This window comes from Eretmochelys imbricata, chromosome 6 (genome assembly GCF_965152235.1).
Source record: "Eretmochelys imbricata isolate rEreImb1 chromosome 6, rEreImb1.hap1, whole genome shotgun sequence".
In the NCBI taxonomy this organism is placed as follows: Eukaryota; Metazoa; Chordata; order Testudines; family Cheloniidae; genus Eretmochelys; species Eretmochelys imbricata.
In genome coordinates, this window is record NC_135577.1 from 29,563,287 (window position 1) to 29,851,644 (window position 288,358).

At 42.0% G+C, this 288,358-nt stretch overlaps 3 protein-coding genes across 8 annotated transcripts; all 3 read right to left on the bottom strand.

Annotated features, from left to right (window-relative positions):
• Positions 1–295: 295 nt before the first annotated feature.
• On the bottom strand, positions 296–156,710 carry KCNC1 (potassium voltage-gated channel subfamily C member 1). Of its 6 annotated transcripts, XM_077820057.1 has the most exons (6): positions 156,699–156,710; positions 156,655–156,666; positions 154,832–155,428; positions 20,504–21,437; positions 3,156–3,344; positions 1,040–1,176 (listed from the first exon to the last, which is right to left on the bottom strand). In XM_077820057.1, exons 3-6 carry the CDS (start codon positions 155,399–155,401, stop codon positions 1,040–1,042), a joined length of 1,830 nt encoding a protein of 609 aa, XP_077676183.1. In that variant the 5' UTR covers positions 155,402–155,428; positions 156,655–156,666; positions 156,699–156,710. The 6 variants fall into 6 exon arrangements, with proteins under 6 accessions (XP_077676179.1, XP_077676183.1, XP_077676180.1 ...); XM_077820054.1 differs by lacking the exons at positions 156,655–156,666; positions 156,699–156,710 and adding an exon at positions 19,251–19,252 and having other exon boundaries at positions 3,156–3,258; positions 154,832–155,401; XM_077820053.1 differs by lacking the exons at positions 1,040–1,176; positions 156,655–156,666; positions 156,699–156,710 and adding an exon at positions 296–360 and having other exon boundaries at positions 154,832–155,401.
• Positions 156,711–184,886: 28,176 nt separating this feature from the next.
• On the bottom strand, positions 184,887–187,939 carry MYOD1 (myogenic differentiation 1). The gene is made up of 3 exons (XM_077820058.1): positions 187,391–187,939; positions 185,779–185,857; positions 184,887–185,137 (listed from the first exon to the last, which is right to left on the bottom strand). Exons 1-3 carry the CDS (start codon positions 187,937–187,939, stop codon positions 184,887–184,889), a joined length of 879 nt encoding a protein of 292 aa, XP_077676184.1.
• A 9,095-nt stretch (positions 187,940–197,034) lies between these two features.
• LOC144265594 (ferritin light chain-like) lies at positions 197,035–204,762 on the bottom strand. The gene is made up of 3 exons (XM_077818329.1): positions 204,388–204,762; positions 199,319–199,465; positions 197,035–198,351 (listed from the first exon to the last, which is right to left on the bottom strand). The coding sequence occupies exons 1-3, from the start codon at positions 204,553–204,555 to the stop codon at positions 197,854–197,856; spliced, it is 813 nt and encodes a 270-aa protein (XP_077674455.1). The 5' UTR covers positions 204,556–204,762; the 3' UTR covers positions 197,035–197,853.
• Positions 204,763–288,358: the final 83,596 nt, after the last annotated feature.

Genomic DNA, 288,358 nt, shown 5'->3' on the forward strand with positions numbered 1-288,358 from the left:
ACTTTGCTTTTTTCCCCCCTTAAAGTTAATCATACAATTGCAGTTTTTGTTTACTTCATGCAATTCATGCTATGAACAAAACAAAAAAGAAAGGAAGAAGAGATCTTCTACAGTTTTGTTACATTTTGGCCGTAGAAAAAGCCTGCATCTCTAGTACAACTCTGAAACCACATAGAATCATCCTTAAAACCTGCATGGAGCGAGTTTACTTTGTCCAAATGAGGAGGTCTTCTATGCCTGCACAGTTCCACACAGCTGTTTATTAGCCATCAATGTTCATCTCCATCTCGCCTTGTCAAGTCACTCTGACTGCCTCTGTTGGCATATATTTAGCAATGACAGGACTTTCTTTGCAAAGATCTGCATGTAAAGAATACAATCAATACTTGAGCTTCTTTCCTGCGCTTTTCAAATCAAGCTTGGCATTTTAGTTTTAAAGGAAGGAGGAAAAGGTAGAGTAGCTACATGCAGAGGCAGCCATATTCTTCTTCAATAGGATTTTTTTTTCCCATGCAGTCAGCCAGACTGAGACCTCTCTACAGTGTATCTGAGTATTGCTTTCAACTTATAATAGGCGCCCATGCAAAGTTTCATCCTACTGTGCTTGTTTGCTCAAACTTCTGCAGGGTTCCTATGGCTCAAAAATATCCTGAGAAAATCAAAATCTTCAATCGTTGGCACGTTTCAGCATTGACTAAATGCCTAACCCATTCCATAAGAGCCAGTGGATCCACCATCAGCCAAGATAAGCACATACCAGCATGGTGCACCATTAAAGAAATTATCTGGTGCATCCATCCTTCATCCTATGTACCAATATCATGCAGCATATGGCCCACCAGTACTATTTAATGCCCACCTAGTGTCATCTTTATACTATTTAAGGGTGTTGTCACCAAATGTCAGTAGTAACACCATGCCCACAAGGTGCTACTGTGAGACATGACATCTTCAGACTTAGTCACCTGGATTATATGCAACATAGCATAGGCTAATTGTAAATAAAGCTTTTTAGACCATTCTCTGCTACTGATCCATGCTACAAAATAGATGGGATGGGAGACCAAGAACGTCTCACTGGGCTAGGAGAGCTGTAGGGCGCAGACACTGAGGATAATCCTATCGCTTTTCCGCTTATGCCAGCTATGTTGTTAAGGCTCCGTGACATTTCGTAACCTTCATTTAAAAGAAAAATGCAAAGTACAGCATTGGATCAACAACAGAATGGGCTAAGAATAAGGTCAACATTGTGGCCAGTTAAGTAGCATCCTCATGCATTGACATGCTGGGAGTAGTATCACTTGCAACGTGGTTCAGAAAGCCTCGCAAGTAAGAGCAGGTAAAAAAAAGGGGGTGGGGGGAAGCAAAATGGTTTCTCCAGAATGGGCAGACTGTAAAATAATGTAGGCAGTGTCATAGTTCTGTCTTCAAACAACTGGGGGGAAAAGTTAGGTGGAGGGATTTTTCTGTTTCTTTTCAGTGTAAACTTAATTGCACTTTCCCCCACTGACTCATGTATTTGGACCTCAGGCAAAAATTAAGGTGACTCGTAGCTTTAAAAAACCCAGCATTTGTTCCGTTGCTATAGAGATACTACTCATTTGCTCACAGCATTTTAAAAAAATAGTTTGCATGCATTCAATTTCCCCTTCCCTCCCCCCCACTCCCATCCTTTTCCAGACATGCACAAAAACAACCTCAGCTAGTATACACACATAGTTGCACAAACTATGGATGAAATTCAGTTGGAACAACAATTAAGATGCTCTCAACGTATTTCGAACAGGCCAACAATATGCTGACATTTCTTACTCTTTAGCCAACCGGCCTCTGTTTCATTCAGTAGAGAGAGCCTGCTTCGTGTTGGAGTGCATCATGAGAACTATACATTCCTCATACCAAAAGGTGTGCCATTTGGAGCATTCTCCTGATCCACTGAAGCAACCAAAACTGACTCAGGCTGAACGAAAATGGCCGATGCTTATCCAATACAGAATCAGGTAAAACACTTTGCTACAAAGGTAAATTTTAGCAGAGATACTTTCATATGAAAGTGCAGTGGTCCAACTATATCTTTGTTAATGATAATCCTACAAATTATAATTACATACACTATCTATAACTGGCATTTACTATAGACTGTTGTCCATCATACAATGGCACATGGGAATTCTAAAACCCATACCCATGATATGGTTTACATCATAGAATCTTTGCGTTTTTTAAAATACTGAATATATTATATACTCTATACAGTACACCAGTGATGGACACTGATTCAATGATAGATAACTCTTCATGAAATTAACCACTACCAATTAACTTTTATGCACATATGTAGTTCTCATTTTATACACGTAAAGATATCTGCATTTTTGATTTGCTTATTTTTCTTGGATTAAACCATTTGGGCAAGATTTAGTCTGTCATAAAAAAAATACAAGAACTCTTGTTTGTTTATTTATTTTAGGACCTAATGTTACTGAATATATGGATGATTCTGACCATTATCTAAGCAAAATTAATTACTTCTGGGAACAGTCAGGATTTTAAAAATTAATTATGGTAAATATTAGTTTACCAGAGGAAACCAATTTTAGTTAGGTTACTTTCCAGTCATAAAAGAGGTCTATGCTAATGAATGCTCCCATATGAACCTCTCTCTGTGTTCAATTTTACAGCTAGGCATGATACAGAAGTTAACCGAAGGGCTGTATAAACGCAGCTGAATAATTACTTTGTGGTTCTTGGTGTTTGCTGGGGCATTTATTTATTTTTGCCCACCAAAGTGTTTGCTGTTCACAGCACATTGCAATCTATGAGTCTTCCAAATGGGCAGCCTTCACTGCTGTCATAAATATTAATCAGTGTGTCTTTGGGGGATGAAATCATTTAAGGACATTGCAGAATATTGGGCGCTGAAACTCACTGAGCTAGCTAACATGGAAGACGAAACTGCAGTTGCACATGGTAGCTCTAGCAGCTTCCTCTCCCAAAAGCAACAGATTAAAACCTCAAAATGCAGACATCAGGTTGTTATTTTAGTGCATATCTAAACCAAGCCCACTATTCCATGAGAACTAATAGATGACTTTTTCTCTCTTTTTTTTAAACAAGGTCACTAACTATGTGGTTACAGGACCTCAGCTACATACCCTTTCTTATTCCTCCATCAGGCGGGCAGGGATATTCCCCGGTTGATAAGAGGAAGCAGGGTCCATATCTCTCCCGAGTGCCAGAGCGGGTAAAGGGCAGGCCCTCATCAGGCGTTATAGCCTGGTCTATGTGGGGACAGTCTTCATTTGCCAGCGCCGCCTTGGCCACCTCACCATTCAGTTTCGAATCTTCAAACATATAAGCAGAAGGCTATTGAAACACTAAGAACTGTTTATCAGAGTTAAATCTGTAGGTTCGGGATCACAGCTAAGGAGTAGCATGGTGATGCTTAAAAGGTAGCACATTTGTCCTAAAAACAGTGGCTTTGTGCACTGCACCAACATAAAATAAAATACATTAAGTGGAAGGAGAAACAAAATGTTATCTCATTAGATAGAACAGCAGCCTGCGGTACTTCCACATATATGGGGCAGTTTCAGAAATTGCTTTGCACTGGTTCCTAGTCCTGTGAGCAGAAGACTGCAGTTAGAAACTGGATCATGTTTAGCATGACATAAGATGGCATATGAATGATCTGTGTCTCGTGAAAACTACTGAAACGCATAGAACTTTGGAGAGGCAGTTAATGATGAGTTGCATTGTAGTAGCTGAGTAAATTCTATTCATGCAGATTTATATCTTTGTACAATATTACATGGGCAAAAGATCCCCAAAGTTTGAACAGTTTGTTTTGTTTGGCTTATATTTTCAAATACACAGAATGGTAGTACACATTTTAGACGGACGCACAGCAGACGTTATGTACGGGAGTGTGACAGCAGAACATGGATTTTAAAAAACAATCCAGTTTCTGATTTATTCTGTGACATATGCAGTTTTTGCAATGCCAGCAGAGGATGCTACAGATGGAAAACAATACAGTAGCCCATGGATTTTGAAAATAAATTAGGTAACATTTACCCTCTGACTGCAAATAATGAAAATGTGTCATTAAATTTGTCCACTTTACTCCACATGTCCCCATGAAGATCGACTGAGAATGGAATGTTTTCTGTATGTGATTTGCTTCACAGTCATAAAACAATTTAAAGTGCTCTTACAAGATTTGTAAAATGTTTTCAAAGTGCAAATTAGTATATTGAGAATATACTCAAAATATGGCACAGTTCAATAGGGACTTTTCAGCTAAAAAGGAGGGGAAAACAGTCAAAATATAACCCGTCCACAAGAGCTAAACTATGTGCTTAATTGAGTGGGTACAATTCAGAAATTTGCAGCAATCTAAACCCCGGTTGCACAATGCTTATTATTTAGTTACTGTACGGCGCACACTGCAGGTGATCCTACAGTTCTTAATGAAAGGGACAATGCACCGATAAGCTTTATTTCAACCCCCTTTCCAAAAACACCTGATGACTTGCTCCAAACCCTGTGCAATTTTGACATCTATTTTTCACTGGAGCTGAGGCCAAGTAAGAAAATAGATCCAAGTCTACATAGAGACCCTTCAAAGAGAGAATGCATTAAATAGGATGAGCAAACCTTCCAGAGCAATAGTTTCAGGATGACACAATGGATAAATAATAAGTAAGGGCTTTTTGAGATTATAGCACTCTTCTCATTGTCATATAAAATGATCTGCACCGATAAAGACACACATGTATGGTATGCATACTATTATATGGAATGTATACTGTTTATGTACATACATGCTAATTGCATTTCATGTCTTGATTTTTTCCCCAAGCAGATAAAGTGTTTCCCCACATAATCAACTCCATTTTGCAACCCTCCTACTGGTACTGTACCTTCTTTTTCCTTCCTGCAGAAGTGGTCAGTTCATTTCCCCATAGAATATGGTGATGGTAGGGTTTTTTGTTTGTTTTTTTTGACCAGCTACGTTTATTAATACATCAAATGCACTAATAGAAGCAACAGATACTTTCTGAAGTTGATGACTAATGATGACTAATTTGAACAGGTTTCTGAAGTTTCAGGGCATAGATTGATTGCAATTCCTGTGTGTGAATAATATACATCTATTTCATGCTCCTGTTTACTTTGCACAAAAACCACACAATTACCTTAATAACCATGACATCACATGATACTGAGCTGCTACTTTAAAACTCACACTGCTAAATACTGTGAACTTTGCTATTCCTTAAGGGGATCAGTAATGCAGTGGGTTAGTGTACTAGTCTTCACGTCTACAGGATAAGGCCCTGATGCTACAATGAGTCAAGCACAGGGGGGGGACACCTATACCTCCATAGAGCCCCGCTGTTTTCAGTGTGGAGCTCATTGCTGCACTGGGTCTTAGATTATATTAATTATTAGAGATGGTCCTGAACCAAAACTGTGTATCTGAACATTAGGAAAGTTTGGATCCTTCTCCAGATCAGAACTGTGTGCTCTGATTCATATCTAATAATAAACAATAATTTAGATAGCACTCTGAAGCACTCTGCAAGTACAAGCTGAAATGCAAATTAAACCCACGGAGCACTACATCCACCCCTAAAATGCGGCTACGTCCTGGGTGTAACACATCACTATTTAACAGCATACACCACAGCCATTGTACTTCAGGCCAGGAAGTGAAACATGCCTCATCCAATTGTAGTTGCAGAGAGAATTTAGGCAGAATTACTCGGCATTTGGCTGAGACACTGGAGTTAACATCCTACTGTTTCCAAAGCCAATACAAGATTGTCAATGAGCACAAATGGTTTTACATCTCATCTGAAAGACACAACTCCCATAGCATACAGAAACCTAATGCCTTGGCTCCTGCTCAGGTTACAAGTGAAAATGAATTTGAGAGCATCACCCCCATTCCTGGTTGTTCATGTCATGAAACCATCACTAAAGCTCTGCTCAAGAACTCAATGGAAGGGTTATTGAAAACTAAGATTGAGGTGCCTGGCAAATCTATGCCAGGAAGCATGTACAAAAACTGCCCACAGTATATGTGATACAATTTATTTTCTTGCTTTCATTAGCATTAAATTTACTCAAATGTTACAAGAGTTTTCAGAGGTAATAGACTTTCACATATGAGATTGGACCTATAGTGTCTTCAGTGACACCCATACAACCCACCCGGTTTCAGGCTGCCTCTGAACCTGTATCCCCAGTTGCTAATCTCGGAGCATTTAATGATTTTTAAATGCACATTGTTGAATAATCGTCGCTTTAGAGTTTTCTTTCCATTCCAGTAGTTCCTAAAGATAAGGAACTGTGGGCAAATCATTCTTCTGCAATTTGAGCTACAGATCTCTGTGTGTTCTGAAACCTGTTCCACCCACAGTACTTGTGTTGATGTCAATGGCTGTGCTATGCACGAGACATGTAGGCTATGCCATTGAGATCTGCATTGTGGTAATTAAAATTGCAGTGCTAATCACAGATGACAAGTTGGCCTATATTTGGGAGAAAGGGACGTCATGGGCAGAAGTGACTGTGGAGGGAAGTAGATTTCTATTTCTGTGAATAGGGGACTGAATTATCATATTTTTTTTAGACAGTCTACAGTATCAGTAATGGATTTACATGCAGCAATTTAAATTTCAGCCCAATCCATACGTAAGTTACTCAAAACTCCCATTGTCTTCGCTGGGAGTTCTGTGCATGCTAAACTGTTTCAGGAGTGAGGAATAAGTGCCTGATCCAAAGTCCACTGAAGTCAACAGCAGTCTTGCCATTGACTTTGGTGAGTGTTGGATCAGAGCTTAAGTGTACAGCTAAACTTGGCCCAAATGTCACTTGCAGCATTTACTTTAATTACACACTTTACTTTCAAGGTACAGAGTGGATTGTGATTTTACTGTAAGGCAACTAAACGAATTAGGGCTTGGTCCTGCACCCTTAAAGACAATGGAAGTGATGCCTGTAGCATCATTTCTGGTTTATATTTTTGGATACATATTTGTTCCAAAAATGGGCATTAGGCTAAACTTGGCATAAAATAATATCAACCTGCACCAAATTATTTTTTCTATCCGTTTAAGATTTTTTAAAATATTTTTGTACGTGAAGGATGCAAAATGGCTTCACAGTTAACTGAAAATTTGCACTGTATGCTTTGGTGGGCCAGATTAAGACCTGATATTAGTAGCTTATCTCCACTGACAGAACTGGAGATGTGCTTGTTTTGTGCCCAAAGGCAAATTCATGACATGGGCGACATGGGGGCAATATTTTCAAATCACCCTAATTCTCTCCAAACAGGACCAAGATTTTTCAAATAGTTCCTAAATATTAGTAAACCTTTGGGCAAAGTGGGGCCAGTTTTTATGGTCCTGCTCTTGTTCCCATTAAAGTCAATTGCAAAATCCTGTGGATTTCAATGGGAGCAGAATCGGGCTTCATGTTAATAATAAAACCTGAATCCAGGGAAATTGTAGTGACCATTCCAAGGAAAGATACTTGGTCTCAGGGAGGAATGCAATACCAGGGAACCATGTTCTGCCTCTTGTCTCTTGTTAGATTGTAAGCTTTTTGGAGCAGGGACCAAAAAGGTATTCTGCATTTGTACAGAACCTAGCACATTGGGCCTCCGGTCTACAACTGGAACTCCTAGAGCATTACCACAATAAAAAAATTGTTTTACATAGAATGCCACTTAGATTTTGTTCTTTCTAAAAATCTGTAGCATGATATACCCCCAGATTAAGATATCTAACAAAATGCTGTATTACTATGGGAATACAAGAGCACCAAAGAAGCTCTTTCCATCAGATAATGGATGTGATAGGACTATTCACTGAATCATGGTATAATTCATAGTGTTTAGCTCTTCTAGGGCTTGATCTGAAGCCCGCTAGATTCACTGGGAGTCTATTGACTTCAGTGGGCTTTGGATCAGACCTATAGAGAGGTTTCTTCTCTAGATCTCCAATTGCTTTACAAAGGAAAGCAAGTATGACAACCCCCATTTCTCCCAACAGGAAACGAAGGTAGAGAGGTGTAGTGACTTGCCCAATGTCACACAACAGGTGAGTCTCGGGAATAATCCTAGTTCAGTGCCTCATTCCTAGGGCTAAACTGCCTTCAAATGCTTATTTAATGACACAAGCTTTTAAAAATCCTCCATATTCAGCTGTCTTAGATATGGGGAGAAACACCAGCAGATCTCCCAGATAAGTAGTTTATTGCATCATTTATCGTTTTGGGATCCTTGTTTTAAATTTCTTCATCCCACCCATCACCCCCTTTAGGAAACTGCCATTAAAATGCCAAGGACTTTTCCAGACAAAAATTAGATTTCGAAATACAAAGATAATGATACAAACTAATAAAAGCTGCCAGGAAACTCAAAGGCAAGGCTGACGGTCCAGCCAAAACACAGATCTCCTCTCCCGTGTGTGTGTTGTGTCTCTGCTGCTGTGCTTTGAGTGCTGCACATGCAGGAAGAGGGTTATAACGGAGACTGGCCATGCCCAGTCTGTGGGCTCTCCTCCTTCCCAATGGCATGAGCTATAGACAAAGGTTCAAGGGCTGCCATTTTGACTTCACTGCCATTGTTGGCTTGTGATTGAGTTAGAGCTGTGAGAAACATTTGCATTGAGCCTCAGACCTACTTGATCTGAATCCTGGACCCAGTTGTTCACAGACCTCAATGTATCAGTGCATCCATGAGCCTCACTCTGCGCTTCTGAATGCTGGGAAACATATGCAGAGGTGGTTCCTGCATTTGGGAAGCCCAACCAAATCCTCTTTTCCTCTTGTCAAACTTCTTCACACCCCCACCAACTACCCAATAACAACCGAAAGAACCCTTCTTATCTTAATGTCTTTGGGCGGTGTGAGGTTTTTTTGTGGGGATTGGGTGGCTCCCTCCTTTAACTCACCCTGTCTTCAGAGCTGTGCAGTGGCCACTTTCCCTAATAGCAGAGTCTGTGGGGTTGGGCAGATTGAAAGGGCACTCACTGTGGGTTGTTGCCTTCCCCATCCCTTAAGGGATTTTCTGCCAGGCAAGGGGTGCCACCTTCATGACCCGTGGGGCAATAAGAATGTACCACTTCAACTGAAATGGGCCTGAGATATGCTCCCATAATTCTTAGCATGATATCCAAGGAAATCCTGCACAGTAGATTTATGGGTTGTCTCTCCCAGGGCATGAGCATCGGCAGGGCTCCCTTGCCTATTATGCTAAAGAGTCTGGGGCCTCATTAGCCCTAGATTAGAGAGCTAGGTACCAGGAGACGTAGGGCTGTTTCTTGAGCTCCCACATAACTACTGGAGGAGGAAGCAGCATATCCTGCCCTTGTTCAAGGATTGAAGGAGACAGTGATCCACTGTATTCATGTCTACTCCCCAAAGACCAAACCCTGCTGAAGGAGCAGCTGCTTGGCACCCCACAAAGACCCAGAAATCTTGGCCCCAGAAGGGGAAGCAGCAAGACATTGCTCTATCTCAAGGTAAGAAAAGGGGTCTTGGGTCTGGATGCAGGGATAGAGTGGGGAGGGGGAAGAAATGGCTGATTGTAGGGAAGGGCTAGTGCTGGGAGGATACTAGTTACTTGAAAGATGAAGATCTGCTTGCTGAGGGTGTCCAGTCTAACTGAAACCTCCAAGCAAACCTTCCAGCCCTTGCAAACCAAACCTGCAGGGTTCAGTTGGTGAACCCCCACTTGCCCAGAACACTGCAGGGTTCTGATAGTCTTGACTTCAAGGGAGGCACCACACAGATGTGGGTATAGCCTGTGAATGGTCCCACAAAAGATGGACTCAAACACTTACTAAAGCTCTTTTGGATCTCAATTCTGGCAAGTGCGCCTATCTTCAGCGCCTGACGCTTTGCTCCACTCCCAACAGACAGTATCTCTTAGATGAACACTGCCTATAATCCTCATTGTGGAAACAGCTGCTCAGCATTTAGCCTCTTCGCACTGTTGCATCAGAGAAGGTAAATCTAATTGAAATGCTGTGACTGGAGGAGGGACCATTACACTGAACATCTATGGGTTACTTTATGGTTCCCCTTTACACCATTCTGGTAGTGTAAATGGGCCATAATAGACTCATAGGCGCCAAGGTCAGGATGGACCATCGTGATCATCTAATCTGATCTCCTGGACACAGAAAGTCACCCACCCACTCTCGTAATAGATCCCGAACCTCTGGCTGCGTTACTGAAGTCCCAAACGATGGTTTAAAGACTTCAAGTTACAGAGAATTCACCATTTACACTAGTTTAAACCTGCAAGTGACTTGTGCCCCATGCTGCAGAGGAAGATGAAAAACCACCAAGGTCTCTGCCAATCTGACCTTGGGGAAAATTTCTTCCTGCCCCAAATGTGGAAATCTGTTCCAGGGGGTGTGGTTGGAGAATTGCCAGGCTCTGGCTATTCTCAGCCACGTGGTCAGTTAGGCAGTTGATTGCAAATTCAAGCAGCCCTGAGGTTGCTGTAGCTTATGGTGAGGGCTAGGCAAACCTTTAGGCATCCCCACACTAGGGAAAGTGTAAATGGTGACTTGTAGCCAACTTTATCTCCCATCCTCCTCATTTCCTGTGCTGAACTATTAAGAAATGGCCCTTTTTTTGTGTAACAGTGATCAATCTGAGTTCCAAAGGAGGTTGTAGAGACCTGTAAAAGTGTAGGACCAAATCCTGGGAGCTGCTGAGCACCTGAGAAACCCACTATTTTTAATCTCTGATTGGTGGAATTGTCTGTCTTGCAATGCCCCTCCCTCCTGCTGGTGAACTCTTCTTTGTTTCCCCACAGTTGACGAGAGGGGCAGAGCATGCCATAGAATAAGGAGTTATGGGAATAGATTATGAATTGATAAAAATACAACCTTGCTGCTTTAGTGTCTGGGCAATTGTCAATTTGAAATTAAATAAATCTCACTTGCAACTAGGAGTGAGATTAGAAGCAATAAACCTAATACTGTTTCTCTAGGAAACAAATACAAAAATACCTCTCAGCCTCTTTTTATCATTCCCTCCCAGATCCCACAAATAACATGCAGGTGACAACCAAAAGCCTCTGCCAGGACCTGATTCAACAAAATATCCATTTGGCTTCCACTCTAGACCATGCTAGGCTACAGAAAGAATTTTTTATGGACTCCAGACCCCTGGGTAGGGTTCAGAAACATGGATCACAGGCGCAGAGGTTTGTTTTTGTCATTGCTAAATCAGGCCCTTAAAATACAAGGGATATAACAACTACATGAGATTATCTAAAGAATGATGGGGAAGATATAATAAGCCACAAGCAATTGAAATGATGAAATTATGGCGTGGAGGATATGGATGGAAGTACAGCACAGAGAGCATGGGTTTGAGTCTTTGAAAATGAGCTATGATGTGCTAAGATGGGAATCACTGATTTTTAAAACAGCAGGTCTCTAAGCCAGTATGTTTGGGACATTTTCTGCTGGAGAGCAATGAAAATTAATTGTTTTCCATGCAGACTATCTGAAAGAAATAGCACATTAGCTAGATCGTGCTTTCTTGCATCGTGTACTTACTCTTTGCATTAATACCTTGTGTCACAACCCAATGGAGTTACCTATAGTCTGTGACATTCCTTGTCGTTTTGTATTTAAAGAACAGTATTGTAATCTCCTCTGCTGCCCAATATGGAGCTCGGGTTGATGGGGATTGGAGAAAAACTTCACAGAATAAAATGTGACAGTCTGTAACATACACAAGTTGCAAGCAACATACAATAATAACAAGTAAATGTTAACAAACAGAACGAGAGAGAGAGAGAAAAGAGAAAGAGAAAATGTGAAGAACATGTAAAAGAATTCATTTGTTCCTACACAGCAACTCAATTTAATTTTAGCTACCCCAAGATTTTCATGCTTTGTAGAGAGTCAGATGTATTTATCTTTAACAAACACCTGAATATTATTTTACTGTATATTTTAAACTTATTCTGAAGTATTCTTGAGTAGATGTCACACCAACAGACTTTACGTTGGTACAGCTGAGAGCAGAATTTGTCTCCTCTACAACAGAAATTTGGTATAATAGACAAATTCCCAGATGCTCCTCAAACCCGACCTACCTCTGAATATTTACTCACCACCATGTTGAAATGGGTCCCTCCAGGTAAGGTTGTCCCCCAATAAATGTACTCCAGTGAATAAGATGACCGCCTCAGACAACCCTGATTGGCCAACATTGTGACATCACTGTCAGAGAATATCACCTTCAAGAGGCGTTACTTCCTGAAGTGAGGTGACAGCATGTTGGCTTCCTGTCTGTTGATAGGTTTGGAGGCAGGGAGTAGGTACAGGAGCATGAATAAATCAAGTGCTTCTTGCTCTTGGAAAGGTGTATAACACAATGGTGAGAGGTGTTGCTCCTGGAAGCGCTGCCTTCCAAAGAGGTACATCGCAGTCCCTGCTAGAGATGGTCCACCAATTCTGTACACTGATCCTGTACTTTTGTGAGTACTTTTGTGAGTCAAATTAAAATCCTAGTGATTCCATAGACTGCAGTGGATCCTTGGGTAGGTCATGGTGCAACATATCAGCTCAGTCTGGTGAGCCAGGTATTGGTTCCTCGCTAGGTAAAGTTCATCTCCCTTAAGATCTTAGATCACCAAATTGTGGATCTAGTTTAGATTTCAAAAATAAAGAATACAGTATGATGATCTGTAGGGTATGGAGCATGGATGAATGCAAAGAACAATGAGAGCAGAAATGGGTAAACTACCGGTTACTTCTGGTCTGTGCTTGTTTTGTAAAAGCAAATTTTCTTAGAAGTAACAGACAGAGAAAGCTTGGATGGAGTCTAAATCAGGTATAAAGTAAGAGGGTCATGGTGTAGTGGGCTGAGCACAGCACGAGGTGTCTGAGTTCTAATCCTATCTCTGTTCCAATTCTTTCTGTGGTAACGAGCAAATCATTTAGCTCATCTGCTTCAGCCAAACAGTGCTCAGATGTAAAAGTTGCTCTGTTTTACATCTGACTTCCCATGGCCCAGAATGGCAATTCCAGCCACTGGGGATCAGTCAGATGGAGGGATGCTCAACCCTTTTTCTCCCAGTAACACCACCTGCACTGGAGGATGGAAGTTGAATGATGTAGGAGCTGCTAGGGCAGGCGTATATCATTGGAGGATCCCCCTAGAGTGAGGGAATACTTAAGGAGCTGGATCTGCCCAGTTTAAGGCTGCTTTGTGCTGGAGGACTGGCACAAAGCGGGCTTAATGGACCTGAGAATTAGGTGTCTGTGTCTCCATTTTCCCTTTTGTTGAAAGGATATAATACTTATTTGCCAACCTCAGTGGGGTGTTCCCCACCCCTCTTCCAGTGGTGTAGACTGGAGTAGCTCCAAAAGAAGCTATATCAAGTTACACCAGCTGAAGATCTGACCCAGTTTATTTCCAGAGAATAAGGGCTGAAGCCACCGAAGGGATAATGGGGAGCTATTTTTTGGTTTCACATGTTGTATATGTGAAAAGAGGCCAGCTGACTACTCTGAAAACAGAAATCCTCTCTTTAACCGTAGGAAAGGTACAGCACAAGCAAGGTAGAGGCGACTTCCCCATATTTCTTTCCTATCTGATTTACAGGCTCCACTTTAGGGGTGAGAGTAGTTCCATTTCCATTCCTATTCAATACTTGACCACTCAGCTAGCACTGCCAAGAAGGGTCCCAGTGGTTTGGGGCTTTGGCCACCCCTTCTCCATTACAGCCTGGACTGAGACAACCATCTTGTTTCACGTAAGCCTCCTAACAGCCATTGGATGACAAAAACTTTCAGCCACTGTCACCCTGACCTGAACCATGGCTTAGCAGACCAATATTCCATTCACAATTTCCTAAGTGTCTTTCAAATTTTAATGGATTGATGATATTTATATTAGCTAAAATTCTGAATTAGGACAAAACTATAGTTCTATTGCTACTACAGGAAGTCAGACCACAGGTGGATAATTGCCCAATGACATGTTTAGGAGGTGCTATTGGAATCCACTGTTCAAGGGATATTACAGAACCCCCTCTGTGCATGACCTACAGGAGACATGAGACCATGACAGGTGCCGGACATGAGAACTTAGTCTTTTTACCTCAAGCTGTAGGAGCTTATGCTGTAGCTGGAGATCCCGGGTTCAATCTTGGGTGACACCAAGGTGATTGTTATTGCACTGTTTTTCTATAAGTATTCAAATTTTGATATTTGGAATTAGGAATTATTAAATGGCGTTTGAATTTTAAAGACTAGAAAGGCCATTTGCAATTCAAAAATGAAGCTGGGGGGAGGGAATCTTCTCCCACTTATACCTTTTGTGACTCAGGCCCAATATAATAGTTTATCTAGGGCAGTGGTTTTCAACCTTTTTTCATTGGCAGACCCCTAAAGAGCTTTGAATGGAGGTGTGGACCCCTTTGGAAATCTTAGACATAGTCTGTGGATCCCCAGGGGTCTGCAGATCATGGGTTGAAAACCACTGATTTAGGGTATATAAGCACCACTGTCTTCTGCTGGGGGGTGAATGAGAACTGCTCAGTTCTTTGTGGTTATGTATTATCTGGTGGCTAGTCTACAGCAAGGATAGAAACAGCAACGCTACTACAGTCAATTGAGATTCTTCTTTATCTGGAGTGGTATTTTGAGTGGAATGTTCTATTCCCTTTGTTGCAAACCTGTGGTTTAATGGACCATCACGATATTTATGGGTATGTATATGGCCACAAATTCATGGTTCTCGAATCTTCAAAATGTGCAGTGTAGGTTGCATAAAACCTGCTTACGATCACAAACTGCAACTAGTGGACAAGACACCTAATTTTCAGAACCACTGAGTACCTGCAACTCCCATTAACTCCAGCTGCAGTTGTGGGACCTCTGCACTCCTGAAAATCAGAGGCAGTATGTTTTTTGAGTGCAGGTTATTTGGTTTATTTGTGGCGGCGGAAGAAAAAATGAAGCCTAGATCAACTTTTCTAGACAGTGTTTCCATTGATAAAAATGAATCTGAACCCAAAGGTGGCCCGAAATCATATTTAAAAATGGAGATCAGCTCTCTCGCGATATGTTACAATGAAATAAAAAATTCTTCGGGTCAAGTCTTGTCCCATCCCATGCAGAGAGTGGGAGAGTTTGGGGATGGGTACTGGTCATTCTCCCTCTCAGCAACAGAGCATAACAACTGCAAAGGCTACAGATGTAAAGTTGATGAACTAGCTATGGAGTGTTGGTTTATTTTGCTCCTCTCCAGCCCTTGATTCCCTTGTGATCCTTTCCCCCACATTCCTCCCAGCAGCAGCCTGGTTTCCCAAGCTCTGCATTGAGTGGAGAATTCAGCCTTCATTGTTTATAATGCTGCAAGGAAGTTACCCAGATTGCACAATACATAAACCCAGGGATACTCTCTATCTAGACCATAGCTCAAATATAGGCAGGGTGCTGAGCACTCAGCGTCGGAGGGAATCCTTATCTCAGGGTTCTGGAGAGCATCAAAGCACCTGCAATGTCTCCCTTCCAATGAAGTGTATTAGAAACTCCTAATATAGAGAAAAGGTTTGGGTAGATCCTTTCACGGGTCAGGGAACAAAAATCACCCATCTCCTTTTCTTTAGGTGCTTAACTCTGATCACTCTCTCTTTCCGTCTGAGTGCAGCTGATTTGTGGCACCAAAATGCAGGCAATGTTACAGACAGCAAGTGGAGCTATGGATTCCATTAGTATTCCAGACCCACTATTATAGATTGGCAAACAGCATCATCCAGCTCTTCCTATGGATACTGTAGGACATAACCATAAAGCCAGCACATCCTTTGGGCAGGCACACAGGGGTGAGGACGAGGAGAGTCACGTGAAATTTTCATAACAAAACCCCCACCAAGTAGTTTGGAGATTTGTTTTGCCTGTTTTGAGGCTTTGTCGCCAGCCTGAAACTTGGGCCTGTTTTGCAGTTGTTTGTGATCTTGGGCTGAGTTTCATGTTGTCGTGGGGCAGCATGTGGCTTTGGGCACAATCCCGGTAAAGCTGAACAGTTTAGGTTGAATTCTGTTTTGAGATTTGGGTTCACTTGATTTGTCATGCAGCTCTAGTTAGGAGACCTAATGCTGTCAAAGCATTTTGAGACCCTTGGATGATATACAAGTGCAAGGGATTACTACTATTATTATTACTCTTTGTTGTTAATTGTCTTTTTTGTTGTTAGGAGCATGCTTTTGGGACCCAGGCCATCCCAGCTCAGTCTCCAGCTCTGCTACAGACTTCCTGCATGGCCTGGGATAAGTCACTTTAATCTCATGTTCTCCCAAACACCACTTGTAAAATGAAGATAATACTTCCTTCTACCCACCCTTTGCCTTTCTTGTTCAGTTCGACGGTAAGTCTTTGGGGTAGAGGGTTATCTCTTTCTTTCTCATTGGGTCCCTGATCTTGACAGTGGCTGCTAGGTCATATGGCAATACAAATAGTAAATAGCAACAGAATCTGTTTTGGTGGGGTCAGGGCCTGGAAAGGCATATGCTTGTTTTAAAGGCATAGGCAACTAGGCCCATATAGTATTTAGCATATATCAAGTCTGGGTTTCAAGTAGTTTTACAGTCATGCTAGTCATGGGTGAAATTTACTCCTTTGTATCATTTTGGGTCCAATTCTCCAATCTGCCCAGATCCCTTTGCTACATAAGTGGCAGAAAGTGAATTTAAAGTGGCCAGAGATTGTCCCTGGAGAATTCCCCCTGTGCAGGGGGAATCACTGCTGGCTTCAAGCTGCTGCCATGACTTTACACCTCCTGCCCCAGAAGCTGCCCCCTCCCTGCCAAACATAAGGGAGCGGAGAGACAGGGACATGGTGAGTTGTTGCCAGGAGGGGAAGTGTGACAGAGCAAGGCTCTGCTGCGACCAGTTTGTCACTGGTTTAGAGCCACCTTGCATTAGTGGCATCAGTTAAAGCTCTTTCCCCCCCCCCCGCCCCGCCCCGCCCCGATGGTTCAATTTAAGCCAGGGCCAGACAGCTGAGAATCAAGGAACCGTGAGCTCAGGTCCAGTGGAGAATCACTGCCTTTATGTGTAAATGATTAACCCAACACTTGAATGTTCTGTCATGGGCATTTCCTAGGAGAGACTCCATTGCATAGCTCATCTCTTGTCTACATCAGTAGCACTTCCAGTAGAGCAGGGCAGAAAATGGGAGGAGAAATAATGGCATGTTCACAATTTCCCCCTCATTTTTCTTAACATTTTTGAAATGTTCTGACCAGTTCCAGTTTCCACTTAAGAGCACCCCTGTGTGAACGATGGAGTCCCAGACCATGAATGGCCAGAAAGCCATGTCATCACATAAAAGGAGCTATTCAGAGTCATAGACTAGGGGCTAACTTCTGCTTTCAGGGTCAGCCTGAGTAAAGATATCAACCTCAGACGTCTGTTGACTTCAGTGTGTTGCATGCACAAGACTGAGTACAGCATTTGGTCCACTGCATGCTTCTGAATCTGCCAATAAGAGGGCCCTGTTCTGTAGGCGGCTACTGTAATAGGTGGAACTATTTCCCCCGTTTCACCATCTTGTGAGTTTTTATCACATTGCTATAAAAACAGCATACATAACTGTACTTGATATCTCAATCATAAGCAACTAAACAGGCTATATGTTAAAGAATATGTTATTTGTCTTGTATCTCCTACAAAGTTCTATGAAACTGTACTGGAGTTTAACAGATAGAAATTGAAGGGAAAACATATGGATTGGGGTGGATCTCTTGCTAGAGACATTAGCACTAAATAATCCATTTTGGGTTCCTGGTTAATCCCGGTTGTCTGTAACTAGGCAGTGTGACTAATCCAAAGGTTTTACAGTATGTAGAACATTCATTACTTGCACATTATGGATTTCCACAGAATGCTGAGACTCTCGCTAAGTTTCACACACAGAACAGTACCTAGGAGTACATGATTACTCTAGAAAGTGAGTATCAAGATGGATTCATGCACTGGTCTTTCTGATTTGCAGACAAGGCTGTGCAGAGCTTGCTTTTAACAGCACGCCTCTGATCTGATCTGATTTTCCTGTCAGTGGTGCATAGTGGTGATCAGGATCAAAACTCCAGTAACATGGTTATGGAGCCCATCTCCATCAGTTGAAGTACAAATGTGTTATAGGGCTGCTGAAAATATATATATGTACTCTTTTAATCAATTATTGCAGAAATGGATAATTTGCTGTCACTATCCGTACTTCATAGGTACTGTAGTAACAGCTCACATTAGAGCACTCATGGTGACAAAACAGTTCCACATTGAACCAAAGTTACACGTATTCTCAGGATACCGGTGTGGAGTTGAATTGAACTCGCAGAGTTCTTGGGTCCCAAGTCCTCAAAAGTTCAAGGACCAGGATATGTTATTGGAGGAACTTAAAGCAAGGGACTTCTGGGTAAGAAGTCATTCTCTAGTTCTCCACTAAACCACTCCGAGTCTGGTGTCTCCCTGCCCACATAACAACTGGGTAGCTGGAGTGACATTCAGTTGTGACCCACCATTTTCTGAGTGCCCTCTTTTCCTCCTGATTTATAGAGCCACAAAGCATCTACTCATGAGGAAGTTACTTCCTTGCCTGGAGATGACTTTGTGATAAGCATTTGCAACCTGAGGGGAATGGACAGATCAAACCGTATGTGTGCATGAAGGGTAAAACAGTAAAGAGACAGTCTATCACATGGTGTGCGGTCGACCTAATGCAATGGGAGAGTTTTAAAACAGAAAAGAAAAAAAAATGAAAGCTCTTTACCATCTAAATGAATTTTACATAGTTGCATAAAAGGAAAAAACAAAAACAAAAAACCCAAAGTCACCATCCACTTCCTTCCACTTTTCAGAAATTAGCACTGGCATCCTAAAATTCACACACAAAGGAAGGTCTCACTTCCTTTGTGCTTCTTTCAATGACATCAACATGCATGGCTATGAGATGAAGAGACAATATCTCACCCATGAGGAGTGACAAAGCAGAATTTTCTTCAAAGTAAAAAATGATAAGAACAGAAGACCATCATAGGTGAAAGCTAGTTCTTTCAAAATGCCTCTTTGTGACTAAAGCTCAGTCAGAATCACTCTATTGGTGACCTGTTTCATCTAACACAATACATGCTGAGGGAAGTATTTTGTAACAGGCTGAAGAATGCACACTGTACAGCTGGGCTGGAACCTCTACCAAAATGGTTATGGTGGTATTTTAAGTGTGAGCTGCTTTGAATTTACTGTTTCCATACAGTAAATAAATAGATGATATTCCACAGGTAGAGTAGATTATGGGGTAGAATCATCAGATTGGAGCCCTGTAATTTTATGCTATATGTGAGGATTCTCATAAAACTGAGATAGTCCCATAATTAACCACTAGCCATGGGATATTATAATATATTCCATGGTGACTAGTATTTCTCCCCAAATGTAATTAGTATGAAATTATAATGTTACTCTCATTGGGGTTTTCTTCTATTGCTGACATGAATCCATATAATTAAAAAATAAGACTACCCTGTTGTGAGATTATCACTCATTGCTGTTTAGTACAAATTTGCCAGAAACGACCAGTATTATCCCTTTTCCAGTCAACCTTTACTACTAAAAAGTTGAAAGAGCTGTAGATCATCAACCCATGCTTTCATGAGGAGCAAATATGTTTTAGCTACTGTAGTTCAAAACTCTTCATAACTCGAAATGCTAAGCTCTAGTGTAATATAGAATGGGTTGGTTTGCATGCTATGGAGTTAACATCCTTACATCTATAATTGTCTCCTAGTGAGTCATTTTGTGTTAGTGTCAAGAATTTAAGCTATTTTTCTACTTTGCAGTTAATCATCTGAAAGAGATGGGATTGCCTTGTGAATATGCATGTTGGTGTAGTCGTCCCTCCAATTTAGTAGGCACCTAGTTTCTTTAATCAGATGCACAATACCTGCCATTTAAAAACAGCTGAAGGGTCACAGCTGGAAACAAATTAAAAAACATCTGGCTTTTTCAAATTCTGACCCCGTTGTGTCAGAAATCTCTGTAAGAGCTGCATACTCAGCTCCTGCACTGCTAGGAAGCATTCCGCTCTCAGGTGCCTCCATGATGCACTATAGAGTCCAGCAACATGGCTGTAGAATGCTAAAATTTTTTTCCACTAGATGTAATTGCTCTTCAAAAATATCTTGAACCATGTATTCCCTTGACCAGGACCAAAGTTAAGGCTCCTGGAGTATGATCTCATCCTTAATTTTGCTGAGCAGCCTCCCCTGCGCCATTTGTCCCCGCAACCTAGACTTCACACATGATATTCAATGTGTGGTGGTGGGACTATAATGGATAAATGTGCTACCCATTGCTCTAAGAAAGCAGTCTGACTGAATCTTAAATCTCTACAAGGTATGGAGGTTAAAGGTCAGATGGACATTCCTCTAAGAGGTTTCCTACCTGCTCTGTTAATTTCTAAAATTTCTTCTTGGGCCAGTGGGCATGTGTCGCTCTGAGTACTGTGGTGTGGAGAGTTTACGACAGATTTACAATAATTGGGGGATCCCAGCTGGGGTGGCCTCGGGATATGCTTCTTTTTTTTCTTTGGTAGCTTCTGCTTAGCCATAGCTAAGGAGTAATACATTCCGAAATTGTTCACAATGACGGGGACAGGCATGGCAATGGTCAGCACACCTGCAAGAGCACAGAGAGCCCCCACCAGCATGCCTGACCAAGTCTGCGGATACATGTCTCCATAGCCCAGGGTAGTCATGGTGACAACAGCCCACCAAAAGCCGATGGGGATATTTTTAAAGTGTGTATGTTCACTGGCACTAGGATCATTGGGTTTAGCACCTATTCTCTCAGCATAGTAGATCATTGTGGCAAAGATTAAGACGCCCAATGCCAAGAATATGATGAGCAGCAAGAATTCATTTGTGCTGGCACGGAGAGTATGTCCCAGGACCCGCAGCCCCACAAAGTGGCGGGTCAGCTTGAAAATTCGCAGAATTCGCACAAACCGGACTACTCGTAGGAAGCCCAGGACATCCTTAGCAGCTTTGGAAGACAGGCCACTGAGTCCAACCTCCAAATAGAAAGGCAGAATGGCCACAAAGTCAATGATGTTCAAAGAGTTTTTGATAAATTCCACCTTGTTTGGGCAGAAAGTGATTCTCATCAGGAACTCAAATGTAAACCAGACCACACAGACCCCTTCGATATAGGTCAGAAAGGCCTCAGTCTCCGCTTCCCTGTAGTGTCGCACGTGGGTGTCGTTGCCAGTGAATTCAGTCTCTGTTTTGTTCACGATGGGGTTAAATCTCTCGTGGGTCTCGAGGCAGAAGGTGGTGATGGAGACCAGAATGAAGAAGAGGGAGGCGAATGCCACGTACTGTTGAAGAAAAGTCACAAGAGAAATGTTAAACGGTAGATAAGGTACAAGGGATTTATTTCTGAAACATACAGAAAGCTGTTGGATTATGACAACTGAAGGTGTTAACAGCTGTAGTGCCTTCTACCTGTAGATTTAAGACATCACGCTTCATCTGCAAAGACAATCATTCAAGCAGGCTCTGATTCCTTAAAGCACTTAAGCATATGCTTACATTTAAGCATGCACTTAAGTCTTATTGACTTGTATGGAACTTAAAGTTAAGCACATGCTTAAATGCTGCCCCAAACAGGGATGCCTTCCTGAATTGGGTCTCAGTGACTGCTGAAGTTACTGATGGAAAAGACCCACTAGCTCTCAGAATCCACTTGCTCTAAAGTGCAAGATGTACAGTGGCTGCCATAAAAAAGTCAACATTTATTAACAGTTACCACTGTCTTTTGTGTGAGGTGTAACAGTTATTTCCTATTCTAAGTTTAAGGAGCAATTGTGGCATTCCAGATCTCACTGTGTGGTAGCTGCTGCTAAATGTTGACATTAACGGTGGCTTCTGCAGGTCCCCAAAAGAGGGCAGTGTCTGATATTACAGAATGATGGGCAGCAATTTTCCATTTGTTTGTGCTGAAGATACACGGCCTCACCAGAGCCAGCAAAACATGCAGAGGACTGGCCACAAGTCACACTAACACCTACTATTGTAAGAGTCTCCACAATTAAACCCCTCAGCCATCTTTTCCAAACCTTTCCCAGAAAGAGAGAGAAATACAGGGCCAGATTCTCAGCTGGTATGAATTGGCACAATTTCATTGGCTTCAGTGGAGTGGCGTCCAGTTACATTGGCTAAGGATCTGGTCCATTACCTTGTTTCCCGTCAGAATGTGAGCATGCATTCGAAAACCAGATCATTTTTTTCCAAGCTGCTACATGGTTTCTTGTTTAATCATGTCACAGTGAAGGTGGGAACGTCCTCCCAAGGCCCTGGGAGAGTTTGAATATTTGTTTTATCCACTTTTGCTCTCTCTTATCCCAGCTTTATCACTGGATGTACTCCTGATTTATGCCAATGTAACTGAGTAGAGGATGAGACCCAAAATGTACAACTCTCAATAACTCCACTTTCTCTGCCTAATCCCCATCAGGCATTTTAATTGAGCAATTAAATAAATCAATACAAAACACCCTTTCCCCACCCCAAGAATCTGCATGCATCTAATAATGTTCTTTGTATGTCAGTAATGGAAGCATCTCTTTGTAGATGCTGGAGATCTGTCTTCCTCAAGTTCAAGGTGTCTACATGTAGTGATCCCTTGACTAAGCAAGACACACAGGATACTTTCAACTGTGCCCGAAAGGACATATGCAACTGTATCAGTTTAAGAGCTATCCAAAGAAAATGTAATGTCCTTGTATTACTTTTATCAAGCAATGTAATCAAAATAGGAATTCAGTGGGGTTGGTTTGGTTTGTTTATCGGATACCTGGCCAATACCACAGGGTCAGCTAAAAGAAATAGCTGCCAAAGGAATATACCTTTAAAAATAGTATCTGTGTCATTCTACAAGGCTAGCCTACAATCAACTACTGTGTATTCTTAGTGTGTAGCTAGTACAAAATTACACTTGACCTTCACGGTTAGTAAACAAAGTGAAAAGCAAATATTTGTCTCTACGAACTTCTTGGTACAGAGAGCAAACTGAACTGTTTGCAGAGGGGTAGGGGCCAAGCTAGCTTGTGCTGGGATTTTCTGCACTCCAAAAACAGGGGACCTGATTCTGCTGTAGACGAGATCAGAGTCCAGCCCAGAGCCACTGACATTAGTCTTGGTGCTGAAACAAAGGATGATCCACCCCCTTCTTTCTCAAACTATCATTAGTTGTATTATGGTGGCACTGAGAGGCCCCCTCTGTGCTTGGTGCACGGACAGACACCTGACAAAGACTTTACAATCTAAACAAACGGATTAGCCCCATTTTACAGTTAGGGAACCAAGGCAGTGTAACTTGCCAAAGGTCACACAGGAACTCTGTGGCAGAGCTTGGACTAGAACCCAGATGTCCCATAATCAGGAGGCCATTCTCCCTTTCCTTGCACCGCAATATCTCACCTACATTTTCTTGTAATATTTCCATTAAGTCTAGAAGAACTGAAAGTAGCATTCTGTGGTTCAGTGATTGTTACTGATTGCTTCCATACCCCTCATGGAAAAGGTCTTATGTAAGGAGTGATCTAAGAAACCATCTTAACAGCTGAATGTAGCTGCCAGGACTGTAGTTTGCTGTCAGGAAGAAGAGTGATCTAAAGGTTAGAGAAAAGAACGGGGATTCAGGACTTGTCGGTGTCTATTTCAGCCTCTGCTATAAATTGGTGTGACTTTGGCTAAGGTAAGTTCTCTGTGCCTCAGTTTGCCCATCTGTAAAATGGTTAAGGTAATGAGTGAATTGACTCCAAGGAAAGTTTTGAGTTTTGCAAAGTGCTTTGAGATCCTAGATAAAGAGGCAAAAGCACTGCATACACTTTGGAGTTTGCTTCGCTGGCTTTACCTAGCATCAGAATCCTCCCTGGAAAATAAACCACAGGCTCTTCTAAGGGCTCAAAAGCTGAGATTTGCAGTGCAGTATTTGCGACACTCACATGTATAAATATAATTGAACATCACATAGGCCTGGGTAGGATTAAAACAACAAACAACCCCCCTTCCCTCCACCTTTCATAAAGAAATTGGGAAAATATTTACCCTGGGCTCAGATCCTGTCTGCTAAATTTCAGCCTGGAGCAAATTTTTACCCCTGAGTTATAGACCCATGAGAATAAGAGCTTCTGAAAGGAAGGCTGACACATCTGTAATACTGGAAGCAGAAGCACACATTTCTAAAGCAGAGACGGGAACAGCACACCATCTGATTTTATTAAAATAAAGCCATTATGCTTTTTAACGGATTCACGAAGGAGGCCCTTCAAACAGATGTAAAATGCAGTGTGCCTCCTGACGTGCTTGAGTAACTCCTATGAGCCAGTGTTTGCTGCATAGGACAACCTTCAGCATGACCTCCTTGCACAGCAAGAATCATTAGAAGTGACGATTTCTTGTATTAAAGAGAAGAAACAACCAAATCTGACAAGGCGTTTAAAGCCGCTGCAGTGACACACACTAGCAGTGTTGTTGGGAGATAACGTGACACCAATAAGGTCTCCCGCTATTCGTTCCTGCAAATGCATGTCATGGCTTCCTGATAGAGCCAACAGTTCTCAGCCTGTCTTTCAGCAGAGCTCTCAAGCATGTGCTGTAAGTTAAGCATGTGCTTTAGTCCATTCTTGTTCGGCAAAACACAACACACTTTAATGTGGATAGATTTACGCACCTGCTTAAAGTTCAGCCCAAGCTTCAGTGATTTGCTGAATTTGAACTGGGGTCTCAGTATTTTGGGTCTTCACAAAGGCTCATAAAAAAATCCTGTAGGGATAACATGATGATCAACCTCCCTCCCCTACCCCACTGGTTACCACTGTACATTGTTATAATTACTGCCTTATAGCATTACCAGCAAGGCTGTCCTATAACTCATGTTTGAAAAAAATACTCCGTAATGATCTCATTCCTGTTGGTAGTTAGTTGCTTTGAAATCAGATTGGATTTTAAGGGGCTGGTTTTTAAAAAGCAGCCTTCCCTTCTGCAGTTCATGTTTTGTGCCATAATAACACACGTATGCAAGAGATAGGATTTGTATGCAGAATAGCCATTTGGACAGATGCATCCTGAACATGGTGGGTTTGGTTCTCAATTACAAAAAGGCTCCTTTATACTACCCAGGCCCCTGTAAACTTCCAGAGGGGGGTCTAATGGGACATTGGTGTAAATGAGAATCAGGCCTGAAAACTCGATCGCCTGCATGCACGACCAATGGCATTTATTACCTGCTCATCTCCGATACAGATTTTTAGACACTCAAGGTGGAATAGCTGGCAAGACAGTGGCTGATGCAAAAATGGCAGAAATTGGAAGGAAAGAACCACTATTGTCTTCTTCTAAATGTTCTTATACATGAATTAAGTGCTATCTGTAAACTATACTTACCAAAGTGCAAACATAATCTGATCTCCCCAAATGCAATGCAGTATTGTCTTCCATGGACCAGTAGTATTCAATGCTATCAAAGGAACTGCAAGGGAACCCCACATTTCCCTCCTACCACAAAGGCTAACAGCTGCTCTTATCTGATGTCTGACACTACGGTGGCCTTATTTTCAGAGATGCTGAGCCCATATAAATCCCATTGAAGCCAATGGGAGCTACATATGCTCAACACCTTTGAAAACCAGGCCATAGCCCTTTATTCACTGATAATTCCCTCTCCTATTGTCTATCCTGTGAGTTTTCTAATTTTCTTTCTTTCCATTTTATAGTAGAATAACTCTTCTTCACTGTCTCTAAACAGGGTGGGCCAGAAGAGTGGGAATTTTGTCATGTGCCCTTGAGTTATGCAATGGAAACTAACGTTTTTTGATACTTAAAGAAAGTACCGAAAGTGTCGGAAAGTGATCAAAGCTCTTTTATCTGCTTGGACACTTGCCACATGAGAAGGATTCCTGCTGACACTGGAGATGCTGCTGCTGACGCTTTCATACCCAGGAGAGTGAAATCTGAGATTTTCCTAAACTGCAGATGGGGAGATGAATTGAGAGGAGGCCTTAAAAGAGAAATTTGCATGAAAATGTAAATAATGCAAAATGTTTACACTTTGGAGGGGAAAAAATGACAATCCTGAATAATCTCTGATTATAGCGGGCCCAAAATTGTCATGCAAATAGTCCAATGAGGCTATTTTAAGAGAAGTACAGAATGAGCTTTCTGCTGGCCCTTTTAAGGGGAGTTCATCGCTATCTAATTTATTTGGCCTCCTGATTTTAAACAAAAAAAAGCGCTCTCAAACAGCCTGATTCTCCATTGCCCTGCATCTTACCGAGTCAATTATGCCAGTGCAAAGTGGGTGTAAAATGCTGCCCAGATCAGAACAATATGCTTTGTTTTGCACAGTGGGAAAAGACAACAAAAGGTGAGAGGCAACAGAGAGCCATGGCTAGGTACTCATGATTAATGAGCACAGCATCTCTCCACCCAGCATGGAGAGAGAATGAAAAACCAGTGGAATTAACACTAATAAGCCTCTTAATGCAGGCTCATTATGCAAAAAATCGGAATGTTTGATTAGGCAATAGCATATGGCCAGGTGCGACTGTCTAGTGCTGGAAATGGCCCTTGGAAACAGTAATATAACCTGCAGTAGTTCCAGTCTTGCAGGCAAGAAGTCTTTACTTTTGCTTATTTTTAAAACAGAAACTTTGTTATTCAGTAGAATTCCCCCTGCAGGACAGGTGGATCCTAAGACAGAAAGGCAGTGAAGGGCAGGGAATAAGGCACTGTACTGGGACTCAGGGGACCGGGGCACTATTCCTGGCTCTGCCACCGACCTGCTGTGTGACCATGAGCTAGTCACTTCATCTCAGTTTCAAACTCAGTTGCTTTGGAGTTTGTTAAAAATGGTTTCCATGGTTCTGTTCATGACTTAGGCCTCACTTCTGCTAGGGACTGAAGCTCATGCCTAATTTTAAGTGGGTGAAATAGTCCCACTGAAATCTCAAGATACATTGAAGTCAACGTGACCATTCACGTACCTAGAGTTAGATATGTGTTTTAAGTACCTGGTTGAATAGGGGCCATGACTGTAAAAGTGAGCAAAAGCAAGGATCTTGTTGAAAAGCAATCTCTGCAGCTGTGAGACCTTTATTAAGAAACAACAGAATGAAAACAGCTTTGGCGTTTCTTTGCACATAGTGCTTATTAAGAAGCTGGTAATACTTAAAGGGAAAAAAAAGTCCAGTCTTGCGCTTGTAGGTGTGAATTCTATAACAGCATTACCTAGCAGTGTAGCCAGGTCCTGTTCTGTGAGGAGTGCACAGGCCAGTAGTGATTAGCTTGATCTTTCTTTCTTTGCCTCAATGTCAGTTCATTGGAAAGAATCAATACAGCCACTCACTTCAGTGAGCACAGTATTTCAGTCATAGGGCTGTTCAAATTTATGTTATTGTGCTGAGATCTAACAAAGAACTATGCTTACAAATAGACAAAGCCCTTGCTAGAGGATACGAAGACCACAACTCTCACAGGAGCTAATGGATGCAAGGATTATGTAATGTTGAAAAAACAGAATACAGATTGCAGGAGGTATCTCTGATTGCTTTAGGGAAAGTAGCGATCAGATGTGAAACAGCATGTGAAAAAATGTACAGTCAACTGTGGGAAAGAGGTTTGTTATTTCTAAATTCTGTGTTTCAACAACAACAACAACAAAAAACAGAAGTGGATGGATCCCTTGAGCACAAACGCTAATGTGCAGCTAGAGGATACATGTGCTGGCATGGTGACTCTTGGGACATGCAAAACTTCATTAAAATTGGAAGACTGGCTTGTGCAATACCAGCCCAGTACCGCATAGTGAACCAAAGTGGTCAAGAAGTCAAGCACTGGAGCTGACTTTTCTGATTCCCAAGCAAGGGATGAATTGATCCAATCGTCCATCATCTGTTTTGACTAGGACAGGCTTAGCCTCATGGTCTAATGACAACCCTGTGCATTGCCACATAGGGAATGTGGCTTCTGGTCTCAAGCTTTGTTACTACCTCCCTGGGCTGGTTGATGCTGGGAACACTGCAGAGACAGTAGGGTTTGGGAGGAAAGGAACTTTTCACATTGCTATCTAGCAACCCTGGAAGGACAATTCCCATCACAACAGAGACAGGTTTCAGAGGGAGACAGGCCCCCAGACTTCTTCAGCCAGACATATTGGTCAGCTTGATTCTGAGCCTTTGAAGAAGAAGAAGTAAGAGGTGGAGGGATGAAAGGGAAAATGGGAAGATTCCCATCTCTTGAAAATACTGTGTGGGACCACTGCCTTCTCTGTATACGATTCATATCAGTCAGAAGGGCTGTAAATATCCACATGACACTGTGTCCATAAAAACATTATTTAGACAGTACTGTCCAATGCAATAGCAATACATCAGTTGGGAAAAGTATATAAAGCTGCATGCTTCAGGGCATAAGCCAAACAACTGGTGGGGTCAGAAAGAAATTTCCTCGAGGGCAGTTTATTCCATAGCTGTCCACTAGAGGTTTCTTGCACCTGCCTCTGAAGTATCTGACGCTAGCCACTGTCAGTGACAGAATACTGCACTAGCTGGAGCATTGGTCCAGAGAGGCAATTCCTATGTTCATTTTCTATTTTTAAAAATGCCAGATCCACTAGGTGATATGTCTGTTTTAAAAATTATTATTGTTACATTCTCCACTGTTCTGTTGCACTGACTCGTGGTAGTGGCATTCTTAGTGATGCTTGTCAGGAACTTGACTCATCACCTTTATTCTGGCGCCTATTTTATCCTCTGAGAAAGTCCCACTTACTCCCTCGTACTCGTCACCGGTTCTTTACTCTGTCTATGAGAAGAGCAAAGCAGTTTTTGCACAATCTTTTGACTAGTGAAGGGGGTTCCTCACTAGAAGTGGACAGAATCCTCTTGGCAAAACACACCTGCCTGGCCCTGGGTTTTATCACACTCATGACACTCAGACCCAGTTTGTTGAGCGATTTGCTATGGGTTAGAGACAAGTTTTATTTTTCTGGTTTTGCATCAAAATCAGCCAAATTCATGGTGTCTGCTGGTTTCTTATAACATGCAGCCAGGGGAAACTGTCTCTGACTGAGTCTCATGGGGAGCTTCTGAGTTCATTCGAACTTGAAAAGCAAAGGGTCACTGGCCTACAGAGGGGAGAGTATTTACATGCACCTCTGAAATCACTGGGTTTACAGAGCTCTGCTTCACGCAGGCAGCAGTGCCTTAAGAAGTGCAGAGCATCTCTGCACCAGGCCTTTTTCTCCTTGAGGGCTAGAGTGTGACTTGGACTGTGTGCCTGTGCAGGTGGTAAAAAAAACCCTGTTTGGCCCTAAACTGGGGCTACGTGGACCTTAGGTCAGGCTGAGCAGGAGTAAGTACTCCCTCCCTTCCTTCCTTCCTTCCGGGAGGGGTTGCGCAGGAAGCAGTGAGGAATAGGCAGAAACTTTGCTACACCCACCCTCCCTCCTCACTGCTCAAATAGCTGCGCACTGTAAAGGGGGTGTAGTAATGTACTGTTGCTTTTAGCTGTCCAAAGCAAGGAGAGAGCAGGAGAGGAATTGTGACTGCAATATGGGACAGTTGGGATGACGCAGCTTATGTACCATCCCGTGCTGATGGGTGACTACAGATACAATCTAACACTTAGTAAGAGGCACAAGGGACCTCACTGCGTCCATTCTCCAACCCAGATCCAATCACAGCAAAGCATGATGGTGCCACAAGTCTTTTGGAGAGGAGGAATAAACGTTTTTATAGTCTTTCGTGGCCCCTTCTGATTGCTCTTTGGGATGCTTTGCACAGGGGCAAAGGGAATCAAATCATTCCAAATACAGAAAAAGAGGAAAATGAGATCTGATCTCCAGCTACGCTAAAAAGAGCAAACCCCTGGGGTTTTTTGGTAAGAGGAAACACTGCAGCATATGAAACAGTTGTGAATGAACCTTAATAAGAAGACACTTGAAATATGCAATGAGGGCTAATCCTAAATTTAGAGCTCTCTAAACTAATGAGCAAGATTGACTTTGCAGCTTGGTTTTTGAGTCCTGAGGTTTGCTTCATGGGCTGAGTCCTTGTTGCTATTCAGACAATAATGCTGATGCTCTGTGACAAAATAAACAGCTGTCAGAGCTGTAATAGATTTTAATGTATTGAGACTGATTGTCTTATAAACCTATAACAATGTGGGCAATTTACCTGCACATTTTTCATACATCAGCTACCCCAGAAGGCTTAGGAGGTGGGTTGGTGTATAAAACATTGTCTCTGCATGCACAGGACTAAGGGCACATTGTGCAGAAAGCCACATCCCACAGAAAACCCACAGATGTAAGCTCTTTGGGACAGGGATTGGCTCTTACTAAGTGGCTGGCTAGATTGTTCGGCTCAACAGGTAGTGATCAATGGCTTGATATCTAATTGGCAGCCGGTATCAAGCGGAGTGCCCCAGGGGTCGGTTTTGTTCAACATCTTCATTAACGATCTGGATGGTGGGATGGATTGCACGCTCAGCAAGTTCGCAAATGACACTAAGCTGGGGGGAGAGGTAGATATGCTGGAGAGTAGGGATAGGGTCCAGTGTGACCTAGACAAATTGGAGGATTGGGCCAAAAGAAATCTGATGAGTTTCAACAAGGGCAAGCGCAGAGTCCTTCTCTTAGGACGGAAGAATCCCATGCACCGCTACGGGCTGGGGACCAACTGGCTAAGCAACAGTTCTGCAGAAAAGGACGTAGGGGTTACCGTGGACGAGAAGCTGGATATGAGTCAACAGTGTGCCCTTGTTGCCAAGAAGGCCAGTGGCATTTTGGGATGTATAAGTAGGGGGATTGCCAGCAGATCGAGGAACGTGATCATTCCCCTCTATTCGATATTGGTGAGGCCTCATCTGGAGTACTGTGTCCAGTTTTGGGCCCCACACTTCAGAAAGGATGTGGAAAAATTGGAAAACGTCCAGCGGAGGGCAACGAAAATGATTGAGGGGGCTGCGGCACATGACTTATGAGGAGAGGTGGAGAGAACTGGGCTTATTCAGTCTGTAGAAGAGAAGAATGAGGGGGGATTTGATAGCAGCCTTCAACTACCTCAATAGGGGTTCCAAAGAGGATGGAGCTAGACTGTTCTCGGTGGTGGCAGATGACAGAACAAGGAGTAATGGTCTCAAGTTGCAGTGGCGGGGGTCTAGGTTGGATATTAGGAAACGCTATTTCACGAGGAGGGTGGTGAAGCACTGGAATGGGTTACCGAGGGAGGTGGTGGAATCTCCAGCCTTAGAGGTTTTTAAGGCCCGGCTTGACAAAGCCCTGGCTGGGATGATTTAGTTGGGGTTGGTCCTGCTTTGAGCAGAGGGTGAGACTAGATGACCTCCTGTGGTCTCTTCCAACCCTAATCTTCTGTGATTCTATGATTCTATGTATTTGTACAGCTCCTAGCACAGTGGGGCCCTGCTCTCACTTGGAGCCTCAAAACATGATTATAATACAAATGATAAATAACAATAAGATTCTCCCTTGGAGCTGTAGGCCAAGATTTTCATAAGTGACCAGTGATTTTGGATTCCTCAAATTCTGGGCGCCCAACTTGAGACACTTTAAAGGAGGCTTGATTTTCCAGAAAGAGTTGAGCAGCTGCTCTCTGAAAATCTAGCTCCTTCATGGTGTCAGGGTGAGCACTCAACAACTGAGACACCCACAAACCACTAATCACGTTTGAAAATCTTAGCCTTTGTTGGTCATTAACCACAAGCTCCTATTCTATCATGGCCGGGTTCAAAGTCACTAGAAATCAATGTGGTAAAACTTGTACTGACTTTGTTGAGCTGAATGAATCTGGTGCCAGTACATTGTGCAAACGAACCTGAGAATGGTCACCGGCTTGGGAGAAGTAAGATTGGCTTATTTAATTTGTTTTTAATATGAGAACATTTGCAAAGGAGGGCATGATCGCCATGTGAGTCTGGAAGCTGCAAGCAGGAAGTCTAATGGGGGAATCAGGAAAACATCTTCCCCTCATGATATAGTATAGCACAGTTAAGCACCAATGGCCACTCACATCTTTCTCTAAAGCATCCAGCATTGGATGACAGGACACTAGCTGAGATGGACCATTGATCTGTTCTGGCATTTCCCAGATGTGTTCATTTTTATGTGTCCATGTTCCTATTTTCATCACAATAAAGCATTTAAAATGAAATCAATCAATCAATGCATTCTGATTTTTTACCTTATTATGATCTGTATTACAGTAAAAGCTAGAGGCCCTCGCTGAGATCAGGCACCCTGGTGCTAGTTACTCTACATACACACAGTCTGTGACAGTCCCTGTCCTCAAGAGGTGGCAAATTAAATACACCACACAGACATTTTTAAATGCATCTTTTATGTAGAGATCATATTGAGGATTCTGAAGTTGGGATTAGTTAAAGGGAGGGCAGTCTTTTTAAATCTGAAATCATTTTGTGAATGAGAGATTAGGGTGGAAATCTCTCAGCCAGTAAAGACAATGAGGAAAGGAAAGACAATGATTTAGACATGCCACTCAACAAATATTCTTTCTATTCTCGTGGATGACAGTTTTCCAAGACCTAACTCTTGTCTATTGGTCTATAAAGTTCTGTTTCCTTTATGCGCTTAGATGTGCACGGATCTATAATGGTATCTTGCTGATAACTTTTATTTTTTAAATAGATGCTGGGCAGCTTGATTGGAGGCTTTTATTTTTTTAAAATCAAACAATCTGTGATAATTTGGTTTTACAATCACAGACCAGTGGTGACTTTTCCTCCTTAATCCCAAGCTGTGTGCCTCACACAGCGAGATTCTTGTTATAGAATCTTGTCGTCTACTTTACAGCCTGCAAGCAAGATCACTGCAGACCCACTACAGATGGCCACTGTAGTATGTATAACCTTGAGAGGGTCAAACCACTTTCAGTGTTTGTTCGGAGCAGTGGCCCTTTTTCTTTTGTTCATTTGTCTTCACGGTACAGCAAAACGGAAGCACTCATAGGCACAATCACGCAGGGAAAGAGCATGGGAGCCTCCATGACCCATCAATAATAATACAAGCTAACAAAACAAACAGGAAGTCATAGGATTCCTTGTTGAATGCACTTCTAGCTCTAATTATACTCTTATTAAACTGATTAAGCAACACTAACAAACACGAGGTTTCTTCAGGGGGTGCAGACTGGCTTTAAATATTATGGCTGCCTTTGCTGGTGCAGCTAAGGGGCCAGCATGTCAGACTGAAGCAACTCAGTGGGTCACAGTGCTTCGTATTGATTCCAGAGGCGTAGTGGTGCATTGAATCCAGATGCAGCTCCGTCGACCCTAGTGTAGGTGCAGCTGCTGCTTCTATCTGAGTTTGGTCAGCCTGGCACCATGCTGGCATTTCACTGTGAAAAGCAGGTGGCAGCTGGACACCAGGAGAACTGGGCATGGGTGGATTGACACCAAAGTGAAAGGGTAGAGCTGATGTGTACTAGGGATGCTTCCACCTTGCTCTCAGAGAGAGCGTGTAGGTAAAGGAATAGACAGTCGTACAGGCTAATCTATACAGACAGACAATGGGGGAAGGAAGCAAGAGAAACACGGGGATGAAAAGAAAGTGGAGGAGTGAGGACAATGCAGTGAGGAGAGAAAAGACAGAATTAGAAGGAGGCGACACAATTCATCATTGTTCTGAGACTCCTTTGCATCTGCGAGGCTAATGCAACGGGGCTACAGAGCAGCTGCAAGCCTCCTCTAGAAAACACTCCTGGATCCGAGAACCCTGTACAAAAGTGGAGAGAAAACTCTGTGCCACAGCTGACCCCAGCAGTGTTCTGGGGTCGGACAAGTGAAGGTGGGGCACAGAAAGCGGGGAGCATGGCCAGGGCATTGCTGCGCTCTGGTGATTCTGTGCTCCTGCAAAGCCCACTGGGGTCAATGCAACAGGAGGTTAGGGCAGCCCCAAGGGCTCCCTAACTTGTGTGGGGTCTGCACTGGTTCATACCGTCCTTGAATATGAGGGGCACGAACTTCCTCCCCTGTGTTCCTGTACTGAGCTGTGCACCAGCCAAGGGTTGAATCTAGCTCTGGAAAGGTTGGGAAGAGACAAGACAAGAGGAAACAATCCATTGCCTCTAAAACAGCTGGCCTCATCTTGTCAATTAGAGCCAGGGGGTGTTGTTGCCTCTAGGAAAAAGAAGTCAGTTCAGTTATGAAGAGCAGGAGTGACAGGGAAGTAACACTTCATGATATATGAAGTACTTCCAACACTTGTACTTTTATAGTGAATCTTGTGATATTTGGTGTTTCTTAAAACCCCAGGTCCTGGAGTCAGGTGATTATGTGGGAATCTTGAGCACTTCCATCTTAAAAATAACACAGTTTCCAGCCCTCCTGGTTGTGGAGAAAAGATTGAAAGCCTTACCACTGAAAGCCCTAAACCCCAAGGCAGATGCAAAGAATCTAAGCTTTTTTATTTTCAGACATCTCATGGTTTTTAAGCCAATCTCATGATTTTTGGGAGTCTGAATTGTGAATTTTGACTAGCTGGGGCTGACAATACTGCATGTGCATCATAGCTGTGTAGAGCTGATTGTCATCATTTTGTGATACACAACACAAAGATACTAATACTACAGTTAGTGAACCACTGGTGAATGGGAACAGCCCCTCTTGCATCAAAAGCTGCTATTCTCTTCTGAGCTGAGCTGGCCTTCAGAGACACTGCAGAGTTGCGGATGCCACCAGACTTGACCTGCCTAGTACTAAAATGTCTATAATTTAGTGATGAGTGTCTTACAGGCAATAAATATATTTTATTTTACACCCACATCTTTCACCAACATTTTTCTAGTTATGGCTTTAGTAGGTCATGCAGTGTTTGTTTTCTTTATTGGATCTACAGTGACTGGCAATCAAATACTGTTTCCAAAGGTAATGGCAGGCTGATAACATCCAAGATGCCAGTAGTTACCCAAGATAGCCAGATACTCTGAAAAGAGAAGGAAACAAACCTATCAAAGAGCCATGTGAAATGGTTTTCTGAGGGGTGAAAACCATGATAAGGTTTCTTAAAGGTGGGAGCATTAAAGATAGGTAAGCAGAGACAATCATCAGAAATCCATCAAGGATATGAAGGACTTCCTTGGAAGGACAGGAACATAAAGGTCTTCACAACACCCCTCTAATATGTGGTACTCACAAGAAGTTAGTCTAATATTAGCTGATTTATATTATCGTCTTCCTTACCTGACTAAACCATCCCTGGTCCCAATGCAGGCCTTTTCCTGCAATATATTTACAACCGCAGCTTTGTTTTCTACTTCTTCACCATATTTTATGAGCACCCAATAAAACATTCCTGTAATAAATATTGCAATAGGATGGCTGGTATGAATATATCACTGACCTCAACTGGATGGGCTCAACACTGCTCAACTCTGTGTCAGGGGCCCTATGTTCCCAAAATAGCTGTCCAAGTCGTCTTCTGTGCAAGAGGAAGAGGCCAATGCTTTTTCAGGTCTGTCCCTGCAGCCAGTGTGAGGTGCAGCAAAAGTGATAACCTTCAAGTTCCTAGATGACCACAGGTGTGCTATAATAGTTCAAAATTACAGGGGTCTACCTTTAATCAGTTACCCATTTTACTGTTAAAGCAACAGAAAAAGACAACGAATATGTAACTCTCCAACTAAGGCTTTCTCTGTTGCACTAGGACAGCTCATACATCCAGGCTGACACAGAATCCCACCTGAGATTATGCCTTTAATTATGCATGTTTTGAGTGACTTAAATTAATTCTCTATTTCTAATATTAATGATGAAATAACTTCTTAAAATCCAACTCCTGCAGCCTTTGCATGGCAGCTCTCAAAGCATCATTTTTCACATACTCCACCTGGCTGAGCGAGGAAATGTGGGTATTTCCCAGTCTTTGCTTTCAAGTGCCTGAGGCAGTGGCGTATTAACGCCTAGGCTGACAAATTTGCAGGGGCGGCAAACTTTTAATAGCAGCCAGAGGCTGCTTCCCCCACTGCTGGTTTGTGCCCTCTGCCCCTGGCCCTGCCCCAACTCCACCCCTTCCCTGCCCCCATTAGTCCCCTTCCCCAAATCCCCTCTCCAGCCCCTCCTCCTCTCCTGAGTGCGCTGCGTTCCCGCTTTTCGCCCCCTCCTTCGCCAACCTGTTTCACGCACAAGCACTGGCAGGGAGCGGGGAGAAGCAGGACCCGGCAGCGCGCTCAGGGGAGGAGGCGGAGCGGAGGCAAGCTGGGCGGAGCGGCAATTATTTCTGGGCCTAGGGGCGGCAAAATCATTAATCCGCCACTGGCCTGAGGTATCATGTTCTGTCAGGTGCAAACTTTAGCTGAGAGAGTTCAAAAACTCTGCAATGTGAACTTGCAAACCAAAGAGTCTTCTCCAAGGTGATTTAATTTGTGCAGGTCCCTGCAATTGTAGGATTCTTCCCCTCTCCTATCCCAGAGACAATTGATGAGAAAACTGATGAGAAAAATTGATGAGAGGCAGTTCACTTGCTGTGGGTGAGTGCCTCCAAGGTCCGACCTAGTTGTGAAACCGATATAGGAACATGCATTACTGGTGAGATTTATGGAGTTCCTAATAGGTGTAACAAAGGAAACATTTTCTTTCTTCTCTCTCTGATTTTATCTTCCTGTCATATTGATTGAGATGACTGACATTTTTCTGCAGTGGGACAACTATCGTCGTTTCTTTCTGATCAGTGCTTTATTGGCACCACTTGGCACAACAAGCTTAGTCCTCTAGCTTCTGAAAAGATTGCTGCCACGAGAAACCCTGGGATCAATTCAATAACGCTAGAACATTTGCATTGTGCAACTTGCTCAAGAGGGACAAAATTCTGCCCTCATGTTCGTCTGGGCAGCCCCATTGAGGCCAGGGGCAAATTCATCCCTGGTGGAACTCCATTGAATGTGGGCCAAGGGGATTATTCCGAAGAGAACGCTGGCAGAATTTGGCCCAAGGGCTACACAGTAAATTTACTGATTTTCAGTGTTTCTGACTGTGAAATAGGGGGATGCAATTGATGGGCCTCCAAAAGCCTATAGACTATAAGGATAGTGGACATGAATCATAGAATCATAGAATATCAGGGTTGGAAGGGACCTCAGGAGGTCATCTAGTCCAACCCCTTGCTCAAAAGCAGGACCCATACCCAATTAAATCATCCCAGCCAGGGCTTTGTCAAGCCTGACCTTAAAAACTTCTAAGGAAGGAGATTCCACCACCTCCGTAGGCAACGCATTCCAGTGTTTCACCACCCTCCTAGTGAAAAAGTTTTTCCTAATATCCAACCTAAACCTCCCCCACTGCAACTTGAGACCATTACTCCTTGTCCTGTCCTCTTCCACCACTGAGAATAGTCTAGAACCATCCTCTCTGGAACTACCTCTCAGGTAGTTGAAAGCAGCTATCAAATCCCCCCTCATTCTTCTCTTCTGCAGACTAAACAATCCCAGTTCCCTCAGCCTCTCCTCATAACTCATGTGTTCCAGACCCCTAATCATTTTTGTTGCCCTTCGCTGGACTTTCTCCAATTTATCCACATCCTTCTTGTAGTGTGGGGCCCAAAACTGGACACAGTACTCCAGATGAGGCCTCACCAATGTCGAATAGAGGGGGACGATCACGTCCCTCGATCTGCTCGCTATGCCCCTACTTATACATCCCAAAATGCCATTGGCCTTCTTGGCAACAAGGGCACACTGCTGGCTCATATCCAGCTTCTCGTCCACTGTCACCCCTAGGTCCTTTTCCGCAGAACTCCTTCCTAGCCATTCGGTCCCTAGTCTGTAGCTATGCATTGGGTTCTTCCGTCCTAAGTGCAGGACCCTGCACTTATCCTTATTGAACCTCATCAGATTTCTTTTGGCCCAATCCTCTAATTTGTCTAGGTCCCTCTGTATCCTATCCCTGCCCTCCAGCGTATCTATCACTCCTCCCAGTTTAGTATCATCTGCAAATTTGCTGAGAGTGCAATCCACACCATCCTCCAGATCATTTATGAAGATATTGAACAAAACTGGCCCCAGGACCGACCCCTGGGGCACTCCACTTGACACCGGCTGCCAACTAGACATGGAGCCATTGATCACTACCTGTTGAGCCCGACAATCTAGCCAACTTTCTACCCACCTTATAGTGCATTCATCCAGCCCATACTTCCTTAACTTGCTGACAAGAATACTGTGGGAGACCGTGTCAAAAGCTTTGCTAAAGTCAAGATACAATACATCCACTGCTTTCCCTTCATCCACAGAACCAGTAATCTCATCATAGAAGGCGATTAGATTAGTCAGGCATGACCTTCCCTTGGTGAATCCATGCTGACTGTTCCTGATCACTTTCCTCTCATGTAAGTGCTTCAGGATTGATTGAACAGTACTGTTATAGAAAGAATGATAATTTATCAACGTAAATCAGAAACCTTTCTGGGAAGTGTAATGGAAAAGGAAGATTAGCCCTTGCTGATCTATTTATGCATCTAGGGATCTGCACAAGAGCTGCTGGGATCTGTAGTTCTAGCATGTATTGCTAGCAGAGGGATGAGGACTCCACATTATCCCATGAGTTCTTATTGGTGGCTTGCTACCACCCCCCAAAAGACCTCTTTGGATTTAGTGTCAGAGAAGTAGCTAGACTTGGCAGTTCCCTGAGTGGGTTTGCTAGCTCAAGATGGAGGCAGAGGCCTTTTTGGAAGGGAAACGAGGTGGCACAAAGCTACTGCAACTTCCTTTGCAATTGGGAGGGAGAGGCAAAGGGTGCCTGCCCAGCTGAAAAGTGATTGTGTTGGCCAGGAAGGGGCATGGCCAGACATGCATTGTTTCAGCTTTGCTTCATGTCTGCACAGAACGCTTGGTTCTGTGTGGAACTCAAACCTGCATGGCTGCAAACCCGCTCTGTGGGGTTCCTTAGCAGGAACCTTTTTCAATGTTATTTAGCTTTGTTTCTGGCTTTCTCTCCTTTCAGAGTCTTCTCTTTCTGCATCTGCCCCCCCCCCCCCCCCCCCGTACCCCTTCTCTCATTTACAGTCCCTACTCTTATTACTTCTAAGAACACATTTCTAGCCCTCTCTGTTGCCATGGCAATGTCTCTGTCTGCTTTGCTTGCAACCCTAATTTATCCTCTGACTGTTTTCACTGCATTCTGTTTCCAGGGCTCTTTCCCTCCTCCTTCCAGGCCACTTACCCTCTCTCCTCCCATCTTCCCTCCCCCATTCAAAGATTGTCAAGGTTTCTCCTTCCCCCATTGCTACAAGGTATCTCTCTCTCTCTCTCTCTTCCAGGCTCCCAAGGATCCTTTATTAAGGAAGCTTAGACTTGCAACTTCACAAACCCTTTGGGAGGCCTTTTCAAGTAGATTCAGAAACTGGGGACATCAGACCTCCAACAGAGTAGAGCCCGCTCCTCATCAGTCACAAGACCCTGGATGGATGGTTGGGACTACAAGTTACGCAGGTAGCTGGGATAGTACAAACCCCACAAAAGGGAGCGCTAGCATGTATGACTCATTTACTATTTAATGACTAAGAAAGGGAAAATATGTGGGGAATCAGGGGACAGGCCTCTGTATCTCCTGTGAACTGTAACTGACCAAGACCCTGGCTGATGCTCCTGTTCAAACAGTCAACAAGATTTCTTTAACCTTTGACACTTTGCCTTTTGTTTTTTTCCATGCCCATCAAACCCAGGTGCAGGAAGTATACTTGCTGTAACCTACAGCTTCTCATCTCACCTTATCTTGTAAATCTGATGCCTTCTCTGTCACTCCTTATGTAAGAAAATAACACACACAATTCTGTACAGTTCATAATTATTCTTATCTTTTAATAAAGTGTCAACATTTACCAAATCACAGCACTGACTATATCATAGTCACTTCCTAGTCTGCCTGTGAGAGAGGAGTGGTATACGAGCCATAACAGTAACCCTTTCAATAGTCACCTTCCTTTGTGACTATCCAATCCCTACCATCTCTCTCTCCATCAGCCTGACCCACTTGTAGGAACTTTAATAGAAGTCAGGAGCCTAAATACCTTGAAGATCAGGACCTTCTTTCCCAGCATGCCTTTCTGGGTCTGGCCTTTAAATTTGGCAGAAGCAAGTAACTGCAACCCACAGGTGGCCATTTTGCAACTGACTGCAGCTTCGTTTTTTCCAGCTGGTAGGTTCTTTTAACTCCTGGTATGTTTTCATTTTCTTTTTCCTGTGAGATGATGGAATGTTCTCATGCTCAGACTAGTGAGATACTGCAGTTTCTCAGGTAACATGGTCTGGTAACTGCTGACTCCTGAATGGCAACAACTATGTACTGCTACAAGTAATACAAAGTCCCTTTTAAGAATCCTGATACCACAGACGATCTTAGCTTTAAGGAAATAACTGCTTTCATTCATGAAGAATATGGTTAACATCATTTTGCCATTGAACTTGATGAAGTTAGTCAGGGTTCTGATTTATGATGGATCAGTCAAATGGTCAGGGGTTTGTTTGGGATATTTATTGGTTTGGTCTAGAAACAAAGCTCGGAATCTTACCAGACCAACTTTTCTTCCCAGATTTCTGATAGTTTCCTAGTTCTAGATAACCTGGAAATACCACCAGAGAAGTCCTTCTCATGGTGTTTCAGAAATTCCTCTTCTAGCTCTAGCCAAAACCCTGAAGTGCAGAGATGTCCTCAACTTTAAATTTGTCAGCAAAAATGGCCCTGTTTGAGTTTGATGTCAATGTTCAATTTGGTTCCTGTTTTATCCAAATTGGTTCACCCACCTCTACTTCTGATATTCATAGAAGTACTACGAGAAATCCTATGACTGCCTGGGGGTGTGAATGGCAGTCATTACGTCACACAAGGTGGCCAATGAAAATTTCAGGGAAGCAACAAACATACAGACACCTAAAACTAATTAAAAGAGAATAACTGCTAATATTATAGGGCTTTAGAAACAAAAGTGGAGCAGTTATTATGCTGTCCAGGAGAGATACATCCATGCTAATTCCTTCATTACAGTATATTAGCTGAAATTAGAGTTTCTTAAAATTCTTTCTACCTATTTCAGTTCTGTGTATATTCACTGCATCTCATTCTGCTACTTTACTGTATCTGCAGATGTATGCCTTCTGTGCTTCTGCATATACACAACAAGGCACCATAAAATATTACCAGTGTAATGACATTAGTAATGCTTAGTCTGTCAGCAGTAAATGCAAATGACAGCATGTCACTTTTACTATAGAAAATGGGCTCTTTAGCAAGGGTATGTAGCATAACCCCAAATAGTTTGGGTTGGGATTTTCCAAGGAGCTAAGCTAGATTCTCCCCCTCCCCACTAGACTACACTGAATTTCAGTGGGGAGAGAGGTTCTGACTCTCTGTCTCCTTTGAAAATCCACCCCCCTCCCCGCTTAAGTACCAGCTCACAATGGATCCTTAATGACTTATACTTAGAACAAGTATTTTCTTCACCTGCATCCCTCTGCCTCTCTTGCTACTCCCACCGTCACCCTCACCCTCAAAATAGTTTTTAAAAGGGCCTTTCATAGGAATGTTTTGTAAAAATTTTTGCACTGTTAATGCTGGTGCAGCTCCACCTAGGCAAGGCTCCAGTGTTACCTCAGAGCCGGACTAACAGACAAGGTATTAACACTGCCACTTACTGGGGCTCCCAAAAATATTAGCATTGGTGTTAGAGTGATGGCCACCATTTTGGCTGGCACACCAGGGACTGAACTGGTGACCCTTAGAACTATAAGCCTGAGTTGTTACAGCTAAGGCTTTCTAGCTGGGGTTGTTTCAGACTTCTCTTCTCTGTGAGATGGGGAAGCTCTAACATTGACCAGTGGGTTACATAAGCAACAGCGAAACATTTCCACTAAAATATTTTTGGTGCCTACAATGCTTTCATCAAATCAACTAGTTGAAAAGATGGACTGCACTTTAAAAGAAATGTTGGGTGAGTTAAACCTGAACTGAAGGGAAAATTGCTTTCCACAGAAAGTAAAAGGAATTGATTGTATTTTAAAGGTTGCCAGAAATATTATGCAACTGTTTAACTTGCATCCTGCAAAATATTCAACATTTTGCAGGGTAATAGGAGGGCTCAGCTCGGAGTGGAGTAATTATCTGCTGTGTATTTTCAGTGTTCTGCTTAGCAATAGCCCGCATGCAGATAGGCTATGAACACTTGCAGAAGTGCCAAATCATTTCTGGAGGTTATCAGCTGAGAGAAGGGATATTTGTTGTTTTAAATAGCCTTGTGGGATCTTTAGCATCCACCCGCACCACAAACAACCCAAAATAATACTTGGCACTCCCCAGTAAGGAGCTCTTGATGTCTTAAGTGCTGTGGAAACATTAATTAATGAATCTGTCCTCACAACACTCTTGAGGGGTAGGCAAGTAAATCCTATTCCTCTTCTGTAGACAAGGAGACTGTGAGGCACAGAGGTGAAGGTCCATCTTTTAAAAGATGTCAAATAATTTGGGGTGCCCTACTTCAGACACCCAGATGCCTCAGGCTGATCAGTGAAAAACGGTGAGACCCAAAATTATGGGAACCTTTTGAAAATATGCAATTTAGGCCCAGATTGACTAGCTCCCAAGTGCCTAAATCCCCTGTGAAAATGAGATGTAGGTGCCAAAATTAGTTAAGCATAGCAATGCTGAGTGCTGCAGTGCCTAAACACCTTTTAACAATTAGTGCCTGCCTTTTCAAAAGGGGCTAATGACCGTCAGTGCCTCAATTTTTGGGTGCTCAGCTTGAGCCACCTTAAAGGGGCCTGATCTTCTGAGGACGCATTCTCAGAACTTTTTGAAAATCAGGCCCCTTTCAAATGTCTCAAGCTGGTCATGAAAAAATCATCAGTTACTTTTGAAAATGTAGGGCCCATATGTCTCATTGTCGTGTCAAATGAGGGTTATGCTAAGAGTCATACCTGTATAGGACCAAAGGTTTTACCAAGCCTGAGTTTTGTGGACTTGATGCAGGGATTGTTTGTGTGGCGTAGCAGAAAAAATCCTCCTCCAATGCTAGCGCCAAAAACGTAGCTCCTAGATTGAGGTATGTTCCCCACCTATGTGTGTATGTAATGTCCACACCATGAATCTACCACCCCACCTCCAGCCCTCCATTAGCTCAAACCAATTCTCCCTCTTCACACTGGAGTGCAACGAGCTCCTCTGTGCAAGTTCCAAGATGCTTGGTCCTCCTTTCCTGTGCAGTTGAGCTACAGCAGCTCCACTGAGTCCAGGCCCTTCCACACCGATTTTTTTTTTTTTTGGCTGGGGAAGGGGAGATTTGCTCCACGGTAGGTAAATGTATATAAACAGTTACAGGCCAAGATTTTCAAAAGTGACTCGTGATTTGGCGTGCTTCCATTTTTTGTATTCTTGAGACACCTCAGAGGGGCCTGATTTTTCAGTCAGTGCTGACCCCCCAGTCTCTGACCATCTGGCTTTTTGAGATGTCTCAAGTTGTGTTCTGAAAAATTGAGGCACCCAGAATCACTAGTCACTTTTGAAGATCTTGCCCAGGATATATATCCATGAGTGCAGTACCACAGTACAGCATACAAATGTAGGGAAAGTGAATTGAACTGAGTTGGCGACTGCGGGTCAAACCAAAAGGAACTGCATTTTCTCCTCCATAATGTAACATAACTGGATCTCACATGTCCTTCATGCAGCACACCCTTCTTTGCTTAAATAAGAGGTTTGAGCAAATGGTTGGGGAAAAAGTATATTTTAAAACATCTAGCTGTTCACCTGGATGTTAAGCTGGGGGAAGGGAGTCTGTAAGGAAAGCAAAATCTAATCAACAGGGCAATTCTGCTAATTTTTCCAAAATATCCTGCAGAACTAGCTGTGGGCCAGAGCAAACATGCATAGAGCTGGCTCTGAGGCTAAACTGTTTGAAGAAATATTTCATTACCTGGAGGTGTGGGTGGCAAACAAGCTTGAGTTAATTATATGCTGCACAAAACAAAAAGGAGGGAAAAATTAGGACCAAAGCCGAGCAAAAACAAGAAAGCTGTGACTTTTATTCAAGACAATTGTTTCCAGGAGCCAGCAAGGGCAGAAAATAGCATTCTGCATACAAGGCTTGTTTTCACCCATTTTATCACTTCTTCTGGGCTGCTAGAGTAAGGTGACCATATTTCCCTAAAGTGAAACCAGGACACTGGGTAAGTGGTGATGCCAGGCGGCTCGGGCCAGCCACCAGTGCTCAGCCCTTTTGGAAATCCGGCACAAAGTGACTTGCCTACATGCATGTAGTAATTTAGTGTCTGAATCAGAACCCAGGTTTTCAGGTGCCTCGCCCCATATTCTAACAATCAGACAATGCTGCCTCCCCAAAGAAACTAAACTTGACATGCACAATAACCACAACTAGCACATGATTTGGACCCCATTCTGCCTCCCTTACAGTGAGTGGTACAGTAAGGTGCTACTCAGTGTGAGGGTGTTCATGGCAGAATCAGACCCATGATAATACAGGACCTAAGCAAGTTAAAGATTTTGGACAGGAAGAAAAAGCCAGTTTTTAAAATGTCCCCGTCTGCTATTAGTATTTGCATTTTACAGACATTTTTATCTAAATACCAATGTCTACAGAATACTAAGATTCCCCCCCCCTTCAAAATAAAACCACAATTTTTAGAGGGTTGGGGGGACTGGGAATCACTGAATGTATTTTAAAAAGCAGTAGCCATGGTAACTGAGTTGCATTCAGTTACTAAGGTAACTGGTGCAGTAATAATGTTTGCTGTAAAGTCAGACAAACCGACTGACGATCTGTTCATTTAAGATATTGTATAGATTGTTGAGCTATTTTTACGCACCCAAATCTGTAAATCAGAAAAGCAATTTACTCTCTATTAACATGACTAATATACTATATTACTTCCATCTTCAGCAAATGTTTTCCTTTTAAGATTCCTTCGATGCTCACTATTAGTATATTTTTAAAACTCATTCTTCAAAGTGAATTGGATGATGCATAATAATATTGGGTAGGAATCTTAATCCTGGGAGAAATCTTGAAAAAGAATCCAACCATGAATTCTCCTGAAATCTTTCAAATTTAAACCAGAGCTTCATATACTTTTTAGCCAGAGACCACAAAGTAGGTTTTGCTAAAAATTTGCTAATGAATTAGATCAATACAATTTGGAATGAGTTCTATCTCAAACAATCAATACAGGCTCAGTGATGTACAACAGGCAGGCTACTAAATTGGTCTAAATAAATTTACAATTGATTTTATGTTTTAAAACTGAATTAGAGCATTTATAGTCTCAATGAATAAGATCAACTACAACTTACGCAAACAAGAATGTTTGTTTGGTTTGCCTTATCTAACACTAGTGGTGAACTTTTTACTATTTAGAGTTACGTAACTTTTGTTAATAAAATAACCTTCAGAATTGCTTGGCCCTAAAGCCCATTCTACACTGCAAACAAAACCGTGCCAGGAAAGCTGCTTGCAACGTAGTTGTTCCTTAGATACCTGTAACGAGGCTATTTTTCAAACTGTCTATATGGATCTTCATTACTGAAGTATCTGAATGCCTCCCAAACATTAATGAAGTGATTGTGTGCGTGCATGTTGGAGGGAAGGGGTATTATCCCCATTTGTAAAATGGGGACCTGAATTTCAAGGGAAGGATAGATAATTGCAACAATTGCTCAGCTGTACTGGGGAGTAGGAATAAGGCATTCCTTGCCTCCAGGCTCAGATTGCAACTCCAATTACTTGCCTGATGTTTGCCACTGCGAATGAGTAGGGAAGGGTAAAGCTGTCGAGGATGGTTGGCTCCTAGGAGTAGCTGGCTGAGTGCAAAGGCAGGAGAAAACTGCTTCATGGAAAGGGGTGAAGTAATAGACTCCTCTTCCTGAGCAAGGAGGACGCAGGGAAGGAACTGTGATTTGGAGCTAAGTCTCTAAGTCCACAGTGCCCTTTCGGGCAGCTTATGCACCAGCCTTTGCTCAAAGCTGAACCCAATGTCACAATCTAGTCCTATGTGACCTGTCCAAAGGTATACAGGAAGCCTGAAACAGTGGCAGGAACTGAACCCAAATCTCTGTTTATTTAGATATTTATATTGCCCACATCACCCTAGTGTTTGTGTGCCTCACAGATAGTGAATTTATCCTTGGAGCACTCCTGTGAGGCAGGGAAGTATTATAATCCCCACTTTACCAATGAAGACCTGAGTGCAAAGACTGAGGGACTAGTTTAAGTTCACAGGGGAATTTTGTGGAAAGCTGGGAATTGAAACCAGGTCTCCTGACACTTGATGTACATAGAACAAATTGGTCCTTAATCATGATTTGTAAAAAGATTATTCTGACCAATACTCCAGCATAGCTATGAAACACCAGTAAGGTCTAGTTAATGTCACAAACTGAAACCAGGTGTGGAACCAGATTTGCATAAAATTGTGGTATTAGCAGGTTCCTTTAGAGAGTTGCAAGGCAAGCTCTGAGGCTCAGTGTTGTGAGTAGTGCTGCAGGACCACGTGGCTAGGGGCCAGAGATAAGCAAATATAAAGAAGTAATTATGGTAGAGAAGCCTCAAAAGCAGCTGAAGAGAGCAGGGTAGGTAATATGGCTTGTTCTTTGCCTTCCCTCAAGTCTGTAGGAACCTTTCCACAGCAACTCTGTATTGTAGGTGGTTGGGAGGGGTTGGCAAGATTGGGATGCAGCATGGTTCCCTCAACCCCACAGGTGTATTTGGGTAGAGATCATAGTTGCCAACTTTCATGCACTAAATAAGCACCCTGACTTTCACAATAAGCCAAAAATCAAGCTAATCCCATTTCAAAACAAGCCAGTCCCTAAGAACCCCAACACACTATGTGACTAGATCCCCCTGCATGCAGTCTGTGCACCCCTGATTCTCTCCCCCCGCCCCTGCTTGCCAGGAGCCAATCAACAAAAAAGAAGCTAGAAGCCAAACAAGCTACAAGCCAAAAACTAGCCAACAAGCAACTCACAAGCCAATTAAGACAAAAACAAGCCCAGTTTCTGCATTTTTTTTTTTTTTTTTTGCAGGGGTTTGGCATGTCTGGTAGAGATCATGGGAGATAATGGTGATCCTAGATTTTAAAAGAACCTGGTTTACTTTCTCCTAGCAATGCATGCATCTAATACTCATCAGCATTAAGTGACTCTCCTCATAATACACATCTGTAATGACCACTAGCATGAATCACTCTCCTGTCCTTGCTGCCTGCCCAGTAACTCCCAGTAATTCTCAATAAGGCTCTTCTTTGCATGAACGAGACCCAGTAGTATTAGCAATAAGTAAACTACTTCATAATATAATAGAGAGAGAGAGAGAGAGACTTTGCTCCAAGACCAGTTTTCTGGCACAATCAGATATCTATAAGTGAGCCATCGCTGTTAGGCATCTTAGAAGTTAGAAATGGGAAAAGGTTTCTTTTGTTCATCTTGCTGCAAATGGGGGATTCTCCCCTAGAGTATATTTTCCTGTAGTATTTGAATATAGCTTCTTAAAAAAACCCGAACTAATAGGAGATCATTTATCAGACTGGACATTTCTTGAATGAACTCGCTGTTAAAAGAACTAAAACCAAAACCTGTTGGGCTGAAGCTAAAATGCTACTGTTGATGTTTTGGTTTTGACGGAGGTAATTTGTTATTGCACGCACAGACTTATGTTTAAGCTGATAGGATATTATAAGGATGGTACTTTTGAATACCAAGTTTTAAAAAATCTGATTAGCCTGTCAGTTCGCCTGCATTCCAAACCTACTTGACAAACAGCCCAAGTACAAGATGTTCTTGTCTGCTGCAACTGATGGATACACGACACTTTCCCCCTTCTCCCACCAGACAAGTATCTATGCAGCAAATGGCTCAGTGGCTTAAAAATACAGTAAATGCTGTGTAAAGCATTTATTACGATACTGTGCTCTACTAAACGGGACAACCTCGGCTTGAATCCCTGGCTTGGTCTCTAGGGTTGAGATTTTCAAAGCTACCTAGAGGTTTTCTCTCCGTAACACTATTAGACTTTCATGGGAGATGTGTAGTTTAATTCCCCTAATGGGCTTTGAAAATCTTAACCTACATCCCTGTTTGGTGGAGATTTGGGAACTTGCTCATGCTCCAGATTTCATTTCTCCCACATGAAAGGGACTCTGCCAGTAAGGTGATACCACAGAGGGCAGGAACAGATGATGGCTGGGGGAGGAGTGGGGGAAAGAGAATGCTGGAGGGGGTAGTGCACTTTCCAGACAGACTGCTCTGATGCATGCCCATGCACTAGCAGCCATGAAAAAAGAGATTCTCCCCTCATCTCCTAGGTAAATAGTTTTGCGTTTCCTCTCTACCCTCAGCATGATCATTATGAATTTCTTCATTGCTTCACTAGCATAATAGTACCCTTAGGGCCTACTTTTAAACAGGTCATATCTCAGTGGGTAGAAATTCACATAAAAAGAACCCCAACCCAACTGGCACCAAAAGGCACTCTAATTAGCACTTGGCAGAGGTGCCAGGGATTGAAAGGGCTCTGGGGAAAGAGAAGGGAAACCAGTAGAACTGGTCCCTGCAGGGGAGAATTGAGGCATGTTTGTTGGGTGTGAAAGCTAGTACTGCTGCTTCTTGTGCTGTACCTGTTTAATCGGTAACTAGAAGACTTCAGTCTCAAGGGCGGTCAATCTCTGCTCAGTGTCCCCTTCTGGTGGCCTCATTTTAACCTTATCACCTGCACTCTTGTCCTTGTCTGTTTGTTGTTTGTCCTTCATGTTCAATTAAATTCTACGCTCTCTGGCAGGGAGATGGCCTTTCGTTATGCTAGGCTCCTCCCACCATTCCAGGATTAAAATAGGCTGGCATCCTCCATGAGTATTCAATTCTCCTTTTAAAAAAAAAAAGTATTAAGAGAAAACCATCTAGCAGGCACTGAGCTATTATTCCAACACTAAGGCCATCCTGCCTTACAGGGTGAGGTGCCATTTCAAAGTTAGCACATTTTCTAGAAGATGAAATAGGCATTTTGTCAGGAAATAATTATAAGAAATTATACCAAAGAAGTATACAGCAGTCTTTGGAGTATATCAAAACATCTAAAAAAGGGACAAATTGGTTTATAGCTAGCTTTGACTCTGGGAATCAATCTCACATTATCAAGTGAATTGTCAGCAGCTGCTGTGTGGTGTCTGATGGCTCTTTGATATCCATACTGCAGTCTAAAGCCTGGAGGCTGCCAGTTGTTCCTCACAGGGTCCACCTGCACAGAACAACTTGCAGGATCAGATCCCCAACACATTATGTGGCTAGAGGCTTAGGTATTTGTGTTGTATGACTGAAGTTTAAGGGGTGTCTATGCTAATAAGGCCAACAAAATAGGACTGTCGGGGGGCTGCAAGTGGCGAGCATTCTTGGAGTCACTGTGTACAGACAGGACCTTCATTCCTTCATTACTGGTTGTGATTTTCTTTCTCTTATCTTTTTCATGGGGCTTAATCCTGAACTGTGCCCTTATGGAGTGGTGTATCTATATGCACAAGGCAAAAAGCAATGAGGAGAACTGGAGAACCTGATCACATATTAATGACATTTCTGCCGCTGAAAAACCAAATAACTACTGTCTAGAAGCAGAGTGGAGCCTAAGACAGGAGAATGTAGCGTAATTCCTCATTCACATGCTGAGGATCAGAAGAGCCCATTCTTCATCTACACCCTACCCATTTTGTTTTCTTTTTTATTCTTCTACTTTGAAGAAGGATAGAGGCCGGATCCTAAATCCATTGACCTCAACAGGAGTAGGATTATTCATAGTGCCAAAGCTCACTTGTCATCAGAGATTAAATGTGGGCACATTTTCACTGAAGTGTAACAATCTTGTGCGCTTTGCAAAGTCTTGAAGGATCAAAGCTGTGGCATGATACGATGCAGTCCCTTCAAACCTACACCCATATCTAATCACTCATGGATCCGTATTATTGGTGACAACTTTATAGGTCTTGGATTTTGGTTCTGGATACTCAGCCTGATCTATACTTTTTTTGTTTGTTTGTTTGTTTTAAGGATGAAGCAGACATACAGCTGGGTAAATCCTCACCCTCACCAGCTTCTTATGGCACATATTTTATTCTCAAATTAGGAAAATCTGCAGTCTTTCCTTTTCCCAAAAGATATAACAATGGGTGCAGAAGGTCAGACTAGCTGTGACCAGCTGCTTTTTGGCAATGGAGCGCTAAAAGAATATTAAATATAAATAAATTAATTAATTAAAATTAAAGCCATAACTTAGATGAAAATTGTCTGAACACCTAACATGGTTTTTACCCTTTTAAAACAAGTTCCTAGTCTGTATTTCAAATAATCCCATAGAATATGTCAAATTAAAGTATCCCAAGTAAAAATATCTTTGGCCAAATCCTCCGATGGCATAGTTCCATAGTTGTGACCATCCTTGACTTCAGTGGAGTTACACCCCTTTACACCAGCTGAGGATCTTGCTATACTTTATTTTGCCCCATTTGTGGTGTTTGTTTACCATTAGCACTCCATTCAGCTGGCACCATGAAATTAGATTTGTTGGTTTTACTCCTTGATCAAGTCCCTCAGAGCTATTTGTGCATAGCACCTTCATTTTCTGTTTTTTTTGCACAGAATCTACTGCACAGTCTGTGATGGTTATAGTTTTCAATACTGACACTCCCCGGAATCACAAACACATCACTCAGATTGCTTATCAGATGTCAACAAATATTGACTTTTTACATTACCTATGATGAGTTTTGTTGATCTTTAAAAAACAAACCACCCTCCCACCTGTAAAGTTATAGGAAAGTTCTCGGTGGCTGACAGGCAATTTAGCACCGAGGGTTTTGCTGCTCTTCTTTATTTCCACAAGAAGCTTTTGATTGGTTTATTTTTATAGCTAACATCTCTGAAAATCCACTCACAATCATGTACCCGTCTTAGGGCCAAACTGAGAGCATATGCATGCAGAAACAGTTCCATTAGCTTTGATGGGGCTGGACCCTACAGAGTTTGATCCTTTCCTTCCTTTCCCATTGCTCGTTGATCCTTAAATCATAACATGGAGCAAAGTAATGAAGTGGTGAGCTTCCTGACTAACACTGTCAGGGTGAAAAACTTCCCCCCTCCACATAACACCACAATGTTATGTTTATGTTCTTAGTAGTATACATTTATATTAATTACACTAAGTGATGCTAATAATTTTGGTCCCCTTCTCATGCACTCCCTTCATCCCACAGGCCCTGTTTTTGCAATTGGATCCACTAATACAAACCCTTATGTCTGTGTGTATCTCTGTCAGAATCTATGGGACTCTGCAATGGTGCATTCATCCATGACAGTGGATCAAACCATTCCACTTTTGTCTTTCAGATTTGATTATTTGTTCTTTTTGTCTGGGTTAAGGTATGGGCAAGTGGTAGTTATGAAAAATATGACAAACAAACCCCCCCAAAATTATTAACTGAAATAATAATAATAATATCTAGCTCATATAGCATGTTTCCTCAGTAGATCTCAAAGCACTTTACAAAGGAGGTCAGTGTCATTATCCCCATATTACAGATAGGGAGACTGAGGTGCAGAGAGGTGAAATTAAATGTTTTTTCACTATTGTGAAACATCCATAAATTTCCAGACTGAAAAAAATTAAACCCCAGAAATTTTCAGACAGAACTGAGAAAAATATCGCCAATACGGAGCATGAAAAACATGTTTTTACCTAGTCCTACATCTAATGAAGAATATGGATGAACATTCAGGCAACACTCAGCATGATTCATTAAATCCGTTTCTCTTTTTTTTTTTTTTTTTTTTGTAGCATGGGTAAGGAAAACATTCTTCCACACGGAAGTAAGCAAACAATTCTAAACAGCGGAATAGTGTGGTCAAGATGCCAGGAGATACGGGCTGCATTAAGGATGCAGTTAACTATTCAGAAAAGAAATGCAAATACCAGCCTAATGGGTTTTATCTTATAGAACACTTGGGCTGAAGGCCATCCAAAACCAAAGAGGTCTAGTTCATGCTGTCATTAAATTAGAGAGAAGACTCTCTGAAGCACCTCGGAAGGATTCAGCTTCCGAATGTCACAGTGCTAGCTGTTTTATTCTGTCTATTAAATTTAAAAATTGAATTAAATACTTGGGCTCCCCAATGCAGCCAAAAGGTCATCTTTGGCAGCACGTCTGGAGTAGTAGTACATCATCACAGTGCTGATGCTTTAATGGCGCCGTACTTAGAGGCGTGATGAGGGCTAAGGGAATGGCAAAAGAAATGATGTTCATTTTACACTGTAAATTTGTGGGTTATGTGTAACTAATTTAAGAATCTTGAAGAACAAAACAGACTATTAAAACATAGGCTTTACTTCAGCTGATATCCTCATTATGGCCCTGATTTATCGCAGTACTTTGCCATGTGCTTATGTCCATCAGAATTCAGCAAAGAATTTTAGAATGTACTTAAGACCCATTTAAGTGAATGGTCTCAAGCACATGCTTAAAAGCAAGTACGTGCTTAACTGCTTTGCTGACTCGGGGCCTATGAACCTAATCTTAGTAGGCTTTACTCATGGAAAAGTCTTATGACCTTTGGTGGAAGTTGTGCCTGCATATGGAATGAGGGATTAGACTATATGTAAAACAAGGTAAAGTAAAGCCCTGGGAACTGGATGATCCAAGTTACCTTTGCAGGTTTTTCTGTTAACTTGGGCAGCTAGATAGACAAACAAGCCTTGCTTATCTCAGAGGTTTGTGCTTAGAGTACATGCATAAGCCAATATTTTATTGACGTTAAGAAAGGAAAAGTAGCCTAACATTTTATAATCTGTTTTTGAGTATTTTGAGCAGCCTCTCGTTGGCCAACTGGCAATATGCCAGGTGGGAAAGACAAATAAGTGGGTACCTTTTTTTCCCAAAGTTATTTCTTTCCACTCACTTATTGTTGTAGCAACTAGGGCCCGAACTGAGATTGGAACCACGATGTGCTAGGCACCAGTACAAACAAAATTAGCGTTCCTGCGCTGAACAGTTTACAGTTTAAAATGGCAAGACAGACAAAGGAAATATTATCCCTCTTATACTGTACCAGCATAGATAAAGAAGTACAACCCCTCTAATAGTATATGCAGTTACTAGGTACTTTTTTTCCCTGTTATAGCTATTCCTGTAGCTATTTCTGAAGGGGATCACTATACTGATATGTCACCTTTCAGTTGGTATAACTGTACCCACATTAAGAGTTTTACTAGCATAATTATTCCAGTTTAAATAAATCACACTTCTAGCTGAAATCGTTACACTGGTAAAGCTTTTAAGTGTAGATCTGGCCTAAGTGACTTGCCGGAGACATTCTTGGTCCTTTTTTTTTTTAAACCCAATTTCTCTTTGGTAGAAAATGCTATCATGTCACTGTAAATTGTTCAACATGATGTAATCATTGTGGCCAGACAGTGGAATGGCTGTGAACCTTTACACTGAGTTTTCATCATTGAATGTAGAGTAATCAATAGCTTTCTCCCTTCTCAGATTCTTTTCAACACATCTGACTGAGTTACAGTGCATGAAAAGTTTATCTGTTCCACCCCTAATCAATTAGCTGCATTCTGGAGCAGCTGTTGGAATGGTACCCAAAACAGGTAATTGAATGTGTCAGGGGAGGTTGAAAGAACCATCCGTATGTAATGCACTGGACGTATGTTGGCGATGGGTGAACCTGGAAAGGTGTGGCAGTTCATTGGGGAAAGATACATGCTTCCAAAGTAGCCAAAGCCCTTGCAAACCCGACATGGATCTCTGGACATCCCTGGTAATATCTGCTGACATGGCAATCTTCTACTTTCCTGTGAGGACAAAACTGAAGGAAAGGGCATTCAGCATCAGTTGTATCGACAGCGGATTACAAGAGTTTGTAATACAATCCTTCCAAACCATGACTAGAACTGTCCCATTGCCCATACTCAACAGTCAGCTTGATGAACAAGCTTATTTCTGCAGGCTGCTTGGAAGCTCATTGGTTTTATCAGCTTTCAGGGGTGGACCATGAGAAAGGCCAACTTCAAGTGGTCAGAGATACTGATTGGTTTTGGACAGAGGGTGAAAAGCCGCCCTTCCAGACTCCACTCCTGACTCACATACCAGATCCTGAGTGTGCCTAGCCTTGTGAGCAGAGTCTACCACCAACCACCACAGTCCCATGTTTGCCAGGGCAGCCCAAACGTCTGAGAAAAATAATTATCTATGTGGACATTGAAATAGCCAAACGCTATCCACCTTGGTGACTCCAGTGCCACTAAAGTGACTGAGGAATCCAATCAGTCCAAATGGCTCTTTGGAATTTGAGCAGGGCAACCTGGACTCTGTCCTACAGCCACACAAACCCTAGCTTGTCCCCAACACTGTCATTTACACAGCAGGCAGACAGATCTGGCTTTAGGACAAGATATCCCCGGTGTTCAGTATCCCCGGTGCCCATCTGGAGACAAATGCACTAGTAGCCATGTTGCAGAGTCATTCTGGCAAGTTTTGGTTATGTATGCGAGGTCTGAGGCCTTATCTCACGTCAAGTTACAGATGGTGTTTGCTGTTATTAGCTACCCAACCTTGTGTTCAACCACATGAAGCAAAAAGGTAGAAACTTATTCACCAATGCCCTGCCTTCTCAAGAATTATTACAATGCATGAACAAAGAACCAGGCTTAAGTATCTTTGTCTCAGTTCATGCATGTTGCACCCTTAGTGCATGATATCGTCTTGCCTTGTCTCCCGTGCCCACTACCACAGGGTCAAAGGGAACTCAAGCTCTCACAACCATTATTCCCCTATGTGCTCCACATTCCCTGCACGTAGCAGCTTTGCGCATCCACAACTGCTGCAGTGGAGTGCAAAAAAAAAAAAAAAGAAAAAAAGAAAAAGGGGAAAAAGGAATTCTCCTTGGAGGTTACAAAATCCACCTTAAGCAGCAAACCACCACCAGTCCTCAATCTGCCCATTCCCTTTCCACAACATAAAGATTAACCCACGTGAACCCACAATTTATCGTTTCTCATGCAGCCTACCTAGAACCTCCAGCTTCCTCCCCACAGCCCAGTTCTATACATGTCAATATAAAACCTGCAGCAAAATGTAGGAGCAGCCTGAAATAAATTCAGTATCCAAAAAGAATTCTAGATGGGTTATGCTATTTATTATTGCACATAACTCCATTTTTTTAAACAAAGCTCTGACTTCTAATTTTCCTCAAAGCAACTGCAGAATTACCAGTGCTGTAGAGTTCAGTATGGGAGTGCCAAGGAACCAGGGAGTGCAAACAGGGAGAGCCGTGCTGCAGAATACATGGGGGAGGGGGTTTGATTATGCTGTAGTGCAATAAGTAAATCCAATTGAACTGGATTGTAAATTAAAGTAGTCATGGGCCCTATCCTGTTTTTTAATAATGGAAGGATAATGCAGCTTTTCTGGACACAGCTGCATATGGTTTCCATGTTCCGTTTTAGTATGGCTTCTTGGCAACAAAACAAACAGCAGTTAATTGTATATATGTCCTTTCTGCTTAGTAGCCAGTCGTGTCAAAGACCCAGGACATGAAACACATTTGTAATAGTATGACCTTTATCTCCATTCCTCAGTACAACATAATGTCAACCCAGCTATCACGGTGTTGTGTAAGTGCTCTCTTGTGGGTGTTCCCTATCATGACTGGAACAAAAAGATATTGAGAGGCAGAGAAAAGTCTTCTGTGTGTGTAAAGATTGTTTTCAGAGTTACAAGGTAGTATGGGTTCTTTACTGTAGACCTCTCTAGCACTTTGGATTGTTTTTACTACTTATATTACTATGTTACTTCCAGTGCTTACTTTCCTTTTTATTTGGTTTGCTCACTGCTTTGTTACGCATGAAGGACTTTTCAATATTGCTCCTTGCCTTATGGCGTGGCAGCAGGGAGCAGAGAACAATGGTGAGCACGTTACATGGGTTGCCAGGTGTAGGCATGACGGTACTTGAGTGCTTATGTCACTGTTTAGAGTTGTACAGCTGCTAAACAAAACACAGTAACTGCTGTGTTTGTTTTGTTGTCAGAAAGCTGAACTGAAGCTGAGCATGGGAATCATAGGCAGAAAAGCTTTTGGCCAGAAAAGCTGCATTATCCGCTCACAAATAAACAGATTAGAACCCAATACTGCTTGGATTTAGTTATTACACTACAGCATAATCTAGGCCCCCCCCGCCCCCCACTGCTCTGACGCAATCTGTGCCTACATTTTGCAGCAAGATTCTCCCTGGTTCTCTGGCACTCCCATGCTACTTCTACAGCACTGGAAATTCCGAAGTAGCCTCAAGGAAAATTTAAAACGTGAGAGCTTTGTTTAAATATGGATTTAAGTACAATGATGAATAATATAACCAAATACAGAATTGTTTGTTTTTGTTTAATATTGAACTTATTTCAGGCTGCTTCTACATTTAAAGAGAGACAACTGGATGCCTTAAAATCTGAATCCAGTAAAGGAGGAGTAATGATGTTGCTCAATGTTGTAATGGTGCTTTGTATGTTCAAAGAATTATACGGACTAATCGATGCTCACAGTGTTCCTGTGAGGTAGCTGGGTAGGTATCATGCACATGAGAAAATGGAGGCAGAAAGGTGAAGTGACTTGGCCAAGGCCATACAGTGAGTCAGTGGTAGAGCCAAGATAGCACGAATTCCCAACCCTCTATTTTTTTCCTCCAGAGCATGCTTTGTTTCAAATAATAACACCAGGGAGCGAGACCTGTGGAATTAAAGTATAGACAATATGTTACCCAGGGTCTCTTAGAACCCAAAGCAGTGGTAACTTAACTGTTTCTCTCCAGGTGGTTTCAGGAATAAATCAATGGGAACACAGTGCTTCTGTTTGATAAATGACTGATACAAGCAAGCATGCTCTTATCTAAAACTACTATTTATTAGATATTAAGCGCACACACACGCATGCAGTAGGTTTAGGACGTCCCAGAGGATAGTTACCAACTGTCTGAGTTGGTTTCGAGTGGTCAGCTCCCAGACTGCTGCACTGGGCAGCACAGCATGGGGAGGAGGTGACCAGCCCTCTGTGAAGAAAGAAGTGGTTCGGGACTATTTAGAAAAGCTGGAGGAGCACAAGTCCATGGGGCCAGATGTGCTGCATCCAAGAGTGCTAAAGGAGTTGGCAGATGTGATTGCAGAGCCATTGGCCGTTATATCTGAAAACTCATAGCAATTGGGGGAGGTCCCAAACAACTGGAAAAAGGCTAATGTAGTGCCCATCTTTGAAAAAGGGAAGGAGGAGGATCCGGGGAACTACAGGCCAGTCAGCCTCACCTCGGTCCCTGGAAAAATCATGGAGCAGGTCCTCAAGGAATCAATTCTGAAGCACTTAGAGGAGAGGAAAGTGATCAAGAACAGTCAGCATGGATTCACCAAGGGCAAGTCATGCCTGACTAACCTAATTGCCTTCTGTGATGAGATAACTGGCTCTGTGGATGAGGGGAAAGCAGTGGATGTGTTGTTCCTTGATGTTAGCAAAGCTTTTTACACTGTCTCCCACAGTATTCTTGCCAGCAAGTTAAAGAAGTATGGGCTGAATGAATGGACTATAAGGTGGATAGAAAGCTGTCTAGATTGTTGGGCTCAACGGGTAGTGATCAATTGCTTCGTGTCTAGTTGGCAGCTGGTATCAAGTGGAATGCCCCAAGGGTCGGTCCTGGGGCCAGTCTTGTTCAATATCTTCATTAATGATCTGGAGAATGGTGTGGATTGCACCCTCAGCAAGTTTGCAGATGACACTAAACTGAGAGGAGTGGTAGAAACACTGGAGGGTAGGGATAGGATACAGAGAGACCTAGACAAATTAGAGGATTGGGCCAAAAGAAATCTGATGAGGTTCAACAAGGACAAGTGCAGAGTCCTGCACTTAGGATGGAAGAATCCCATGCACCGCTACAGACTATGGACCAAATGGCTAGGCAGCAGTTCTGCAGAAAAGGACCGAGGGGTTACAGCGGACAAGAAGCTGGATATGAGTCAACAGTGTGCCCTTGTTGCCAAAAAGGCTAATGGCATTTTGGGATGTATAAGTCAGAGCATTGCCAGCAGATCGAGGGACGTGATCGTTCCCCTCTATTTGACATTGGTGAGGCCTCATCTGGAGTACTGTGTCCAGTTTTGGGCCCCACACTATAAGAAGGATGTGGAAAAATTGGAAAGCGTCCAGCGGAGGGCAACAAAAATGATTAGGGGACTGGAACACATGAGTTATGAGGAGAGACTGAGGGAACTGGGATTATTTAGTCTGCAGAAGAGCAGAATGAAGGGGGATTTGATAGCTGCTTTCCACTACCTGAAAAGGGGTTCCAAAGAGGATGGATCTAGACTGTTCTCAGTGGTAGCAGATGACAGAACAAGGAGTAATGGTCTCAAGTTGCAGTGGGGGAGGTTTAGGTAGGATATTAGGAAAAACTTTTTCACTATGAGGGTGGTGAAGCACTGGAATGCGTTACCTAGGGAGGTGGTGGAATCTCCTTCCTTTTGAGGTTTTTAAGGTCAGGCTTGACAAAACCCTGGCTGGGATGATTTAGTTGGGGATTGGTCCTGCTTTGAGCAGAGGGTTGGACTAGATGACCTCCTGAGGTCCCTTCCAGCCCTGATATTCTGTGATCACCAGCTGGGCTTCCAGGATCCCTCTTTCCATTCAGATGATGGGGAGTTTAAATGTGAGCTCTTTGCCCTAAGAAAAGATCCCTTTCACTGCTATGAGGTATTTACTTTTACCTTTTATAGCTCATTCTAACAAAGCACATAACCTACAGTGACTCCTAGTGGGTCAGCATAATAACCTCTACTGGGTCACCAAATCTCCTAATTTCAATAAACTACTCATGTCAAAACATTTCTAGTCAAAACAACACTATGTCAGGGCACCTAAAATCATTTCACTCACTTTCTTCCATAATTTTCTGTCCCATCCTCCCATTCCGATAGGCAAACTGCAAGTATGCAGCTGTCTGACCTTGGCTGACAAAGGCCTAAGATTATTCCTTGCTACGTGGTATTTGGTTTTCAGCTGGCTGTGGTTGAACATACAAAATGGCTGACTGCAGTTACTGTCAAATTCTGGGGTACATGCAGGAATGTCAAATTCCTGGGTAACAAGTAAGATAACCTAATACAAGCAAAACATGCTTGGACTGGCTCACCAGCTGTACCTGGAGTCACAGGAAAGTCACAAAAGCAGAGACTATCACAAAGAGTAATCAAGTCACAAAAGGCAAAATAGACACTCCTTACAGAATGTGAAGAACCTGTGTGCTCTATAAGATCAATAGATTCCCCTGCAACAGCAAATGATGTAGCCACAGTTTAAGCAATCTGGCCTTTTTCTAACTAACTCTGCATTATGTAAATATAGAACAAGCACTGTAAGTTCTGGAGCTAGTATTTCATAGAAATTGCCCTGCTCTGGAGAGCAACACATTCTAGCACAATATCTAATTTCCCCATGATTATTACATTTCTCCTGTGCAGGACACCCTCCAGCATGCTACGTGGGTTGCAGAAGCACAGCTGAGCTGTGGATTATGAACTCTGGATATATATATTTTTTTAATTTATTTTTTGGCTTGTAAGGGAAGTTCACTTAGTAGAAGCCTGAAAGTTTTGCTTTTTCCTGTTGAGATTCCATTTCCTGGACCCTTGGAATCTGGATTGCTTTTATAAGCCATTTTCCTCAACTAGCACTTTTCCATTATTAATATCTGACACAGTTTGGCCTGCTTCAATAAGATCTTTCGCCTATGTAAGAGTAAGTTCAGGCAACAGGCTTTCATGTGTTTATTTGCACCATACTCTGCTTCTTCTATCTGGCTTCTAAGTATCTTATTTTTCATTAAATTTACATAGTCTTCTAGAACATACAGTCATGGTGTATTTTCTGCCTGCCATAAGACTGCTGTTAGTCGTATCTCGCCAGCCTGCAATAACATAACGTACGTGCTGCTCTATGGTGTATGCTACACATGTTGAAGTGTTTCTAATTAACTTCTTGTCCAACAGCTGGTAGATTAAAAGAAGATATGAGGCATCCTACTACCACTTCTGGAGTTCCATTATTAGCAGCATTTGTATAACAGTAGTGCTTAGAGGCCCTAGAGCACCCTCTGTGAGCATTGTGCAGCGCCACCATTGAATCTCTGCCTCAGGTTCCCTGAATAAGGGTTTTAATAAGTCCAATGAGGCTTGTATAGTGAACAACACTCTTTCAGATATCTAGTTTGTTCATCCCCAACGACAGAACATCACACGAATAGACCTCCCCCTCAGTGCCTCTAGCTGGAGGGAGAAGAAGCTCAGTCAACCCCAGTTATGTCCAAGGTCCCTTACCAGTTAGGTCTTTCTGACCCAGAACCCTTTTCTGGAGTCAGGGGCCTCTTCTCACTAGCTGGGGGAGGGTCTCTCCTCTTGAGTCAAGGTCCCCACAGAGGCCAAACTGTGATGACCCTTCTTCAGGATAGCATAAAATTCCTCCTTTTTCAGGATTTATGCCATTGCTTGGTGAAGTCTTTCATGGCAGCTAAGTTTCTCTGAGGCTTAGCATCCAGAGACTCTTGCTTTCTGAAACTCTCCCATCCAGGTGCATTCTTCCTTGGTTTCATTTGTTGATTCCTCCCCCCTGGGAAGCCTTCTCTGTAAGAGCTTTTGCTATATTCTGGGAACTGTTCCTCACCCCTGGAGTCTCTATTCTCCTAGCTAGGCCCCAGTGGGAGCAGCTTTCTTTTATCTTTCCCGGGTGTTTCTTTGACTACTTAACTGCCCCTTCCAGGAACTCAATGCATTAACTGGTCCCAGGTGAACCTGAGTTGCCTCATTTCCCCCTTATGGAGCCTGTCACAGGTGGGCTGAGCCCAACTCCTTCAGAGGACTAGCTACCCTCTGACAGGCCCCATCAAAGGCTGATGCTCCATTGTACTGTACTAGGCAGTATATATACACATTGCGGAAGTCCATATGCTGAAGACTCACAATCTAAACAGAGAAGAGGTGGGAGGGAACACAGATGCATAGAGAAGCAGTGATTTGCCTGAGTTCACACAGCACCAGGTCTGCAGTAGAACCTGGATTAGAACGCTGGGTCTCCTGACTCCTAGCTCAGTATCCTATCAACCAGACCGGGGTGCTTTCTGATATTTGAAGCCAATAGGAGTTTTGCTGTTGACCTCAAAGAAAGCAGGAGCAGGTCCTTAGTTCTCTAAGCAGAAGCCTCTGTTTTTGGAGATGAAGGTCCTGGGTTGAGCCATCTGAGCCAAAACTTGAAAATTGTTGAATACAGAGCTGAAGCCATATTCACTCAGTTGCTTAGAGGGAGAGATTGAACTGTGCACCATCTCTGAAGTTTGCTTTTAAAAAAACTGCAGTGAATTCTTGTCTGTCTGACTTTGGAAGGCTTTGGGCCTATACTCCTCACCTGGAGTTGACCTTAATTAGCTACCTCAAGGTAAAAACTTCTTGTCTTATCTTGATGTAAAATCCTACTGCAGACAACTCTCTCAAATTAGCTGTGTCAATGTCAAAATACCCTTTTCTGCAACAAGGACAAAGCCTCAATCTCTATGCTGTGTGCTTTTGTATGGATGGTTATGCTGCCAAAGTCCAAATGCGGGACAAGTCTGACTTTAGAGAAAGGACCTAAAGAGGTGACACTAAGCGTGTATTTATATATAGTTTATAAAGTATTTATAAATGATTAATAGATGTTTTATTAAATGGTGAATTGTCATAGATTATTATAGAATCCAGTAAATTGCTTATTGATTAGAGCCAAGCCTATAACGCCTTCTACTGTCGTGATTGTAACTATCTATACCTTATCCTACTCATGTCTGAAACATGCTTATGACATGCGTTAATTCTTTATTAACCCTTTACAATCCATTTATAAATGTACCCTTGACTGAAAAATAGTAGGGCAGGAAGCTTTAAACAATCTAGGATTAATTTCTTTACCAGAAATGACTTTATTTTTTTTTTAATAACCTTGGTGTCAGGAATCAGCATGTACAACGTAAGTACTTGAAAGTAGCAACAAGTGTGGGCTAACACCAAATGTAGGCAGTAAAGAGGTAAATTGGAGTCTAAAATAACAATAATATTTTGCCCATATTTATTGCCCCTTTGGACCAAGGATCTCAAAGAACCTTACAGACTAATGAATGAAGTCCCACGACATACCTGTAAGTACTACAAGTCCTCTTTTGCAGATGGGGGCACTAGAGGCACAGAAAGGGGTGAAGGGCCAGATTTTCAAAAGAGTTTATCACCCATCACTGGGACCAAATTCTCAAAAGTCCTCATCACTCTCATTGTGACACTGATGGCTAGATTGTCAAGAGTGCAGCACGCAATACACTGAGCTCTACTGAAAATCTGGCTACTTATTTTGATCCATAAATGGGAGCTGAGTTGCTTTGAAAATCTGGCTCTAATTGTGGGTAACTGAGTCCTTTTGAAAATTCTGGCCTTATGAAAAGTCACACAAGTGGGGGCAGAATTTGGATTAGAGTCCAGTTGTGGGTTTATAGCCATTGAGGCTGGATTTTTAAGGAGCCTGTAGGAGTTAGGCAGCTGATGCTCATTGAAACTCCTTAAGGTGTCTTTGCAATTTAATCCTTTACCATTAGGGCATGCTGGGCATTTGGGAGATGTTGTCTGCATTCAGCACCTTTGGAATAATGATTGGCATAATCAGAGAGTCATCTGTTATATCCTTCTGTACTCATGCTGGGTGTACTGTATAAGTTATAAGCAGGTAAGTCTCAAACATCTTCCTCTAAGGGTCACTGAATAGAATTAGACAGTAGCCCCCAAAATGTGGTGAATGAGTGAGTGGTTTATCAACAAGGGATTTCAATTTCCCATGTAAGAATACCTACTTCAGACAAAAACTGTTGTCCCTCGATCCGCATGGGTAATTTCAATAAGCATGACAAGGAGTTGTGTGTGTGCGTTAGGGGGAGAGAATGTCCTAAGGTCTTCAGAACTGTCACAAAGGAAGCGTCAGAGTGCCCAAAGAAGCAGAATGCACAGAAGGGGATCTGGAATAATGGTTGACAAGAGCTGGCAATTTTGTGCAAAAAGAGGTATGAGTGCAAAAAAAGGAAAAGGTGGGGGGGGGTGGGGAGTCAACATTATAAACTATAGTTTAAGCCCTGCACAAAATACACGCTAGAATTATTTTACCTTTCTGATTCAACCTCATTCTTCCCCTACCTCCACCCTGTCATAACTGTAAACATGTCGTTTGAGGATAGCACTCCTAACTGGCTTGCACCTGTCAGATTTCCCTTTCCTACCTTTCCCACCTTTCCTTTCTGCTATTTGAATTCTTATCCAGGGCAAGTGGAACTCTCACCCTCTCATGTTGTTTCAAAATGCCAGGGACTCAGGATATGATGCAGGCTCAGGGTGTGATCCAAAGCCAGTGTGTTGGAGCCAGTGATTTCAGGGGCTTTGGATCAGATCTTATTGCTTCATAAACTGGTAGCTAGGTTGGGGACTCTGTTTCTTCTGTACTATACTGAGCAAGCATAGCTGCCGGTCACCGATTTATTTGTTTTTATAAAGTACTAGTTGATGTAGCTATAACAACAGCAATCTATCTGGCTTATACAGAGAAAATGTGGAGGGAAGTCATTAAAAATAATCTCCTCCACCTTTTGCTAGAAGGGCAAAGGGAGTCAGCTGTAGGAACTGGAGCTTGCAGAGGATACATGGAGAGCTCCAGCTGAACTCTCTGTTACCTTTTGGAGCACCTCCCCATCAGACTGTTCCTAACCTCAGTGATGTCTCTCCTCAGCCACCAGCTTCCCCACCTCTCAGGAAATAGTCCCTGATTTCGATGGCTTCAGAAAGTGTCTGTTGACCTTCTCCAGTCTTCAAAGGCTACTTCCTGAAGCAAAGAGATCTCATGGCTATGGTGACTGGAGCCCAAATCCACAGCTCTGGGGGCAGTTTACATACTAGTCCCTGTTGCAAGTGGGACTGAATGTACTTAATCCTCTACCCCACCTCTTCAAGGATAGACTGGCAGGGCTCACATACACACCAACAGGGGAGGAATTACATTAACATGGCTGCTCCAGTTTTAAAACATCGCCTACAAATTATGACAGAGCACGTACCTAAGTATCTTTGCCCAAGCACTGGGGTTGTCCAGGATTTTGGTACAGCTCTGGGAACTGAAGGTTCTTGGTGGCTTCTGAAGAACCCGCAGCGGGATCCCAAATTGCTTTTCTTGCACAGGTCCAACATAAACAGCAGCTATTATTTTTATTTCTTGGCAATAGACAGAGGGACCTTTTAAATATTTTATCAAATTTTTTTAATATATGGGGCTATCAGTGTCACTGGTTTGACTCCATGCACCCTGCAAACAGGCCCTCTGTAAGATTCTCCCACACCATTCTGCCAATCTACCACAGGCATGACCTGCAATAGCTTTGCCATTCCTGTCCTTGGCAATGGTACCAGATTCTATGGTGTGCTCAGAAGAGGCTTCACCATCCTCACAAATATATTCAGAATCCAGACAACTTAACTAACTTAATAGTGATCTAGAAGCCTGGTGCTCCAAATAGATACTAACAGAGTCTGGCCATATCTTTTCCTCCACTTCAACATACTATCTCCTTCCCCATTTTCCCATTAATGAGAATGCAAACATATATATTACATAGTTCTAAAACTTCTGAAGCAAACCCTAGCATAAAAAATCACTGATAGGTATTTTGCTTTAGCCTTCCAAGTAAAAATAAAGATGATAAATCAAAATAACGAGGAGAAAGTAATTCCTTTTTTTGTCTGTGCTATTCATATAAATGTTGCAGTTTAATACATTTTAGAGGAGGATTTGGAAAGCTTTCAAAAGCCAGTATTGAGGTTAGATCATCCCTCTAGATAGCTTTCAAAGCAGCTGTTACTAGAGTGCAGATGAATAACACTAAGAAAGTCTTCTAAGTAGAACAGCGATAAACCTGAACCTGTCTTACTATGATATTTCACCTCTGTATTAAATGCTTCCTCAGAGTAATAAGGGAAAAGGGAGAAAGCAATCATTTATCTATTGAGCACATTTTTTGCCTAATTATGTGGCGCAAGTGACGATCAATACAGGAAAAATTCACCCCAGCAACAACTTTCTCAAATGTACATCTGTCTCCTAAAGAAACCAACTTACTTCTTGGAGTTTGTATCTGTTTCAATAAAATATTTAGATCCTAATCCTCTTTGCACTAAAGTCAATGTAATCGACTCCAATGGAATAATAGGTTTTGGCACTTAATATGTGTAATCATACCTAATAACTAATCAGATACATTTAATGTTACCATCAGATTTAATATGAGGTTGCCTAAAACTGTACTAGGTAAGAAATGCATGGTGCAGCACAAACCCACATTTGCACAGGCAAAATAGGGATTTACACATCCAAGTACCCGCCTGCATTCTTAATTACCCAGCAGGTACAAAAGCCTGCACATGCAGATGATTCTGGTGCATGTAAACAGTGAATGAACTTTTTTTTTAAAGCAGTAGAAATTAGGCATCAATGTTTGAAAATGTCTTTTTTAAAAATTATTTTTGTTGTTCTTAACAAGGATTAAAAATTGACAAATTAAGTACAACAGCCCCTCCCCACCACCCCAAAATTATTAAACAGGCATGGAATAGAAAAGCAGCTCAGAATCCTTATGCTACATAGAATACTGTGTCAAGTTTAAGGGCCTGATTTTCAAAGAGTGGGCACTCAGTATTTTCTGAAAATAGGGTGCTTTTTTTTTTTTTTTATGTCTGATGCTGGGCACCCAAAATCGCATGTCACTTTTGCAATTTCTGGTCAATGTGTGCTTCTACAGTTATGCAAGGGAAGGGAGAAAATGTACCTCAGCTCCCAATATATGAATTATAGGCCAGTGCAAACCATTGTATTTATTCTTTTTCTTTTGAATGTTTAAAATGCATTATCAAAACTAACAATGTTATCCCTGTTAACATATTACATTAAGGAAATTTAATAATTGCATAGATATTCTCCAGAAATTTAAATTGAGAATAGATCTGGTCAAAAAATTTTTTTTAAATTCTTGAAATTGTTTGTTTTGCAGGATTCCAAATGGACCTTTTAATCTTTTTGCTAAGCTTCCAATCATGTTTGTTGGAAACTTTATTACAATGGTTATCAAAATGTTTTGTTTACTGACAAGTGGGTCTGCAGTAAATGAGCAAATATCATGGTTATTTTTGGTAAACAACGAACAGTTTGAAAAAGTCAAGATTTTTTGTGTGTGTGCAAAAATTTTCATTTTTGAAAGGACTTTTTTTTTTTTTAATGAAAAATGTTTTGTTTGAAAAATTTCAACTGAAGTAGGATGGAGGGCAAATGAAGCACACTGGCCCCATTATGAATCATTGCTCAGGCAAAATCCCTACTGAATTCATTGGAAGTTTTACCTGCTGAATAAGGGGTTCAAGTTTTGTGATCCAGGTCCTCAGGTGGTGTGTATCTGAGTTTTATTGCAGTCAGTGGAGCTGCACTGATTTACATGAGCTGAGGATCTCGCCCAGTGCACAAATCTGGCTCCCAGATCAAGCCCTTTTGTCTTCGCCGTGTCCCTTTGAATTGGGTAGAGGACACAGTGTGAATTTCCTCTTTCATCCTAAAGCCAGGTCTCTTTTTTTCAGGCTACGTATATTGCAATAAACATGTTTTAACCTGTATCTGCCTGCCTCTCTCAGTCACAGTGGTCCCTTCTGGCCTTAGAATCTATGAATTTTTCATTAAATCTCCTCACTGTTCCCTTGGCGTTTTTTTCTGCCAGCCCCCTGAACTTTGTTAATCACAATATATTTAAAATTCTTTTCCTTCACTATTTCAGGTCATGCTTACATACCTTCCATTTTCTCTGAGAAATCACTGCTTCAAAGGGCATCCCAGTTTAATACAAATTCTGTTCTGATTTCATCCAGTTTTCAACATCCAGTTAACAATCTAGTAAATTTTTCTGAACATGTAATGTAAACCTGGTGCTGGCATTTTCCGAATGCCTCTCTAATTAGGTAGCAGGTGCTGCTTTGGGCGGAAATGGGGAGGGTGTCGAAGACAGATAAGAAGCTTGTCATATTTTTGAAGTACACAATATGTAATCTGTAACTACTCGAAGATGCGTTAGATACTACAGCAGTTCTGCTGCTGTAGACTAACATTGTTAGACTTCACATTTACTTCTGTTTCTTATACTCTGTAAGTCAAAATGTATCTTGAAGTTTTTACACGGACAATACTGTCCTTAAAGTCAGAGCGGTATTTTTATACTGTGCACAGATGGGCTCAACCTAACCTGCCAGACCCTGAGGAAGTTTGGATTCAGATCCATGATCTGGAGTTTGCAGCATCTCTCTCTGATGGGCTGAAATGTAGATCCCAAAACACCTAAACTTGGGAAAGTTTTTGGCTCTACATCCAAATTTGATGACTCGGCTTTATCTGCATGCAGCCTACATTTCTTCAACTACATAGATAAAGATTCTCCCCAAGGTAATGGAGTTTGGGAAATGAGTTCTTCTTATATATATTGATTGTGGCCCCATACATCATTGTTCTACCCAAGCAAGCATTTCAAAACTAACATGCATCTACTTTAAAAGTAACCTGCATTTATGCGTTTTCCATGCTCTGTGTAAAGTTCCATCCATATGAGGAGCTCAAAGTCCTTTGCAAACATGGACGAATTAAACCTCAAAACACTCATGTGAGGTGAGTTGTATTTATCCCTGCTTTACACATGAGGAATTGAGGCACAAAGATTAAAGCTGACATTTTCAAACGTGTTCCCAAAGTTAGACACCTAACGCACCTTTAAATTGATTATCTGAAATGGATGGCAGCTGCAAGTGTGCTCCACGCTTCTGATCAAACCATTTATTTACAGCTTCCTAAATGTAGATTTAAGTGCCTAACTTAGGGCACCCAAGTTCTGAAAGTTTTGGTCTGAGTGATTTGTCACGAACACAATCTGTGGCAGAGGCAAAGACAGAACACTGATTTCCAGAGTCCTGGTCTTGAGTTTTACCATAAGATCAGACTTCCTCCAAGGATGTGCATGCATATGCACGCAGAGTTGAAGAAGGTAGAAAACTAACTTGCAAAAATAATTCCAGTTGAGGGTTTTTGCCTTTTAGCTTCAACACTTCTGAGTTGAGGCCATCTTGGGTTTGAAGAATTATTTCTGAGATGCACCCCACCATTGTGGATTCTTTCTTTCCCTTTTAAAAGGCATTACTCCCATTCCCCTACATAAAACAGATGCATTTTACAAAGAAACTAAACCAGACATTTGTCTCCTTTTTTTTTCTTTAACTGCATTGTCCTGTTTGCAGGAATTCTTAAGGCCATGACTGACTGCTAACAACAATACAATGATATAGTACAAGCTTGCTTACAGCAGATTTCCTGTCAATGCAAGCTATTGATGGAATCAGTTCAACGAAGCAAGGTTATTTTAGTTCACTTTTCCCTACGGAGAGACATAGTCCCATCAGTACCATCCTTCCTGACAAGGTTATGTATCCAGCTGTGCTACAAAATCTTCTATCTTATTCTGTCCTCTTGTGAATGACTAGGTTTCCTGCCCAATTATTACAGTCTTGTGGGGTACTCCTGAGACAAAACACACAAGGTTAGTGATTTTTAACCAGCAAAGGACCTATGAGTTTGTGTGTCTTCAAATCACAAGCTGGATGACTTCACTTGTCATTAAACTTGCAAGCAAGATTCCTTTAGATCAGGGCTCAAGAGATAGCACTTTGTTTAATTTAATGTTACCTACCTGGGTAGTAAAATTCGTGTGGAGGATGAACAGTCATGTGGTTAAAGTGTTGGACTGAGACTTGTGAGATCTGAATTTTTTCCCTAGAACTGCCATGGATTTCCTGTCTGATCTCAGGCAATTTACTTCATCTGTGTCAGTTCCCCAATAGTAAAATGGGAATAATACTACTTCCATTTTCCACCCTTTGTCTGCTCTGTCTGTTTAGATTGTAAATTCCTTGGGGCAGAGACTGTCTCTAATTAGGTATATGTAGTGCACCTACCGCCTTGAAGCCAATAGGTACGACTAGAATGCAAACAAGAAACTTAACACTTCCTAACTTCTGGTCTCCCTATTTGAGTGATATTTTTTCATCTCGTTTAAAAAAAATGGCCAAAAATACTGGGATTTGGAACCTTTCACATCTGAGCTGCTGTCTTGAATCTTGTGTAGGCTGGTCATGAGCAAACATCTTTCCTACATAATGGCTAGATCCCTGCCAGCTAGCCCCTGTTCGATGTTGCTTGCTCTGGACCTCACGACTTGCTCTGGACCTCATGACTTGCCTTCTGGGACTTGTCACAATCTCTAGGTCCTTTAACCCAGATAAGTAACTACTTAGTAAGCAGCTCTTAATTCCTCACTGCACTGATTTTCCTTCTCCAGAACACGTTTCATGCTCCTGCCCCTCTCCTGCCTCATCATATTTCTTCTGATATTGTCAAAAGCTTTTTAAACCTCCAAGAAATAAAAGTAAGAAGGTGAAACAGCCAGAGCCTCATGATAGCCCCTTTGTAAATAATAGGCCAGACTAATCTCTAGTTTAACTCCATTAGTTATACCAGGGGTTAATATGGCCCAGTGTATAAGAGCAATGTGTCCAGGTGGCAGTGCACTAAAATTGAAAATAAAGCCACTGAAATAAGGTGTTAATGGGAGACTGATGTATATAATAAGGAGAGCTCTGGTGCAAAAGAGGGGTGGGGAGTTGTGACAGGACAGAGCTTTGTGACTATGGAATGCGGTAAACAAAATGGATCTGTAAAAGTTTTACTTGGCTGTGTTGTAGCTTTTGTTACACTTTTATGATTCTTAAATCATATCATGGGACCAAGGCCCCATTCCAGTGAAGCATGTGATCAACAGAGTTAACGTGTAACTCTCTTTGTTTCTGTTTTTCTCTCTGCTAATGTACCTGTGACCTAAATGTGAAACAAAGGTGTTGCCTGTCTCTTACTGAGTTCCTGTATCGTGTGTGTAGAAGGGATGTTTTCTTAAGGAGATGTGGCAAACGGCTAAAATCTTTGTCCAACATCTATAGGGTGTTGTCAGATCCTCTAGTGGGCCAGATCCCCAGACGGTGTAAATCAGCATAGCTCCATTGACTTTTAAGGTTCAGGGCCAGGGGCTTTTCTCCCTTAACACCTGATCCTGATGGGTATTGAACACTCACATCTTCCACTGATTTCAGGACCAAACCCCTCAATGGTACTTTTAGTGAAACTGATGCCATCAAGGAGAGAACTGTATATTTTTGACTATTGAGAGAGTGGTGTTGGGTCTTTTTCCATGATTTTACACAGATGAGCTATTATTCTTAATTAAGCCAAGATTTTACAGGCCATCCTAGAAAACTGTTGGATAAAATCATCACCAATTATCAATTTAGCTAATGAAAGGGATATTGACATTTTGTGAACAGCAGTGTCCAGGAGGCACTCATGATATAAAGGAATTCTATTAACTGATGAACTAAGTCTTGAAGCCAATGCTGCCGCTCAACCAAGCCATCTAGCCATGGAACCTTCTCACAGTTGGGAAATAGCAGTTGATGTGTGAACAGGAGGAGGTGTACAATATCCAAGGGAGGTGCGACCTATTTTATAAAGGACCATGCAAAATTCAACGTTGCAAAGCCATTATTAATAATAAATAAATATCACCTATATTACAGCATACGTTGATAGGACCCTTTAACAGATATGTGATAATTTGTATTTCCTCCCCCTAAAAATGTATATACAAAAGGTGCTATTCTGTGAGGTGCTAAGCATCTCGTGGGAGATGTTTGCTCCCTCAGCTTCCATGCAGCACTTCCCAAGAGGCAGTAAACACTCTTAGGATCAAGATTAGAGAAGAAGAGGAAAGAGAGTCTTAGTGTATTGCTTTATCCACTAGGCCAGGTTGAGAGTAGAGAGCCAAATTGGGGAAGATTTTCAAAAGTGCCTAATAGATTTACCCCACGTCTCCTTTATTTTTGATGAGATTTATGCTCCTAAATCCCTTAAGACTTTTCGAAATTTTGCATTGGTAATCATCTACATAAAGGTGACAGTTGGAACCATGGGAAGAGATGAGTCAATATATATAGTGAGAAGAGAAATGACCAAGAACAGAACCCTAAAAGAATTCTGACAGACAGAGAGGCGCATGAGGATGCGGAAGGAGCATTCATCAAGGGAGAAGGAGAGCCAGCAGAGCACAGAGTGGCATAGAGCTAGACACCCTAGGGGAGTTATATGGATCTCTTTTAAGTGTAATCATCTTCTTACAGATACGAGCAGGATACATACAAAATTGTTGTAAGAGCGTCTAAATTATACTTGACTTGATGGAGTGATTATATTTGATTATGTTGATTATTGCTATTAAAATAATTTTGCCCTGATGAAAAAAATTATATCCCCAGTTTAATTGCAAATATTCAAAGTGAAGGTTCAACAAATTGTAGAGCTCCTCTGCTGAAAAGTTCTAATCAAAGAGTGGGATGTGTGTGTGTGTGTGTGTGTGTGTATAGAACATTGGCTCGAACATTTCAGGTCAATTTTTCATTGGGTGCGTTGACAGAACTCACCACCAGGTTATATATGATCACATATATAAATATAGGCATAAAATTTAAATAGGAGTGAAAAATCTTTCAGAAGTTAAAGTGGCATGTAGGATGATTCAATGGTTAGGGCACTAGCCTATGACTTGTGAAACGTGGGGTCAGTTCCCTCTGTCACAAACTTTCCTGTGTGAGCTTGGGCAAGTCACTCTTTCTGTGCCTGTGTTCCCTGTCTGTAAATGGAATAATAATACTTCCTGGAAAAGGGTAGCTGGCTCATTAAATGAAATTGGGCTCAGCTCTCCTGTTCCAGTCTAGGTGTGTCCTACTTTGGTGCAATGCAATGCAATGTCCTACTTTGGGTGGGGCTGTCCCTGGGAGATATAAATCAGGGTCCAGAACCTTGGAGGGAAGGTCAGAGCCCAGATTCCTGAGTGAATGAATGAATGAGTGTTCAGAACCCTGAGTTTAAAGAAGGAGAGAGTCCAGAGTTCTCAGAGTAAAGAGAGCTCAGAGGAAGAGTGGAGCAGGTCTGAGAGCTTCAGAGTGGAGCAGGGCTGAGAGCTTCAGGGAGGAGATGCCCTGAAGGAGGGAGCAGTGAGAGTTCCTTGGTTGAGCAGTGGAACCAGATCAGGCTGGTGAAAGGGCAGTCAGGGGGGTCACCTACAAACTTCCCCAGGCTAGAGAGCCATGACTGGAGAGGGCTGAAGGTTGATAGCAGCAGAGGGAGACGGCTGCTGGCTCTCTGAGCTGAAGCTGGAGGGCCAGAGAAGGCTGAAGGTTGTGGAATGATGGAGGGGTGAGCTTGCTGATGTCTCTGGGCAAGAGGTTGAACCCCATCTGGGAAGGAAACGGGTCAGAAATATCTTAGCTAGAGGGGGTGAGGTGTGGTGAGAGAGGCTGGAGATGTACTCACTGTTGGAGAGTTGGGACAAATGTACAGTTTGGACTGTGCTGGGGGGATTCCGGTTTAGGGTCGTGGCGACTTTTGGTAATAAATTAACCCTGCCAAAAGGGCTTTTTATGTACTCTGAAGGCTGTACTGAGTTTCTTTGAGGAATCAAGAGGGAAAATGAGGCAAGGGGCCACTTGCAGGGCTGCCCTGAGGCCACAAAGGAGCACTTGGGAGGAGGCCACGCATTTTATGCTTCCCCACTTATAGCGGTGTTGTGAGGATAAAGACATTTAAAGATTGTGACGTGCTTTGAGATCTAATGAAAAGTGCTATGTAAGAAATAGGTACTGTTGTTTTACAAGTGATAAGATCTCTAGATTTTGAGGGGATATCTACTAAGGGTGCCACATAGAAACTTGAAAAATTAGTATTTGCCAGTCATTTACTTACACACACACACTCTCTCTTTCTGTATAAAGGAATATATATTTGTTAGGCAGTGTATACATCTCAGTACAATTGAACTTCTGCGTTATGAACACCTCGGAAATGGAGATTGTTTCTAATTCTGAAATGTTCGTAACTCTGAACAAAACCGTATGGGTGGTTCTTTCAAAAGTTTGCAACTGAACATTGACTTACTGCAGCTTTACTGAAACTTTACTATGTAGAAGAAAAATGCTGCTTTTAACCATCTTAATGTAAATGAAACAAGCACAGAAACAGTTTCCTTACCCTGTCAAATCTTTTTTTAAACTTTCTCTTTATTATAGGTATATCACAGTACTGTGCTGTATTTGTTTTTCCCCCGCCCCGCTGCTGCCGGATTGCGTACTTCTACTTCCAATTGAGGTGTGTGGTTGACTGGCCAGTTTGTACAGTAGAGTTACAAGCACCAGAGTTCCAGCCTTTCTAAGTATTATACCTTTCCTGTCAGGTTAAAAACGCTGGGTTTTGGTGCCGTACTTCCGTGAGCACTCTGATGTAAGCATTAATGGAGCAACGTCAGTGCAATTCTTTGGAGTAACATGGACAAGGAAAACAAACTGCCACTGATATTTCATATTGTCGTGAGAGCCGTTGACCCCGGTCAGCTGGAAAGTGAAACACTCTTGCACAAATAAGAAAAACATTTTGAACTAACTTCATTGGCAAGCACTTTGTTGCCAAATGGCATCTCTCCAGTTTTTCTTTCTAGGGTTTTATCCAGTGCCTCTCATTGTGATATCTGAATAGGTCAGGCAGGCTGGTCTTTTAAAGGTTCGTCCTGTGATGGATCATCTCCTCCTCCCCTCCCTCTCCCCCAAGCTGATCCCAGTCAGTTGGAGATCAGATGGCTCAACTTTTTTATTATATGCAGCTGGAGCAGAGATGGAGCTTTCCATAAAGAGCTGTGTGAACCCAGTTGGAGGGGGGAGACCCAGAGGAGAAGAGTTGGGGGAGTGCTTTCTCTCTGGGAAGCAGCCTGAAAGAAGGCCAAGAAGCATGAGGAGGAGAAAAGCAGAGCGGCTACTCCCAGGGTGAGCTAAAAGACTGATTGGAGGCATGAACCCTAATGAGCCACAGCCTGCCCGAGCAAATGGCAGAGAGCCCCTGGACTGTGGGATTGTTTGAAGCACAGGAGACCGGGGGATGAAGTGTGGGACTGACTGTAATGGCTGAAATATGCCTCTGAGGAAGAGGCAGCCTCCTGAGCCTGCCTGGACTGAAGGTTTGGTGGTTTGCATATTTTTGTTGAATGCTGATAAAGACTGTGGGTACATCTACACTGTGACCCCCTACCCCCCCCGCCCGCCCTCCATAACAGAGTCTCAGAGCATGGGCTTGTGATACAGCACTAAAATAGCTGTGTACATGTTCCTGCGTGGGCTATGAAGCCTGGTAAGGTGGGTGAGTCTCAGAGTCTGAGCAGGGAGGTATACATAGCTATTTTAGTGCCAGAGCCTGAGTCTGTAGACCCAGGCTCTGACACTCTCTGCTGTGGGCTGTCTTTTTGCAGTGTAGACCTATCCCGTGAGGCTCCAGAAGGGGCTGGACTCTGTAAAGTGGTCTGGGTGGAGGGCCAGGTCACTCATGTGGCCAAAGGACAGTGAGACTGAAGCAGAGTTGCTGCATTAGTACATGTCGGGGTTTTAGACAGGAAAGATCTGCTATGCCTGGCTATGAGGTGGTATGCCAGTGCAGGGATCACTCCTCTACAGAGCACCACCTAAAGCTCTCATGTGAGCACATCAAAACCCTACTTACCTCTCCCGCTGTTCCAGTTAGCAGGGACAGGACTTTAGTGTTTTGGTTCATATTACTGTGGGAAGGCTGACTGAAAAAGCAGGTTTTGCATTTTGCCCTGCAGATGCTGAGGTTTGTGGTCATCCTGATATCTTCTGAAAGTGAGATCCACCTTGGAGGGCCAACCACAGACAAAGAGCTCTACCTCTTTTGTATGAGCATTGCCTGAGACACTTTCAGTTCTCTCAGCTCAGTTGACCATACGATGCAGTGGCGTGAGGGACCCTCTTATCCACTCCAGCAGCAGGAGCTGCTCTCCCCTGGGGGTAGGAGGGACACTTCAGGGTGCCATTAAGAGGCAGGGTGGCAACCCTAGTACTTAACCAACAGCCATAGTGTATCAGCTTGAGTGGGCTGGACCCTTTGTAGTCTTCTCCTCATGCCACAGAGGCCTTTATTGGGCTGCTGTTGGTGGGGATCCCAGAGCAGTGGGTCTTGGAGCTAACACCCCATTGAAATACATGGTGCAGTTCATGCCTGTCAGAGCTATTGCTTCAGTCTGTCTGCAGACTCCGGCAGATATTGCAGCAATGGTTATGCTGGGGTCACATTTAGAAATTAAGCCCCAGAGCTGGAAAGCTTTTTGGGGGAACAGAGAGCTGCTTTTTGCTTTAGGAGAAAGGGGAGAAAACTGTCTGACAGGTTAAATTTACGTAAGCAGTTCTGTAAAGCATATGATGTTGTATTGTTTGGAGTTTGTGTTCTGTTTTTGGCAATGATATTTAATTGTGCATATAAATATATTTATGAAAGGGTGAGACACTATGAAGCTATATCCTGAGGAAAGTGGGGTCTCCATGCGCTAGCAGGGAGTGTACTCTGAACAGTGATCCCAAATTCAATAGGAAGACCAGGACTTGGAGAGTAGAGATTCTGTCAGAGCAGGGTCTTTGTTGCTTGGTTTCCTGCCCAAAGATTCTCAACCCTGTGTGGATCTGCCTTTGCAGGACCAGACCTGCTGTCAATGAAGCTGACTTTGCAGGGCTGGACTTGGCAGTAGGTAAGCTGGTGGCACTGACTTCACTGAACGAGAACTTGTCCACAGCAGATTGGAATGGGACATGGTGAGTAGACAGGTTGAGGAGAACCATCACCTGACACCCACTTTATTATGCAAGTTTGTATTTATCTTGCCTTCCCAAATAAAAGGTATTTGTGGTTTCATATTCCTGAGGACTCCTGAATGCTTTCAAAGGGAAAAGAAACCCCCTGTAAAGGTGACCAGGGTAACCAATATCTGGGCATGGATAAGATTTTAGGTGGGGCTCGAGCCAATCATTTCATTTGTTTAAATGGAATCCTTAAACATCATGTGATCCTAGCCCTTTACTATTTCCAATAACACCTGGTGTAAGGGTGTGTGTGTGTGTGGGGGGTGGGTGGCTGTGAAGAATACATAAGCCTTTCTTCATATGACAGTTAGAGATTTAATTTGTCTTTAAATGAAAGCTGAGATTCTGACCTTATCACTTAGCCCCAGGAGCTAAGGCTTTAGGCACATCCCTACAGTGCCGATATCTTGATCCAGCCCTGATCCAATACATCCTTTCTAACACTAGACAAGTCCACAGTGAGCTCCAAGCGTACTGCTACACAAGACTGCTCTTTGGCTCATGCTGTGACTGCTTCTGTCTGTCTTGGGGAAAGTAGTTATCCATTTGCCTCTTTCTGACAATGCCTTCCTTGTTTGCTCCTTCCCGGCTGAAGAATGATTAATTAAAGCTTTACACAAAACCATCAGATCATTCACAGGAAGCATTCTGCTGTCATTCTGAATTAAATGCCTAGGTAAACTGGCCAGGATCCTTCAACTAACTTCTGGGGAGCAATGCAAAATCTTTAGCGTGTGCTGCAAGATGTCTGATGTCAGTCAGAAAAGAAGAATGCCTTCTCCATTGTGTAGTCAAAAGAAGACATTCCTTCAGGGGAAGAGTGGGGGGGAAAAACTGGGAGAAATATAAATATCTATAAGCAGAATCCTATCGCACTGTGATTTAGAGAGTAGGCACTCTCCAGCTCCAGTCTTGGCTCTGCTGCTGACTCAGTGTGTGACTAGGATAAACCTATTAACCTCTACATATCTTGGCTTCCCTGAGAATTATTATTTACTATTAAACTAGAGCGTAGAGAGCCTAACTGAGACTGGAGCTCCATTGTACTAGGCACTGTCCACATGCAAAGAAAGAGATAATCCATGGTCTGAAAAAGTTTGTCTATTTTCTCTGTTTAGACTAAGGGTGTGAGAGAAAACAGAGGCAGAGAGAATGACTTGCACATCATCACAAAGTAGGTTAGTGGCAAAGCCAGGATTAGGATTGAGATCTCATGACCTCTAATTCAGAGCTCTATCCAAGAGCGTACTGCATAAGACTACTTACTATCTCCCAGGGATGTTATGAGGATTAACTAGTTAATCTTCACAGGGCTCTTTGAAGCTGTAAAGCTGTAAAAAAATTCTAAGTATTAATAAGCAATGTAAGAGGAAAGCAGAGAAACAGATGGATGCTAATGGAAAGGAGAGAAGCTGACATGAGCTTAAAAGGTAAATAGATGTGTTTGTAATTTGCACCAAGACTCGTCCCAGAAATTATAAGCAGAAACATTCAGATTGTTGGGGTTTAATCCTCTAATATAACAATTTTGGGTGGGATTTCTAAAGTGTTGTGATCTCACTGAAGTCAATGGGATTTTTGCCAATTACTTCAATGGGAGAAGAGCTAGGCCAACACTGAGTGCTGTTGAAAATACCACCCTTCATTCTCAAAGATATGAGCTACGTTGTTGGGCAGTTGGCCTCAAAATACAATGGAGTAAAGAAGCTTCCGAAGAGAATAAAAAGGGTGAGCTAAGTTGGTGCCTTAGTTTAACATTTTTGAACCTCATAACAAGATATGAAATAGGGTCTACAAGGATGTAGCTCTTTCCTAGCATATTAGATGCACTGTGCATGTCTTGACTCCTTAAGGAAACATTTGTAAAATTCCTGTGTTCTTGAGGCTCTCATTATTGGCAAATGAGATCTTTAGCTATTAGGAATTCAGTATAATTAAGTGTAAATTATTTTCCACTGCAATAAAATATTAATTCTAAAACCTCAGCAAAGCTGGATAATTATCAACTAAGTAGTAGCTAATTTAGCATCCTGAACCAGGTGTGGAACTTTGCCAGGCCTGGAACTTTATCTGCTAAATCACTGCACTTTCACTTCTGTAGGGTTGCCAACCTTCTACAATTGTCCTGGAGTCTCCAGGAATTAAAGATTTATTTGTAATTAAAGATTATATCATGTCATGAAACCTCCAGGAAATATATCCAGCCAAAATTGGTAACCCTATTTCTGTGGCCTTCCAGTCTAATGGTTCCATCTTAAAAAATCTAGGTTAATGGGATGCTTTATTTATTTTTTTTTAAAGGAAACCCATGTAGAAGTCTATTCACAGATTCTTAGGGTTGAATTCTTATACCTCCCAAGCTCAATAGTACAGCAGTTGTTGCTCCTAGAAAAATACACAGTTGGGTTGACTTGACATTCACAGATCAAAACTTTGCACAAATCACTATGGTTTTCCTTTAGGATTGTGTATAGATTTATATATTAGACTTAAATGAGCATGTCAGGCTCTCTTGACCTTAGATGGGGCTTTTGCTTCTGTATCTTTTGAGGAGTATGCTTCAGAAACCTTCATCAACATGTAACAGGAAGGTCACTCTGTCTCTGATGTACTCTGAGTAATACCAAATGATAGCCTTGGTGATCTGCTGCTGTGAACATAGAAAGCTTTGCTGTTCCATATATGGAAGCCAGGGGTTTGTGTTTTATTAAGTTAATACCCTAATGTAACCACTATCACTAGTTTGTAACCTGTCTCTGGGGTTTATGATTTCCTGGCAGTGAATATGTATTCTTTGTTAAACTAAAATTCTGGACCTTATAGCCCAGATTGTGCCTTCCAGGGTGCAAGAAATCTTTGACTTCCCTTATGGCCCCCTATTTGAATGGTTTAAGTAGGATTTGTGTTTCACAGGCATTGCACTGCCCTTCTGCATGGGGATGAAATTCATCCAAAAACTTTTAAGATAAGCACTACTCTGTACCACCATCCTGTGACATCGGGCCTGATCCTGACCCCATAGAGTTCAGTGGCAAAGGTCTTGCTGAATTTGATGGGAGCAGGGTCATGTCCACGGAGAAGTGCATTAGATCCAAGTTTCCAGAACTATCACTTATAGTATTAAGGTGGTCTGTGTTTAGCTGTTTTAGGAACCAACTTCTTATACCATTGCAGGATATGTTATCACTTGTTGAATACTGTCTGATCCTCAAGTTAAGAGGAGGGATGCTAGTGCTGAGTACAATGATATCCAGATGCTGCAGGAAGTGGTGCTGGTTACTCAGTTGTTGGAAGTCTTCCCTCTGAAACAGTTACCCAATATTGGGCCAGAGGTACCATTTTTCAAATGCAATGAAAGACCCTAACCACATCTGGATGACCCTAACCACATCCAGATAATAAAGAGCTCATTTAACTTGTTTTTGCAAGAGAATGAGGTTTTCGAAAAGGTGGAGGGAGGAGGAAAAGACATAGACCAAAAATGTCAAAGCTGGCTGTCTTAAAATCAAGCATCTAAATAGACGGTGGTTTCACTTTCAAAGGTGTTGATTCTGAGCAACCCCAGATGCCACTGAGGTCAGTGGGAGCTGTATATACTTAGTATCTTTGAAAATCCCTCCCTGTTTAGGTGCTTAACTTTACCATCCAGTTTTGAAAATGTTTGCCTGAGAAGATAATCAAAAGGAGAGAAAAGAGAAATTAGATGAGTGAGGTGAAAGGGGAAAATTAAGAAAAGGAGCTTCAAAAATGAGGGGCAGGTAATATTTTGGGAAGAAAAATTAAATTCCCCCTAGATAAAATAGAAATAGAAATGGAAAATAGGTTCATCAGATTCAGTAACCAACAACTGCTATATAGTTTTCATGCTTCTCTCCTTTTAATTCATGAATGTATTTTCCCACAGATTTCTGAAAGACCACTTGTGGTATTTTAATATGCATTGTCTGTTTGAATAAGTTCTTTGGGCAACATTTTTCTTAAGTGCGAAAGTGACTTAAGTGCCTAAGTTTTACTGAAAGTCCATGGCTAAGTCACCTAGACACTTGAAAATTTTTACCCCAGATCTTTCACAGAACTATCTGCCTATGAATTCTCCACAAAGTCAACATAATTTTTCCACACACTTCTTCAAGAAGTGGGACTAAATCATATATCCCTCCCCACCTTTTGGCAGTTTCCTAACACCTCTGCTAAGGATTGGAAAAAAAATTCTTTTTTTGCTGTGTAGGATGGATTTTGTGCTCTGAAGACTCTTGGTTTTGTATTGAGAGAGAAAATCCTGGGCAGCAGTTAAGAAATCCCCTGGATAACTGCCTCTGTAATTCTCTCCAGTGAGATATCTGGAATTTGAGGGAGTAATTAACAGTTTACCGTCAGTGGTTTCCTCAACCCTATTGTTAGCTTTTCTTGGTTCAAGATTTTTGGACATCTTATTTTAAATGACAAATTTAACTTTGTGAACTCATTCAAGGTCACAGAACACATTTACTACATGTGGAGAAGGATCTAAAGCCCCAAATTGTTTGGGACCCAATTTATTAGAGACTTCTTTTGCCACCTGTTCTCTGAATGATAATTAGAATCCAGTGGGGAACTCCTGTGACTGAACTGTCCGAGGCCTGCAGCAGGCATTCTTATTGTCCTGTTGGGATCCTGGATGTGGGCTTCCCCCAGCCTAAGGGGAGGATCCACAAGGTCTGGGATCTCAATTAGTTACAGTGGACAACTAAAGATAAAACAGGGACAGGAGTGAGGTCACAGAGCTAAATGAAGGGAACCCGATGGGGACACCGAGCAGAGAACCCTGGACAGCACCCACTGCTCCTCGAAGGTGTCAAGGGAGTCAGCAGACACTGCCCAGAGGAACTCTGCCTGGATGTGTGAGCAGACAGAGGATCGGAAATAGGCCCCGCAGTCGCTGGAAACCCCATCAGCCAACCTCTTGTAGATGGCCATTTTGGACCGTGCTAGTAGGAGGTTGACAAAGAGGTCCTGTGACTTTGTGGGGCCATGGATAGGGAGTGCATAGATAAGGAGGTGAGGGGAAAAGTGGAGCCAAAAACGTAACAGAATATCTAAGAGGAGCCGGAATAGGGGCTGCAACCTGATGCACTCCAGATACACGTGCACCAGGGTATCCCTCATGCCACAGAAGGGGCAGGTGTCCAGGACGGGGGTGAACTGTGCCAAGAACACACCCATGCTCACAGCTCCATGAAGGAGCTGCCAACTGATATCCCCAGAGAGCTTTGGGACCAGGGTGGAATATAGGCTGGCCCACCAGGGTTCCTCATCCTCCAGCGGTGTTGGGGCGGGATGTGAAGGGTGTGGAGCATGAGCATGTACAGATGTTTCCTCAGTGCAGTCCGGAAATGGGCCGGCTGCAATTCGTGCAGCTGGCTCATGGTGAAGGGATGGGGTGGCCGGATGGGGCCATGCGGCAGGGGCCCGATGAGAAGGTCAGGAGGGCCTGGGGGGTAGGTGGGCGGGCGGCACCCTCCCACAGGACCCAGTCAAGATAAGCCTGAATAATGGGCAGTAAAGCGGCCCTTACCTCCTGATGTACGCGCCGGGGAGTATGAGGTCTGGAGAGGCCCATGTGCTGAGTGCACATCAGGGGATCCAGCCAGTCTCCCCGGTCATAGTCCAGGAGGTAGGCATTCTTATTGTCCTCACGCTTAGAACTTGCTTCTTGCGATGATCTATAGGTTTTCATGGCATAAATGCCAAATGTGCTGTGTCTTGTTGACTGACTGGGGAATGGGCTCTCCTATAATTATGGACACCAAAATTTTCAAATTTTAGATGCCTAAATTTAGGCATCTATACAAATGTCCTGCTGGCCCACAACTCCAGCTGAAAGTAGTGGTAACTACAGGTGTTCAGCACCTTTGAAAGTCAGGCTACTTTTAGGTAGGGGGCGGCCTTTACATTTGAAAATTTTGGCTTGAGGTCTGAGCCAGTATTTAGTATCTCTTATATGGCGTGTGATGTGTTCAGTTGCCAAATAATAAATATATTATGTATTTTAGATATTTATTTTGATGATTTGTTCAGTGTTTATTGCTATAGCAGCTATGCTAAATATCTACATGGAAATAATGCTAGTGTTTGTAGGGGGGTTGGCAAGCCGCATAGGGAAATGGAAAATCCCTTTTCCAGCTAGGACATTCACAGATAGGAGAAAAAAGACACAATCCACTGACTTAAAGATGAATGCTAATTGAAAACGGTAGGGACCAGATCCTCAGCCGTTGTAAATTGGTATGGTTCCATTGACTTCAGTGGTGCTAAGCTGCTTTATATCAGCGGAGGATCTGGTCCTATATCTCCCAGAAGAAAAGGCAGCACATATCATATATTAGTAGCCTAAACCCTGTGACCCTAATCAGACTAAATCTGGCAGGAAAACTGCATTCAGAACTCTACCAGACATGACTTCCCTGCTGCAGTTATGACTCTGAACAACTCCAGCACACTCCACAAGCTAAAGTAAGACTGGACATGTTTCTGAAAGATCTGCTCTAGTTCAAACACACACTATTTTGGGAAAGTTCTAGGACTGTGTTATGCAGGGGAGTGGGGGTCAACTTACATTATCACAGTGGTCTCTTCTGGCCTTAGACTCTAGGAAGTGACTACAGTCCACAAAAGTGGAGAAAGGAGAGGTGCAATAATGGTGTTAAACATTTTGTGAAATAAACTCTGCCTACTGTAAACATGAGACAAATGTGCATTATTTTATATTAACTGTTATCTGAACTGACAGATGGACTGTGAATCCATCTCCCAGATGACCGAAGCATGTCTGCATTATTTTTAAGGCAGCATTGAGAGAGTCAAGCATTTGCTAATAGAATTGTTAATTTTGGAATGAAGTGTAGGTGTTTATAACATCTGGCAGTCCCCTGACTAATGTCATGTCATCAGCTGATTCTCCATAGACTTTCTGAGAACCACATCTGAACCCAATGGTCAAGCAGACACACGACCATAAGGGAAAAATGAATGCACCTGCATATTAATAATCCTTTTCTTGTATTTAAATACCTTGAGGAGGAAAGCATTGCATGTTTTAGTGGGATTTTTCTTTACACTGTAAATAATATACCAACATAAGGAGCGTGGGTGACCTTAAAACTCCCATATCGACTTCTGTGGGGAATTTTGCTTGAGAGGGGAAGCTGTCAAAGAGGCTTTTGCCTGAGTAAGAGCTAGAGAATGGGGCTTTAAGACATGTCCCCCATCTGCATGTGCATTCTTTGGGCCAAATCGTGCTTGCATTACTCATGCAAGTAAATACCATTGACTTTTTTGGGAAAACTCCTATGAGTAAAGTGAGCAGGATTGGCCTCTTTGTAGATGTTAAGGAGGGGTCAACTTTTCTAGACATGTTTCAAGAAGGGCAGCCGTTATTATTTTATTAATTGTTTGTTGTATTGCATAGCACCTAGACATCTGCAGCTGAAACTGGAGCCCTTTGTGCTAGGACCTGTACAAACACAATGAGAGACAGCACCGAGGAACTTGTACTCTAAATGGAAAAGATAAAGGGGTAGGGGGAGAGGGGAAAGATGTGAAATGACTTGCCCCAAGCTCACACAGCAGATCAGTGGCAGAGCTGGCATTATCCTGGTTCCCAGTCCATGCTGCTGTCCGCTAATTACACTGCTACCTCCCCTTACTTTAAAGGTGAGAAATACAGATAGAAAGAACAAAGTGATGTTACATGCATTTTACAGCTACCACCATCGTTCATACTGTCCATTCTTTTGAAAATCTCAGCAGTCTCCTATGCAAAAATAATTCTAGATCACTTGAAATATTTGTGGTAAATACTGTGAATGGCTTTTTCAGATTTTATTTACTACAAGTTTCCTCTAAAAACAAAGAACCCAGCTGTAAATCAAATTAAAATTAATCTGAAACTGGGTGATTTTCATGGTATACTCATTTTACCCACTGTACTGGCTGACTTTTTATTCCAGGGTGGATGAAAATCAATTACTTAAATCCAATTTTTTATTTTTTTTTAAATTTCAATCAGATCTTTATATTTAAATTAAAAACCAGGTTTATTAAAAAAAAAGCATTTAAAGTTTGAAATTGCCAACCTATGTTAAGGCCTAAATCTATAATCTCTTAAAATAGTTTGACTAGAAAAAAAAATAAAAAAAAATTAAACAGTATGTTTGCTGCCAAGTTTTAAAGATAGTCAAACTATTGAACTGGTAGAAGTAAATGGCTAAGCACCTGGAACCAAGTTTGTTAAAATATTAAACCAGTTTTTGACAGCAGTAGTCTCTCCTGCAGGTGCAGAGGGAATGTTTTCTATATTTCAGTTTATTCACCATTAAGAAACCAGTTGGAAGCTGAAAAAGCAGGAAAGCTTGTTTTCCTCTTCCAATTTATGAATAAAAACTAGGTAGGTATGAGAGGATGAGATCTACAAGAGTTCGAAACTCTTGAAGGACAAAGTGACCATAAACAAAAAGTTCAATTCACTAACTAAAGATTAGTTTAAATAATCAGTTATTATAAATGTTTTGCACTGAAAACTAACTTTCCCCTATATATCCAGCACATTTAAGGTAGTTTTATTTAAATAAAATCCTGTTTTTGTACATTTTTAATTAAATTTGGATTTCTATCCAAATAGAGCTTGACACATTTCACAAGTAATAAAATTAATCATTCATCATTTTCTAACAGGAAAGAAAAAATAAAAATCAAGAATCTGAATAAATGTTAAGTTATATAATTGTTTACATGTGTGTAGATATAGTGTTAGGAAAGTAGCATCAAATTTAGTATAAAAGCTATATTTAGTTCCAAATCAACATGTTGTAATAGATTCTCATTGGTTAGTCACCATCTTTCTTTAGGAAAATATCTAAATGTACATTGCTCATAAGTATGGTAACTATTCTTAATTCTACCTGTACAAATGACCAGAAACAAATTAAAGCCAAGGGACCCTGCAACATTCTTATAATTATTTATTTACTTTCTGTAGTACCCAGGAATGTGCTAGGCATTGTACAAACACAAATGCAACTTCTGTCCCTATGCTAAAGGGCTTACCCTCTGAAGAGACACAGCAAGCAGACAGAATAGTGCTGGGCAGAAGAATGGGGTCTGATGCACAAGTAAAAGTGGCCAGGTGGTAACTGAACACATCCTGGTTTAAAAAAAGACAAAAACATTATATATATATAATTTTTTGGGCCATGGCAAAGAAGTGAAGTGAACCAAAGATACAGAGAGGGTATCTCTGTGGCTAGCCCAGGTCACCTGACTCGAGCTCATGGGGCTCGGCCTGTGGAACTGTACAATTGTGGTGTTTACATTTGGGTTCAGGCTGGATCCTGGGCTCTGGGACCCTTCCCCCTTGCGGAGTCCCAGAGCTCAAGTTCCAGCCAGAGCCCAAACAACTACACTGCAGTTTTACAGCCCTGTAGCCTCAGTCCCACAAGCCCAAGTCAGCAGACCTGGCCCAGCTGCTGATGTTTAATTGCAGTGTAGACATACCCAGACTCTTGCAAAACCCTTTAATTAGCAACAAGCTACAACAGCAGGCCCCTAGCTTAGGGTAATGTACTGTGCTAGTGTTGGAGGCGGCCTGTGTAGATTCACTCTAAATTATGCTCATTACATCATTTGCTAAGTGTCAGCAGCAAAGGTGCTACTGGCCAGAGGAGGGCTCACACTTTGAGAAGATGAGAGATGATGATGACGACAGTGGGTTCGCTGTGATGTGCAAGCATATGGCCAATGTGCAATCCCGGGGACCTGATCAAAAGCCCAGTGGAATCAATGAGACTTTCCATTGGCTTGGATAGATTTTTGGATGAGGCATTGTGGGTGGATAGTGAATGGGGGCAATGCCCAGAGATGCCACTTGTGCATCCACCCTGGATATTGTTTGTTGCTCTATTGACCTGTTTCCTTTGGATTTAGCCTTTTCTCCCCTCCATCCTTGTCATTTAGTTGCTCTGTCATCTTAAATTCTCTGTGGTTTTGTTTCTTTACTTGACTTCTGCACCCCTGAATAGTGAAACCAACTTCCTCTTTAACAGGCTCCCTTCCACTAGATAAACAAATAATTTAACTGCTAATTTTTCTGCATTTCAGTGCACAGGCAGTGCGTCTAGCAGCCACCTTTAAGCAACCTGCTTCTGCTGAATTTTCATTGGCCTTTTTATGTCTTTTTTATTTTTCATTGATCTTTGCTGGACCTCATTTCCTTTTGCCATAGTGCATGCTGCTAATCTTGGGGAGAGAACTACTTTCCTGTCGGTCAGGCTGTTCTCCAAGTTTACAGTACATTGGCGGGGCAACGCTGGGAAAGCTTGCAAGCCATCCACTGACCATGCCATACTTTGCTCAGCAAATAATAGCGGCTTTGTTGTGGCATTCACAAACAGAACTTTGTGTTGGGGTGGTGCAGCTCCAACCTGTCCCAGTGGGAACGCCAGGAGGCTTTGTGCACAAGCAAAACAATTGATTTCTGAAGTGCCATGCCATGTATGGAAAGTATGTCCACTGCCGCACCTCTTCTGGGGAGGGGTTGAGACACATGCTTTATTATTCAACTGCCAGACTCCAGCATGGAAGAGCTCCATCTCCTCTCTCTTTACCCTCATTGGTGTAGTTGATTTCCTCAGGGGGGCACACAAGGGTAGCAGTTTCTGTGCTCTGTTGGACTGCAATTGTGGCTGGCTCCTGCATGGATGGTTGCTATGTTAGAAAGAGTAATGTGCAGCTACCAATTCATCTCGCCTTTAATTTCAACTGTTCTATCCATCTAGTGAGTGAATGTGTAACTCTGGATACAGCCTCATCCTTCGAATAACGTGTTTCTGCTCTAACTCCATGATCACTTGTTCTAAAGTATTGATTTAGCATACTGTAATTGGGCCTTTGATCCTGAGCAGGGCATGATTTATATTTCATTTCATTTTGCTTTTAAAGGTTGTGTTGTGTTAAATGAAAGATTTTTGAATAACAATATTCAATGATAATATTGTTTAATATATTTGAAAGTCATCTATGATTTGCATAGATTCAGGAACAGTGGATTTAATATAGATATAGGTGTGGTGAGTTTGCTATTACAATAAGCTCAATAGTGCTGATTCCACAATTAAGAAGTGGTAAGAGGTATGAATAAAGCCTATGGCAGAAATTTTCACAGCCAGGCACAGGACTTACCCCCTGTAACAGGGTGCTGGCCAGGAGGCCCTGAGCCAGGCCCCTGTTAGCCCAGCTCCAATTAAGAAGCATTAATTGGGGCTGGCTGGGTATGCCACGCCTAACTGATGAAAGAGAAACACCTGCGGGCCTTATTCGTCAGGGGGGCTATATAAAGCTGGCAGGAAGGAAGTGAAGGGGGTGGGGAAGAGAAAGGAAAGGGAGGAGCCACAGGCAGTGTATCCCTGCTGGCTGGAGAAGCTAGCTGTCTGTAAATAGAAGGTGGTGGGAGCTGACACTGTTAATAAAAGAAGCACTGGTGATTGCACTTGGAGGAGGTCTCTGACTGATTTGTGTGAGGGCAAGCGAAGGCCTCTTTACACCCACCTATCTTCCATTTAAAATAATGGAAAATAAATCCCCTGCACTGCTTTGAAAATTTCAACTTGGAATTCTTCCCTGGAGTTCTGTAAAAGCTTTCAAATAGCCAGGAGCTTTGATTCCACTGTCCTTATGCCAGTGCATTATTGCAGAGCTGGAGGGGGGGATATTTACTCAGATATATTTTCAGTCTATAATCAACAGGGAATTAAGATACAATTAATAAGGTTACAAAAGAAGGCTTTGGTAGGGCAAACATGTTTGTTTCAGATAGTGTTGAAAGTAAGTTGTGTGTCCTCAGTATCAGATGATACTAAAATGAGCACCATTAAAACTTTGGCTGCTGGTCTTGTAGTTGGGAGGCCTTGGTCCTTTTCTTGGGTTTGCCACAGTCCTGCTGCTGACCTGAGCAAGTCACTTCACCTCTGTGCTTCTGTTCCACTTCTCATACTTTGTCTAGTCTGTTTGTTTATTTGCATTACCACAGCAGGTTGTAGGCTCTTAAGGGAAGACTATAGATATCCATAGTAAGTGACAGTGCCTAGCACAATGGGTTGGCATATCAGTTGGAGCCTCTAGGCCCTACTGTACCATAAATAATCTTGACATTTCCCTTGCCATGGGTATTTGCATTTATATATATATTTAGAATAGAAAGATTCAAATTGGTTTTAATGAGCTTTTGATCATACCACTGATCTTAATTTACCAGATTTTAGTGGGATCCAGAGAATGTTAACATTGGATGTTATTAAAAGGATCACCTTTCCCCTTTGTTAGAATGGCCAGAAGTGCATATAACATTGCAAACCATATTCCTGCCTATAAGTGTCTAAATTAGAGTGTGCTGTTTGTATACAGGGGTTTTGATGTGCAAAATCCCTTAACAGTTCTATGAGAAGCTTCACAAACTCTGATGATTCCATTAAGGTTTTACAGAGAGCTCTATATTTAGTGTTCTCTAGTGGAAACAGGTAACAGTTTAATTAAGATCTGCACATGATTAACACTAGAGCTATGTGAAATATTCACTGAGAAATTAAAAAACCCACAACATTAAAATGGGCCTCTTCTTTTCCCACCCTTTGCAGAGCTTGTGCAAAAATGCACTACTTTCTGCAAAATTGTTCGTATCAGCCAATGTTCTGTGGAGCGAGCACTCTTTTTTTTTTTTTTTTTAAAGCACTATCTGGATGTCGATGCAAATTTCCAAGCTAAATTTCCTGGAGTGCTTTTCAGTTTTGAGATGGGTTGGTTGGGTGTCTTAGTGTGGTTGAAGTTTCATGATATTTCTTGAGGATTCCAGATGATGTAGGTCTCCCACATGGCTCCAGGAGGACAAAAAGGGGTCAACAGAAGCCATTTTGCTTTGCTGCATAAAGCCTTTGTGAGAGGAAGTGAGACAACTGATATCATAAAACTTCAAAGATTGCGAAGAGAGGGAACAGAGCAAGTATTGTTCTTGTAGTCCTAGAAGGAGCATAGCTATTATTTAAATGGGAAGGTGAAATTACGGCTTCAGTTTTGAATCACAAGTATTCAGGGAAAACTTTGAAAGTGAAAAATACTCCGTGATCAAGATTTTTGAAAATGGGGGCCTAAAATTAGGCCCCTGAATCCAAATTTTGGCACCTAATTAATAGGTCTGATTTTTACAGGTCCTCAGAATTCAGCAGCTCCCACAGAGATCTGTCAGGTTGTTTTAATTCATTGAATGGGTACTCAGCTCTTTTTGGAAAATTAGATTACTAATGTGGGTGCCTAAATATAGACTCAGGAGCCTAATTTTAGGCATCCATTTAAAAAAAAATCTTGAGCCCGATTCTTGTATGCTGGGAATCCATAACCAAAACCACTTCTGTTAATCCCATCGCTAGCTCTTTGGCTGATCCCTTTTTAAGTAAAAATTGTCTTGCATAAGTGACTAGGTACCAAACCTAGTGCCCTGCTGGTTACTTGGCTCTCCCTTTTCCCCCACAGGGCTATGCTGACTCCATTGAGCCACTTCAGTCTGAGTACCTCTACTTCCTCAAGTCCAAATGAGTGACGAAGGCTGTTAATTCACTCTCGACTAAGCCTCCTTTAAGGTCATTTTCCAGATTCCTTCTTCCTGAGGTGCCTCAACAGGGAGGACCTATAGCCTTCCCCCTCCAGTTTGGGTTAACTTCAGTAAAAGCAAAGAGGAAAATTTGCAATACGTGTTAAGCATTCTACAAGCACAGTGGACCAAATTCACTCCTGAAGTAACTCCACTGTGAGCTGCACCAGGGAAAATTTTGGCCTAACTAGACCAGTCATTGTGCAAAGCACAGCTAGCTGGGCACTGAGCCTACATCCAGAGAATACTGACTCATCCAAAAATAAATCCCGATCTCTTTACTGCCAAGCGGTGCTTTCCCCTGTATTTTCTCCATCCATGTTTACATTGTACTGGATCTTTGCTTTTATGTGTAAGGACTGTAGCAAATAAATATTAATAATAATGCCCTGCATTTCTGTGTTGAGTCTTATCCAAAAGGATCCCAAAAAACTTTGCCCATTGAAACTCAGCTGGTGATAAGTCAATGCTTCTGTGAAGCTACAACAGCTTAGGATCTGTGCACACATTCACCCATCACTAAAATGCAGTGACGTGTGGGGTAAAAGACAGGAACTGTTCAGTGACACACCACAACTACACAATAACCGAGGACTGAAAATGGGGTTGGGCATGCCATGTCCAAATAAAATGGCGTGGGGGGGGAGGGGGTGGAATTTAAGTGGATGGAATGTAGTCATGCAACTGTGACCTGAGTACAAAGAATGAAATCCATCCCCTTAGTGTGTGGTGCTCAGGTGGTACAAAAGGGCCAGAATCTGAGTTCTAATGGCCAGCTGGGAAATCAGTTTGCATAGATAAACTCTCTATTGGTGTAAAACTGCTGTAGCTGGCTCCTGCAACTGCTGTCCACACACTCCCAATGTTGGAGGAGGAGGAAGAGAGCATGGCAGTGCAGAGCTCTACTATGCCTATGTCCACTTGCTTGGGGTCCATTTAAGGACCCTATTCCACTGGCATGTCCGCCCCTTAGCTTTGCTAAACCTTCTCAAGCTTAGAGGTCTAAACCATAACTGGCACCTTGATAGCCCTTCTCCTCGCCACCTCTCTGATTGCAGAAGGTCATCTGGCCAATGCCCCTATAACTGTGGAAAATGCAATGGATCATAAATAACTACAATTGGGCCACGATTTTGGGGTTTTTTTTTCTGTCTCCTCAAAGAAAACACCACACAGGTCAACTAACACACGTTTGCACAGGAAAGCCTCAAACTGAATGAACTCAGACTCAAAATTTGAAATGAAGTAGACTCTCTGGAAGATAAAGTGCACTGGCTGAGCAATGCAAAGAAACCTATCACTGTGCCAAGCTTCCAATAATTACCATTTCAGTTCAATGTACCGTAGGCTCTCTCTCTTAATCTTCTAAATAGGAAGTTTCGCAAGAAAATTTAAATTTCTCTCCGACTATCTGTTGCCTGAATGGTCTGGAAGATTTAAAACAAAAATTAATCATTTTCAAATTCTTGAACCTGCTGAGGGCAAGTCATCAGCTTCTCCTTAACCATTTTATAGAGACATATATCTCTGGGGATCACTTAGCAAGAAAATATTTTTTAAGTTTGCTCAAGGCCAATTTATCCCCGGCATTGAGTCTATTCAGCTGTAACTGCAAAAATAACTCGGATCCCTTCCTATAATTACTGCTGACTAACAGCACTTCAACCAACTGATCATCAAGAACTGAGCAGCCATATTTACTGTAAGCTAGGGGCATGATTCTTCTCACTTATACCAGTCTGTGTCAGTGTAACTCCATTAGCTTTGGTGAAGTTACTTACATTGGTGTATGTCCGGAATAAGAGGGGAATCAGACCTGGGAGCCCAGATCCTCCATAAGTATGAGTTTCCTTTATGGACTTTAATGGAACTATGCCAATTTAGATCAGTCAAGGATTTGGCCTTAGATATTTTTTCTTGACCACTAGTGAAGAAGGGATTTATAAAGTTTTTACCTAGATCCTTATTTGCCCTGTCTTGTCATGAGGCATGGTTTATAAGGTGAATGTTGATGGTTCATTTTAGTGGCATAAAAATTCACCAAACACAGTTGAAGAATGTGAGAACCTATGAATACAGGGCTGATTTGGAACACACCTATGTTAGGGGGCTTATTCCTTCACCCATTTACTTCCCTGGTCCTTCTTGCATGAACAGAGCTCAACAATACCCGAAGTCTAAAGGTGCAAACAATTCGATGTTTATTGGGGTGAACTTCCAGCAAGCATGATTCCAGTTTCCTTCCTTAGTGTCCCCCTTCCCAGCTCTGACACCACAGAGCCTTACCTGTGTCCCTGTTCCCATTTCCCCCCTCGCCCTTAGCAAAACATGATTCCAATTTCCCTACCCCCATTCCCTCTTCACATTTCCCCCTTACTTCCTGATTTACTGCAGACTATATAGTAAAACTTGAGTTCTGCTTAGCTATACCTTAGTTTCCACGGTATGTATCTGATGAAGTGAGCTGTAGCTCACGAAAGCTCATGCTCAAATAAATTGGTTAGTCTCTAAGGTGCCACAAGTACTCCTTTTCTTTTTGCGAATACAGACTAACACGGCTGTTACTCTGAAACCTATCATTTTACTGAAATTTAACTAACCAATCCTAACATATTGTAACATGATTATTTAACCAATTATATCACACCACCTTCATTAGTTTACACCCAGCAAAATTAATTATACAGCAGACAGAAACAGTCACAGAACCAGACAGAGACCATGCAAATAAACAATAGCAAAGTGGGAACTATAATGACAAAACAATACAGAAGTGAGGATTTCCACATCCCAGCTATTGATAAGTGAGTTCTTGCCAGACAGGATGCTATCAAACTAAGTTTCCTTTTACTTTTTCTAGGCACTTCCCTTTCCCTGGAGACGATAGGCATTATCAGGACAGGATTGTATTCCTAACAGCCCAATAGCACCTTCTTTCAATGTGACTAGTTTGGAATGTGAGGATGTGACCGGTCGCTTCCCAGCTTATGGCTGCCTCTGCTGCTTAGCCAAAGGCCTTAGCCTAAGAACAGGGCCTCAGACTGTCACAGTAAGAAAAGGCCTTATACAGTCAGACAGTGATTTTGATTCTTTCTTTTATACTCTATAACTAGCTAAATGATAAGAATACACCTAAATTCTTAGAGTATAGGCCTTTACAGACAGGCCTGAATATTATATCCTAACAACCTACACCATTTTTTTTCCAAAGAGGTTGGCACTTATCTATGGGTTATATAATTTTGAATGGTGGAGGACCAAACAGGATACTTCTGCTGGAAGATGTTGGGCCACGAGACCTAGAACTGGAATGATAGCAGGACATTGGGGCTCAGAGTGCCTCCATTGAAATCTAACCAGAATCTGGGTAAATGGGGGGAGGAGAGGGCTCTTAAAAATGCCTGAGTAACTCAGGTTTGAGCCAAAGACCATTTGAATCAAATGAAAGAGTTCCATTCACTTCAAAGGCCTCTGGATCACATTCTAGGACTCCTAACCGAATTCTCCAATTTCATAGTTCCAATGTATTACACCAAATGGTCTAGTGTGAAGGGGCTGGAGAGGTTTTGAATATAAGGTATAGCTCCCAAATTTGCAGTGGCTACTCGAATGACACTTTTGCAGGATTGAGTGAGTGAAGTGATCTTTTTTCTGATTCAGCCAGTCTCCGCCTTCTAATAACAGTACTTTAATTATGGCACTTCCATCCCAGGGTCACAAGAGGCTTTCATCTTCCTGTCAGGTACATCAGTATTAGTATACTCATTTTACAGATTGGTAAAGCTGAGGCATAGGGAGCTGATGTGGTGATTCTCCCCCACCCCACACCCATGTCCCACCGCAAGCCAGTGGCAGAACTGGGAATGAAAGCCAGGAGACTTGACCTTCATCCTAAAGTCTTGTCCATTGCTACAACACCATTCTTTCTCTATTTGTCCCTGAAGTGTTTCCTTCCCTTTCCCTAATTTGTGCCTAATCTCTCTCCCATCTCTTTTTCTTAATGGTGGTTTCCCCTTTGCTATCACTTGGTTCTTTCCATCCCTTTCCTCTCCCTCATCCTTTTCCATGATCTTTTTCCAACAGTGGTCCAGTCTCCCTTTTAGTCCCATCTCTTCCTGAATTCCTTTGTAACCTCTCTGGTCCTGTCTCCCTCACAACATGGCTGCCCCTGTGGGTAGAATTCATCACTGCTTAGGGCCAAGAAGCAGCAGTGCTGGCCTATTCTTCCCCACTTCTTGCCCCACTGTGCTGCACAGAGTAAGACCCAGTGTAGGTGAGGGAGCTGCCAAAGGGAAGGGGGAAGAACGCTTGGCTGTCTACTAATAAACCTTGTGAGGAGCCATTAGAAGTGGGGAGGAAGAGCTGAAAGGGAAACCTTGCTCACTGCCTGCTGCCCCACTCAGGAGCGACACTTCAGATGGCATGAGCTAGATAGTAACAGCAGGGGCGAATGTGTGACTTTCACTCCAGATTACAGCTGGTAAGGAATTTCCCACTGAAATGATTTTTTGACAGAATACTCTGCGAAAATTGAATTTTTCCATAGGAAAAACTATAATTTTGCAAAAATTGTTTTATTTTTCTGTCAGGAAAACAAAAACATTTAATTTTAGGTCAGTTCAGCATCAACCAAAATGGTTCAGTTTAACAAACTGAAAGAAACATTTAATTTGTCAGTCTGACATTAAACTGCAGTGGCCAAAGGTGCCACAGTGCTTCGTGCCCCAATTCTCTCCTATGGCTCCTTGGCCAGACTACATCTCCCATAATGCACCTTGGTCTCTCCTCTGACCAAGCTGCATCATGGGAGTTCCATGATCACAGTGCATCACAGCAGATGTAGCCCATAGTGGTTCTTTTTCAATCTGTGTGTGAAAAATCTTTCCCTATAAATGGCCCTGCTACTACATCCTAGCCTCTCTTCTTCTTGTTTCCTGACTCAGAGAGAGAGAAGGGGAAAGGATGTGCCCCAAATTCTCTTTTCATCCCAAATTAGCCCATTTTTTAGAGCTTTAAAATGGAAGTGGCGAATGAGGTATAGGGACCAGTCTTGTTTTGTCAGGGGATACATGAGACGACCTAAAAGAACTCTTCGCCAGCTCAAATTTCTGATGCTGTGTGTTATGTTATATTGAACTTTTTCCTGTCAGCATTTAATACAACATCCTTACATGACAGATGCAGACCAGAGGACTGAAAAGAGGGAAAATGTGTAGAATATTAAAGAGAGAGAATATTTTTCACTGTGGTGTGTGTTTTTCCTCCTCTTGTCTTTCATTCAACCCTATGCCTCAACAGGCATGCACTATGCTGGGCAGATAGATTGGTGTTGGCACATGGAGTACAGCTGTTTGTACATGGCAATCTGTTTTTTGCAGTATTTACTAGCTAGTCAGCAGCCAGACTGTAAATAGAACAAACAGTTGGAGGTGAAGAGTCAAGATCATGTATGGCTGTTTCACAGAAAGGGAGAGAGCATGTCTTTGACCTTTAGCGCTGTTTTGTAACTTGCTTCAGAGGTGCTTCTTATTCAACAAAAATTACAGCAATGAGAAATTAGTGAGAAGGGGTCATTACAAAGGCCTAATTTATTCTTGTGTTATCGCTAAACATTCCATTGCATCTTAATTTCTGTATGCGACTGTCCATCATTTACCCCAGGCTCTTGTCCTCTTCTTCCCGGCCATGTGCCATGGTTGACTCTGCTCATGCTCCTTATTTAAAGCATGCTGCATATAGTGCACCCTGTACTGAGGATTCATTTACCCTGTTTTACTGATCGCCTATGAATTCAATCCAACTCAGGGAGAGCCAGTGCTTAAACTTTCCTCAGGGGCAAGTTATCTCATAACCTCCTAGTGCACGGTTTCTTGCAACTTCCTCAGAAATAGCTGGCGCAGGCCTCTGTCAAACACAGGATATTGGGCTAGATGGACCATTAGACTCATCCAATATAGCAGCTCCTATGTTTCTCAGGAGACTGGAGCTGAAGTCCAGAAGCCTTGCAATAAATTAGAGCTATTCAAACCATTTTGTAACAGTACAGAAGGTCTGTCTTTTCCCCAGAAATGTTTGCATTTTTCTACTTTGGTGTGGGGTTCATTTGTAAATATACACACTGTCTTTGGCCTTAATTTTCCTTTCCTGGTTACCTTTTTATTCCTTCCACATGTTGACACATGGCGGTTAACTTTTTTTTTAACTCCAACACTTCAAGACGAAACTATACCCTGCAACTGATAACAGCTCTTCCTGTCTGCAACCACATTTTAGTCTAAAATGAATCTGAACAGCTTACAGACTCTGTAATTTTGAAAAATGAGGGTGGTGTTAATATGGTTAAAGCCACTCAAGAAAGCCATAGCCCTTTTTAGAAGAGTTGTATTGAACTTTCAGTTAAAACCCTAATGCATTTATAACTCAGACAAGGTCACAGTTTCCAGGTAGCCCAGGGCATGATGGGACTTCTCAGATGCAAAGCACTAAAGGGCTGTTAAACAAGCAGAAGAACCAAAGGAGTTTTTCCCATTTCTGTTCTTCAAGAAAAGGGAATGCGTATGCTGCCCAGTCCACAGAACATAATGCTTGCACACCTTGCAGGAGAATGGCCCTATCTTGTCTGGTTCCCAAAACAGCAGGGTAGAGTGGAATGCTGATAGCCACCAGGCCTCTTTCCTTCCCCAGAAGACAGCTAAAGATAAGGGAGGGATCTTATTAGGAGGGCAGGGTTAGTAAAACTCACTAGCTTAGTTATGGAAGCCATTGGATCTTGCCAACTTTCCATCTGTCTAATCTAAATGCTACGCCTATCACCATAGTATCTGAGTGTTTGGAGTGCTTCAGATTTGCTGGGTGGGGGTTGAATTTGGGCTTTCAGAAAGTCTTTAACAAGGTCCCTCACCAAAGACACTTAAGCAAAGTAAGGAGTCATAGGATAAGAGGGAAGGTCTTCTCATGGGTTAGTAACTGGTTAAAAGATAGGAAACAAAGAGTATGAATAAATGTCCAGTTCTCACAGTGGAGAGAGGTAAATAGCAGTGTCCCCCAAAGATCTGTCCTGGGACCAGTACTGTTCAAAATATTCATAAATGATCTGGAAAAAGGGGTGAACATGGAGGAGGCAAAGTTTGCAGACAGTACAAAATTACTTGAGATAGTTAACTCCAAAGCTGACTGTGAAAAGTTACAAAGGGATCTTGCAGAACCAGGCAACTGGGCAGGAAACTGACAGATGAAATTCAGTGTTGATTGGAAAACATAATCCCAACTATTCAAGCAAAATGATGGGTTCTAAATTAGCTGTTAACTTCAAGTTCTGTTTCTTTAATGGTATCATGGATAATTCTCTGAAAAACATCTGCTCAATCTGTAGCAGCAGTCACAAAAACTAACACAATGTTAGGAGAAATTAGGAAAAGACTAGATAAGAAGAAAAAATATCATAATACCACTATATAAATCCATGGTATACCTCCACCTTGAATACTGCATCCAGTTCTGGTTGCCTCACCTCAAAAATATTAGAACTAGAAAAAGCACAGAGAAGGGCAGCAAAAATGATTAGGGGTAGGGAATAGCTTCCCCATGAAAAGAGATCAAAAAGACTGGAACTGTTCAGCTTGGAAAAGAGATGACTAAGTGGGGATATGATAGAGCCCTATAAAATCATGAATGGTGTGGAGAAAGTGAATAAGAAAGTTATTTACTCCTTCATATAGCACGCAAACAAGGGATCACCCCATGAAATTAATAGGCAACGGGTTTAAAACAAACATAAAAAAGTTCTTCTTCACAGAATGCACAGTCAACCTGTGGAACTCATTGCCAGGGGATATCATGAAGGCCAAAAGTATAACTGGGTTCAAAAAGCACTTAGATAAGTCCATGTAGGATAGAACCATCAATGCTTATTAGCCAAGATGGTCAGTGATACAACCCCATGCTCTGTGTGTCCCTTAACCTCTGACTTCTAGAAGCTGGGACTGGACAAGCAGGGATGGATCACTATATACATTGCCCTGTTCTGTTTGCTCCCTCTGAAGCATCTTGCACTGTTGGAAGGATACTGGGCTAGAGGGACTATTTGTCTGATCCAGTATGGCTGTTCGTATGATTTTTAGGTGACTTCAGAACTTTAAGTGAACCTCACAGCGGGCAAATGTATGTGAACTGAACTCTCTGTCAAAGCTTGCTGAAACAAGGTGAACCCAAGCTCGTGGTTTCCATGCAGCAATATTTTGCAGCTTCAGGTTACAAGAGTCATAAATTCTACGTACATACAATACCCTTGGTGTATAAACAGCATCAGAGAACAACTAGAGATTACTCGGAGATTAAATAGTGTTTAACAGTGAAATAAATTCCCTATTTCTTGGCAAATCTCTTGATGCTTGTCATGGCTTTTCTGCTGACTCTGTCTGCCGTGGAAGGTCAAGCAGGCTTAGGTAGCAGGGCAATAATAGAGTCCAAGAGTAATGCATTTCAGAGTTTGTGTCCATGTACTTTAGAAGTCAGAACCCACTGAGCATTTCAAAAGATCTAATAATGCATTACAGACGTACTTGTCCATAACTCTGTAGACTTTTGCAGTTTTGCTGGGCAGAATGTACATGGTTATCTATAGACTCAAAGGCTTTGAATTTTCAAGGCAGTAAACAGAGATTTAGCAACTATTCCCATTTGTGTCATCAGGAATCTGTCAAACCAGTGTGCACTGCTTTGAAAATACAGCTGCAGAGGCTGAGAGGAAGTGTTTAGTGATAAGGACACTGGACTGGGGGTCGAGATCTGGGTTCAGTTTTCAGTTTTGTCACAGAGACCCTGTATGACCTTGGGTAAATCACTTAACCTCTCTGTTTAATGACAGGTTTCAGAGTAACAGCCGTGTTAGTCTGTATTCGCAAAAAGAAAAGGAGTACTTGTGGCACCTTAGAGACTAACCAATTTATTTGAGCATAAGCTTTCGTGAGCTACAGCTCACTTCATCGGATGCATACTGTGGAAACTGCAGAAGACATTATATACACAGAGACCATGAAACAATACCTCCTCCCACCCCTCTCTCCTGCTGGTAATAGCTTATCTAAAGTGATCACTCTCCTTACAATGTGTATGATAATCAAGTTGGGCCATTTCCAGCACAAATCCAGGTTTTCTCACCCTCCGCCCCCCCCCCCACAAACTCACTCTCCTGCTGGTAATAGCCCATCCAAAGTGACCACTCTCTTTACAATGTGTATGATAATCAAGGTGGGCCATTTCCAGCACAAATTCAGGTTTTCTCACCCCCCACCCTCCAAAAACCACACACACAAACTCACTCTCCTGCTGGTAATAGCTTATCCAAAGTGACCACTCTCCTTACAATGTGTATGAAAATCAAGGTGGGCCATTTCCAGCACAAATCCAGGTTTTCTCACCGCACCCCCCAAAAAACACACACACACAAACTCACTCTCCTGCTGGTAATGGATTTGTGCTGGAAATGGCCCAACTTGATTATCATACACATTGTAAGGAGAGTGATCACTTTAGATAAGCTATTACCAGCAGGAGAGTGGGATGGGAGGAGGTATTGTTTCATGGTCTGTGTATATAATGTCTTCTGCAGTTTCTGCAGTATCCGATGAAGTGAGCTGTAGCTCACGAAAGCTTATGCTCAAATAAATTGGTTAGTCTCTAAGGTGCCACAAGTACTCCTTTTCTTTTAACCTCTCTGTGTCTCAGTTACCAAAGGTAAAATGGAGATGATAAACTTCCTTTATCCCACCCTTTGTCTGTCTTATCTACTTAAAGTGCAAGCTCTTTGCAGCACAGACCATCTCTTACTATGTGTGTCCCTGGTACCTCACACAACAAGATCCCAATTTTGGTTAAGACCCCTAGATATTAATGATATATAAATAATAGTAAGCCATGTGTTGGCTATAATGCTGGTTGGGAAATGGAATTTACGTCCTTCATGAAGTTCTGAAATTTTTGGGAAAAACCTCATGCTGAATCTGTTTGAAAAGTCAAAAATGCAAAAATAGTTTGTGGAATGGAAATTCCAAAATATTTTGACTAGGAAACAGCAAAACTGAGATGTTTCATAATGTCAAAACAGTATCTACTATAAAATATTTATAATTTTATAAATAAAAATTGTCAAAACAAAACAATCATAGTAATGAAACCAAAGAAGTAGAAATGAAACAAAAAAATCAACATGAAATATTCCATTTGAATTTCAACATTTTTTCATTGTTTTGAATGGTATTGAAATGGACACTTTCCTGCAAAACATTTAGTTCTATGAAACAACATTTTCTGATAGAAAAATATTCTGTGGTCGTTGGTTGTTGGGATTTTTTTTAACCTGTTCTCCTTGGCTGTAAGTGGAAAACATCCAAATACTTTTATACTGTTTACTTTTTAGACACTGAGACCATGCCTCCAGAACAACTTGATATATCAAAAAACCCAGTCTCACCATACCAAAACCCTAGATCTAAACACCTCCAAATTTTCAGGAGATTCAGTATCCAAACCTGGCTTGGTATCTGGCATTCACAGTTCACCCGTTTTCCCACAATTGTCCAGAACAAACCCTGTATCCAAGCCCCCAGACATTTAGGACATAGGACTTTGAAATCCTGATTGACTTGGATCAATCTCTACTATTTAATTAATCCTGTCCCACATGTCCCTGCCCATACAAATTCATTGCATTATGTTTTTGTTTTTATCAGTGAAATCTGATAGTGATAAAATTCACTGTGCAAACCTCACTGCAACTTTCCATCCTAGGCACTTCACTGTTGTGATGGAGCCAAATTTACCATTCTATTGCAGCCCCTTTATGCTGTTAATTGAAAGTCACTACAACCCTGATCCTGAAAGCAGCTCGATGCGAGCATACCCACTAAGAGTTGCTTGCAGGACTGGGGCCATAGTTTGCATTGTTTTTAGCATCCGAGCAGCTTAAACCCGTGGGGTTCTATGCTAAACCATACATGGCTGATATCATACTACATGTTTCTGAACTTCATGCTGTCTTTCACTTGTCCAGTACACTTCTGCCTTCAGCCTGATATGTGATGCCTGTCACTTTTCTGTTGATAGCTTTGGGGGCAGCAAATTTCCCTGTTCATCTTTGCCAAACTAAGGAGCAAAAATAACAGCACAGAATTCTCTGTGGGAATAAGAATTATTGGGGGGGGGGGGGAGGAGGAAGGAAATAAAAGTTTGTGTTCTAACATTCAGTTTCTCTAACATTATTTTAGTACCAACCAATTTTGTGCCCGTCATTTAGCAAGGTGATTTAAAAATTGTTGCTTAGTATTTGAAACTGCAGCTTCAAGTGCATCTGTTTTGACTCTTGACCTGGTCCTGGAAGTTCCAGTTTCAGAAGCAGCAGATGTTCGTTTTAAAATATAACAAAACCAACAAAGCAAGCCAGATCATCAGCTGGTGTAAATCACTATTATCTTCAGTGCAGCTATCCTAATTTACATCACCTGAAGATCTGGTTCAATATTTTGTGCCTTTCTAAAAAGAAGCAATATATGGAAAAGAAAATCAGATTTGTTTTTGGAGTATGAAATATTTAGATCGTTGACAGGACGGATTCCACAGTTAATATAGTCATTTTGCTTTGTAATTACGATGTGGTGGTACTTCAAAACATACATAACTTCTTTTAAAAGACCTTTATTAAACTCTTTGAGCATTAAATGGATAATGGCAAACTCAGTTTCTGTGCATCAATTATGCACATCCCTCACTGGGATATACTACTCGGTCTTTGAATTCATATTTCTATTTTCCTCTTGTTTGTTAAATAATCACCCCAGAAACCAGTGCCTATATGGACAGGTAATTTCAAATCTTATTTGTATATCCATCATTTGATGTCTTATCCATTTTTTCCTCCTATATTACTAAGATGGCAATGCTGCCTAATGGGTAAAGAATTAGTGTGTAAATGAATGAAGAATGAAATCAGGACTGTTGAGTTGTATTCTCAACTCTGTTACATTAGTAGGCTCAGAGAGTCAGTATCTTGATGCATCCGATGAAGTGAGCTGTAGCTCACGAAAGCTTATGCTCAAATAAATTTGTTCGTCTCTAAGGTGTCACAAGTCCTCCTTTTCTTTTTGCGAATACATACTTTTCCGAGTAACAGACATGTTAGTATCTTCTTTGTGCTTTAGTTTATACTTCTATGAAATGGATATAATATCACTTACATATCCTACAGGGTCCAATTCATTAATGTCTGAACACAATTTAAGGTCCTCGGATGAAGGATTCTACACATGGTAGTATTTTCCAAGATTGTGTTTGTGCAGCCAGTATTCTTTTAATAGGTTCTGTCTCATCTTTTTGTATTGTACTACAGTTCTAATATACTATATTCTAAGGACAAAAAAGTACAGTAATACTGTCCGTATGCAGGAATCACTTTGCCAGGGCACTTTTTTGTCTCATAAATTAATCTAAAGTTGAATTACATGCTCTAATCTTTATTCTGCTCGGCCTGTGGTTATGACCCAGGTTGACCTCTCTCCATTACCAATTCTATTTAGTTCTCGATTAGAATTCTACACTGGATTCTCATCCTTTGTACTGTTTGATCTGTGGATTCTTTTTGTGTTTTAAATCTGTTTCTAATTTCAGTCTCGGGTTTCCTATGTTAATTACAAGTACACTGTGCATAGGAAGTGCAGAATGATTGCCTTTCAAAGATACTTCATCCTCACATTGGCAATGTCATCTTTGACATGTTAATGTTTTTAGGAATAGTCTCCAGCTAGATAGGGAACCGCACTGCTTGTGTGAGAGGAAGAGGTGCTTGAAGGACAAATCAAAAGCCCTTTTCATTCAGATTAGTTGAGCATTGATTATCAAAACCTCGTCTCCCTCAGAAATCTGCTTCAGAACAAAGTGAGGTAGGATAGTAACAATAATTGTATCAGATCCTTTGACGTTCTGATATTCCATAGCAACTTCACAACTAGTCCAATTACAGCGGTGGTCTACCTGAAAAAGAATGACTCGCTCTAATCCAATAGGGATATTGCAATGAGACAGTAGACGACTGCATTAGAAGGGCATAGGACATGACCAAGTTTCTTCCACTGATATCCTCTCAGTGGAGGACAAAGGAAAACAGTTTCTCCAAGATCAATGGCAATCCTGGGAGAAAAAGTAGCTATCATGCATGCATAATAGTAATCCAATATCTTTATCATGTAAAAATTAAGCTTGTTCATCTCTTGACGTCAATGCAAGATCATTCCCTATACCAATAACTATGGGCTGTATTGCCCCTTTGCAGAAAGCCCTGCATATGGAGCAGCGTGCATGCTCCAAAAGGGAATCGTAGCTCAGACTCACAATTTCTTCCCTGTTCTTCCATTGCTCTTGGAAGAAATAATTGGCTACTGGTCCTGACCACTAGAGATTACTGCTGGCTGGTGCACTGGAGAGGATGAAGCCAATTCCCTAAGCACCTGTGTTTGTGTGTAGGAAATATCTGGCTCATAGTCCCTTGTTCTCCCAACTCAGAAGTTGCCCCAAACAGAAAAGCTGATAATTCCCTAATCAAAAAAATACTTCACAAATATGGGAAAACTGAGGTTGGATTAATAAATTACAAAGTATTTATTGAATAATCATGTTAGTTGATTATATTGGCAGCAATTTTTGAAACCAAATTGCTTCTGTTACTTTGTCCTTTTTTTATTGAGAGATACTTAGCTGCAACCGAGACTATAATAAGCCGTCAGCAGATAATTCTGTGCAAACACTGGGACCTTGTTTCCAAGAGCGATTTATCACTGAGAACAGCAAAAAAATAAAGCCTGAGGATTCTAGTCAGTTTCTGGTTGCATTTCTGAGCACACATAGCATCCATTTTCCAACTGCAGATCTTGTGCAGGTGTGTTCACCTGATGGAAAAGCTGCATAGTACTCGTCAAAAATAATCTCTGTCATGCATGACCATGCAGTCCAATATAAAGCTCCCTGAGTTCAATGGAAAAATGCCTATTGCGGTAAAGCACGACCAACCGTTTAGTGGAGCAGGGATTTAAATAACTGGCACAGTGATCTCTCCTTTATTAGCCATGCAAGGGGCTTGCACAGGTATTATGTACACAAGGTAATGTTCATTGTGATCACTGACAGATAGTCTCTCCATTACTGGATAGTGCACAGGAAAGGATATTAGACATGTGGAGAGAATTGTCAATGCAAACTTTTCTCTTGGTGGCAATCCTAGAACTGACATTTCTGCTGCCTCGCATATCTGCTACCTACACATCTTCAACTGTTGATGGCACACACTGTTCTGGCCACATGCCAAAACAGAGCAACTAGTTCCAGTGCCCCAACTATAAACATTTTTATTATTAGCACTTACATAATGCTTTTAATCTTTAAAGCACTTTACAAACAATCATTAATCCTCATGACTCTCCTGGGAGAGAGATGAATGGTCTGTATTGCAAAGGTTCAGGCCTGGTCTACACTACGGAGCTAAGTCAACCTAAGTTATGCAACTCCAGTTACGTGAATAACTCTCCCGTCGACTTACCTTACATGTCTCATTCTAGTGGATTACCAGAGTTGACAGAGTGATCTGCGGTCAACTTAGCAGGTCAAGTGAAGACCCACTAAATCGACCCTGGGTGGATTGATCGCGGCAGGGTTGATCCATGGTAAGTGTAGAAATACCCTCATTCTGAGCACCTGTGAAAATTAACTCATAAGTGGCTTGGCTAAAAGCTACAAAGACGGTCACTGTCTGAGTCAGGATTAGAACTCAGGAGTTCCTGAGTCCCAGGACTATGTTCAGGCCACTGACCTATGTCTCTTGGGGAGAGCAAAAGTAACTTTGTTACCTGTTGTATACTAGTGTGAAGGACTGATCAAAAAGCTCTGGATTTGGAATAAAGTTGCTTTGCTATTCTGGTGGGAGAGAATTGAGCACAGCTAGAAGAAAACATTTAGATACTCTGTTTAAATTGAACGACATACCACAGGTGCACTTTCTTAAGACCCATATGTAACCAACATTAAGATTAATGAAAGATTCATGTTACAAATAAATAGTGAATAGCAGCTGAACATGAATAGTTGAAGACCGTTCCCCTTATAACCCTTCCCAGCCCACAAGTTTTCTATAATGTTTATTTCCATGGTAATTCACTGATTGGTGTGGATTTGTCAGTTTTTACCTTCACATTTGTTTTCTGTTAGCTAATTCTTTGTTAATGCTCGATAGCTGCAACATATACTGATTTGCTGACCTTCGGTATTGTACTGAACACAAGATAAATACACTATAGATCTTGCTTTCATTTTAAGTTGTTGTATTACTGTCACTTTCTTTGGGGCTGATCCTATAGTCCTTACATCAAATTCCTGTTGAAGTCAACGGAAATGGTGATTGCAGGACAGGGCCCATTAGTTGACTTCATCCCACAGTCCCACACAAGGCAGGGGGTGATTTTCACAGCTGTCTGCAACGTTAGAGACAAGGCAATGATAAACTCTTCAGTACCCTTGCTCTGGAGCAGTCACACAGGTAAAGCTCCCATTGGGCCCAATGGTAGCTTTGCTTGAGAAAGGGGCTATAGGATAAGGTCCTAAGTAATTAGATATCTAGTTGTGAAAGAACAGAGAAAAATAGGTACATATATTGTTTGGTCAGTTTTGTTTTTGCTCAGAGATCAGAGGCTTTAGAGCTCGTGGGTATATTTTACAATTTTCATGCTAATTTAGAAAAAATCATAGCAGGTATATTTTGAGTTTTTATATAATATTTGGTGTCAAATGCTTTTCCTGGGGGAGAGCTAAAATTGAAATAAATTATATACATTTTATAGTGGAAAACATTACTAGGCTTCAGGGAAGAGTAAATATTGTTTGACCATGAGGATTACTAGAATTCTTATCTTCTTTCTTAGGTATTCTACCAAAGTATGTAACTTCCTGATTTTAGGGTTCAGTTCTGCCAGATACTGAAAATTCTGGTCCTGATCATCTCAAGCACATGCTTAACTTTATGTGGTGCCTTTATCTTTAATGGTACTACTTGTATATTTAAAGTTAAGCTATTGCTTAAGTGCTTTGCTGGATTGGGGTGAAAGTTGTATGCATCTGGTTGAATCAAGTCTTTACACATTTATCAGAAGGAATAATTAAATCTTCAAAATTGATGGGAAGGTAAATAATGATTGGCTTGTTTTCTGCTGTGTCGTAAGTTGCTTGATTCTGTCTAAATCACAGTAATTAAAAATAATAATAATGTAAGGTATATTTAGTAGAGAATGTCCAGGAACTGCAGCTCTGCAAGTCTGGTCTGGAAAGCAAATTGATTATTTTGGTAGAACTGCATGTTCTCTGAAAGCCAGTATTGGCAGGATGCTTCCTCTTAGGCCTTTTGGAATCAGCAGTGTTTTCCGTTTTCCCTTTATGAGTGGAGGTTTTCAGGTTTAAACACCATCCCATGTTATGCTGATATTAATTCTGGAGCTGAGGAAGCCATGTTCAGAGCTGGATCTTTCTCAGGTTCAGAACAGTCTTCGATTCTAAAGCTGGATCAGGTCTATAGTACTGCTTTCACTTTGGATGTGAAGGAACCAAAATCCTGCAAGCTAATTTTTTATGAGATTTCTACTGAACTGGGCTAGGAATCTCATAAGATCAATTATTCTCACAAGATTTCTGAATCCAACCAGAGGATCCCTTCTAATTTTGGATCTGCCCTTGAACCAGAACTGTAGTAGGGATAATACTGGACTTGGTGATTCAGTTCCAGTCCTCCCTGAAATTAAATGGGTTTGGATTTGAGGTTCGGGATTATTTTTGGCCTATCTCTAATTAAAACAAGAAAGTGGATTTTTTTTTTTGTAATAAAGGAATCGAATTAAATCCCTTTTCAGTTAGGTCATGACAGTTACAATTCCCAGTGTCTTATCTCTGATGACCTGCTCTACACTTCAGAATTAGATCCATTTAGCTACATCAGGACTGTGATTTCACATCTCGAGCGCTGAAGTTAGGCTGAACTCATCCCACCCACCTCTCATGTACACACAACTAGGTGGATGGAAGAATTCTTCTGTTGACCTAGCTATCGCCTCTCAGAGAGGCGGATTAACTACATCAGTAGGAAAACCTTTCTGTAGATGTAGGAACGTCTACGTTACAGTGGTGTACCTGCAGCTGTGCCACTGTAGTGCTTATAGTATCGATGTAGCCTAATTTAGGGTTTATCTACACGGGGATACGCAGGACAATTAATCCAAATTAACCAGTGGTGTTCATTTAAAGCAGGTTAATTAAATGGCATTTAAACCCCTATGTGGACATTCTCATTCAGAATTAAAGTAGCCTAAATTCGGTTTAGTTTCATTCACAAAGAACTGAAATGCTAACCATATAAACTGAAGATGTTGTTGTTATGTTAGTGATATCCCAGACTATCCTAATTGCAGACCTTGTTAACTCTTTAACACTTTTAGTATTATGAGAATTCAAGACTAATAAAAAGGATTATTTTGGTTGCACTCATACAACAATTGACTCAAGAAATGAAGAAACTGAGTACATTAAAGCATCAAATTTAAATAGCATTTATATGACTCCAGAAGGGAGGACTGGAGCTGGATGGTCATTTAGAGCCTAAATGTCTAGGGTAGATGGTATCCTATGAACCGTTAAAAAGGTTTATTTAATGGTTTGGCAAGTTGTGAACATTCTAAAAATAATAATATTATGTGGAGTGAGGGTTGGCATGAAATCAAAACCAGTGGAGGAAAATGAAGCTTAAGTTTTACCTTTTACAGTCTCTTAAAAGCAATAAATGTGTAACAATATTATTGAGTCTCAGTATCAGTGATTTTCATTATGTAATAATAAATAAAATCATCTCAAAACATAACACTGGCATTTCTGTCCATAAGAATAGGCATATTTGCACAGAAGTACAGCAGATGTCCCTGGAGATGGGACTGAATCCCAAATCCAGCTGATCCCATGGTACAAAATGTGTGAAATTTCAGATCACAATCCAACTGTACTGTCTAGGCCCATCTCTAGGCCGGGATTTGCAGTGGCGACAAAGGGAGTCAGGTACCCAACTTCCGTTATGCACCTTTTATAAAGTCCACCTCTCATGAGACTAGGGGTGAAGTCCTGGCCCCATTAAGGTCACTGGGAGTATTGTCATTGAAGCTGATGGAGCCAGGATTTCACCCTCATCCTGGGATTCTGAAAGACACAGAATACAGAGCTTATCAAAACAAACCTATGATGAAAAATCTCATCTTAAATATATACATGACAAAAGGAATAAATCTGTGTGTAGTGTCCTGGAGGCCTGGTTAATTCTGGCAGAGTGTTCATTGAATTTAGGACTACAAGATTAGAGGCCATAGAGAAGAAAATTTCCTGTAACCTGGCCTTTGTGGAAAAGAGGTCTGCTATGCATAGATATAGACCTGTTGTACATTAAGTGTTTCCTTAGGATCATCTCCGACTTGTCTACAATGTACAATGGCTTGTTTTTTTCCCTCTCCAAATCCATTTTGACTATCTTAAGTCAGTTTTCCTAAGCATGGCCACAGTTCTATAACTCCTAACACTTACAGGAATCCAGCTTCCTTTACAGGCTACTTACAGCACTACACAGCTTACATTTATGACTACATTTTCAAAAGTAGCCTCTAATTTTCAGTGCTTCAGTTTTGGGTGCATGATGTTAGACATTTAGGCCTTGACTGTCAGAAGTTCTCAGCACCTAAAGTCCCCACCAAAGTTAATGGGAGCCGTGAGGGCACAGCACATCTTGCAACAATGCTCTAGGGACAATTTTTTTTCCCCCCCAAATTTGGTGCTGAAGGTTAGATAACTAAATCCATACTTCAGCATCTAAATGAAAGTGGCCTGATTTTCAAAGGAGTTGAGCACCCACAAAACTCACTGACATCAATAGGAGCTGCAGGTGCTCCTTGGAAAATAAAGCTACCTTTTATTTAGGTACCAATGTACTTATATTGCATCAACAGGGGAATCTCAAGTCGGAGTAGAGAGATTATTTTACCTCTGTGTTTGGCACTGGTATGACCACTGCTGGAATACTGTGTCCAGTTCTGGTGCCCATGATTCAAGAAGGATGTTGCTAAATTGGAGAGGGTTCAGAGAAGAGCCACGAGAATGATTAGAAGCTCAGAAAACATGATAGTGATAGTTGAGGAGCTCAATCTATTTAGCTTAACAATGGGAAGGTTAAGTGTGACTTGATTACAGTCTATAAGTACCTATTTGGAAACAAATATTTGGGCTCTTCAATCTAGCAGAAAAGTGTATAACACAATCCAATGACTGGGAGCCAAAGCTAGATGAACTCAGACAGGAAATAAGGCGTGAAGTTTTGACAGTGAGAGTAGTTAACCATTGGAACAATTTTCTAAGGGTTGTGATGGATTCTATATCACTGACCATTTTAAATCAAGATTGGATGTTTTTCTAAAAGAGATGATCTAGAAATTATTTGGGGGAAATTCTGTGGCCTGTGTTACACGGGAGGTCCCATGAGATGATCACATCAGTCCTTTATGGTCTTGGAATCTATGAATATGAATTTTGGTTCCTCGCACAGGGTGACTGACCCTTTAAGGTAGTGATGGGTTCAGCCCCACCTGTGATGGATTATCTGCCTTCCAGATGAGGCTGCAGGACTAAATGGGGCACATCTGGCCCTTTTAAAAGACCTGGAAAAGCTCAGTTTAGAGGACAGGAACTACAGGAAGTGGGTTGGGTTTCTGTGGTAGGTCCTGGAGCACAGTGACTCCCAGGCTGGAGGAGAACTGGGGAGAGTTGCAAGGAGCAGAAAGACTCCCACAGAAGTCTTAGGTTAGTGGAAGATTCTTTAGAGCCCAGGGCAGGAGTCTGCAGAGGGCTGAGCCCAGAAGGGGTGGTAGAGTGTGTGTGGAAAGGATGGACGGGCCCTCAGGGAAGAGGGGCTGTGCCTGGTCTGAGACTGGGGACAAGATTCTTTTGCATTTGGGGTTTTGTTTGGACTTTAATTCCCCAGAAGAAGTGGACCCTTATGTGACTCAGCCTGAGATCTAAGTCACCTCAGCAACTGAACATGCTGAAAGCTGTGGATGGTGTTGAAGGCCCAAGAGAGAAACTGAGGCAGAGTGTCTGCAGTAGCCTGTCATGCCACAATGGGGTGCGCTCAGAGTCTGCATCCTACTGCATACTTAAATTTACGTATCTAGGCTTAGAATTTTGGCCTGGGTGTCAAAAGCGGGGTACCTAAAAACTGAGACTTGCAAAATTAAAGGCTGGTTTTGAAACATTGTGGCTTAATTTCTGCTCAGCTTTCTTATTTAACAACAAGACTGTTTCCGAAAAATTATAGTGAAAGCAGGCCCTGGCATCCAGGGGAAGGCTGTAAAACATTTCCCACCTTCAGGCCTTGAGATCCAGCAAAGCACAAATATGGGTATCACTGTAAGCACTCAGTGACTACTCACAAGCATAAAGTTATGCGAGTGCTCTCCTGGATCAAGGTTCTTATTCTTTCTACTCTAGTGCAACTGCTCAGTGAAGGCATTTGTAATGCCTTTGTATAAGTTGCCGTTTTCTAGTCCCCTTTTTAACAGTCACAAGCTGATTTCTTTTCAAAGATGAGTAACAATTGGCCTTAAATTTCATGTGGACATTGGGAGCTTTTCACAAGTTTTTCATTCTAAAGGAATACATTGAAGACTTTGTTTTAGAACCCCAGGACAATTGGCTCAGTGATTTTCCTTGTTGGTCATGGTATCTTCAGTAATCATTATTTAGTATTTAAAATGGTTCATAAGGTCAGAGAGGCCTTGTTATTTCATTAGAATGAAACTAAGACTACAGATAAGTCATTAAGGAGGCTATAAATCCCTATGCTTGTGTGTGTGTTTTAACAATGATTTGTAGTAAGCTCAGCATAATCTCTTTAAAATTTTAAGTAGAGTAAATAGGAACTACACTGGACACTTCACATTTCAGGAGAGTTTCCAGATTGACGTCAGTGGTGTTATGTTAGGCATGAATTTGGCCCACTTTGTTATGGAGTATATAATGATAAAATGTAAGAGGAAAAAAAGATCTTGGACTTGATTCTGATTTCACTGTGAATCAGCAAAGCACTCATCTAAAATTAATGGAGTTACACTGCTGTAAAGGTGATCTAAGAACAGATTTAGACCCAGCATCTCCAAATTACAATCGCTAATAGCAAACTGCATATAAGATTCACAGAAATAATCTCCTTTTAATTACCTGCCCTCCAGTACCATTTTGCTGCGTTTTTGATCACATTGTTCATTGGAATGGCACTCTAAATAGTGGTGTATGTTGTAAACATAAATATCTAACAATTTACCAAATACAAGAATAGTGCAGGAAGTACGGATGTTGTCTAATAGCCTTATCATGCCATTGCCACACATATAAACAAATGAAAAATTAGCATGAAGCCTGAATTCAGGATTGGGCCATATCCATGAGAAAGAACATAGGATCGAAATAGATTACAACATTTTCTACTGTTGGAAATGAACATGTGTGTGAAAATGATACAATCAATTTCCTTGCAAGGTTACAAAATATTTAGAATGCTAAAAATGCACTTTTCCAACAGCCTTCTTAAAATGCTTACTTTTAACCCAGTTGAATTGGTTTTCTTAGCTATAATTTTGAACCTGGTCGTATTGTCATTAGACTTATTATGTGAATACTCTGTCTGGTCTGGTGAAATGGGCTTATTTTTGAATATCAGTGTTCTTATTTGGCTGTTAACAAGCTGTCAACTTCTGTGAATTAGGGGGAGCAGACGTGGACGTGTTGAAGCTACAAGTTAAGACGTGGTCCCAAGACTTTCTGAAATGTATTGCTGGATTTTCAATGGTGGCTTATACCCAATTAGTTCTCTTTCATATTAAATGGGCACCATTAAAATACAATATTCCTTGTTCCTTGGTTTTGCAGCTTGGAATCCCTCTGCACTTAGAATACCATAGGTGCTCTTGTGATCACTGCAGAGTGTCAATGCCAAGAATGAAGTCCTGGCCCCATTGGGTAGGTCTACACTGCAATGTAAGCCCAGGGTTAGTGGGACTTGAATCAGCTGACCCGTGTTAGAGAGCCAGAGGCAATGCATGGAGAGAGGGTATGGGGGGTCATGTGCCTACCCAGATTTGCTGTTTGGGTTGTACTGTGCATGCTCACATGGATTGAGCATGCTCAGTAACACTGCTGAAGCTGCTGCCCTCACTAGCTGCAGATACAGGTTGTCTCTGTAGAGAACCCCAGGCTTGAGCATCTTCATTATATTTTAACCATGTGTTAAGACTTTTCTAACCTGTGCTCAAACCTAGGGCTCTGGCATCCACATTGCTGTGTGCAGACCTGAGTCAAAGTAACCATATCACAGAGTCCATAGCACCCCTTGCCCCCCCCAAATTGTGGCTGCTCTAGCCTTAGGGAAAACTTTACTGCCCACCATGTATATTACCAAGAAGCAGCTCATTTTGCAAAAGGCTTCATCTGTTCGCTCTCCATTGCAAACCTAGGCGGCTCTCTGATAGTGTGCTTGCAGAGAGAATGGGTTAACGCTGGCCTGAGCTGTGGCCATTTGCAAAGGGGGCATGGCTTCCATTTTCAGTGGAGTGGATTGCAGATTGTTAGGATAGAGAGGACTAAGGAAGTCATCCCATGGAATTGTGGGATACTTCCTTCTGACTCCTAGGACCTGAGTCAAACGAGGTTGCATCTATACTGAAAAGCAGTAGGGCTTGGAGCCTGGGTCCTGGTTTAATTTGAGCTCAGACCTTCCAGCCCTGCAGGGTCCTGGGACCCTGGGTTAGCACAATTGTAGTGTAGAGGCAAGGAGGGTGAGGCTTGAACCTGAGCTCAAGCATGTTCTTACTTTACAGCATAGACATATCCACTGAAGTCAATGGGAGTTTTGCTGTTGAATTCAGTGGAGTGAGGATTTCATCCCAATTGGCTAGTAATTAAATCACTTTATGAAAGTCCCAGATCTGCCACTGATAAAATTCCACAGGTGATAATTCTGCTCCATAATTGCTATGAAAATGGAATGATGTTTACTGCATTAAAACTGGCATTTCTCACGTGAACGATGCTGTAATTTTTAGCAAAGTATAGAAAAACACAGCATTTCCACTGGCCCTGAGTGTTCCATGCCCATAACCTTCTGCAGCAGTCCAGTTCTTATGCAGGATGTCTGAGAAATTGAGTCATTTTTAAGATGTTAAATGAACCTGGCTGGAATTAATCTGAATGTAGCATTTTCCACCTTCCACTTCTGGAAAACACTTCTCAGCTCACACTCTAGGCCTCCTGTAGTATCACTGAGAGATAGGCATGTTAGAAATGCCATAGAGAGGAAGAAATTGGGGTAGCAGGAAAAAAGTATTTGGCTACAAATAAAATTTGTACTCTTACAGCCCCAGAAATATTGTTAGCTTTCTATCTGAATAAGTGTGCTATCCCCACCTAGCTTCCCAAAGGACATTGCCCATATTTTCCATTGGATGCATCTGATGAAGTGAGCTGTAGCTCACGAAAGCTTGTGCTCAAATAAATTTGTTAGTCTTTAAGGTGCCACAAGTACTCCTGTTCTTTTTACGGATACAGACTAATATGGCTGCTACTCTGAAACAAGACTCCCCAGTAACAATGGGTGGGGGAGTCTCAGTTGCCATTTATTCTTTTACTTCTGACATTTTTACAAGATGATCAACTACTCTCCTCTCCTTCTCTGATGTTCAGGAGATGAGGAGGGATCAGTCAGTCCATCTCCATACTACTCCTTTGGAGGGCCAGCAAGTAGGTCCATTCTTGCCAAACCCATCTGATAAGGATCTTCTGGGGACTAGCTGGCTGGGTCATCCCCACCCCCATCCTGTATCTGTGGGACCAGAATATTCACTGTTGGGTCTTGAGTGCTGCCATTGTCCCTTTAAACCTCAAACTGAGATTGTAACCCACGTTGGACCAATGCCCCATTGCACTTTGGAGCCATCACAAAGCAGATATCTGAAACTAAAGCCAACTAAAACAGTGTTTCTGAGTGAGTCACTGCCCCTGCATTTAGTAATGATACCGAGCAACACTGGAGGGAGCAGGAATTTGCTCCTCAGTCAGATGCTACTGTCAGTGACCCCTTTTGAAACCCTTTAAACTAGAAGTGGATATCTTAAAAAGACTATTCCATTCTGCTAATGTTTGGAGAGGAAGAATTGTACAGATAAATTGGTTCTGAAAAGCAATATGGCTACACCGTGGCTTTTTGCTGAGGAAATTGGCTAATTACTAAACAGGACAACAAGCCTCATTGAATTAGAATGAAATTAAACTGCCCTGGTTCACTCTGACTAGACATATTTTAGATTATGCTATTTTATTGGGGGTGAGAGTAGGTAAGCGAGCAAAGAACATCTTTCTCATTCTATTTTTTCCCATTGATATTTATTTACAAGCCCTGTGAGAGGAAGAATGGTTTGAGTCTTGTGCTGTTCAGTGTCACCTTTCTATTAAATCTGGCTGCATTTTGCCTTAAATATTACAACACCATAAGAGGCCTATACTATCATTTTCCTCACAAAGTAAATAAAAGGTTTCTTGCTACCCAGTGGGTCATCTCATTTTCTCCCAGCAGTTCATAAAGCTGCTTCATGTAGCAAAAAGTGTTATTGACTTGTTTGTCATAAAAAATTAATCACTTCCCCTTTGATGAAGGGTGATAAATAATGACCCTCAAAGTGTTCTGTGGTCTCAAGTGTACTCAATGCTCTCAGCTTTTACTGGAGGAATTGAATGGGGTATCTGTAGGTCATGATTGCACACTGGTATCATAGGAACAAAGCTTTCTGTTGAACAGTTTCACCTAGAATAAAAACAATAAACCCACAGTATGTTTGAGTAACCTTGGCAGAAGGGTTGAGTGTAACAAAATTGTCCTAACTCCCCGCCCCCACCCCTCTCTCTCACACAGAGACACACACACACACTTATACACTTTACATACAGAAGCCTGGTGCATTCTGCTGCCAACCCAGGCAAATTAGGTACAGAAATCCATGTGCAAAATACATGAAATCTCATTGTACCTAACTTTCATGAGAGTCCATGACCAACTGGAACATGGCCCACGCAAATGCAGCCAGTTATTTGCACTCACACTTATTCAGTTTGCACATGCGATTGAAATAATTGCACATGTCTGTTAGACATGTAGCTGTATGTCTACACTATTGGAAAATCAGGCTCATGATTTCATATCACTATCAACTATAGTCAAATACATTTTTGAAGTATTGGCCCATTGCAATATTCCTCTGCTCGTTTAAAACCCTCCAAAGTCTTATAGACAATGACTGTAAGATAGATTGGAAAATCTACTCCCTTTCCTGTTATCCCAGCCCTGGCCTGTTTTCTGTTGCTCCATGCAATATATTGGTATGAGAACCATTTCCTCTGCACCTCCTGTCATTTGGATCCACCATCCTGAATCTGTGTCTGTCTTTCCATTTCATTTCAAAGCTCAGCTGCAAAATCTCTTTGTACCTTGTCTAGAATCATAGAATCATAGAATATCAGGGTTGGAAGGGACCTCAGGAGGTCATCTAGTCCAACCCCTTGCTCAAAAGCAGGACCCATACCCAATTAAATCATCCCAGCCAGGGCTTTGTCAAGCCTGACCTTAAAAACTTCTAAGGAAGGAGATTCCACCACCTTCCTAGGCAACGCATTCCAGTGTTTAGTTCTCTCCAGTCTATAGTTCTCTTTTTTTCTTTTCCCCATCTGCCTGCATTTTTACGTTGCTTTAATTCCGTAAAGCACTTTGTAAGACAATTTATTAAAGATACTATGCAAAACAATTGATAGATATTGTGACTGTCTGTTGTCAAAGGGCAAAATTCTCCTTTCAGGTCTGCTCACTAGGACAGCAGCCCATTATTCTGCTCTTCCTACTTGTGTGGAATGTCTACTGATGGCACTGGGAGTTCTGCATAGAATCATAGGACTGGAAGGGACCTCGAGAGGTCCTCTAGTTCAGTCCCCTGCACTCATGGCAGGACTAAGTATTATCTAGACCATCCCTGACAGGTGTTTGTCTAACCTGCTCTTAAAAATCTCCAAGGATGGAGATTCCACAACCTCCTTAGGCAATTTATTCCAGTGCTTAACCACCCTGACAGTTAGAAAGTTTTTCCTACTGTCTAGCCTAAACCTCCCTTGCTGCAATGTAAGCCGATTGCTTCTTGTCCTATCCTCTGAGGTTAAGAAGAACAATTCTTCTCCCTCCTTCTTATAACAACCTTTTATGTACTTGAAAATGGTTATTATGTTCCCTCTCAGTCTTCTCTTTTCTAGACTAAACAAACCCAATTTTTTCAATCTTCCCTCATAGGTCATGTTTTCTAGACCTTTAATCATTTTTTGTTGCTCTTCTCTAGACTTTCTCCAATTTGTCCACATCTTTCCAGAAATGTGGTGCCCAGAATTGGACACAATACTCCAGTTGAGGCCTAATCCGCACAGAGTAGAGTGGAAGAATTACTTCTCATGTCTTGCTTGCAACACTCCTGCTTATACACCCCAGAATGAAGTTTTCTTTTTTTGCAACAGTGTTACACTGTTGACTCATATTTAGCTTGTGGTCCACTATGACCCCCAGATCCCTTTCCACAGTACTCCTTCATAGGCAGTCATTTCCCATTTTGTATTTGTGCAACTGATTGTTCCTGCTTAAATGGAGAACTTTGCATTTGTACTATTTACTTCAGACCATTTCTCCAGTTTGTCCAGATCATTTTGAATTTTAATCCTATCCTCCAAAGCACTTGCAACCCATCCCAGCTTGTTATCGTCCACAAACTTTATAAGTGCACTCTCTATGCCATTATCTAAATCATATTTATGAAGAGCAGAATACCGAAGTTGAGCTCTGTGTATCTCTGAGAGGAAACTTTAGTCTTAAAGTGGTAATATGTATTATCTTGTCTAGTGTCTGTCTGGATGACTGTTTAAAAAACAGAACAAATCTTTTGGGTGTTTGTGTAATGAGCTACGTATTTTATATGGAGGAACTGCATAATGGATTAGGAGTGAGAATGCTGTAGGTGTCGTATTAGAGTGATCTTTACGAAGGGGCATTATAGAGAGGAAAAATCTAAATGTAAAATATCCAATTATTATTTAAACAGCTCTGTGCAGAATGTGTCGAGGAAAGCAGGTAAATCAGGGAGAGGACAAGAAGTTGTGTGTAAAATAATCCATGCAATGTGGTTGCTGCTATAAATATTAAGGTAAAAGGCAACTTTGGGGGAATTTCCAATCTTTTTTTTTTCTTTTCATCAGTTATGCCCTAAATAACTGAGGATTTTATAGTACTTTTTTCTCACTCCTCATTGCTTTTTTTTCCTCTGCTCTGGGAATCTGCCAGCTACTTTTGGATTCTTGGTTTGGGTCATGATTCATCTGGGTTTTAAATCATACAAGATTTATTGGTTTTAGATTTTGGTCGGGGTCATACATCTTGGGACCCTGCTGCTATTGCTGGTTCTTAATCAATCATTACCTCTTTCCCCTGTTTCCCTATTCTTGGTCTTTAATGGATGTGAATTCACATGGCCAAACTGGATTTTGACTGTTATCTTATGTAATATTAGTGGAGCACAGAAGACTATATTACCATTCCAGACATTGCCAGGACTCATCTGGCTTAGCATAATAGGGAATGGAATACAGAGTATGGGTTCTATTCCCATTGCAGTCAGGGGGCAAAACTCCCACTGACTTCAGTGGTATAGCACAACTAATAGATGTGAAATTTAAAATCCACTGTATCTTGAACTGTTTGTTGGTCATTTGAAAAATCTGCTTCTCCTTTCTGCTTGCTTGGTGCAAAAGGTTCATTTTGTTAGCTCTGAGTTGTGACACAGATATTATATTTGTCACTGTCTAATCCTTACAGTAAATATCAACCAGGAGTTAACATTATCTGCTGAACTACTTGAAGATCATTCAGAATGGCAGGTTATGGGCTGTGTAGATGAATGATGTGACATGATATGACTTCACATAATTGAATAAAACACAGATGATACATGCATTGTTCTTGACGTGGTAAAATGCAGACTAAATAATTAGCATGTTTGTAGCTGACACGCAAACTACATGTTTTCCTGTTTGACAAAATTTGTTGACCTCAGTAAAAATCACCTGCAGCTACTCATAAAGAGTTTTTTTCTTTTCTTTTCTTTTCTTTTCCATCTGGGTTTTGAAATAGCTGTTGGAAAAGCACGGAAGTTGCTGTTGTGCAGTTGAAAACGTCTGCAACACACAGGACCAGATTTTTAAAGGCATTTAGATGCCCAACGATACAGATAATCACCTAGTGGGGTTTTCAAAAGCACCTCAGCAGGGAAGGCACCTAACTCCCATCGAAATCACTGTAGTTCACTATTGAAATCAATGGGAGCTAGGCACTTAACCTCCTTAGGAGCTTTTGAAAATTCCACTAGGTGCCTAATTATCTAAGTCTAGCCCACATAGCCTTCAATAACTTCCATGGACAACCCAGCAAGTACAAGGCTCTGACTGAGCACTGAGCTGTTCATGACAAGCTGCAGCTTTGCTCAGTGGCTTGTCTATTAGTTTTTCTAAGAAACAGAATATTACCGTGTGACCTCGGGGCAAGCAAAAGATGTGGCCTGAACCCAGAGAACATAGTATGATGTTGTCTTTCCTGAATGTAGATTGGCCCCCTGCCCTTGTGTGAAATCTGGACAGTGATGTTGGAGATTCAGAGCTGGATTCACCTACTAGCACAGTAACTTTGCTGCTTTGTCTCCTTCCCTGTAGGCTTGAAAGTTGACAGTCGATCATAAGGCAGCATGTCCAGCAGAAGAGCTGAATCAATAGGTTAACCAAGCCCAGCCTTTCGCATTGCACTATGCTTTCAGGCAGGGAGGCACATGAAGTCTTCCTGCAGCTGAAAGAGGTGTGTGTCGGGGGGAAGAGACTGGAGGAGGAGGGAGGAGAAGGAAAGGGGAAGAAGGTGGGAAATTGGAGAGGGACTCAGAAGGAGGATAGAGATCATGGGGTCCTACTGAGAGAGCCAAGGAGAAGCTGCAGAGGGGAACATTGAAGTATTCCTGTCCCAGCTGACACATGGCAGATGTGTAGCTGTAATTGTTTAAAAGGAAGCTAATCCATAGGGGACATCTTCAGTGTGGCCTTTGGGATTTTACGTCTTTCTAGTATTTTTTGCCAATTCTCTGCAGTGCTGGGCAGCCTCATTGCTTCCACTTTGTTGGCTGTCACAGCCACTCTGGGTGATGTCAGCCTGTCGCCACTGGAACAGCTGTTGAGCTGTAAGTGTACTGCTGTCTGCCTTGCAGGGGGCCTATCCCTTATTACTAGGCAAGGCAGACTGCAATATGCTCATAGTTCTGCAGCAGTTCTGGTGGTGACATGCTGACATCACCCAGAGCAATGACAAGCAGCCAACAGGGTGGTTGGAATAGCACTTGACTGATGTGAAAGAAAACGTTAAAACCATAAAGCAGCGCTGCCTCGTAAGACAGCCCTATTGGCTGCATCTGGTGTGTATCAGAGTCTCTCTCGTGTAAATTAATGGCATAAAATACAAAGTTGTACGTAGGTTATAAATGCAGCTACCGTACATAGAGTCCTTCTTGGATTATTTGAGTGCTGCAGCAGAGTATAGAAATTGCCATTACAATGCACTGACCCCATTCAGGCACTGCATCAGGGGCAGCTCATTTAAGCAGCCTTTGTAGTATTTGGGTGCAACAGGAGAACTGCTGGGATTTTCAGGCATAATCCCCATGGTATATCTTTCTAGGCTGTACAACCAGCACAGTAAATGGTGTCCATAATAGATGGCTCAATCTTGCTCTCATTGAATTTGGGAGTAAATCTATTCTTGACTTAGGTAGGAGCAGGTGTGGGCTTGGAAGAGTTAGCAGGTGCAGAAGTGTTTCGATCCATTGGAAGGCTAGCATCCTATTTCACTCAGTCATTCACTGAGGCCGGAAAATTGTTTGGTTAATAACTCTCTAATTATTGCAGTCCCATTTAAATATGATCCTTAGGAATTGGACTATGAGACCTAATAGAAGTCTCTGAGCAATTACTGGCACTTTTAAAGAGGATACTGACAATCTCCCTGTAGACTAAAATGCATATTGTAAAACAAGCATGGACTGTGATGAACGTTATTTGAAAAACAGTTCAGGAGTTTAAGTTTACCTTTGAAAATCGTTTCAAACTCATTTGTCTTCCGTCTACTGTAACTTGCATGACTGGACAAATTATGCTGTAGCTAGAGGTCAGTGAAACGTGGGAACTCTGAAGAAATTTAACAAACCAGAGGCTGGGTTTGAAGCTATTACACTAACTTGGCATGCTGCAGATGTAGTATCTGTCAACTCTTCTAAGAATATTCTTCTAAGTAGAGCAGCAGGGCTGGGGGAGCAATAGCTTGATCCATTGCAAACTTGTTTTCGAAAGGCAGTTTGAGTTGCCTAAGGTTTTAAATTCTGTGCACTCAAATTCTGAACTCTGAATTTTAAACTGCCCTTTTAAATGAAAGATATGGAGCCTGACCCTCACCATCTTTTCTTTTCAGTCACTTTGAAGTGCTTGCATACGTTTGGCATCCTGCCCTGAATTTACTTCCCGAGATAAATACACACATCAGACCTCTTTCAATAAAAAGGGAATGAAGAAGAGTTTCTCCTGCTCTTATCTTTCATTTCATTGCATTTTCTGTCTCTTTTATTTACTGTAGGTGGCTAGTGTGTGTGTGTGTGTGTGTGTGTGTATAGCAAAGAAATTGCTAGATGAGTTGTGATTCAACTATTGCTCTCCATAAAGAACAGCTTCAGCAATGAGAGGATCTGAGATTTATTGTTTTGAAGCTTTCGCTGGTTATCAAGAATTTTGTTTTTCTCCAAAAGATTTCTATTTAGAAGTGTGTTGGCCAGATCCTTAGCTGGTGTCAATTGGCATTGCTTCACTACTTTCAATGGAGCTACACGGATGTATACCAGCTGAGGATCTGGCCCATGTGTTTCTAAATGAATTTAGTGTTGTGGAAGGTGCTAGGTTGGTAACATGGAAAACCTAGTACCTATAGTACCAGTGTAAGCAACGCTTCTATCCTGGCCTGCAGCAAGCACCTTTGGGGGGGCGTATGGTACTTCAGTCTCAAATGCCCATTCATTCTTTTAACTCTTTATTGAAACTAACTGGATGGATGTTTGGTGAACCTATCTATTTCTCTACATTAGAGTTTTATATCACCATCCATCACGTCAGGACCTGAGTATCTTCTATGTAAATGTGGTTAGCAGTCTCACAATCCCTAATGAACTTCATGGAGACACTGGCTCTTCTCCCTTTGGAGGGTATTAAAGCTCTGTTTGCAGTAGGGTTGTGGTTCTGCTTGAGGGAGGCCAAAGGGAGGGGTGAAATTGGGTAGGGAGAAGGGGGTGTCAGTGTTGTGAATGTCATTCTTGTTATGGCAAAGGCTTTGTCAAAGATCGGGGTTTGTGGTAGAATGGGCAGGATCCAAATTCACCTAATCCTCTCTGGAAGTTTGTTCATAGTTTGAATCCTTTGAAGATAGAGGTGAAGGGATCTGTGTCATGTCACTAAATCCCTGAGGCAACCAGTACCACCTTAAAAGGATGTATAATGTTGATAAAATGCTAGATCCAAGTCCTACAGTCAATGGGAGTTTTATCCAAGAAAGGAAAACATGATCAGACCCATGGTTAGTACTAGAAGAATATAAATAGAATGATCCCTGATCCAACTTTGGAAAATTATTCATAGGTTCATTTTCACTAACTAAAATGTCTGCACTACTAGATATTCCTAATAGCTGTGTTTGCTTCTGCTGTGGTTCTAGTCACCTGCCTTTTTACTGTTGGTTTATTCCTCCTCTGTCCTGCGCTCATGGCAGGTACTCTTCTAACAACTTGAAGCAAAAGAGCTGCTTAATACATCAGAAATATCCACTGCTCGCCAAGTCTACAGCTGAAAACAAGCCAGTTATTATAGCCATTTGTCAGTCTCATTTAAAATAAGAAATATAAGGTTGAATTAGCATTAAACATTTTCCTGCTGTGACTGTTTCACTGAACGCGTGCAACGAAAAAGACAAGCAGCAAATAAAATTTCAGAATGTATATAGATTGAGCTGCTGAGTGCGACTTCCTGCGTGCTAAGCCCACATAATGCATCGGTGGTGTTTAAGGTTGGTGATGGCAAAATCAAATCGATAATTATTTAGAGAGTGATTAAAAAAAATAGTAGCAGAGAAGAGACAGGATTCAGCTGCAGTGAATACAAAAATGATTCTTTATTCCAGCTGCTGCACACTGACAGATCCCGTGGTTCTCTCTAGCTCACAGACTGACACAGCCTGTGATGCCAAGTGCTGGTCTGAATTGTGTATTTCTAATTTTAAATTACACGAGTTTTCTCTAGACTAATAAAACCCCTTTGCTTTGGTCCCAAGTTGACAGTGTGTTTAGGCATCAGAGCGAGAGGTTTCAGAGTAGCAGCCGTGTTAGTCTGTATCTGCAAAAAAAAGGAGTACTTGTAGCACCTTAGAGACTATAAATTTGTTAGTCTCTAAGGTGCCACAAGGACTCCTTTCTTTTTGTAGAGAGAGATGGTGTATAAAGTATGCCACATAGTACATTTACTTAGTCTCTCTCTCTCTCTCTCTCACTCAAAGACTGTACAATCTCTCTTTTTGTTCTGTCTTTGTACAGCAACTAGCCCAGTGGGGTTCTGGTCTGTGCCTGGGGCTCCTGGATGCTACCACAATTCAAGTAATACATAATTTTTAAAAGGGCAAATTCAGGGATGCTATACTCTGTGACCCAGTAAATATCTTTTAAAAATGCACAACCGTGTAGCAAAGGGAGTGTGTGTAGGTATAAAGCCCACCAAAAGGCAGCCTTCACTTACATGCTATCCGTTTACACAGATTTTATGCCACCACTTCCTCCGCTATTCATTCAGGTGTTACCATAGCAACTGCAACAACACATGGCAATGGAAGATGCAGCTCTGCTTCATTAAGAAAGACAACCACTAATGTACAAATTCTGTCCGTCTGCTCATAGGTTGGGGAGGCTGTAACATGCTGGTGGAGCAGAGTCTCACAATCCTTGGTAGGAAAACAGTTTTGTTTTATATCCATTTGAACACACTATGCAATTAAGATTTTTGCCTAAACCTCTCCCTTGTGCCACTATTAAATTAGGAATGAATGCAGATTATAGAGCTGGACGGAGGCCGGGAAGATTTCAGCTAGAATTGCCTACCACCCACAACCTATCTTTATGCATTAGGTTAGGGGGTAGGGAATCCTGTAATCCCCTGTGTGGGTTACTTTTGCATAACCATCCCTCCGAGTCTGTTTAAAGAAAGGAGGAGGAAAGTGGGTTAATGTTAACTCAAGCTCCCCAAGTAGGGTGGCCACCTTTCCAGGTTTTCCCAGGTATGTCCCTTTCTGAGGTAGATGTACAGAGCACCCTTACAGATTTTCCCAGGACATACCACCAGCTGACCAGTTATGGTCTCAGGATCATCCCAGATGTCCCGTCCCACCCACGCCCCCATTTTTTTTTTGGTACTTCAGAGGTGGTAACCCTAACCACAAGACTGACAGGGCAAACAATGCTGGGGAGAGCTGCGGTTGCCCCAGCCCCTGCCTCTCTACACCCTCCACTTCCCCATCCATGAAGCTCTCTCCTTACGGTTTTGCAAGCAAGTACATGTGAAGTGAAAACAGTGTTTTCTCACAGCAGTGGATAGCAGGTATATTCTGTCAGGCGTTCTGGAATCTCCAAGTAGGTGCAAACACTGGACAGATATGGAGAGGGAAGCCACAGCACTCGGGAGTTTTAACCTGGGCAGTAATGTTGTGTGAATCCCCTACACAAGTGCCTCTAATCTTCTCCATCTTCCCTGTTTGTGCAGTAGACCCACACTGATTCTGTTGTACCCAAGTTTTTATGGAAACCTAGAGGAGGCAAAGTTTGCCTTTTGTCCCCAAGATTTGTCTGATCCTACTCCCATTGCAGTCAAATGAATTTTGCCATTTATTGCACTGGGCCAGGAGCAGGCCCTAAATGTAATATGTGTGTTTGTATTTTGATGGCACCAATATCTCCGCCAAAGTCGTGACATATAAGAGATTGTATTTAAAATACAGATTGTTCCAAAGTCAATTCTCTTTTTTTGGCACCCTTCAACAGGCAAAACTAAGATCCTTATAAAGTGGTAATTACTGGTAGGAGGGGAGAGGAAAGGATATGTGCGAGTGTCATTACAGTGTGAAGTATCCTATAGAGGGCTTACATTTTTATGGGTTAAGAAATCGCTTTGAGGGCCTTGAATGAAGGGGTCTCATTTTTTTTCCCTAAGAAAATGTATGAGGTTGGGTTATGTTTGTGGTGGTGGTTTCTTGTTTGGTGGATGCCAGATTGCATGGTGATGATTTCTGTGATAACGTCTCCTGGGTGCAGAAAATTCGAACAGAACTCTGCCTGCAAGCTGCTCCAGACGTCTGTCTCCTATTATAGCATTGCTCCAAGTGGAGACCTTGTTATCAATCAGCCTGTCACCTACCCCACTACCTGCTTCTATTAAATGATTTCACTATCAGCAATGATGGAACACACCAATGAATATCAAATTGCAAATACCTAGAAAGATTAGGTATAAAGATTATATGGATAACATCCTGGATACTGCATTGGAAGTGACAACTGCAACTCAGTGGTTGCTAATGCATTTTGCTTTGGTCAAAAATGAAGAAACAGTTTTAGGTTTCATTGTTTCTGTTTACAGAGGGATGCAATTTGGAGACGTGTGTAGAGTGAGACTCCTGAGAAATATCTGTTTCAAGTAGCTTTGTATAATGTACAGGTAATGTGATGTCTAATTCTTTTATATTGTTGTACAGTCCTTTGGAAAATGGAAAGTACTGTATAAGTGCTTAGTACTATTCCTACATTTTCCAAATAAACGGGGCATTCTCAAGACCCTTTGGGAAAAAATTAGCTCTAACCGAACCCAACTTCAGTGGAAGTTCTTCAGTCTTATTCCAGGTCTTATATATTCATCTATCCAGCCTAATATGTCATCTATACCAGGTGCAGCAGCAACCTCTAAATTGTTATAGTTAAAAGTAGGCAAGTAGTTCCAGTTTTCAGTTGCTTAAAACGTTAACTTTTCAGCTTAAATGTTTCCAGGCCTTGTCTCTGCCCAAAAGTATTTCGCTTAAATATTAACAAATATTGGCTAGCCCTTTTTAGTATGAGAACAGTGGGGGGTAATCTCTAGTTAGAAAACAAAATACATGCAGTGTTTTGATCAGCTCTAGCCTTGAGGAGGAGTGAGGTAGAAAACTGAAATCTGTCAGGATGACAGCCCTCCCTGAGGAGAAAGGTCTCTGAGTGTCCCAAGGCTAATTGGTTTTGAATTGATGGACTTATGACCAGTTTAAAACCACAGTACACGCACAAGCAGTACTTTTTACACAGAGGTTTCTCCCTAAGCGTGTAAAATGTTCTGCTGAGGGGAACTAAGGCTGTGAATGCACGCTGACCTAACTTAGCTGAACAGTGAAAACTTTAGTAAAGGTGTGCAATGAATGAAACAGATCTAGAGAAACACTTGCCTTATTTACTGTGCATCTTGCAAGGTTATATATACCCCACGCCTCAGGTCTACAAGACTGGTTCCCTCCAATGGACTTTGTAAAGTGTCTGAGAGAGGTTGCTCCAGTGGCTTTCAGCAAAACAGCTCCCCATTATGGAATTTCTCTTTTCTTGTTTAAAATAAATAAAGAAAAAAATCCACACCTTGGATATTCAATTTAAAAATATTTTGGAGGAAACATTACATTTGCATGGTTACCTTGCATACTCAAAAATCAGGAAATAACAAAGTTAAGGAGGCATAAGGACTTAGCGCCAACCCCTTGTTTGTATAATGTTGTTGGTATGTGCCAGAGAAACATAGAAGTCATTTATACATAAACAAACAAACAAACCCACAGCAAACTGTACTTAAACTAAACACTCCAGATTAAGTGGAACAACAGTGGATAGTCAAAATTTGCAGGAATATACAGGCCACCTAAGTCCACACTTAACTTTGTAGCTAACTGTCTCATCTCCTGAATTGCACCTATGCTGATTTATATTTCACATCTATGTGCAAGTTAGTTTTATAATTAACTAGACTGTCTACTTAATTACAACTAAGAAAGGTTTTTCTGCTAGTTGAAACAAAAATACAGTATATGAGTGCTGAAAAATTATATATATATACACAAACCTTTGAGAAATAGGGCATTTTGGCAATGTTATTTCCCCCCACCCAGGTCCATTTCTTTTAGTGTGTGTGTGTGTTTGAGAGGGAGAGAGAGTGCGTGTGTGACAAGAATGATAATTTGGTATGCTATAAAGACTGTGTCTACATGAGTAGAATATCCACTGACTTTAGTCAAAAAGTGGCAAAGTTACTCCAGTCATCCCAAGTAAGTATCAATAAAATCTTTACATCAGACGGAGTCTATATATATGACACATCTTATAGAAAATTATTTTAAGAATGTTTTATAGAGTTCTACAATTTTTTAGGAACTATTTGTTATATCACTCCACCTGTAAAGGCAAGTTCCTTAATTACCACGAGTCCAACTCTTGAGAACTCAGAAGGAGCCAAAAAAAAATTTTATAAATAGTTTTTCTATATCTAAATATGTCATGATTCTAAGATGCAGTAAATATCTGAAGACCATCTGGGGCTACAAGTGAATGCTGGGACCCATCAGAAAGAAGAGAATATCTTTTCTCTCCATTGGTATAAAGCTCCTGTTTTTAGCCCCGGGGAGCTGTGAGAAACCAACGTAATCCTGTCACTGTTGCAGGATTGAATCTTACTTTTCCTGGGTCTCAGGAAGTATAATTCTGAGGGCAGGAGAATTCCACATCTGAGGGAAAAAGGGAAATATTTCTCGGATAGGTTAGTTTTTATAAAAGTCATTGTCTGAATCTGCTCGTACTGAGTTCTTTAGAAAATCTGACCCTCAACTTCCTTGTGCCCTCAGTTCCTCATCTACAAAATGCGGATAATAATACTTCTTTTCTTCCACTTTTTGTCCGTCTTGTCTATTTAGCCGCAGAGTTATTCATGGCAGGGACTGTGACTTATGTGTACCTAGCACAGTGGGCCCAGATTTTCAATTGGGGCCTCTGGGTACTACCCTAATAGAGACAATAAATAAAAATAACAATCAGAAAGAGTGCACTATGGAGATTATATATAATATTTAAATGTCAACTTGATGGTCAGAAAATTACTAGAAAGATTAAAAAAAAGACTAAAATCCCAAACAGTGTTGGATACTCTTGAATGAAGAAATTATTTTATATCTTTAAGTTCAGAACAAAATCAAATCCTAAATTGTAAAATCCCAACGTTTCCTTAAAGTGAATCCCTTGAAAGGCCAACACTGAGGGGGAGTGAAAGGGGAGGGAGGGTACTATGCATGGGAAGGGAGAAGAACATATACAAACTTCTCCAGCCTTCCAAAAAGCCTGGAAATAGTTCCAAGATGGGGTTTACAGCATTAGTGATCTAACGTTCATGTAGTGCTTTTCATCCAGGAAGATCCCTAAGTGCTTTCCAAATCATACAGAAGAATCACTCTGTCCATGAGTGAAGTACCAGCCCCCTCTGGGTGAAAGGAGTTAGCTGTTAAACAGAGTACAGCAAAACTACTCAAGAGTTGCAGGAGAGGAAGTGAAGAATGCTTTATCCAATTGATACTACAGCAGGAATTTTAGGTTGGCAGAATGTATTTCCCAAACTGCTCTTTGGCAATGGCTCTGAGGTTTAATGGTCCCCGTGAGCGAGTTGTTCCCAACTGATAAACTAAAGTAGGCTTATAAACGTGTGTGCAGGCAGCAACTGAAATGCAGACAGCTGTAAATCCAAAGTATGTGGGATTTAAAATAGATTCCTTAGGAAATCTGCTTGCACAATCTGAAGAATGAAGATGAAGGTATTTTGGTGCTATTTAATGTTCGTTCTTATTAGACAGGAAATCCCGCGATTAAACAGGAAGTTGTTGGATGTTTCCGGACATACTGGACTTTAGTTTCTAGACTATGGCCTTCATTCAAGCACTTAACTAGCATGGTATGGGGGAGGGACCAAATTGCAACTGTTGTTCACCAGCAAGGGGGTGGGGGCATCTGCGTCAGTGGGGCATTCATGCTGAGAAGAGACGGGGTGATAGGCAATGTTTGCACTGCAACCCTCCCAGGGGGTTTGGCTGTCACTAAAGTTAGCAGATATGACTGAATCCTCCCATGGAGAAGGTCTGTGACTAAGATGGAGCCACTTTCACATTTCTTTTTCAGAACAGAACAGCCTCACCTGTAGTGAATTACCAGCACATCCTGTGAGTCCGTTGGCCATGCCCCTTCTCTGGTCATATCTGCCCACTTTGGGGGCTGTATTGGCCAGTGGCTCCTGGCCTCCTGCTGGAGCAGCAATGGTGAGGGGATTAGTACAGTCCTCTATAGGTGCTGGAATTAGGGTTGCTGGGGGTGCTGTCGCACCTCCATCTTGAAGTGGTTTCCATCATGTACACGGTTTAGTTTGGTTCAATGGTTCTCAGCACCCGCACTATACAAATTGTTCCAGCACCCCTGCAATCCTCCATCCCTAGGCCTTTAGCTTGTAAAGGTTGGATATTCCAGGGCACTAATTGTTTTGTTAATAAAATGAATCTAGGATGTTTACACAATAAACTTGCAGGAAGGTGGGACAGGAGCATGGTATCTGCTGTGACCATGACAATTAATCTGTAAATAATTTTGCTTGAGTTTCCACAGCTTAGTTTATCCCTTTATTTTCTAGGGAATAAAAACAAATATTTGGAGAAGGAAGGACAGAATGTTGTGGGTCATCCTAGAGTGTGTGAAAGTTTTCTACTGTCCTTTCATTTGCAGATAGGAGAGGGAACACTAGGTTTTTAGAACACTGTTTACCAGAATTACACACTGTACAGGTACTCCTAGATTTGGGTGTCACTCCTCTTGAACTATTTAGCAGGAAGCTAGTAATGTCACAGTAACACTTCTACTGAAATCTGTGGTTAGTATGATGATTGGAAACAATGGGACTAGAAGTCAAGATTCTATTCCTACCTCTTCCTGTGATTTTTTTGTATGATCTTGGGCAAATAATTTAATCTTACTGTGTTTCAGTTTATACATTTGTAAGAATAGGTAAAATAATACTTATCGACCTCACAAGAACGTTGTAAGAATTCATATAATGTTATGTAAAGTGCGTTGATCCTTGTATAGAAGGCATATAGAAGCGCAAAGGATTATTATTATGTCCCCATGGAAAACTAATACTAATGAATCAAAGCTAAACAATTGCTGTATTCTCCAGCTTAAACTTTTTTTATAATGCTTAACCCATCTCGGAGAACTCCTTTACGACCTGATTCTGAAAGGTGCTGACCATCCACAATTTCTGTGGGGGCTATGGAATCTCAGTCGTGACATTGCATCTCTACTGTGAGAAATTATTTTGTTAAAAATATAATGGAATTCCATGTTTCGAGCCAGATCCTTAATGGGTGCTATTCCATCAAACATAGCAGTGCTATGATTGCTCACACCAGCTAGGAATCCTGTCCTTATTGTTTCTCAATGCCTTCCAGAACAAAGCCCTCAGTTTGGAATTGGAAAGCTAGGTTGGATTCTTTTACATCTCTTAGCAATAATAAACGTTCCGCAATGGGAATTTTAGTTAAGGGTTCTGCGGCTGATACATAAGAAGGAGTAGAATCCATCTCATCCCTGCTCAGCTATGTTGGTTAGTGCCGTGCTAACAGGTGTAAATACTGTGGTAGTAAAAACTTATCTTAGGGCAAGTCTACACTACTGCTTAAGTCAATCTAACTTACGTTGCTCAGGGGTGTGACACTCCTTTCCTCCCCACCCCCACCCGCGGAGTGACACAAGTTTTGCACTGTCCATACCGGCACTATTTTTGTGCTGGGAAGGAATTTTTCCCTTGCCACCATATTGGCTTAGGTGGATTTGTGTTTTTTTCACCTTCCCCACAGTGGATTCAGATGGAATTGCAGCTCATTATTTACGTGTAGGGCAGATGTCCAGTGCAGGCACTCCATAGGGAAGGTACACAGTAACTGGATAAATGGCTTGGAAAAGGGCTTAAAAAGGGGTATTTGGGAAAGGAGCGAATGGGGGTGGTTGGGGACTCCTATGATTGATACGGCAGGGAGCCAACCGCCATAACCCTTCTACAAGGTGAGGGGTGGATGGTAAGATCCCAGCAATGGATTTGCTGGAGAGACCTGGATGGAAAAAAGAGGGGAAGCTGGTGGAAGCTCCCGGATATGGTAGGGTCTCAGCAATGAATTCACTAGAGGAACCTGGATGAAAAAAGAAGAAGCTGATAAAAGTCCCGCAGGTAATTATGGAATAAACATGGGGTTACCTGCACTGTACACTTTTATCTGCTGTGTAGTCCCAGACATCTAATAATAAAGTTGCAGTCTGATTAAACCCATGTCAAGTGTCTCCTGTCCTTCTTTCGGTACAGCCAGACAATCAAGGGTTTTGATGGTTCAGACTCAAATTGATTTTTTCTATAGTATTCCCTGAACCTGAAATCTCTGTTCCATTCCTATATGCCACAGCAGAAGCTGGGTCAATACACTCAGCAAGGAATTTTTTTAGTCTCATGGGACTCCTCTAAAACTAGGCCAGCTGCAACTATGAAGGCAGACAACATATGGCATGAACAGAGCCCTGTTCTTCTTCTTTATTTTGTGTCTGAGTTTAAAATATCCAGATATACAGGCAATATTTTCCCTATGCTTAGACAAGATAAGTGGATATTCTTCTGTGTATCCCATTTCCCTGACTTCTTTCTTCCTTTCTCATCTCCCAGTCAAATATGGTTTAATAGACTTATCAATGATCTTGTCATGTAGAGTTCGGTTGCATATGGAATATCTTGCTACAGTGATTCTTCCTGTATGTGAGGCAAAGAGACTTCCTTAAGTTTGAACTGTGGTTTGGGAGAAGGTATTATAGGCATAACCTTAAATGTTCCTATGATTAACATACCTGAATTGCTGTAGGCTTTGCTTTCTTGTTTGTTGTCAGTTTCTCTATTGTAGGGGTGCTGAATATTCTGAATGAAGTAAAGATAAAAGCTGCCTTCTGGTACCACTGATTTATTTTGAAAGGAACTTTAGCTCTTCCTACTGTCATAAAAAGATGTCCTTGCTTGACCTGCTTAAAGCAACATAACACTGAGAGTAAATATATTTTACTTAATAATTTGTAGTGCTATTATATCTCTAAGTTACTGTGCCAACGTTAACTAATTAGTCCTCACAATACCCTAAGAGGTAAATAAGTATTGTCCTGATTATACAGACAGAGAAACCAATACCAAGAGGTTGTGACTTGTTAGAGGTCATGCATCAAGTCAGTGCCAGCATTAGAACTTGGAAGTTCCTGTCTTTCACACCTCTACACTAGACTACACTGCTCTTCCTTGTTACTATAGTATGTGCTGTACGCAATCAGTGAAGTTCTCTTCTATCAGATCATAAGCACATATTCATATTGAAGCCCCTAGAGAAGGGAATGCATATAAGGAACCACATCATTTCATTATACTAATAAATGCTGAATTAAAGATTAACAACCGTTTGCCCCAGATTCGTTTTTTTAAATGATATTGGTTCTAACCATGTGCTAAACTATGCACAAGTGTGTGATAAATATTTCTGGATCTCACCTGCAATGAGAACCCGCTGGAGTAATACTTACTGGGGCGGACATTGCTGCTTCCTTGCCATCTCTCTGCTTTCAGAGGCAATAACTAACTGTCTTCTCTCTTAGCTACAGCAAGTACATCTGATGTGTCCTACCCTCTTGAAGATACAGCGTCTTTGTTGAGAAAGACCTTTCCCTTTAAATCTCTCTTAAGATCTTTCCAAATATGATTCAGGGCCTTGGGTGTGTGGTGAAGGTCATAGTTCGTACTTGGGATTTCTGAGCACAAAGGGCATCATAGAGCATCAAAGTCTCTCTGTATGTGTTTGAGCTTTTGAGGAGATAAAGTTGGCCTCATTTTTCTTACCAGGTTGGTGTCTGTCCTTCATAGGCCACAGAAAAAATGAGTGCGTTAGAATATGTTTTCTGGAACGCCAAAATGTCCTTGGACAATGCCCTTCCAATGCAAGCCACATGTCAGAGATAGTACAAGTATTTTTCATTTTCACAGGCTGATCCTCTATTCAGTCACAATCTCACAACAACAAAACATGCTTCTGTGACCTCGAAGGTTGATATTACAGATCCCCTCTTTGAAGGGCTCTTAGTCCAGCTGTTCTTTGCTTACAGCAGGTTCAGAATGCAGTGGCATGATTGCTCACTGAGTTGAACGACCAGGATTACATCATCCCCACCTTGCATTCTTTAAACTGTTTGCAAAGTGATGGATTTGCTTTAAATTGGCTGAACATGGAGATTAAAACCTATGATGGTCTCAACTCAACACTGCTGGGTATCTGACATAATGCACCAACCCGCTTTCAGGATCCCAACCATTGCTTCTGGAGTCAGCAGGCATGTGTGCATTTGCTGTGATGGCCACTGCAATGTGGAGTTCATTCCCCTTGACATGCATCTGATTTTGTTCCTCAGTCAGAAAAAGCTCTCCCCCTTTTCCCTAATGTGTCTTTACCTCCTGCCCACTGTTTCAATTGGACTGTCTGATTTGTTTTTGTGTTTCTGTTTTAAAGGGCTGTACTTGTGAAGTTTTTATGCTACTGTGTTTGCAATTACTCTGCTGCAGAACACCCTATATGCTTTGGGAGGGAGAGTAGCTATATAAATAAAATTAGTGTTACTGTGTCCTTATAACCAACATTTTCACCACAGCCTCTAGAGGCAAAGTACCAGAAGCAGAGGTGTGGATCATTCAGGAAGGAAGAGCTGTCTGGCATCTAGAAGATGTAATAACACCATGCAGCTAGGGTGACCAGATGTCCTGACTTTACAGGGGCAGTCCTGATATTTGGGGCTTTGTCTTATATAGGTTCCTATTATCCCCCACCCTCTGTCCTGATTTTTCACACTTGCTGTCTGATTACCCTACATGCAGCTAGGTCAAGGCTTGCAAGTGTGAAGTTTACAAAGCACGTACATATCTTCCTGATCTATACAGAAATTTGTTTCCACACGTACCTGATTAAAAAGATCATAAACTTTGAGATATTTTTGTAGCTGTTCAGTGAAAAGTGTGCTCTATGTGGAAGCTGACTGAAAAATAGAAAACACTGTTTTTTGGAAAAAAAATCAAAAAGTGCTTTAAGCCATTTTCTTTATGCAGATTTCAAGCTGGAGGATTTTGAGATTTCTTGTTCAAAATTTTTTTTTGTAAAAATGTATATAGAAAATACTCTTCTGCCCCAGATGTTTTGTTTCCTTTCCTCCTGTTCTCCCCTTACCCTTCTTTTCCTCCCTTTCTTCCTCTCTACTCCTTTTCTTTTTCTAATTTTGCCTCTGAAAAAAGAAGGAAGTGGGAGAAGAAAGGAAAAATGATCAAATAAAATATTTTTTGGTTTTATACTTCACACCCCCTATTCCCCCCCCCCTGCAATTTCACAGAGAAAAGGGAAATTTTTGAATAAACACTTCTTTGAGGGGAAAAATCTGACTTTGGAAAATAGAACTAGAACTGGTCAAAAGTTTTCTAACTAACTTTTATTTAAACCAAAAATTGGGCTGAGACAAAATAGTAGGATACACACAGAGTAAAACTGTTACTCTAAAAATCTTTCTTTAGCTAAAAACTGCACCCAGAAGATCTGAATTTCAAAGCCAAGGGGCAAGATTTGGAAGTGACTAGTGATCTGGGTTGTATTGACCTGAGACCCCTTAAAAGGGCCTGATTTTCACAGGGTGGGTGCTCAGCACTTTCTAAAAATAGCACCCCTTTAGGAGTCCCAAGTCTGGAACCCAAATAGTGAAGCACCCAAATCGCTAATCACTTTAACACCTTGGCCAGGGTGACTACGTTCTCATGAAAATGGGCATACTCCTGCCTGCAAGTGCCCAGTGGGTGTTATTTTAAACAAGTTGAAGAATTCATAATTGTTGTTTTGCGCGTAAGCTAAAGGACCTTTCCAGTACAGAGTGCAGGTGAATTTAATAGCATGTTTCCTTCCCATTAGCATGAGTGAGAGTTTTATGCCACTTGATCTCTACACACCATGCGGAAATTCTACCTCGTTGTGATTAATATCATGTACAGGGCAGTGCAATGGATGATTCTTAAGTTTCCGCATCTGTGTGCAAATCCATATCCCTACACACATCAGTTTTTGCTCTTTGTGAAAACATGACATAGGGCCTGGGACTACTGTTTCCCTTCCTGTACCCCCATAGGCCACAAACTGTCTGTATTGTGTTTTGCCAGGCTTTGCGCACTTTACCACCTGTGTAGATGAGTTTCTTTATGGACTCTTCAGTTCAGAGTTTAGCTTTATATCTGGGTAATCTTCCTTTCAAACATATGGAGTGAGGCCTGTTTTCATGTTCCAGAGAAAACTAGAATTGTTGTCAAACTGAGGAGCAAGAGACCGATTCCATAGAATGAGATTTTTGTTTTAACGTTTACAGATACCAGAACTTATATTCACAGTATGTCTGCAGCTACTACCAGTGAAAATCACATTTGCTGAATTGGGCCTGCTTGACTAAAAACCACATGGATTTCTGGCTCAGGTAATGTGATTAATCTGGTTGTGATAATGCGGGGGACCTCCCTTTTATGGACACCCAGCCAGCCAGTTAGCTATAAAGTCCCTCTTGGTGGCTGCTTGCTTTACCTGTAAAGGGTTAAAAAGTCCCCCAAGTAAAGAAAAGGGAGTGGGTACCTGACCAAAAGAGCCAATAGGAAGGCTAAAACTTTTTAAAATGGGGAAAAAAGCTTTCCCTTTGTCACTTTGTTGTTCTCTCTGGGCTGAAGAGACGGGGGCAGCTGGAATGCTGCGTCAAGTTTAGACCAGGTATGAAAATTCATCCTCCATACCTAGCAGGATTCGTTGGGACAGGGAATGTTTAGATAGATGTGATTAGGTTTATTTCTTTTATTTTGGCTTGTGGGACTCCTCTGTGCTAACCCCAGATCATAGAATCATAGAATATCAGGATTGGAAGGGACCTCAGGAGGTCATCTAGTCCAACCCCCTGCTCAAAGCAGGACCGGTCCCCAACTAAATCATCCCAGATGCTTTTGTTTGCTTGTAACCTTTAAGCTGAAACCCCAAGAAAACTATTTGGGTGCTTGACTTTTAAAAATCTAGCAAAAGCCTAAGTTCCAGATGTATTTTCTTTCTTTTTGTTTTAATGAAATTTACCTTTTTTAAGAACCTGATTGGTTTTGTGTCTTAAAAGTTCTGTGCATATGTTTTTCAATTAGCTCGTGCAACAGCTGGGTTTCCCTTTTGTTTATTTTCTTTCTTGGCTTCCCTGAGGGAGGGGTGGAAAAGCCAAGGGACCTCAGGCAAAACTTCCCAAGTGAATTTTTCAAGGATTTGTAAGAGGCAGTTTTTCGCTTGGGTGGTGGCAGTGTTTACCAAGCCAAGGTCAGAGTGGGGAATCAGCCTTGACAGTGGTAAAAAGAAATGTTTCTAGTGTATGTTTAAATTTACCATATCATGCACATACTTGTATGTATGCATTTTATTTGTGAACTAGGCCTTAAAAACATTGAACATCTGTGAGAGGGAGACATCAGGCCAAGCTGGTATAAATTGGTGCATCTTTGCTGAAGTCAAAGGAACTGCACCCATCTACACTGACAGAGAATTCGGTCCAAAATCATAGTTTTCCTTGCATGTCATTGTAACTGCATCAAACTGTCATGCAGTTCTCTAGAATCATAGAATTGTAGGACTGGAAGGGACCTTGAGAGGTCATCTAGCCCAGTCCCCTGCACTCATGGCAGGACTAAGTATTATCTAGATCAGTGCTTCTCAAGCTATCTGATGTGCGGGACCGGCAATTTTTTTTTCCACTGTGCACACAGACTGGCAGCCGATGGCTTGTGGACTGGCAGCGGTCCGCGGACCACCACTTTGAGTAGCACTGATCTAGACCATCCCTGACAGGTGTTTGTTTAATCTGCTCTTAAAAATCTCCAATGATGGAGATTCCACAACCTCCCAAGGCAATTTATTCCAGTGCTTAGTCACCCTGACAGGAAGTTTTTCCTAATGTCCAACCTAAACCACCCTTGCTGCAATGTAAGCCCATTGCTTCTTGTCCTATCCTCAGAGGTTAAGAGAACAATTTTTCTCCCTCCTCTTTGTAACAACCTTTTATGTACTTGAAAACTGTTATTATGTTCCCTTTCAGTCTTCTCTTTTCCAGACTAAACAAACCCATTTTTTTCAATCTTCTCTCATAGGTCATGTTTTCTAGACCTTTAATCATTTTTGTTGCTCTTCTCTAGACTTTCTCCAGTTTCTCTACATCTTTCCTGAAATGTGGCACCCAGAACTGGACACAGTACTCCAGTTGAGGCCTAATCAGTGTGGAGTAGAGAGGAAGAATTACTTCTCATGTCTTGCTTACAACACTCCTGCTACTAAATCCCACAATGTTGTTTGCTTTTTTTTTTTTTTTTTTGCAAAAGTGTTACACTGTTGACTCTCATTTAGCTTGTGATCCACTATGCCCCCAGATCCCTTTCTGCAGTACTCCATCCGAGGCAGTCATTTCGCACAAATAAAAGCAAGAGAAAGTGTTATCTGAGTTAGAGAATCCTGATGATGCCTGATTCCTCTTCATGGGGAAATCTACAGGAAATACTGACCTAACAACCCAAATTCCTTGCTATTAAAGGTGAACTGCACCCCAGCATAGGGCTTGGCACAAGCTCTGTGCACCAGTTTTAAGTCCTATTTAAGCCCTTGTGGGTTTAAGGAAGAATTAGGAGATGCCACTGGTTTTGTCCTGGGTTTTCTTCACAAGGGTGAGTTTTGCTCTAATTGCCTTGACTATTGTGGAATTGCTTGTTATTAGTAATTTGCATATCTATATCCTTGTGTGGCTGATTCCCAAAGTGCTTTTGCAAATGGTGACTTATTAATCCTCATGACATCCTTGTGATGTAGAGAAGTATTAGTATTATTAGTTTCATTATCCAGACTGGTAAATTGAACAAAGCTTATGAGGCCTAAATTGCCAAAGGCATCCACAGACTTGGGTGCCTGACCTGATTTTTGAGTGGTGCTGAGTACCTACAGTTCTCATGGACTTCAGATGAAGTTGTGAAAATCGGGTGCTAGGGCCAGAATTTTCCTCCTTACTCTGGCCTTTTTTATGGGCCTGAATTTGGCAGGGACAGAGTTCCCCAATCATTGGAACTGAGCAACTCAGCCACAGGCTTAATGGGCAGGAGGGGCCATAGCAGATGCTACTATGGGGGTTCTAAATGGCACTGCTACCCATAAGTAGCTCAGCTTGGTCTGCCTGAACTTACATGGCTCCCCTGCTTAAAGCCACCATCGTCCCACTTGTCTGCAACTTCTGTGCTGTGCCTCTAAGGATAACTCTATGCTCGTCAGAGGCGTGATTGCAGCCGGTGTGGGCATACCCACATGAGCATTAATTTAGCTATCATGGCTAAAAATAATCGAGAAGATGTGGTGGCATGGATCCTGGTGTGGGCTTGTAATGGAGTACCTACCCAGGGTCCCAGGTGGGCTTGTCCAGCCAGCACTGAAGTCCACACCGCTGCATCTTCATGGCTATTCTTAGCATGCTAGCTAAATGTAAAGCTATTGTGAGTATGCCTACGCGAGCTCTGTTCACACCTCCGACTGCAGTGTAGACAGACCCTCCTAAGGCCAACGCTGAATGCTTTTGAAAATCCCACCCTAGTCGCCTGAAAGGGAGAAACTCAAAAATTGGGGCACCCAAAAGTAGTGGATACTTCTGATACTAAATGATTTAGTCTTAGACAACCAGTAGCAGAACTAGGAATACAACTCAGGAGTTCTATATCCCAGCCCTCTGCTTTAACCATTACATACACATTCCTCCTATTAATTGCAAAAGAGATGCTGGAGTTTTCAGCAAGACTTCTCCTGCATTTACATCTGCTTTAGATCCCTTCTTTCTGCCTTCCTAATAATTCTAAGAGACAGGATGACAGCATTGGTTAGGGGGGCAAAAAATCTATAAATAATACAGTATGTAAAGTGGCATTTACCCAGAGTCTTAAAACTCTCATACTCCGATTTGATTCTGTTATTTTTATAAACTTCATCTTTTTTGACACTGACAATAATTCGTATAAATATTAACTGATCCATTTAAATCAGCTGCATGTAAGAGTGAGATTGATTTGTAAGATTCTTTGGGGCCCTACCCTGCAGTCCTTACTTGGGCTAACCACCTGATGAAATCAGTGGGAATGTGCCTGAATAAGGACTGCAGGACTGAGCCCATTAATCCTTTCCAAACTTGCCACACTCTCATATATCCTAAGCACTGGATGGCAGATGCTGTATTTTTGATTTTCAGCAACACTGATATTTAAAACAGAAATAACATTACTTCTTTCTTTTGCAATATATAAAACAAGGTGCGTTAACCTGAACTGAAATTCTTCATCTACCGTACTCTTAAGGGTATTTTTTGGAGTGCAGGGTGATTTCTTATCGTGCCTCTGTATTGTCTTGCGTGCTGTTTCTATTTTCACATTGTGAGCACTTCTCCCTTATACTTGGCCATGTGCTCTATCTTGATTATCAAAACATGAGTAAGTAAAATATTTTAAAAATTGAAATTTGTCCAACGTTGTTTTTGCCCTAGTCTGTACAGAGAAGCTCTTTGGACAGTAAAAGAGGACGATTCCTTGTGTGCTTCTTACTTCTCAATTGTAATAAGATTGTATCTCTGTTATAGGTGGAATGGATATGACATCAGATAGTAAGTAACACTAAGGAGCTGCTCCTGCTTTCATTGAAATCCAATGGCAAAACTCCAGTAACAGATAAATGACAGCGGGGGATCTTCTGCAATCAACCCTGCAGAATAGTTCCTCTAAGTAACATTTGGACAAGCATACATGCTGTGAAGGTTGAATCTAACAACTGCAACATTTAGTGATTAGCGCATGCGGTGTTTGTATATGCCATAGCTATAGTGCACATACTGCAAAAGGTCAAATTCTGCTCTCCCTGACAGTGCTCCTTAAGGCCATGATCCTGCAAAGACTTGTTCACGGGCTTAACATTATGCACCAGTAGTTGTTCCATTGAAGTCACTTTTGTCAAGTGGTGACGTTGCACTTCGCAATATGAAGAATTCAATGTATCAGCTTCAACTCAAAGAAAATTCCTGTTCTAATAAAATATGGATGACTGTGACAAAAGTAGCTTTCCGAGGTTTCCAAGACTCTTGTCTTTACACATAATGTCTGAAAGGTGACAGAATGATAGCACTGGGAAATGGGTTAACTGTGTCCCTTCCCTGACTTTGGAGCCTACCTGTAAGGCTGAAAGTGTTGTTCAGTCTCTAGGGATGAAAAGCCCACCTCCCCATAGGATGCTAACTGTTTGTCGTGTAAACATCTACCCAGTTGAAACTGTACTAAGATGACAACTCATTTCATGGGCCATGCCCTAAAGTTATCAGCTGGCAAGGAATTGCTTTGAGTGGATGATTTATAGCATATTCACATTGTGATACCAAACGAGTGAGCTATCCGGTCCCTGAACTAACTAAGTACATGGCACTACAGATATCTGTTCTCAGCTATTAAGCCAGGGCCTGCTCCAGCTAAAGTCAATAGTGAAATTGTCATTGCATACAATGGAAACAGGATCTGACTCCAACTTGTTGGGAAATGTTGCCTTGCTTTACATATATTTTATTGTTATGTTGATTAGTCTGTGGAACTCATTGCCACAATATGTCACTGAGGACAGGATTCAAAAAAGGATAGAATGTTTATCTGGATGAGATAAATATCTGGTTATAATAAGAATTTTTAAAAAGGGTTTGCAAAGTATATAAATGCTCATGCTTTATCCTTTAAACGTGACTATTAAGAAGAAATTTTCCCTGGGGACAGGTTATTCCATAACTGCCTAGTGCAGAGTTTTTTTTTACATCTTTCCCTGAAGTAGCTAGTACTGGATTCCAATGGAGACAGAATACTGCGCTAGGTGGACAACTGGTCTCAATGAAACTGGAAATTCCTATGTTCCCATGTGAACAAATCTGAGATGATTTTGATTCTGGCTGAGATGAAGATCATCTTGTTGCTCAGTGATAGAGGAGAGGAAAGTGATCAGGAACCATCAGCATGGATTCACCAAGGGCAAGTCATGCCTGACTAATCTAATTGCCTTCTGTGACAAGATAACTGGCTCTGTGGATGAGGGGAAAGCAGTGGATGTGTTGTTCCTTGACGTTAGCAAAGCTTTTTACACTGTCTCCCTCAGTATTCTCGCCAGCAAGTTAAAGAAGTATGGGCTGAATGAATGGACGATAAGGTAGATAGAAAGCTGTCTAGATTGTTGGTTTCAATGGGTAGTGATCAATGGCTCCATGTCTAGTTGGCAGCCGGTATTAAGTGGAGTGCCCCAAGGGTCGGTCCTCGGGATGGTTTTGTTTAATATCTTCATTAATGATCTGGAAGATGGTGTGGATTGCACCCTCAGCAAGTTTGCAGATGACACTAAACTGGGAGGAGTGGTAGAAACACTGGAGGGTAGGGATAGGATACAGAGGGCCCTAGACAAATTAGAGGATTGGGCCAAAAGAAATCTGATGAGGTTCAACAAGGACAAGAGCAGAGTCCTGCACTTAGGACGGAAGAACCCCATGAACCGCTACAGACTAGGGACCGAATGGCTCGGCAGCAGTTCTGCAGAAAAGGACTGAGGGGTTACAGTGGACGAGAAGCTGGATATGAGTCAACAGTTTGCCGTTGTTGCCAAGAAGGCCAATGGCATTTTGGGATGTATAAGTAGGGGCATTGCCAGCAGATCGAGGGACGTAATCGTTCCCCTCTATTCGATATTGGTGAGGCCTCATCTGGAGTAGTGTGTCCAGTTTTGGGCCCCACACTACAAGAAGGATGTGGAAAAATTGGAAAACGTCTAGCGGAGGGCAACAAAAATGATTAGGGGACTGGAACACATGACTTATGAGGAGAGGCTGAGGGAACTGGGATTGTTTAGTCTGCAGAAGAGAAGAATGAGGGGGGATTTGATAGCTGCTTTCAACTACCTGAAAGGGGGTTCCAAAGAGGATGGATCTAGACTGTTCTCAGTGGTAGTAGATGACAGAACGAGGAGTAATGGTCTCAAGTTGCAGTGGGGGAGGTTTAGGTTGGATATTAGGAAACACTTTTTCACTAGGAGGGTGGTGAAACACTGGAATGAGTTACCTAGGGAGGTGGTGGAATCTCCGTCCTTAGAGGTTTTTAAGGTCAGGCTTGACAAAGCCCTGGCTGGGATGATTTAGTTGGGGATTGGTCCTGCTTTGAGCAGGCAGTTGGACTAGATGACCTCCTGAGGTCCCTTCCAATCCTGATATTCTGTGACTCTATGATACCTTGACCTCAGTGCTTCAGGAGCCAAATTAGTGGTCACCATTACCCAAAAGACCCACAGTCATGTGAATTCATTGTTTCATCTACTATTTATATTATTCTCACAGCAAAACGACTGACCAAGTATTATTATTTTATCAACTACAATTGGTTAATAACATAGTAAAAGCACCCTGACTGGGTAATAACCTAGACTGGTTAGTAATTAAATCACACAATGTTTTAATATCATGTGCTGCAAAGAGCCACAGGAGACACATTAAAGAGCCACTTGTGGCTCTCGAGCCTCAGTCTGAGTATCCTGACCTTGCTCTATGGGTGAGTGTCCACTAAACGGAGGCCAATTTTCAGGGAGTCATTTTTTCCTTGACATTTGGTAGCTTGCTTAAGTTGTTTTGAGTGTTTAGCGCAGAAGGCTGGCAATGGGCAAAAGGTGCATATTAAAGCACAAAAAAATCGGAGAGAAATAGAAGTTCTGTGGTTTCACACTGTCACTTGGTAACTTGGACAATGCAGTTCTGTACTTCATCAAACAACTTGGGAAACTGGACACGCTTGTAAATAATTCACTTCATTGTCTCTTTTTATGATGATGATTATTATTAGGAATTAGGAATTCTGGCAGAGTCTGGAATTGAACCCTGAGCTCCCAAGTCCCAGGCCACTGCCTTAAATACAAGATCTGCCTTTGTCAAAATAGGGCATAAATTCGTCATGAATGGTGCATAAGCCTTGCATAGATTTCACCCACGTAGCATACCTAGGCTATCCAGAACCACAGGATGAAATTTTATCAGGGTAAATTCAGCCCTTCCAACTTCCCAGGAAGTTTGTGTGTATCTGTATTTTAGGTGGAACCTAAAACACCGAAGTCTGATCAGCTCTGCATGAACATTAAAGATTCCATGGCAATTTTTGTAAAAGCAGAGCTTTGCCCTCTCGTCCTGGCCAAAATGTCTCCTCCCCAGAAGGTTTGATAGTGTATTGTTTGTAATGGCTTCTCTAGCTAAAAAGCTGCTGCAGTTAATGGTGGTGGATATAGAAATGTGTTGGGTTGTGGGATGAGAAACAATATAGAAATGCTGTTGGCTTTAAAATATTCTTTTCTTGCAATCCTACTGACATCTGCAGCTAAACTAAACTTATTTTGTTTCTTAATGGAGCAGACTTTCTAAATGCCCTTTTCTCAAGAAAAGTGAGTGCACTTTTGTGGAACTGATGTATTGCTGTTTAGACATAGCTAACACTTTAAGTAATCCATACTGATTTAAATTAACATAACTTCTTTTAATAAAACTACTTGCACCCTTGGGATTTTTAGGAAGTATAAACATCTAGGACTAATCACCCAATTGCCCAATGTTGCTTGCTTAAGCAAAACTCATATAAAAGTGCATTCATTTGGCACTGAAAAAACACCTGACACTAAAAGTCATTGGTTAGGGTATCAAAGAGCTGGTTAAGGCATGCTTGATTTGTCTGGAAAACATAAGTTAAAAGCAATTGTGCAGCACGTGGGCCAAATCCTGAAAAATGCAGAGAAGCAATGGGCAGGTCTGCTTTAAAAAATGATGGCACATTATGGCTAAGATGATGATGATGTGGTTATTATAGTACAGACTAGAGGCCGGAGTCAAGGTGTAGTCCCCATGGTGCTTGGCGCTGTACATACACAAAGCCAGACACAGTCCCCACCCCTAAACTAAACAGACAGAGTGGGAGGCAAAACAGGGGCATAGAGAGGTGAAATGACTTGCCCAAGGTCACTCAGACAAGTGGCAGAGCTGGGATTAGAACCCAGGGACAAAATCATGGCCTCATGGAAGTCAATGGGAGTTTTGCCATTCGCTTCAGTGGACCAGGATTTCAACTCAGGTCTCCTGACTCCATCCCCAGGGCCCTCTCTATTATACCACACTGCGTCCATGCCAGTGTCCATTTCCAGGTGTCAGCCCTTCTCAGGATTTGTCCCTGTATGTACTAGAAGTTCTCCTGAACATCTAACTCCTAATGTTGTGCCTGGAGCCTTTCTTTATCATTTATAACCGGACAAACCAGAACACTGGATCCAAATGCCAGAGAGTCTCAGATGCTGTGGTGAGGAGGGCTTTGTAAGAACTGGAATAAAATCGAATAGAATGGTGGAAATTCAGTTTCAAATTAAAATCCACAGTTGAACTTTCTGACTTGTGTAAATCTCTATAACACATCAAACAATACATGATGTGAACTTACCAGGGCTCTCTCTATTTGTATGGGAAATCAAAACATAAGAATGGCCCTACTGGGTCAGACCAAAGGTCCATCTAGCCCAGTATCCTATCTTCCAACAGTGGCCAGTGCCAGGTGCCCCAGAGGGAATGAACAGAACAGGTAATCATCAAGTGATCCATCCCCTGTTGCTCATTTCCAGCTTCTGGCAAACAGAGGCTAGGGACACCATTCCTGCCTATCCTGGATAATAGCCATTGATGGACCTGTCCTCCATGAATTTATCTAGTTCTTTTTTGAACCCTTGTTTGAAATGCAGCTTTATGTTTTCTTTGTTGCTAAGGTGTGACCCAAGAACTTCTGGATACCCTCTGGAGGGCACAGGGGAACACAAGGGTACAGGGACCAAAAGACTGTCATGTAAGGTCTCTACTGAAAGTAAATGTCACACTGGTCACCATAGAGACTAACATATTTATTTGAGCATAAGCTTTCATGAGCTACAGCTCACTTCATCCCATAACCACTGGAAAACATGTGGATGGATGTTGTGAACGGAGATGTTCATAAGGTCTGTGACTAGGGACTGGTCAACAGAAAGGCGAAAAACAGCTTTTCTTTCATGTAAGAAGTTTTTAAACTATCTGTCTGTATACATGTAAATGAAGTATTGCATCCATTTACAGACTTAGCCCGATGCTAATGAAGGATTTGGAAATCTTAATGGAGGAAATTTACAGGAAGAAGTAATACAGCACAGCAGAGCCCTGTTTTACAAGTAAGGACAATGCACTTTTAGGAGCATAACCATTTAACCTGTGAGGACAAGCCACCAGCAGGCTTGATCTTATGAGGAGAGGTCTCGGCCAATCTGGTTGAAAATGCTGGGGAAAGTACTTGGAGTAAGCCATCTTGTAAGAGAGAGGGGAATGCCTTGTTGGTTAAGTTTAGACTCTAGAACGTCTATTATGATTTTGTTTAATGTATAACCCTTTGTTCCCAGTAGTCTCACTCTATCACTTGAATCTCTGCCCTTTAATAAACGTAGGCTTGGTTTACACTATCAACTTATGTCACTAGAACTATGTCGCTCAGGGGTATGGAAAAGTCTCCCATCGGTGTAAGTAATGTCTTCACTGAGCACTACAGTGGTGCAGCTGTACCACTGCAGCACTTGGAAGTGTAGACAAGCCTTTAGTCTTGCTTTCACTCTCTCTCTCTCTGTCTATATAAAGTGCTGTGTGTTCAGAAGGGTGTGGATCCTGAGCTGAATCATGTAAGCTGGTGTGTGCTGTTCCTTTGAGAGTAGTGGCTCTGAGACTTCTGGGGCTTTTCAGGGGAACAGGGGTTGAGCACTCCGGAGGCACTGTCTGAGGTCTCAGGGGTCAGTGTGTGCCCATCGCTAACAGGTACAGAGAGAGCGTGAAGCCTGCAAGGCAGGGCTTGTGTTGCCTGAGGCTGGGGGTTTCAGGGAGCTGATCCACAGCAGGTACAGACAAGGCTTTCTCACGCTAAGGGGCAGGTGGTGGAGAGATGCCTTACAACATATCAAACAACGCATGATCTAGACTGATCACATTCTCTGTATTTGAATGAGGAATGTAGCTATATGTTGATGGAGCACGATTTTCTGTTTTCTTTCATGCTAAGGAAACTAGGAGCTATTACATCTGACAGAATTCTGTACCCATTTGTAAGTGAATGTTGAGTTGATGGCCCAGGAAATGAAGGAATGTAGATGTATCTGCCCAGTCATGCAGACTGAAATGCCTATTTAAGTCACGTATGTTTTTGGGACATTGAAGAATTCCGTTAGAGCAGATCTTGCTTTTGTTGCTTAAAGAACTAGCTTTCTCCTGACTGGCTGGTTTTGGTGGCTTTTTTTTTTTAAAGGTTCTCTTTCCATTACTCAAATGAAAGTCCAGAAAGATGTTTTAAATTGTTTTATGCTATCACAGAATCATGACTGTCTTGACCTAACCTTTCTCAGTGTAAATCAAACAGTCCTATGGTAAGATTTATCGCGGCCAGTGAATTATCAATGTAATTACATAAGAGGATGCCAGCAGAGTATGCCTGCGTTCTAAGAATGTGTGCAGCACATATGTAGCTGGCTCTCTGCAGTACGCTGAAATCAGAGATTTATTGCATTTAACAAAGACTCATTACAATGCAATTTTAACTTGCTGTTATTAAAGGGTCTTACATCATAAGCAATTACTGTAAAAAGCTTTGGACTTAGCTTTATTCATAATTTTTATAGCATGATTTATTAGAACCCCATTACGTCCCATAAATCTTATCTGAAGAAAATGAAAATCAGTTAGAGCCTGATCCCTTTTACCTTTACTCATGTTTGGTTGTAGTTTATTCAGTGTCCAGTCCCCCAGAAATCAATGGGACTTCTCATGGAGTAAGGTATTACTCAGTGTGAGTAATGGTGGAAGATTGGGCCCTTAATGAGCATAGAAGAGGAATATCAAAATTGCGCTAAAACTGTCAGCATTCAAATTTCACTGTGGGTTTATTTTATTTCATGCAATTCACTGATTCCCTCCAACTTTTTCATTCACATGCTGTACATAGGAGATACATGCTTCATATATTTATATAATGCAGTGTTCAGAAGAGAAAGCCAAGTCAGTCTTCTAATACTGTTGTTTCTCCCTTCACTCTAGATGCAGGATATAGAAACTGAGAAGCTAATTGCAGTACAGTTGCAGAGACTCAAAATGGCTGCTCTGTTGTTGTTTTATTCAAGAATGCACTGGAATTGCATAAAATCAAATCTGTACAAAATATGGCCCAATCCTGCATCCCTTATTTGTATGAGTAAGGAATATGCACTTGACTCAAGGATTGCTGGATTGGCTCCTGGTTAACAATCTTAACAGTCCCCATTTGCCCTTTCTCTTTACTAAATACAGCATTCAGATGTCATTTGATCAGAAATTGTTCAGACATAAAATTAAGTCTTGCAGTCTGAATAAAGACCTGATCTTATAGTCCTATGCGGGGAAAACTCCCATTGCCTTCATGAGTTTTGCCTGCATAAATACTATAGGTCTGAGTACAGTGTGTTTAAGGTTTTGTTAAGAGACTTTTTTTTTAATAATTTGAAAAATTTTGTTCAACTTCATTGTCAATAAATTACCAAGAGAGAGATTTATTTGTATATTATGCTGTAGTGCTTCAGAATCAATATATATAATGTATCTATTCAAGAAACATATTGTAAATGATCGGTTGTTCTGTTCTACACTCTCAGACAAATTAGCCTTTCTTTTTGAAGTTAATGGGAGTTTTGGCATTGATTACAGTAAGAATAGGATCGGGCCCTTTGTAGCTGATTTTATATAATTCTCAGTTTACATTAAAAAATGAGGCAATACATATACACTTTGTTGTTATTTGTTACTTAAATAGCACCATAAGTGTACACAGCTCAGTATCTAATATGTGTTTTCCAGTGAAGGCAAAACAATATTCTAGAATATTAGACTGTAGATGGAAAAATAATTTTACTATGTATGGACTAATTTGTAACCATCAGTGTTATGTATCATACTTTAAAGTGAACATAAACTATAAATATATTATAAATAAAAATTAACTAATCTCACCTCTCTTGCCTTCCCTTCCACACACAATGTGACACCATAAAACGTCAGTATTTTATTGCCTTTTTTCCAACCAACACCAAAATAGCAAAGGTCAGAGTACAGGCAAAGAATATTTTTTGGGGCATAAGAGGAAAGACTGAAAAAACTAGATGCCAAATCTGACCCAATTGAAGTCAGTAGCAGCCCTCCCATTGACTGCAGTTTAAGTTTTAGGAGCATTGCAGAATGGTCTGATCTTGGAGTCCTTTCACATGCTGAAATGCTGTCCACTTTAATGGGAGTTGTGTTTGTGCAAAGTGTATAGGGTCACAACCTCTAGGCTAAATCCAGTAAACCCCTTCATAACATGAACAGTCCCTAATCACATGAATAGCCCCATAGGATGAAACAGAAGCATAACAATAAATAATAAATTATAAATACTCAGAGTGTAGCAGAAGCAGGAGGGGGGTTAAAAATGGAAACAGGTGGAAGTTTTAAAGTAACTGTAATAAGACCGGAACTAGGCCAAGGGAAGAAAATGTCCTTGAATCAGAATTGTCAGGTTGTGCACTAGCTACCTGAGGTAGACATGCAACTGTACCATTGTTATCCTCATCTGTCCTCCCACTTAAGACATCTTGACTGAAATCAGATTGTAAGCTTTTTGGAGCAGGAACCATGTCTTCCTATGTGTAAATACAGTGCCCAGGAGAATGAAGCCCTGATTCCGATTCGGTGCTACCATAATATAAATGATTTACAAAAATAATAATTGAAGTCAGTGGAACAGCTCACATGAGTATATGTGTAAGTGTGGTGGCTTCCATCTTGACCAATGTACCAGGTTCTTCCAGAACTGAAGGTAGGAGCTGCTACAGCTTGAGCTAACGCTCTCTAGCTGGGGCTACAAAAGACTCCTGCTCTGTGGATTGGGCATGGACTGGGACACATAACACACACCACCAGTGGGTTACATAAGCATTTTCAGGAATGGATCCCTTGATGACAGAGAGAAAGGGTGAAAGGAGATATTAGAGGGGTATGAAATAATTAATTGTAAAAGGGTGATTAATGAAAACCTTTTGCACACCACGATTTAGTCTATGCCGTAATCCAAGAACAGGGGAACCTCTTGTAACGTTAAAAGGCAATACTTTTTACAAAGCTACAATGCAGTGTACTCTGTAATAAGACTGTACCATTTTCTACCAAAGTACAGGGCAGTGAAAGGTTCAGGAAGTTTAATTACAGGATTAGACATGTCCTTCCAGGGGAAAACCCACAGGGAGGGACAAGGCAGGAAAATAATTTTGTGAGGGTTCCCTTCATGCAGTTTCCTTTAAATTCTTCCAGGAGGTGTCGGGGACTTGGGTTTGCCATGTTCTGAAGGAGCCTCCATCCACAGCAGCTCTTGATAACCTCTTTTTAAAGGGTGGCCTTAGCATGAAATGTGCTCTACAGGAAAATTAATATAACTAGAGGCAGAAGTTGAAACTCTGTGAAACCCCTGTAGGTTGGTCTGAAGGATAATGCATGTCTCCCCACCACACTTTGCCCTTGTTTTCCTGGCTTGCCCCTCCCCATGCCCAGATGGATTTCTTCCAGGGAGGGGACAGTTTCCTGGAGGTGGCTAATTCTTCCCTGCTTCTAATTAGGAGAAAATCCACATAGAGGGTCCCTTGCAAGTGTGGATTCAAGGGGCCAACTTTTTAAAATAAAATTATACCAAGTACGTTATAAAGTTACAGGGACTGTCTGTCCTTCTTTCTAGGATTGCCAACTGTGACTGAGAAGAAATCTCCCTTCTTCCCTCCAGTAGAGCATTGCAAGAACTTGGAAAGGTGGTTTATTATGAGGGCTGTCATCTAACTGTCTTGTGTCTGGCTGGAAGCAGGATGTTGAGCTAGATGGATCAGTGTCTGTTCTAACTTGGCCTTTCCTAATTACAAGAAGAGAATGTAAAATGGTTGCAACACACACACCTAATATCAGTAGCCACATGATGATAATTCATTATGAGAACTTCATTAAACAAAAAGAAAAGGTCCAAGAGAATATCCTGAGTTTCCTTTGGGGGATTAGAATAGATTCCTCTGGGTCTTCAGATATTTGTGGAAACCAGAGTTAACAAGGGCTCCTAGCGCACCCAGATCCCATGGAGGAAGTATGGCTCCTTCTGGATCCATGGTGTCATGTGCTCCCCATCATCTGCTGCACCATCAACACTCCTGCAGGGAGGGTTCTCTTGGTGCAGGAGGAACTAAGTTTGAGAAGGTTGACAATCCTCTTGGGTTTGCGAAGGGAAAGTGAGGGCAACTCCATGAATGGTCTCACTCCCCCTTCCCACTTTGATCTACTCCTTCCTAACACAAGAAACCCATTCCTCAAGGACCACCCCTGGAGGTAAGCAGGGGCTTCCAGGGGGTCAAGAAGAAATGTGGGGAGCATGACGCAGGACCATCTCTCACCCTTACCATAAGTTTCCCATGCGCCTCTCCTCCAGCTCACAACAGCTGATTTCCTCGCTCACAGGGAATATTGTATAAGCCTAGGATTTAGAAGCCAAGCTGCTGAATGCTGCTTTCCACAGAACTCCATCATCGCTGCACCAGCTTTTAATTTAAACCCTTTATTTAAAAGCAACAATAATGTTTCTTTGGAAGCACTGTAAGAGCCCTCAGCATTGTTAATAAAGAGTTTAAAACATTTTAAAGCTAGCGTGAGCGCACGCACACAAACTCTACTGAAAGCTTCAGATGCCCTGACATTGGCTAAGTTAACAACTGTCAGTTTAAAAAAAACCAGCTTATTAGGGAAGTAGGAAACTGAATGCTGCAGTGCTTGTGTAGGCAAAACTCCCAGCGAAGTCAAAGGGGAGTTTGCCTGAATAAGGGCTTCATGTTCAGACACTATACAAGGAAACAACAACTAAAAGGAAAGCGGCAGGGTGCTACGAAATTGTGTTTAACAATTCATATATCAAGTTATCTTACAGATAATTATGAGAGGTCCATGCTAGTTGTTACAATCTTGCCATCAGAATGCCCAGTAGATCTGAATAGCTTCTGTTTCACATAGTGCCCAGTCCTCAGCTGATGTAAACTCATGTAGTTCCATTGACTTCAGTGCAGCTGTGCTGATTTACACCAGCTAGGAATCAGCCCCTCTAAAGTTGCTATGTAGATTTTTTTGTTGTTGTTGTTTATACTTACTAGTTTTAGGGCTAATTTACAAGGGATTTGGGTGTATAAAGATGCGGATAGACCCCGACTGGAATTTACAAAGGTGCCTAAGTGAGTTAGGTGCCTAACTTCCAATAGATTTCATCTAACCTGCTTAAGAGCTTTTGTAAATCCCACTAGATGTCTCTGCCTTTTAAGTACCTAAATACCTTGTAAATCTGGCCTGTAGATTCTGTTTTTCCAGTGATGATCATTACCCTATTTTCCCTCAATCCTATAGTGAGCTACTTCCCCCCACCCCCTTAGGCTTAAAAAGAAATGCCAGTTTTCAATCCATAGGGTAATCTATTACTGACTAGGCACTTATGTTTTAGCAACACAGACGTTTTTGGGGTGTGGAGGGAGGGAATGAAGACGTGCATAGTAGCCAGCCTTGCCAGATGTAACATCATTTCCCTCCTTTCTCCAAATACACATCCAATCTGAGAACAGAAACAATAACATGTGACTTAGGTGATCAATCACACATTTCAAATATTGAATCCAAATACTGAATATTCAAACTCATGCTTATTCTAACAAGTCCTAAACCGTCCCTCTACTGAAATATGGCCCTGATTATGCATGAGAAGAAATAATAAAAAAATTTGCAAAAATGACTAGATTTGTGTGTTTTGATTTTTTTTCATGGATAATTCCTGGAGGAAATAGTCAAAGCTGATAGATAATAATTGTATCAGATCTTGTCCAAAGAACTGTTGTTCTATTTATATATGTCACTACATGTGATCTATAGGGGGGTTTAATATATACTGAACATTTCAGTTTGTAAACTGTATTCTTTTTACTTGAGGGTATTACAAGGTATAGCTATAACAAGGATTTTAATGAAAATTCATAAGTTTATACTACCATGTTAAACATGTAATTTTGGTGAAGTATGAAAACAAAGCATTTATAAATCTAATGATCATCTTCACCAACAGTAACAAATACTATAAGCTCTAATTGGCTTATTTAAATAATTTAGTTTCTTAACATAACAATTAATTTAAACATTGGTGTATGACTAAAATATAGGGAGTAACTGGAAAAAATAGGACAGTTGGTTAAGATTCAGATGGAACTGTATTCATGTGTTTGTTGCCTGATTATATTACTGTACTTAGCATACTGTCCCTATATTAAAGAGGCTATTGATTATTTCACTGCTAATTAGCTGTAGTGAGTTTGAGGTATTTTGCAAGGTCTGTCATTAAATTATCACAGTATAGATCAACCTCTCTTTAGCTCCTTTACATGCACAACCATTGCATTTTGCTTTTATTAGCAAATGTTAAGTGTCTTTTAATGTCTTCTTAATGGACAAGGTGTGTGTTGGTGATGATAGCCTTCATGTAAGTTGTTAAAATGCTTATGTTGTATGTGATTGGAGATAATTAAATGGTTCTGTTATTTAAAAGATTAAGTGTACAATGTACACCTTAACTTTGTGTAGTGACTAGAATTCATAATGCTCCAGTCTTATCCACAGCAATACCTTAAGGAAAGGACAGCTTTGAAGCCAAGTAGAGGTTGAAACAAATGAGGTGTGCACACAGAGAAATGGGTATATAATTAGGAACAAATTGTGTAATATCTTCAGGATAACATGAATTCCCTTATAAAAGAACTATCACCATGAGCCAATGTAAAGAGAAAGTCCTATCCCACGGGAATTCAAGGTTGTGCAAAGTCTTTTAATATTGATCATAAACTTCAGAAATCAGATCAGTATTTACATGACAAAACATGAGATGATTTTACAAACTCTTCTTCATTTTGCATGGCAAACATTGGTAGTTTGGCCTTACGGCCATGCCACAAAATACGGGGCAGGTGCTCCATTTCTTACTGGGATGCACTTTAGCAGCAGATGCGTGACCACCAAAGAAAGCTGTTTCTAAAATCAATGTGTGTTAACACTTCAGTTCATTACAGGCAGCTGACGAAGCCTTTTGACAGATACCCTCTAGCCTTCCCTCCCCATTTCCACGGTCCCTTGGCACATATCAGGAATTTGAAAGCTGCAGCTCAACAGAACTGTCCTTTTATGTTGTGGTAAATATTTCATTGATCCTCGTACTATTTAAAGAAGCTCCTTTTAAATTTTAACTTCTTTCTTTAGCAGGAAATCTCAGAAGAGTATGTGAACAAAAATCATAAAGAATATGCATAGAAGGCACTGCTCTAATCTGCCCCATTCATTTAGTGTGCAGACGTGGCATCTCAGCGGTAGAGATCTTTGCTGAGACTTCACCATCTGTTCACATATTGATCTACTTTATCCCTCCATCCCTTTTCATCCACTTATTCCTGCTACAGCCATTTATTTTTTCCTCTAGTTTTATCTCATTCCTTAAATCCACACCCGAAACACCTCCCACACCAGTAAACCAGCCATGCCCATTTAGGGCTGGCAAGAGTTCTCTTAACTGTGCATTTGTAAGATAGGGACCACATCAAGTTGAGCCATCTTCCCATGCACCTATCCATCATCCATTTCTCTCGCTTAGCCAGAAAGATACCTGAGGGGTTGATCCTGATGCCACTGAAATCAGTGAGTGGTTTACCACTGACTTCAATAGGGACAGAATCAGGCCCTAGATTAGCATATGCATGAGTGATTATCCTTATACATCACTGCTCCAGAGGCACCTGTTTGGAGGAGTCAGCTGACTGATTCCGAACATCTCACATCTAGCTATGGTGTGGCTCACACCAGCATTCATTGGCATTAAAACTGCATGCAGGAGGGAGGAGGAACTGTCCTTCAGTATCCAGGTAAGAAACCCATCAAACACATCTCTTCTCCATGCACCTTGTTCTAATGAACACCTCTCCCTCTCCACATGGAAAGGAAACAGCGGTTAGGTGGATAAGGGAGACTGAAGGACGTTTATCAAAGAGGCATGATGGGAAATATTTAACACTGCATGTATAAGGAAATGGTACGTGAGAGCTACCTTACAAACAGGAAACTCCCCAAACCTTTCTCCTACATTCGCTGCCTGCTTTAATGCTTTTCATGGAGGGGAAACCGTGTCTAGGTCAGCAAGGAGGACTGAAGGGGGAGCCTCTTTTGATTGGTAGGATATAATTGTGACCATTTGCATGCATGGTGGTGGGGAGGGAACTCATCCTCAATCCTTTGTGTACTGCCTGCTCTAATGAATCTCTCTCCTGTCTCCATGAAAGTGAGAAAGGGCATGGGTCCATGCACGTGCTCTAGAGTGTAGGTCTCCATGTGCCCACGCATGTATGAATGCTCTACACGGCATGCGCCCATGCACAGGTGCCTGCTCTGGAGTGCGCATCTCCAGGCACCCATGCATGTGTCTTCTCTAAGCCACCTGTGCCCATGCCTGCGTGTCTGCTCTAGAGTGAATGCAGTGCAACAGTGCAGAGGGTAATGAAGCTAGCAAGGAGTGTGGCGGGGGACTGTCCTAGGCAGGATGTAAGCATGGTGATTAGGGTGCCAATTATATAACTTACCCTTGCATATCTGGAGAAACAGTGCCCAGATACAGGGCTGCCACCTTCTCCAGAAGTTGCCAGACCTGCCGCCTGAGGCCCAGGCACGTGTGCCTGCTCTAGACCGCATGTGGCCAGGCACGTGTGTCTGCTCTAGACCGCATGTGGCCAGGCACGTGTGTCTGCTCTAGACCGCATGTGGCCAGGCACGTGTGTGTCTGCTCTAGACCGCATGTGGCCAGGCACGTGTGTCTGCTCTAGACCGCATGTGGCCAGGCACGTGTGTGTCTGCTCTAGACCGCATGTGGCCAGGCACGTGTGCCTGCTCTAGACCGCATGTGGCCAGGCACGTGTGTCTGCTCTAGACCGCATGTGGCCAGGCACGTGTGTCTGCTCTAGACCGCATGTGGCCAGGCACGTGTGCCTGCTCTAGACCGCATGTGGCCAGGCACGTGTGTCTGCTCTAGACTGCAGATGTACCTGCTCTAGAGGCCAGGTCTCGATGTGACCATGCATGTGTGTCTGCTCCAGACTGAGGGTAGTTCAGCAGTGCTGAGGAGAACGAAGCTAGCAAGGAGGACTGAAGTGAGGGGACTGTCCTGGGAAAGATGTAAGCATGGTGATTAGGGTGCCGATTATATAGCTTACCCTTGCATATCTGGAGGAATAGGGGTCCTCAAAAAGTGCCCAGATTCGGGGCTGCCACCTTCTCCAAAAGCCCCCGGACCTGCCATCTGGTGAGTCGCTGAGTGCCAGGCGTTTCGTCATCTCCAGCTCTTCCTCGCCATCCCCGGAGTCTCCCGTGCCATCCGCATCTCCGTCGTCAGCACTGCTATCCAGCGGTGCCCCGCCAAAACTGTCAAGCGCTTCCTCGGCGTCCCGGTGCTGGCGGTAGGTCATCCAGCAGCAGGGCTCCACATCGGTCTCGTCAATGCCCCAGAAGGCCAGCTCCTCCTCGTACAGAGGCCCACACACATCCGCTGGGCAGTGCAGCTTGCCTGTGCGGTAGTAGTTCAGGATGTGGGCAAAGACGCCCGGGTGCCGGTCGAAGAAGAACTCGTCTGTGCGTGGGTCATAGTCAAAATGGCTGTGGGCATCGGGCTCAGCGATCCAGGCCAGCCGAGTGCCAGGCAGGGTGCGCAGGGTGCTGCGGTAAGTCTGGTGCCTAGTCCCTCCCACGTTGATCACGATGCGATCGCTCTCGTCGCCCTGGCCCATCTCGTCTCTTATTAGGCATGTCGCAGACTCATGCAAGGAAGCACGGCACACAGCAAGCGCATAAGGGGGCGGCTTCTTGACAGCAATCGATACCTAAAGTGGTAATTTATCCAGCTGGTCAGGAATCACCTAGGCAAAGGGCACCCAACTGGTGTCAGTCCCTCGTGCCCTGTTCTTCCAAATGCTGCAACCCCAAGGGCACCACTGAAAGTTAATGCCGGCAGTCCTGAGGTTCCTTTTATTTGCAGTTAAAAGCTCTTGTACTGTTTTATTTTAAGCCAGGGTTTGGAGGGGAGAGGACACCCACTCCCCAAGAACAGCAGTCGCAGAGGTCTGCCAGGTACCTAGGTATGGGGCAGGGGGAGGTTCTTTCCTTAGTTAGATGTGGCCAAAAAAGAATCCAGTGGTGCACATCTGTTCAAGGAACCTCTTAGTTGGGAAGGGGGCGGGGGCTGATGATGGTGGCAGCTGGGTGCAAAAACAAACGGAGGGTGGGTGCGGGGGGAGAGGGTATAAGGGGATCGCAGACAGACAGACACACAATGGGGGATGCAGGGGGCGGATACTAGCGCCCAGCCGCAGACCAGATCTATTGATGAAGGGTTGGGTGGTTGTTTTTTTTAAAAACCCCTCTCTCTCTCTCGCTCGTGCTGTACTTTAAGTCCTTGAGAGACCGACAGAAGCAGAGGTAGCTGCCGTTGGGGAGCTCCACACGCAGCGATCCTGATTTTAAAAACCCCCTCCCCTCCCCCCCACCCCAATTCTTTGGGGGCGAAGGTAAAGCCACCGAAATGTAGAAGCAGCAGAAGGGGAACAAAACAAAACAAAATCTCCAGCTTCAGATCTTGAATCGAGACAAAAGCGACGGCTCCGGCGGGGGATTTCCCCCTCTCGGCTCGCTCCTTGTTGATTCACATCACATTCTGCAGCAGTCCGACCGGCAGCGCCAGGCGCCCTGGTACCTGCGAGCCGGCTTTGCCCGTCCTTGCCCCGCTGCTGAAGGAGGGATCACAAAGCGCTGCTCCCCAGGGGCTGCCCGGGCTTGGTGCTGAATGGACAGCGCTGCGCGCCCGGCTCCCGCTCCCCGCCTGAGCCTGGGGGGCGGGGGTGGCTCCTATGCAGAGGGTGGGGGGGCTGCAAAGGTGCGGGGGGGCATAGCAGTGGTGGTGGTGGAGACCCTCTATTCCTCCATCCCCCGCGGCTCAGGCAGCAGCAGCAGGAGATCCAGCCGGGCTCCCTCACGCGGCTGCCGCGGGAGGCTTGTGCTGGCGATGCGGAGAGCAGCCCCCAGCCCCGCGCCCGCCCGCCGGCCCCTGAGCTCGCAGGTGGTGCTGGAGGCGGGGCGCCAGCAGGGAACGAGCGGCTCAGGCCAGCCAGCCCGGTCTCCGGACACTTCAAGACGGCGCAGGCGCACTGATCTCGGAATAGAGCAATTCTCCCTGGGTCCTAATGCAGAAGGGGAAACTCTCTCTCACGCACACACACACACGCGATCACCTGAAATGCACACCCGTTGAAATGGCAATCTCCTCCTCCTCCTCACTGGGCTGGCTTCCCGGTGTGTGTGCGCGGGTCGGGATGCGTGTGCGTGCTCTGGACAGAAAAGCAGCTGTGCAAGACCCGCTGCTGCACGGCCCCTGTGTCTATACTCCCCCGTGCTCCGCGGCTCTCCGCAAAGGTCCAATACGATCCTGCAGGGGAAACATCTCACGTTATTCAGCTGTTTCTAGTTCTCTCCCCCGACCCCCTCCCGCCTCCTTCCCTGTCTCTGGGAACCTGAAATTAACAACTTCGGTGGCTGCTGCAGTGGCGGACTGTCTGACATGTTTATTCCCCAAGAACCTGGTCCCAGGGAAATCGTGTGGGAGGGTTTATGGCTTATTTGTTTGCTTCTGGTTTTGCCCGAGGACACTGAAGTGGAAATCTCCATCTGCTTGGTGAAATAGACAGGGAAAAGGTCACATTGCGCCTCCTTCAATGTCATGAATGGGCTGAATCAGCTGAGGGTCTGCGTGTGTGTGATGTAGAGTCAGAAAATTGCCTCCCTATAGATTTTGCCGGTGGTCGCAAAATCTGAAAGGAGCTACCAATTATTTTGTGCTCCCCTCGAAAGCGTTTCCTTCTAATTCTGTGGCACAGGTACGGCACTTTGTGATGGATGAGCGGGAATCCCGTCATAAATTGCTTCCCCTCACCTTTTCTGATGCGGGAGTAGCACATTCTGACAAATGAAGGTGACCGTGGCAGAAAAAGGCTTCCTCTTGCCTTTCCTCCTTCCCAGACACAAGGGCAGCATCTTCTGAGGGCAGAAAGACACCCTCTGCAGAAATGGCTTCTCTCACCTGTCCTGTGCTATTGTCCAGTGAGGAGCAATTGCATTGTGGAAGTGTCCCTCATTAATCAGGGCATTAGAGAATGGTTCTGAAGGAAAAAATATTTCATCCTCTAGTTAGTTTTAAATAGGATAAGAGTGTCAATTTTTAAAAAATACTATCCTGTTTGGAAAAGGTGTTGAGTGAAAAGCAATATGGTACCCAGACACCTGTTTGTTTCTTTCTCTCTCTAGTGCTGTCCCACTTCAGACTCTAAATTGCTCTGAAAAAAAGTTTCAGTCGGTTAAAATGGCTAAGTGACAGCCGTGTACATCATTTTGAAAAGTGAAGCATTGAATAGCCAGGAAATGACGCTAAGGAACTTATCAATCTTATGCTGCCCACCTAATAAACATAAATACATTGAGCCTTCCCCCCATTATTGTGCACCTTTGGGCAGTCATTTACAAATGCAAGTGAAGTGCGTGTAAAATACCAACATTCCAATTTGATTGTTGATTAGGCTCAACTATTATATAAACTAGTAATTGCTCAGCATCATATGGCCAGGGGCAGATAACCCCCCCACCCACACACACCCTAGCAGAATGTACTGAGGTCTTCTCATCACTATATTAACAGGCCTGGCTTTTGCCAGGATTCTTTATGCAAGGAGATATAGAGCTGGTCTACACTACAAAGTTAGGTCATCTTAACTACATCTCTCAGGGGTGTGAAAAATTTCATGCCCTGAGCAATGTAATTAAGCCAACTTAAGCCCTGGTATAGACACTGCTAGATCCATGGTGTAGAAAGGATTTGCCCTACAGCACTTCAGTGGCAGAGCTGCAGCTGTGCTGATGTAGCATTTCTGTGTAATTATGTCGTTTTGTATGCCTCCCCTCCCCGCCCCACGGGACAATCTATTGGATGATTGTACTTAGTGTTAAATAGTTTGTGTGTATGGATCCTTTAGCTTTGTCTATTTGGAAAGATGTATGTTGACGACATATAGATAATAGCTGTGATTTTCAAAGCAGACTAATTCACTGGGGTATGGGCACCTGCTCCTTTGAAAATCCCAGTCAACATACCAAAGAGATTTTCTCTAAATGACTCCAGTAGGGCCCATTCATATGTGTAGAGGGACAGAAATGTAGGTAAGTTACCAATTTTTAACAAAGTTAATTGGGATGACCCAGGTTATTTTAGGCTTGTAAACCTGACATTGATCCCAGGCAAGATAATGGAACAGCTGATTTGGGACTCAGCTAATAACGAATTAAAGGAGGGTAATGTAATTAACGCAAATCAACACGGGTTTATGGAAAACAGATCCTGTCAAATTAATGATATCTCTTTTTGATGAGTTTACAAGTTTGGTTGATAAAGGTAATAATGTTAACACAATATATTTTGACTTCTGCAAGGCATTTCATGTGATACCACATGACATTTTGATTAAAACTAGACTGATATAGGTCTCAAATTGTAATTGTAAATGGGGAATTGTCATTGAGCATGTGTGTTTCCAGTGGGGGCTGAAAGGCATCAGTTCTTGGCTATATGCCATTTAACATTTTTATCAATGACCTGGAATAAAACATAAAATCATCACTGATAAAGTTTGTTTGCAGATGACCCGAATATTGGGAATGGTAAATAATGAAGAGGACAGGTCACCGATTCAGAGCAATCCGGATCTCTTGGTAAACTGAGTGCAAGCAAACAATATGCATTTTAATATGGCTAAAGGTAAATGTATTAATCTAGGAACAAAGAATATAGACCATACTTACAGGTTGGGATGCTTTATCCTCAGAAGCAGTGACTCTGAAAAAGATTTGGGGGTCATGGTGGATAATCAACTGAACATGAGCCCCCAATGCAAAGCTGGCCAAAGGGGATGCAATCCTGGGATGCATAAACCGAGGAATCTCAAGTAGGAATAGAGAGATTATTTTACTTCTGTGTTTGGCCCTGGTACAACTGCTTAGCTTATCAAAGAGAAGGTTAAGGGGTGACTTGAGTAATCTATAAATACCTACATGGGGAACAAATATTTAATAATGGCTTTTCAATCTAGCAGAGAAAGGCATAACATGATCTAATGGCTGGAAGTTGAAGCTAGATTCAGACTGGAATATGAGTGACAGTAGTTAACCATTGGAACAATTCCCCAAGGGGCATGGTGGATTCTCCATCACTGACCATTTTTAAATCAAGATTGGATGGTTTTTCCTAAAATATATACTCTAGGAATTATTTTGGGGAAGTTCTGTGGCCTCTGTAATACAGAAGGTCAGACTGGGTGATCACAATGGGCCCTTCTGGCCTTGGAATTTATGAACCTGTTCATTGACCAGAAGAATAGACCTCAAATTATCCTCAGTAATATGCTTCAGAACGTGTCTGTTAAATGCTTAAGGCTTCATACGCAAACCAGTTCAAGGCTACTTCATGACATTCAGGGCTCATTACAGCTCCAAGCATGCTGAACTCAAGTCATCTTTCTACTTATTGTGACTGGTGCCTATTTTAAACTTTCTGTTTAATAGGATTTTTCAGAGTAAAATTGGAGACTGTCTATCTCAGACTTCATTTAGTAGACATTTTTCATAGCTGAGTTTGCCTGAATGGATATTTTGTATCTCTGAGACAACCACAGATAGTATTTAAAAAAAATAAAAATAAAAACAAAGCTTCGTATTGGATTGACCGACAAATAGTTGGGACTGTACTCAGAACTCATGGACTAACCAATCCTCTGCCTGCAGAGGAGATTGCCTAGCATAATTTAATGTACTTGAAGTTATATATTATTTTAAGTGGTTTGTGAATATGGATGGTGCTGGAAACCCATAATACTTTCATTTGAAATACCTTGCCCAGGAGGTGTAATTTTATTGTGATAACATCTCCTGGGTCAAACCCTCAGCTGCTATAATTCAGATTACTTCAGTGGAGTTATGTAGGTTCCACCAGCTGAAGATCTAGCCTGCTGTCTGCAGAGCAGTTAACGGAGATGATGCCAGATGGAAATGGTTGTCTCCTTTGAGGCTTTCTAATGACCCATTCACAACAAGCTGCTGTGAACATGTAGAATGAAACACAGAGGAGAAATCATTAGAAACATGGGATTTGCCATAACTGGATCAGACCACTGGTCTGATTCAGTGTTGGTCTTGAGGCCAAGAACTTTATCAATGTTCAAAAAGAGTTTGGACATCTATATGGATAACAAGAATTTCCAAATTTCTACAACCTAGAAGTGACATTATACCTCATGCTTCAGGATTAAGATAGGCTCTAACTATTAGAGATCAGATGAGACCTAATGTGGGGAGGCAGGTTAACTTACAGATGTCCACTGCAGGGTTCTTACACCTTCCTCTGAAGCATCTGGTGCTGATCACTGTCAGAGACAGGATACTGGAATGGATGGACCTTGAGTCTGATCCAGTATGGCAATTCCTATGCTCCTATGTCCATCTAGTCAAGTGTCCAGCCACCGACAGCGGCCAGACCTAATTGCTTCAGAGGAAGAAACTCTACAGGAAGCAGTTATGGGATAACTTGAGAATAAATAGAGATTGCGTAGCTCCTTGGGCAGGAGCCATGTTTTCTTTTCTTGCTTGTACAGTGGCAAGCACACTGTTAGTGCTTAAAAATGAACAAATAATAATCACTTCTAGTTATTGCAAACAAGGGATAAAGTGCTTCACCGTAACTCTGAGATTTACTTTGATGAACCAATCATCATATTACCACATGTTGATGTTGGGTGTGGGGGTGTCATAGTAAAATACAGCTAGTAAGATGTGGGAGAAAACTGTTGACAATTTAATTATTTATGAATTGCAATTGCATAGTCAATGCAGAATTTAATGGACCAGATCCTCAGCTGGTATAGATCTGTCTAGCTCCATTGACTTACCCACAAAGTTATTAGAAATGATCTGATAGAATTTACATTTATCTGACATACATATTGAACCGGATCCTCAGATGGTGTAAATTGGCAGAGTTCCATTTCAATAAAGCTACTAGAGTGTTTTGAAACTCTAAGCTTTCAAGTTATAAAAGCATGCTGGATTCAGAATAAATTGCTGAGTGCTGAAAAATAGCCACCTTATCACCTTATTAAAAATACAAAGACCAAGAGGTAAATCAGGAAATTATTTCTTAAGGACCAATTCTTAGGTTCTTATGTTTCCTTCCCACATAAAAACACATGGAATGGTAGAAAATAATGAAAAACTCTGCACTGATTTTGGCACACTGTGGTTGGGCCACATTTATTCCATTAGTAATAATAACATCATAATCCAAGGGATAAGTGGGGATGGATTGCACACAGGGCCTGAAAAAGTTATGGAGGCTGGGGAATCTGTGAGGAAAACCTGCTCCAAAAATGAGGCTCTCTGGCCAGTTGGTCCTTTCAGGCCCACCCTCAGTAATGCCAGCACTCCTGGTCTTGCCGCTGTTGACTCAGTTAGGGCATATGCTCTGGGATTCCTCTGATGGAGCTCACATTGTGCTGAGGAAAAATTATTGCTGCAGCATTAACTAATACCCTGCTTTGTAAGTCATGGCAGAAAGGGAATATATTACTCAGAATGGCTGTTTGACTTCTGATCCCTGCCTTGCCATGTCACTTTATTCCACATAACCCATAGATTTCATGGTGATTTGGTAGAGGACAGAGTTCACTATGGAAGGAGAAGAGGGACATTTTGTGTCCCCTGTCATGCCACCCTCCATTCTCTCCTTGGCATCGTGCAGGAATGGGTAGAAGCGTAGCCCCGGGACTTCAGAAATTATCTGAAAGGCTATGTTGAGACACACATAATGTGGTTCAAATTGCCTTTGTGGACTCTGGCAGGGGAAGTCATGCTTAGGTGACCTGCAAGAGTTCCTTGAAGATACTGCTGCTATAATAAATAAGGGACTCTCCGTGGATATGATACATTTAGATTTTCAAAATGCATTTGCCGAGATTCCACATCAGAGATTAATGGGTGAGATAAAGAGTTGTGGCATGTGAAGCAAAATAGCTGCTAGATATTAAACTCTCTCAGGAGTAATGCAAAAGTGAAGTTATAAGTGGAAAGTGTTCAATATAGTCTATTTGTGTACATTATTTTGATGCAGGTGTTGGGAAGAGATCCTCAAATTTGAAGATTAATATTTCTTCCCCCTCTAACTTTGATGTAAAGAGGTAAGATCATATAAAGAAGAATGTAGGCCATACTTACACAATGTGGTACTCTAGTCTGGAAACTAGAGACTCTAAAAAAGAATTTGGGGGTCATGTTGGATAATCAGCTGAGCATCAGCTCCCAGGGAGATACTGTGGCCAAAAGGGCTCATGAAATCCTGGGATGCATAACCAGGGGAATCTGGAGTAGGAGTAGAGAGGTTATTTTACTGCTTTATTTGGCACTGATGTGACTGCTGCTGGTATACTGTGTCCAGTTCTGGTGCCCATAATTCAAGAAGCATGTTGATTAAAATGGACAGGGTTCAGAGATAAGCCACAAGAATGATTAAAGGATTAGAAAACATGCTTTATTGTGATAGATTAAAAGAACTCATTCTATTTAGCTTAACAAAGAGAAAGTTAAGGTGTGATTTGATTAGTTTATTTATAAGTATCTATATGGGGGAACAAATATATGGGGAACAAAGGCTCTTCAGTCTAGCAGAGAAAGGTAGAACATGATCCAATGGCTAGAAATTAAAGCTAGACAAATTCAGACTGGAAATTAGGCATAATTTTGTACAGTGAGGCTAATTAGCCACCGGAACAATTTACCAAGGGGCGTAGTGGATTCTTCATCACTAGCAATTTTAAAAATCAAGATTGGATTTTTCTAAAAGATCTGCTCTAGGAATTATTTTGGAGACGTTCTATTGCCTCTGTTATAGAGGAGGTTAGATGAGGTTATCCCAATGGTCCCTTCTTCTGACCTTGGAATCAATGAATTCCTAGGACACTGGTCTGGGGCAACTGAATGACTCATGCTCCCTCCTTTGTGATAGTATACAGAGACTTTTGTTTGTACTGTAGGTCACAGCTTGGGATTCAGTCCAGTTGGATAGTGACTGGCAGTGTTATAGTCTGATGGGCATTTGGTGATATGTAAAATGAACTTCTGGTGTCAGTCCAGTTGCTAGTGGATGGATATCAACATCACTAAAGGTTAACTTTAAACATGTGATTAAGTCCCATAGACGTCAATGGGACTGCTCATGGCTTAAAGTTAAGCACAGGAGTAGGTGCCTTGCTGGATCAGGGCCTATTGCTGCCATTAGAATTGATGTCCTCTCTGTGAGTCTCAGTGGAGAGACAAGAGATCAAAAGGGCATGAAGAATGAGCTACCCTCTCAGCCCTGTATGTGGTTCCTCCAGGACAGCACTGGGACATAAAAGGGAAGTTTGAGCTGCCTGCTTTTGCTGAACCCCTGAAGAAGACTTAATTCTTCTGGTCTGCCAAGCCAGCATCTTTCATGAATTGTAAAATCATTTTTTAAAAAATAAAAGGATTGAGTTTGTGTTAGTGGCTGAGCCTCAAGCTGACAAATATAAAAATTATATGTGACTGAGCAAAGGAATCGTAGGGAATATGACCTAATGGAACAATTACCGAACATGCTGATCAGAAAAATGATTTGAGGTGATTGTGTAACAATCACTGACACTGTAAGCCAAAATAACAAAAATGTACCAGATTGCATTAGTAGAGGAATAGACTACGAATCCAAGCGGTGATGCTATTACTGTGAACAGCATTTTTTAGAGCTCCATCTAGAATAGGGTCTATCTATCATAGGATATTATTCCCCTGGGGAGTTGAAACATAGGGCAACAAAGATGATACCAGGTCTCAAGATACAAAGGTGAACAAAGTGCTTACTCTTCCTGCTTCATCAGAACGCTGGAGACATGGAGGTGACTAATAGGACAAAATAGGAAAGGCATTGACAACGTATTTTATTGTATAGAGGGTTTTTAAAATTATGACAGAATCCAGGTATTAAAACTGAACTTGTCCAGTCATTAATGAGGCTGTGCTTCAGCACAGCATTTAAGCACATGCTTAACATTAAGCACACAAATAGGCCCACTGAAGTCAAGGGGACTGCTCAGGTGCTTAAAGTTAAGCACATGAGTAAATGTTCTGTTGAATGGGAGGCCTAATTACATAGGGGGACACAGACGGATCTTTTATGAACAGCTCTAAACTCTACCAACTACTTAGCCCACTTCCCTCCCAAGAAGCTGGGGACATGGAGGGGTCTGTGCTGCAGAGGGCAGGGAGCTGGGGGCATGGGTCTTTGCTTGGTGGGGAAAAAGAGCTGGGGGCATGCAGGGGTCTGTGTTGGGGGGGGGAGCTGGGAACATGGAGGGGTCTGTGCTGTGGGGGGTATTTTGAGCATTGAAATTGTTGGATACAACAAAAATGTCTCCTGAAATGAGAGAATCAACTCTCTGAAACTAAATCTATTTCCAAGATTAATGTATTTATTTATTTTGAGAGTTCCTGATGACATTACCTAGTGTTGTGTTACAATCCCTCCTGCAAAGAGATCATGAACTAGATCTGGCTCGACAAAAAAAAGAAATAAGGATGGAATTCCACCACTCACTGAGGATTATCACTTCCAAAACCGTCTTTGCTCTATCTTGCCACCAGAGTGAAAAGGACCAGAGGACTCAACAGAAAAACTGGATATCCACTGATCAGAACCAGCTTCAAGACTTTACACTAAGACCTCCCTGTCTAGCCAATTTCAGGTTGTAGAGGAAAACAACTAATAAAGGTACCCTATGGAAATAAAGAGGATTGTTCTCAAAAGAAACAATTGTTAAAAGGACATAAATCTCCTCTGACTTATCTCAATGCACATCAAGAATAATGCATCTGAAGTCCAAGACCTTGCCTCTGCATTTTACTGCCTTCTCCTTTGTCTAAAAGCTCCACAAGTATTAGAAGACACAAAAGAGGGATTTCACTATTTCCAAACCACAAATACTGGAAGCAGCAAATGTAGCAAAGTCATTCAGCTGCACACCTTTAACCTCCATACACAATTATATCCCAAGTGATTGTACCCCTGAAAGGCTCCATAAAATGGGGAGAGTTAGTTAAGACACGTGCTGAAGGCTTGCTGTGTGGGATGGCAGATCCTTAAGGGGTGTTGTTCTGCGGGCAGAACACAGTCCTCTGAAACGTTCAATGTGGAAGGCAAACTAGATAGTGCTGCAATTCTATTAGGGTTCAGAAGAGTGGGCAACAGGCCACTCTGCAACACGGGAGTTATTGAACGCTTTTTACCAGGTGGCCAAGTTACCAGTTTTTGTCCAAAACAAAACAAAATATTGATTTAAAAACTCTTTGACCAGCTCTATCAAACGGATTACAGCATCTGATAACAGCCCACCTTAATTGATTAGTCTCGTTACAGTGGGTATGGCAACACCCATTGTTTCATGTTCTCTGTGTATATATATCTTCCTACTGTATTTTCCACTGCATGCATCCAATGAAGTGAGCTGTAGCCTACAAAAGCTTATGCCCAAATAAATTTGTTAGTCTCTAAGGTGCCACAAGTACTCCTGTTTTTTTTTTCATGGGAGAAGAGTTATTGAGCAGGCAGGGACTTTATTTGCAATAAAAGTAAGAGTGCAATAGAAGAACAAACAGTGTTTTGGAGTTAGCTGCCCATGGGTGAGAGAGCAAGCTATAGATACAAGCTATAGAGTCGCTCTCTCTCTGTTATAATCTCAAAACAAAAGAGAGCCAGGGTTAGAACACTAGTCTTGCAAATGTGTTTATGCTGTAATTCAATCTGTGCCCTACTTTACTGTTTGTCAATTACATCATGCTGAGAATTGCTGTTAATGCTGATTCTTGTAACCATTCCGTTTAAGATCTTGTGATGGAAGGCTGTGATACACTTTAGCATGTACTGTACTCAGTATATTCCTAAAACTATAATTTAAAAACAAACAAAGCCATTCTTTTATATATGGGAATCCAAAATGCTTTTGGTTTTCTGAAAGGCTAGACATACTACTTCACACTGATCTAGTTAGATCTCACAAACGACACAAGATGGGACCTACCACTTGGCTGAGAGTGTTCTATGGATAAACCTAAGGTGCAAGGTGTTGGTGAGCTACTTCGGGATGTTGTCTTTCTGAAGAGATGAGAAGCTAAGAGCCTGATCTTTAGAGGTCATGTACGTTTTTTATAAGAGCAGTAATGTGATCAAAAGTGTCCTAATCAAATTCCAGCTCCAATATTCTGTGTGTCTAGGTTTCTCTTGTTTTCTTAATTGCCTAAGTTTTGACTGGATATAGTATCCTTCACTTCCTGTCTTAAACTGTTGCTCTGCAGTATTTAACATTTGCTACCATCTACCCTAGAGGGTTGCATATCATTCATTATATCACGCCATCATAATGGGCTGCATTTCACCGGTGAGTGAAGACTCTCTTCATCTGTTGTTATCTATCTCACAACCCTTTTCTATCACCCTTTTCTGCTCCTTCATGCATGTCAATATAGAACTGTTAGTGTTGTACAGATGCAAATTAAAATATCAGATAACAAAATTACTTTGGAAAAGGATGAAAAGGATAACAGTGTTTTATTAGGGATCTCTAAGTACAGTGAGATAAATGCAGGCCACAGTGTCTGATGCTTAAAAAAGCCCCAAAACAACAAAAAGCATATTTACTGTGGGCCATATGCTGAGCTGCTTAGTTTTCACTCAATCCTGACTCAGGCAAACGCCTACTGAAGCCCATTCAGTAAATACATAGGGCCAGATTGGGAACTTTTTTTTTTAAACTGATATAGTTATACTGGTGCTATCCCTAGAGCAGATGCATTTATGCTAGTAGAAACAGGTGCCTTATACCATTATAGCTTATTCCTTTTCCCTTTATATTGCATAGCTGCATCCATACTAGGGCGGTTGTACTGCTTTAACTATACCACTGTCGTTAAAACAGTAGAGCTTTTAGAGTGTAGACAACGCTTTAGTAAGTTCCTCAGGGTTTGGCCCTGGATAAGGATTCCCAGACAGAGAAGTGATCATTCCCAGGAAATGTTGTAACTAAACACAGCAAAATATTGAAGAAGTCAGTCAATTATCTGCAATACAGAGTACAATTTGTCTAAGATCCTGGTTTGCATTCAGGGGTGGACATAAAGGTGATGCAGATTTTTAGCCTGTCTCCAGCTGTTCTGGATTTGATTTAAGTTCAATGAGACAAGACAGAAAAAATTCAACATATAAAATTAGAGGAAAGAAAAGAAAACAAAGAAATCATGGCACCACTAGCAGGGTATGAACATTTCTACAGCTTTAAAAAAGCGTCTTTGGAAACGCATGCTGAGGAGCACATTGAATTAAGCCTTGGAGCTCCCACAATGTATTATGGCCTAGATTTTCAAAAGTGACTAGTGATTTGGGGTTCCTCAGGTTTGTGGGTACCCACTTTGAGTTACCTAAAGGGGCCTGACTTTTCAGAGGGTGAATGCTCAGCACTTTCTAAAAATCAGGACCCCTTAAGATGTCTCAAGCTGGACACTCAAAAATTGAGGTAACCAAAATGATTAGTCACTTTTTAAAAAATCTTGGCTAATTTGTGTGTGTGTCTGTGTTTATATACACACAACCGAACGGGGCCACTAATCATTTCTTGACTTAGCCATGCATTTATTTCAATCCTTCAAATATTTTCTTTCATTTACGCATGGAAAAGTTTAGGTTCAATGTTTCTGACGGCATACAATGGAATATGTTGTATTTTTTAAAACTGGGATGTTTGTCTATCAGCTGAATATTTTTCTCATACATCAGCATGATTACAATTTTTCCTTCCTTGGTGTATTTATATGGCATACAGAGCTGTATTTTTGTTGAATAAATCACCTCCTACAGCTGTTACTGTTCCACCAACCTACCCTAAGGTCGCAACAGTGATTGATATGTACTCAGACAAGCAGATGGGAAAACGACTTGTAAATCATTATAACTAAAACTGTACGTGGAACTTTGGACTTTGAAAGGCAAGAACATTGCAAGCAAATCTCAGCAATATTGATTTAAATAATTAAAGCACTAAGAATAATCCTCTTGATTAATCCCGCTTCCCAATATGTGACAAATCAATAACTCTGTGATTTGTTTCCCGGGATGTACCTGAGTAAATATTTAGCAAGCCAGTCACATGGAATAGGCCCATATTTAATCACGTTTAAGTAATTGTTTTGGACACTGCATATGAAGGGATATGAAGTATAATCGTTCCAGCAGAGGTAGCTAAATTGTTGGCATCGTGGGTGAAATCCATTTCTTTCACAAAGAGCCCTAGTAATGGGGGTTAATATGGGAGAAGAGGTGGGTGGGTAGGTGGGAAAGGCAAAATCTACCCCCTCTTTCCAGCTTGGGCCCAATTTCTGCGGGTGCAATGAAGACTCACTGGTCCCGTATTGCTATTCCAGCCTGTGGATCAGACAGCACTAGTGGATCAGAAAGCACCAGCAGCTCCTTTGTACCACTTCAATTGGGTAGTGGAATTGTCCCGATCTTGGTCAATATGGATAGTGTAGTCCTTCTCCTAGCCTGTCCCTAACCTGTCCACACTGAAACCCTGTTCACTGTGCAGACTAGTGGGCAGCTTGCAGGGGGGCTGCTCTACCTGCAACTCTCTCGTGCAGCCCTAATGTAGGCTCATGTTGCTGAAGACCCTGTGCTGGTTCTGCACAGCGTGGATGAATTTCCTTCTAAGCACTGAGGTTTGCAGGAGGCTTATATTTAAACAGTCCATTTGCTTGTGAAGCGCAGTGATATGCTTGTTCCTAAGACACCACATGTTTAGTCACCACTTACTGATGTAGAGTCTGATTCATCTCTGGATTCTGCCAGATTCCACTCAGTTAGCACATGCCACTGGGCCTCCCAGCACTAGAAAAAGCCTCCCAGAGCAGGATGTGGGAGGTAGCTGCAGTGACACACGGTGCCCAGAGTTGGCCAGTACAGCCACAAAAGTGAGTATCATGAGCCAGGGAGTCCTGCTTGCAGGCATGACCCTGCCTGATTCCCCACTGCCTCACAGATCCTTGGCCTGAGGGGAGGACTCTGGGAGAGTGTGCCATGGAGTGAAGGTTTTTGGAGCCATCCTCTAGAATTTAATTGAGAATTACATCTCTGCTATAGTATCAGAAGGGTGGCCATGTTAGGCAGGCCAGTCCTCGCGCACAGACAACCCGCCAACCTGAAGCATATTCTCACCAGCAACTACACACCGCACCATAGTAACTCTAACTCAGGAACCAATCCATGCAACAAACCTCGATGCCAACTCTGCCCACATATCTACACCAGCGACACCATCACAGGACCTAACCAGATCAGCCACACCATCACCGGTTCATTCACCTGCACGTCCACCGATGTGATATACACCATCATGTGCCAGCAATGCCCCTCTGCTATGTACATCGGCCAAACTGGACAGTCCCTATGTAAAAGGCTAAATGGACACAAATCAGATATTAGGAATGGCAATATACAAAAACCTGTAGGAGAACACTTCATCCTCCCTGGACACACAATAGCAGATTTAAAGGTAGCCATCCTGCAGCAAAAAAACTTCAGGACCAGACTTCAACGAGAAACTGCTGAGCTTCAGTTCATTTGCAAATTTGACACCACCAGCTCAGGATTAAACAAAGACTGTGAATGGCTAGCCAACTACAAAAGCAGTTTCTCCTCCCTTGGTGTTCACACCTCAACTGCTAGAAGGAGGCCTCATCCTCCCTGCTTGAACTGACCTCGTTATCCCTAGCCTGATTCTTGCTTGCGTATTTATACCCGCCTCTGGAAATTTCCACTACATGCATCCGATGAAGTGGGTATTCACGCACGAAAGCTTATACTCCAATACGTCTGTTAGTCTACAATGTGCCACAGGACTCTTTGCCACATCTCTGCTATAGAATTCCATAGGATGGTATAAAGCGCAGGGAGGGGGTTTCATTCTCTGTTATATTTTTAGAATTATTTAGTATCTTATTTGCATCAACCCCACTAAATCCCGGAGGACTCTTCAATAAGGGAGAATATTGCAGATGAATTTCTCCTGGGGGGACAGTGAATGTCACCGGTGCAGGAAGGTGTAATTTACATGTTCTTGCAGCAGTGTGTGTGAATCCAAACAGTAACATTAATTCTGCTATCTTACAACCTAGTTAACTGAATTTTATGAGGCACCTAGATTTAAAAAAAAACATACATGGGTTTCTGTAACACAAACAAACAAAATTGGCCTAGTGAAAGCAGCCATTCCAAACATCCATTAAACCAGGCAAAAAATGGAGCCCCTTAGGAAGAATTAATGAAAAGGAGACGCTAGAACTGGCAAGGGTGGGCTGATCCGAGAAGGAAGGCCTTACATTGAGCCTTGAATACAGCAACACAGCACCTCTGGGAAAGTTTTCTGCAGAGTTGAGAATTGAGAAGACCTTGCTCTTCAAGAGAATTGAGATGGAATTGCAGAATGCACAGCAATGGCAGCCTTCATCTTGTAACTCGATTCGTAAAGGAAAACGGTATTTATTTCTCATGTTAGATTACTGTATTGATAAGTGGAAAGACCCAAACTTGGATTTTCCTTTAATAAAAGAGTGCAAGCTATTTTAAAAGAACATGATTTACAACATGTTGGCTGGCCGCAACTTACGACAAATCCATGTTTCTCGGAATATACCCAAAGCAGTATTTTTATGATGCAAGGGGTAGATGTAGATCAGTTCCAGTTCTATATGAGTCAAGCTCAAGCAGTGGAGCATATGTTCAAAAGGCTGGGCCCTAAATGCGAATGGCGATGTGGCCAGTAGGAGGATACTCTGCACTAAAGTGCCTACATCTCGTTCCCCCACACCCTCTGCTCTGATTATTTTGTTTTTAGGTTTGTGAAAATAAGAGACTAATAATCATATTTAGAGGCAGTCAAATTGCAGGTATGTCCTTTGAACACTTCCTGCAAAGCTGGGCCAGGCCAACTCAGACTTGCAGCATCCCCATTATTCTAGTCCTGTGGATCTTCTGGTAAGTGACTGTCAATTGTGCAAAAGTATATGGTGATTTTATCACGTGGACAGTCACAAGCATCTACTGGAGGCTAAACCTCTAAACACAGTACGCTGAGGTAAAAAAATTGAAGTCCTAATGATAAACTTAAAAAGAATACCCTGGCAGAGTTTGCAAAAGTACAGAGAGTCAGCCTTGTATCTGGGACAAAATTGGGATAATTATTTGTGGTCATTTAAATTCCTCTTGCAGCTTCCTTGGAATCTGGTACTGGATTCTTCTTTGCCTTCTTTTCCACATTATGTCATTGCTCTGCTTTGGTTATTGACTTCCATGAGATTTTTGCCTGAGTTCAGACTGAGTCAGGACTGCAAGATTTGAGTCATAGTTAATGATGTGCTTTGGGATCCTTTGGAATGAAAGATGCTATATAAACATAAGGATCTGAATGTTCACTTTCACCCATTTTAAGGCCTCTTTATATTGACGCCACAGTGCAAAGGGGTCTTAGCGTAACTGAGACTCAGACCCAAAATATTATTATTATATTTTATTTATATTTGAATCCAGCCTTACTGGTGGTGAAAAGGTGAAAATTAATTGGTTGCCCTACTTATTCCACTGAGCAAAATATTTTAATTAATTTCAACCTACTAGAACAGTAACCATGCCAGATAGAGGGGTGAGAATATTATTAATTCCTTTAAGGCCACTTTTCTAAAGAGGCAGCTGCATCTGTATGCTTCTGCTTGGGGTACCAGATTTCAGAGCCACTGAGCACCAGACATTTTGCTTGTTATCATTTCTATTGCTGTCATGCACAGGGCCCCATTGTACAAGATACCAAAAAATAACACAGTAACTCTCTCATGGGCCCCAAAAGCTTGCAATCTAGTATTCAGATACTATGCAATAGGTTAATAAATAGGCAAATACGGTTTGGTGGATAGGAAAAGGGTAATACAGTCAGGGATGACTATATAAGTTAATACTCAGAGGTGTCCGCCAGCGCTGCCAAAGTTCCTATTTGCGTCAATTGCAGTTGCAAGTGATGAGCCTGTCTGAAAATTAGTGTCTGAAGTTGGGGACCCCAAATGAGAGGCCATTTTTGAAAAGCTGATGCTTAATATATGTTTTACAATAACATGCAAATCCTTGGCTACCCATCAGAGTCACAGACATTTTTAAATGGAATATTCCTTCTCTTATTGCTTATTACAAAGCAGCGACATGTAGAAAATATACTGTGTGAACAAGCAAACATATTGTAGAGAATATTGCACTGGCAGTGGATTCACTTAATGACCTAATCAATCTTTTCCATCTCTAGTTTTAAGATCCCATGTCCCTAAAAGATTAAGGAATAATGTGTCCCCATAAGCATTCTTTAGTTCCTTACAGGGCAATAGAACACACAGCTCCTACTGCAAAAGGAGGCCACAGAACAGATGACACAAGGTTACAGATTCAGGTAAAACATGAACATCCGGCTCACAGCAAGCAGGTCCAGTGTGGGACTATCTTCCTGCTCTTCCCCAGAGATCATGCATAATCATTCAAGGAAGAATGGAAAAGAACAACAGCAGATAATGGGTACTGGAAATGCTTCAAGATGGCTTCTTAATAGTGCTTGAGAGGTTTGAAAGCACTGGGTTCAATCAATGTCTGTAATAAGGAAAGAAGCCACCGGTCAGCTTCTAGGCATGAGCTATAGAAACAGCTGCAGAACTAAAGAAGTGCTGTGGAGCATTCTCACTAATGTTTGCAGTTTCCATGTGAGGAAATAAACTATGTCCTGAACCTTAACCCCACTGAACAAATGTACGGGAATGTCCAGCTTCAGGACGAAGATCTCATCATCAATATTAGTAACCATCTCACCTGGGAATCTTCTTTTTATTCATGGACTTATTTAATCTATGCTGGCAGTCTGCGTGTCTTTGTCCTGCCGGGATTGCATGGAGATTTAGGAGTTTGCTACTGTCACTAAACCAATCAACCTGGGCCCTTCAGCTTAGACAGTAGGCACTCATACTTTTAGGCTCAGAGGTCCAGGTTCAGTCCATGCAGACAATCCAGATGAAGGCATCGCATAGTCTGAGCTTCTTTTTATCCAGATCCATCTCATCAGACAGAAGATGCATAACACAGATACTAGGTGCTCTGTTCTGCCCTCACTTACACAGTTACAACTTCGTTGAGCAGAATTGAGGGCACAATAGAGCCATCTATTGAACATGTGCTGTTAAACCTGTGTGCTCCATTCATTGGCTTTCAACCCTAGAATAAAGGATAAAAGAGTTTCTAGATCTTCTATTTGAATAAGATTTTGCATATAAGAAGCTTGTGAAGCTTGGGAAGCAAGTACGCTCCCCCCCTCCAGACAACATCAACGCACACTCCAAAAGGCCAGGGTATAGAAGGCTTCCGAATGTACATAAGAGATTTGCCTGAACAAATGGAGCTACATTTGGAGTCATCAGCAGAAAAGGCCTATGGTGGGAATATTCCCCAGGCCGTGGTTGCTCATGGTACTAAAAATAGTAAAACCTCACTAGTTTGTCCTTCGTGCATCTGCCCACCCCATCACTCACGCCTACCAAATGGCTGCCTCTCCAACCTCCTCAGCCAAGATCTAACAGCTGAGGGCACACGGCATTTAGAAGCAGCTCTCTAGTGTAGTCACATATGTTACTAAAACTTCGTGACTTGTATGAAACATACTACGGCATGTTTTCTAGCACGCTATCAAGAATAATAAACGGCAAAACCAAAACTGTCCTTGTCAATCAAATAAACAAACCACCAGCGTGTGAGGCTTTACCTTTGCTCTTTTTCACTGTTTGCTCACATAGGACTAGATTGTAATGTTATGATCTATCCACCTCAGGAGCAGGCCAAGGAATGAATTGTGACTCAAGGAGGCACCGTTCCTCTCCTGCTCCCCTTTGGTCTGGGGAGGGAGTAAATGACCTCACATCTTGTTGTAGAACAGCTTACTCCCACCTATGTGCCAAGCTGATAAGTAAGGAGCCAGGACTCACGTCCTTCTCTGCCTCCCACCCACCCACTTGCTCACAGGTGAGAGCGTTGGGGAGCAGCCCCTGGTCTCCAGCACTCTGTGCCTTGGAGTCCCAGTCTGAGCAAAGCCAAGCAGAGGAGTCCGTGGAGTAGCGATCAGTGTTGAGTAAGGATGTTGGGTGTAGATTCGGAGACCAAAGGCCAGCTTCATTTTGGAAGGCCGGGCTTGAGACTGCAGGGGATTCAGGCTTCAGTCCGCATCAGTTGCTGTTGTGTTTGTTAGGTAATGGTTAAATAAAAACAATATCACTGTTAGACACAAGCTCCCTGTGTTTTAAGAAGAACAATTCAGGGTAGCAGTGCCCTCCCCTTCCTCCTTCCACACCTGTGCAGAAGCCTGTGACAATCTAACCCTTTGTCAATAATTTTCCAGGAACTGGTGGGATTGAGTGAGATTCTACTGTGCTGGCTGAGGTGCTGTGCCTTGGTCGACTCCCTACGTTGCTAGCTCCTTTCCTGGAGTGGCGGGGGGAAGGGAGGGGGAGAAGTGAAGGCTGAAAAGAGCATTAGCCCCGCAAGTTAGCTTCTTTTCTCAGAGTTGTCCTTTTCTAACACCTCACTAGGAAATATTTCAAACATGGGGTTCATCATTAGTTGGACTCATGACGTTTGCTAGTTTGGCATATTGTTAATGTAATTGGCATTTGTACAGTTTTGGAAGAGCACATTTGGGGCTGAATTTTGTAGAGGTGTCTCTGATCAGAGGCCTAGCTCCTAATAAGAGTTTCAACCACCTCTGGATTTCCAATAAGGCAGACCGTGACAGAGCGAGGCACCCGGGCCCAGGGAATCCCTACAAAAATAAATTAAGAGGCAGGACAAATATTGCTTCTTTTATCAGATTGCCATTATAATAGTGACATACATGTGATGGGCCAGATTAATCCCTGGTGCAACTCCATCATTAGTCTTATTTTGTTCCTATTATTGTAGCACCTAGGATCATGGATCAGGACCCCATTGAGTTAGGCACTGTACAAACACAGAACAAAAAGGTGGGCCGCACCCCAGAAAGGTTCAAATCTCTCCTAGGAATAACTTCACATATGTGCATACACACAGGTGATCTCACATGCACAAACACCACTTCATGCACATTCACCAGCCGTGAAAGTAGCCCCACAATGTTAATACCTATAGACAAGGTTGAAAACGTTCAAACTCCTCTCTGCCGTCATCGCTGATGGGGGTACTCTGTGGAGGAATTTGGCCCATTAACTTGAAGTAATTGTTTTGGTGTGAATGATATTTTATGGCTGAACAATGAAGACATATGATTAGGGTTAAATGAATATTTAAAAAAAAAACTAAAGGGACCTAAGACCTCTCTTTTTCATAGTAATATTGCCCTCTAGTGTTTTTTCTGAAAACAGCAATTACATATACTAGTATCAATGAACGACATAGAAGTTATGCTCGTTTTACAGCATACAGCACCAGAATAGACCTCTGAGCAGCCTAAATCTTTTAACAGCACACCCCTGAAACCAGAATAAACAACTAAGCAGTGTGTTTACACACCCTAGAATTGGCTCAGTTCCTTCTTCCAATGTGAGTACGATGTAAAAATAAATATATGATAACAATAATTACAGTAATATGTAATTTGTATAACTACAGTGCCTACATGACCCAAGAAGGATTGGGCCCCATTGTGCTAGGTAATATAAATTCACATAGCAAGAGAGAGTCCTTGTCCTGCAGAATTTACAGTCTAAATCAACAAGAGAGACAAGGGATGCGGAAAAGGCAGCATTATTTTCTCTATTTTACAGATAGAGAACTGACGCCCAGATAGATTAAGTGATTTACCCAAGGTCACATAGGGAAGTCTATGGCAGAGCTGGGAACTGTACCCAGATCTCTTGAGTCCCCATTCAGTGTCTCATTGCTTGAGGACTAGACATATTATGCTAAATGCTTTCCAAGAGTGAAATGCCTTCACCAAACAAGCAAAAATCTATCTTCTACACTATCAGAAACATGTAGCACTTCCAGCCAGATGCTGTTATTGTTCTTTATTATTTTATGTTTATTGCAATGGCACCTAGAGGGACCAACCAGGTTTGGGGGTCCCATTGTGTTAGGTGCTGAACAGACATGAGCGCACTGTCTCCGCCCCAAAGAGCTCATCTCTCAGGCACTGGCTCACAGACTGTCATGTGAATCTCCCAAAAAACCAAAACAACAACAAAATCCAAACACCTCCCCCTCTCCACACAGACACAACCATCAAAGAAATGCACAGAAATGCCAGCCAATAATTCTGACCAGGAAATGTGACAATTAAAAAAACCCAACAACTGCACAAGGGGGCAGAATATATCTCCCTGACTCACAATGGTAAACAGTTACTCGGACCTGTAATCCCACTCACTTCAGGTAGGAACACGCAGCTGAGTAAATGCTCACCAAGGTGAAGAAGGGGTTTGCAAGCTGGCCAAACTATTTATGTTCCAAATAGCATCTTATTAGCAGAATAACTTGTCACTCAGTACCCTAATCCCACCCACTAATCAAGAAAAACAACATCCCAGAAATCACACATGCCAGTCCAACACAGACGTCTGACTGAACCCACTTTTCTGCTACTGACAACACCCACAAGGCGACAATGGACAGAGACATGCCTGCATGTCAGTAAGGTCAGTTTGTCCCCAAGGATTATTTATCCCAATCCACTAACAAAATCAACTAAACCCACAGTTGTGCTGCAGTCAATGATGTTCTCGCAACGGCCTCCTTTCATCTAATGATTAAGCAAACAAACAAAATGATTAAAAAGAAAGGAATGTTGTATTACAAAATATACATTTGTGGGTGGTGTGGTAAGTGATACATAGCTTATTAGGAATGGCCTACCATAAACCTTCAACATCTCTGCTTAACTCTGACACCTGTGTCTTTAGGAAAGGTCTTGCCTACCGTGTGAAAATACTTCTTATATCACGCTGCTCACTAATATAGCACATATTATATACCACATATGTGGAGGCAATCTCCCTGTGACACACTGCTAAACTTTGTCTTGGATTGTGGAACCTTCCATTACAGTAGCCATGCATGGTTGACTGCTTCACTTCCACCCTTGCCCAGGAATCCATCTCCCCCAGGACCACAGCTCATGGCCCACATCCCTCAGCATCTTCACGCACATGCCCTTTTCACTTTATAAATCAGCCAGCCAGAGAACTGTAGCATGTGTCCCCTTCACAATTTACACACTAATAAAATAATACTAAATCCTTTTTATGGCTCTGTGTCTGCTTAGATGTAAAAAACTTCAGAGTAGTGCCTGGGTCTCCATATGTGGTTTTTATTGTGCCTAGCACAATAGGGTCCTGATCCCAGTTGTGGCCCCTGAACACTTTGCTAGTACAATAGTGATAATACTCTTTCCCCCACCTAGCTATTTTTTCATCAACAAAAACTGAGAGGGGAAAAAAAAAGGACATTTGATTAAAAATACAGCGTATTTGGGGAAACAAATGCAGTTTACATTTTCTCCTGCAGATGCTGCTCTTGAACAGTTGTTATCATCAGTCACAAAAAGTATTTCAAGGTCAGTTGAAATGGTCAGTGCTGATAGCAGTAACGTCATGCTCTAAGTCTTAGGTCAGTGTGCTAAACAACATCTGTTCCTTTGGCGTGGGAGGGAGAAGATGAGGGCATGTTGATTTTATAACTAAAAGTCTGATTACTAAAATAATGCTTGTACCAAGGATACAAAAATACAATAGGGGAAGTTCTGACCCTTCTGACATCAGTAGGAGTTTTACATTTGATTTCAGTAGGGCCAGGCTTTCTCCCTGTATCTGCAGCGCCATACCCATCGGTTTTCGGGAATGTGAAGGCCCATTTTACCACTGTGTACTGGTTTCACCACTCTGGTGACACTATGCAGGCCAAGTGTACCAGTGATTCTGGCTCTGAGCTTTTGAGAAAAGATCTAGTCTAGTTACAAACTGGCTGGCTGACTTCTGTGATACATTTTTGCTATTAATTCTGTGGAGACTTAATTCATGTCTAGCATTTGGTAGCCTATTATTGCTACATTTCAGCAACACTGGTATAATTTGTTGAGGCTTACATAAAATAATCCATTAGTTTGGGCTGCTAATGTGGCTATACAGACAATTATAGCATTATTGACCTTTTGTAAAAATGTGAGCTAAATCCTCTACTAATTCAGTTACCAGGAGAGCTCCGAGTGATATTGTGGTTGTTGAGGTAAATTAATCTCTACTTTTAAGTCTTAAACACATAAGTCATTATTCAGAAATGACTCCATGTACAGTGGGCCAGACCGTAGCTCCCAGCTCCATCCCCTTTGTAGCACAAAGGAGCTGCCCTAATAAGTAAATCTCCCGGGAGCATAAAACTGGCATAGAGGGGTCTACACCACTCACTCAGCATAGGAGGCATTGCTGGGTGGACTGGGGGTGGGAAGGGACTGCCTTAAGTGGCACAATATAGAGCTGCTTTGTTACACTGGGGTCCCATTCAGTCTCTGGTTAGCCCTTCTACCAGGGGAGATGAAAGGTTGCTTAGAGACGCACTCCTGTCCCCTTCTACTCTTTGCCAGGTCCAGCACCAAATATTTTGAGGAGGGAACACACTTCATATTTAGGGGGAAAGAAAGCAATGTTTTTGTGACAGTTCCTGTCTCTATTTTAAATAAAATAGTGATTGTTGGAAAGCAACTAGTAGATTTGAAAGATTAGACATAAATTAGCTCTGGCTGCGAAGCATTAGTGAGAAAAGTCCAGGTGAAGTAGGCAAATATATGACATAAATGTGATTTATCAGAAGACTATCACTGTGGTGTGAGAAGTAGTGTGTGTATGTGTGTATAAAACACACACATACACACACATTTATGGAATACAGGGTGGTGCTGTATAAAGGACCTGTGTCATGAGTTTGGGAAGGCTGCTTTACTTACAACTAGTAAAGCCTCGAGTGGTTTATAGAGGTTATTCCAAAAGACCTTTCTCTTACCCCACAGCAGCATGTATTCTGTAGCTGCCACATATCTTTCAGAAAAAGTAGTTCAGAAACGTTTTAGAACATGATAAACATTTTGATTGGAGCTATTTCTGTTTCCTGCAAAGCCATTTTTTCAGGCAGGGTGATCTTTAAAAAACAGCAGCTTGTTTGAAGTTGTAGAGGGATTTGGATTCGAAGCAGTCATGTTCGAAGCAGTCATGGTAGAGATGGATTAGTGAAGAGAGTGCAGGGCATGACAAAGGCAGTTTATTACACGTCTCTGCAATTTATCCTATGGACATCACCACCACAAATGTGATATATAGGAAATGACTGATTGTGCTTCCACTGAAGTTAAGAGGTTTCTCATTGCTGTCCAAGTGAGCAGGATCAGGTTAATAATGATGTACAGAGAAAAGCAGACACACATTATATTATTTCTCCTATTATTAATGTCCAAACTGTACCCAGTAACAAATATTTGATTAGTTTACAACTGAATATTTCTCCATGTACTCCTATGTGTAGTCATATTGATGACTGTAGTACAACTTCAGTGAGTAAAGTGAGCAGTATTTGACCCTTGGTTTTCTCTGCAAAATGTTCAGACCCTTTCATATCTCCCCAAGAGCAAGATATATTATTTCCAAAGGTGTCATTTAAAACTAAAATTCTCTATAAATTCTAATAGACAGGATCCAGCTTAATACACTTCTTATTTTCTATTTTTAGGAGTAACCACACACTATTCATATCTTTTTATATCTCTAGTGGTCTTAATCATTTATTTCAAATGACAAGCCAAATTTTCCAAAAGGAGCATCTGTTAAAAAACAGATTCTAAGTGGATAGCTTTGCGTTCTGTAATGTTTCTGATTAGAGTTGATTGAACTTTTTTTAAAAAAACCCATACAAAATTTCACAGTATGAAATTGACCCATTTTTTTTCTTTTTATTTTTTTGCATTTTAATTGAAATTTTAATTACATTTTTTACCTAAAATAATATTTTTAGGAAGTGAAAATTTTCTATAATCATTTTGATTTTAAAAAAAAGTCATGAAAAGTTGTGTATGAAATCAAAAATTTTGGAAAAATGAACAGCTTTTTGTGATATGTTTTCATTTTCTAAACTGAATGAAAAAAATCAACCAATTCTATTTCTGGTATTTGTTTACATCATAAATATCATCACATCATACATACATCAATGTCCAAAGCACAGGGTTGGATCTTAATAAATACAAATAAAAATATAAATTTGTTGTATTGTACTTTACCCATAACAACGATCTGAATAAAACAAATTATCATATCACGTTTGGCTTCAATATAACACTCATGAGTTATGCAGTCAACCCTGATTCAAGAAAATTAAATGTTCCTGGTTCACATATTTATCCTTACATATCCTTAGACCACTGAACAGCCAAAGACCACAGCCTTCCTTTAATTTTTAATATGTATGTGAGTTTCCTTAGAGGAGTAACATTCCATGAGGAATGTTGGTGCTTTCCAAAATCCATGCCTGAAGTTAGCCTCTTAAATCTATGTGCAGGCATTTCAGACAAAAGTTTGGCCTGGTTCCCACAAATCCCATGGAAGTCAATGGGAGCTACAAAGTGCTCAACACCTTTGAAAATCAGGTAATTTTTATGTAGGGGGCTCAATACTGCAAGATGCTGAACACGCTAACCTGATTCAGTGAAACAGTTGAGTTCATTTTTAACTTTAAGCATGTGAATAATCCCATTGACTTCGGTGGAACTAATCATGTGTTTAACTTTAAGCATGTGCTTAAGTGTTTCACTGGTTCAAGTGCTCTGTACCTTGCAGGATGCAGCCCTCAGATGTAGATTTAGGAGCCTAAACTTAGACATTCAAGTTTGAAAATGTTGGACCACATGTTTAATCTGCTTTTCACTTTTGCTTATGTCTCCTCTCTCATGGGCTAACTAAACCCTGAGATTTAAACATCCATAACTTTGAGGTGTTTGGAATCCAGATCTGAAACCTCTGATAAAATCTATTTCACTCAATTACACTGGTGCCCCAATGTAACACAGAGCACTCTTGGACCCAGGAGCATTTTATTTTGTTCAAAATGGAGAGGGAGAAATTACACTGTCTTCAATAGTCCTTATTTAAATTAAAAATTGAACAAAAAATGAACCTTAAAATGTATATTTACATGCGTCAGTGCCCTATTGACCCCATCCCAGCTCCCATTAAGTCAACTGGCCTTTCCCCATTGACGTCAGTGGAGAAAAAGAAGGGGCCCTGCATAGTAAAGGTGTGAATAATTTTTCTTTTTTATCCGTCTGTCTATTTTGGGACGTGTTAAGTGCTTGTTCTCTGTTGTAACATTAACGTCAGTATGTGGAAACTTGGGTTACTAAAATAAATAAGTGAAATGTAATATACAAGACTAAACAGGGAACTGTGTGCACACTGTCCAACACAAATGGCCTGATTCACCACTGTGCTGCTCCAGCTTTACATAAGGGTAACTCTGTTGTGTTGAATGAACCCTGGTGTAAAGCTGGACCAATGCAGTGGGGAATCAGGCCCAAATTTTATAACAATAATTTATGCAGTCTTGTATTTCCTGAGCAGGCAAAACTTCCACTGGCTTCAATGTACATGAGCATAAATTTACATCCATGATACTTTTACCAGCCTGGGAGTGTAGGAAGAGAAGACACTAATATCATGCAAGGCATCTTTTTCACTGTGGGCCTGATCCATTGTCTAGTGAAGGCAATGTCTAATCATTGACTTCAGCAGGCATTGGATCAGTCCTTAAATCAATGTATTTGCTCTTTATAAATTAGGGCTTGATTCTGATCAAACTTACACTGCTGCCATTCTGCTGCTTAAATGGTTTATATCAGTGTAAACGAGAGCAGTCTGAGGTCCATTTATTTTTAATTTGTCAAGGAAGAACTTATTAGATAGAGGGGCAGTATTAACTTCTGTGGGCTGGATCACCCCTTCCCACAGTAAAGCCAATGGGAGGCACCAGTGTGGAGGAAAACTTCCCGAGGATCCTCTCTCAAAGTTGCTCTCTGATCCTTGGGTTATGGAACCAGCCGACAAGGCCTGAGAATCACCTAAGATTGGTGGAGGGCTGGGGCAATCCATGCAGAGGCTGTGTGCCTCCACCCTGGTTTAATGTCACCACTGTCTGAGCCATGCTTCCAGAAATTTCTCCTGGCTGATGCTGTCCCCAGGAGTCCTTAAAGAGGGATCCCCACTTTAGTTGGGAGGGGGTTCCGAACACACCTCTTCTGGGTAAGCTCCACAAGGCTGGGGGGGGGGATGCATCGCTCCATCCAACATGGGGCTACCTACTCCCCAATGTGAGACATGATTCCCACAGGCAGCCCCTCAGCTGCACCATTACCGAATTATTTGGAACATACAGTCATTTGCTTATGGGATTTTCTTAAGATTTATTTTTTTAATGTTTAAATAAATGCATAAATCACAGTGATGTGAAAAGAATGGGTTGGTTCATTCTGTGTCAGAGCAGACGGTTATTCTTGCACAAATGTGCACGTGTGGACTAATAGTAATTTATTGATATAAATCTGTATTCGGGGCATATAAATTTCATGGCAAGATCACAAACGTTGAAGGAGATTTAGTTCACTGGTTATTTTTAGAGAGGGCTCCAAACCAGAACCAGATCCCTGGATTGTAGCATTTCCAAAGATAGGGAAAGCTCAAATCCAAATCCAAACTTCACTTCTTAGGCCTTTCTCTAATTATGTGAAATCTGGACCCTCAAATATGAGCATCCCTGACTTTAGGGAAAGCTGAGGCATGGATCTGAGCTCCATAGCGCCAACTGAGCTCCATTTATTTTCTGGTGTCCATGAATATTCAAATACAGAATGTCAGCTTAGAGTTAGGACATAATTTCTTATCTAAACAGTCATTTGCTAATTTGGTACCTGATCCTGCATGATGCTCAGCATCTCCAGCAGGATGCTGAATAACCTTGACTGCCCATTAAGTGTAAGGGGAATTCAGGATTCTCATAATACTTAGCTCTTATACAGTGCCTTATGAGATTGACCCATTATATTGTAAACTCCTTGGGGCAGGGAATGAGTCTTTATGCTTCTAAAGTGCCAAGTATGTCTGGCTCTATGTAGATTTCTCAGATTATTAAGAAAGAAATAGGTCAGAAAGCACCTCAGTAGGATACCACGAAAATGGACCCCAGCTCAGCAAAGCAATTTAGCGTGATAACGGGACTCCGAGGGGCATGGCTGGATTGCTTTGCTGAATCAGAGCCTGAATCTTCCTCCTGCCAAGGCAGCCCTTGGAGCACCACTCCTAAATGTGGTAGTAATTCTAGAAGCCCTAAGGAAAGTCAGAATAACACCACTGATTTTATAAATAAGGATCTTTATTTAGAATATTGTTGAAAACATTCTGGGCAACCACATTGTATAAATATATAAAGTTAAAGTTTGGCACAACAAACCAAGCAACATTAAATATTTAATTCCTTTTTTTGTATTTTTGTTTGGGGTGGGTTTTTTTGCAAAGCAACTCTTATTTACAATTATACAAAAAAGTATTATAAAAAATGGTCCACAACCTTATTTTGGGCATGATTGGGGGTAACAGTAAGGATGTCTCATGTCATTACTCCTGACTCGTTTTCTTCTTTTCAAAAGTGTTACCAGAACTCAAGAGCCAGGTTCCCATTCCCCAAAGCACAGATTATAAACATTGGCCATCTTGTGCTATGCAATTTTACCTCTAGACATATTAAATAGCTTTAGTTCAACAACCAATAAATAATTAAGTGTATTTTGAAGTAATATAGGCTTGAAAAATTATATATTTGAAGGAATTTTCAGAGATATTTTAGTACTGGAAAAAGAAATACTTAAGTCTTTTCAAGGCAGGTCTTTGAGCTTGCAGCATATAGCAGTTTGTGTTTGCACAACAAAGCAGCTGGACCTGGCTTTATAACACCTGGTAGATGGGATTGCTGCTGCTGGTGTCCTGGGGAATCTGGGTGCAGTTGGTAGGTGAGGGAATTTGGGCTCCACTCTCACTCAGGGTAGCTCCTTCTTGGGGCGAGCTCGGGTTGCCCTCAGCTCCACCTTCCACTGTGGGCAGCACTGGGCAGGTGGAGTTATCTGTGGAAATCCTCTCCACAATGCTTGATAGACAGTCCAGGCTGGAGACAACTGAACTTTTCCCATGTTTTGGATCTAAGGATAGAGTTAAAAGGAGATCAATAAACCCAATAAGTAATTAATGCTAAGGGGAAGTATTCTTCCAGAGGACCCAAAAAACCACCAGCCTTGCATGGCTCTGAGCACATAAAGATTCAGTGGAAATGTATGTCAAATAAATATTATTGAAAGATGCCAATCCCTAAAAATCAGAGACAATATTAGAACTTGCAAAGTAGTGAAGGGCCCAAGCCTCAAAATTTGGATGTGGACTACTACCGGTCTGAGGGAATTTGGAGCCAGGGTTTTGGTTCGATACCGAAATGGGGCTGGTTGCCCTGGATTCAGCTGAGAACTTCTCCGAAGTTTGGATCCAAGTTTTTGGGTGGGTCAGTCTCTGTTGCAAAGCAGTTTAAAATCTGAAGCCTGTTTTCAGAGACGAATATGCATGCCAAAGCACAGTGTAAGGAATATAATTGTTACATGAAATGCATATACAAGATGTCCTCACATTTGCAAACAGAATCATGGAAACAATTGGGGGAGGGGTTGTCCTGTATCAGTGCCCACAGCTTGCTGGCTGAGCACAAGTCGTGACAGAAGGGGCAGGGGAAGTTTTCTCTGCTGACAGTCTCCACCTCCACACACTTGTCTTTGGCATTAAGGCAAATACTCACCATTTGGTGATTCTGTATAGTAATTGCTGTCATAGCTATTCCTCCTGCGAGAGCTGCAAGAGGGCCCACTGTACTCCATCTGGAAACCAAAAGAATGGACGCATGACACCAGCTCAGAAGCAGAATTTTCACAAAGTCTCCAATTACCATCTAATTTCATATTCCAGTCTTTAGTCTGCACCATAGCCCCAGTCCTTGCTGAAATATGGTAAATTTTTAGCTTCCCTGAATGAGGGGAAAAAACCTTTCCGGGAAGATATTAAATCCAGAATATTTTCTATTACTGAATTATTCCAAGGATTTTTTGCCACACACAAAGAAAAATTTGTAACATTGTAATCAGTGATTGCTCTGACTCTTTGAATTACAGTACAGAACATTTGGTCCTTGATTTGTTACGGGAGATGATGGGGAAAGCACTTAATTGTCATAATATTTTAAAAGCGTTTCCCCCATCAGTCATCTTTCTTCTTCACGCTCTTTCCATTATCATTTCATACAGAAAAACAGCCTGCCTGGTATGGTTTATACTTTGATACTTTCACACACAATGACAGAGATCGCACCACCAAAAGAAAAGAGAATGCTGTATTTTGAGGAGGGATTAGTTCCATAAATCTTCCCTCAGCTCTGCTAACTCTATTATCCTCCCAAACATTCAGCTCCAGTAATGACCATCCCCTTCAGGGAATAGCCCTCTGTCCCAGTGGGTCTTAAAGCTTTACTGTGATTCCCATCTCAGACGTACTCTGTGTTTGAAGAGTGGGGGCCAGGGACAGCTAGGCTGCAGCCCTAGCTGTACAATGAGGTGAAGAGATTCCCCTTGCTCCCCTGCTCCAGGATCAGGAGCTCCCCTCTCTGTGGGTTCCCCTTATAAGGATCAGAGAATGTGGAACCCAAGCAAGACTTCTCCAGAGCTGCACTCAGAGGTGATCAGGAACCCGCAGTGCCCCTATCTGCTGCTCCACTGTGGTCACAGAGGGAAGCCCTTCCTCAGGGGTGCCCTCATAAGGGCCCCAGCTCTCCTCACTGAAATCAAAGTGTGATAGCACCCACTGTGACTGAGGCCAGAAAACTAGGTCGTATCTCTCACCAGCCCTTCTGTGACTCCCACGTTTATTTCTAAGATCCCCCAGCTACTCTGCCCCAGGTCTGTCCTTGCAGGGTTCAGAGATAAGGACAGCAGGCACATCAGAATGGGGATCCCTACCTTTCCTCTCCCAGGGATCAGACACTCCCCTCCCTACACTCACAGGGGTTTCAAAGACGGGCTCCCCGCTCAGGGTATGTAAGGGACCGTATCTCCCTTCCCAAGGAGGGGCCAGGATACATAGGAGCCCACTCTCCTCCCAGGGATCAGCGTATAGGAGGGGACCGCATCTCCCACCTCAGGGAGGGGCCAGGATACACAGGAGCCGATCAGGGTATAGATGGGGACCTCATCTCCCATCCCAGGGTCCGGGAACACGTTGGGACGCCCTGTTTCTTTCCCAGGGATCCGGGGGCGGCTCCTCCTCTCCCTCCTCCCAGGGATCGGGGTATAGGAGGGGGCCTCACTTCCCATCTCAGGGGCCGAGGCCCATGGCAGCCTCCCCGCCCCGGGCGCACTCACCATGCCGTCGGAGCAGTTGGAGCGGGGGCTGGAGGCGTCCGACTCGCCGCTGTAGTGCTCCAGCCCCGGGTAGTAGCTGTCCTCCTGCTCCCGCAGCAGCGCCTGCAGGCTCTCGATGTAGCGGATGGCGTTGCGCAGGATCTCCACCTTGGGCAGGCGCTGGTTGGGGTTGGTGGAGGTGCAGCGCTTGAGCGTCTCGAACGCCTCGTTCACCTTGCTGAGCCGCCGCCGCTCCCGCATGGTGGCCGCCTTCCGCCGGTCGGCGTTGGTGGTCTTCCGCTTGCAGGCTTTGCAAGCCCACAGCAGGCAGCGGCCGGCCTGGTGGTGGCCGCTGGGCGCCCTGATGTGCTCGTCCTCGTGGTGGTGCGCGTGGTGGTGGGGGTGCTCCTCCGGCTTCAGCAAGCCACCCACGTGCACCAGCCGCGGGTCCAGGTCCTCGAAGAAGTGCATGTCCGAGGTGTTGAAGCAGGGGTCATCGTAAAAGTCGTCGGCCGCCGAGAAGGAGCAGAGGGAGCCATCCGTTATCTCCATGGGGCCTAGCAAGTCCATGGGGGCAGCAAAGGGTGGGACGGGCTGAGCAGGAATAAAAAGCAGGGGCAGAAGCCACAGGAACCCAGCCGATCGGTGCAAAGCAAACTGCTTTGATCGGGGAGTTTATTTTCCAGCCGGCAGATAAATTTAGTTTAACTGTCCCCCCCCACCCCCTCCAGACTTTTAATGAAGTCGCTCTCACACCACTGTCTCCAATTAATTGGGAGAGAGACACTTTCCTAGGCTTAGACGAAATAGTTCTTTAGCTTTGGCTGGTGATTGTCTCCCTTCCCCAGTTCAGATCTGCCTTGGCATGACACTGAAATACCCTCCGCCGATGGCCATCCAGATAGCACAATTTGTGACTCTTATTTATCCCAAAGCCTTGCTGGAGGGCGGGTGGGGATTCCTGCAGGGCGAGCTCCCTTTCACCTGCCGGCCAATCCCTTAGCCCCAAGGAGGCAGCGGCTGGGGTCTTGGAGGGGGTGGGCAGGGAAGGGGTCGCGTCTGATTGGAGGGCAGCTGGAGCCCTTGTCAGGCAGAAGTTGTAGGAAACTTTTTGCAAATGTCAAACTGCAGCCAGAAAATAAGCGTCACAGTGGGATCATCTTTATTTTAACTCTTTTCTGCACGAGCGCTCCTGTTCTCACCCTTGTTCAAATGGTATTTTAGGCTTTTGTGTCTATGTAAATGTTTCGGGATATTATTTTTATGGAAAGGCTTCCTGCTTAATAATACTGCAAAGAAAATAAAACCACCTATGTTCAGGTTGTGATCTGTGCTTCTTCTACGGAGTCTTTTGGCACGTGCAAAAGACTTCTGCTGTTAAACTGAACTATTGGCTATTGCAGATGAGGTAGAGCTAGCTGGCTAAAATAGAGATTTCTCTTTTATTGCACTTTACAAAAGTTCTCTTCTGTTCAGCGATTAAGAAACCATACAATAAAACGAGAGAACCAAATGAGTGACAAAGAAAGGAATATACGTTCCTTTAGTGGTAGCTTTCAAATGTATCTTCCCGGTGGTTGATATATTGAGTGGTCTCGCTTGTAAGGGAACATTGGCCCTTCTTGTAAATATGGGAATAGCAACTTTTTCGTTCAGACGGAAATATAGCTTCGCATTGCAGGTTGATTTTGTTTTGTTCCTATTGTAATGTGTCTTTTCAGGAAATGCGAGTGAGCTGGCTCCTGTTTTTAGGATCACACAGATGCACTTTACGGTTTTCCCCTCTCTCTCCAGCCTTTAGTTTCTCTCCTGGAACCCTAATATTTTCTCATCCAATGATTTGCAAAAGCGAAAAACAAAATAATGCGGTGTAACTTTTGTACCTAGGAATAGGGCTCAGTTGATTTTCAAGGAGTCCGGGAAGCAGTCCGAAGGCGAAAAGGGACTACTGTATTATCGGTGTTTTCCCCTCTACATCATTTTCTTTGCGTGACTAACTCAGTTTGTGGTCTGACAGGAGAAAACATTGAACGGTTCGAAAACTTTCCCCGTAGACTTCCCGTCCCTTTGAATAGTCGTGACTCCGTTGTAATAGTAATGCCAGGCCTCTGGCCAGATAATCGTACTGTTGAGTTTGATTTGTAAAAGAACCCCCTAAAATAAATCGAGCTGGAGCCGAAGAGCGTCACGGCCTTTGCCTGAACGCCGTGCGAGCCGTCTGGTGCGTGCCCGCTTGCCAGCTCCCCCCATTAAGAAAGGAGGGGACACTGGCATTGATCGCCGGCTTCCCGCTGAAGATGCAATTGATTTGTTTGTTCCTGTCTCTGGTTTGCTTTTTACCGTATGCAAAGCTGTGAGAATAGGGACCAAGAAGACAAAAAGCGCGTTTAAGAGAACAACTGGAGAGAGATGGCACCTTTAAGCAAAGGAAATGAGTTTGAAAGTGGGTGGGTATGGGGTTTGTGTCAAGGGTGTACAGAGAATGGCTCCTGAAAGGCAATCATTGCCTTAGATTATCTAGAAATATATTCGACCTTCACGTCACGCGTCAGCCTTTCGGGTGACAGGGAAAGGCATTAGGTGAGCTTTGTGGCACGGCTGCCTCTAAAATGAAAGCCGCAGCTTGTCGTCACGGCGCGAGGCAATTCTCCGCCGTGAACTTGCTTTGCAGAAAGAGCCGGAGGCCACCCAGCCATTTCTCCCCTCCCCGTTTATTTCAGCCCCCGTTGACTTCGGGGCTGTCTCTGGGATAGAAATAGTATTTGATCAGCCTGCCCGGATGTGTGCCCCTCTTTTCCAGGCTGATACCGTGCGGAGGGGGTGTCTTTCTCACACGACGGAGAAATCAGGTGTAAATCTAGAAGAGGGAGGAAATGTTGGGGGGGGGGAGGGGGGAGGAAAGAGAGAGGCCTAGCGGTGTGTTCAAAGGGCATCAGGCACGGGAGGGAGTTCCTGGCAGCCCCCCGGGGCGGGGGCACGGTGCTGAGCGCTCCCGGGAAATAGTAAGCGAGCCCGTGCAACGAGCCCCTCACGCTCGGGAGGAACCAACACGCCACCAAAGGCCCGTGGACGCCGGCTCGTGGGGTTTGCTACAGCTCTCAGCGGCCGGGGATGGGGCAAGGGCGTGAGGAGCGGGTCGGGCCAGACGGGGGTTGGGGAAGGGGGGGAGGAGGAATACAGGGGAGTCAGTCGCTCGCGAAGGTTGCACAAGCACGGAGCCACTAGGGGGAGATCGAGCCTCGCCCGGCAGCTCGTCGCGGCTCCATGGGCGGCTGCGCGCGGCCCTGCAAGCCGAGACCGTCCAGCCCCCGCAGCGCGGCGCAGAGAAGCGGGGTGCCCGTGGAAACCCGAGGGTGAGGTTGGTTAGACGCTTACACCGAGTCCCACCCTTCTAAGGCGGGGGGCGTAAATCACCTGAACGCGTAGAATTAGGAAAGCTAGACCCCCCCCGCCCCCATCCTGCACCTCCCCGGCTGTGTTGCACAACTCGGCCGCTAGGGGACGCCCCCCTCACTCTCTAAAGCTGCGTGTTTCCCGCAGTTGACAGGTAAGTTTCACAGAAACCCCCTTGGTCTCAGCCCGCCCCGGGCTCAAGCTGTCTCTTTAAATGCGGCTCCTGAAATATTACTCAGAAGGTTCATGGTACAATGGTGCCACCTGCAGAGGAAACCTCTGTGCTGCAAGGAACGCCTGGGGCAGCTTTTTAGGTGAGCAAGTGTAAAGCCAACGGACCGGGTCCAGATCGAACCTGGGACCTTTGTGCATGAGCCTCTACCGCATGAGCTAAAAGCCAACTGGCTGTTAAGCAGACTCATGTCATCTCTCTCTTTAGGTGGTCTTGGTGCCACTAGATGGGACAGAACACCATGCCCAGGAGGTGTGTGGGTTACACAACCAGTTGAGACTGAAGGAGGGGTGCCAAGCCCAAGTAAAGCTGTTGCAAGCCTGGATAGTTTGGGGCTACATTTTGACCTTACAGAAAACAGCTGTGTGTGGCCGTGCAAGTGGCTGCTGGAGCAGCAGTTGAGGCCTCCTGTTGGCTTAGGAGCCATAACCTAACCCTGGTTAATGGCAGTCACGTATTTTGGGGACAAGTTGATGCCTCTAAGAAACCAATGGAGTAATGTATTAGTGATGAATCCCCTTAGGAGGACTGAGTTCACAACTATTTGTAGCTATCACCTCAGTGTAGCAGAGCAATAGCAGGTATGACATGGCCTACTATGGCATGTTGTTTTGAACTGCAAGTTACCCCTTCATATAAGAGCATCTGTTTGTAAAACACTTGCAAGGAAGCTGACACCCATGCTCACTCATCCTGAGTACTCTCTTGCTGTGCATGTACTCCCATACATTTCAGTGGGACAGCTTCTGGAGTAAGGGTGCTACTGAGGTGAGCAGAGGTGACAGAATTTGGACCTTAGGAAAAAAAAATGTCAGCACCAAACAAATGCCGGGACACTCCCTTTACACAGTTCACATATAATGTTTAGAATGCTTTGCTCGCAGTTTAGAACATCACTTATTTCTAGCGTTTTAGCTGATGTTAATTCTCTTTGTTGCTGATTTAGAAGGGTTTGAACAGTTTCACCTCTGCTTCCATTTTAAAGGGGCTGATCCTGCAAAGACTTCTGCATCCCATGGATAAGATTACCCACAGGAGTAGAGGTACTTGCATGTGTGTTTGTAGTTAGCATTAACTGGACTTTCATAACCTTTAATCCCACATCCACGATCAGTGATTAGTTGTTTTAATAAATAAAACAAAACAATAATAATAATTAAATTATAAAGGGGGTTTTAAAACTGCTTAGCAGCTTCTGCTTGGAAGGGTGCAACAGTATATGTGTGTGTTTTCCAGCACTCTAACATTGTTAATGACATAAGCAATATCACATATTTGAAATGAATACACCCCCAGTTCAAATCAGAACTTACTTTGCTGGTTTCATGGAATGTTTAGTTCTTTTCCTTCTGAGTACTGTACAAGAATCAAGAGATTGTTGAGTCTCCTGTTCTTTTTGTTGAGTTTATGTTTGCACTAACAAACTCAGCAATGTTATGAGAGAATGTTATATTTAATGTATTTGTGTACATTTCAGAAGAATTGTAAGAATGTAAAAAAAAAAAATCACAAAACTGACAAATTTTTGACAAAAAGAAAAGGAGGACTTGTGGCACCTTAGAGACTAACAAATTTATTTCAGCATAAGCTTTTGTGAGCTACAGCTCACTTCATTGGATGCATCCAATGAAGTGAGCTGTAGCTCACAAAAGCTTATGCTCAAATAAATTTGTTAGTCTCTAAGGTGCCACAAGTCCTCCTTTTCTTTTTGCAGATACAAACTAAAACGGCTGCTACTCTTAAATTTTTGACAGTATCCCTGACAAAGTAAATTGTTAATGTAATTCATCTGGTATAGTGCTTACACCATAGTGGACCTGGCTGTGTATTCTATGTACATCTGCAACTCCCATTGACTTCAGTGGAGGTTCTGGGTGGGTAAGGTGTTCAGGATTAGACCCGCAGTGAGAACCGGAACAAGAAGGATTATAAACTAGAGGCAAGAGGGGAATCTTAGCCCACAATAGAGTAATAAATAATAAAATATAAAGGTGTTTTTTTTAAAAAAAAAAAAAAAAATCTAATCGTGCCTACAATTAGTTTCCCTTCTGTAGTTATAAACATAGTGTGAAATCCTGGCTCCATTGTAGACAAGGGCAAAGCGCCCACTGACTTCAATGAAGCCTCTATTTCATCCATAGTCCATAAAATTAAAATATTTACTGTGGTCCAATCCTGAATTCCTATTCATACAATAGTTCAATTAAATTATTTATTAATGATTAATTCTTTTTAATCATGTGATTTCATTTTTCAACAGTTCCCAATTTTCCATCTAAAAAGCCTTCTCAGATAGAGTCAGAGCTGAGCCCTATTAGTCACATTGTACCATTGCCCCCCACCCCCAAATCAGTTTTGTTTTAAACAGAAAACTGACTGGGTTGAATATTGTTCTGACTCTGTACTACCTCTTTCTTTCACTTTGTCCCCAGCGCTGAAAAGCGATATGTCCCAATGAGATCAGCTATTGACCACCCTAACACATTCATAATTATATATCCCAGCTGTTCCTGAGAGGTAAAGTAGAAAACTTGTGGAACTCTTCTTGTTTCAACCCTTTGCTATTCTAACAGTGATTCTTGAGCACAAAAAAGAAGTAGACTTTCCTTTTTCTTTGTGAAGTATTTCCCTAGCAACTAAACAAAGTTAAAATACATATTTTAATACTATTAGATGTGTAAGAAACCATATGTATTTTGAATGAGAAATTGGGAAGAAGGGTGGTATATTACAATTGTTAACAACGTGAGACGGAGATAGGGCTGCTTGGTTCTAATTCTGGCTATGTCAAAGGCTTACTATATGACCTTGTCAAGCTATTTAACTTTTCTTTAACTTAGTTGTCCCATTTGCAGAATGGGAATAATTTAAAACTATATATAGCTGTGTTATCTGGCCCTTTAAGAGGGGTTCAAAGATCAGCTCTAAACCTGTTCCTGGTTCAGCCTACAAATACGGCATTCTGGAACCTGTGCAGCTAGACTATGCTAGTTGTAGGCTAAGCAGCAACGAATGCTGGGAAAGGGAGTAGAGCTAGAAAGAGTTCTCTTTCCCCAGTAAGGCAGAAACTAGGGATGTAACAACTCTTTGTAGGTCATTCCACCTGAACAGATTTTATTCTTGGGTCTCTCCAATCAAAGGTCTTGGAAAGTATTTTGGAAGAATATAGGGGAAAAGTCTAAACAGAGTGCCAAAGGGCTGGTTAAAGTACTGAGTATTTGGTAGTGTTTTGGGTTATTAAGCCAGAGCCTGGGGGAAACCTGGAGAGAGCAGAAACTACTTGTTGATCGCCACCAAAGACCTGTGGCAGAAGTCCAGTGGTAAAGAATGACATGAGAGTCCCTGCACTGTAAATATTGGATTCATTTTGGACTATTTGTTTTGTTGGACTTCCCTTTAGCCTGCACTGGGAGGAGTTTTGGGAGTTGGCTAGGGGAGTAAATTAGCCTTCCACGTTGAAAACTGATTGAGCCTACACTAGATTCTGGAAAGGTAAAAGACTCAAATAGCACGGGGGAGAGGTATTGTGAGAATTGTTCACAAACTACTTGGATGTGGGGTTTTTTTTTTAAATTGCAATGTGTTATTAGAAGAGTAGTTTGGTTGCATTCACAACTAACTAGCAGCATTTTGGTATTTACAAAGGGCTGAAATGTGTTACCCATGCTTACAGTAAATGGGAATCAGAGGAACTAATTATGGAATAAGTTACTGTTCAGCATGAGTATGGGTATTGGAATCTGGTCAGAGATGGAAATATCCCTTTAACTATCGCAGCAGCCTAGGAAAATGATCCCAAACATTGCCATTTACAATAGTGTTAGTACAGTGATTTAGACCATTCTGGTGGAATACTGTAGCATTTTTATGGTAGAAGGTAGAGGAAGTTATTTTTTCCATAAGAAGCTGAACAGTCCACTGGAGTAATAGAAGGAAGATTGGGAAAGTGACTTAGATGGAATAAGGTGTTACCAAAATAAGTAAGTGGCTAGAATGTGTGATTTACAGAAATGGGCATTTACTACAGCTATGTGCAGCACAGCAAACTAAGAAATCAGACAGGGTTTAATTTTTGTTTTTTTAAACATTTCACTTTGACTGGTTTTCTTGAGTTTTGTTTCCCTCCTGTTTTCTTCCACTTTCATAACTATATTTTTGGTAGCAGATAAATAAAGGGACAATTCTGATATTAAAGATGGTTTGTGTGCCTAAAGAAATCTTGCCTGTCAAGTATATATAGTAAATTGAGAATTTTAGCGTTATCTACAAAGTGCCATTTTTCTATCTAGAAATTGTATCTTTTCCAAAGATATTAGGAATATTAAAGTATTAATAAAAAATTGAAGAAAATTTCAAATACACTAGCTAATCTTTTGACGTAGGCAACTCCGAAGTGTCTAAATTTTGTTATACAGTGACTTAGTTCTATATTGACAATACAGTAATAACTTACTGAAAAGCAAAATTGAGTGGGCACTCCTTGAGTAGCCCTTTTAATTGCTAATGAGTCATACCTACACTGGATACAGTGAGGATACAACATTAGACATTACTATTACCTGCCTATAGCTAATTTGGGAAATTCTGATGGTTGGTCCATTAAGTAATAGCAGAATGTGTGTGGGGAATTAATGCAGTTGCCTAGGTCTCAATCTGGCCAGGACACTACAGTTAATACCTCAGTTTACACTTGTGCAAATTGCCCAGGTATCTGTAGTGATGGCAAATGGTAGAGACCTTTGTTTTAAATCTTATCTGAAAGATGGTTTGACAGTCTCTACGTGTACATTCTTCCCCTTTGGAAGACTATGGTAAGTGCTATAAAAAGTATGCCTTGTGAGATATCATCTGAAAACTCAATTTACTAATTATTGTTCTGGTAAGATGTGTGGCAACATTGTATGTAAAGTTATAGGAGTCTACTGTATGATATTACTAAAGACATGTTCTCAATCTGAGGAAGAGTCACAAACAAGTTCTCCAGAGACAAAGGTGAACCTATGCCTCAGCCAGATCTCAACAAAAATCAAACGGACTCTCACCTGGTTAAGTAGCCATTCTTTGACAGGAAAGAGGATGTGGGTGAAAAAAATCATATCTTGACAAAAACAGCTAGGGGTTCCTGTCCACACAGACTTGTTTCCTGAACCTCAGCTGGAGATGATTCTCAAAGAGAAAGACACCCCAAATTATTCCTCCTGTTCTCTCTACTCATGGCATCAAGAATACTTGGAGAACAAAGGAAGCAGCACTGGACTGAGAGAGGGATCCTGACTGAAAGGAATTCAGTCAGTAAGACTGCTATACCATATGGTGAGAGACCTTTGCTTTGAATTCACTTAGCTTGTTAATTTAGATATGTTTTATTTTCTTGTAACCAATTCTGACTTTTATGCTTCATTACTTTATCTTTTATAGTTAATAAACTTGTTTTACCTAAACTAGTGTGTCTGTCATTTTATTAATAGAAAATGATATGCACAAATCCTGTTTTGCCAAACTTTACATGAGCTTGTATTGTCCAGGAGAGAGCTGGGCAATACAAGATGTACATTTCTGGGGAAAAGTCGGGGCCTGAAAATTTGCTGATGTTGATCTGCAGTGTAATTCAAGGGTATCTGGCTGTAGCACTTTTGCAGTGTAACTGGGAGTAATTTGAATGCTGGAAGCTTGTGTGTGAGCAGACCAGGTGTGGTAACTCTCACAGCAAAACAGTGTAAAAGGCATCCCATGTTGGATAACTGAGTGGACACAGCTGTTCATTTGTCCAGAATGTACCCTGGGTAATGTCCCGGTGCCACAGCAGTTCTTAAACAATATGCTGTCCAGCCAGTACAAGGAATTTCTGGCACACTAGTTCACTACTGATTCAGAGGGAGTTGAGCCATTCACCAAATAGCCTTTCTGAGTGCAAGCAAAGCAGATAACTAGCCCAATAGTCAGAAACAGTGGAATGCCATGTTTCTACAAATAAGTACTCATAACTGTGTATAAAACATTAATATCCTTCATCCTGGAGAAGTGCAGAACTAGAAATAACTTGGATAGAAAGCAGTTTATTGAATTACTCTATTATAATTGCTACAAAAGTTAGAAAAATATAATGGAAATCCCCCTCATTTTCCAAACAAGTCTCTTAAAAATATCCATGTAATATTTACAAAGACAGTAAAAATGTTTTTAAATGATTACATAGTACAATCTGTATTGATATAATCTGGAACTAGGGGTGCTGCCGCATCCCTTGACTTGAAGTAGTAATAACAACCCAATACATGGTTTCCATCTTCAGCACCCCCCCTATAAAAATAGTTCCAGCAGCACTGTATAATATAGTAATTATCTTATCTGTTTAAGAATATAAACAGCTATAGTTTCTCCAGCATAGAAATTACTCTGTATTATAAAGGGTTTTTGTTTAAAAAGCCTTCTATACTTAAAAAACCTCTTTTGCACTAAATAATCCAACCAAACATTTAAGACAGGAAAGAAACCTAGAGGTCTGGTAGTTTCCAAATAAAGAAATGTTATTTATGCCTAAGAGACCCTGAAAGGTTAAATTAATGTTGACAATCTCTACATCTAGCAGGCTTAATAACTATGATACAAGGAGGCGGTATATTGCAGATTGGATTCTGTGCTGCACTTTGGAGGAGGCACACCACAGAAAGCACAGCCCAGGAGGAAGAGTGTAAAGGGGCACGGGGGCGGAGTCATGGGGCTTTAAACCACCATTTCGTCTCCTGGATTTGAGACTCAATTTGGAGCCAAAGCATCCCTGGGGCTGACAACTTACATCAGCCTCCCCCGTGGCTGCCTACCGGTTTCTCCATTGCCCAGAATGGGCATAGTGCTCCAACTATTCCTTCTCCTGCCTCCGTTTTGCCCCTGGCATATTCTTGCACAGAGGCTGTGAGGAGGGACAGCACTGGTTTGCATGCATTGGCCCTATGCTGCTTCTCTTCTGGGAGAATTCTTTTAGGGGCTGTTGCAACCCCTTTGCAGTTCCTCTATATTGCTGAAGAGGTGTACAGGGGGTGCAGTGGTGACTAGAATCTGTCTCTATGCCTCTTTTTAGCTCTTCCTGTAACCGTTCCATAAGGTAATCTCCAAGGTTGCCTCTGCCATCTTGGGAACACACAAGCCTGTGAGCATTGGTCAGGAGGTCTCCCATCAACTTGATCTTCCGGATCTTGGGTTCAATAAATTGTTTCTTAATAGTGCTTGCACTATGAGGATCTGCATTCTCAATGCTCAGGACATAAAGCTCTTCAAAATATCCCGTCACATTTTTCCACTGAACCAATGCTACTTCAAGGGCCTTCACCACATTGGATACATGTTCACAGTTTGGTCTCTGGAAACATAAAAAGCAAGACAATTGTCAGAGTCACTGCTATTTACCTGAAACGCTTGGTCTTCCAAACAAGAAATGCATTGCAGAAGGATGCTACATTTTGCAACAGCTCCTTCCATTTCTATGCATTTACTAAATCTTTTCTGAGTCAGCGGTCAGAATTTGCCACTTCCAGTACACTTACTAACAATAACATGTTTCAATTCAGGCAGTAAGGATTCAGATAGTTGCAGCTATAATGGAGATTCATTCTCAAAAAACAACTACAAAAAAACCCCAACAAAATATCCCTCCCTCCCCCAAACCTCTTGCTCTACGCTATGAAAACTGAATGTGTTAGTTATTTAAGGGCAACTTTTTTACGCATGGCTGCTATAAATGAATGCTGTGAAGGGCATTCAGTAGTACTACACATTTAACTGTTTATAGGACACTACTTTGATACAGAAGTCTGAGGAGCCTGATTCTCCTATAACTTAAGAGTTTACACACAATTTTACTGATTTCAAGTTACTCTTGATTTATACTTGTGTAGGGAGATTAAAATTTGGCTTAAAAATCTCTGGGCCAAATTCTATTACTTCAGTTTTACACTGGTAGAACTCTACTGAGGTCAATGGACTTGCACCACAGAGAACTGAGGCCAGAATCTGGCCCTCAGTTTCAGAGTCAGTGGCAAAAGTTCTGCATAGCTACTTCTACCACAGCAACAAACACCAGACTGACTAGGGTAGCAAAATGTTAGAGAAAAATATAAATGAGTGCCCTCATTTTATCTTTGGCTAGAAAAATGAAAACCCTAGAGTCAGGGTTGCATGTCTAATAATAATAAAAAAAGTCCCTAAAGAAGAACAAGAGTTTAAGTGAATATGATTGGGGAATTAAAGTATTTGGAAAGCTAATGGTGGATAGACCCAAAAGTTGGGAGTGACAGATATATGAAAGAGCAGATTTGTCTGCTGCACACCTGGATGATTCTGGTACAGTAATGGCCTCCTCTCTCTTGAAGATATTTCAGCATGGCCTCTGCAGCTTCATTCTCTTCTTTAGCCTGCTGCCGGAAAAACTTTGAAAAGTTTGGTAGAGCCACATCAGACTGATCAAAAACTTCACCCTACATATTTAAACAACAAAAATTACTGTTAAAGTATGAAAGCCTGGAGTAGGGAGGAAAGAAGGGGGAAATTAATAGCCAACGGAATACAGGTCAATCAGCTCGAATATTTAAAGAACAAAGGAGAACATTTTCAATAGTGCTTCTAACTGCCTTTGGCACCTCTAAAAACTTCCACCCCAATTATAACAAATGGAAGTAAGTCAAATGTTCTTCCAGACCAGCTAGTCTGCATCTTTTTAAGAATACATACACACACCCCAGTTCACTGAACATTAGACATGAGACTATTGTATTGGTAACACTGTTTGCTTTGAGTGATATGCTCCTATGACTTCTAGCTTCAAATGGGTTTTTGATTTGGGGGAAAAAATTAAACAGCTATCAGAAACTGATGACTATCTTCATCTGTGGGGAAACGTATCCAGATGCTTTCACCATCACCACTAGCAGACCCAGAGGGACCCACTTAGGGTACCAAAATTATCAGCTTCCTTTTCCTCTCCACCAGAGGTAATGTGTAGGGAGGCCAAGTGTCCCCCTTAGACTGGCCTGCCGGGGTGGGGAGGGAGAGGAGCTCTGAGGGTTGGCCACTGCCAGGCTCTCTCAGGTAGAAGCAGCTCCGTCCCATTCCCCACCTAGCTGCCAGGGAGAGCAGCCAAACATGTGGGGGGAGAGGCGCAGGTAGAGAAGGACAGACCTCTCCCTTTCCCTCCCTGCAGCTAATGTGGGGCTGGGTGCAGAGGGCAGTGGCAGTGTCACTGGGCAGGGGAGACATGTGGGAAGACAAGTGTCTTCCCCTTTAGATTGTGCCCCCAGTATGGGGAGGCACCAGTTGTCTATGCTCTCCAGATACCAGCAACCTGGAGGAACCATCTCAGCCTCCTGACATCACTGTTCACTCCACTCTGAAACTGTAATGCTAGATTTTTTCTCTCTCCTTTACTGCATTGCCATTGGTTGCAGATACACTTTCATCCCACCCCTTTCCTATCTACACAGCACTTTACCTGCCCAGTATCACTCTTCTTCCCCTTATGTTTCACCCTTCTCCTGACCTCTCTTCTCTCCTTTCCCTTCTTCTGCCTAATCTCCTCATACTGAGTGCCCTCACCCCCCCACCCCAAATTGACTTACCCAGATTTCCATTTTGAAGAACAACTCCACAAGACAAAGGATTATTTAAAACAAAAAACACACACTATATTGAAACTGCTAAGGGCCCAATCCTGCTTTCCTTACATACCCAAAATTCCCATTGACTTAACTGGAAATGTTGGGTGCATTAGGAATGTAGGATTGGTCCGTTTAAGAGCTAGGACTCAGCTAAAGCTTTAACTTTAAGATATGTAAATTTGGAAATATGAAAGAGATAAAAGAAAAAAGTTACAACAGATTTGGGTCACACAAGAAAAACAGACTGCATCAGTTTAATCAACCTCTTTATAGACAATGCTGACTAGTTATTTCCCTTAGAAAATATTACTGGTAATACATAACTATACATCTATGTGTGTGTATAATTTATTTAATTATACATACACAAACCCCCTCTTAAGGGTACCACTTAGATCTACTATAAATATATTAAAAGCCAAATTCTGCCACTCTGAATTAACGTAGAGAAGTACAGTAACTTCAGACACTCCAAGATTTAAACTATGCTCAACTGTCCGTTTTATTCATATTGGGTGGAATGCAGGCAGACTGTGGAAAGCCAGTACCAAGACCTCTTCACCATTTAAGTCCCATAACACGAAGGTGCAAGGCAGACCACAGCATGTGAGGGCTTCTGGACTGTGGAAGGGGATTCTGCATTGGCCCCTGCACAGGCTGACATGAAGCATGGTGAAAGGGTAGCACTGGGGGGCCAGACAGGCAAGGAGCCAAAGGATCTACAACTATATTGATCCAGTGGTTCTATCAGCCTACACAGGAGATGTAGAGTTGCCACTCGTGCAGACTATGCCTTGGAGTAGTCTCTGCTGAGGGACTGTTGCAGCCCTGTGACCTACCTATGCACTGTGGGAGAGAAAGGTGTATGTTTGGGGGTTTGCGTATCTTCTTCTGTCCCTGAAACTCTCATTTAGAAATGTGCACAAAGCCTAAGTAATTAAATCTGACACACAGTAACCATCTACTAAAACATGCCAAGAACATGTTCAATATAACATGTCCACCCCCCAAAAAAGAACCAACCAAACCTGCAACACTCTGCTAAAGGACTATAAACCATTTATAAGAAATCAACCTACATTCCTCAGTAGCAATGTACTATACCACTTTAAATAGAAACAGAATGGTCACAGATGTATAACAGCTTCTCTTGAATCACTAGAACTCAGTTAAGAGAACAGAAGAGTATTAAAATTACATATTTTCTCATTAATACAACTTAAGATTTTATCTGAATATACCGTATGTAGGTTGTGAATTGTAATATCAATCAAATGGATTAGAACTGACTTGTCTACTATCAATTTGACTGAAAATTTTCAACCAGCCCCTGTTATAAGTGCCAAGTGTTATAATAAATCTATTAAAAAAAACCCTCTGCCTTAACAGGTGGATGTTTATCAGTTATACTTTTCATTTTTACTGGATTGACGCTTTACACCAAAGTTGATTAAAGGGTCTCACAGATACACAGAGGGTCAGATCCTGCAGTCAATCAATGGACATGTTGTCTAAGGAGTGCAGCATGGGGCACGAGATGTAGGGTGCTGATCATCCTTGCTTCCCAACAACTGATTAATAGCTTTTTTGTAAAGTACACATTTCTTTAATATCTGATATTTCGGCCTAATGTGTTGTTATTGTTTGACCTTTTGTTGTGGACTTTTGTTACTTAGAGTAAAACTAAAGACTTGTCTGCTGAAATCCAGGCATTAGCGTAAACAGATTTTTTTTTTTTAAAGTCCATGTAAGATGAAACTACTTGCTGGTCTTCACTTCAAATATCAGTGATGTTCATAGGAAAACAAACTGTTCTTTCACTGATTCACCAACACAACCAGTTTTCACCACACACAGTCTCCAATGCTTCCAAGCAATATACCCTAAAGTTGCTAGAATTCCTTATTTTTGTCCTCTCTTGTAAACTGATCTTATACACCCAGTTTCCCCACACAAGCTTTGCAGAATATACAAGGCACTGATTTGTTACTGTGTTATTATAGTTTTGTCAGCGTATCTCTAGTGATTTCAGTGGAGTTGCATTAGTGTAAAATTAGAGTAACAGTGGTGGAGCAGTCCCATGTATTTCTAAATTTAAGCACTCTCTCTTCAATCCATTAGTATTGAAAAGATCTATTCAAACGACTGCTCTGAAGCCTACAATCAGCCCTCCAATAGTTGTCAATATTAGGACAAATAACTAGTAAGACTAAATTAACAGAAGCTTAGAATTTAATCACTCTTTTGCTTCTACTGATGGATTCGTTCTTCTGGGAATAATGCTAATTTCAGCTGAAACCACAGGGAGAGAGCAGATTCTGGCCTACTGTGAACATCCAAGGTATATTTTTAACACTCACCCTAGTAATTAAAAATACTGAGCCAGATCCTCAGCTGGAGCAAATCAGTGTACGCTGAATTGCAAAGTTAAACCTGCTGTGAACCTACAAATTGCATGTCTCTGGCCTATAGTGGTCTTTCCTTTCCCCACCCTCTCAACCAACCTTCATTCAAACTGGAACAACCGAAACACTGTCATGTGCTGAAAAACAACTGGGGATTTTGATGCTATTACACATGCCAAAACTTGAACTCCATACTACCATTATACCCCAGCAGTGAGATTGGTGCCTGAGTAAAATTGGGAGTGAGGAATTGGGAATCTGGAGTTTCATTATAACTGATCTCACTGTAAGTGGGTTTCCCATTAGTATCTTTAAGACAGGGGAGGGCAAACTACAGCCCGAATCCAGCTTGTCAGGGCTTTCAATCCAGCCTGCAGGATTGCTAGCCCCGTGGCACAGCGGGGCTAAGGCAGGCTCTGCCTTATTGCCTGCCCTGGTCCCGCGCCGCTCCCAGAAGCGGCCGGCACCATGTCCCTGCAGACCCTGGGTGGGGGAAGGGGAGAGAGCGCAGAGGGCTCCGTGTGCTGCCTTTGCCTGCAGGCACTGCCCCCCACAGCTCCCACTGGCTGGGACCCATGCCAATGGGAGCTTCAGGGCAGTGCACCCCGGAGCCACCTGCCCCACCCCACCCCCAGGAGCCGCTGCAGGGACATGCTGGCCACTTCCAGGAGCAGCATGGGGCCAGGGCAGTCAGGGAGCCTGCCTTAGCCCCGCTGCCACACGAGATAAGCGCTGCCGGGCCAGAGCCCACAACCCAACCCCCTGCCCTGAGCCTCCTGCTGCACCCCACATCCCACCCCCTTGCCCTGAGCCCCTTCCTGCACCCATCCCCTGCTCTACATTCATGGCCCTGCATGCCATTTTCCCCACCCATATATGGGCCAAAAAGTTTGCCCACCCCTGCTTTAAGAGGCAGCTACACCCACAGGCTCTCATAAATTTAGCACAACACAGGGACTGCCAACTTAGGGCTCCAAGGCACCCCACCCACCACCTTGGTGCCAGGGCACGCTGTACAGCTGTTGGAACACACAGCTTCCGCCGCCCCCCCCCCCCCGGCGTGGGCTCGAGGGTGGGGGGTGTGAATGAAAGTAGCCGCAGTATCTACATTCAACAGGACGTGGCGGGGATTTCTGACCCTGGGCCTGGCCCACTTTGCCTGGGGGAGGGGTGGTGGGGGCAGCCTGAAGCAGCGGGGGAGCGACGCAGAGCCGGGGGAAGGGTGAAGCGAGCCAGGAGGCGTCAGGGGAAGGGCCGAGCGGGGCGGGGGCAGGCAGAAGGCGGCATGAAAGCGGAGCCGGGGGGGGAAGCGGGCGGCCCCCGCCGCCGCCGCCGCCTTACCAGCGCCTGGAGGCGGTAGGCGAGCTCCAGCAGGGCGCTGGTGACCCCGCACAGGCCTTCCTCCACCGCCGCCGGGAAGTTCTGCCTCGCCCGGCTGCCGACCGCGAGCTGGTGGCTCGGGCACACGGGCAGGCTGCCCCGGCGCTTCTTCAGCCGGGGCTCGGCCATGGCGGCGGGGCTCGGCCCCGCTCCCGCCGCGCGGCGCCAAGAGGCCGAGCGCGCGGCGCGGTTCCGCCTCTCACGACACAAAGAGCCGCGCGCCGCGGGCTCCCCGGGCTGCGCTCGCTGTATATAGCCGGCGCGCAGGCCCCGGCAGCGGCCGCTGGCCCCTGGGTGGGGCGCACCTTGCTGCACACCCACCGCGGTTCCTGACCCGCCTCATCGGCCCCCGAGTGCCACCCCTCCCCTCCTTCGCCTGCAGCGCGGCGGCCTCGTCCGGACCTGCCTTAGCCCGGGGAGGCGGTCGCCGCTGCACCACGTTGGCAGGCACGAAGAATAAGGCTCTGCTGCACGGCACCCAGAGGAGAGCCTGCTGGGCCTTACAGAGCAAAGAGACTGGCACGGGTCCCATCTGCTCAGCTGGCTGGGGTGGGGGGGACTGACCCCAGCCAAAGCCCGTGTGAAGTGCTACCCTCCCTGTTCGAGAGTGCTGCACTGCACTCCTGGGGATGGCTGCACAAGGTGCAGGGCAGTGGCTCAGCAGGCCCTGCCAACCCCGACCCAGGAGTTCGCAGTCTGCAAAGAATTCACCCTTTCCTGAATGCACGCTGCAAGTATTAATAACTTTTGCAACGTTTGAACTCGAGATGGGGCCAGAACCAAATTCCCCAGATGTGGGCTCAGATCTGATTTTTTGTTTTGCAGCTCAGTCCTGTTTCTGTAATGGACCAGATGATGAAAACAGAGCTTACATTAGGAAAGTTTGGATTCTGATTCATCTTTTGCATCCCCAAGTTTGACTACTTTTACACTAACAAGAATGTGAAGATTTTGACTGCAATATATTATGACACATTTGAGTTTGTTATCAAATGCACATTTTCTAACACTCACACTGAATATATATGTTTAAAATAAACTCCACACATTTACAGTGATAAAATAAACAAGAAAACTGAACATCAAACAAACAAACCAAGAAACAAAACAAACAACTAAGGGTTTTAATCAAGTGTGTGATAGATTTGGGCCAGATTTTCAACTTGAATAAATTAGCATGGTCTCACTGATCTCAACAGACATATGCTGATTTACACCAGTTGAATATCTGCCTCATTACATCTGAGGTTCTGGTTCTAGCCCATCTCCAACTCTCATACAATTGAAATAGTGTTCATACTTATACCTACAGCTGTGAGTTCACAATAGCAAATGTTGCAAGCGTCAGCAGAATCAACGTTCAGAGTTTTCTCAGCGTCAAGTCTTGCCAAGATCATGCACACACACATTTGTATTGGATATATGTCTATTAAACCATCTACAGGATCCAGTCTATTGATGTTTTGTTTACATTTAAAACTTGAGCAAAGTGGATAATAGAATTGCAAAAGACAACAGTGCCAACTAAAGAGACACTTGAGGACATTATCCTTTGAGGTACATTCCTCCACTGAAGCATGCATGTACATGCTTCCCTTTAATATCAATGGATATTAAACACAGCATGTATTGCTAGGGCTGAAAACAGCTGGTCATAACTTGTGCAATCAGATACATTACTAGGAACAGAGGTGATTTCCAAAATATTCTGGGAACCAATTGATTTATTCCAATATGTGTTTTGTCATTGGAATTAGTCCTTTAGTCTTTGGTAAGTCTCAAACTATTGTCTGTTAAGGTAACCCTATCTGGCCAGATTAAAATATCACTGATTTTTAATAAAAGTCTAATCCTCTCCTTTCTAGAATAACTTTAAAATATACTCATAAATTTCTAGGGTAAATTCTTGAGTTACTTTATCATATATAATGATAGCTGCATCTCTGTACATTATTAAAGGTAAACCCTTAATTAATATGTGCAGAAGTCAATGAACTTGAAGCACAATTAATCTCAGCACCTTTCAAATTTGATGATTTTCTGTTCAGTGATTTTCTGTTTAGTAAGCTTAATGTCACATTTTATTCTATGGAATATTTTTTCAAGCAAATCAGGTGATAGATTAAATAAAATACTACTCCCCCAAAGTCTATTCATAAATTTTCCATTGGTGTGAATCTTTATTCCATTGCACATTCTAATTGTTATTAGATGTGACTACATAAGGCAGATCAGACATAATTTGAGAATATTCTCGTAAAAAGGAAATGTGGGAAAAATGTGAATCTAAAACATATGCTTGTAGTTCAGTATTTACAGCTTAAGATATTTAAATAATCTTTATTCACACTTCCAAGGGGTGACCTCAGATTCTTCAATTTTTATTTAAATTAAATAAAAGGTTCCAACAAGCAGAATGTGAGTTAGTATGTCAGACCCTCATCCTGCAAACACTTAAGCACATACTTAATTATAAGCATTTGATTAGTCCCATTGAAGTCAATAGAACTATATACAAGTAAAGTAGGTTTGTGTTTAAACATTTGCTGAGTCTGAGTAAGGCCTGGTACATACTTAAAAACTTTGGTCAATGTAAAAGCACCCCGCCTGATTGCTGTAGCTCTGGTGACCTGACCCCCAGTGTAGACGCAGCTAGATCGACAGAAGCATTGACCTAGCTACCATCGCTCAGGGAGGTGGTGTTCCTATAGTGACAAAAAACCTCTTCCCTCTGTGTAGGCTATGTTTACACTATGGAATTATGCCAGCATGGCTATGGTTCCGTAGTAAGTACCTTACTTAATAAATTACAGTAATTTCAAAAGGAATATAGGTTTATGGTGAAAAAGAGAAAGAAAGAAATCACAATACACCACAGTTTTTGAAAGTTCCTGATGGAGAAGTGGGTGTTCCCTCTAATGGTCCGAGCAGGGTTCTGGGAGCTAGGACTTTTAGGCTCTGTCTATTCCAGGGTTTGCCACTGACTTGCTATGGTACCTTGGGCAAGTCACTTGGGATCTCTGTGTTTCAGTCAAGGATTGAAATGGGATAGCAGGGAAGAGGGAGATGGGTGTGGTACTCTTCTAAATTCCTACTTTAAACCAATGTGACACCACTTGCAGTGGACTGTGCATGCTCAGCTTGGTTTCTCAGACTGGCTCCCCTTTGTTAGGGTTCATGCCATAGGCCTTTCCTCTTCTTCTGTGAAATCAGTGTCAGTATTGCCATAGAATCATAGAAATGTAGGGCTGGAAGGAACCTTGAGAAGTCATCGAGTCCAGCCCCTATGCTGAGGCAGGCCCAAGTAAAGCTAGACCATCCCTGACGGGTGTTCGTCTAACCTGTTCTTAAAAACCTCCAATGACAGGGATTATACAACCTCTCTTGGAATTTATTATCTTGGAAGCCTATCCCAGCGCGTAACTGCCCTTCTAGTTAAAATGTTTTTCTTACTATCTAACCTTAATTTCTCTTGCTGTAGCATTAAGCCCATTACTTCTTGTCCTACGGTCAGTGAACATGGAGAATAATAGATTGACCTGCTCTTTATAACAGCTCTTAATGTATTTGAAGACTTATCAGGACCTTCAATCTTCTTTTCTCAAAATTAAACGTGCCCATTTTTTTTTAGCCTTTCCTCATAGGTCAGGTTTTCTAAAACGTTTATCATTTTTTTTAAGTCTCCTTTGGACAGTGTTCAGTTTGTCCATATCTCTCCTGAAGTGTGGCACCCAAAACTGGACACAGTACTTCAGCTGAGGCATCACCAGTGCTGAGCAGAGTGGAACAATTATCTGTTGTGTCTCATATACAGGACTCCTGTTGATACATTCCAGAATGCTATTAGCTTTTCTAGCCACTGCATACATTTTTGACATATTCAATTTGTGATCTACTATAGCTTTCAGATCATCTCATGATGAGCATTCAGAATATTTGGTGTTTTTCTTCAGGCCCCAGCTGCTGAATCTTATTATATGAGAAGCTTGTCTTCCAATTTTAAAAAAAGTTTCTAGCCTTCCTGGTTGCAGAGAAAAGCCTATAAATGTGAACCCTAAAGTGTTCAGAACCAGAAGGCAAATAAAAAGAACCAAAATATGTTATAATATCTCATGATTTTCAAGTCAGGGTCACGATTTCTGGGGGACTTATTCATGATTTTTAAATGCTTGGGATTGGTGGGACAGTATTGCAATATGATCCTGAGTGTAAGCACCAGAATGAGATGTCACTAACGTAGAGTGTGCAGATCTTCCTATTATGTTTGTCCCTCTCCTTTCTAATATGCTTTGATCAATAGTAAAATAATTAACTATGTTGATTCTTCAGTTATCATATTGTTAAATTGTATAGTCAATTGCTTGACCACACTTTGGTTTGTTATAAAATATACTCAAGAGACAGAATAACCAATATCAGTTAGGTTTATTGCTGTGAGCCATTAATTATACAGTGTGGAAAAAACATTCTATATGATACCAGTCTCTGGTAGTGTTGTTATATTCACCTTATGTGAAAGGTTGGTCCCAAAGTTACACTCCTAATGCATCTTTTATATCGAACCTGTTTACAAGTACAGGGTTCTGTGTGCACCATCTGAAACTACCTGTAATAAATCAGCTTTCTATCTTGTTTTTCTGATTCCTAGGTCTACCCTTTATGTCTTTGTTCTGAACACATGCATTCCAAATACCACAGGATGTGAAGGCACCTCCTAGGTTTGTACTAGGGTAGAGCAATCATGTTTTGTCCTCTTCCTTTGGGACATTCCAGTACCAGCCTATGGGAATAACTCCCTACCAGGTGCTAGGGTAAAATAATCATATGTCATGAGCCTAACAACTTTCCTTTCTACTTAAGCCAAAGCTTACTTCAGCTAATGCAAGGTGTTATGGGATACTTAATATAAATGAACAGGATTATAGTGAAAGTAAAGGCCAATTTAGGCTATGTAACTGCTATAATATTTGTGCTTAATTCTATCTGTGCTTAATGCATACGTGTGTGTGTGTGTGTGTGTGTATGTGCTAACCAGCATGTATTGGTCAACAATATTTAAAACCGGTTGGCAAATGACTTTTCTCATGCAAACAAAGGTCCATGAAAATTTAATTTTTTTCATAGTTTTCATCTAAATATTTCTTTAAAAAATTAAAAGTTTTCATAGAAACAATAAACAATTTTATTTTTAAAACAGAGGTCTTTGGTTCTTAAAACCCCAAGATATCCTGGTTTTTTTTATGAAAACCCAAATATTTTAAATGAAAGATTCCATTTAGTCAAAAAAGCCATTTTCCATTGAATGTTTCAGTGGAAATTACAATGAACACCTGTAAATGAAAGTTTACACCTTTTAGAGCTATTGTCTCAGGCAGACCTCACCACAAATTACATTCAGTTTATATTTTGAAATTTATCTTCATGACAAGATTTCTTTCCCCCTTCTTTTTTTTAAAAATGGCAGCTGAAATTTTGGAGCACTAGACAGCAGCTCAGGGGATGTGGTATCTTATATACATGCTGCCTCCTCCAATTGAAGCGACTCTGGTTACCTGTCTGTAAAATAGGTATAATGATGCTTAACCATTTCACAATAATGCTTTGAAATCTTCTGATAAAAGATATATACTCTGCATTTTATATCAGTGAAGCAGTGTTCCTTTAGGTCAGTAATACAGGGGGTTAAAAATATAAAGTGTTGATATTACAGGATAATGCAAGCTGGCTAGTTTCTCAGAAGAAAAGTCACACTTTCTTTCTTGGGCTTCTTTTTTTATGACAGTATCTTACATATATTAGTGAATTAATTATCTTCACCACTCCTGTGAGGAAGAGAAGTATTATCATCCCCTTTTAATGATTGGGAACTGAGGCACAAAGAAATGAGATGACTTGCTCAGGGTCACCTAAAAAGTCTATGGCTGATCTGGAAACAGAATCCAGATTTCTTGAGTCCCAGTTCACTATCTTAACAAGACCATCCATTAGTAGAACTCTCAATACCTATTAAGAAAAGTTAAACCAAGTAAATTGCACTGCAATCAAAATTAATATGGAAAAGCTCCATTTCAGAATAACCTCAGGACTAACTGCACAGGATGCTGTGGGTGTCAAAGAGCTGGTGCTATTCATATCCGGAAGGGGGGAGAGGGAGCTTGCATCACTCCTCCAGACACTCTTGTGAACTTATGGCTTGGTTTTCAAGTAGTACTGTATCCTGTTTGTTTTCTTAGTTACAGTATTTCCACTTGGCACAAAATAAGTGCAGCTGTTCTGTGAAGTTGGGCTTAAGAGGAAGAGAAAGTCCACCCTCCAAAATTGAAGGGAAGGATGAAAATCTTAGGAATCCCAATATATGTATTCCTCACTTTGGGAAAGTTAGAACCCACTTTGTAATCTCTGTGTATGGGTTTCCTGGGTCAAATGAGTCTAGGAGAGATCGTTGCCCACACTAAATCCAGCAGCACAAAGTAATCTTAAAGCTGCAGTAAATGCACAAACTGGGATTTCCCTAGCATCAGAGAATTCTCAGTTGATGTACAGCCAGCTCAATACCAGCTTCCTCAAAGCATCTGCTGTAGCTGGTTTCATAAGGTGCCATTACAAACTAGTACTTAACATAGGCGCCAACTCTGTGGGTGCTCTGGGGCTGGAGCACTCATGGGAAAAAATTGGTGAGGTGGGTGCAGCCAAGCTCTCCTCCCCATCCCACCTCACCTCCGCCTCCTCCCCGCTTTTTCACCTACTTCCCAGTGCTTGGCCCCTCAAAACAGCTGTTTAGCGGCGTAACAAGCTCCAGGAGGGAGGGGGAAGGAGTGCGAACACGGCGTGCTCAGGGGAGGAGGTGAGGCCAGGGCGTGGATTTGGGGAAGGGATTGGAATAGGGGTGGGGAGGGGACTTTGGGGAAGGGGTTGTAATGGGGCAGGGGTGGAGTCGGGGCAGGGCTGGGGGCAGAGGCGGGTTGAGCACCCACCAGCACCAGCAGAAGTTGGCGCCTATGGTACTTAACTTGTACTGGGGGCTGGTTTCACCTCAGACCATTCCCATAATCTGGGGCTATTTACAATCTTAAAGTTAAGCACATGCCCAGCTGTTTTACTGAATCATGGCCCTTGAGGCTAGATCACCCCCCGCCCCAAAAAGCACCAAAACCAAAACCCAACCCAAACCAAAACACATCAAAAACACCACAACATAGGCTCAGTATTGCAATACCTAATTTTAAGCACCCTGCTGCCTACTGGAAGCCATAGCTCATGGTTAGGTGCCCAGGCTTCCTATACAATGCTTGGGGAGAGTTAAGTGCCCAAGAATGAGATTCAAAATTAACAACATGTTGAGTGGGGAGCCACCCAAGCTAGCCAAAAAAGAAATGTTGAGGAGCAGGGTGTGGCCTATGCCTCATCTTGCAAGGGAGTTAGGCATCCACCTCTGGGCTGGAGGGAGATGCCTCCCTTTGCTCATATTTACAGCCATGAATCCTCTGCTGGAGTTAGGGGGCTAAGCCAGGTCCTTCCTTGCAAAAAACTCCCAAGGAGACAATGCCTCCCTTATACCCAATAATTATAGCACTCATTCAGGATGGGGGTTCAAATCGCTCCTCTGCCAGGTGTGAAGCAGAGACTTGAACCTAGCTTCCCCACCTCAGTGTCCCAACTGTTGGGCTATGGAGTCTTCTTAGGTGAAGTGGCGCTGGTGGTGAGAATCTCTCAATCTTTCCCATTGAAGCTATTTCACCTTAATTAATTATTCATTGGAACAGGGACTGGAACCATGGTGTCCCCCCTTCCAGGTGAAAGGCATTCTCACTCTGGCCCAGGAACAGTCAAGTATTTATGCAAAGTGGCACATCTTAAATGGGGCAGATTGAGAGAAACCCACCCTACAATACCCCACTGGTTAGGGCACTTCTGATGGTGGGGGGAAACCTGGGTTCAAGACCCTGCTCCACTGCGGACAGAAAAAAGATTTGAACCCATGTCTCCCACATCCTGCATGAGTGCTGTAGTTACTGTTATAAGGGGTTGCTGGCATCATCTGTCTGCCTCCAGGTGTGTTTTGAGGTGGAGCCCAATCTAGTAGCTGTGCTCTAAGGGAGCCCCTGAGCATGTTTACTAGATCAGGCATAAGGGAGATAGGCAGGGGAATACCCAGTTTGTGAATGCAGCTGGTGCTTAGGCACTGAGGTAAATGCCTGGCATCAGGATTTAGGGGACTGAGTTGGTGGATACTTCAATACCATGGGCATTTAGGTGCCTACAGGGTTAGGTGGTAGCTGAACAGGGGACTTGAGGATCTAAATTTTGGACTTAGGCAGCTGAAGTGGCAGTTAGGCACCTACATCCTTTTGTGGATCTAGTCCTTGCTATCTTGTGTTTGAAACACTTAGAAATCTGGGGCAAAAATTGGAGATTGGTCCTGCTTTGAGCAGGGGGTTGGACTAGATGACCTCCTGAGGTCCCTTCCAACCTTGATATTCTATGATTCTATGATTCTATGAATGTCTTGGGACTGTTCTGCCAGAAAACATTAAGTAAAATACTACGCAGCTGTATGTCTAATGACCGAAGCCAAACCACCACAATAGGGCCTACAGAATTGCAATTACAGTTATGACAAAAGACACCCCATGCTTTTACATTCTCTTTCTACTCTGTTGGCATAATATACCAGTGAGGACTTTCTCCTGTTGTCAGTGGACTGCAACCAATCACCTAAAAATATCCATTCTTCTAAGACAACATTGCAAGCATTTGGCTCACCATGATCTTCTGCTACCTAGTGCTTGATTCTCTCCCATAAAAGCTAGTACTTGCAAGCTACTTTTTTATTACCTAGACTTCACTCTTACTGAAGATTTATTGTTACTAAGATTTAATTTGCCTGTCTTTAATCATGAGCAGCAGGATGCTTTTAGCATCTGTTACTTCATCCAGTTACCATCTTTTAACTACTTTCTGGTTGCAACAGCACTTGTGTGCACTTTGCAAACTTATGTTTCAGTCTATTAGCACTTGTTTACACCTCTGTTTGCTGGAGCACAGATCCAATGCCCATCAATGGCTTTGATGAAAATTGTGACCATTTTTTTGTGTGGGGCAAAAGCGCAAGATTAAAAATTGTCATGCATTTGCCCTGTAAATCTGATTTCGTCTGGTCTCATGACTTTGTTTTGTCATTGGCTGAATGAAACTTAAATTCATCATCAGAAAGTGGGAACTGAGTCATAATCAGAGGTGCTGGAACAATTTTTATAGTGGGGGGTGCTAAGGCCATTGAACAAAACTGTAAACACTGTATGTGATGGAGACCACTTCAGGCGAGGAGGTGTGGTGGTGTCAAGGAGTCTCCAGGGCAAAGCTCTGGAACTACTCCATACAAAGCCCATCAGGACTCTGGGGGAGTATGGCTCCTCTCTCTGAGCATACTGTCTCCAGGGCAAGAAGCTTACACCACTTTGACCTTCCTGGGTCTGACCTCAGAGCATTCAGCATCCCCTTCCACACCGTGTGCTTCCCACAGCGAGTCCGCCCGGGTGGGGCTCCTGGGGAAGCCAGAGGGCACTGCACCCCAACTCTGCAAACAGAAGATTTATTAGTCAACAGGAACACAGCATAGAACAGAACTTGTTAGCACAGAAATCAGTGACTTTTAGCCAAGTTCATTGTGGGGGGAGGGGAGCCCAAAGCCAGGGCTCTGGTCCCCCCCCCCTGCGCCCCAAGCCAGCTGCGACTGACTCGCTTCCAGCTGCCTGGCCCCTGCCCAGCCCATTGCTCCTCCTCTGGCCTTTGTCTTGTTTCCTGGGCCAAGAGTAACCTGGTTACATCCGCCTAGGGTGACCAGATGTCCTGATTTTATAGGGACAGTCCCGATATTTGGGGCTTTTTCTTATATAGGCTCCTATTACCCCCTACCTCCTGTCCCGATTTTTCACACTTGCTATCTGGTCACCCTACATCCCCCTCCTGGGTCTCAGGTTACGAAGGGGCGGCCATAGCATCCATGCAGGCAGCTGGAGCAGCCCCCGCAAAAGTCACACACCCTTATTCCCACCATCTAGACTTGGGTGCAATACACAGGGAAACTAAGGCACACATAGCATTCATGCAAAACAGTAAGACTCACATACACCATAACAAGAGAAAATCCCCACTATGTCACAGGTGGCACCCCCAGCAACCCTAGTTCCAGCACCTATGGTCAGAAGCTAATATGTACTCAAAAGGTAGGCATGTGTAACCCATACACTTTCTGGGTGTGGTGTTCTGTCCCATCTGGTGGCACCAAGACCACTTAGAGAGAGAGAAAATGAGTCTGCTCTACAGCCTTAGCTAACAGCCTGTTGGCTTTTAGTTCATGCAGTAGAGGCTCATGCACTAGCTCCAGAGATCCCCGGTTCAATCCTACCCACCGAGGATTGGGGTCTGTCGGTGTTACACATGCACTATTCTTGCCCCATTCTCTCTGTGTTTGCTTTCCTTTGTGCAGCACAGGATAAATTAACAGACTACACTTCTAAATGGTTTCTTTGACTGATTACATTATATGACTTGTGACGTGAAAAGCACCTCGGAATTTGAGGGGATTAATGCCTAGCAAAACATAAGGAAAGAATTTCAGTCCTCTTTAAAGTAAAAGTGGTCATCAACAAAATATGGTCTGACAATGAGATGACGAGACCGGGGTGACTAAGGCTTCAAGTGGAACCTACTGAGAAATATTTTTCTGTTGTGTCATCTAAACTTTTGGGAAATGCAAAAAGTTCAAAAAAGTTACCGTGTGTTTGTAATGCTGCAAACATCAGTATGTGTTAGCAATGTTAAAGAAAATGATGATGGCTTCTTTATGTTAGATCCTGATGCTTTTGAAACCAGTGCCTTTACTCTCATTGGATCAATGGCAGCTGGTTTGTGCCCCAACTTTTGGACTGAAATTTGTTGAAACTAAGGGCTGATTGATTGTGCGGGTGCAGACACGCAGGTAGCCCTTACTTAAGTATGTTTAGAAGCTCTACATTTCTTTATGATGGCATACAAAATACCTTAACTTTTCCCAGTCCTCCTCTGAAATTAGGCACAGATCTGTTACTGAAGGTCTCCATTTACTCTTCAAAAGTTTAATTTACCATATTTCCATCTCCTTTTCTAGAGGATGTTAGAATTTCTTCTATTCCCTGGTGGTCATTGATTTTTTTGCATGCCCACAGCATACGTTGTCCTTGTAAGTAATGAGACTCAAGACTACATAAACATGTTCTTCTATTGTCCTCAATTCTTCATTGTCCTTTTTAAAAACCGAGGCAAAGTATTTGTTTCGGTGTGGGGCCGTGTCTAGATTATCTTTAATCTCCACCTCATCCTCAGTGTTTAGCAATTCCACTTCTTCTTTCCTTGTTTTCTTTTCATTTATATGGTTATAGAACCTTTTACTATTCATTTTAATTCCCTTTGCAACATCCAACTTTGCTTGGCTTTTGGCAGTTCTCACTTTATCCTTACACTTTCTGACCTCCAAGAGGTAGCTTTCCTTGCTGATCCATCCCATCTTCCATTCCTTGTAGGCTTTCTGATTTCTCTTAATCACATGTTTGAGATGCTTGGTCTGCAACCCTTCCCTCTGATTTTTTCCCCTTGCTTAGGATGCAGGCTTCAGATAGTTTTTGCAACTTTGACTTAAAGTAATTCCAAGCCTCCTCCACATACGGATCCTTGAGTTCTTCAGTTCAGTCCACTTCCCTAACTAAGTCCCTTAATTTTTTAAAGTTTGCCCTTTGGATAGCAAGGGCCTTAGTTGCAGATCTATTTTTGTTTATCCTTCCATTTAGTTTAAACTGAATTAGCTCATGATCACTCAAACCAAGGTTGTCCCCCACAACCAGTTCTTTTATGAGGTCCTCAGTACTCTCACTCACCTCTCCCGAGGCTGATGCATATGTATCTCCTTGGGAGGTAGTGCCTCCCTCCCTGCCTGCAGAGGCTTTTGCACATACATGCTGGTGATTGCACAAGGGCCAGAGGACCTGTGGCCTGTGAGTGATTCTTGGGGATCTCGGGGGCTGGGGCCTTTAAACTAGTGTAAAGCCAAACAGAGACTGGCCCACCATTTTTGCTTTCTGTTCAAAACATTTCTCGCAATCCATCTTTTGTAGTGCATTATTCTTTAAAGTTCAGGTATAGTGAATCCCAAATCCACCCTGTACTGGGATTATATAGAGTGAGAGCAATACACTGTAAAGTTCTGATAACCAAGTTACTTCAATATGCTTTAAAGACAGCGGCTCTGAAGGTGAACACTAGTTGTAAGTTCCAATTAAAGACCTCTGAGACACTTTACCCGGTCTGAAACAGAATCACTGCCATGACTTTGATGACTTCTAGTGTAAATGACTTCTAGCGTGGGCCAAATTTTGCTCCTCTACATTCCATTGATTTCAGTGACATTGCAAGGTACAACTGAGAACAGACTTTGGCCTCATGTCTGTTGGGAAGTTGTCAGATACCGTACTGTTGGCACTGGGACAATGTTTATTACATTTCACCACCCATAGTGGTACTGTATAATACTTTACTTTTTAATTTTCAAATTATTGAGCTAGTCTAAAAAGCATCTAGCTCTAAATCCTAAAAAGCTAAGATCCTTTCTGTCTGAGACAGCAGCATGTACACCACTATCTCATGGAGAAGGCTGCAGAACATATGTGTATTTAGATGCTTATTAAGTACTTGGGAAATATTTTGCTGGAGGCCTTGCATACAGTGCCTGTTGATAGTAGAGTTGGGAGATTAGTTAGATATCCACCTGTATTTTATTCTAAGACTATGTCTACATGGGAATGAAAAACCCGCGGCTGGCCCAGGTCAGCAGACTCAGGCTCACAGGGCTCGGGTTCTGAGGCTGAAAAACTTGCTGTACAGAAGTCGAGGCTCGGGCTGGAGCTTGAGCTCTGGGATCCTGGAAGGGTGGAGGGTCCCAGAGCTTGGGCTACAGCCTGAGCCTCAACTTCTACACAGCAATTTTTAGACCCCCCAGCCTGAGCCAGCTGACCTGGGCCAGTTGTGGCTGTGCTGTGGGGCTTTTATCATGGCCACCCTATTTTGAAACTACCCCACCCAATCTGTGTGTGAGAAACCCATTTTTAACATGTAGTATCTTGGGGGAGACTCGCAAAGGCATCTCACTGTCATGTGTGCTTTTGCAAATCTCCTTGATCTTTTGCATTTTCCCCTCAAAACAGCAAAAGCAGTTTGTCCACACCATTTTTTTGAAAGGCCTCTTGGAGTTGAGTGCAATAATAAAAGCATTTTAAACCACTAGTTCCAGTTGTTAACATTCTTATAACTCAAAAGTGGCCGAGCTGAGTGTTTGCAATACAAATGGCTCAAAGCAGTTTGCTCTCTGGTTTAAACCTTGCATACCAAAAGTCCACCTGGAGAGGAGGCAGAAGAGGAGAAGAAGAAGGAAAAAAAAGGTTGAATAACTTAGACACAGCTGGTTTAGAGGAAGTGTGCATGTCGACTGGCAGTAGTAGGAAGAATTCTGTTCAGCAATTTTTGCTCTGTTGTCTTTATGTTGTCTTCCAAATCAGAGTACTGCACTTCACAGACCAAACTTTCAACTGTGCGTACAACAGGTGCACCTGCAAACAATGCACACACACTTGTTGTTCTCACAGAACCCTTGGGGCTAGATTGTGCCTCATTGCCACCTGGCAGTAGGTTCACTGCCATGTAGAAGCAACTCTTATCAGGCCTGACCAACTCATAGCACCTAACACATTGTAGACAAATAGTATGACAGCATTTAGTGCCTTGTAAGATAGCAAATGGAAGCCAGTAACACACTGCTCATTAATATCATTGTGAAATATATGTATTAATACTATATGAGGAGTTATGGATACTCACTGATATTATGCTTTAATGCCTGTAACCAAAGAGAGAAATCAGTTTTCTCCCAGAGAGGATGGAAGGTAGTTTCTAATGTAAATTGAGCATTGTGGAGCCAAATACGAGAGCTGCATTTGCACAGAAGTCAACAGGAAAAGCCAGTTCATCTTGACTCTGGATGTCCATTTCATTATCCATTTACTGTGGAGACCTTGGGTAGGGCATAGGGGAGTCATGAAAATCTGGATCCTGATTTGACTGCAAATTAGCAAGCTCTACACAAAAACTTTGAGGGTGAGAAAACTGCTTTAGCCGAAGAAGTGTAGCTTGCTAAAGTTATGTTTAGTTTCTCTGAAGCAAGTTATGCTTTTGTTTTATTTGTAACCAATTCTGTTTTCACTAGCCTTATTTAGTATCACTTAAAACTCTGTTTTTGTTAATAAACGTCTCTTTATTTTATCATAGGTAGATCTCAGTGCTTAGTTGAATCAAACAAGCTTGTGTGTACGCTGTTTCTTTGGAGATAGTAGACTTGGTAATTTCTGTGAGTGTCCAGTTACAGGGATGGGTGTTTCAGGGGAATGCTCTTTCTGGTGGCTCAGAAACTGGAGTGCAAGGCAAAGTAAGGGCTGGCAGTGTCCTGAGAAGTTTGTCTGAGGCGAGAGAGAGTTGTCACCCAGTTTAGCAGTGGGGTTACACAGTCACCTGAGGTTTTGGGCACCTTGAGAAAGTGCCAGAGCGTAGCCCTGAGCAAAGGGCAGTGCATAAGGACTCAAGGCTAAGGGCTGCATTTTATTATTTGCTTGTATAGCTGTCAAAATGGACCCCAAACTGGTCGTGGCCTACACGTGCTACCTCAATATAAATGTTTAATAATAATAAGCTTCACTGCCTCAACAGATATTGTGCCTCAGAGACACCCAAGTGACTCACAGTTCTCTCCCTGCTTCCCCCTTGCTCTAAGAACAGTAATCTAATGCTCTCTCTGAGTTAAGTTGCATTGGCAGGCACACCCAAAGTCAAGGTAGCCCACTCAGGAGAGGAAAGGAGTGGACATGTAGTCCAAGTCACAACTTAATCCTTCATTTGGGCACAAACTGGATAATTGCAAACTTGTAATTGGGCTTGCAATCCTCCTGATGTGCGTTTGCACAAATTTGGCGGTTTGTGGGCACAACAGGTGCATGACTAAATAGTTTGGCCTTCTCTGTACATCTGCAAAATGCCACTTGCTGCTCTGATTCCCAGCTTAGCGCGGTGGTCAGCATTACAGTCAGAGCTTCAACTGGAATCCAGAAGTCTAGAGAAGCTGAGGACAATCGCCCAACGGTTGTATTTATGAATTTGAAGAATCCTTGGGTTTTGTCAGCTGAGAAGGCTGCTAATGCACTCTGTACTGCTTCATCATGATTGCTATTTGCTTGAATTCCTCATTCATTCTGTAAAATTGAGCTCTGTATTTTTAGAGAATACAGTTATGCAATATTCTTGTGCCAAATTAGTTCTTCGGTTCTCTGAACCCCTCCGGTAAGGCATCAGGACTTCCTAGTACATGCCACAATGTTTAGTAAATAAAATGCTTGATGACTCAGTATAATGGGAAAACAAATACAATACAATTTCTGAATGTATGTACCTGTATGTAAAATCATCAATGCTTTCTATGGCTCTCATATTAAAATAGTGGTCCATAGCAATTTCCCATTGTGGTAATTTGGCTGCAAACTTCACTAGTGCAAAACTCTTTGGTTTGCTTTCCTGCCTTTTCCTCTTAGAGTTTTATAGCTCAGTGGAGATACATTCTTAAAAAGAGATGCTTTCTGAATGATTGTAAGCAAAGCTAGGTTACACGTAATCATTAAGGAAATGATGAAGCGCTGGATGGCTGAGGACATTGGTACTGGAATTTGGCGCAAGATTTGCTGTTGTGGCTGAGATTGCTGCAGCAGAGAAAATAAGTTTTGGGTCATTGGAAAGCTGGTTACGGCTTCCTGATTCTCCATTTGTCTCCACTTCAATCCCCATCTTAGTGGATATTAAAACAGTCTAGGAGCTGCTTTAACTTACACCAGCTGGTAATAGTCCTCAAAGGGCCATCCACCAGCTAGGGGTAGCTGGGGCACAGTATACACTCTCTCCCTTACATTGGGGGTGTAAGCGTAGGAGCTGCCTATATCAGTTCTGTGCCTTTGCGTTGTGCAAAGGGAGAAGAGCAGGGCAGTGAATCCGGCCAATGCACCCTTTCAGCTCTGTGTAATTAAATCTGAATCCAGTACAGATCCGTTGTGGGCATCTGGCAGCAGATAAGTGGTGTATGTGAAACGAGTTGTCACCTCAGTCCGCTTCTGAGAGGACAGGTGTCCGTGGCATTGCAGCCACCACCACATTTGGCACCTTTGCTAGAGGTCATGGTAGCAAGACAAGATATTAAATGGGCATGAAGACTGAATTACCCACTTTCTCACCCTTAGAAGTGATCCCTCTAAAAGCAGGTTGAGGCAGATAACTAGGGGTCTTTATCCTGCTTCTGTTTTTTTGCTGTGCCTATTCCACAGGTGTCGTTTCCAGTGCTGATAATCTGATACTTTCCATGATCACTAAATTTACTTTATTTAAACACAAAAATCTGAGTCTGCTGAGAGATACAGGGGATGGAAGAAGAAAAGGAGCTAGGGCCCAACCCAAAGTCCATTGAAGTGAATGGAAAGACTCCTGTTGACTTCAATGGATTTTGGATCAAGCCCCTAATTAACAGGTGTGTAAAGCGTATAGGATACATGGTGTAATACCACGCCCCTAGAGGGTCATTAGCAGCAGGGATTGAGCCTGGGACCTGTGGATATAAAACCATGAGTCTCTACTGACTAAGCTAAAAGAGCAACTCTGTTACCCACATATGCTACAGCTGTGGCTCTGTCTAGACGGCAAAGAATAAACAGTGGCACCAAGTCTCAGAACCAGGTCACCTGATTCAGGTTCCTGGGCTCCGACTGCAGGGTTAAAAATAGCACAGATATTCCCACTCAGGCTGGACCCACTCAGAGCAGGAACATCTACACTATTTTTAGCCCCAAGTCAATTGACCCGGGCTCTGACATTTGGCACCACAGGTTTTTCTTTGCAGTGTAGACAAGATTCTGAACATTCATCTTTGAGACTAGTGCTCTGAACATATTCTAAACAATGAAATCTGTTTGTGCTAGGCTAGGCGTTCAGACACGGCAGTGCTGACGGCCATATAAGTACCTAACTAGTTCCAGGCTCTGATATTCTGGTAGCCACTTGTATTGAAGTGGAAAATAGCATAAGTGGAGGGTCTTGGATCAAATCTGTGGAATTAGATAGACTGTGGAACACAAATCACCAGTGGGGCCAATAATTAGCAGGATTAAAAAAATACAGACAAAACAAACAAGCAAACAAAACCTGGGGGGCTTCACTAGATATCAAAAATATCCAGAGATGATATATCCATAGATAGAATATCCAAAGCAATTCCTGAATTGTCTAGAAGAATTTCTCTTCAAGAGACATACCTCAGGGGACATCAACTGTGCGGGATTATAGAATGTTTCAGAATGAGAAATTCTTTGCTCCCATATCCGATTACCACACCATTGTGATTTGTGCATCAGGACACACCGGTGGAATTGAGGGGGACATCCTATGAGGGATGAGGAAAGGGGGCAACAGTAAGAGAATTTAGTTGGTGGGAAGGAGGAGCTGACAATGTATATAGCCCATGACTCTGAGCCAGTTATTCTAAAGAAAAGGGTAGAAAGTTTAAGAAAAAAAAGGTTTAGAAAAAAAGACCAACTCAGAGTAAAAAGAGAAAAAAGAACAAGGAGGGAAAAAACAAGCAAACAAAATCTCCCCACAATCTCTTGTGAAAATGGAAAACCAAGGAAAGCGAGTGGACTGGATACTCAGCTGGTGTAAATAGCTTCCTGGAAGTCAATTGCCCTGTGTTGATTCACACCAGATAAGGATCTGGCCCATAGTGTCCTTTATAAAGCTATCATTCTCCCCAGATATTTGTACCTCCTCTGTTCAAAGAGGCACCTGTTGTTGGTGGAGGTGGCAATGGTGCTGGATTAATGCACATGCAGTCAGTCTGCTTGGCCCCAACCATTTGGACCCAAACTGAACCCCAGCTGCTGCTCACCGCAGCAGGTGCTTCGTACAGGCCCGAACAGCTGTTTGAATGCACATTGTTATGACCAATAGGAGGGAGGAAGACCCTGAAAAGAGTACATCATATTAGCTGTCTTTTGGTTAGCTCACTAGTCAGCCCAGCCTGCAAGAGGAGACAAGGGTATGCAGAGGAATTCAGATTTGGGAACCCAGCACACAGAATAGAACACAATATTTTAGCATCTCCTCGTGGAAATGAATGCTAGAAGAAAATATAAATAGAGGCAGTCATACTGTGCAGAGTATGCCTGCGAGGCACAGCCGAGAGTAAGGGGCAGTGCAGAGCTGCACAGAACTCTGGAGAGCATTAGGAGGCTTCCTCTGGAAGGCTTCCTGTCCCTCCTTGAACACCCTGGCATGCAGGGGAGGGGGCCTTCCACTACACTCCATTCTAGGGTACAGCCAGCTCCCCTATTTCCTCTTCTATTCCCCCCTTCCCTTCCAGGCCACCCTGGATCCCCTGTGATTTGGCTTCTACACTCTTCACGCTACTGAAACGTCTCTCTCCTAACCCGCTCTGACCTCTTTATGGCCCATCCAGATGGTATTCAAACCTTGTTGCTTCTGATGCTTCCATCACATCGCCAAGAGCCAGGCTGTTCTATCAGTTTCCACCACAAAACCCTCACACACTTCAAGTTCGTAGAGCTAAATCCCGAGGTCCTTACATTTTCTTTTTGTTCCGTGTATACTCAGTTCTTACTCAAGCCAGTTCCCTTTGAAGCCTCTGTAAGGACTGAAGAAATGCTGAGCAAGGACTTTTCCCAGTGTCCTGACGGCAGATGATTGTAAGAGGTGATTATTTGGGCCATATTTCATTACAGCATGGCCCAGTCTGAATCAAGGAGAAAAACACTAATATTGAAGGCCTCTATTCATCAGGAAATAGGATTTCCACAGGTTCCAAGTTGCAAAGGCTCTGCGTGCCTTTCAGGCTTGGCACACAGCGCTGCTAAATCCTGATTCAGGATGCAAGAATGTCTTACGACCCCTGCCATGTAAACCACTGTCTGACTATGTTTGGACATTGGCCGTCAGTGCTGACAGCAGGCAAGCATGGATGAAATGAGCAGCTTCTTTTCCGTACTAAATAAGCCATATTAAACATCCCAAGTATCCTAACTCAGTTCATACCTTCTGTGACAAATACAGTAGTTTTTTCCTGTAATTAGAGCTGACATGCAGTTGGTAAGAACCTGGACTTTCTTTCCTAGCCCCAGCCACAAGATCTAGGGTCTGGTGACAAAGGACTAGAGTCAGTCACCATATTCTTTATGTAGGATTACATAGAAATGTATTAATCTGAGATAATATCATATACCATCAAGGCCACAGCACCCCCTTTGAGGGTAGACAAACGTTATCTCCATTTTGTTTGTTCTACCTGTTGTCCATAATCTTATATTTGGATTATAAGATTTGTGAGGCAAGGACTGTCCCTTTATGAGTTTGTACAGTGCACAATGCAGCCTTGGCCTCCAAGCACAACAGCATTATTATTGGGATTGATGATAATATTATAAATAGGGAAACTGAGGTAGGGAAACTAAGGAATGAATTGCTCAAGGCCTTTGAGGGAATCTGTGTCAGAGTTCAGATTGGAGCTCAGGAATTCTTGGCTCCCATACCTGTGTCCAGGCTCCTAGACCATGCCTCTCTTTCATACAGTTAGACACTTGGAAGTGACACCACACACCTATCTGTGTCTTTATGCATCTACAAATCTTTGAGAATCTGTCCCCAGATTATCTAAGTATCTAAGTAACAAGTATCTAAGACATGTTTGAAAATGGGACTTTGGTGCCTAAATTACATAGGCACTTTTATCCCTGGTCAAAACGAGTGGGGAAATGACAAATACACTCTCTGGGGAGGAACAAAAGAGAGAAGCATTTTTGGAATATCAGCTCAGATGTTATTACTTACTGGTCTGAAGGTAGGAAATGCAAGACTCTGTAGCAGCTGCACGTGTTTTTAGGGATCTGCACTGGAGAGACTTCTACTTTGTCTGAGATCCTTGTTAGGCTACGAGGAATTCCCAATCCAGTATCAAAAATATTAAAGGTGCCCTTTACTGTATTGCCTACAATTAGCTTGCTGCCACTTGGAAAAACAATCATTAAGTGGTGAGTAAAAGCCGTGTCAGAAATGGAACTTGACAAAGTGGTAACACATAATTACACCGAGTGACATTCTTCACACCTGCTCTGGAGCATAACAGTAGCTGGCTGACTTAACCCGTGGCACTACAAGCAAAGCATTGTACTGGGACACAGCCCGGACACCGATTAAATTACACACTGATTAGGTCTTCAGCTTCTCTCTGTCAGTGCGGACAATGAAGAATCAGAGAAGTGGACATTAGAGCTTTAGCAGGCCTTGCGCTCTCCAACTAAGGAGGATTAGTTTGTAAATGGTAAATTGTGTTGGGGCCAATAGTCACAAAGCTGCTGTATGCTTTGCCCTTTTGCTGGCTCAAAGTGGGAAGTTTTGTGGAGAAAGAAACCCACCGGCACAATCTGCACGGAAAATAAAGGTCAGCCCCTTTCTTTCTCGTACAAGAGCAGGAATAAACCTGTGTAGATCTGCTTTTCGGAATAACTGTCAACACTAGTACCATCCTTTTATACAAAGGGTTTGGGGCCAGATTCCTCCCTGTGCAGCTGTTGACAGAGGGACAAAAGAGTTGCAGCTTTTGCCTCCCATACGCTGGGGCTGCTGGGGGCTGGTCCAGCCCCTGGCATAGGCTAGGTCAGCCCTCAAGGCTACTCTAAATGGTACCCCTCCCTCAACGGCTTCTATGGGCCATTGTAGGGCTGCAGAATTATGTGGGTCCCATCAATTCTTGTCACACCAATGCTCTCCCTATACCCAGCCTAGAATACTCCCTGCAAAGGGGACTTGTTTGGAGTTGGCACAGAGCCAGCTCTGTCACGCTGAACAGATATCCTTTGCTTGTGCTAGTCACTGGAGTTGGAGTGGAGGGCTTTATTCCTGCCTAATATCCCATTTGGGACCAGCCTAACTGTGCAAAGGGAGTGTAGGGTGATAATGAATCAGGCCTTCTGTATCCTTTTGTGACACTTTCAATCTAAGGGATACAGCCCATTAAATATCCTTTGGGCTATTTTTTTTTATTTTTTTAGGGAGGTCAAATCCCAGGGGGAAGCACAGTTGCATGATTTCTTCCCTTGCTACATGAATGCAACACAGCTTCTTTGCTTCTACTATATATCCATTGTCTTTACATTTCCACTCCCTGCTCATCGTAAGTACAACAGTTTTTAAACAAGAGTCTAAACCAAGGGCTGGACTAAGCCAGTACTCAATACCACCCATTGATCAGATGGTCCCAACAGGTTTTATAGAATTGAAGCTTTCTTTAAAGTAAGGCTGAGATTTTCAAAGCAGCATGGGGAATGTGGACACCCAATTCCCATTAGGTTGAATTGGCCTTGGGAATTCAAATACTCTTGGCAGCTTTGAACAGCCTAAAAAGCCTAAAAAAGGCAAAGGCAACCTTCTGAATATGACCCAGTGTAATGTTATCTTTCCGAATCTGCAAATACAAATAGAATCAATAGCCATGGGAGGTGTGACCACTCTCTATTCAGCTTAATATATGTTGACTCTGAAACTTAACGATGACATCTACATTGACAGTATTGTTCGTTATCTCACTGGTGGCTATTTCAGCAGAAATATCTAGATACTGTAGGATTGTGGGTACGGCTTGGTTAGTGTACCACTTTTTTTTTTTTTTTTTAAATTCACCATGTTCTGACTCCTAATCTCAATTAAGAAAAAAATTGTCTGGGTTCTTTACTCCTAAATGCCAGGTCAGTTTTGCTACAAAATACCAGTTCTTAGAATAACTAGCACATAGTATGTCATTTCTCCAAAAGTACTGTGAGTTTCCAAAATCTAGTTTAATCCCTGCAGTTTCCTAATGCTGTACAAGGTGTGACTTTTTACAAAAGTTCAGTTAAAAAGGACTCCGTTGCCAATAAATTTAGCAGCTGCTTGACATAAAGTAACTATGGCTTATAGCGGGGTTGGTCCTAAACTGCGAAAAATTAGAACTACTTTGAACATCCAGTGCCATGTTTAATTCTGTGGGTGCTTTCAAAAACATATTTTACGAAAAACATTTAAAAATAGTTGTCCACAGGTACCAATACAGGACTGACGAGGGTTAACATCACTAACATCATGTCAGAACCTCATATTGTTTTAATGGTTATTAATGCCCTGCTGTTGGAAGACAGACGGTGCCAGCTGTCAGTTAGAATGCTACCTCTCCACTGGTGAGCCTAGGCCTACATTTGGAATGGGGAGGCTGTTAGATTCTCCATCCTGCCTGAGCTCAGATGCAGTGTGTGTGTGTGTGTGTGTATGTGTGTGTGTGTGAGGAGTTGCATTGAGCCAGTTACAGTTCCCTGATCCCAGGCCACCTGGCCCCAGAATGAGCCAAGTAGCCATCTGCTCTAGACCCATGTTCTGAAGACAATGACAGTTTTGCCTGAGCCTGATCTCCAAACTAAGCCCACAATGTGTAAAGTTTGGAAGAAAACAGGACAGAAAATGCAAACAAACACATTCTCCCACTGACTTCAATGGGCTTTAGATTGGTCCCAGATCACTGTTAACAGCACCAGCCCTGAGCAGTGCATGCTTTTCTTTCAATATTGCACGTCTCTGGGCACCAATAGGGGGAAGCAGAAATGGCAGACAGCAAAGAGGAAAACTGTTGAGAGGAGAAGAGGAGGCGAAGCAACTTTGCAATGTCAGGATGATGATGAATATGGAGCAGTTAATTAGCTTTGACTACATGATATTCATTATTCATCCAGATGTGCTTGTCCAGCGGCCCCACATGGGGATGGCTATTACTTTGTATAATACCCTTTGAATTACATCCACCATTAAGGGAGTGAAACAGATACCCAAAGGTGCAACACATCAGTGTATTGTATCAAATTAAGAGAGGCACTTTTTGGCAGGCTGTGATAAACTCAGGTTTAAGGTGGCATTAGATTAGGCTTTAAATGTATTATTGTTTTGAACATAATAACACAACTGAAAAGAGCTAAAAGCATTTCAGCTGGTAAAAGAAATGAAACAAAACTCTACTCCATTTTCTGCAGCCTGGAACCAAAACAGGATTGTACAGCCTGGATAAAATGGCATTGGCCCGCAAGGGGAGCAATTGATTGGATCATGCCAGTACTGGAACATGCTGAGAGCAGATTTGATTCATTGGGAGGAATGGCTTGGATGATCTGGCCAAAGAATTTAGGCTGTCATTTGTCAAGGAGTATTTTTAATGACTTAGACTCATAGACTTTAAGGTCAGAAGGGACCATTATGACCATCTAGTCTGACCTCCTGCACAATGCAAGCCACAGAATCTCACCTAGCCACTCCTGTAATAAACCCCTAACCTATGTCTGAGCTATTGAAGTCCTCAAATCATGGTTTAAAGACTTCAAGGTGCAGAGAATCCTTCAGCAAGTGACCCATGCCCCATGCTGCAGAGAAAGGTGAAAAGTTATGTTGGTTGGGATTGGAAAAAAGCTCTGGTCTCTTCACCAGAAGGACTCTCAACACCAATGATGTCTCCTATTGCACTTGCTTTATGGAGAATAGTTTGTCTTGGCATAACAGGTATTCAAAGAAAGCACCATATATATTCATCTAGCATCCTACAAAACCTGGTTAGTGATGTGATCTCGTCAAAGGAACAGGTTTATTTTTACAATTTCCTGCTAGCAAAAAGACCCGGGAATATATTACATTCAGACAACTAACTGAAGTTTCCAGATCACAGGCCCTGGTTCTAATGGGGGACTTCAATTACCCTGGCATCTGCTGGGAGAGCAATACAGCAATGCACAGACAATCCAGGAAGTTTTTGGAGAGTGTTGGGGATGACTTCCTGGTACAAGTGCTAGAAGAACCAACTAGGGGCAGAGCTCTTCTTGACCTGTTGCTTACAAACAGGGAAGAATTGGTAGGGGAAGTAGAAGTGGGTGGCAACCTAGGCAGCAGTGACCATGAGATGGTTGAGTTCAGGATCCTGACAAAAGGAAGAAAGGAGAGTAGCAAAATACGGACCCTGGGCTTCAGAAAAGCAGACTTAGACTTCAGGAACTGATGGGAAGGATCCTCTGGGACGCTAATATGAGGGGGAAAGGAGACCAGGAGAGCTGGCTGTATTTTAAAGAAGCCTTATTGAGGGTGCAGGAACAAACCATCCCGATGTGCAGAAAGAATAGTAAATATGGCAGGCGACCAGCTTGGCTTAACAATGAAATCTTTGGTGAGCTTAAACTCAAAAAGGAAGCTCACAAGAAGTGGAAATTTGGACAGATGACCAGGGAGGAGTATAAAGATATTGCTAGAGCATGCAGGGTTGTAATCAGGAAGGCCAAGGCACAATTGGAGTTGCAGCTAGCAAGGGGTGTGAAGGGTAACAAGAAGGGTTTCTACAGGTATGTTAGCAACAAGAAGGTGGTCAGGGAAAGTGTGGGACCCTTAATGAATGGGAGAGGCAACCTAGTGACAGATGATGTGGAAAAAGCTGAAGTACTCAATTCTTTTTTTGCCTCGGTCTTCACAGACAAGGTCAGCTCCCAGACTGCTGCACTGGGGAGCACAGTATGGGGAGGAGGTGAGCAGCCCTCAGTGGTGAAAGAACAGGTTAAGGACTATTTAGAAAAGCTGGATGAGCACAAGTCCATGGGTCCTGATCTAATACATCCAAGGGTGCTGAGGGAATTGGCTGATGTGATTGCAGAGCCATTGGCCATTATCTTTGAAAATCCATGGCAATAGGGGGAGGTCCCGGATGATTGGAAAAAGGCAAATATAGTGCCCATATTTAAAAAAGGGAAGAAAGAGAACCCGGGGAACTACCGACCGGTCAGCCTCACCTCAGTCCCCAGCAAAATCATGGAGCAGGTCCTCAAGGAATCCATTCTGAAGCACTTGGAGTAGAGGAAGGTGATCAGGAACAGTCAACATGGATTCACCAAGGGCAAGTCATGCCTGACCAATCTGATTGCCTTTTATCATGAGATAACTGGCTCTGTGGATATGGGGAAAGCAGGGGATGTGTTATTCCTTGACTTTAGCAAAGCTTTTGATACAGTCTCCCACAGTATTCTTGCCAGCAAGTTAAAGAAGTATGGATTGGAAGAATGGACTGTAAGGTGGATAGAAAGCAGGCTAGATTGTCGGGCTCAATGGGTTGATGTCTAGTTGGCAGCCGGTATCAAGCGGAGTGCCCCAGGGGTCGGTCCTGGGGCTGGTTTTGTTCAACATCTTTATTAATGGTCTGGATGATGGGATGAATTGCACCCTCAGCAAGTTCGCAGATGACACTAAGCTGGGGGGGAGAGGTAGATACGCTGGAGTGACCTAGACAAATTGGAGGATTGCGCCAAAAGAAATCTGATGAGGTTCAACAAGGACAAGTGCAGAGTCCTGCACTTAGGAAGGAGGAATCCCATGCACTGCTATAGACTGGGGACCGACTGCCTAAGCAGCAGTTCTGCAGAAAAGGACCTGGGGATTACAGTGGACGAGAAGCTGGATATGAGTCAGCGGTGTGCCCTTATTGCCAAGAAGGCCAACGGCATATTGGGCTGTATTAGTAGGAACATTGCCAGCAGATTGAGGGAAGTGATTATTCCCCTCTATTCGGCACTGGTGAGGCCACACCTGGAGTATTGCATCCAGTTTTGGTCCCCCCACTACAGAAGGGATGTGGACAAATTGTAGAGAGTCCAGCGGAGGGCAACAAAAATGATTAGGGGGCTGGGGCACATGACTTACAAGAAAAGGCTGAGGGAACTGGGGTTATTTAGTCTGCAGAAGAGAAGAGTGAGGGGGGATTTGATAGCAGCCTTCAACTACCTGAAGGGGGGTTCCAAAGAGGATGGAGCTAGGCTGTTCTCAGTGGTGGCAGATGACAGAACAAGCAGCAGTGGTCTTAAGTTGCAGTGGGGGAGGTCTAGGCTGGATAGTAGGAACCACTATTTCACTAGGAGGGTGGTGAAGCACTGGAATGGGTTACCTAGGGAGGTGGTGGAATCTCCATCCTTAGAGGTTTTTAAGACCCAGCTTGACAAAGCCCTGGCTGGGATGATTTAGTTGGTATTGGTCCTGCTTTGAGCAGGGGATTGGACTAGATGACCTCCTGAGGTCTCTTCCAACCCTAATATTCTATGATTCTATATTGGTGATGGCCAGGGCAACTGTGGGTCTGGTTTTTACATAGTTTTTTAAAATCAATGTAACGCAGTGGATTTCCTGCTGATTTACACTTCAAAAGAGAATTGGATATTTTATATGGAAACCAAGACTATCCAAAGTTATCATAATTACTTATAAAAAATATAGTCAGTCTTTAAGTATTAGAGACCAGGAAGCAGATCATCCCACATCTGCCTACTGCAGAGTTTTTGTACATTCCTCTGAAGAATCTGGTGCTGGCCATAGTAAGATACAGGATATTGGAATAAATATCTGAGTCAGATTCCAGTCTTTAAATTGCTATGTTCCCATGTACACTGGGGAAACAAGAGTAGAATTGGGGCTTAGTTAGGCCAAGGCTTTGGTTTCTGTTTGGAGCTAAATCAGGGCCATTGTTCAGGTTTAGATTTAAGGGTGCTGAAATTTATTGAGCTATTCTTAAAAGATTTTGTCTGTTAGAAACCTGTACAGAAAAAGAAGCCCCTTGTGATTTTTGATCCAACTTGCAACTCACGTCACACAGATGGATTCTGATGCAGGGATTCAAATCACACTCTTCCAAAATTCAAGCAGTTTAAAATCTAGGTTACAGTGTTCACCCAACTGTATATATTTAATACCATTTACAATTTGATCTCATAAAAATGAGAATAAATTAGTTATTTTCCACACATAAAACATATATACTAGGAACTTGAATTATTTATTGAGTTGGAGGTATCATGAAATGCCTCATGGTACTTTGCAATCACTCTGCAATAATAATTTTTCATATTCATAACTTTTAGTAACTTCAGACTGACTTGCCATCTGGACTATTTTTAAAAATTATTTTGTGGTGGTGAGGTAAATAATTTGTATCACTACTGAGGAATACATTTTAAAAGCAAAGATACAGGAGGTCTGGCCACATGGAGCCCACTAACTTTGGGACACTTTTAAAAAAATTTGAACACAAAATTGTCATAATAAATAACCATTATGACATCTAACATTACTATTATACAGTCCGGGCAATGTCATCATTTGCACCTACACTTAACTGGGCCACAAAATTAGAGAGAGAGGAGAGTCCCTATAAAATGAGGGAGAGTCCCCATTGCTGCTTTAAGCCACTTGCCTGAACTTCTTTGTAATACTTTAAAATTAAAACCTTAAACTGAATTGTTTTCAGTCAGATTTTGTTAAGTTCTGTCATGAAACGCTGATTATGGAGCCAGTACTACAAGTGGAGATATTAAATATAAAAGGATAGTTAGCTATCAGAAGTCTTTTTTTCAGCTGCTAAGCTTAAGTATCTTAAATATAGTATACTTGGAACAGCAGAAATGTTAATTCAACCCTTTAGTTCCCATAACGGTGACTAAAATATGTACAAGGTTTGAATAAGGAGGATTTTCCAGGAATCATTTTAAAACTAACTAATCAAATTAACCTTCCTTATCCCCAATCTAGAAAAAAAGTATTTATTTCACAACATTAACATTTGTTTTATTGACAAAGCATGTATTTGTAACTGAGTTATGACCCAAACGTGTACAAGATAATTTTTTAATCGACATACATTAGTTCAGTTTCATGTGGTTCGGTACAAGACAGGAACGTGTTCTTTATTTTTGAATCATTATTTGTGGATCTGTGTATTGGTACTAGGTACACTTCAAAAGGTTTATACTTTAATGAGATGTTGCTGCAGATTACCTGGAAATGAATTTTAAAGCTACTGGGGCTATGCTGATTTGTGTCAGCTAAGGATCTGGTTCATTATCTAAATTACTAAGAAAAAATAATTGTGTAAAAGTTGTTTCAGTTCTACTTTAGAAGAAATAATTTAGGATGTTCTAATTTAGAAGAAATAAATAACTATATACTTACTTTCTGGGTACATGGCATATACAACAAGCTGTTACGAAAACCATGACATTCTTATTTGTACCATGTCAAATAAAATGGTATGAAAAGAATCTTTCGAGCTATCCTCTGATTTAGTTTTAAAATAAAATGAGCTAAATTTTTTTTAACTTTTTGATATAAATGACAATATAATGAGAAATGATTTTCCTCCTATATATATTGTATATCATGTTTTATAGGCAGGTGACACGGGTATTATTGGCATTTAAAGTTTGATAACTGATAATGAAAAAACTATACAAATTCACTTCCAAAACTTGTTTATATTCTCAGGGCCAAACTCTCAGCCATAGGCTCAAAGGATGCACCTGCAAATGTATACACATCCTATTGTGCCTTATTCCTGCAACTGCACCTCCAGACCCACATATTTACATCTGCAAATAGACATCTGTGCTGTGCCAACATCTGTCTTCTTCGCACATGCATATGTCTGGGTTTGCATATGAATGAGTGTGCAACTGGGAATTTGACCCTTTGCGTGTTTGTTCAAGCACAAATATACTTGTGCTTATTGCTGACTGACTGTGTAATAGTCACAAAATTTATGTGAGTACCATCACACCTCCTCATATGTGCATGACTCTGCCAGCCTCTAGTTGCTGCCATACACGATGTATAAGACGTAATACTACTATAGTTAACACAGATTCTCCATTAGCTCCAGGGAGGCCTGTGGCTTTGGCTCCAAAGATTTCTGGCTTCTAACCCTGATGCTGTATGTGAGGTTTGTACCTACAAAACTGTTCCGTAACCTTTCATTTTTGATGAAATGGAAAAGACAGAGCAAGACATCCAGGGTGACCTACCAGAATACAAGTAGCAACTCCTGCATTACACTTGGGTTTCATTAAAAGAGCTTCAGAAAACCATTCATTTCATTTGAATATAGTTAAAAACCTTTTAATCTGTATATATTTCTGATAAAATTGACTTTCTCAGTCAAATTAACCTTGCTGTTTTTACTAGTTTTGTCACGTTTAGAATAAAAAATAATCCTCTCCATTGTTTCTAAATGGCATTTTATGTTGTATAGCATTATTCAAATTCACATGTGGTCCTTGTCTCTAAAACTAGCCCTAAGGAAAAAAGAACCATAAATTGACAAAGGACTAACCAGTGGCATGACCCCATTTATGAGACCCAAGGAACTGGCTGAATCATACATTTGAGAGCTGAGTTAGTTTTCCAAATTGAATGCTCAAGTTGAAAAGTTTCAATCAAAAACCCTTCCTGTTTGAACAGGAAAATGCTGATCAAGAAATCTACCGCTGGTGGCAGAAAGTCTAAGGTTATCGAAGCAGGACTTAGTAAAAACTCCTAGTTGTAATTTACAAGGTTCTGGTGAACTGAGCATGTGGCAATTTTTATAACAAAAGGGGTCTTCTTAATCACCTTTTTTTGTGTGCAAATTAATCACTTTTTGTGAAATTATTTCATGTTCTTTTCAGGATTTTTATCAAAACATTATCCAGAGTTTCCTTTCACCAAATACTCTTTCGGTAAAAGTCAATTTTTATAAGGTTTTTGACTGCAAAAATCTAAAAAAAATTGTGAAATAATGAAAATCAGGTCCATTTTAAACACTTTGAAATGACAACTTTAGAATTGTGTGTTTTTTTCAGGAAAATATGTTTTCATTTTTTGACCATGTCTGATAGTGAATAATACTTGGCAGAAAGAAAAGGAGGACTTGTGGCACCTTAGAGACTAACCAATTTTTTTGAGCATAAGCTTTCGTGAGCTATAGCTCACTTCATTGGATGCATAAAGTGGAAAATACAGTGAGGAGATTTATATACACACAGACCATGAAAAAATACAAATTGTAAGGAGAGTGATCACTCAAGATGAGCTATTACCATCTTGCTATTACCATTGGCAGGTTTGCATTGCAGGGTCACGTGGTCACAGGGCTTCACTTGAATTTTCACATTTGTAGGAGTTCCAAATGAAACCAGAATGAATTGCAGTGAAGCTCACTCACTGCCTAACAAAACCAGTGTATTTCTCCAGAGCCGCCCCCCGCCCCACAACTCCATGCTCACTGCTTACCTTTAAGTGTCTTCAAGGATGTGGGGAGAATGCGGTAGCTTGCAAGCTCTCTCCTGGCTGGCCCTGCTCTTCCTCCTGCAGCTTTTTTGGAGTCTGGCTGGTAACTCCGCACCCCCCACATCCAACATGAGCATCTTTTGGGTGATGAGCAGACTTCGTTTCACTGCTGACTTTACTTCATTCTGAGTCATGGAAAAATGAATGAACTCTATTGTCACAGTGGATTTTGGGGTGTCTCAGCCCCAGAATGAGGGCAAAGAGCAGTAGCAATGAAACCAGAAGACCATCCCCTGGCTTCACTGCTTCAGAAGAGAGGATGAGTAAGTTTCAGGAAGATTCTAACTTTATTTGAATCACTTTGCCCATTCCTAACTGAATTAGAAATGAATATGTCCTTGGCTCCTTATTGTAGTGGGATATCCTTTTCACTTTGAAAATGGCAACTGTTGCTGCTTGGTCTGAGAGAGCATGTCTCTTTTTAAGGAGGATATCAGTGGCTGTTTTATTTTTTAATAATTGGCTGTAGATGATTCCCTCCTTTACCTCTCCCTGCAGTCCAAGTGAGTCGTGCCCATTGTGCACCTGAACCTCACTGGCCTGGGGAGCCAGAGTCTAGAGGCAGTCGCCAAACCTAGTATTTATTATATCAACGGGCTGTGGTTCTGTAATTGTAGCAGTAAAGGACAGTGGACACCCCAGGAGATAGAAATTCAGCTCAGTGCTCTCCTGCAATGAATTCTAACAGATGTTTGATTCCTAACATTTTATCTCATAATGCAACTCTGCATGGGAAAGTACTGTGAGCATGCTTAGTCTTGGAGGTAAGTTGTATGGGGTGTCACTCAGCAACAATGCCTCCTTCCAATTAAAGTGCAGTAGAGGCATGCCAGTACAATCCTCCTTGTGTGGAAAAATGATTGTTAGAGTAGATGGCTTTGGAGAAGGGGAGATAGGGGGGCCCCACAGCTCTTCCAGGTGTTTGGAAAGATGAATCCTCCTTTTCCCAAGTAAAAAGAAAAAAAATAGCAGTTCATTTTAAGATAGAAAAATGGCAGCTAAGCCTTTTATTCTGAATTTAAGGAATTAAGGAAATATTCTCAGATTCATTTTTCTTTCTTGTAACGGCTATTAACTAACCCCCAAGACTTGATATATTCCCTGAAATTGCATGTGATGAAAGAAGAGATAAGAAAAAAAAATCCAAAATCCAATTTATAATATCTGGACTGTTCTTTTGTAATAGGTCCAGCTACATCTTAGCATACAGGAACTTTGATTTTTCTCCCATGAGTCTTGTCTGATAAATTCATTACGCATTGGGTCTGTCTCAGGTTGCAGGCATGCTGGTATTTCTTTCCAAAACTAGAAAGCCACATGAGCATTAGTTAATAATCCTTTACTATGGTAAATATAAACAGTTTGTCTAGAAATTTCACTTAAGTGACCAAAATCATCTGGTTAGGATTTATTTAGCAGCATATGCAATACAAGGGCACATAAGAGATATGCTAGATATTCTTTATATGTCTAGGGCTAAATCCTGGGGCCCATGGTTACTGAATTTCAGTTCTTCAGCTGAAGATGGTAGAGTGTTTCCTCAGTAAAGACTAAATAAAAATTGAGTAAGGACTTCATAATTTGGCCTGTTAGGAGTATTCAAAGCAAGACAACAATTCAGTCATGTCACACAATAACAATAGCATATTTCCAGTACTCTTATCCTCATTACCTATACACCAAGCAGAACAGTATGTTCTTTTAAGCAGTAAGGGCGGGATTTTCAAAAAGCACCTTAGTTGAGCTTGTGAAAAAAAAAATCAGTCAAATAAAATTTATCATGGAAAACTTTTCATTATTTTCTAAATTGAAAACCAAAAAAAAAAAAATCTTTTCCCAAGGAAAATTTTTGAGAAAAATACGTTTTGTTTCTTTCAAAAATTTTAATGGAAGACTAACTATTTTCCCACCAGCTCTATGGGAGACTTGTGTTCCTCACTTACTTCGGTGATTTTGATAACGTCACCCAAAATGTCCATGTTTACTTATCAAATTATTGGAAGAAACTAAGAGTGGAGAAAGGTATAACAACTTAAAGCCAGATAAATTCAAATTAGAAATAAGGCTCAATTTTTTAACAGTGAGGGTGATTAACCTTTTGGGTCAAACTACCAAGGGAAGCAGTAAATTCTCCATCTCTTGATGCCTTCAAATCAAGACTTGCAGGAAGGTATACTTCAGTCTCAATACAAAGTTGTGCTTTAGGCTCAATGTTTTAGAATATTCTTTAGGTACGAGACAGGGATAACTGGATGAAGTTCTGTGGCTAATGTTACACAGGAGGTCAGACTAGATGATCATAATAGTCTCTTATGGCCTTAAATCTATTAATCTAATGATCTTTGAGGAAAAATTTCCTAATATATTGTGCACACAGCAAACTGCTACAGCTTTGTTTTAACACAGATCATGGCTAGCTTCCTTCCCCTGTTCTCAAGCATGTGAACACAACTTGTTCACTTGTAAGTATGCTCAGTATCACGAGACGATCCTCTTGAAATGCTAACATACCCTCACTCACATTTCCTTCCAATGACCACAGTATTAGGACCAGTAACTTCTTTAATAGGTGCCAATGAATCTTTAAGCATTTGATGTCTGCCAAATTCTGCTATATTGTAGGCATACTTGCTCTGTTGGCCTTAGGGATTCACCCATATACATGCATCTGAGGACAGAATTTGATGCATAATTGATTATAAAATCATACATATTGTTGGAAATTTATCAGATGGGTTGCGTGGAGGAGAGAATCCCTTTTACAGTATTTCAAACAAATGTCTTTGGAAAAACTGAATTGGACTTGAGAATTTCCGGCTACCTGTTTGGTTCTGCCAAGACTGCCAGATTTGTGGGCCAGTACAAGTGTCTTCTGTTGTAGCTCTGAATCTGCATGCACTGGATTATCAGATGGCAGTAAAAGACTCATAAAACAGACAATACGTGATTTTTGGCTTGTAAAGGTCAAGGAGGAGGCAGCTCATATTCTTCAGAGACCTCTTTTTGATTTTAAGTCCTGGCAGGAGAAACTAAACCTTGTTTAACCACCCTCTAGCCAACAGTACCACTCCAGCCTGATCTATTGAACTTAAAACACATTTGATATGTATGCTGGGGCTTACTACAAGGTCCTGCCACTCCACCTGAATAACTATAATGTGCTCATAAATCAGAGGAGGACATTCCTCTGTGACACTCTTCTGAATGGCCTGCTGAGCTTACGCCTGTGTTAGCCATCAACGCCTCTTACATAAACACACATAGTACTCTAAAGTAGGGTCTTAGAAAAGCACAAACAATACATTGGCACAGAGAGGCCACACAAATTCAAGAGTTGCCAAGTGGAAACAAAAAAGCTCTTGCAGATAAAATATATTCCAAAGAGATATATGCAGAGAGTAAATAATTCATCCTGGATTTCATTCCTCACAACATGCAAAGGCCAAATGCAGAAACAACTCCCTCTCTTCCCCCTCCCTCTGCCCCCACCCACCCAAAAAAAGGAAAGAAAAAGAAAAATGAAAATAAGGAACTTCAGCAAAATAATGGTGCAGGAAACTTCAAATGACGTGAGATTCATTTTAAGCATAACTAACATTTTGTATAAACCTCAGTTTGTACAGTTCATCATTTCTAATTTAAGTAATTTAAAACCAAACAACACCTAATTTGCATGCAACAGAGGTCATTGTTCATTTAAATTAAAAAATGGCCAGTTGAGACCCCTGATGGAGTTGATCCAAATAGAAGACCAGGGATCTAATCGAGCAAAGCACTTAAGCATGTGCTTAAAGTTAAGCACGTGCATAGACCCACAGAAGTCAACAGGGCTATTCAGATATTTAAAGTTAAGTATATGCTTTCATGGATCAGGGGCCAGATGAATTAATCCTTTATTCTTGACTAGAAAAACTTGTTACATTTATTGATCTATTTAAATCTGAGAGAAGGATGTGCATCTGATTATGTGATGACGATGGACCAGATGCACACAGCTTTTACTCTAAACTGTGTAAGGTCACCATGATTTGGCCTTAAAATGATAAACATTTTTGAGAATGAGAAACATTTTGAAATGAGAAACATTTCAAACTTATTTATGAAATAATCTCACTTATATAGTCACCTCTCAAAGGAGATATAGTCCCTGCCTTTCCAGCTACATGCTCTTTATTTTAAACACAGGCTTGTATGTGTGCGCTAGAGCAATATAATACAAAACTCAGCTCAGCAAGAGAGATGTTAAAGAGCATCCCCATCACACACATACTGGGCTACCCCGCTATTACTCTTATAAAATCAGTGTGCTCACACAGGCCTGTGCTTTGATCTTAGTCAGTAAGGAAAATGCTCCAAACAATAGCAGATGGAACACACACAGTCAAAAGTGACAACAGGCCATGAACAACAGAAGTGCCTGCTGTATCTTTCATGTGTGTTACAAATCACTGGAGACTGACACAGTTAACAGGTGCTCTGAGAGATACGCCCCACCAGTCGAATATCGACATGTTGTGGAGGTGGCCAATGTTTGGAGGAGCAGGTAGGAAAAGAAACAAGGAACAACCTTTGTATGGTGGGTGGTCTGCTTGTTATCTTGTTACAAATGACAACGTCTTAGTGCACAACTGGGTGCCATAGCATAAGCATTTGAACACATGAAGGTTGGGCCCACAGTTGAGACTAGACAGTAGTAGGACTCGGCATTGCTATGCACCTGCATTGCAAACCTTCTGACTCTCCGCTCCCATTGAAGTCAATGTGCTCAGCACCTTGCAGGATCCAACCCCAGATGACCAGTGATATTGTTCTGAATATAATTTTTGTACATGCGATAGATTGCAATGACATTTTTCTCTAAGTACTTTCCCTAGTAAATATAACTGGCCAAATCCTGCGCTTCTTACACAGATTTACTCAGTCCTTAGAGGTAAATTCCTATCAATGTCAAACATTTTATAATAATTCAAAGTGACAGTATATTTCAGGTGATGATAAACTAAGCGGGGTGCAGAGGAAATCTGGGTGTGGTATTTATTTACTTTTCAAAACTTATTTTGATTTTTTAAAACATGCAAAGAGTCCCCAACCTATGCTCAGGATGCCCCATTGAACGTTTAGATCAACAATTATAATGAACCTCTAAAATGGACTGTCTACCACCTGATACAAGCATAATTCATTCCACTGCATTGTACCACGTCATATACCCCCCGCATCTCTCAACCCCTCCCCTATTCTCACAAGAAAAGGAGATAATGGCACTGAGCTGATCTCTTATAGATGGGTCTGATGCCTCTGAACTGAACTCTTATGGCCGACTACAAAATAGAGGCTCTTTATTCTTTGATGTAAATGTTGGCAACTTGGATTTAGGTCTTGTAATGGATATTTGCTTTCTGCTTTTGTTGTGGTGTTTTGTTGTTTTTTTGTTCAATTTACCTCACCAAAGAATGGGAATAGCACTCTTCCTGAATAAAATGTAAATAAGGACTTCAGGATTTGAACCAAAGAAACCAATCTGGATAGCTTTATTTTTAATTTCAATAGTGTTACCTTTAGATTATGTTAATTGAAGGAAGCAGACGTTTTAAACAAAAAGCAATGCAGCGGGCCTAGCACTGCGTTCCTGATTTGATGTCATGGCCTCTACTGCGGCGGACAAACCTTTGGTCAGAGTAAATTTTAGCGAAAGATTTTTACATCCACCAAAGCAAAGGCTGAAACAGCAACTTTAGACATGTGCTGCCCTTGGTAGTGGCTCATCACCGTGGTGCAGCTGTCACCTTACCAATGACAGCATCTGCTGCAATAGGAAAGTGACATTTAGGCTTAGAAGCCTTTTGAAAACTGACAATCCTGGTTTTAAAAAAAATCACTCTCTATTTACACAGTGTTTCCCAAATAGTAATTTACTTAGGGTTCAATCCTGGAAGTGCTGACCACTGTGGCTGATCTGGCAAAACATGTGCTTAACCTTTTCGTTAGTGGGACTGCTTATGTGCTTAAAGTTAAACACATGCTTTGCTGGGTTGGAACCAGTATGCTCAATACCTCATAGATTTTCCTAGTTTCTCAGTTCACAGGCAGTCTTCAAAACGGTTTAATTGTGGCCCCGAGATTGGCATAATCGAGCCCTGACAGATCCACATGGATTAAAAATCTCTTAGAAATAAACAGTCCAGGAGCAATTTTAAAATAAGTAACTTCATGGGCATTTACATGATTGCATGTTACGTGGTTTACTATGTTATAGTCTACAGACTACAATGATCCTTGACTAGTTCTTTAGCAGAGGGGGGAAAAAAATCAACAGATGGTAGAAGCAAAATATCCACTACAAAACAAAAACAATTTGCCCTTCTTTTCTTTTCAGAATAAAAAGCCTCCCTACTTTAGACACTACCCCCAAAATGAAAAGTTCAGTACTACCTCGCTCCAACTGGACTGTGCTCCCCAGCCCAGCACACTGTTATAGGAAGCATGCTGCTATTACCTTTAGTTACTGCTAAATGTTTATTTTAAACCAGAAATAGAACTGGAGTAATTTATGTCAACAGGATCTGAAGGAATTCTACTTATTTATCTTGGACCTCTTTTACTTAATAAACAAATCAATAAATCTCAGTTTTACCCATAATGCCTCTGTCCAGACTAATTGACACCTGCTGGGGTTGTGACAATAGCATGCACCTGTCTCAATCAGCAGGGCATGTTTTATTTTTCGCTGGAGATGATGGCTATGATAATCACCAAGAATGACCCTCCCCCTCATGCTTGTATGACAGACCTAGAAACCTACTACAGCGTCATGAGTTTAAATACACAGCTGGTTCTCAAATTATAACACTTAAGTTCAGGGGTCAGTGCAGTAAAAGCAGATGCAATTATGCTTTTAGCCCTCATGGCTGCATCAAAATGGCTATTTCTATGGCAAAAGAATTTTGTTCATTGTATATCAGGTCTGGCAATCATCTATTTCTCTGCTCTATAATACACCTGGGCTCTTTACCCTTTAAAGCCAACCTGGAATTAACAGTAGCATCCTGAAAATCAGAAAGGATTTTCCCCTTCTTTAATTCAAACTTTGAGTAATTCTAAGCAGAATTTTTGTCCCATCCAGTTGTCCACCACTTTCTCAGTACTATAAATAGCTCCAGAGGAAACAGAACCATTTAGAGTTCATAAAGAGTGGAGTAAAATCAAATTGGGACAAAGGAGATGCCACAATTCCGAGGTTTGGCTCTAAGGGCCCAATAATACGGCTAAGGGGGTGTGGCCAGATTGCTACGCCCATACAGAGCCATTGACTTCATTTGCATTCTGCAGGGTGCAGCAGCCACATGCTATCCATTGCAGGACTGGAACTTGAATCTCAGCTATGTACAGATGGTTCTACAACAATTTGTCTCCTTACAATAAGTCAACTATTTTAAACATCATAATGTGGCCAATGAAAATGTTGGCCATATTTTATCTCTCTGTCCTTATGTTTGGCTACTGCTTTCTCCCTCTGCTTCCATTCATTACCCATGTGAAATTATTTTTTATCCTAAATGTATCTTTTCAATTTTCCAATCTGAATTTCACTCCATTATTTTCTGCCAATGTTTCCAGTCTCTTTGTATTATTTCTTTGTCTTTGCTGGTGTTTGCAACTCTTTCTAGATTAATGGAATTTGCAGATAAACCTAACGTCTATTATCTTTCCCAAATTACTCATGATACTTTTATGTAAGTCAGGTAGCACTTTACTTGACAAGCCATCTTACTGATTTCATTGGGACTACTTGTGACGCGAGGTAGAATTCAGCATAAGTAAGGGCATTAGAATGTGCCCTAAAGATGTTAAACAAGACCAGATCTATCACCAATCTATAGTAGTTGTACTCAACTAGACCCCACTCTCAACGCATTGCTGTTATTATCTTTTTTTAAAGCTTTTCAGCAACTTTTTATGCCTATGAGAGTGTGCGACCCATCTCAGATGCATTACTATATGTCACTATCTTGCCACTGCTCTGTGACCCTTGTATGCTATAGGTTATTCCTACTCAGCAAAGCATTTAAGCACGTGCCTAACTTTAGGAATGTGCTTAAGTGCTCAACTGAACAGAGACGTTTAAAACCTTTTCTGAACTGTGGCCTAATTTTGTAATTTTATTTTAAAAAAGAGACTTTTAAAAAAAATCTCTAAATTGGGGTTTGAAATATTATTAGGGTAGTTACATTACATAAATCCAACAACTTCTGTGACACTGGAAAAAAACAATATGAATAAGTCTTCACTTATCAGATATAAAGATTTAAAGGTGCTACACAACTGCAAGACAATCTGTGTAACAGTATTTACACAGTATGCATAACAGAACAGTGCAGATACAATGCAAGATACAGGTATGGAAAGTCATGCTAATGCAGCCCAGTGGTACAGCAGCTGTGAAATGCAATACCATGGACCAACTCTAAGCCTGGGTTTCCAGTCTGGATGACAGAGAGAGATCACACACTCTAAAGAGGAGCGAAGGGTTTGCTTGATGTTTAGAGAATGAGATGAGGAGTATTAGCTGGTGAAACACCAACCTGAAATTAACAAGTGTGTTAATGTTGATGGCAGGGTCAAAGAGAATAGGGGAGAAGGGAAGAGGAGTTTGAAATCATCAGATCAGAAGCAGGGAGCTGTCTTGACATATTGTGAAAACCCAAGAATACCTAAGAGGGAAAAGAAATTAGAAGTGAATTGTGTGGGAGCGGTCACTGACATCAATAATAAAGTTTCCAGTTAAAAGGAGAATAGGGACCTGAATCAAAGCACATGGGACTCGATGGAAAGACTCCCAGTTGTTTCTGTGGGCTATGGATCAGGGCTTGGAAAAAGCAAATCCAAATATAAGGAAATAAAATCAAATAATTTGCATTCCATAGACTATAGATTCCCCACCATTCAGACAGCACACTCGGGATAGAAAGACAGAAGTGTAGGAAGGATTCATTATTGTCTGTGAGGGGGAAAATTTAAAATTAAGTTTGGTGATGCCACCTGCTCTTTCAAACCGTAGCAGCAAATTTGAGAGGGATTTTGAAAGATTTCTTAAGCCATGGCTGGAGGAGAGATAGCAGCATGTGTGATGGAAGTGAACCCTCCTCAGTTCGGGATCAGGGGAAGAAACCAAAGATCCCAGGATTCATGTCCCATGCTGCTAAATGTTTGGTGTATTGTTGAGATGATGACTTTAGTGTGTAGTCTTAAAGAAGGCATCTAGGGGACTTTGGTTCCCCTCACTTATATCTACCACATGGTGGCCACAGATGAAGAAATGTTAGAACCATGACAAGCCTCTCATTATGTGCCATAGCACAGTGGGAAAATATAAAACATTCCAGTTTGGTCTTAAAGAGAATATTGTCTAGTAAAATGAACTTGAAAGACAGCAACAGGGTTATGTCCTATATCTGTCATTTTCAAACATGTTTTTCCCCCAATATCCAATAGTTTAATATATATCTCAGTCATAAATTTCAGAATGGAAGATACCTCCAGCAAGTGATGATACTTACATGAAATTATATTTGGACTAATAGCTAAAACATGTTAGAAAAATACAAGAAATCAAATATGATTGGGGTATACAATAGATTCTCCAAGTTTCTGGTTTTGTGATTTTTTTTATTGAGCCACTTTTTTATTGTGAACTGCCAGTTAATTTTTTGTTGTTGTTAAATTCTTTGTTTAACCATAACTGTGACCAAAGAGAGGAATGCACTTGACAAGTGCAATAAAGCAACTGCTCAATGTTTATGGCAAGTGCTATACTTTTACACTATTAATTCAAATTGCCTGGAATCTTATAAAACTGTGAACAGTATAGGATTACCTACCTTGCTAGAACACACTTGAAATGGATCATACTACAAAGTAGCACACATTTCCCTATCAAATTTTAGGGGAAATATTCTTGAGGATATTCTTGGAGCACAAATACTATACTTAAATTAATTCTGCATTGATCCTAAAACTTTTCAGACAAAACATAATGTACCAAAATGATGTTTTTTTAAGTGGAATGTACAATATTTCAGAGGTGGATTGAAGTGCAAAGTGCATAATAAACTTTTGTTCTGGAGTTCTTTTAAACTAATGAATTTATCTCACTGGATGTAGTAGCCTTTGCTATAGCTTTAAGACTTAATTAACCTTATCCTTAACACTTCTACAAGTGAACACAACCAAAGACACTTGAACCTATTAGAAGATGTTGCAATAAGGAGGAAGGAATCCAGAACCAAAAAGAACAAATATTTTCTCAAGCTTATGAAAGATTGTACAGGAAATTTTACTACTCAAGGCTAACTGGTGAAATTTGCTTTGAGCTGGTCATTCTACAGATTTTTGCTGAAAACTAACATTTTCATTTTAATAGTCAAAGGGCTGCATCTGCAGATAAATTATTTATTTTTGTATTGCAAATTAAAGCCCAGATTCAGCAAAGTACTTAAAACACATGCTTAAGTTTTATAGACTTCAGTGGGATTTAAGCATTCACTTAAGTGATCTGCTGAGTCGGAGTGAACTGAAGCACATGCTTAAGTGCTCTACTGAATCTGGGCCTAAAATTCCAATATTAATGTTACGTACTAAAAATCAGTCCTAGACTTTAAACTATAGTTCAGTCAATATTCTTTAGCTGAGGTTCTGACATAAATAGTGGCTGTGTAATGGGGCATCTTTGTGTTCCATTTTTTTTTCTGTGCAGTGACTACCGTAGTAAATTTGGGGGCAAATTTTGCTCATCGTCTTCTTGCAAGTAATTCAACTGAAAAACACCAGGAATAGTCTCTTAGGCTCTGAACTGGGACTGTGGAGATCTGGATTCCATAGGCTGCTTCCTATTTGTCTCCTTGCAAGTTACTTAATTACACTCTCCTTTGTCTGCCAACCTTATTTAGATAGTTGTCTTTGTGGAACAGGGACTGTCTTTCACTGTATATATGTACAGTGTCTAGCACATTGGGGTTCCTATCTCAGCTGGAGCTTCTAGGCATTACTGTAATACACATAATTAATAACAATGAAGGTGAGTAAAATTAGCCTTTACTCAAGCTGAAACCCAATTTTTCTAAATGCAATCACAGCAAGTCAACTCAGATATTTGAAACATTTCCTTTTCTTTTGAGTTCTGCCCATCACCACCAAATTCATATTCTGCAATCAGAACTCACCCACTACTACAGATATTCCAGACCCAAATAAGACTTTCTTCTCTTCAATGATATTGATTCTGCAGGGCTAACAATACTGAAAACTAGTGTTTTGTTAATAAACTAAGGAAATATGACTTGGATGACATGTGAGGCCAAATTTAACCCTTGTGTAGCTCTGTTGTCCTCATGGGATGGAGGTAAGAGTTTATTTTAACAGAGGCAATTTTCTGACTATTCCCCCACATTAAATATCATTTGTTTTCATTCAGTGATTTAGGTAAAATTTGTAATGATTTAAGATATGACCACCATTCCACACACTTGTCCATAAGTGTCTGAGCCAGCTCCCATTGAAGTCAACGGGAGTTTTGCTTCTGACTTCAGTGACAGCAGAATCTGGCCCATAGGTGCCTTCCAAAAATTGGTCGCCTTTGGTTTCACAGAAAGGTCATTGTGTTTTTGAATACACTCTAGGGATGATGTTGACATTTTCCAGCTGTCTTGCTACATTATCCCCATGAATGTGGGAGGTAGATTTGTATTCTGGTTTTAAACTGCACTATTCTTCAAAAACAAATCACATCCCTAGTGAGGTTTGGTAACTTTCCTCCTTTAAGCAGATCCAAACTATACTTTTATTTTTTAGAGCATTTCTTTTGTGAGGGAAGGACTTGAAATTATATAAATGAAAGAACTGTGTTTAAGGCTGGGTGCAGATTCCTTTACCTCTACATGTGCTTTTCCCCTCCCCAAGCTCATTGTAAGATGCTCTGCAGAGCGCAGGAGGAGAAGTTTATCACATGCTGTACATTATTCTGTAGCTAATGCCGGCTATAATTTCTTACGCTCCGCTCACTAATCTCTTCCTCTCATGCATTATTTCCTGGTACAGCATTAGCAAACCACATGCTGATCCACTGGTACTTCATGGATTTGGAAAATAATCCATGAGCCCACAATGATGTAAAACATTAAATATTGTTTTAAGTATTGGAGGCGCCATCCTGCCTACACGGTACTTAAGGTGGGCAGTGTGCCAGCATGTCTGCTGGCATACAGCTGAGAAACAGAGCATGCCCACTCGCAGCGAACAAAGCAAAGCCCAGGACAATAAGGCAAGCATGATGACAGACAGAAAGGGGCTGGTCTGTTCATGTGCCATTTGACCATTATATCAGCTTTGGAAATTATACTGTCTAGAGGGCTAAGAGTTTCTTTCTACACTCCTGCCTTACTGCCTGCACCTGCACATCTAAGGGGAGGCAAGAATGAAAGAACACTTTATTGCTCTTCCAAGGGCTCTTCAAAGTTATTTATCACATACCATTTTTGTACTAACTTTTAATACTTTGCAGTTGCAAAGTGAAAAGGGAACAGAACCAAGACAAGACACATACAACCTGGTGTTGCTTGACAGAGCCATGAGGCAAAAAGCAATGGGGTTTCAACTGTGTGCGCATGTGCACGCACGGAAAACCAAGCGACCTAAGGAAGTTTAAAATGCCTCTTTACTGAACGGCTGCTGACTTTGATACAATAGAAGAGGCCAAAAGAAACCAGAGGAGGTTTGATCACGGGACTGGGAGCTGGGAATTCCTGAACTCTAACCTTGCAACCTCTGTGACCTAGGGCAAGTCACTCAGGCCCAGATTGTGCTTTTACACCCAGCCCTGAGCAAAAGGCGGTGAGTAAGCTGCCCCATCCTAGACCAGCCCCTGGGGGCATAGTAAATAGGAGCCACCCCCATGAATCACAACTTCTCCCTGTGCCCTGGGGGAAAAGTAAGTTACTTCATCCCCATTGTGTACCTACACAGCCTATCTTTCTGGCAAACAGACGCAGAGACAACACCCTTCCCCACCCTCTTGCTTACAGAAAGGACTATCAAGCAAGTAGTCCTGACTCTCTCCACTATGGTAAGAGTCATTGTTTGATTAGTAGGGCCAACTAGGGACCTAAGGGAGGAGGGGATACGCCCTCTTCCTCATCCATGCTACAGAGTCAGGACTGTGACAATGTAGACCCTAGTCTCTCCACATGTAGGATGCAAGATGGAAATTCTTAACTACCTCCCACGGGTGCGGTGATGATGAGCCTGAAAAGAGGCTTTGAAAATGATGTGTAGTAAGTGTTATTTCTTGAGGTAGGGCTGGGGACTACAGTTGTTTGCAGGACCACATTGAGAATTTTGAGCTCAAGGGATATTTGAGCTTGGCCCCGTTACCTCATCCATTCATGTTCCTTAGTCTCTCCCTCTTGTTCTTTTCCCTGCACACAGCCTAAACCACGTTTAAAGGACGTGTTGCACCCTTCCGCCAGCCTTCTGTCAACTCAACCTCCTTCAAAGTCATCCTGGTTGGTGAGACCACTGGTGGTGCTCCTTAGATGCCGACAGGCCAATGCTGCTTTTTGCCTCTTCTCTCTGGCGTATGTATTCTGTATTCAGTGCATATACAGACAGCAGTGAGAATCAGCAGCTCAGCTCAGAAGCACCAGGGAAGCATCACCAACTGTCTCAAAACCTAGGCTGGATTTGAGAAACAGGAGCTCAAGGAGGCACTGTGGAGTATTTCCTGGAAAGCTAAAAGTGTTTTGGATTATAGTAGTTTGTAAAGGGTCACTCATCCAATCAGGGAATAGAAACAAAACCATGTGACTGACATTACCAATCACTCAGCTCAAATACCAAATTGTGAATATTGATATTCAAAGGAGTACTTCCTGGGAACAGTTCTCAAGTAACCCACATCAAACAAAAATAGGTAAAATTACAGTCTCTCTTTGCAGGAAAGGTCAGGGAAAAGGGCTATATTCACAAAATTGTTGTGAATTTTCTCCACTTCTACTAAGAACTACAATTAATACAACAAAAGTCATCATGTGTTGTGTGTACACACACCTAACATATGTAGAGTTGATATCTTTGTGAAGAACTGCAGAGATATAAGATGAATATCTTGCATCTCTGATCACCTCACCTGCCCTTTTGACCACTGATCCATCTATACCAGGATTAATTTTAACAGCTTTGAACAGCTACCATTATTTAAAAATCCACCAATCATAAAAGCATTTTCTCTTCCTCCTTCCCCTAAAAAGCCTGGCTCAAGGCCCTGGATGGGCAAGATTCAATGTTGGGCCAGTGATAGATTTTCAGGATATAAAGAAGTGTTGCAGTTTAAGGTACAATATGTCAAGGTCCACCTGGGCTGGAAACAGGATTTTAATCCCCTTGGGAATGGGGGATTTTTCAGTTTCCTAATGGGACTCAGCACCTGCTTCTAGCCCTGCAAGAGCTCTAGAATAAGGAACACAAAAGTTATTATTAGTAATTGAGCCCCATTAAAGGCATATGTTCTTATTTCAGTTATGCCAACACTTGAGTGAATGTCACATCCCATGCCCTGGGGAAGTTATTCTGCCTTAAAATGGCTGAGGTAACACTTAGAGGTTTTCTGTTGGAGTGCAAGTTTGATGAAGTTGGGCAATGTATTGCTCTTTTGCCAGAAGCTGGGAATCGGTGACAGGGGATGGATCACTTGATGATTACCTCTTCTGTTCATTCCCTCTGGGGCACCTGGCATTGGCCACTTTCAGAAGACAGGTTACTGGGCTAGATGGACCTTTGATCTGACCCAGTATGGCCATTCTTATGTTGGCATCTGTTGGAGCTGGAAGTGAACCTGGTGGAGTGAAGGGCATTATCAATAGCATAATAGGCAATGTGAAGGAGAGAGAAATGTCTTTCCCTTTAACTTCTTATTTCCATACTGGTGTAAGCTTAACTATCACTAAATATAGGTTTTTGTCTGTTAATATTCATTGTACATGTCAACTCACCAGCATTTTGCAAGTAGCATGTGCAAATCAGTTTTCTCCTCCTTTCACACCTTGCTGTTCAGCCTGATTGGCTCAGATTGCAGGTGAACAGGTTCAGGACCCCCTTTTAGCTTGATTGCTAAAACAGGTAACACAGGTATGTGTCTGGTGGATGTGTAACCCAATGGTCTTTGTGTGCTGTGTGTCCCCTTTTGCACCTGATCTATAGGGGATGTCAGTCTGTTACAGCCCCCAAATGCAGGCTGGCAATTTAGCTTCAGCTGTGGAGATTTGTGCTTCTAGTTTTAGAGTTCCCCAGTGTTTTGTCCACAATGGTAGCTTTCACACCTGTAGCTACCTAAAGGTAAGGGAGATAGTTACAATTCGGCTTTCTATGTATGTTACCTTTTAAATGTAAAGTATCAGTTTTGTGATCTCTGGGCTGAGAGTCATCTCAAGACAGAGGTTCTAGGGGAGTAAGAGACTCACATTATACTATTCCTTCTGGAGAGCTTGTTCCTTTTTCTGGGCCCATTGTTTTTCCAGACTAACAGTACTTTTTTGCTTTTGTTGTATTGGAAAACATGACAATGTGTATAACTTGAAATGTGGGGAAAATGTGAAGAAGTGCGAGATGATGAAATTCCACAGGGTCGATGTGCTGTATAATGTTAAATGCACCAGAGACATTCTCATCAATATCATTTTAATGTGGTTTAATTTTTTTTTCATTGTTTGTTGTAATAGGAAAGTACAGATTTCCCGCATACAACAGGAAACTTAGTTCCACCAACAGCAAGCAACCTTGAATGGGAGTGTGCTGGATTACTCACAGCAGAAACATGGCTGTTATGTGCTAATTTTTCTGTGTCCTGCCAAGGTCCGTTTGTGGGGGTGAGATGAAAATGTGTGTGTCAAACTGTGAAAAAGATCTAGGGTGTACAGAGTCTTATGGAATGTCTAGAGGTTTTATGGATTCCCTCTTCTCTGCTTTCAGTTCCCTGACTCCTCTATTAGGCAGTGAAAACAAGAGGCACGAATTAGTGGTTGTTTATGAACTGTGTCATTCTTGCAAGATTTACTTATTCTTTTTTTAGGACTAGGTTTGTATGTGTGTGTGTGTGAGAGCAAGAGAAAGAGATTTTTTCCCCTTCACACAGAAAGAAAATCAATTTTTACCCTATTTTCCATTTTAAATTGATTTTATTGTTTTCCCCCTTGTTTCTATTTTATTTGCTTTTCATCTGCCTCCAAAAGTGGCATTCTTACAGTGATGACATCAGCTCTGCGGGCAACTAGGATGTTAGGGAACAGAACCTATGGGTCTAGTCCAATGGAGTCAATGTGAGTCTTTTAATGGGAGTTGGATAAGACCCACAGTGGATGTCAGTGAGCACAGGATTAGGGTTAGTATCAGTTCTCACTATCATTTTTCTAGCTAGTATAGCGCTAAGTCTGCATCCATTATGTCAATGGGAATTTTGCTGTTGACGTCACTGGATGCAGGTATAACCTACATGTTTTTATATACAGCATTTTATATTGAAGACCAAAGAGTGGCGGAGCACCAATCAGGGAGGAGAAAGGGATTTGTTTTAGTTAGGTGTGCAGAGAAGACCAGGGAACCTGCTATAAGTGACCAGGAAAAAATCTACAAAAGGATATTGGTAATTACTGAGCAAAAAAGCAATAGCTGATTAAGTCAGTGTAGAAGTCACCGTTAATGGCAGGCAAATCTACATGTCTTGATATATTCTCAGCTTAGGGGCTGAGCCAATCGGAGTGGAGGGAAATGTGATACAAGATCTGGTGAGCGTTCTCATTGGCCTCAGCTGGGTGATGGAAGATAGAAGGCCAGGAAATGTGGCTTCTGTCAGGATTAGCTCTCAAAACCGGCTTGGGAACAGGTGGATCTTATTCCCATCTTTACCTACTAGGAAAGTTCTTACTGAAACTAATGTTAAGCCACGCTGGAGTGCCATGTGGACCCAGAGATAGCATTGGAAGAGAGGCTCCCAAGAGACTTATCAGAACAGAGAAACTAAAGAAAGTGAGTCTTCTGCATTTATGTAGGAGGCATGGCTGTGGACTATAAAACCATGCAGTTTCAGCACTATACTGATGATGCAGATGTTACAGATCAAGCTAATGTTTCATGAATATCATCCTTAGCATAAGTGGCAGAGAGTGAAAGTTTGTATAAGAAGGATTATGTGGATCACCCTACCATCTCTATCCAATAGATTTCAAGTGATGTTTAAAATGCTTTGCTTGCTGCTTGTATTAAATGTGAATATTTATGTACTAAGTAATTATGTGTTGTTTCTCTTGGGCAGTTATTGGGAGCAATTAATAAGATCCAAGTTCAGGGTGTCAATACAACGGTCTGGGATTTGACTCCCTCTTTAATGCTTTCTGAATAGTTCTGAAATGATCGGACTCTGGCATGTGCTCCAGCTGAAAGTTCTGGTGAAGAGAAGGAGGTTGGTCAAGTAGACAAGGCATTAGACTGGGACTCAGAAAACCTGTGTTCTGTTCCTGACTCTGCTACTAATCTGCTGTGTAACCTTGGATAAATCACTCCAACCCTATGCCTGTCTTGTAAACTTTCAACTGTTATCTTGTAAGTATCAAATGTTACCACGTAGGGAACGAGAGGTCCTGGAGATCAAATATAGGCTGCTAGGGAAGAGATTAAAGTCCAGACCTCCACAGTAACATTCTCTGACATGCTTCCAATTCCATGCACAGAGCCAGTTAGACAGGCAGAACTGCAGGGTCTGAATGCATGGGTGAGATGGTGGTACTCAGAAGTGAGATTTAGAGTTATTAGGAACTGGAGAACCTCTTGGGAAAGGAGGAGTCTGTACAGGAAGGATGGGTTCCACCTAAACCAAAACAGAACCAGACTGCTGGCGTGTAAAATTTAAAAGGCCGTAAAGGAGATTTTAAACTAAGGGCTGGGGGAAAGCCAACAGATGCAAAGGAGCACATGGTTTGGACACAGAAATCTCTAGGGGGAGAATTTATAAAAGGGGATATTTTATATTCTAGTAAAAAGGAGAGAATAGACTTTGGTAAACTATAGGTAGGAAATCAAGAGAAACAGTCAAACGAAAAAGAGTCCCATTCAATGACACCACACAAAGGCAAGCAACTGAATAGTGACAAATTTTATAACTGCTTGTATACAAATACAAGAAGTCTACATACTAAGAGAGGTGAACTTGAGTGCCTGAAATTAAATAAGGATATTAATACAAGTAGGCATCACAAAAACTTGGTGGAATGATGATAATCAATAGGACACGTTAATACTAGGGTACAAGATACAAAGGAATGACAGAATAGGTCACACTGGAGGGGGAATGGCACTGTATGAAAAAGAAAGCATAGAGTCAAATATAGTAAAAATCTTAGATGAATCAAACAGTATCATAGAATCTCTATGGAGAGAAATTCCATGCTTAAATAAAATAATAATAATTAATAATAAGAGTATAGCAGTTGGAATATACTGCCGACCACCTGACCAGGATGGTGATAGTGATTGTGAAATGCTCAGGGAGATTAGAGTGGCTACAAAAACTGAAAACCCAATAATAATGGGAGATGTTAACTATCCCCATATTGACTGGGAACATGTCTCCTCAGGATAGGATGCAGAGACAAAATTTCTAACACCATTAATGACTGCTTTTTGGAGCAGCTTGTCCTAAAACCCACAAGGGGACAGGCAATTCTTGATTTAGTGGTAAATGGTGCACAGGAGCTGTTCCAGGAGGTGAACTGAATAGCTGAACTGCTCAGTAACAGCAACCATAATGTAATTAAATCTAACATCTTTGTCGGGGAAAAATACCAAAGAAACCCATTACAGTAGCATTTAACTTCAAAAACGGGGACTACATAAATATGAGGAGGCTAGTTAAATGGAAATTAAAAAGGAACAGCCACAAAAGTGGAATCTCTGCAAGCTGCATGGAAACTTTTTAAAAACACCATAACAGACACTCAAATTATATGTATACCCCAAATAAAAAAATAGAAAGAGGATCAAAAAATGCTACCATGGCAGAGTAAACAAGGCAGTTTGAGACAAAAAGACTTTTTTTTTAAAAAAACTGGAGGTCAGATCCCACAGAGGAAAGTAGAAAGGAGCATAAACTCTGGCAAATCAAATGTGAAAGTATAATTAGGCAGCCCAAAGAAGAATTTGAAGAGCAACTAGCAAAAGATACAAAAACTAAGTTCTTCAGAAGCTGGACAAATACCAAACAATTGGTGGGGCTACTGGACGATCGAAGCACTCAAGGAAGCACTCAAGGAAGACAAGGCCAAGGTAGAGAAGCTAAATGAATTCATTCTATTCGATATGGGGGAGATCTGCACACCTGCTGTTCTTCTCAGGTGAGAAATCTGAGGGACTGTCCCAGATTGTTGATAGAAGAGGTTTTGGAACAAACTGATGCATTTAACAGTAATAAGTCACCAGGACCAGATGGTGTTCACCCAAGACTTCTGAAGGAACTCAGATATGATATTTCAGAACTACTAACTGTATGTAATCTATTGCATAAATCAGCCTCTATAGCAGATGACTTGTGGATAGCTGATGTAATGCCGATTTTTAAAAATGGCTCCACAGGTAATCCTGGCAACTACAGGCCAGTAAGTTTTAACTTCAGTACCAGGTAAATTGGTTGAAACTATAGTAAAGAACAGAATTATCAGACATACAGATAAACACAATTTGTTGGGGGAAGCATCCACACAGCTTTTGTAAAGGGAAACCATGCCTTACCAAGCTATGAGAATTTTTGAGAGTGTCAACAAACATAAGGACAAGAGTGATCCAATGGATATAGTGTACTTGGACTTTCGGAAAGCCTTTGACTAGATCCCTCACCAAAGTGTCTTAAGTAAAGTAGGCATTCTTGGGATAACAGGGAAGGTCCTCTTATAGATCAGTAACTAGTTAAAATTAGTAAAGAAAGAGTAGGAATAAATGGTCAGTTTTCACAGTGGAGAGGTAAATAGCAGAATTCCCCAAGGATCTGTACTGAGACCAGTGCTGTTCAACATATTCACAAATGATCTTGAAAAAGGGGTAAACAATGAGATGGCAAAAGTTACAGACAATACAAAATTCCTCAACATATTTAAGTCCAAAGCTGACTGAGAAGAGTTGCAAAGGGATCTCACAAAATTGGGTAACTGAGCAACAAAATGGCAGATGAAGTTCAATGCTGATAAATGCAAAATAATGCACAGTGGAAAACATAATCCCAACTATACATGCAAAATGAAGGAGTCTAAATTAGAAAGAGATCTTGGAGTTATTGTGAAAATGTGCTCAGTGTGCAGCAGCACTCAAAAAGACTAAGTGAATATTAGGAACCATTAGGAAAGGGATAGATAATAAGACAGAAGTATCATAATGCCACTCTGTAAATCCATCATATGTCTACACCTTGAATACTGTGTGCTCTTCTAGTAGCCCCGTCTCAAAAAAGATATAAAATAGGGAAAAAAGACAAAGAAGGGCAACAAAAATGATTAGAGGTATGGAACAGTTTTCATCTGAGGAGAGATTAAAAAGACTGGGAGTATTCATTTTAGAAAAGAGATGACTAAGTTGAGATATGATAGGGTCTATAAAATGATGAATGGGTGGAGAAAGTGAGTAAGGAAGTGTTATTTACCCCTTCACATAACATGAGAACCAGGTGTCACCCAACGAAATTAATGCTCAGCAGGTTTAAAACAAACAAAAGGAAGTATTTATTCACAGACCATACAGTCAATCTGTGGAGCTCATTGCCATGGGATGTTGTGAAGGCCAAAAGTATAACTGGGTTCAAAAAAGAATTAGATAAGTTCATGGAGGATAGCTCCATCAATGGCTATTAGCCAAGATAGTCAGGGATGCAACCCCATCCTCTGGGTGACCCTAAACCTCTGACTGCTAGAAAGTTGGGACTTGACCACAAGGATGGATCACTCAATCAACTGCCTTGTTCTGTTCATTCCCTCTGAATTATCTGGCACCAGCCACTGTTGGAAGACAGGATATTGGACTACATGGACCACTGCTCTGACCCAGTATGACCAGTATTATGTTCTTAAACTCAGTGGAGCCTGAATTGTCTCTTATGTGTTTGTACAATGACTAACACAATGGGGACTCAGTCACAGTAGCATTATGAGGGGTCACCTAAAATACAAATACATAATAATGAAAGGAAGAGGAGTGTCATAGTACTTGTATGTGACTTGCCTCAATATCCTTTTACATAGGCTCAGGTTCTACAGGGCTGGCTGAAATGAGTGTTTCAAGAGAGAAAAACATCAAACTTCATGAACTCCTTTTAGTATGTAACTGTGAGCCCTAGTAATCTAAAATATGGCCAGAGTACATCTGTCTGGTGAATAGGTACACAATAAATATATCTACCTGACATCTCAACAGAAATCCTTTCTGAATTAACTGCCACTAGTCCGGATCACACAGGCAATGGCCAAAATGAAAGACAGAAAAATAAAGATAGCCCAGAAGCATGTACGGATTTTTAACATCAGAAAAGTTCCCCGTAATCTCTGTTTCATGATTCAGAATTTTGTAAGTGCAGTAAATTGATGAGAACACACCAGATTTCTGCAGATGGAAGAGGAAAGAACAGAGCAAATACAATGTGTGCATTTACACAGTTTGGAGCTCAGAGGATTCAGCCAAAGGTTAATCTCAACCCACCCTAAACTGTTGTGCTGTGTGGTGTCAAACAGCTGTTGTGTTGTACACCAGAGTTGGTGGCTGGATTTTTATGGTGGGTGACATGAGCCCATCACTCTTACGAACTACAAGCAGGGTGTTATGAGGCTTATTTAGTTAATATTTGTAAAGTGTGTTTAAAATCTTTGAATATAAGATACAATGGAAGTGCCAAGTAATAATAATCAATCAGCCATTCTGTCTCCTCACTTCTCATACACTGGAGAAATGTGAAAAGGAATTAATAGTACATTCTTGAAACGTGAGTCAGTCTGTGCTGAGATGTCCAAGAAGAAAAGCTGTAAAAAAAAAAAAAAAAAAAAAAAAGAGTAGATGTGGGGGAACAATGGACTCCTCCAAGAGGGGATGAATCTTTGACCACCTGTCATATCCTATGGCAAGCCAGCCTGCTGTCCTCTTTACCAGCAAGCATCCACAAGAGTCTGGATATACATAGGAAAAGAAGACAAAGCTTTGAGCACTAGCCGCAACTTGTAGAGACCCAGATCAATGTTCTCTTCACCTGCACCCATTGAGAAAGAGTGAGGTAAGCAAGGTGAGGGGGGGCAGATGTGAAGACAAGAGACCTATAACATTCGTGCTCTGCAAAGACTGAGAACTATAGCAGAAGACTAGAATCATGCTGGCCTAGAAGAGCTATCTACTCAAGGGAAGAGTGAGCAAACATAAAGCATTTTGAGTGAGCTATCAGTGAGTGAAAACAGGAAGCTTTGGATGAAAGTTGACCTGAAACCTTAACTATAAACATTCCAAGCAGTATCTGGAGACATGTAGATATCTAATGTACATACAGCATGACTATGCTTACATAGCTTCATCACATGTATAGCATGAAGCTGCTCCTCTAATCACTGTCTCCAAGCAATGCAGGAAGGAAGCTGTGTACAATGTGAAGAATTTACTTTATTTTACTACGGGTACACACATGACACTGTTTCTAATGATGTGCAAGGAACTCTTCATCCCTCCACCCACCCCTGTTTGCATGTAATCTTTGGTTTCAATGATTCACAAGCCTGTTTTCTCATGGCCTTTATTGGCCTGTCCACTGCATTATTTTATCTTCAGTTCTTACCCTTAATCCCTCCTAGGATGCAATAGGAAAGCATAGAGAATGACAGTCCAACAGAGATCCATACAGGAATATGCCAGTGAATGACAAAAATCATGGAAGGTGTGAAATTCTGTGGTGTTTTGTTTTTACCCTGGGTAATGGTATAAGCCAAAGAGAATCCACACAGCTGTAAAATGGCAGAAATTGTAAGGGATACTAAAATAATCCTCCAGGAGTAAAGTCTGTCTGGCCTAACATTCCAAACTTTGTCAGGGTAGCAATTTTAAGTTGCATTTACATAAAGATCTGAGAATGATATGGCATATATTCTATACTTGCCTGCCCAACATGCTGAAAGATCACCAAGACCCATCCCTGAAATACTTACCCAGCATGGCCCTGAGGATGAGCTTGCTGGCAGGCCCAGAAAACCAGGGATAGCTTTGGGTCCTTCTTGGAATCATCCCTTGATATGCTAGGGCCTGCATCCTAAAAAATTTTAAAGTTTTTCTTAACTATATGGGTTTCTTAGAGGCTCAGAGCCTAACAATTATGAGAGTGTCTCTTTAACTCATTAGAAATGATCACAAAATATCTGAAGATGAAAACTTAAGAAAAATCTCTTGGCTTGTAGAAAATGAACCTTGATAGTACATTTATTGCATGTGTACCATCTACACCCCTTTTCAGTGTTATTGGATCTATAGTTGTGTTTTTTTTTTAAAAAAATTCATGTTTTTGGAATTGTTCACTTCCCCACAAGTTTCATTAAAAAGTAATTTCTTTTATATATATATATATATATATATATATTTAAAGTACTGAGCCAGTGTAGATCTTTGGGGCGTTAGAGTACATTTGGAAGACTCTGTTATCTATAAAGGTTCTTCATGGTTCATAATAGCTGCTCTTTGTTTTTGCGTTAACCTATGGTAAACAGACCTAATACTAAGATGAGAATCAAATGGTCAATGTGATCATAATCTTACCTTTGACTCTCAGCCAACACTCCTTGTGTGAACTTAGTTCTAATGCTCAAATCTGCTTCTCCCTAAGAGACGATTTTTCCGTGTTCAATCCCATCTGTCATGCAACTTTCACACTCTGCACTACTTCCAACAATAAAATCATTTTCCACTGGATTAAGACTGTTGTGACAGCTTGGAAGCCTCCTGCTGGTTGGTGGGAAACCAAAACACTTAAAAAACCCAGGAAGGTGGACTCTGAAGAGAACATGGAGAAAAATTATGTTGCAAACAGATGTACAGACAAACAGCCACACAGTCTTGTGGTGTGGACTGTTTTCCTGCCCCATGGTTTTACCTAGGGAAGAGAATCAAAATGTACAAATTTAGATTGGATTAAGTGTGAAAGCCAAAGGAGATCCTCCGTTTGTGTACGAAGGGTTCAATCCTGCATCCACTGACGTCAGTCTCAGAGCTCCCATTGACTTCTGTGGTGTAGGATCAGATCCCAAGATGACAGACTATTCTGCAGAAGTCACTGCTGCTAATGATTGGTGGGTATTTTCTGTGTCCTATCATTCTGGCCCGTTCCTTTCCTGTCATTGCTGTTGACCTCTTCACTGGCTTGCACTTGTGTTTTCAGCATCCAACAGCTCAAAACTCACAGTAATTAGAGTCTGCTGATGCTGTGTCAGTGGAGCCTGATTACATCTATAACCGGTGAGGCAGAACTGACAGATGAAAGTGTTCGCTGAGCTCTGTTGCTGATCCAGAAACAGGGAAGGCAAGGCCTGAACACAGGGACTTGACAACACTCCTGATCTACATGGGCATGCCTTTTTAGAGCTGAGAGGCACCACGAGGTGCTGTAGCCAAGCCCCTGCCTAGTGCTGAGTGAAATGATAGGTCACCATTCTGCTTCCTGCATGGTGGCAGCAGTTAGAGCAGAGACTCCCTGCATCTTCAAAATCTCTGTGAGTCTGATCCAAGACCTGTGGGACCTAATGGAGGTCTTTCCGTTGACTTATATGGGTTTAGGCTCAGGGCCCTAATGTGCCCATTCAAAATGAGGTAGAATTTAGTCCATAATGTGGACAGGGCTTAAGAGGATCATGTTCACAATATCATTCATGCAGGAAACAGAGCAGGCCCAGTCCAGCTCCCATTGGAGTCAGTAGCAGGCCCTATGTGGTAAGGTATGTTTTTTCCAAAAGGGTTCCCCACTATGAAAAAACTGCTTCTTTGAGAACTTCCAGAGTGGACTGTGGTTAATGCTTTGCCTTGAATAAAAAGGAGTATCATGGCAAAATTCTCTTTACTTCAAAATCTAGCTAAGCCTGCTAACAATGGATGCTTAAACATTATGCAGTCTCACTAGCATTTTTGTATGAAACTCAGTGCTAACAAAAACACCCAGCCTAGTGCTAAATTCTGATTAACCTGGCAAATAGTTGTTTCAAGACAATAAAAGCAATGAAGAGCTCAACTCTCTCTCTCTTTAGCTGTCACTGTACAATGCTGGTAAGGTGGAGCCTGGCTCTTCTTCAGCATTTCTCCTGTGAGTCTTATACTTAATGACAAGTTGGTCTGAGAAAGCCCTAAAGGTTTCACCATTGCCAACAACATTCTTCTTGTCTCGTTTCATCTTTGACATGTATTCAGGGTTCATTCTGGAATGTTGCATACCTGGATCGGTTCTCCATCCGACTGTGAGAAGGCAGAATTAGAGATTCACCACACTGGAAAGAGATTTAGCAAATATTTGGAATCAAATTTAGTCTGTGAACAGGGTAAAAAAAAAACCACGGGGCCCAACGGCAGATAAAACACGTGCAAGTGTATTCTGGAGCTGTCAGACACTTGCCCCTCTTTGCAGGCTCAGTATAAGACCTATTTTTGAAGTGTGCAGCCAGACAAGCTGCAGAGTAGGCCAAAACAGAGCATGGCTGCTCTCACAAATTTTAGGCATACACATAGGAGTGAAATTTTCAAAAGAGAGTTCTGTGTATCATTCATGCATCACTGGTTAGAGCAGTGATTCATCTAATCCAGTAGCTCTTCACTGACCAGAACCAGATGCTTCACAGGCAAGTGCAAGAAATCCTGCAGTTGCCGGATATGGGATAATCTGCCCACAGCGAATTTAGCTGCTAACCCCCCAAAAAGCTTAGATTATGCTCTGAAGCATGATGGGTTTATATCCCTTCCACATTTTTAAAAGTATTTATTATTGTAACTCCTGGATATTAGCCATATAAATATCTAACGTCTTTGAATCCTGCTAAGCTCTAGGTCTCAATGAGAGCTTGTGGCAACAAGAGAGATCCACTGGTTTGAATATATCATCCTCAATCCATGAGCCCCAAGAACAGAATGATTTGCCAGTTTATTTGGTGTTCAAGACAAGGTTAAATATATATGCAGCAAGGCTGTGGAGACATAACATTGTCTGGTGGCAAAGTTGGGTAATTAAGACTCAGGGTTAGAGCTATGTGAGACCTACAAGAAGTAGTTTGTGATGGTTGCTCAACCTGAACCTTACAGATTTAGTTTGCAAAGGCTGAAAACTAATCCACCTCCGCATAGTCTCTTTGAGGTAGAGGGAATGACAGTTGGAGAGAAGGGAGGTTTAGCTGCCATTCACCAGGTGCAGCTGCAAACCTCAGGCAAGGTGAACCACTGAACGTGAACCACTGAACGTGGACTGACATTGTTGACTCTTCAAACCTCAAACCCAAGGTCATGTTTGAATGGATTCAATATGAATACTTTGCACAGTTCTAGTCATGACTCCTGGCTGTCATAGACTTGCTTTGCACCATTGGGCAAGTCATGTATATTCTCTGGTTGAAATCCAGACCCCATTGAAGTCAATGGGAGTTTCACCATTGACTTCAAAGGGGCCAGGATTCACTGGCTGTGCCTCAGTTTAACTGTCTGTAAAGTGGACATAACAACATCTACTCCCACTGGTATTATCACACTTAGTAATTATATTTGTAAAATGCATAGAAATCTTCTGAAGAAAGGCACAATATAACTGCAAAGTATTTTTAACGCTACTGAATAGTGTTCTTCCTGCTTTATGCGTGGACTTGCAGTGGATTATCCAATTAGATATTTCCAACTCTATCATTTAGTAGAGAAGATGGTGGCAAAATGTTTTGGATTGCTTTGAAAATATCAGCCAATGTTTGCTGGTGTAAGTCGTTTTCCAAGAACAAAAATACTGAACCAGCTAAAAATCTCTGCTAATGAGCAGCAAGATAGATGCAGTTATATAAAATACAGGGATACCATACCTTTTTATAAAATACACACACACACACACATATAAATAAAATGTGTTTGTAGAATATGTATATTGTAGAGTATGAACCAATTAAAAGAGCTGAAGCTAATATGCTCACCAAATGAAACTTTCATAGTCACTGGAGCATTTTCAGTATTTGGTCATAAGAAGAGCCATACTGGGTCAGACCAAAGGTCCATCTAGCCCAGTATCCTGTCTCTGACAGTGGCCAATGCCAGGTGCCCCAGAGGGAATGAACAGAACAGGTAATCATCAAGTGATCCATGTGTGAATTTATTTGCATGGATTTCTTATTAGTGACATTTATCTTTTTCTCTTAGTAAGAGTGACACAGCCATCAATCAGTTAATTTCTATGTACCTGCAGTTACCGTGCAGTTCTTAAGTAATACTTTGAGATACTTCAGGGTGGCAGTGCAAATAAAACAGTGGGTATGTCCCCAAGCTTAACATTCACTGATGTTACTTAAGAATATTGGATCCTGGCAATGGAATTTGTGGGAAATTTGAATGATTCTATAGAGATAATTCTATAGGGTTGCTACAGAACTATGAATATTTTGCAGACTCTGTCACCTTAATTTCATGTGAAACCATTGCTCCCTTAAATAAAAACATGAATTCAACAGTAATTAGAATTATCTATATGAAGGTACGAAAAGCAAACATACACCCAACCGCCTAGTTAATTTATACTGGAAGTAATTGGACACACCCAATAGGAACCGTAATGGAATTTTACCATGAATTGCAATGTTCTTTTCAACTCAATGGTCTTTTCCTGATAAACCTGATAATAGAGTCACTCAGGGGGGGTGGGGGTTGGAAATTGGATTACTTAAAGTTTAAGCAAGTCATGAAATAAACCTTAGTAGCTTCTGTGTTTCCTTGTTCTTTACAGTTACTTACAATATGTTGAATGGCCTCTTTTCAGCCTCTCACTAGCATCTCACATAGCATGTTAGTTACAGAATATACAGAGGGATTTCACTGGAATTATTATTTATTACTTGTATAGGAGTGGCTTCTAGAGGCCCCAGCCAGGTATTAGCGCTCCCATTGTGCCATATGCTGTACATACACAATGAAAAGACTGTCCCTCCTCCAGAGAGCTTATCCATCTGGAATCAAAACAAAACAGGGGGGACACCTAGTTTTCCACCCCGTACAAAACGTGCATGCCTCTGATTGAATAACAGACAATGATGTATGCATGGACCTCCTCAGGCACTGTAATGGAGATCTGGCCCTACCACTACCTTTTATTCTAATAGCAAGTCACTGTGTTATTCAACCATGAAGACAACCGCTGCCATCTACTGGATTGAATCACAAGTGCGCATCTGTGTGCGATTGGCCTTTCAGGTCCTAATCCAGCAAATTTGCTCTGCTGTGCATTTACAGAGGGATCTGTCTGCCTGGGGGAGGGTTCAGAATTGGGGCCATAGTTCTAACAGCAAGTGGAGGTTCTCCTCTGGCGGAAGTAGAAGGTGCTTGTGCTCTTAGAAGTTCCAAGCAGCCAGGGTATTCAGCACAGTGACAACCAGATAACCGGCTGGATTACAGTACTTTCCATTCAAGGATCTCAAAGTGCTTTACAAACTTCAATGAATTAAGCCTCACAGTGACACATGAGGTACAGCAGAGAAGAACTATCTCCATTTTACATATGGGAAAACTCAATCACAAAGTTACTGCGTTTGAGGCTGGGTCTAACATGACCATGCCAGGGAATAAGGCCCTACATCAGTCCACCACACCTGCATGGCTGCATTTGACCTGACTGAATCACAGCACTGGGTACAAGGGAAAAGCAAAAGCAGCACAGCTGGTTTGGGCTCCTGTGAACAAGCCAGAGGAACCATAGCTCTGTACCCGGAACATGTTACTGTACATACCGGTCAGTGGAGCTGGCTGGACATAAATGAAGAGTGTGTGTTGGGCCCTGTAGTAATAGATCACTTCTCCACCCCCAGTCCCCAATGCAAGAGTGCACTGAAGCAATTGCATCTCAGAGGGCTGCCTTGTGGCACAATCTCTTCCAGGGCACCTCTGCAGTCATGCAGCTTACACACTGCTTCTTACTCAGGCTTGTGCCTCAGGGCACAATCTTTAGTTCCAACTTGGTCACTCAAGATGTTTGTGCATTGCTAGAACCAGAGCCTAGATCCTCTGAGTCCCGTGTTTTAAACATAACTAACAGTCTACTTACAAGGCATTGGAAATGATGAGTTATATCTTAAAAGGAAATACCTTAAAATCAGTGCTTCTCTCACTGATCTTCCTGAGATGTGAGTTCAGAATCCTGTGTTTCCCTTCTAAATGCTGCTGGTATGTCCCTGACAAGGCATAAGTTCAGGATCTTCCCTCGTAAGTGCTGACAGCTGAAAGAAGCTCAGGCAGCATGGAGAAATAGCTTTATGGGTTTCTGATCTCATTACCCCAACTCCTGCAAAGGAAACAAAGAATCCTAAAATCAGCCCGACAGGCAAATATAGGGAGGAACTGAATTCCCCAAAACCTGCTTTAAACATCTAAATATATATAGTTTCATTAGATATATAAGGGCAACTCACATCTGGTGATGTGTAAACTGGAGTAGGTTCACTGAAGCCAATTTCCATGAGCTCAGGATCTGGCCACAGAGGGGCATGACTGGTAGATATTCTGGCTGCTTCAGTGCTGGGGCTGCCTTCAGAAGCAGACCATGCCATGGGTGAGCACTCCCACCATCTGTCCCTCTGCTGGAACGTGGTTCCTGGCCCACCTGTCTAAGAGTAACCACAGTGAACCCCAGGTATTATTCCCTATGGAAACTTTCGCAGTTGTACTTAATGGGCTTGCAGAAACTTTTCGGTGTTTGTTTTAGCAGGGATTTGGGGTGGAATTCTGTGCCAATAGCTTTCAGATGAGTAGTGTGCAATACATGAGTCCACTTCACAAGCTTTTACTTCACACTAACAGCTGCTGTAGTGTTGCAGAAATAAACTTTACAGCTTTGGCTGCATCCTGTTAGTTCAGCACATTATTAATATACCAGCAGCTTGCTGTGTTAGTTTCCCATGAAATGCTGGTTTAAAATACAGTTGGTTCTGGGTTGGATCCCTTTCCATTACACTCCATTCACCTGAAGCTCTCCTTCTCCCACACCCAGAACTTAAACTAAAATCTGCATCTCAAGGAGCTTTCTTTGCAAGTGTCTAATGAAATATTAGCTGGCCCCATCAAAGAGAGAAATTGGATCAGATATGAAAGAATCAAGTTGACGTTCACCAGGTATATTTAGCTGCCGTGTCATCTGACACAATTTTATTGGCGAGAACTAGTTGTCTTTCTGCTGCCATAACAAACACCTGTAATGCTGGCAGTAATTTATTGCTTCCAAAGAAACAGCTGCTGAGTGGCTCTGTCTCTTTAGTGAGAAACAACATGGGGAGGGGTAGATCGATCCTTAAATATTATTTATTCACTTTGCTAAAAAGGAGCACTGGGCACTGTTGGGCCTGAATGAAAATTTACCAAGCCTTATGTTGTATCACAGCAAAGTCTGGCAAATACATATCTTTCTGAGTGAGAAACTTCTGCACAGCAAGTCGCAACAAGATAGATGCTTTATCAAATGGGTATTTTAGTGGGTGACTCACCATACCATTCTCAGAACTACAAATTAACATATTGCCTATGGAGGTTTTTAGACTAATGAAACATTTAGCCTTTAAATTTCAGCTCATGCTAGTTGAACTACAAGTTCAACTGTACCTTAATACACTGGGGTTCAGGTCCACCTTTAGTTCTATTTGTTCTGATGAAACCGTTGTATTAGAAAATCCTGTTCCTACTTACATCAGTGCCATTTGCTGGGTGCTACATTTGGAGGAGGCCGCATGTCTAGGTTGTGTTCTGAAGTGTAGCTCTTCAATATGAGGAGGCAGAAGGCTCTTGCCTATGCCAGTTTGCTTGTGATTAGAACGGATGCAGAGAAGACCCGAGCTCTAGCACTTGCCCTGATTTTTCAGCACAGCAAACTGTTTTGTTGAGAGGTTGCTTCCTGAAGCTCTGTCTTGATCAGACGGAGGCAATGCTGATAAGTCAGAGGTGGGCAAACTACGGCCCGCGGGATCGTCTTGCCCGGACGGCAAGCCCCCCGCTATTTCCCCTCCCCCACAGCCTCAGCGTGCCACACCGCCGGCGCGATGCTCTGGGCGGTGGGGCTGCGAGCTCCTGGGGCAGTGCAGCTGCAGAGGCCGGCCTGTTCTGGTGCAGCCGCGCGAGGGGTGAATGGGGGTCTGAGGGTGGGGAACAGGGGAGTTGAAAGGGGGCAGTCAGGAAGGAGGGGGGGTTGGATTGGGTGGCAGGGGGCTGTCAGGGGACAGGGAGAAGGGGTGGTTGGATGGGGCAGGGGTCCCGGGGGGGCAGTCAGGAAGGAGGGGGGTTGGATGGAGCGATGGGGGGCAGTCAGGGTGGGGGTTCCGGGGGTGGTCAGGGGACAGGGAGCGAGGGGGAGGGGTGGATGGGGCAGGGGTCCTGGGGGGGCCATCAGGGAACAGGAGGGGTTGAATGGGGCAGGAGTCCCGGGGGGGGGCATGAGGGGGCAAGAAGCAGCGGAGTGGGGCCGGGGGCTGGGCCATGCCTGGCTGTTTGGGGAGGCACAACCTCCTCTAACCAGTCATCCATACAATTTCCGAAACCCAATGCGGCCCTCAGGCCAAAAAGTTTGCCCACCCCTGTGTTAAGTTGAGGGAAGCAACTGAAAGATCTGGTCAGGTGTATATCTGCCCCTTTAATTGAGGGTGCATGCTTGTCGTTTGCCTCTAGAATTAACAATATGGGATACTGGCATCCAGGTGGAGCTGAAGGTGCTGATTTTGACTTAAAGCCCCAAATGTCTTGGATTTCAGACATACCTCTCTAGCCACGACATCCTATTTGAGCTGTGATCAGCAGAAGCACTCATGCTATTTCCGTGCTATAATAATGATGAGGCTGGTGGGAAGATGTTCTCTGTGAGGGCCCCAGGGCTCTGGATTGGCTTCCTCTCCCAGTCTGAAATAGCCTGAATTTGTCAATCTTTATGGCACCTGACTGGCCTTTGAAGAGAACTAGGGGAGTCTGAGCTACTGTCTGGCAATATTGGGATGTTAATATGTTTATATTAAAGTTGCTGCTTGGTAGAACAGACAAGGCTGGCTGAGTGTGTTGATTTTTATTAGTTGTCAGGTCACTGAACTTGTGTATGGGCATCTTTGGTTATTAGAAATCAAAATAAGCAAACATAAAGGGAGATGGTAGCAGGGCTTTTCTCATGAGGTGACTTCTATTCTGGAATTTACTCCCTACCTCTTGGCATGAAATAGCCTGAATCTGTTGGCCTTGCTGCGAAACCCATGCATTCACATAGGAGTAGACATTCAAATACCGAGAGAGAAGTTAGGTCCCAAAATCCCATTGAAAGTCAATGAAAATTGGGTGCCTAATTTGCATTTTGTGCCTTTTGAAAATCTCCACCTGTTCCCCCCAAACAAACAAACAAACCTTTTTGTATACCCTTCCCTAACGGTTGATATTTGGGAGTGATTTCATATCTAGGTGGTTATTTTCTTATTTACTGGTTTTGGGGTGTGGGGCAGCTGCTGGCTTTACTTTTATGCTATTGTCCTTTGATTGTGTCAAATGCATCTAGAGCTCATGAGAGATGTTTCTTCAGAATTGGTTAGATATTGAAATAATAAATAAAAACTAAACATAAAACAACAGACTATGAGGGAGGGAACTTTAAGGAAGGCAAATTAGAAGTGGATGTGGAGTGGATCACTTCCAAAACCTGTCCTTGGTTTTTCTTTGTGGAGTGATAATAAAGAACCAGAGATACAAGGTGGGTGAGGTAATATCTTTTACTGGATCAGCTTCTGTTGGTAAGAGAGATAAGCTTTCAAGCTTACAAAGAGCTCTTCTTCAAATCTGGGCAACCTAATAGCATGTCACAGCTAAATACAGGCTGGAATAGATTGTTTAGTATAAGCAGTTAACACATATTTCAAGGGACCCTTCAAGGTGAAGTGGCCTGTTAACACCCCTCCAATCATAGAGGGCAAAGAAAGTCAGGAAGGAAAGTCAGTTGGGGTGTGGGGGTTATAGATTGTTGTAATAAGCCATAAATCCAGTGTCTCTATTCAGTCCATGAATTTTAACGTCTAGCACAGTTATGAATTTAAGGTCCCAGGTTCATCTTTTGAAAGTGTTGTGTAGGTTTCCTTTGAAGATGAGGACTGATAAGTCAGAGATAGAGTGATCGCTTTGTGAAAAGTGTTCACCCAGAGGTGATAGGCTGTTTTTGTCCTTGATCATTTTCCTGTGCAAGTTCATTTGAGAGTGCAGTGATTGTCAGGTTTCACCCACTATGCTGTTATTGGAGCATTAGGTGCACTGGATGAGGTACACGCATGTTGTAATAGACATTGTTAAGCAGCTCTCAGGTAACCAGAGGATTGCAAATTCATTTGCAGAGTCACATGGAAAACAACCTAAGGCCCCAAACCACTGGAAAACGTCTATCTCGACAAACCCCTGGAAACCATAGCTTCTGATCTATTGTGGCCTTGTGTAGGTCTCTGAGGTGCAGAAATCAGTCAAATGGTTCCAATTTGTGCCCCCAAAATAGCAGAAGATAAGAGTTTCCTCAAGAGGTGCTGGAACTAGGGTTGTCAGGTGTCCAGTTTTTGACTGGAACGCCAGGTCGAAAAGGGACCCTGGCGGCTGCGGTCAGCACCACTGACCAGGCCGTTAAATGTCCAGTTGGCGGTGCACCGGGGCTAAGGCAGGCTCCCTGCCTGCCATGGCTCCGTGTGGCTCCCGGAAGCAGCGGCATGTCCCCCTTCCAGCTCCTAGGTGTAGGGGCAGCCAGGGGGCTCCGCACGCTGCCCCCAACCCAAGTGCCAGCTCCGCAGCACCCATTGGCCGGGAACAGCGACCAATAGAAGCTGCGGTGACAGTGCCTGTGGACAGGGCAGCGCACAGAGCTGCCTGACCACGCCTTTGTGTAGGAGTTGGAGAGGGACATGTCGCTGCTTCCGGGAGCTGCTTGAGGTAAGCCACACCCCAACCACCTGCGCCAATCCTGATCCCCCTCCCGCCCTCCAAACCCCTCAGTCCCAGCCTGGAGCACCCTCCTACAGCCCATACCCCTCATCCCCCAGCCCCACCCCAGAGCCTGCACCCTCAGCCGGAGCCCTCACACCTCCCGGCACCTCAACCCCCTGCCCCAGCCCAGAACCTGCACCCCCAGCCCAGAGCCTGTAGTACCTCCCACACCCCAACCCCCTGCCTCAGCCCGGAGCCCTCTCCCATACTCTGAAAACCTCGGCTCCACCCCCCAACCTGGCACCCCAAACCCCTCATCCCCAGTCCCACCCCAGAGCCCGCACCCCCTGCCGGAGACCTCACCCCTCCCACATCCCAGCCCTCTCCCTCACCCTGAACTCCTCATTTCTGGCCCCACTCTGGAACCCACACCCCCAGCTGGAGCCTTCACCCCCCACCCCCGCCCCGCATCCCAACCCACTGAGCTAGCCTGGTGAAAATGAGCGAGTGAGGGTGGGGAGAATGAGCGACAGAAAGGGGGATGGAGTGAGTGGGGGGTGGGGACTCAGAGAAGGGGCATGGCCTCAGAGGAGGAGGGGTGGGGCAGGGAGCGGGGCAAGGGTGTTCGGTTTAGTGTGAGTAGAAAGTTGGCAACCCTAGCTGTAGTTGAGATGGCTCAACTTCTCTCAGGAGATGCCTGGCACATCATAGCATTAGGCCATAATAAAACTGATAGCTTTGTCCTACAATTAACAACTGCAGGCCAGATTCTGCACACAGTTACACTTGGATAAATCCAGAGTAGCTCATTTTACTTTAATACAGATATTTCAGATTTATTCTGGTGTAACAGAGATCAGAATCTGTCTCCATTTTTAAAGTAGATAGTTACATTAGTGCAGTATAATACCAGCTCCTTATTTCCTTTAGCATTTGCTCTTTCACCCCTGGGAATTTTATACCCCTTTGCCCCTCCCCAGTCCACTTTATGAACATTTATCATAGGATTAGAATTGATTTAAGGCCCAGTCTTCGCACAAAGCATCCATTGTAGCAAACGGGAGTATTCGCTCTGTGGGGACTGCAGGATCAGAACTTGAATCCTTTAGCAATGAACTCTACACCTTTTTTGTCAATAATTTACTAATGCTATTTCTTATGGACCTTATTGTCATTGCCTTACAGTTTGCTAACTCATGGCTCCATTCAAGAGTTTGTACTTCAGAATATATTCCTTAGCTATGGGGCTTTCAACAGGCCCTAAGGAGCTGAATTTCAATGGGATTTGGTATCCTAACCCCCTTAGGCTCTGTTGAAAATCTTGGCTTAGTTTTACACCTTGTGCATTTTGCTTGTTCTACCATATTTTTTACATGCTTAACTTTTTTGTGTGTGCAAATGTTTCCATACCTTTTTTTGTTCCTACTGTATTTATTGTTTGATCTAGATGCATATCCAGAGGCTTGGTCTACACTACACTAAAATGTTGCTCCCGCCGATGTAACTCACCGGCTATGCTGACTTAACTCAACCTCCATGAGAGGCATACCACTTAGGTTGACATAGTTAGGTCAATGCAGTTTCTTACATTGACTATTGCTGGCTCTCAGAAGCCTTCCCACAATGCCCCACACTGACAGTTAAATTGGTGCAAGTGCTTGTGGTGAGGAAGCACGCTGCTGACAAAAGGAGCGTAGTGTGGACATGCAAAAGTGATTTAATTACTGCGATGGCTGTATGTCAACATAATTTAGGTTGACTTAATTTTGTAGTGTAGACTTGCCCTTAGCTACACAGAAGTTTGCCCACCCATTTACCAATTTCTTTTCTTCTGTTATGTTTGCCCTCATTAATATTATACAGACAGAGAAGATGATTTTAGTGAAATGGTTTGATTCCCATATTTTCTTAGCAACAGGAAAATATTATCAATATTAACTTAAAAATCATAGAAATTACAGATAAACCAAATTACAGATATACCACTTTGACAATTCACTTGCCAAGTGTCGTAACAGACCACATCTCTACTCATTTCAGGAAAAAATCCATAGATTGCAGTATCATTTTATTCGAGTTTATATAGACTGCAAAAGGAAAAGGAGAACTTCCCAGTCTGTATTGTCTCAAAGTCTTGAAGAGCCAGAAAGTATAAGAAAATCCTAAAAGCTTACAGGAAAATAAAGATGAAGGAAAAATAGAAACTAAAGAAAATTGTTTTAAAAGAAGAATTTGTCTTTTTAAGCACATTAAAACTACCTTTCTATTACTGTCTTTTTCCAGGGCAGTATCACGTTCCTTTTATAAATCAAATCAGCATAGTGATAGGCAGATCATTATATGTCTTTGGCGTGTGTTTTGTCTGTGTTTGATTTCCGCCATGAGGAACAGGTGTAGAGATGCCTTAAGTGGCAAGGCGGCTAACGTATGCAGCGAGTTCCTCACAGCCTCTAAATTACAATTTTGCTTCCTGTGCCATGACCTTAGGTCCCTGACCCACAACTGCAGCGTATTTTCTGTGACTAACAGCTGTAATTCCCTAATTATCATGCTGTGGTCACCTGCTGTGCTGTAGGTTTTGTTACCAAGGAAGCAAACCAAGTTTTCCCCCATTTTCCTACCCTTGCTCTATACATTTCCAACTGCTGTAAATCCACCATTTGATGCAGCCCATAAAGACACTCAATTGTATCTCTTATTCCAAGGCCCCAAACTCTCTAAAACACACTATCAACACAAACATTTGTAGAGAGAGGGGAAAGTAGATCACATTAACATAGTTTATCTTTTTTTTTAACCGTTAAGCACCTCGTTCAAAATGATCCATGACTGGAAAGTGAATCATTATATAATGGGGTGAATTTCAATCTTTAGGCCTGAGTGATACTGCAGGCCTGATTGTGTAACTCAGGAGTTCTCAGACTTTTGTACTAGTGACCCCTTTCACACAACAAGCCTCTGAGTGCGACCCTCCCCCCCCCATACATTAAAAACACGTTTTTATATATTTAACACCATTAGAAATGCTGGAGGCAAAGTGGGGTTTAGGGTGGAGGCTGACAGCTCATGACCCCCCATGTCATAACCTCCCGACCTCCAGTCTGAGAACCCTGGGTGTAACTTGTCTGTAGTCCTGCTGAACACAGTGTAACTAAGCACACACTATTTCTGAGACATTAGCTGTAGAACCACCTTCCTGGAAAAATAATCAGTACTCTCACATTAGGCAAGCAACAGCGCTTCTTGCAAGCTGTTAAGTAGGAGCATGTGGGTGGAGTGAGGGTCTGAATGAAATTGTTCAGAGGATGATTGACAAGGTAATGGGATGGATGTGTCCTTTCTCCTAGTCTTCTCAATTCTTTGAGCTCTGTAAGAACGATCTCTTTTCCAGATGGAGGTGAGAACAGATCGACACTAATCTTCAGGATTAGACTAATACAGCCAATCTATAAAGTGACAGATAACAGTAACTAATCAGGAACTGTCGTGGAAATACTGTGAGCACTACAGTAAAATGCTTCATAACCTGTCGGTTTTTAAGGAAAATATATCTTTATATGATAATGCTCGGCACTTATGTAACACACACACTTTCAGAGCCATTCACTAATTAATCTTCACAACTGCCTTGTGAGATAGGCATGGTGCATTCAGAATTTGGATCAGAATGGGAATGTGTTTCTGAAGATTCCAGTGCATCAGTAAATGACATAAAGGGTTGGACACTTACCTGAGGTCCTTGCTCAGGAAAAATTCCCATTGCACGCCATGGTAGCTTTTAATAAGTGTGTAGTTCTCCCAGCTGGCCCAAAGGAATTTGTGTCTCAGTTCTGTCTCCAGCAGTTGACACCCATGTTTCTCCACTTCCACAACATTCTGTCAAAGCAAATATAGAGCTTTAAGTGATGTGACATTGGGAGTCCGGAGAACTATTTTCTACTTGATACTGTGCCATGGACTTGCTGCTTGGCCTTGATCAAGTCACTTTAATCAACCTGTGCCCCAGTTTCTCTGGCTGTAAATTGGAGATAATAATGCTTACCCATGTGAGAACTATGGATGGAGAATGCTAAATAAGTGCTAAGTATTATTGCACACAGTGCTCTATATGTGCTGAGTATCATTATTGTTACATTTAACACATGTGAGATATCTACAATCTGAGTTCTGTTAAAGGTTCAATGGGTACTCACGTTCTTCTGATCTAAGTCATTGAAGCTCAGATCACACTTTACAGAAGTTCAAATCCTGGTGTCTTTATAGTCAGAAGGGGTTTAGTCATTGACTTCACTAAGGCCATGATGTGATTCAACACATTTGTGAAGATAAACTCATCGTACTGGAGACAGTTACAGTTTCTGTTCCTGCACTGTCATGGTTTGTTTGAACATAATTTTAGTAGCACTTGTCAAAATCTTTTAAAATTTCAACCAAACTTTTGAAAATTCCTAAAAAACCTAATTGTTTTGCATTTTTTGGTGAAAATTTAGTTTTTGTTTTTCAACTAGCTTTAGCTTCATGTTTTTTATGATAATTAATACAAATATAGCATACATAAAAACATAAATATAATAAAGACCTGCACATGTCAATGTTGGATTTTGTAGAAATCTTACTTGGAAAAATCTTTGATTTAATCATAAACTGGGATAGTGCTTCTGACCCACAGTATCCTGTGATATATTCCAATAATCTAAATCACTCTTTTGGTTTAACAACAGGAGATGGGTTGGATAGAAGAAATTAAAAAATGAGACCTCAATTCTGCAACCAGAATCATGTGCATGGACTTTTGCTGAGACCAGTTGGGCTATGCCTGGATGCAGGGATCTGTCTGCACAGTTCTCTTTGCAGGATGATGGCCTGATTAATTTCAGCTGCTTTTTTGCTAAAAGGGGAAATCTGTTATGATCCTGCTACTCTTTTACCCCGACCCCACACAAAACAAAAACGACTTTTTCATTAGAAAGAACCACTTGCATTAGTAAAGGCTGCAAGGTCAGGGTTTGTACTTTCCTTAATTTCCTGTGGTCTTTCTTTTGGAGTAATCATATAGAATACTTACATAAAGAAAAATCTGAGGCTGTGTCCTTCTTTTGTTCTTCATGGTATATAAAGAAGGCATGAAAGAGTTTTTTTTTTTAGTTCGCTTTTAAAGAGTTTATTCTGCTTATTATTTATATTAGAAATTCAGGTCCTGTCTAGTTTGGAAAAGTCTATGATAATTGGAAAACTAGTGAAATAATAGCATCACAAGAGTTAAGAGAGTAAACGTTGAACTGTTCAGAGGGAATTTTAAATAGACTGTTAATAACTCTTGGGGTTTGTGTTTATTTTTTTAACAGCTATTAACATCAATGACTAATTAACATTTTAGAGAAAGTGCAACTTTGGTGAAGATTCCACACTATCTCCCCTTTAATCAAACGTGTGAGAGATCACAGTCCACATGCTCTGAGATTTCCAAAAAGTTCTCCAGAAAAAGTAGGGAAGATGAGATGTGATGTTCCTGATATTTCTGAGGCAAGAAAGAAGCAGGAAGAGAAACCCTAACACCTTTTTAAAAAACAAAATCCCTTTAAACCAACTGTAAACCCAACAAAGAAGCAAAAATTGGGTGCACACCCAATTTTAAAAAAGCATTTGCAAGTCATCTTCACCTTATATTATGTCTAAAACACAAAGAAAAAAACTATTGTTGAATTACTTCCACAGTGTTAAAGTAATTAGCACTACTGGTCCTATGATAATAGTTCCTTCATAGAAATGTGTCTATACATAAGGTACCTTCTTAAGGCAGAATTGCTATTTGATGACTTTTAGAATCACATTTCTTCTAATCACAATTGGAATTTTTAAAAAAAAATACAAATTAATTAGACTTGTTTTGGTCACCAAGGCCTCCATGGATCTGTGCTGATAGGGCAGAAAGGCTTGAAGATAGTTTACCTGGATTACATCCAAAAAGATGTAAGTCATCACTTCCGCAGACCACTTTTGTTGCGTCCGTCTGTCTGCCTGTCTAGATAAACTCGACAGGTCTGGGAGAAAATGTGAAGCACAACAGGAGAAAAGTTATTGCTGGGATGATGCATCAGACAATAAAATCCTTCATCCTAGCTATTGCCCACTGAGAGGGAAATGTAGTAATATGTTTATACATAGAGTTAGAAGAGCTGAAGTAGTCTAAGTTTTTTTTTATGTGCAACACAGAGAAAGGAATTCAACCCATTTTGTAAATATTTTCCCATTGGCATTAATAAATATGAGGACACTGATATTAATTTAGAGGTAAGACTTTGCATTCTAGAGACCATGGGCCAAATCCTGTAGTCTCACTACCCTTGGATGTCTCAAGAACCAAGTCTACCCTTGTGCAGCTCTCATGGTCTTCAAGGGGAGCCATGTACATACTTCTCAAGGCATAATTTGGCTCTTAGCTCTTAATCAAGGAAAACACCAGTTGGCTTTAATGACAGTTTTTCATGATGTCAGAACTGAAGCCCAGATCCGAGGGTCTAGCCAAGCTGTGCTTGGTGCAGGACCTGGGGAGAGGTTTGGGGTAGAGGAAGGTGACTCTAAAAGCTACCTTTCCTCTCCACTGATCCTCAGCCCGACCATGGATGGAATCTGCCTTGTGTGAAACTCAGAATAGCTTAAGGGTTCTTTTAAATTATGCCAGCTAGTGCAGTACCCTGTGGTGATTAGGAATTGATGGAGAGCAGTGCACTCCAGTTCCATCCCAAACTCACCCAAGAATGGCCCCTGCACCTGAGAGAGCTGGCTATGCTGTCTTTACACCACCAGTATTTCCCCCTGTATCCTGGGCTGCCCCCTCAGAGCAGCTCTCCATCCCCCTTTGTATTAGTCTAGCAGTGCAAAGGAATAGAGCCAAGGGGCCAGGGTATATCCCTGAGTAAGCACTTAGCAGGATTTTACCCATTTTTTTTTTTATTACTGTACTGTAGAAAGCACAGAACATATAACGTTATAAAGTTCCTTCTGGGCAGGAGCTATGTAGGGGGTCAGAATAATGTGTACATCTTTTAAATAGTGTCTCATGTAAATTTCTCATGGAAAATGACCTTCACATATTGTCTTGTACAGATCAATAAGATTTACTATATATTGTGAAATCTAAGCAAAACCGTGATATTATTGGCTGCTCCTGTAGAGAAAGTTCTTTACCCACTGTCGTCTGACAAAATATGCTAAATGCCACACAGCAGAACTAATGATGGAGCTACCAACTTTATATTTTATGATCATACATGACTCCTTAGACTATATATCAGGAGCATGAAATTGATTTCAGTGAACACAGACGGATGTATTTAATGTCAGGGGTGAATGTTACCCCTTCCCTCCTGGGTAGTTTCTTTTCCCCCTCAGTACTGTGCTATCTTTTACAGTGCACTGTACTCAAACACTAATTGCAGAATGCTTAGAGCAAGCATGTTACTGATGAAATGAGAGAGCTAGCAAACGTATGTAGTTCTTGAGCTTCACGGAGAATGAAGTCTTTAAAAATAATTAAAGATCATTCTGTGTAAGCAAACTCCCCTGCTCCTTTGAGAACAGTGTAGAGTTTTAACAGAGGAACAAGTCGGTTTATTTGCTGCCCTGACTTAGCAATAATCAGGAAGCCCTAAGCCCCAAACTCATTTTTCTTACTCACGCTGTAGAAATCCTGGGTTTGCCTTGAAGGGAACAGCAAAGACGCTTCATCCCACACCACAACAGGGAACTATTTTTCCTTTTTAACTGGTGCAAAGAGAGAGTGTACCAAAGACCATGACTTTCTAAGCAGCATGAATTTCAGCAGGATCTAAGGTGCCTGGCTCCCTTAAGCTTCTTGGAAAATTCAGCCAAAATGTAGCTAGATTTTCAGAATATGAGTCAATATACCTCACTGACCACTTAGACGCTATGCCTTGTGACCAGTCAAAACCAGTCCAACTTGACAGGCGAAAAACGTCATGTGAAAATTCTGTCCGAATTCTCAGGCATTCAGATGGACATCTCAGACATTGTCACTGATCAATTACCAGATTTCAGAAACTTACCTCCCATTGTTCCAAACTCCAAAAATAGACCTATTTTGATTTTTAAAAACATCCATGTGAATGATCCACTCAGGTCTACTCGCAAAATAGCATGCCTGAGCCTGCTCCCTCCTAAACTGTGCATGGATATCAAGGATGTAACATGGCTGTTAATGAGACCACAGTCAGGTCCGATTCTCCCAGTATTCGAGCAAGAGAACTGAGAGTCAGGTGACTAGATGCCTCTGAGGATCTGGGCCTGAGAGCGTCAGTGTCAAACTGCCTGATCCCCTGCAGAGCTGCTAGTAGACCTAGGTGTCCCTTCCTTGCACTAAGAGCTTGCAAGCACTGTGGTTGCCTCCTGCTTGGGTGTTTTGATGAGGGCTCCCAGTGCCTTCCCCTGGGTCTGGGAATACTCACACAGCAAAAGCTATAACTTGACTTCATTATTTGGCGAAACATTTTTTTTGTATCTCATATAACTGGAGACAATACAAACAAAGTAGGGACCCACACACACACACACACACAGAGTGTTAGGAGACCTGCTGCATTCAGGTTTTCCATGGAGGCTATTATTAGCAGGAATCGGAATGATGGAACTCATGTCTGGTAAGTTGTATTCATAACTGAGATATTCAAGCTGTGTCAACTGGAGTAAAGTTACATGGAGATATTTTTACTTCTTAGTGGTTGGGCATCTGCTGCTCCACTGAGAAAGCACAGAATCAACAGTTGTCTGGGTCCCCTTCGTTACTTCCTACTGCAAAGATGCTACACTAGTTTTGAATAAGTAAATTATTATTACACACTTAAGTATTAGACATACTGCCTTTGTATGGTAACTAATATATTGACTGGAGAGAAGATGAAAAGTCCTCATTTTAAAATGCAGGCATGTTGCTTGTCTGCTTTTTATTGCCTGCATCTCAGAAGTGTGGATTCATATGGTGTGGTGCACAGAACAAAACTTTGACTGTGAAGATCAGTGGCTTGGCCCATGAGTGATTTTGACCCTAACGTGGCATGGGATTTTTCCTAAGATGGGATACACATTGCTAGCTGGTTCACATCCGGTACTATGTGAAAAGACCTCATTACTTGAAGATGACTACAGGTACTCATTTGTTACTTGATACAGGATGATGGTAGTTCATATGAATTAATTTTCACTCATAAAAGATGACCCAAAATAACCACCTTATGGCTCTGTCAATCATGACTATTCCTAAACTCATGAAAATAAACTGATTATCCACTCCACTACGCTCATGTATTTATTGAATTTCCACTGTATACAACGTGCCTATCAGGGTCTTCATCTCTACATACAAAATATAAAATCACATATATTGAATCAACAACAATATATTTAACCAACATCCACTTTTTTTTATTCAGATTGAAGCATTTTGATCAACCCCAAACATTATTTTTCCAGAATTTTATGAAAAATGTTTGATTTTGTTCTGATTTGGAATGAAAATAAATTTTGAAATGTCAGAATTTTCTATGGAAAAGCAATTCTGAGTTTCATCCAGTTCTAACCTCTATTGAGGGCCTATAAGCTTAACTATTGAAGCACATACAGGATGCAAAATTGTCCATTATGGGTTCCCCACAATATCCTGTCACATTCAAATGGCTGTTTCTATAAGTATAGTAGAAGCCTCTCTAACTGGGCACACCAGGAAAAAAGCCTAGTCTGATTAAGCAAAGAAGCCATTTAAAAAAAGTTTGATAAGAGTTTAAAATGATGTAAAATACACAGCTGACAATTTTTATTATTATTTTCATTGTGGAAGAGTCTAGCGGCCCCAATCAGCAATCAGGGCACCACTGTGCAAGCTCTGTATCCACATAACAAAAAAAATCCCTTTCCCTAAAGAGCTTACTGTCTAACTAGAGGTACAAGATAAAAAATGACACTCATTGCATTTCTTCTTCCTCTTCATTTGGTGCCTGATATATTAATAGAAGAGCTTAGAATTTCTTTTCTATTTCTATTTACTGCCTGGTTAAACATCACTTAAATCCTTGATACTGTCTGAATGCATCCCCATGAAGCAGAATTTTTGCTAATCTTATACCTATTAAACAGTACAATCATTGACCTTCACTATCATTAGGTTACAACAAGCCCCCCCGGAAGGCAGCCCAATAAATCAGACGCTGTGTTTAAGCAGAGATCTGGCATGCAGTTGGAGCCAGTGGGGAAAAAACTCCCACTGATTTCAATAGGAACAACATTGGACCCTGAAATCACCCTTATTAAGGTGCTGCATTCACACTGAGATAGTTTGGATCAACAGTAGGATAAAAATAGAGGGCCAGATCCTCAGTTTGTGTAACTTGTGCTAGTTCAACTGAAGTCAATGGAGCTGTGGCAGATTTACACCAGCTGAGGATCTGACCCACAGAGCTCTCCCCTTTTTTGGAAAATTTGCTACATCTCCCAGGGTGATGCATTTTAGCCGTAGATCATTGTGACCAGTTGTGAGTCGGGTACGAAAAGCCAGGGAATGAAAAAGTTTACTCTCACTAGACCGGAAAGAGAAATGTTTTCCCTTTTAGAAACAGAAGCAGACATGAACTTGGTCCCAAAGCTAAAAAAATGGATGAATGCACCGATAGATAGGATGCTAATACCATTTGTGTCAGCCTGCCACAGTGGAAAACTACCCTTTTCTACTATTCCTGTGTAATGCAGTATTTGTCTTGTACACGTAATGTTTTGGTGCCATCTTCCTGGTGAACATTGCGTTTTTCCTATACTTCATTCTGACTTTGAGATAAATGCCCAAAAGATCCTTTTTGCCTGTAACTGATATCTGAATCCGGATGAAAATGGATAATATAATTTCTTACTTAGATAGCACTGAAGATGTGCATGACACTTTACAAAACAGCGAAAGATGCCCCAATGTTAAGACAAGATCAGGTTCTAGGGCTTGTCTACACAGTGTTGTAGTCTGCCCCAGAGACGTGTAAATTTTAGTATGTACTAATGTGCACTAACTAGCCCTTGTGGACCCTGCTTGTTGAACTAAGAGTTCCCTAGAGCGCATTAATGTAGTCCCATTTCAGAAGGTGCTATGTTAATGCACACTGTGTTCAAACAGTATTATGTTCGCGGGCCACACTATTAGGCACTAAAATGTACACCTCTCTGGTGTGGACTAAAACACATCTTTGACAAGCTGCTAGTGTTATTGTTGGACAGATTTTTCAGCATCTGGTTTTGTACCTGGAAATTATTTCTTTGCAGACGCAAATTAGGTCACTTGAACATCTAAGCATCTGAGTGTCACCCCAAAATCAGGTACATAGATGAACAACTGGCCTAAACTGTGGGTGCAAATAATTCCAGGTGCAAACTGGTGTAAGTTACAGGCACAAAAATGGGGACTTGGTTAGAGTAACACTCAGTGTTTGGCTCTTATGGTGAAAACTTGCTCCTGTTGTGGTTCTATCTTTTTGCACAAGGAATTACTTCAATTATAGTGTATGCTAATTTATCCTGGAAACACTGTTTATGTAAGGCTGGAGTGTAAATTCTTTTTCTGAAAGGGGTTTTACGTCTATTGTATGCTTTTAAAAATTGTATGTACTGTTTTCTAATTTTACATTAACTTAAGGGCTGATCCAAAGTCCACTGAAGCCATCAGGTCCTCACTGATTATGGATGATGTCAGATTTATAAAATTGAAAATGCAATGGGCAAGATCCTCAGCTGATGTAAATCAGCATCGCTCAAATGAAGTCAATGGAATGACACAGGTTTATACCAGTGGATGATCTGGCCCAAGCTCTCCATAGTCTATCTTTTGAAAATAGCTCAGCATCCACTATCAAGGTCAAATTTTCAAGAGAGCTCAGCTCCTGTTTATACAACCAGTGCTTGGCCAGTTTCTTCTAAAGAAATCAGCAACAAATCCAGCCATAAATGTTACGAGGAGAGCTGGTTGGGGCTGAGCACTATTGAGAACCTGGCTTTTATTTATAGATGCCTGCATGGGAGCTGAGCTCTTGAAAATCTGGCCCCAGTTGTGGGTGCTAAGCATTTGAAAATCTGACCCTATGAAACAGGCACAGCACAGGTAGCAAAAGTGTACCCTTGTCCCATGCTGCCGCACCAATGTGCTTCAGTCCTGACATGGAGAGACCACCTCTAGGGTCAAACAGTAAATCAGCCAGCAAGCCTTCCAGTTATGATAGAAAGCTTTTCTTAAATGTAGGAACCTGTCCACTTGGAACTGAACTGACACCAAGACAGACATCACACAGTAACAAATTTCAGCCACTTGGCACCTGCTCTGCATTGAAACCAGTGACTTAGGGAATATCAGCCTGGCAATCAGAGGGGTGATTGTAGCAGTGGAGACATACCTGGGCTAGCTTTGATCTAGCTTGCTTGAATAACAATGGCAGTGAAGCTATGGCAGCATGAGCTAGCTGCTTGAGTACTAACCTAGGTCCTGGGCAGGCTTGTATTGTCTATGCCGCCACCCAGGCTGCCATGACTTCACTGTAATTCAAGCTAGCTAAATCCAAGCTAGCACAGGTAAGAGAAGAATGAGGGGGGATTTGATAGCTGCTTTCAACTACCTGAAAGGGGGTTCCAAAGAGGATGGATCTAGACTCTTCTCAGTGGTAGCTGATGACAGAACAAGGAGTAATGGTCTCAAGTTGCAGTGGGGGAGGCTTAGGTTGGATATTAGGAAAAACTTTTTCACTAGGAGGGTGGTGAAACACTGGAATGTGTTACCTAAGGAGGTGGTGGAATCTCCTTCCTTAGAAGTTTTTAAGGTCAGGCTTGAGAAAGCCCTGGCTGGGATGATTTAGTTGGGGATCGGTCCTGCTTTGAGGAGGGGGTTGGACTAGATGACCTCCTGAGGTCCCTTCCAACCCTGATATTCTATGATTCTATGTCTACACATTTCTCTACATGTGCTGCAGTCACACCTCTGGCTGCAGTGTAGACATACCCTTAGACATGAAAGGGTTTTCATCCCCTGTATCAGCCAGTGTTTCTGCCTTTTTAGCCACCAAATTCCTTCTGAGTTTTGGCTCCTTTTATAGAAGGTGTTTCAAGCTTATATATTTTACACCATTAATCCATCATAGCTATCTAGTTTCTTACTTTTAAAAATACCTATTTTCCTCCCCTACTGTAGCTGATGCTAGATAATGCATTTCTTGTTGGAGACTTTTTAGCACCCAACAGTTACACTAATGGACTCAAACAATCTATACAAAATTCAAACAAACAGAAGTGTTGACATTTCAAAAATCTTAAACCCAATTGTTATTTTTGTTTCACAGAATTGAGCTCAGTAAAAATCCTATGGGTTTAAAATGTAGAGATTATAATAATAATTATAACCATCTATGTAGCTCTTTTCATCAGTAGAGTTCATAGTGCTTTGTAAAGGAGGTGAGGTTCATTGGCCCAGATCCTCCAAGGGTGTTAGGTGCCTGAGTACCCTTGAGGATCTGGGCCATTATCCCTAGTTTAAAAATGGGGAAGCTGAGGCATGGAGCAGTGACATGTTTTGCTCAAGGTCACCCAGCAAGTCAGCAGCAGAACGGGGAATAGAGCCCAAGTTTCCTGAGTTGCAGGCCCTATCCACTAGACCACACTGCCTCCTATAAGCACATCCTCATTCAGTATAATGCAGTTTTTAAAAATCTCCCTAGTCAACTGGCCAAATTTGAACCCCTTTACTCACACTGAACAGCATCTTATTAGTTTCAGTGAGATTTCTTAAACACCAACTAATAAGCATGGGTTTGGGTATCAGAATCTTGCCCCAAATAATGGTTTTCCCTGCATCATTTAATGCCATCCATGTTTAATTAGAGTTCCTCATTGACTTTGGTGGGAAGTTCTGCTTAAAAACTGATAGCATGTTATTATCCTCTTTTTCTAACAAATGCAATCAGAATATTTCTCGGACCCAGGTATAAAGTTCCCATATCATCTATTTGGAAAATTTAGAGGCATTCAGTTGAAGTTTCATCTCTGGGCTTGGAATTCCCGGATCATCATGCAATCTCCTGTAATGGCTGGAACAAGCTGTACCCTGCATAATGTTTTTGGACTTTGACTGCAGTCTGATCATTCCAGACTGGCTCAATGAGAGATGGGAATGGCAGGAATCTGGTGAGAGGATATGTGCTCTCCACCAGACTTCTTGCTGGCATCTCTGCAGGGACATTGTTTCTGAATGTTTCATGAGGATAAACAGAGCTTAACTAATATTTTTCAATGATGTGCAAGATAAGCAAAGAACATATTTAATGTGACAGCTATTTGCATATAGTAACTAGAGTGCTGGTATCAAGGTGAGTCAAATAATAGCGAGAAGATTACACATAGACCATACTTGGGAGCACAATGTGGGAATGGTGCAAGTAGCCTCTCCTTCATGCCCTTGCATGGCTTGGATCATAGATACATAAACCTGAGGATTGGAGGCAGGGCACTGTGAGTGATGGGACCTAGACTACAGAACCTGCTGCTTCTGGCAGCCTAGCAGAGCCCAACTGTTAACTTTAATAGCAAAGTGCAAGGGTCATATTTTTAACTGCACCTTTGCTGTGTCTTTTCTTACTTTTCCAGTTTCCCAATTATAAACTGATGTTTGTTTTCACCTCTGATGTGGCCAGGCACACTGTGGATTATTGACAAAAATAATGTTTAAATAAGTTTTAACTTTAAAATGAACAAACTCTTCATCTTCCATTTCAAAATCACAAAACTTCATTTGCAGAATATAACTGCAATTCATGGAGCCCTGGAGATCAAAACTCAGAGGCTAAAATATGGCATCCCTGGCTTCGATGGCTACTTTACACCATAAATATTCACTGATGGGAAAAATAAAACATTATAGTTAGAAAGAGGGCCCCATAAAACACATGTGGCCAAACAGTTGCTAAAGAGAGGCAACGGCATTGGAATATCTTTTAACCGATGTTTTAATGTGTCCTGATTTAGCATGTCCATCTTGTTTATTTGTATTCTGCAGTCAGAATCTATCTTAAGAATGTGTGTTGTTAATTCAGTTTGTTTCTTTCATGTAGAAACATGGTAAAACTAGGAAAAATACTGCTTGTTTGTTTTATTCTGAGTTACATCTGTGCCTAGCCATACCTTTAGACACATTACAAAATCAATTACTTGCCTATCAAAAAGATGGTCTTTATAGCATGCCTGGAAGGCTGATAAATCCAGATTGTTGAACGATGGGGGGGAAGTAAATTTGAGAGCCAAAAACCTTTCATAGGCATTGCCCCTTCCCAATTAATACAAGGTGCTTCCACTGGAGCAGTATTTCAGAGGGAGAAAGGTGTATTATATGCAGACATTATTTGCCAAGCCAAAAAAAAAAATGTGAAATTAAATGCCAACAGTAGTGTAGCCAACTCTTGCAATTTTATTCCAAATATCTTGCTATTTGGTGTTCTTCTTAAGGTCCCTACTCCTGGAGTCATGTGAGAATCTCAGCTTTCATTCTAACAACAAAATAAGTTTCTAGCCCTCCTGGTTGTAAAGAAGAGCTTGAAAACATAATTCCCCAAAGCCCCCAAACACAGAAGATAAATAAAAAGAACTATATATCTCTATATAAATGTTGAAAATCACTAGTCAAAGACACAGTTAAAGACATATAGGGTTTCATTCTTAGATCTGCCATGGCCCCTTTATGCCATAGCTGTACAGCTGACCTAACTGGCCAACTGAGGGCTACTTTGGGATAGAGGAATCCCTGGTGGCAAGGTGGTTGTATATGCAGCCCAGCAACAACTCAGCCTCCAGCCTAGGGGACATGGCAAAGGAAAGCAGTGTGCAGTACACAGTGGCTTCAATGTACCATCCGCTAGCCCACAGAAGAGCAAAGGCATTTTACGGCCACCTTTACAAACCCTTCTTCCCCTTGGGTCCTGCACCCAGTGCAGCTCAGTATGACCCAAACACAGGACCCATATTTCCTGATTTCTATTCCATCAACTTTTATTACTCAGGTTATTTACATGAAAATAGGATGGTTGTAGTTTAAGAGATGATACCTCTCTACTTGCTGTTCTTCCTCATTCATTGCCATTTCTCTGTGACATCACTTAGTGGTTGATATGGGGATTATTATGATGACACAATGAGGAAGTTCTTTGCTCATTAGTTTCGTGAGGGGAAGCTTTAAGAAAGGATTAGGCCTACTTAGTCATTTAAATAGTATTTTGGGGTCTTAATGGAAATGTTTTAACTTAAAAGGAGGATGCAAACAAGAAATACACAGTGTGTATATTTACACAGCATGTATGCATCTAAAAGTGTGTGTATGGTAGCATGTGTTGTGATAAACTGCATTTTGGCATTAATCTTCATCCATTTTATACCTCAGATTTGAAAAGTCCCCAAACTGCGAGGACCCTAATCTACCTAGCTAACCAGAAGAGCTGGTTATGTGAACAATATTTCCTTGCCCCACAATCACACTCATTCCTCATAAATCCTAAAAGACGATGAAGGCATAATGAGCATAAATTAAAGTTATGTTAACTGACTCTTTTAGAAGGAGAAGCTGCTTCATCTTAGTGCAGCTGATGAATTAGTGACCTTTCAGATCTCTTCATGGATGGCCAAGAGCGGTTAAAGTGACTGTTGTCCAGCTTTTTCTTTTACTTTAACCGTATCTGACAATAGTAAGAAACTATTAGATTTTCTTGCCAAGTGATGCATGGTAGATAAAGTAATCTGAAGGCTGATTGGAGTTGTAACCAGAGCTTTCATACTTTCTGTATGATTTGCAACTGTATTTGTAGCTTTCAGAAAGTGTTGCAATTATTGTTCCAGTCATGGTCTATAATCTAGATGGTGAGTCACGTAAATGCCTTTCCATTCTGTTTTGAAGTAGCATACACTATAAAATGGAACAAAAATGAAGTGGGGGCTAATAAATAGCCGTTTACATGGTGCTCCTCCATATGGCACTCCCTGCCAAAGGAGGGTTCATTATAGAGCTTTTAACACTTGGCAGAAAAGGCTAAAGAATTACTTTGCAAATAAGTCCGGTTGCCTTTTTTTAAAAAGGGTCCTCTGGATCTCTTCTAATGGGATAGAGCCTGATACTTTTGACAGTATATGTGTAAATTCCACTTCATTTCTCTTTTGCAAGGCTTAGAGATCTGAAGATAGAAAGGGAGAGGCTGAGCATACAGATTTTGTCAATGAAAGTCTGGGAAGCTTGTTATTTTGCCCCCAAAGTCCTAATGTATATTTTTATTTTATTTTTTTTTAACTTACCGTAACAAAAGGCATATAATCTTCTATTTTTTTAAGTGTTGGAATTTTAATACATTTTAAAAATGTGGCTCACTTCATTAAAGAACCACCACCACCAACAAAAATGTACAGCTATTTGATCATTTTTCCCCCCATGCATTTCAGAATATAGATCTGACTCACTGATGTAACAAGGGAAGTTAAAAATTTACACTAGTTGTTACCAGTGAGGTATCTGAGCATTGTACATCAAGAAACTCAGATGCGCATACATTGAATTGTCTATCACCATACACAGGGCTTTAGCTCTGTGCTACTTTTAAAAATTAATTATGATCACAAGTGGAAATACTGTAATGATTTGCACCTGGCTTATCAGTGACTGGCAAGAAGCTGAAGTACTTAGAATACCGTTTGGATTTCCATAAGGACAACACATTTCTGCCTAATGTAAATCATTTCCTAAATGCCATTTTAAATAGATTTTAAGGACTTCCTCTCCACAGATCCAACAGTAAACAAGGACAATGATCATTAGTCAAAAGAGAGTAAAGAAAGAAAACAGAGAGAGTCTAATTCTTGGACAGGTTCCATGCGAGAGGAAATCCACCAAAGGTAGTGGAATCACGCCAGTGTTAAAAGGTGTAATAATTGAGTGGATAAATCAGGCCTACAATGTTTTTATAACATTCTTCCATTTTTTGTTTTAATTTTGACTCAGTTATCAACTTGTAAAAGTATAAGGGTACCATTCCTCTGAGCTTAGAGGCCTGCCGCTGGCTGATTGGTTCTACCACCTGCACCTGAGAAACAGCTGGAACTTAATTAGTGATCTTTATTAAAAAGGGCAACAGGAAGTAGAAAAGGGGCCTGCAACACCCCACCAAAAGCTGAGGGGCTATGGAGCCTGCTCCCGATGGACTGCTACTGGAGCTATTGCAGAGAGGAATTGCTGCAGAAACTGAATGAATAGGAGGGAGACTGTGTGAAGTCCTTTATTATTGAGGCTTTGTGTTAAGAACCAGGACATTTTGGTTACTGAAGTTACTGGCAGGAGGGACAGACTTGGGAAAGGGGCTTCTGGACCTGCACAGACTTTGAGGGAAAAGTGTGCAAGGTTTTGATTTATTGCTCGATTGTTAAAAAGGGTCAAAATAAAACAATTATCTGTGCTGGAAACTGCTTCTCTGGATTCCTTGAGAAAGCTCAAACAGAATAACCCAGGGAGTGAGCTGGCTCATTAAGAGCAAAACCTGCTCCTGGAGGAGGAGGGTGCTATAAGATAGTAGTGTAAAAGGAGTGGGGCCTCTTTGTTTTGTTTTTTTTGTTTTTTTTTTTAAGTTCTCTTATACCTGGATTTCAGGGAGGTTGAGATGCTTATACCCTGTTTTACTCTTTATTTTCCAATATTCTAATTTTTTTATTCAGCATAGCCAGTCTTAAAAACAAACACTTCCGAGTGTCTATTTATTAATATTAGCACTGAGGAATCTACACAACCTGCTCCAAATGAATGGTCTGACGTTGCACAGAACCAGCAGAAAGATGGCTGTGACAAGGGGCAGAGGTGCTAGGCAGGGTTCCTGACTGAGGGCAATCAGAAACTATGGGCATAGAATACCCTTGGGGGCGGGGGAGAAGCAGCTAATAAGGTGGCTTTATGCCATCTTTGAGTCCTCCGGATTCTGGACTTCTGTGGCCCTAAAATGGGCACCAGCCTAAGTTGGAGCAACCAAGAACCAAGTTAGAGCAATAGAAGAGGTTCTAACCTAAGGCAGTCTTTTCAGGGCTGCTTGTGGGCTGTGCAGCAGTCCAATATCCCAGTAATATCTGGTTTCTGGACACATCTCCTCCCACCTTTTCTTGTTTCCCTGGCACTCTCCTTATACTGTCATTTGCATTGGGGAGCAGCAGAAGGCACTGATGACATTGCTCCTGCACTGGGAAAATTCTTCCCTAGCCCTTTGTTTTTCTAACAGCCTCTATATGCCGCCACCACCACAGCAGCATA

Coding starts and splice junctions, on each gene's coding strand:
- KCNC1 (XM_077820057.1), bottom strand. CDS start 155,401: ATGGGCCAGGGCGACGAGAGCGATCGCATCGTGATCAACGTGGGAGGG. Junction 3,345..20,503: donor TTTAGAAATTAACAGAGCAG/GTAGGAAACCTC, acceptor ATATGTTTGAAG/ATTCGAAACTGAATGGTGAG. Junction 1,177..3,155: donor TGATGGAGGAATAAGAAAGG/GTATGTAGCTGA, acceptor TTTTAAATGAAG/GTTACGAAATGTCACGGAGC.
- LOC144265594 (XM_077818329.1), bottom strand. CDS start 204,555: ATGGCCGAGCCCCGGCTGAAGAAGCGCCGGGGCAGCCTGCCCGTGTGC. Junction 199,466..204,387: donor CCTACCGCCTCCAGGCGCTG/GTAAGGCGGCGG, acceptor TTAAATATGTAG/GGTGAAGTTTTTGATCAGTC. Junction 198,352..199,318: donor ACTGTACCAGAATCATCCAG/GTGTGCAGCAGA, acceptor TTATGTTTCCAG/AGACCAAACTGTGAACATGT.
- MYOD1 (XM_077820058.1), bottom strand. CDS start 187,939: ATGGACTTGCTAGGCCCCATGGAGATAACGGATGGCTCCCTCTGCTCC. Junction 185,858..187,390: donor CCAACTGCTCCGACGGCATG/GTGAGTGCGCCC, acceptor TTTGGTTTCCAG/ATGGAGTACAGTGGGCCCTC. Junction 185,138..185,778: donor CTATACAGAATCACCAAATG/GTGAGTATTTGC, acceptor CTCTATCCTTAG/ATCCAAAACATGGGAAAAGT.